The sequence below is a fragment of the Lepisosteus oculatus genome, chromosome 14, assembly GCF_040954835.1.
Source record: "Lepisosteus oculatus isolate fLepOcu1 chromosome 14, fLepOcu1.hap2, whole genome shotgun sequence".
NCBI lineage: Eukaryota > Metazoa > Chordata > Actinopteri > Semionotiformes > Lepisosteidae > Lepisosteus > Lepisosteus oculatus.
Window position 1 is genome coordinate 55,326,372 of NC_090709.1, and position 250,926 is coordinate 55,577,297.

The following is a 250,926-nucleotide window of genomic DNA, read 5'->3' on the forward strand; positions in this document are numbered from 1 at the left end:
TACTTCTTGAGCGTTTATGACCGTCTTTAAAAGCTGAAAGCAGGTGAAAAAGTATTTGGAAATGAGGAAATGACTGCTGACAGTAAACAGAGCTGACGCTCAGCTGCAGACAAGCGCTCCTCTTTAGTATAGTGCTGAGTACCCCCGCTTGTTGCGCGGGAGACTGGGGTACGTTTCTGTGACAGGGCGCTGGTTTAATTTTTTAACAACCTGAGTTCACTTAAAAAGTGTGTACTGTGTACTACGTTTCGGACTAGTTACGGCGGTAGAATATGGAGATCATCTCCAGCTTTGAGCTCAACTGCAACAAGAAGTCATGCTAAATGTAGTATAGTGAGTAGAGATCGCGAGACAACAGAACGAGAGAGTAGAAGGCGGGAATATATGGTGTAAGGGCGTGATCTGTGTAGTTAATAAAATAGTTAAAATAATATGAAAACGTCTCTTTATTAAGATACACAACATTTATGGCGACGAGAGATGAGTGGTTAACGGACTCAAAGCGAGCAGAACACTGCTGATTTTAGTTATCTTGCTGGTAGAAACGAACTTCTGAATTTTCGGACTTTTCGTTTAGCTTGCGCCATGGAAGATATGGTAGCCGCGCCGAGAAGCTTTGCTTATGCTCAGCTTTTTCCACCATTTCTACTGAACCTCGGACCTCCGGATTTGTATACGGAATACAAGATATGGATGGAGTCGTACAGATTTTTTTAAATAGCCAGTGGATCTACAGAAGCTCAGGATGCCGTAAGACGGGCTACACTACTGCACTGTATCGGGGCTCCCGTGCAGCGGATTTTCGCCAACCTCCCTGGAGAAAAAGGTACATATGAACAGACTGTAGCTGCCTTAGACGCTTACTTTACACCGCGGAGAAAAGTGGTTTTGGAACGGCATAAATTTAGGCAGAGAACTTAGTCTCAGGACGAATCTGTTGTTGCTTTCGTGACTGCACTAAGAGAACTGGCTAAATCCTGTGACTTTGGAGTATTGGAAACTGACATGTTAAGATATCAACTTGTGGAAAAATGTGCACATAAGAGACTATAAATTGCTGCAGGAGGAAGGGCTGACTTTAGAAAGAGCTCTTACAGTCGCTAGAATTCATGAAGCAGCTCAAGCAGAATCAAGAATGCTTTCTGACCACAGTGACAAAGTGACACTGAACGGGGCGCTCGCTCAAACTTTACAAACAAAAGCCGAGCAGCCGGACGCAGTCATGCTAGAGATATAGAAGAACAGGGGACGGCTGACATTACATGTTACAGGTGCGGACTAACAATGCACAAAGCAGATGAATGCGGAGCGTGAACAGCAAAATGTCTACACTGTAAGAAAACAGGACATTATGCACACGTCTGCAGAACATCACGTCCGAGTTTAAGGACAGCAACATCAGAGATTGGAAGTTAGGGAGTTTCAGGTCTGTTTTTTTATTATAGGTTCAAGAAAGTCTGAATACCTTTGCAAGAAGTATTTCAGAATCCCACTCAAATCCAGTACGAATGCCGCATAAATCTGCATTGTACAATTAGTATACTGTTTGTCCGTTGAATCAAACACGCCTTATGAAGCATTTCTAAAACAGGAGAGATCGTTAGGGAATGCGTCTTCCTGTAAAAATAAAATGACTTCAAGGGCACTAAAAGCAGAGGTGTGAAAGCCTGCTCTACAGAAGAACTATAGCCAGAGATGCCAAAGAGGTCGAGATTTCACCACGTGAGAGAAAGCATCTCAGAAAACGAAGCTGCGGTCAATTCCACGCGTTATAAAAACACTAGGTCAAACAACAAGAGCTGAAGAGCCGCTGTTGAGAGTAACGTGGCCGAGTGCTCTAAGGAGCTGGCTTAAACCTCCAGCCTCTTCAGGAGCATCTGTTGGAGTCGCACTGCTACAGCGTATCTCCTTGTTAAGTATCCCTTTTATTGTTGTTGCTGCCTCCAGGCGATGTAAACCAGATTCAGAAAAAAATAATTTGAACAACATTATTCCCATATTTCCTCGAAGGTGCGGTGGCCAAGTGGTAGGGCGTCGGTTTTGTAAACCGAAGATCGTGGGTACACCCCACCCGTGCCTGTTTCATTTGTCTCCACTTTCCTTCAGTTTCAAAGTCTTCAAAAAAACTCGCAATGTAAGAGTCTCAATAGTAAGAGAGCATAACTGTCGCCAGTGTTTAGTATTCGTGCATATCCTGCCTTGTTTTTTAGTCGACAAAGCTTGTCTCTCTTCACACCCATCTTCCGAATGATCGCCTCAGCATTGGGAAGGAACGTGCGCTTGGTACAGCCCCCGACTCCATGGTCTGATCACAAACAGATCGGGTGAGCTGTCAGTCCAGGTTGGAAGTAACGTTCGAAAGCATTAAAAATCTGACTTAGGAACGAGAAGACCATGTTTTTTTAAACGAGTAAACGATAAAATAATATACTGCCTGCAAGACTATGTCAAGTTCAAGTTCAAGTCCAAGTTTATTGTCATTATACTCATACACAGGTATATGGTATAACGAAATGCTATTTACTGTAGCTAGCTCTCGGACATAAGTAGTACAAAGAAAAAAACACAACAATACAATTGTATAACAAAAGAAAGACAGAGACAACAGCCGATGTGCAAAAAACAACAGGCAGTGTGCAAAACAACAAAAGGGTAACAGGTTATGTGCAAAAACATGCATCAAAAGAATGAAATAAAGGGATAGAAATGATGGGGAGTGAGCTTTTGACATGTATGGTAGAGGTAGATTTTCAATGTGTATTTGGGTTTTTGGTAAGAAAGAAGGCACTGTGAGGTTCAGATCATAGGTGAGAGGTGAGGAGAGAGGCTGGGAGTTTGATAGTTTGATAGTGCGGGGGTAAAAACTGTTTCTGAGTCTGGTAGTCCGGACCCGAATGCTCCGGTACCGTTTTCCATGTCATACTAAACGCCACAAATTGTGTTCGTCCAGTCGTATCAATCGTCCTAAAATTACGGAAGATCGGATGCGACTGGTGCAGCCAGCACTTATTTCTTCAGGATAGTCGAGCGGTTTAAAACCGCAAATTCACATATTCGTGTTTCACTCTCCAAATAGAGGCACGGGTTCAAATCCCACTCCCGACAATCAGGCGTTTTACCCTGTCTTTTTTACCTGCCTTTACACTGTTTCAGTCTTGTTGTGCTCGCTGACAATCACAGTACGAGGAAAACGGAGAAACTGCTTAGCAAAAACATAACGGACAGAAAAAAGCTTCGTAAACACGTGAATGTGATTAGCAGCAGTAAGGTATGTATTCAAATGTTTAAGGCTGATTTATAACAGCAGCAGAAGAAAGGTGCAGCCTTTGTGAGAATTCGCGGGTTTTTATGCTGCTTGGACTTCTTTCAAGCCTATGAAGTGACCCCCGTTTTATTTTCATTTTCAAACTTCAGAACCGAATAACAAAGAGGTTTCATGAGTGACAACATTCCGTTCCAAATATCGTTTCCACGATGTATTCAGCGACGGGAATGAAATATTTTAGTGCTGGCTCAAATGCGAGGAATTTCAGAAAAACCTGGAAAAGCAACGCTTGCAGTAAATGACAAATGTAATGCGTGTAGTCAGCATGAACAACGCAATGCTCTGTAAAAACGATCTGAAGCCGCAATTACTCTTTTATCTCGGGCAGTTCATTCCGATACGTTTCCGCAGAATAAATGAAATGCCGAGCTCCAAACATGTTGTTGCCATTATTGCTACTCCTGTTGCTGTAGTTTTAAGCTTTAATCAGTGGGTATGTAATGTTGTAAAAGGGCTGGACTACTTTGTTCAGTCCAAATTCCACTATGTGAATTTATGCTTTTTTAATATAAGCATTAACAATACAATGCGTGCTCAAAAACCGTTACTTATTAGCTTACGAAACGGCAGTGTTTTGACAAAGTGTGGTATTCGAACAGAAAATGCTGAAGTGTTTAATACTTGCTTGTGAGCAGATCTCCCTCGATTTAGACAAACTCTTGTTCGGCTGATGATTTCAGATCAAAATCTGAATCAAGTGGAAAGAAAGCTGAATTACGCTGGGTACTGGGTATCACTGTTACGCCATCAGGTCATGCTAGGAGGATTGGGGGGATCAAATTGACACAGAGGGACCCAATGTGGGGGCTGAACCCACAGTTCTGAGATTAAGAGATTCTTGCTCTATGGACTGCGCCTCTATAACTCTTGTGCTCCAGCAGTAATGTTTCTGGGTGTGGATGAACATGACATTATAGACTGACAGCAGGAACACGTGGCCCACAGGCAGTGACAGTATCGCTATATTTGGCTGCAGTATATTGTGTTGAGAGCAGCAATAACTTTCCTGCAGAGATGGGAGTGCCTTTAATACAGCTCTTTCAATCGGACAGAGTAACAGGAACTGACCTAAAGTTTCAGCTGTGGATCCATCTCCACATGGGGGAAAGAGACAGTAAAATTGCGATGAAGAAACAGAAAGATTTGTGCTCGCTGCAAAGTAGGAAAGAGGTGGTCAGACACATAAAACAGCTTGGTGATAATTTGCAGCGACAGTTTTATGTTATTTAGTACACGGATTTCTCTTCATGTTCCTTAAGATGTGTAATTTGTATGTTGGTTGTATGGGAACAGTTTCTTCTCAAGTCCTGTCAATTGACAGTGGAGAGCTAGCTGGTGCACATCTTCAAGAAGACTCTCTTTAAGGCGATTACAAGTTTCTCGAAAAAATCTGTGTCATATTTTTTAAAATAGTTTAGCTAATGAGCAACGAGAGTACAAATAAATTCTCCCACCCTCCATTTGAAGATAAAACTCCATGTGCGAGTCAAAGTTTCCTTGAAGCTACTGATGTTCGTCATTATTGGACATTCCCGGTGATATTGACTAAGAAGCTCAATTTTTACGTGTTGTAGTTCAACATGTGCAAAACATTCGTATCCCCTGCAAATATCGGCAAGGTCAGTGATATTCTCAACAATTTGTGCCATTGCAATTCGTGCGATTGGTGCCATACTTTTTCGAAATGTATACTGACATGCCAGGATCAGAGGGTCATATTTAAAAAACTGGTGCATTAAAATTTCTTGTAATTCAGGATTTTGATAGTCTGTTACATTGTCTTTCACACGTCGGTGTCAGAACTGTGAGACATTTTCATAATCGGGGGGAAGGCCGTAGCAATAAGCAGAAAGTGCAATCACCTTTTCCCAGTGTAAGTCCGTGTTGTGGTGAGTTTTTAAAATTGGTTTGCGATTTTCTGAAATATATTCCATACAAAAATATAATTTGGACAGTCGCTATTTATTTGGATATTCCTTTTCAGTGAAGGAATTCACTATTCCGTATTCAGTATTCCAGCCGGATTAGTACTGATCGAAGAGAGCCATCTACAGGCGAAAGGCGACATAACATCACAGCAGCACCATTTAAGGTGGAACGAAAAACACGCATAAGAAGCTGGCGAATAAGAAGCCAACTTAAGCCTCGTAGCAGACCCTTGGAGGCACGCTCAAAATAATCATCTTTCCCAGTACTTAAGAGTCATATTTAGATCGCTTTACTGCAATTTTATTTGATTGATGGGAGATGTGAAGCCATCGAGCCTGTACTGCACTTTCACATTGAAATTGAAGCCATTTCTCATGCTTTCTCTCAGTTTCGGGGCTGCAATTGAGTGTAAAGGAGGCGACTTGAAATTGAAACGTGTAATCACCTTACAGAGGGTCTTCACGACGGGGTGCGTCAGCTAGTTCTCCATTATTGTCACTTTACTGGACGTCTGAAGAAACCTATCTACAACGAAAATACAAACTGCACAGTTTAAGGCACATGAAGAGAAATCCGTGTGTTGATTGACAAAAAATGTCGCTACAAATAATCCGCCGGGTTGATTTACTTTTCCGGCCACCTCCCTCCGTCCCCCTTTGCTGTTAGCACAATTCTTTCAGTTTCTTTTCTTGTATTTTCCTTGCTATTTTACTGTTCCTTTTCCCCATGTGGAGATGGATCCACAACCGAAACCGTTTTCACCCTGTGTTTCTGCAGCGTCAGTCTGTATGAGGAGCACAACTTGCATAGCTCCAGTGGCGCAATCGGTCAGCGCGCGGTACTTATACAGCAGTGCACAGCGGAGTTATGCCGAGGTTGTGAGTTCAAGCCTCACCTGGAGCAGTGTCTTTAGCTACTGAAAGCAACTGTTGAGTTTAGATACTCTTAGGTATTTGGTGGAGATAAATTAACATCAAACGAACAAGTAAAGGTTTATTTCGAGTCACAATCAAAGAAGGCTCCACAGCTGAAACGTTGTGTTTACTTCTATTTTCAGCATGGAATAAACCTATACTTTTCCATTTGCAGCCCACGCAGGCTGACGCAGGTCCCTACTTAAATTACTATCAGCTGTGTACCTCCAGTTGACCTGTACACAAATATATGAGAGGTCTACTGAGACAAGAGGAGCACTGAAGACTTGATAAAGCTCTCGCATTAGATTCTGTGTTTTTGTTGTTCCCCAGATTTGTTCTGAATGTTCTTTTTCTTTTAAAGTTGTTGCGTTTGGTTGTTTTTTTATATTTGCTAGACTACTACAGGGATTTACCTAGGTTCCCGGGAGACTTCTCGTTTTGTTGTGTTTTCGGGTTACAACTTTTTTTTTTCTGTTGATAGGATCCCACGCATTACTGTGGGACTAGTTAACTTTAGTTCATACATTGTACCTGAAATTACCACATAAACTACTACTCGGTTTTCCTTTTTTTTTTAAAAAAAAGGCAAAACTAATGTTGTTTTTTCTCCTTGCTGCTGATTGGTAGCTACAACGGGTCAGTTGCAACACACTGGCTGCTGAAATTTGTCAGCAGCTCTGTAGCAAACCTGTTCTCAATTGCAACAAACCTAAAATAACAGCTGCTGCCCATTAGACATTACTAAAGTAGGAGACTAAGCAGACTAAGCGGAACAATAGATTACATTGGAACTGTCCTGAATGTAGTGGAAATAATATCGTCATTAAGTAATGAACAATTGCTTTCCAGACACTACAATTATTCACAAGGAATTTTATCAATACATATTTTATTAATAAAGTGTAATATCTTAATAATGAATTTAATGTTATCTGTATTAGTAGCTGTATTACAGGTAATGCATGCACAGACTTTATTATACTATAATGAATTTTCAGATATCCCGGGGAGAGAACTGAAATGAAGGAAATACATATTTAAAAGGGGTGTAAGTCTTAAATGTGTTCTGTCACATAGGGGTGTTAATTGAATAGTTTTGTTGTATTATTTAATATGATTTGACTCTACACTTGTGTTTCTCAGGAGACAGCATTAATATTGGGGATTTGCGGATACAGATAATAAGTTGTACTATACAGGCAAATGTATGGTTACCTTAATGAAAAAAACTCTTATCATTACCCTTTTCAACATTATTATTTAAGACAGTCTTTCAGAACAGTATTCTCGTATTAGTGGCTATAGTCTAATGATAACGGTGGTGAAACAGGTGAAATGTGCGGAAAGAATTGGAGATGGAACAGGAGACTCATCCAGTCGATAGAAAGCTTGGGTAGGACTGCACAAACACCGTGCCAGTGCTTAGTAGCGTCATTTAAAAACAATACGTGGTTTAACGATATCAACTGCTCTACTGTGAGCTCAGCTCCACAACTTGTAATACATTGCCCACATTTTCAAATTAAATACATGTGTTTTCTACGTGTATGTAATTAGTACTTTTTTTGTTTTAACTGATTTAAAATAGAATATTTATAAAACAGACAAAGGGTTTATGTGTCGCACTGAAATTCACACACAAGTAAGGAAAGATATCGCGCTTAGGAAGAAATCCAGAGTGGAGACGCCAGCGATTGAAAACAGTCACATACATGCGAGGTACTGTACTGTATGTGCTCTACCACTGAACTAAACTCCCGACAAGTACTGTATCTTTATCTGCGGCACTTTGTTTTAGGAAGAGTGAGGAGTCTACAAGCCTAGACAATGTTAGAAGAATTCAGAACAAGAGGCTCTGCTTCACCGTTTACTCAGCTTTTGCTGGACAACTAAGTAAATGAAAAATGTTCACTTTTTGATTAAAGAACATAAAAAACACCTTTCTTCCAGCCAGATTCAAACCAGAGAACAAAGAGTTCCCTGCTGTTTCCACTATATTCCTCCGCTCTTACAACTGAGTTATCGAAAACACAGGAAGCCCACCTTTTGTCTTACATAAAGCACAATGTAGTGCAGCGTTCCTATTTATTTAAATCCCAGTTCAAAATCAAATCTCATTCCCATAGTCCTGTTTAGTTTGAATTTAAGCAGTTAACCAGGCTTCTACTGTATACACTCCCAGAGATATTACAAAATGTTTGAGGGACATCATTAGATATAGAAATTGACTCTTTTTCTAGTGGGATCACATTAAACCTTTCTTTTGGATTGAGAACAGGATCATCGTGAGATTCAAAACACATCTGCCTTTGCTTCTTTCGACGACGAATGGATTATTGTGGTGCAAACATCGGTTCAAATCAAAACAAAATTGTACTATACAGTACTTCTGTTTCAGCTTCCAAAATTTAGCCTTAGTTGTAAAATTCCATATTAATATTCAATATTAAGTGGATTTAAACATGCACAGTAGAGAAACAGATTAAATCTCTTCCTCCCTGGGCCACTTGCCCGCTTCTCTCACTAAACCAGCACTCTGTCTCTTCACAGCTGTTCCAAGACCCTCTTTCTGTCACACCTCTCTACATCTATTCTGACTTCACACCTTTTGATTGGCCTCTCTTTCTGTCCCCTGCTCCCGCCTCTCACTCCTCCTCCCTCCCAGCCTTTGTTCTCCCGCTACTTTACCTTTGCCTACTGCCCTGTCTCTCTCACACCTGAAGAAGGCTCCACAGCCAAAACCTTGTGTTCTCTTTCTTCTTTTTTTCAGCATGGAATAAGCCTATCTGTCAGAAGTGTTTGACTGACAATTGAGCAATATGGGATTATCTCTTATTATTTTTACTTATTTAATGAACAGCAGTATTGCCACTCTTATAAGTGTAATATGATTATCAGCAGCAGCAGACTGATGGTCGTGTCTACAATAGTGACTAGTTGACAAGTTTGTAGCTCTGAGCAGTGGGACTCAGATCACACAGAAGACCTGTCTGTGTGTGATTCCACACCAGCCCTGGGATTCAGCGTCTCCCACACGTCTCTCATGGGGAGTCTTATAAATATACAGTTAAACAGAGTCTGATAACAGTTATATAGTTAATTAAATAATCAAACTGGCTGAGGAACTGAGAGATCGAGTAAAAATAAAACCAAGAGCTGCTCTTCAACCTCCAGGATCAGGAGTCTGATCCTCCTGGCTTCTATTCTATGGAGATTCGTGTAAAACGCTTAAAAGCACTTATTATAGAGACCTGTGCTCCTTCTCTTTCTCTTCTGCTCCACAGGAGTATGCTTTATAACGCATTATTCTGTGAAGTAAACATTTTTTTCTGTTAGTGTTTAATGAATTTCATTTCTAAGTTTGTCATTCTCCTCTTCCTGCTGTTATGAATCGCTTCTCTTAATAGCGGTGTGTTTTGTTTTTGGAGATGTTATATCTGTAAGAAAAGCCCCCCGGGCTCCGGACAGAAGTCTCCTCCAGCTCTGCTCTGTCAGAAAGAGCGCTGTGATGTCACAGACACCAGGCAGAGCGCCGGAATCAGAGATCGAGACCGCGGGAGAGTTATTGATCACTTATCTATCGACAAGCAATTAATTCAACTAAAAAGCCGTAGAATAATCGATTAAGTTCACCGATTGGTGAGCACTGATTCTTTTCCCGTTCTTGACCCATTTAAAAATCTAGAAAAGAGTCAATATCTATTAATTAACATGCGTTTAGTGTTAATAATGTTCAATCTGAAATTAAAGAATGATTTGTTCAAATTATTATTTAGGAATTGTATCCTAGAGCTAGAAAATTATATTCAAAGTTAATAAATTTGTGTAAGTAACAGTTTAAATGCATTTTCCATTTGTTTACAAATCATAAGTATGGTAACCATGGCGACACACGGCAGGTCACTGTGCCTGGCTAGATGTCTCGCCTTTGTCACAAAGTGTGGTGTGACGTCACGGACAGCAACTAATACTAATGCTAGTGTATTTATGTGAATATTAGTGAGAGTTCAACTGGTAGTTTTAATACTAATGCTAGTGATAGCATTACTGTTATTATAAGTGTTTGTAGAGTGTGTCTGTGAGTTTGTGGTGTTTGTGAGTGTGTGGTGTTTGTCAGTGTGTGAATGTGTGTCTGTCAGTGTGATCTGTCTGTCATTGTGCAGGTGTGTGTCTGTTAGTGTGTGGGTGTGTGTCTGCAAGTGTGTGGTGTCTATCAGTGTGTATGTGTGTGTCTGTGAATGTGTGCGAGTACTGTATGTGTGTGAGTGTCTGATTGTGTGTATAAATGTGCGTGGTGCCTGTGAGTGTGTGTTGTGTGTTTGTGTGCGTCTGTGAATGTGTGTCTGTGAGTTTGTATCTGTGAGTGTGTGTAGTGTTTGTGTGAATATGTGTGAGTGTGTGGTTGTGTGTCTGTCAGTATGTCATAATGTGTGTGAATGTGTGGGTGTATATCTGTCAGTGTGTGTGTAGGTGGGCTTGGGCTCCAATGCTGTGTCTGACAGAAGTGACCCTTCAACAGATGTTGAGGTCCAGAGTCGCTTGCAAATTTCTAGAGCACTTTATAACTTTCTAGAGTCCAGACCAACGAACAGAAATCTGTGAGTGCTGTGTTTTTATCACTATTAGCGTATGTGGTGTCTGTGGGTTTGTGGGTGTTTGTGAGTGTTTGATGTGTGTGGGTGTGTGTCCATGAGTATGTGTAGTGTCTGTGTGTCTATGTGAGTATTAATGATGATAGTACTACTGAATACTAGTATTCATGTGAGAATTAGTGATGATAGAGCTACTTTTAATTTTAGTTTTAATGTTAGTATTCATGTTAATATTACTGATAATCATAGTGTTAGTGTCAGAATATTAATACTCATTGTCATGTTAGTTCTTTTGATAGTATTACTGTTATTAATGGTATTATTAGTGTACAACTAAGTTTGTGTTATTGTTAGTAATAATGATACCGTAAGCCTTAATTGCAGTGTTACTGTTGTAATATTGGCAGTATTTGTGTAAGTGTTAGTTATAGTGTAACTGTAGGTAAGAGTGTAGGTAAGGCCCCGGCTGCCCTGTGGTGGCTCGGCGAGGGCCTGTGGGTCGAACTGGAGGGGCTGCTCTAGGTTGAGGAGAGCCGGGTGCGGACCTGGGCTCAGAATGCGATGTCTTCCATCCAGCTGGACTGCCTGGAGTTGTACGATGAGGTCCTAGCCAAGTTTGGATCAGAGGCAGCATATGTGGGATTGGTGAGTCCCAGAAACCCCTCCCCCTTGTCCAGCTTGCACTGTGGTATTGGGGCGGTACAGGGGCTGGGGTGACTCTCCTGACCCCTCAGCTTTCCAAGATATCTGCATCACCCCACTCAACCTGGAAATCTCCCAGATCCAAGGGGAGAGATACAGGAGCTGGGCTGGGACTCCAGCCTGCTGTTATTTCAAGTGGGTGACTGAAAGACACACCACTTACAGATCAACACTAGGGGACATCATAGAGTGGGTAGTGAGACTCTTGGTCATCAATGGCAACAGCAGGGTGACACCCCATCTCTCTATTTGCTCTATTAACATCGGGGTGACCCCCCCTCCCCCTCTCTTTTGGCTTTAGAGATACCACAGTTCCACCCCTAGGCTGCATCTCCTGTCTGGCGCTGTGGAGGTATGATGATGATTCACTGTCTTTGTTCTCTCTCTCTGGTACAGGAGTTGGTACTGAGTTAGTGAAGTTTCACAGAGGATATGATAAGAAATTTTACCAAATCCCAAAATTAAAACAGTGAAGACAACAGACAACACAAGCTCATATAATGGAGGTTTGGTTTGACGACTGCAGACATGGTCAGGACATCTTGCCTGATTCTCTCTCCCCATTTTCCTAGGATTTTCCCTTCCAGGGCACAGGAATCATGAAGCAGGACAACTACGAAGAGGCGGTGGAGACACTGAAGTCCTACTTTGAAAACACGAAGGTCAGGTGTGAGTTCTCCGAGGTGAGCAAGTGCTTCCACCAGGTTGCAGCCGACATTGACGTCGACCTCATCCTGCAGAAGTACCTGGAAGTCCCTGTAGCTGAGGTCTGTGAATAGCAGGTTTATTTTTTCTCTTTGTAGTAGTCTTAGGACAGTTTGACCTGTTGTGGGACTCGGCAGGAACAGAAAGGTCTTCTGTCTTCAGTCTCCACAGCACAGGAGACGCACAATCCAGGTGGGCGAGGCTGTTGAAGAAAACAAGCTGTCCATCCCTCCCTCTCCTGGATCTTGGCGCCCCTGGGCCCTCCCTCTTCGATCACCTGTGACCCCGCTGAGCTCAGAGAAACCCCTGTTGACTGTGCCATGCTGCCCCCATTAAGTTCCCTCCTCTAAGGAGTGTCAGAGCTCCTGAGCTTCCGAGACAGGTGAGAAGCGAACAGAACCTCTGTCCTTGTGTGGAGTTAACTGTACAGACTCTTATTGGACACACTGTATAGACTCACCTGTATGGACTCTAATTGGACACACTGTACAGACTCACCTGTACAGACTCTTATAGGACACACTGTATAGACTGTATAGACTGTATAGACTGTACAAGCTTTTATTAGGACTCACTATATAAACAGACCTGTTTAGACTCTTATTAAACACACTGTATAGACTCACCCCTGTACAAACACTTAAAAAACTGTGTAGACACACTTGTCCAGGATCTTATTGGACAAACTGTGCAGACTCACCTGGTGAAACTCAGTACATGTGGACCTTATAGAATTAGAAGTGAAGGGTGTCTCCATTACCAAGGTCTGCTGTGTGTCTTCAGCCTCCACAGCCCATTATCCAGGTGGAATAGGCTTTCAAAGAGAACCAGCTGTCCACCCCTTCCTTTCCTGGACCTAAGTATTAGTGCCCCTGGGCCCTCCCTCTACACTCACCTTTGACGCCGCTGAGCTCATTAAACTCCCTGCCGACTGCTCCATGCTGCCCCCTCTGTCCTTGTGTAGAGTCAACTGTGCAGACTCTTATTACAGTCACAATGCATGTACTGAGGGTATATTAAGAATAAGAAGAACTGACCCCAACAGCAAAGACCTGTGTCTGTCTTCAGTGTCCAAGTGTAAAGAGGCGTGCTTTCCAAGTCAGCCCTGAAAAAGATGAAGAGGACAACATGTCCACCTCTTCTAATCCTGACACTGACCTGCCCCAGGTCACTGCCCCACTGTCCAGCCAGCTGCCTGTCCCCAGACCCCTCCCTCGCCTCCCTCCCATCACCTCCCAGGAGAAGACTGAGGTGAAGAAGACTAAGAAAAAGAAGAAGAAGAGGCAGAGGAATCAGGAGAGTCAGGAAGGTCCAAGTCCTGAAGAGAGGCCTCCAGAGTTGCTGAAAGTCAGAACACAGGTGCTGAGACACCTAGAGGACCCTGTAGCTCCTGTGATTCTAGGAGAGGTGAGGAGTGAACCTTTACTGTGGTGTCCAATCACCACCTCCTGTGAGACAGAAGAAAAAGAAGGTGGGTGATGCTCTGATCCTCTCTTTACTCCTGTCCAGTGTCCAGTGTCTGTATGAACCCTTCTCTCTCTCTCAGTGCAGTGTTCATGTCCTGGAGTGTCTAGTCAGTGTGTTTGTATGAACCCCTCTCTCTCTCAGTGCAGTGTTCATGTACTGGAGTGTCCAGTCAGTGTGTCTGTATGAACCCCTCTCTCTCTCAGTGCAGTGTTCATGTACTGGAGTGTCCAGTCAGTGTGTCTGTATGAACCCCTCTCTCTCTCAGTGCAGTGTTCATGTACTGGAGTGTCCAGTCAGTGTGTCTATATTAACTCCTCTCTCTCAAAGCAGGTCAGCTCCTCCCATTCCTTCAACAAGATGCTGTGCTGTTCCGAGGTCGATGAGGATAAGAGCAACACTACAGAGCTGAAGAGATGGAAGGAGCCGCAAGGGGGCAAAAGGACAGCGGCACCAGTGGAGAAAGTCAGGAATGTCCGGGTTGGGAGGCACCGGTCCCTGAACACCCAGGAGCGGGATAAGGAGAGGAGGCAGAAGCAGGAAGGGTGGTTGATGGATCGGAGACAGGAGGTGCAGGAGGAGAAGGAGAGGAGGAAGCTGGAGGAGGAGAGGATGAAGGTGGAGGAGAAGAGGAGGAAAGTGTTTGAAAAACAGGAGAGAAGATGGGAGAAGGAGGGAGAGGACAGGAGGCAGATGCTGGAGAAGGAGAAGAGGAGACGGGAGAAGAAGGAGGAGCAGAGGAGGAACACTGAGGAGAAGCAGGAGAGGAGACGCACCAAGGCAGCAGATGCAATTAGGAGGACCATGAACAAGGAGGAGCGGAGACGTGCCCAGGAGGCGGAGGAGAACAGGAGGGAGCAGCAGAAGCAGGAGGTGAGATGGGAGAAGAAGGAGCAGAAGAGGTGGAAGGCCTACGCCCGGGGGCTGGAGAAACGCCTGCAGCAGGAGGAGGAGAGGAGGCAGAAGGAGAAGGAGGAATGGAGGTGAGCTCAGGAGGAGTAGAGGGGGAATCAGCTGAAGGAGGAGAATAAGAAACGAGCAAAGGAGGAAAAGGAGAGAAGGAGATTTTGGGAAGAGGAGGAGAGGCAACAGGCAAAGGAGAAGAAGGAGAGGAGGAAACTGTTGGAGAAGCAGGAGAAGAAACAAGCAAAAGAGGAGAAGGAGAGGAGGAGAGTTTGTGAAAAAGGTAAAGAAACAGCTGAAGAAGGAGGAGGAAAGGAGGAGAGTTTTGGAGAAGCAACAATTGAAGGAGAAGATGGAGAGCTGGAGAGTTTTGGAAAAATAGTGTGCCCCAGAGTCCAGACGCTGTCAGGTGAGTTATTATAAATAAGATGCAGGAGTACACCCTTTACCAACCTGGACTAACCTTTGTCATTAGTTTCAACCTAATTTCACACCAGCAAATAAATACTGACTGGGAGAGAAGAGGTATCTGACAGGCCAATCTGTGTCAGAGCCATTACTGACCTGCTCGTCTGTTCACAGGGAGACTCCTCTCTGATGAGACGCCCTCTGGATACAGAGATCCAGGGGACATTGAGAAAGACCCCACTTCAGGTAAAGGGGACTACAGACAGGGGACTCAGTGTGGGTGAGGTTGTTCAGGGATGGGATCCACACTGACACTGTGACCTGAGTCCACTTCACTCCACTGTTTCCACACTGACACTGTGACCTGAGTCCACTTCACTCCACACTCTCCTCAATGTCTGTATCTGCAGCTTGTGTTTTACAAAAGGGAGGCTTGAACATCCCACTTCTTTCTTCTTTCTATAATTTGATGTTTCAGAAATAAGAAATTAAACCATTCCTTGAAGTAAATTCTGAATGTAAAACTTTTGATGGGAAAGATTTTTTATTACTTTTATTGAAGTTTTTTTTCAATAAACTTTTTAGAACCATTTTATGTGCATATAATGGCTAATTTATTATATTAAAACTATCAATTAAAAATGAAGGAGCTCTTGGCAACTCACAATGAAAATATCAACCCCAATGGAAAGGGAAACTTAAATGTTTGTTAGTAATATGTATACATTGGACCACACAAAGGAGAAAAGCCACTGTGGACAAATCCAGACACAACATGAGACATCCTGAGTGTTATTTACATTTCCCTACAAATCAAGAGAAATTAAGGGTCCTTGTCTTGCAAGAAGGGACGGCTCGTTGAAATATACAGCATCGCTACCTCACTTAAAACTGCAGAAATATTAACTACAGATTGTTACAGAGGCATTTGGGTTCAAATGACAGGAAAGATGAAAGTTCAAACAATTCACACTTTGACAGGTGTGACAAAATGACATTAGACAACTTACGATCATGAAATTCACTTCCTAAAATGATATCACAATGTTTTTGGACTGTGGGAGGAAACTGCAGCACCTGGCGGAAACTCCAAACAAACATGGGGAGAACATACAAACTCCACTCAGATAGAACAACACGTCAGGAAATAAACACAGAGCTCCAGCACTGCGTGGCAGCAATGTTAACCACAGTTGCACCTGTAAAATAAGAATACTTTTAAAACAGCAGCATATAGTGTAAAACTATATTTTATAAACTTTCAGTCTGGATCTTTAAAAATTCATATAATTTTTTGTCAGCTGAAAATGTTAGGCTGCCTGCTTTTAGGGGGGGGGGATAATTTTTCAAATTTACATGTCGATATTAAAATAACATATTTCCACATATAAATACAATTATAATAAAATATACAAAAAAAGCCTTATTTTCTTTAATGAGATGAGTTCTACAATACTGATACAGTATTGTACAAAATGGTATGATCTGAAGAATCGCCAGAGAACAATGTATCAATTTGGGTGACACTAACAGAAGAGGGACACAACATGTAAATCCACAAGGTTTATTTTCAACAACAAAAATGTGCTTGAAAATAATTTGACAAGGAGGAAAACTTTCATGCATGGATACCAATATTTCCCCAGTAGGTTAAAATGCAGCAGGGAACAGTATAACGAAGGTCAGTGTCACTTGACACTGCATCACATTGCATCACAGAGGCTGATCTCTTCTTCATTATATCCACCACTTCCAGAAAGCCAGTACACATAATTGTGAGGGTTTAAATTCAGAGGGAAAAATAATTCTCTAAATTTTATGCTGCACAGAGAGCCTCGCTTGTATGTGGTCAGGTAGCTCAGTTGGATCGATTGTCATTCTAATAACTCCACGGTTGTGGGTTTGATCCCTTACAGGCCAGGAGATCTCCTTATCTTTTGCCAAAACCATTTGATCTTTCAGTCCATGGTGAAATTTATTGTGTTGAAAAGATGCCACAAACTGTAGACAAATGCTAGTGCTGCAGGCGAAGAGGAAATCATTCAAAGATTTATGAGTTTCTTATGTGGAGCGAAAATAAAGTGTCACCATTTGCATATGTGAGGCTTCCAAATAGGCTCTCTGTAAAGACGCTCAAATCAGGCGTGTAGAAAGAGCACTGGTAAACACCATCGGGAGTGCAGAACATGTGATAAAAGTGTTCTTTAAACAAAAAGTGAAAATAGTGAATTTGTCTTTCACTTAGACGTTCATCGAAAGCTCAGTAAACGATAAAGCGTGTTTACTGAGCGAGAGTCTCATGTTCTGAATTCTCATCAGATTAACCGGTAATACAGCTACTAATAAAGGTTTGGATTAATCTTAATTATTAATAAATTACACTTTTATTAATAAAGACATGTCTTGATCAAATTCATTGTGAATAGTTGTGGTGTCTAGAAAACAATTTTAGCTAAATATTTCAAGCGAGTGGTGAATACTGTATGTTCTTTACTTTGTGACCATATTATTTCCACTACATTCAGAACAGTTCAAAAGCGATCAACTGTTCCACTACTGAGCTACTTAAACCCTGTGAAGAGGTGGCTTAAGTTAGTCTCCTACATCAATAAGATCTAATGGGCAGCAGATGTTATTTTAGGTTTGTTGCAATTGAGAACAGGTTTAGTACAGAGCTGCTGACAAATTTCAGTAGCCAGGTTCGTAGCAATGACCCGTTGTAGGGTCATTGCCAATCAGCCACAAGGAAAAAAAAACAGCATTTGTGCCTTTATTAAAAAAAAGGAAAAACAGAGTAGTAGTTCATGTGGTAATTTCAGGTACAATGTAAGAACTTAAGTTAACTAGTCCCACAGTAATGTCTAACGACTACAGAAAATAAAATAAAAAAATACTTAAGGGAAAACAAAAAGAACATTTAAAAAAATCTGGGAAACAGCGAAAACACAGAATCTAATGTGAGAGCTTTTTCAAGTCTTTGGTACCCCATACTTTGGCTTCCTTAGTCCCAGTAGACCTCTCCTCTATCTATCTGTGTACAGATCAGCTGGGGGTCCACAGCTGATGGGAATTTAAGTAGTGACGTGTGTCAGCTGCAAAGGAAAAAGTATAGGTTTATTCCATGCTGAAAAGAGAATGTAACACAACGTGGACCCTTCTTTGGTTGTGACGTGGAATAAACCTTTATCTGTTCCTTTGATGTTAATTTAGATCGGATCTCCAGCAAATACCTAACAGGCTACAATCCCGTTAGATAAGGTGTTAAGGACGACCTATAAGTAGCAGTATCTAAAGTGGACAGTTGCTTTCAGTAGCTAAAGACAGGCTACACTGCTCCAGGTGAGGCTCGAACTCACAACCTCGGCATGACTCCGCTGTGCACTGCTGTATAAGTACCGCGCGCTGACCGATTGCGCCACTGGAGCCGCGGAGACAACTGTCCCTTCACACACTGACGTTGCACAAACACAGGGTGAAAACGATTTCGGCATGTTTTCCGTCTCTCCGTGGGAGAAAGGGACAGTAAAAGAGCGAGGAAACTACAAGGGAAGAAAATGAAAAAATAGTGCTCACTGCAAAAGAGGGAGGAGAGAGATGGTCAAACACGTAAATCAGCCCGGCGGATTTACACTACAAATTTGTCATTTGTAGTGACATTCATGTGTCTGAAACTGTCGGGTTTGTATTTTCATTTAAAAAATCCAGTAAACCTGAATAAGAAAGAAGGCACACTGCACATCTGCGGAACATCACGTCCGGGTTTACAGTGACATCAGAGATTGAAAGGAAAGTCGTTTTTTATTAAAAGTTTAAGGAAACCTAAATATGTTTGCTAGAAGTATTTCAGAATCACAGTGAAATGTAGTACAATTGCTGCACAGATCTGCAGTCTGCAATTAGAATACGGTTTGTGCGTTGTATAAAATATGCCATTCAAAACTATTCTAAAACTGCAGAGATACATTTCGGAATGCGTCTTCCTGTAAAAATAAAATATCTATTTTATTTGACGGGCGCTATAAGCAGAGTCTGAAGCCAGCTCATATTTGTTTTAATTCTCCTGCATTGCAATTCGGCACAAATATTTATTTTATTTATTTTCAAAATGTATTAGCCTTGATGGGAAAGAAAGTCAACTGGCGCGGTGGCCAAGTGGTAAGGCATCGGTCTCGTAAACCGAAGAGCGCGGGTTCAAACCCCGTCCGTGCCTGGTTTGCTTACCACGACATACCTTTATCTAAATCGTCAATTGTCTTGCAATGTAGAAATCTCTGTAATAATAAGAAAAGAAAAGTAGTTAATAATCCTTTGACAAAGTAACGGGCATCCTCCACTGCTTGTCAGGATGGCTGAGTGGTCGTAGGTGCCAACCTCAAGAACTCAATCGTGTGTAGTGACAGTTGTTATTCACAACCCGGATTTCTATGGAAGCCCGTTTCCGCCAGGGAGTAAAAAAAAAAACCCTCTATGGTATCTCAGAATTCCGACTTAGCAACTCAGAATTCCGACTTTATATCTCACATTTGGGACTTCGAAATAGCCCATATTTCAATGTCTGTCCTTTTGTTATTGTAACGGATTCGGGTTCTAGGGCTTGTGCCATCGGAGCTCCCACCCTAGTTCGTGCCTCACTGCATTGGCTCGAACCCAGGTCTTGCCAGCTGAGCTAAAGTAGACTTTTTTTTAAGTAAAAAAGGACATACAATGAGATACCATAGCGCGTTTTTTTTACTCCCTGGCGGAAACGGGCTTCCATAGATTTCCCTTCATTGTCATTAAGATGTGTAATTTGAATGTTGCTTATATAAGAACAGTTTCTTCAAAAGTTCTGTCAGTTAACAGTGGAGAGCTAGCCGATGTACGTTTTCATGAAAACTCTCTTTAAGGCGATTACAAGTATCTTGAGCAAATCTGCGTCGTATTTTTTTTTAAAAAAGTTTAGCTCAAGATGCAACAGGAGTATAAATGAATTCTCCCGCCCTACATTCCAAGATATGGAATCTTATTTTTCTTGAAGTGTCTGATGTTGGTCGTTATTGGAAATTGCCCGGTGATATCGACTCAGGTACTCAGTTGTTACGTGCTGTAATTCGATACATGCAAAGCATTTATATTCCCTCAAATTATTAATAATGTATTAAACATTACATGCCACTTTTTCTCTAGATGATGTTCACGATGGAAAAGTGAGAAAGTCGTGCCTAGATGTGCTTGAACCAGCACCTTACTATTGTTTTAGTCCCGACCTGACCGCACTGAGCAATGGTACGACAGAGACTCCAACGGGTCGGTTTTCTCCTTTTACAGTTTTTGGGAAAAAAATAATCTGCACTTTTAAGCAAGTATTTTATTTCAAATTTTGCAAAGTGTAAGTTTTTCTTGGAAAACGTTGTTTCAGAAAGAAACTGAGTTGATGGGAATAGCCCTGTCAGTAGAATATCGAGCTTTTCATCTCAGCTAGTTCTTCTGTAGAACCGGCTTCAGAACTCTACGTACAACGCCTTTGATGTCATTTTATTTTTACAGCAGACGCATCCGGAATGTTTTTTTTTTTACTTTTTATTTGAACAACAAAATAGATTCAATATAAACAAGAGCACTTATAACATCAGTAGAATCGTCAAGGGTACATAAAATAATACAATTACACTTTCTGAAAACGATTAAACTAGGTAAATCAAGATAAGGTCCGCACAGCTTTAATGTTCTTACATTTCGAAAGAGTCTGTAATTACCCTTTTTCGTCTATTTTGAACTATTCAAACTTAGGACTCGTACCAGACCATTTCACTCTACGTACAGTATATCTCTTTTCGTAACGAAAATGTATTTCCTGTCTTAGAAATGCTGTGTGCGGTATGTCTTGCACAACGTGGACTGCAGATCTGTGATATTGTCGAATTCGAGGGATCCAGCAATCATACTGGATTTGACTGGGATTCTGAAATGTCTCTTGCAAAGGTATTTGGGTTTGCTTGAACATTTAATAAAAAAGTGATCTGAGACTTCCTAGCTTCCAGTCTATAATCTCACTGTAACTAAACTAGGATGTGATGTTTCGCAGATGTGCAGTGTGCCTTTACGCTTGGCATGTTCAAGACTATTCGTTGCGTGAGCTTCTCACTGCGTGTCCTGTACTGTATTGTGATTTCGTTGAGATTATCTACGAGGAGTACAGCGACTAGAACGCCTTGAACCTTTTTTTCGGTATATAAAAGAAAACGCTAAAGCACATACAAAGTAACTAACAACTAAAATGTAGGTTTTCTGATTATATCTCTACTTTACTTAAATACCTTAGTGACAGGCGATTCTTTCCGATATTTGTTCCGGCGCGGTTATTGATCCCATACTAAAGATTATTTTTATAAAGAACATGTCACCTGCAAACTGGTATCGAGAAAGTTTTATAATATTACTTTTTATTTATAAAAGTAAATTTATCATAACCTATATGATTTCTTACCAGCGTGGAGCTCGAATTCACAACCCCGAGATTAAGTGTTTGGCACTAGCTGCGCCACAGAAAAAAATGAAATCTCTTATTTACATTAAATACTGCGGCTCCTGACCTTTTCTTCTCGTCAGAGAAGAGGTCGGTCTGGTCTCCAGATTATCAACTATAAGATCAGACCGTGCTCCTTTGTAAAGCAGTGTTGGTTCACATTGCTTATATGGGGCAACACATCAACTCGATGATCGCTCGCTGTACACGCATGCCCCCCCTTCACTGAAATAACATAGACGAAGGAAACTCTCTTGTCTTGGGCTGCTGTCACCCGGATTCAAAGCGCGGGTAGTGCGGTCACAGCACAAAGTACTGACCACTATACCATCGCGGCGAGCTGGGACAGACTATCGTTAATTTTATTCAGATGCTCACAGTGTCTTTAATCTGATGGATTCATATACCGTGCTCATGAGAAAGTCACAAACCTGTCATCTACACACTGTTCCCAGAGCTGGATAAGTTATTCCAGATTCTACAGCTCTCTAGCAATAGTGGAACAATTGTTGTGTTTTTTTTTTTTGCTCAAGTATTTTTATAAGTTTAATTTCCAGTTCTGTTAAAAATAAAACTCAACTTTACTGGTTATTAGTCGGTGTCTTTTGTAATGATTTAGCTGTAATGATGTCTGCTTATTCATCTGGAGTGTTAAACAAAATTAATGCTGCAATAATACAGTAGTGTTTAATTTCAATTGCACAGCTGCTGTTCTCATTTGTTTCATGACTAATTATAATTGGCTATCTCATTAATAACTATGTAGCCTCATCAGGTGAATTGTCGCCTAAATGCAATTCTTAAATTAAAAACTAACTGATTTGTCAGGAAATTTAGTTTGAATATAAATGAGAAACAGAAAAGTAATTGTATATTAATGTGGCCTACATATTATTCTACTAATCAGAAGTGTTCTGATGTACAGTCCTCTCCAGTTCGGGCTAATTAGTACAACAAGGCCGAGCCCTTGGAACCGGATTAAGCACAAGTTGAGCTGAGCTCCAACTTTGTTCCACATGTTTTTTGCTGCAATTGAACTTGGAGCGGGAGATGATCTCCAGAATGTACCATACTAACTTAGTACGCGGCTGTGTTTTAACTCGGGAAGTCCATTGCATTTGACCCTATGGGTTTATATACATGGGTTTCTCTGCATACACTACCATAAGGGAGGAATGGTGAGTTAGAGGGAGGGCACCAGTTTGGTTTATCAAGAATTCACCAAACTGAGTAGAACTACAGATCTAACCATTCAAAATGTGCAAGGTATGCTGCAGTAAATCGCAGTGCTCGTTCCGCAAAGAACTGTAGGATACCGCATGATGTATCGAAGTAGGGTGGAATATCTTGTAAAACCACCAGGTGGAGCTATGAAAGCTCTCATGTGCAGCATTTGGGCTCTTGCCAGAAAACACTTGGTTTTGAATCCCTGTCAATGCTGAGGGACAATCTTTTGTCAATTACAGAATTTAACAGTCTACATGGTATATACAATTTAATAAGTTTAAGCTTTGTATTACATTGTTAAACATTAAACTGATTAAAAAGTACACTGAAGTGTTATAGAGGACACAAATTGTGTATTGCCTCTTACATTAAAAAAAATATTTAAAAAGATTAATAATGAATAACATTGGATAGGCTGTAAGCTCAAAATATTACTGTAGTCCACTTTCTTTCTAAACATCTGCATCAATTTCTCATTCACCCATGATTACTTAAACATTTTGCCTGCCCTTTTCAGCTATAGCTTTGTTTGAACCCATCTCCTGGCATGAGTTTTCCTTTAACAAAAACATTTATTTGAAAAACTAAAATAGTAAATTATATTGATTTGTTGTTATTTCTAAATATCACAACATGTTCGAAGTTAAGTGATTTATTAATAACAACTAATCATTTCAAACTGCTTGTATTCTAAAATTGTATTTTGTTTGGGGTGACTTGTCACTGTTTTCACAAACTTGAATTTATTAAACATCTGAGATAGGGTGTTCTATACCTCTGTTTACTTTCTGAAACTCCATCGATATTTCCTGTTTTCACACAGATAAGAATAAACTGCACGTGCAAATCTTTTCACAAGTGTAAAGATGTTCTGTGCTCAATAGCGCTTTAACACAGTGCGCATTATGTCAAATCTATAAGCATCAGTGGAAGCATTCTGAAGTCTGACAATCGTAAAAAGTTACCAAATAGTATTGGTGAAACTGTTACCTGTCCTGGATAAAGCGATTAGAAAATAGCTGGATTTACACATGAACTTTCTGATTTTAATGGGATATGGAAGATATTAATAATAAATTACAGTGGATGGTCTAAATGGAAAATATATAGAGGGGACATGTTGAGTCTTCTTTTCAGCTTGAAATTAACTTTTGCCTACTACTGTATATTCCATTGCAGCCATTTTAATGCAACGCAGCTCCATACCTCTCACAAAGTCTAGGCTAGGTGTTACATCCCACTGTGTTTATGTAGATTAGACAGTTCTACTGGGGGAGGGGAAGGAACTTTCAGTTTTCTGGTGTCATTGTTGGCCTGTAACATAACGCAACCAGCAATCAAATGTCCTGTTTTTTCTTAAGTTGAACAAAGACGTGCCACATGCATACGGTGTGATATTGTATACTTTTAAAGCTACTACAGTATAGCTTGTGGGAAATACATTTGTCCTGTATCAAAGTTTAACTTGTTCAGAGCACCCTACATTACAAACTGAGTGAATTCAACAATATCGACGGCTAAAAGCAACATGTCAGATTATTCCCAAAATAACAAGAAGTGAACGAGTTGAGGATTCATTAATAGAGTAATCATAACAATAACTCCCGAGTTGTTTCATACAATCCAAATGAAAGAAGGACACTTAAATAAACATGAAAAGACTATTTTTTCATTGACGAAAAGTAACGTCACACTCTCTCTTGTTTAATCTGATTGTTTTATTGCTGCACAGACTAAAACCAGAGAAAAAGAGCACCTCTTTCTTTGAAGCATTTTGTTTATCCTATCATGTATCAGTTTCCAATCACACAAAGTAAGTTTTGAGAATCTCCAATTTACCATGTCTATGCGTTCGCGGAGAATGCAAGGCAAGGCCCTTTTGCCTCTGGACCAGTCGACATTTACGGATGTGATTCACTCCCAGTCACAAAATTACAAAACAGAAGAGCGGCGTAGTGGTCGGCTCTGGCTGCCCCCTCTGTGCCGACACACTGCACATTCAATCCCCCCTCCTTCCCTTGACTGATGGGCAAAAGGTGGACATCTGGGAGGACTGTACGTGGCATTGGCTTCTGTGAGTTCTGTTTTGTAGATGGTGCTTCCTGAGGGGAGAGAGACAGTGGGGACAGCCAATTCATTAGTGGTTGTGAGCAGAGAGGACAGGATGGAGTGTCCTGAGGGGGTGTGCTCTGCTTGGGGTGGAGGGTTGTATGGAGATACGCATTGCACTAGGTACAGCAACCTGTGTGGCAGGGAGGGGCACTTTTCAGGAGATGAAGGTCTGTTTGGAGACGGCTGACACCCTAGTGTTTGACTGCTGGAACATATGGTCTCCGTCTTCTGCATCTTTAGGAGTGGCTCCAACCTCCAAATCCTTCCAAGCAATGAGCCGTACTGCTCCCGCTGCTGTTGTAAACACTCCACACAGGTGCTCTTGCTCTTTTTACAGACTAGCACCCTGGCCAGTGGCCGAGAACAGAGACGCACAGCCTGTGGCAAAATAACAGAATCCACGCAAATAACGTCACACAGGAGTATTCATCAGTTGCGGAAGAGACATCAAAATCTTTTTTCATCCATTTTACCACTTTCTTTTTTACTGTTCCTATAGTCTTTGAATATTGTTTCATGTGTGCTGCATTTTCCTGAAGAACAGGCTGTGAAAAAAACATTTATAATAAATTATACATTCTAACACAGAAAAAAATACCTTGGATTTTGAAATATAATCTGGTATTTCAAATGAAGCCCCTTCGCACTTTGCAGGCCAGAGCAGCTGAAGCATGACGTCTCTTCCTGTAAAAAGTCTTTACTGAGACTCTAAATATCTGTCTTTCAGTTTGAAGCGGTACAACAGATTCCAGGGCACATTCGTTCTTGATTCAGAATATATATGAGTGTTCTAATGGTTAAAACTGTTTACATGAGGTACAAACAGTAATATTTTCATTTCGAGAAGAAAGCCAGTCTGTGACCATTTCCCAGAGTGCACATTGTCAGGAACACCAAACCCACAGTGCCAGCAAACCTATCAATAGCCTGTAGGTACTGTCATTGACTGGGGTAAAGTTAGCTTGAAGTTCGAAAACGATTTTGGCACGCCTGTAGCATTTTCACTAAACCTCCTAGGGTTACAAAAACACTTGCTTTGTGTACAAAGTACATTGTGACTGTTTTCACAGCCTTCACGATGTCATTTTTAAGCCATTTTTTTGACGCATGGATATTCTTTTGTCCATATCTTAGCAATGGAAACACAGAAAGCCTTCAAACAAAATGCATTTTAAAGACCACGACTTGTGAAAGTTTTTACACCCTCTACATCAAACTATCAGTGAGCTAATTATCTTTTATTAAAGATAATTTTTTTTCTGTTTTTTCATCGATGTGTAACTACGCACTAACTGGAACCCGGGGGACCGCTGTGTACACACATTCACCACGCGAGAAATACTACTCAATGCAGCTTTGTGTGAAAAACCCATATATCACTATAGGAAGCAGGACAGTGCAGTCTCCAATTACCCAGACTGTAAGCATGGGAATAAAGCTTTGCTTGATTTCTGAAACCCTTTCTTTATGTCTTGTTTTAATTCAGGTAAGGGTCAACTATATACACAATCCTGCTGACAGCGGAAAAATTTAAAATATTCTTTACTCAGCAGCTTATTTAAAACAGCTCCCATGATGTTCAAACTGATTTTTTACACAGAAGAGTGATACAGCTTTGCGTTCTGAATCTCATTTTTTCATGCTTTTATTTAATGTGACACTCTGCGCTGGGATGGGGTATGCTGTTCACAAACCAATAGCATTTAAACCACAGCACCCACAATGCTGCAATTAAGTGTTTTACACACTAAGGAGGTCCTATGACCTTCCCAAGCCTTGCTTTGGGTTGTGAAACATTTTATATATATTTATTTTAATATGGCACCATTAAACATGCAATACACTAAGACAGTGGGGTCTTCTTCATGACTCGATAGCTTTTTAAGCACAGCACCCACAATGCTACAACCAAGTGTTTTACACACCAGACAGCCCCCCTCACCTTATACAACCTTGCTTTTGGTTGTGAAACTATTCCTTATTATTATGATTTTTTTCAATATGGCACCATTAGTCAGGTGGTACATGGGGATAGGGGAGGGCTATTCACGAGTCAATAGCTTTTCAAGCACAACATTCACAATGCTATAACCAAGTGTTTTTACTCACTAGGTAGGCCCCCTCACCTGATACAACCTTGCTTAGAGTTGTGAAACCTTTTTTTATTTTTTATGATTAAACATGCAATACACTGGGATGGGGGGTACTATTCATGAGTCAAAAGCTTCATCACAACATCTGAAAATTTTAGATTTGACATTATTTTTATTTCACATGTTTTTTTTTAGTTTTGTCCTAATTTTAAATAAGCTGTATCTGTAGCAAATCACAATGAAGGTGTAGCGGCAAGGCTTAATAATAATGCAGAATTAAGTGTTTCTGAGCTTCCCAAATGAGGCCCCATTTCTCTGTTCATCTCTGTGGTGCAGCCACAGAGAAACCATTCATGCAAGATGTTTTCTTTTGATAAGGACAGCTCCCAAAGGGGGATGCACTTAGCTAAGCCTGGCTATCATGATCAATGGTCATCCATTGGCGCCTATCTGTCTAGGGAGTGTGAGTTGGACATCTGGATTGCATTCCTAAGTGTCAGGACTAAGTGACTCATATCTCACCTTGATCAACCAATCAGGGACTGGTAGGGCCGAGTAACCCACGTGGGACTCTGATGCCCATGGAACTTTCAGCCAATCAATGAGCTGAAGTTCCTCCAGGTAAAACAGGCAACACAGAGAGCCTGGGAGATTCAGACAAGATTCAGACAAGATTCAGATTCAGATTCAACAATTCAAAGGAGAATTCCAGGGCAGGACGCCCTAGGAGCAGAAGGCTCCCAAGGGCAGGACATTCTCGCAGCGCGCCTCCTGACCATCCTGAGACTCAGCCCGGACAACCACGGAACGGCCAGTGTGTCCGAGTGCCAGAACTTTCCTTTGTTCTAAGAGTCTAGAGTGGAGGTTGCCAGAGAGTAACCAGCAGCAGGCCTCGTGAACAGGTCGGAACTGTGGACAGCTGAATCACTATTCAGAACTAGCTCTGCATCAGGAGAGAACCGGTCCTCTTCCTAACTTGCTGGGACCCACAGTCATCTTTTCTCCTGTGCACAAACTTTGCTAGTTAAAGCCAACACTAACTAGCCGGTCAGTGAGCATCAGCAGCGCACCGTCGTAAGCCGCACAGCACAGCCTGGCACGGAGCCAGAGAGCGCGGATTGGACAGCAACAGCCTGCAACTGTTTCTTTGTGCCCGCAGGAGATCTGAATCCCCAGAGATTGGATGAGTATTCAACTTCAATGCATTACAGCTCGAGAATTCAATTGTTATCCAAACCAGTTGATATCAATTTAATTCCTAAGAGTTATGTACTTGTTTGAGTATCTAATGTAGAAGTTGTAACCAAGTTCACTTTACGAAACCTTTGAATTCCCTTTCAGAAAGTCCACAGAAGTCTCCCAGGCCCTCTGTGTTGCCTGTTTTTACCTGGAGGAACTTCAGCTCATTCATTGGCTGAAAGTTCCATGGGCATCAGAGTCCCACGTGGGTTACTCGGCCCTACCAGTCCCTGATTGGTTGATCAAGGTGAGTTATGAGTCACTTACTCCTGACACCTAGGAATGCAGTCCAGATGTATATCTGGCACTCCCTAGACAGATAGGCGCCAATGGATAACCTTTGATCATGATAGCCAGGCTTAGCTAAGTGCATCTCCCTTTGGGAGCTGTCCCTTATGAAAGAAAACATCTTTAAATCAGCCTGCATGAATAGTTTCTCTGTGGCTGCACCACAGAGATGAAGGGAGAGATGAGGCCTCAGTTGGGAAAGCACAGCAACACTTAATTCTGTCTTATTAACAAGCATTGCTGCTACACCCCCAATATACTGCCCTGACTCTCCTCATCACCCCTGCAGTCTGTGTCCATTGGAGACAACAGGATCAGAGTGTCCGTCTCCTGTCTCCTCAGTCACCTGGACACCAGGGACCTGAGGACAGACTCCATTCTGACTACCAGTTTCTGGTTGATCTGCTGGAGGACTGATCGCTGAGCTGCTGTCATTCGGGGCATCATCTCTCCTTGTCAGTTCATAGGTCCTGTCATTCCTGATCGTCGTCCTTGATCTCCTCATCCCGACCCATACTCCCAGGATTGCCAGGATGACTCCAGCAACACCAACACCAGTGACACCAGTGATCACTCCGACAGACCTGTGACGAAGAGGGTCTGATGTATGAAACACAGAGGAGACAAAACACAGCTCGTCACACCTTCAAGAAGACATGAGGAGTCTCTTCCGATAGAGATACTGACCAGCAGACCTCTGATCTCTCTCCACAGGATCAAGAACTGGAGAAACTCTTTACACTCGAGAATACAAGTACAAGATTTGAGTTCTCCTGCACCTCAGTCTAGTCTTACCCTCCACAGTGAGAGAGACAGTGCTGACGGCCTTCTGGATGTGTGAGAGCAAAACTGTATAGATCCCCTCATCAGACGCCCTCAGGTCCTGCAGTCTCAACTCCTGATTCTCCACCAACACTCTGTCTCTGTACTGGGGGACACAGCTGGCTGTGCTGTTCTGGACAGAGCACACTGAGGTCCAGTTTCCACCTCCTGCAGGATCAAACAGCACCTCCACTGGCTCTCCAGTGAGCAGAGGGACAGACAGAGAGGCTCCAGGCTGCAGGGTGACAGTGACTCTTTGAGCTGAAAGACAATCAGGATAAAGGATGATATAAGAACACACTCTATCAAGAATATAGAGCCCTCTAGTGACCCTACTGTAGATCTGCTCACCTCCCACAGTGACTGTCACAGTGCTGATGGTGTTTCCCTGAAGGTCCCTTACTGTGTAGCTCCCCTGATCAGCTGGAGTGAGGGAGTGCAGTGTCAGAGAGCTGTTCTGCACTGACACTCTATGTTCATACCCGGGGTCAGGGGGCCCTGCGCTGCTCAGTAAGACTCTGGAAGACTGGGTAGATCCTGCAGGATCAAACAGCACCTCCACTGGACCAGTAGTATGGAGAGGGAGAGACAGAGAGGCTCCAGACTGATGGGTGACATTTTCTTCATGAGCTGAAAGCAGAGAGATGAACATCAGAATGTCAGCTGGGTTTGGATTATTTTAGTTTGCAGACTTTGAAAAGAACATTGAAAACAGCCTTGGAGTCTAATAAAGATGGACAGTGTAAGAACTGGGGACAAGATTATCCAGATGTGAACATTATCAGACACCTCCCACAGTGGGCTCAGCTGGACGCTGTTAAAACCGAGACTCGTGAGCTGTTACCTGTGACAGTGAGATAAGTGTCCTCCAGGAACTGCAGGTGGTCTCGCTCGGCTTCCCGATAGCACTCATACAGGCCCGTGTCGGAGAACGTCACAGCAGCGATGGTCAGGGAGTAATTTCCCAGTCTGGCCTTGTCTCCGGACATCTGGGCTCTGTGCTCGAACCCGGGTCCAGAATGAGGTCTTCCACCTTCGACATACAGCACAGGTCTTCCTGTAGACAACACCCATTTTACAGCAGGCTGGTCCACAGGGGCTGGATCCTTGGAGATGCAGGGCAGTGTAGCCGAGTCCAAAAATCTCACAGTGACAGGGCCAGCACAGGACTCTGGGAAACAACAGACGTGCTTTCAGACAGGCCTGGGGATCACCAAGGGGAGACATGCTACCTCCCTCCTCCCCCCCACCTGCTGTCAGCTCCAAGAAGTTACACACGCACACTGAAACCCCCCGCGTTTACGGTGAGTTACACTAACGGATGGTGTAATTTCAGTGTCTTCCGGTGAGGATATTATCAATTAGCCATCTCATTTGAATACCGGTATTTCTGGGCTTTTATTGTGACCAGTCAAAATAATTGTCTCCTTATTCACAGTGTAACCACAAGAGCTGCCGATGGAACCACAACTGCACTGTTAAAATAGCATTAATTGGCAGGTCCAAACTTGGTAGCTGTGAGTTGTCTTTTTTTTTAAGAAAACTGAAATAAAGTTTCAAATAGTTCAAATAAAGAGACAAGGGAGTCTCTCATTCTCATTTTGAATAAGCAGTTCGAGAATGTTTAAAAACATCAAACCAGCCTTCGAGCCACCTATTTATAAAGAATAAAGAATAAGAAACTGCTTCGCATTAAAAAACAAACTGTACTATTTTAAAAGCAAATGGAATAAACATGGAAAGTACACAGAGAACTGGATTCAACAGGATGTGTTGCTTTGATAACCATGTACTAAGCTGCCCTAAGTGGTTTAATAACATATCAACAAAACACTGGACACTCACCCATCCAGCCCCCACCTGGATGATGCAATGGCAGGCATAGTGCACCAGTCCTCTCCCCACAAACCAACTCTCAGTGGGGAGGAGAGCAGAGTGGTGAAGCCAGTTCAGAGAGGGGGGGTTATTAAGAGGCCATGATGGGTAAAGACCAGGGGGGGAATTTGGCCAGGACGCCGGGGTTACACCCCTACTCTTTCCGAGAAAAGCCCTGGGATTGTTAATGGCCACAGAGAGTCAGGACCTCGGTTTTACATCTCATCCAAAGGACAGCACTTTTTTACAGTCCAGTGTCCCAGTCATTATACCAGGGCATCAGGACCCACACAGACCACAGGGTGAGCACCCCCTGCTGGCCCCACTAACACCTCTCCCAGCAGCAACCTCAGCTTTCCCAGGAGTCTCCCCTCCAGGTACTGACCAGGCTCACACCAGCTAAGTTTCAGTGGGGGGGGGGGGGCTGCCAGCTGGGAGCTGCTGGGTGATACACCTGCCGGCTAAATGTAAGAACTGTTCCGGCGCCTCCGGGATCGTGTCGCGACGGTGGAGGAAACTGAACTCCAGCTGGAATCTGAAGGGAACTTGAATCGAAAGCCCGGAGCGTCACCCACCCGTGGTCCAGAGCACCAGTAAAAAGGCAGCAGGGATTGTCGGGAGCGCCATCCTGCCAGGAGGATCCCAGACGAGAGTCGACTCTCCCAATCTGCAGCTGAAGCGACACTGAACGGCCGCTGCAAAGACCGCGCTGGTCTGTAAGGGGGAGATAAGAGATGTTTCAGCAAGAAAATTGGCATTGCCCCCTCCTGCCATAAGTGAATATAAACTGGGTAGAGAATACAAATGGAAAGACAGATTAACAGCTTGGATTCCCCCCCAAGGCAAAAACAAAAATCGTGACTGGGCAGAAGGTAACATCTCAGATAAACAATGAAACACTACAACGCTGGTTCCACCCGCTCAGAAGACAAAAACAAATCAGTTGAGTTTGTGTCTTTTGCAGGAGGCTATGCCACAGAGCCATGGGTCTCCTGAAAAAAAGGAAAGCGACCTGAAACTGCTCGGGAGCAACTTGCAACGGCACGAACCGGCACACACGCAGAGCCGACGAGCGCGGTGGGTTTCACCGTGTGTAGGACGGGGGGCGACTTCACGGATTTCAACCTGTTCTCAGCAGCAACCGAGTGTTTCCGGGGATCCGGAGCCTGGTGGCCCACAAACACACGCCTGGTGGTTTTGCGGTCTAGTCGAGTGCTCGGCTACATGGACGTCGTAAGGAGAGGGAACGGGTAAAGGTTTATTCCGCGCTGAAAAAAAAAGAAAAGAGACAACACTTCGGCCTCGACTGCTGGAAGGTGAAACAAAATCTCACACGTGTATCTTTAAAACGGAGATTTAAAACGGAGTTACGTCGACAGAAAAAGACTATCGGAGGTGAAGGGCTCCGTTAAGCTTGATAGAGTTCACGAGCCCTCTTCATCAACCTATTTTAACACCCTCCTGTCAGAACAAGGAAGAACAAAACCCTTTTATTTGTGCCGAGGTACAGGAGGTCATCCGCAGATCCGCAAAACACGAAAACTCCGGCATTTCTACTCCACTTGAAGCACTTTCCCTTTACAAAACCCGACGCGTTTTAAACTTTTAACCAAAGAGAGACGCGTATTTAAACAGAAAAGGACTAGTCCAAAAAGATTCTAAGCGAATGACGAGACGGCTAAAAAAAACAACCACGCACTTTCTAGTCGCCAAATACATGTGTGCATTTTCTATCTAAAACTAGCAGGGGGGCTGAGCATTTGGTTAACAGCAATCGAAAAAAGGAGAGCTGCTCGCCTCCTTTCTAAATCCACTCCCTTCTGTCTGGAATGATGCAGCTCGCAGCGGTTAAAATCGAGCTCTTCCCACCTGAGGATCAGTCGCACCTCCGCGCTGAGGAAGGTGCCGGGATCAGCACACAGCTCTGTCCTGCAGCAACACGCTCGCCAAGAGAGATTTCAGACTCATCCCGGCTGATATGCTATTTGCCCCCCCAGCAGTGATGTCTGAGGTCCTCGCACACTCACCTGCGCGTCCAGTCCGCCGGCTCTGTACTGCGTATCAGCTATTCTGCCATCCCGGCTTGTCTGCCGAGTTTCCGACAGTTTATATGCACATTGCAGCGATACAAGTACCGCCTACTACGTGAGAATAAGATCAGAACAGCGAGGCTTTAGCTTCTACCCATAACTCCGCCCATTGCCACACCGATATCCGGGGGGATACCTGCGAAACTCTTTTAAATAGCAGACCCGTGACGAATTATACATATGGCAATCCGTTGGCTTTGGGCCTAATCAGAAACCTGATTTGCACGGGTCAGGGTGGCGAATGTGCCGTCGCCTCAGAGTGTCTCCGTGACTTTTCTTAGAACGAGCGACTACAGGATAGTTTAAGGCCATGCTATAAAAATAATCAGATCCCGTAAATGAATGAGTGAAATAAACTGGCAGAATCCTGTTAGGTAATCTGCAGAAAAATGAAATACCCCCACGCGGGATACGACGAACACACGAGTCTCCCCCACTGTCAGGTGCTAAGAAGTTGCGTTTTGGCCTGCAGTTCTGCGCTAAACTTGAGTTGAAGTGCCTACGTTACTGCCCAGGGGTCTCTCCCACCTGTGATCTTAATTAACCACGAGCAGACCCTGCTGCAGGAATCCGGTACCGAGGATTAAACCGCTCGTCTACCGCGCAGGAAACTGAACAGGGGTTCGGAATCTCTGAATTATCCTGACCGGTTCACTGATCTGCGGGCCACTATCGATGTACATTTATAAATGTCCAATGCACGTGATAATGTTGGGTTTTTGAGACAACTGCGTGTGGGCGCTGTATTTTTCCTTGCTCAAACCACACTTAAGTCATACGGAGATACTTCAGACGCGTTCATTTTGTTTTTTTAAAGACAGGCTGCATTTATGTGCACGAGCTAAATAAATACACGTAAATGTAAGCCTGATGCACCTGCATGAGCTAAGTGCGTTAGTTCTTTTGGGCGGGTTTTCTCATTTCAACGGCTAATGTTTTAGCGTTCTCTAGAAGATATAAACTTGGGGTTTCTTCGCAAGTTCAGAACAATTTTTAGTGCGGAGTTGGGAGACAAATTTCTGCGGGCAAGTTCATTGCAGTGCTTATGAACCTCGGGTACATTATTAACCAGCTACTAGTCCGTTATTTCTCCTAATTGCAATGGCACATTTAGGACACAAACAACCTACCCAGTAACACAAAAAGCAAAAGTCAGCGAAGGGACTGAAAGTCTCGTTTAGTAGCAGTGTCGAAGTCATTCTCGTGTCACGCCGTCGCCTCTGACCTGCGAAGTGGGTTTTTTAAAATACTGCCCCATCCTCGAGTCTGACTGGTCTCTCTCAAGCGCCGGCAGAGAACACTTCTTGAACCTCGTACGAAGGGGGAGGGGGGAGAACGACATTAAATGTCTTCGACCGTCCGAAGAAACTGGGTATGATTCATGTTGTGTAAAAATGCTGCCCCGCTTTGTTTCAATACGTTCAACCGCGTTTGAAACGAAAGAACAACAACAGAAAAACAGAGACTCCCCCAAAGCAGAGTCCTTTGAACTAAGAATAGCGGGGGGAAATGTGTCACCGCCCCCACGAGGGCTAAAAACTAAAAATAGTCCAACATTGCAAATCCTGGAGATTTCAGGGCGGCGCCGAGAACGAACAGAAACTCTCTCCCGAGACGCCTTCCAGCGATCCGGCAGCAGAGTGGGCGTCTCCGTCACCTGCTCTGTCAGGCCGAGGGAACACGCAGACAACTGCAGCCGAGGGACAAGTTCGAGTTTTCTCGGGGCGAGCTGGAGGTGAACGAAGCGAGTATCGGAGAACAACTTAAGCCGAGGGTCGTTGCGGGTCCGGACCGGCCGGCTTCAAAGCGGGTGAAACTCTTCTTCTGCCGTCATCGCCGTCGTCATCATCAGCAGCAGCAGCAGGAAGGGTGTGAGTGACGAGCTCCGAGACAGAGGGGTTTTACAGATTCGGGGTCGATTTCTGGAGCTGAGAAAAGTGGGGGGATAGCGGGTGAGAACTGAGGCGTTAAAGAGTGGCCCGCGGAAGGGGGTCAAACCGGCAGTTTGCTGATGTGCGAAACGCCGGCAGGAAAACACAACACAGCAAAACAGAAACGCCGAGTTGTATCGTGACGCACCTGTCACCTGTCCCGCAGCAGGTTGCAACCTGTTGGACAGCGGTATCGCCGAGACCTGTTGGAAGCCGCAGAAGATGGCTCATCTCCACCCCGACACGAGCAAAAACCGAGCGATCAGCCGGAGATAACCCGATCCCAAATGAGATGCGTCAAGGTAATGAACAACACTCATAGAACTCGCATTTTTAAAATGACTGGCGTTATATAATAATATTAGTAATAACACTGTATTTTATATAGCGCCTTTAAAGGCGGCCTCTCAAAGCGCTTTACAGAATAACAACAGCAACAATAATAGGCTTATTAGTAAATCTGTATACATAGTATGTACGAAACATGATTTTAATTGAGATTTTAATAATAAAAAATGCATTGTACATAGCGACTGTAAAAACGGCACAACTGATGCGGGAGTGTAGATCATTTCCTTCGGGACGAAGCATTTGTAGGACATTTTGGTGACACGACCTAGCAGAAAAAAAAGATGTCGGACGAAAGGGGCAACTAATTGTAACAGTCAACTAAAATTGCGAACGAACCACAACACCACGGATCCCGTGTTCTAATGAGAGAGAAAGGTGACGTCAGAACCACACCTACAGGTGCTCATTAACGCAGGGCCTGTAGTCCTGCGATGGTGATGTCTGAGATCGACTATTGAGAGAAATATCCCAGGGAGGATAGCGAGCTGAAGTCTAGGCACAGATCACTCGCGCTATCGCTGCCAAATCCAGTTCTCACTCGTTAAAACCCCAATGAAGAGCCCAGAGAATCATGCCGAACCCATCTCCAGTCCAGTGACGACCTGGCCCGCCGAGACCCACACGGAACCGGTCTCTCCAGACAGCCTCTCCCGAACCAGAGCCCACCCCAAATTGGACAGCACCGGAGCTCAGGCCCAGCTGAGCCGGGCCGATCCGAACTGAACTGAACCGAACCTGCCCACCTCACACGCCTGCAGGCCCCGGGACAGTAGCACAGCTCCGGTAATCCGGTCATTGTATCAATTCATTAGTTTACTTAATAAATCGGGGCAGTTTTATTGCTAACGAACATCACCGCAGTCCGGCGGGTCTCAGACGTCACGCAGCGGCGAGCGGAACCCGACCGGGAGAATAACGGCGCTGCCAGCCCCCGCCACCAGACGGCGCTGTCCCTGAAACCCAGCCCTCAGTTAGTTAACAGCAGCCCTGCAACTCACAACAGGCAACCCACTGAAGCTAAGGGGGTGTGAGCCTGGTCAGTACCTGGATAAGAGACCTCCTGGAAAAAACTAAAGTTGCTGCTGGAAGAGGTGTTAGTGGGGCCAGCAGGGGGTGCTCACCCTGCAGTCCATGTGGGTCCTAATGCCCCAGTATAGTGACGGGGACACTGGACTGTAAACAGGTGCCGTCCTTCGGATGAGACGTAAAACCGAGGTCCTGACTCTCTGTGGTCATTAAAAATCCCAGGGCGCTTCTCGAAAAAGAGTAGGGGTGTAACCCCGGCGTCCTGGCCAAATTTCCCATTGGCCCTTACCAATCATGATCTCCTAATCACCCCCCTCTCTGAACTGGCTTCATCACTCTGCTCTCCTCCCCACTGAGAGCTGATGTGTGGTGAGCGTTCTGGCGCACTATGGCTGCAGTCGCATCATCCAGGTGGATGCTGCACATTGGTGGTGGTGGAGGGGAGTCCCCATGACCTGTAAAGTGCTTTGAGTGGAGTGTCCAGAAAAGCGCTATATAAGTGTAAGCAATTATTATTATTATTATTATTATTATTATTATTATTAACAGTATTAATACCGCACAGCCGAGCTTCGCCATCTCAAATCAAGAGCGGCCGAAACTTGGCGTGGGAAGCGTAAGTTCACCAAATTACCCACAAGAGGGCGCCAGAGCTACATGTTTGAAGACCACAATCAGGCCAGATATCCATTTAGCACTTCGAATTGAGAAATAACGTCTTTGCAGTAAGAAAGACAATTTTCGTACTTACATTAAGTGTTTATTTATAAATTATAGAATAGACAGAGAAAAGTGACAATTAAAGGCACTTACAACACTACATATAACATGTTTACAACACAATTTAAGAGTACTTTGAAATTATTGTGCTCTAGAATACAAACTGCACTTAAACCACAAATAAATACATGCATGCATCCACCTAATAATAAACTTCCAGAAAAAGATTCCAAGTCCATTTTTTCATGATATCAGCATTTGTATTTTTTGTGCTCCAAGAACGCTTACAAATAAGGAATGTGGGCCGTTTGGCACTTCATACCAAATTCACTCAACAATCTCATTTTGAACTCAGATTCCAGTCCAGTTTTTGAAAAATCTTTGAATCTGTGGATAGAAGATCAAAGCAGCTCAATTTGTAGTACAAAATCAAGCTTATAAAGTCTGTCTACATTTTGAAAAACAGCTGCAGCTCTCAAAGCCACACAGAGAGCTCTGCAAGACAGCAAAGCTGATACTGCTCTGTAAAATACTGATCTACAGCACTGCCTTCAGACTGGACGGTTCAGTTCCTGGACACCAGAGGTTGTGTTTCCTTTCCACCAGCGAATCCTGGAGCCCAGGAGCCCAGAGATCAGAGCTAAGAAGAGCAGCAGGAAGGGAGGGATCAGCTGGAGGAAAAGAATTGGAGAATTCCCTCCACCGTCAGGATCTGCAATAATAGAGAGATTGTATTAATCCATCCATTTTCAATCATCATCTAAAGGTCATGGGGAAGCCCCAGATCTCTCCATCTCACACTGTCCCCGCATGTTGGACACACCTCTGTTCTCTCCCTCTCACACTGTCCCTGCACGTTGGACACACCTCCGATCGCTCCCTCTCACACTGCCCTGCACACTGGACACTCACACTCACGCAATATTCAGAAACAAGTTTATTTTTCCATTACCACACATACCATTTTGACAAGAGCAGTGCACCTTTATAATGTTACAGAGAACTGAAATTGTCAGGAAACCTCTTACCTCCCACAGTGACTGTCACAGTGCTGATGGTGTTTCCGTGAAGGTCCCTCACTGTGTAGCTCCCCTGATCAGCTGGAGTGAGGGAGCGCAGTTTCAGAGAGCCGTCCCACACCGACACTCTGTCTCTCTACTGGGGGACACAGCTGGCTGTGCTGTTCTGGATAGAACACACTCAGGTCGAGTCTCCAGCTCCTGCAGGGTCAAACAGCACCTCCACTGGCTCTCCAGTGAACAGAGGGACAGACAGAGAGGCTCCAGGCTGCAGGGTGAGGACTTCTGAGTAAGCTGGGAAGAAAAAACAATCCAACTCAATCTTTCTGAAACAGGTGATGAGATTGAAAGATTTCTTTAGAATGACAAAAAAAATTGGGTGGCACTGTGGCACAGTGTTTAGCATCGCTGCCTCACAGCACTAAGGCCCTGGGGCAAGTTCCTGGGGTGCTGTCTCTGTGGAGTTTGCATGTTCATGTGGGTTTCCTCCCACAGTCCAAAGACATGCTGGTGGGTTAACTGGCTTCTGGGAAAATTGGCCCTGGTGTGAGTGTCCTGTATGTGTCCTGTGTGATGGACCTGTCCAGAGTATGTGTGTCCTGTGTGTGTTCTGTCCAGGGTGAACCCTGCTTTATGCCCACTGATTGACAGAACAGGCTCCAGCTCCCAAAATAAAAACAGTTTATAAACAGATATAACAGTTTCGTGTTAACCTTTACAAACAAAATGTTGACATTCATGCTGAAGCAGGATCGATATTCACACTGCACATTTCCAGCTCTGCAATATCACTACCGAAACATACTGCAGAAGTCCGAGTGAGATCCCCAAGATCTGCTAACAAAGGCTATCTCAACATATGTGTTAGAGCATACAAAAGTGACTTGTACCAATGGCTGCAACAACACATGCCCCTCTACATGTGTTAAAAGGGATAATAATAATGATGATGATAATAAAAATAATAATAATAATAAAAATAATTGCTTACACTTATATAGAGCTTTTCTGGACACTCCACTCAAAGCGCTTTACAGGTAATGGGGAATCCCACTCCACCACCAATGTGCAGCCCCACCTGGATGATGCTCTAGTCCGCTCACCACACACCAGCTCTCAGTGGGGAGGAGAGCAGAGTGATGAAGCCAGTTCATAGATGGGGATTATTAGGAGGTCATGATTGGTAAGGGTCAATGGGAAATTTGGCCAGGACGTCAGGGTTACACCCCTACATGGACATGTAACAAAATGCGATTTGACATGTTAAAAGTATGAAATATGACTTTTGTTTCTGGGCCTGTATGCTGTATATAAGAACTCGGTACCCCTTGCATTGAGCGTGTCCGTTCTGCAGGACAGACCCAGCACATGTTGCTTTCCTTATTAATCTCAATAAACACTGAATCTGCACAAGACTGCGTCCTACTCCTCTGATGAAGAATTTTCCCACAGGACATGCTAATGACAAATGTAATGTTTTCCAGATTTTTCACTATCATTTCTTCAACAGCGTCTGTTAGGGATCTGGTCTATTATTGTGGGGCTGGAACTGGAGTCTCCCCCCGTCACACCTGTAAGGACTCTAGCAGCCAAGAGAGGGGAAAAGCGACCTGTCGCTGGAAGACGTGCAGGTAAATGTTCTTGGCACGATAACAAAGGTTGCAAAAGACATCGACACAGAGGTAACTGAAAGCTGTGCAGAGCAACAAAATGAAGACATCGTTGCTAAAGTGCTGCCAATCCAGGAGGAGGATTTCGTCTACTGACAGAGTCCAACGCGTCAGGAGAGCCAACATGTGGACTTGCAAAGCCCAGAGCCATCATTATAGGATTCATCAGAAGGATGACGAGGGACATGCTGTGGCGAGCGGCCAGAGAGAACAAGTCTCTGAAGGCCAAAGACCTGAGGATTGCAGAGGATCTGTCTGCCGAGGACAGGCACACCAGGGACCAGCTGTGGGATAGAGATCCGTGGCCAGTGACTGTCCAGCCCAAGAGATCTCCCTGTAGAGGTTATGAACGCGGTTAATGCTGAACACGGTGGTGTTGTTATCACTTTTAAGGGTTTGAAACTCGCAGTTCAGTAGCTTCACCCCCCCAAAGAGTTTTTTCTATATTGTTTGTGTCTTTTTCTATTTTCTCTATTAACCCCAGAGGTATTAGGAATATAGTTAAAAGAAAGGCGATTTTTCCATTTTGAAAAAAGAAGAGAGCAGACTTTTATTTTTATTTTTTTTACAAGAAACACCTTGTCACCAAAAGATCAGCCTGATTTTCAGTTTTGGAAAAGTCAATGGGGGGATGACATTTGGATTTCTAGTGGTACTAATCATTCAGCCGGCGTTGCCATCTTAAAGGGGCACTTTAAAGGGAAAATTCTTTATTATAAGATAGTATGGATACAGTCCGATGGCAAATCAGTTCAATGTCCGGGCTACAGGAATATGTCCAGGATTACACCATGTGTTGTGAACAAGCACCGCGAGACCCCCCTCCTTTCCTCTCGGTGGCGTTTATGTCTGCCTTCGAGTCCAGAATACAGTATATTCCTGCAGCCACATCTCAGTAAAACAGTGCTCCCAGCATGTCCATCTTATAAGATAAGATCACTTTATTAGCCCTATACAATTTCTTGCATTAGGGATTCATCTTTTCACAGACCCCAGCTTCCTCTCCATGAGACACACAGACAGGGAGAGAGACGCTGGGGGTCAGAGCCCAGGGTCAGCTATTTATAAAGCGTCCCTGGAGCCGTTGGGGTTCAGGGCCTTGCTCAGGGGCCCAAAGGAGTAGGATTCCTCTGCCAGCCGCGGGATTTGAACCAGCAACCTTCTAGCCGCAGATCCTGAGCCACAGAGCCACCGCACCGCCCTATTATTCGCTAAGGACCTCACATTTCCCATAATGATCGAAGGAAGACAGGACTTAAATCTCCTTCTCTTCGCGTCGCACCGGGCCCTGCAGCCTCGGCGTTTCCTTCTCAGCTCCTCCGGGACTGATGGCTTCTCCCCGGTTAGTAGAGCCAGACTGTGTTGGAGATGAGCCTTGACCCCATGGAGGTGGTGGCTGAGAGGAGAATGCTGACCAAGCTCACAGCCATCATAAACAACACCTCTCATCCGCTTCATGGGACTGTTACTGGGCAGCGGAGTATATTTAGCAATAGACTGCTCCAGCAACGGTGTTCAAGGGAACGTTTCCACAGGTCTTTCCTCCCGGCGGCTGTCAGGGTGTATAACGCTGCCCTAGGCTAGGACTGTTAGCCCTTCATCTGCTCCTCTATGGACAGCATGTTTACTCCATTGTACTTTTTGGACAATCAGTCTGTGTGAACCTATGCACATTTTGCACATATTTTATTGTTTTTACAGTGACTATGATCAGCACATTTTCCATACACCTATGTATTTATTTTTAATTATTTTGTTTATCTTTTGTTTTATAACTATTCTGATGTCTGTTTTGCTTGTCTTGGGCTGGACTGCTGTAACACATCAATTTCCCTACGGGATTAATAAAGTATTATCTATCTATCTGTTCCTGCAGCCACATCTCAGTTAAACACACGATACTGCATGCTCTACACTCCTTCCGCCTCCTCACCAGTGCTCCCAGCGCGTCACGTGTGTAAACACTTACTCTGCAGCTATCTGCATTACAACCGGAAGCAAACAGTGGTCCGAGTAACAGCCAAAAAGTAATATCTCGACTCCCTAGTATCCATCTTGTTGTCTGATCGCAAATCGACCCGCCGGCAAAGAAAAGAAAAACACTAACACCAACCGAAAGAAAAGAAAAGACGACAAAAAAGACACAGAGGTGCTGCAACAGGCAGGATGCCACCAGCACGCCTCCATCTCGAAAGAAATAAAAAAAATACTCTTCGGATTATGGTCATCTTCCTTAGATAAAAGGACCGTTAACCTGCTGCTTGTCACTTCATGTGAGCTGCTTGCAACAATCGTTGTCCCTCTTGTTAATAAAAACATTTTGCCATCTTGTGCACCTTGGGCTGGATAGTAACACGCCACATACACCCAGGGATCATAAAATCGGCGATCAGCCTCACAAAACGTTGATCGGTCCCTCTCTATAATGCTCAGAGCTCTTACATCTATTATTAAGTAACCTTATTTTTCTAACTTTAATTTTGTGACTTGATCACATAATTTACTTCATTACGTCTGGCGGTTAAATGTTTGTTTGTTTTTTTTCTTCTTGTACCTGTTTCTGATCCTCTGGTTGTATTTGTAAATTATTTATAATTTAATTGTTTAATATTTAAAAATAAAGGATACAAGCACCACCTTACAAGTAAACGTTGCTCTGTTCGTCATAAAATCATGCCGTCGACCTGGACTCCCGTGCTATGCGCAAGAACAACGGAAGAGATATCTCGGAAGCCACTGCAGCGTTCATCCCTCTTTTTGCAACATTTCGGAGTGCAAGTGCCTGGGGCCTTCGCACCCTGTCCAAATCCAAGAAAAGGAAAGGTGACCTACCTGCCCCGAGGGGACGGAGTTTCTCCAATGTTAAAACATCACAAGATGTGTAAAGGCCGTTATGAAGGGCCCCAGAAACACTCAGACGAGTGAGAGACACCACGGCAGGCTGATTTGTGCAGCTCCCGAACTCTTTGCATCTCTGCGGCTTGGCATCTGTTCCTGAGCCCCGTCGATCGTTTCCCTTTCTTCATATTCTCTCTTTTTTTCCACTCACTCCGCTGTGAAGCAGTTCCTTCTTGGGTGTTTTCTAGAAACCCAGTGAGGAGTCGGGGAACCTCCCCCGTCTCCACTGCGCAGGCGCTGCAGCCCCACTGCATGCCAACAGGGCGAGTCCGCTCTTCTATTTTTACAATATGTTTCTATACTCTAGAGCAGAGGTTCCCAGCCTATTACAGCCATAAAAACATACGCGGCCAACACAAGGACCAGCCCGTCCTCACCGTTTTGAAACGGGCTAGCTCTATACCTCACCAGTAACCTAGAGAGAAAAGCTGCAAGCAGAGGTCTGGCTCAACATTAAGCTACTGTATTCGGTCTTTAGTGCCACCAGCGCAGAAACTCCAGTTTCACAAAGATATGTTGTCGGAAACGGCATCAAAAATGTCACTGCTTTGTCTGAAAGACCAGGATACTCCGAAGTAACATGAAGCCAAAACTTGGTTAAGCATTTCTTTGAAAAAATCAATTTTAAAGCACTGTCACAGGATAGACTGTCTTCCTTTGTGCTCAAACTTGCGAGGGGGCACTTCGCATAAACTCACAAAAGGATTTTCAATCCAGCTGAACCGAACATCTGGAGCCGGGAAGTAGTCGCGCAGTTGGGTCCTCAAACTTTGCAGGTGCTCTGTAATTAACTCTGTGGCAGAGGCTGGTAGCTGCATTTGTTCTTTTGTAAGAAAATCTGACACATTTTCACACGAGTCGTAGTTTGACCGATCGACACGTTTGGCCCGCATTTCCAGTTTCTTTATTGTGGCTTCTATTTTACTTCGGACGTGACAAATCGTCACTGCTTTACCTTGAAGACCAAGGATAAGTCCATTTAAGTGACTGAAAATCTCCGCAAGATAAGCCAATTTAGCGAGCCGCTCGAAATCATTGAAACGATTTGAGAGCTCAAATTCTGAGTCGGATAAAAGAAATTCTTACTTCATCACGCAACTCAAAAAGCCGAGTAAGCACCTTGCCCCGAGAAAGCCATCGAACCTCGGTGTGCAAAAGAAGCTGAACATGATCACTACCCATTTCTTCACATAGCACTCGAGGTGTGACTGTACAGGCCTACTCTTTATGAAGTTGACTATTTTAACTGCCTCATCCAAAACACTCTTAAGATCTGCTGACATTATTTTGGCAGCCAACCCTTCTAGTGACTGGAGACAAATAAAGGAGACAGAATTTTAAAATAGAAATAGACACTTGACAGCCAGAAGAATTCCCAATTGTAAAAGCTAAAACATGATACTTTTTACGTACATATTTGCATCGTATGTCTCCCCTTTTGATTCGTTAAATTTCTAATAGAATTTAAATTAAAAAAAGGAATTCAACTTTAAAAGCATGAATAGAGGGGGCAGTATTAGACCATTTACCTCTGTGGAAAATACCATTTTGCTAATCTATCCCAAACAGTTCTGTATATCTGCAGTTAAGAAAGAAAGGTAACAAAGATTCCTTCTCATTATTACAAAATACAGATAACACACAATTGGGCCACTAGCCAGATTTTGTTATCATACCAAGTTGTAAAAAATATGCTTTTATTTTGATACCATCTATCTTTATATCCAAATACAATATGTATATGGTGAAAAGTTATGCTTATATATTACATCCAAACACAATAGAACTTGTTTAAGAAACTTCGATAATTTAAGAGGAATTCTATTAATGTCAAAGTGACATTTTAACACAAATTCCATATCACGTTTATATGGAAAAACCAACTTGGGAGGGAATTCCATAAACTCATAAACTCATTTTTTTTTTCTAGTACAATTTCTAATCTCCGTGAGCAGAGAGAGAGAGCGAGTTCAAGGTTACTAAATGTTCGTGTTGGGGCTTGTCTGGATTTATCCAATCACAATGCGGCGGAGGTGTAGGGCTTCTCAGGATTTTTCCAATCACAATGCGGCGGAGATCGAAGTCCTGCCCACAGACTGTAGCTAGTTCGCGTAGTTACTGTAGCTTCTTCAAACCTGCCGCGAGTTTTGCTTCTCTCTGTCGGGGACTGATCCACCGGCACCTCCCTGCTGTCAGGCGTGAGATACATCGTCTTTATCGTCTAAACTCGTTGCTATTTCACTCTTTCAGTTGCAAAGTTCCTGTTTCTGTCGTCACACAGGTGAGTATTATTGATCCGTCCCGGCGTCTTCACCGGAGGTTTGGGGGGGATGAGACTGAACGTGATCAGATGGAATTGAACTGAAAAATAAAACATAGTGTCGATTACAATAATATATTTTACTTTTTAATTTAATGAAAACGAACTTTTACCAGTTTAATTTTTAAATACATCGTAGTTACGTTCGTGATTTTTTTTTCCTTCGACAACATGATAGAAACTAGCGTGGAAGTTGAGTGCATCTTGGAGGAGTCGGATGTCCGACCAAAAACTTCCTTTAGATTGGGTTGTGGGCTTCAGACAGGATGAATAGTTACTTTCCTCCTTGCGGCTTCAGACAGCCCGTGCACGGAGGTTTAAACTGGTGAAAAGTAGCGCGGTGACATTTAAAGCAACAGAGCAGAAGTAATGAGTAAGATAGAGCCGGTGTTGAGCGCTGGAGACCTGCAGCCGGGCGGGGAGGTGAGGCAAAGCGACACCTGTCGTTCTGTAGTTTATACTGACACGGAAAAGTGGACCAGTGGAGTCATTTGCCAGATTTGTCAATGACAGAGTGTAGTTATTTTACCAACCAGTCTCCTTACTTTGACAAATACGACGGTCTCTGTTTTAGACTCCAGTTTGTTGCGTCTGAATTCAACGTTCTGCTGTTAAAATACGATAAACTCGTTGCATTCTTAGGGAGAGACGAGAATTCATTAAAGGCGTCGCTCCTGGAAATCTCACAACATGGTGGTCACAGAACGGTTTTACATCACGACGTGTTTGATAAAATAAGCTTTAAGAATGAAATAATGCATAGATTCCTTCATAACCGAATCTCCAGGTGTGTTGCAGCAGAGCACAGATTTACAGAGAATTCAGACGGGATGGCTGTGTGGTCAGGCTCTGAGTGGGGATCTCTTATTTTCTGAGAAATCAAGAATATTCATTTGGAGGGTCTCCAGGGGGTTTCTTGGGATGGCACAGGACCTGAGTACTGCGTCTGGTAGCGGGGGACACCTGTGTTACACCTAGATTACCAGGCTACATTAAAGAGGAACTGCAGTCCCAGGTTCTCAGACCGGTTATTAAATCTCTGACAATATAAATTAATTGTAGGTATAGAAACATTGTACAAATTTCAAAATACGGCACAGAATCGTGAATTTTGTGAAAGTACTGTAGGTCGCTATGTTCTGGCAAACCCCTGGTCTCGCCATGGGCACGACTGAGAATCCCAACAAATTGTGATGCGGCCCTTCCTGCTCACTAGTCCCTGTGATGACAGATGTACGGATGTGCGAGCGAATACGTCCAGGTTGTGCAGCAGACGTTTCACATAGAATTGTTCCAGCATGATCTGCAGGCTGAATTAAGAATGAAACATATTGGTGGGCAAATCCATTTGGAAGTCAAGAGCAGGATTTCTACTGGATTAAAAGAGACAGATCCACAAGCCTGAGTGGACAGTGTCACAGGGCCGCTCCACCTCACTGGCAGTTGTGTTTCCCTCGATTCATTCTGAATCACAGAACACTGCGGTGATTCAGTGTAAGTCAGGAAATTAGAGGTTTTATATGTTCCTGTTTTACATCAGCAGACAGTATCTTTCTAACCCTGATATATAAAAAAACATGGTAGTTCCCTCTTTAAGGTCCCTTGTCACTTTCCCCAGGGTGAATCTTACGATGTGACTTCCTTTTTCTTTCTTTTGCTTGCACTGACAGAGGGTGAGTATCAATTTCCATTCACAAATGTATATTTCCTGTTGATTTTCACTCTCAACAATTCACAAATCCCCTCTTGGCACACCTGACCTGTACTGACCAGAGGAGCCCCAGATCACAGAATCTCACACTGGACACCTCTGATCTCTCCCTCTCACACTGTTCCTGCACGCTGACCAAACCTCTGATCTCTCCCTCTCACACTGTCCCTGCACGCTGGACACACCTCCGATCTCTCCCTCTCACACTGTCCCTGCACGCTGGACACAACTCCGATCTCTCCCTCTCACACTGTCCCTGCACGCTGGACACAACTCCGATCTCTCCCTCTCACACTGTCCCTGCACGCTGGACACAACTCCGATCTCTCCCTCTCACACTGTCCCTGCATGCTGGACACACCTCTGATCTCTCCCTCTCACACTGTCCCTGCACGCTGGACATGCCTCTGATCTCTCCCTCTCACACTGTCCCTGCACGATGGACACCCCTCTGATCTCTCACTCAGACTGGGCACTCTTTATTTTCCATAATCTCTTACAAAATAAGAATTGAACCTGTGAAAATATACATTTAATATTTAAAAAGGTTTGGGGATAAATTCAGAATAATTTGTGTGCGAGAGGTGTATTTTTCAGCAGTGTATCGGTTTTAAATTTTTTTTTTCTAAAAAATATTTATCCAGTTGGATTTGTGCCGCAGATAAAAATGTTTAGGGGATATCTGCATGTTTTAAAACCCTAAATGGTGGTGTGTAGAAGTTAATAGGATAGTAAATGAAATCACACATCTCATTTCTCATGATATTAAATAAGTGACCATTAATATGACAATTATTAACTAAGAACTCCTTGAGAATCGGCAAATCAAACTTCACATTTGTTTTTGGTTGGTGAATATAAGTTTTTACAAAGATTTATCAGTATTCTTTTTCTTATTGAAATAAATGAAACAATGTTGTTGACTATTGCCAGATACACTGGAGGTGTGTTTGGGTTTGCCTTGATCTACACTGTTTCATCTTCTGAAAGAGACTGAGCAGCAAAAACTGAAAATTGACACAAGTGCCTAGTCCAGCTTATCATAGATGCAACCGCTTCTGATATCCAGGGTTAGAAGAGATGGTAGTTCCCCAACATGGAGCAATATTATTGCACATACAGTACAATGAAATACACAGTATAAATATAGGAGGTGACATTGGTCACAAATTAACTATTGTGTTTAAACTGAATAACTTTCTCGTATAAATGAGTTAATTTTTTTTCCTCTGTGTCGCCAATAAGCTTCCATCGGAAACAAGACCCTGAATGAATTAATCCTAGTTTCATTCAAGAATTTTTCCAGTCGGTTAGAAATGGAGGTGAACAGTGTACCAGTGTCCCCTGATCTGTCTGATCACACTCTTTTAAACTGGAGTAAAAATGTGTTGTCTCACATGTGTCTCACTGTGTAAGCTTTGCCTGGAGTCTCTGGTGTTTAGCATGATCACACCCTTTTAAATTGGAGTCAAAAGACATAGTTTCTTGTGAATAGTGTACAGGAGTGTCTCGCTGTGTTTCCCATGATCACACTCTTTCAAACTGGATTGAAGGACCTTTGTCTCTCGTTGATGTTGTTCCGTCCTCATTGTCTCCCAGCATCGTCTGCAGATGCGGATGTGTCTGTGAGAGTCGGCGACGAGGTCACTCTCCACTGTGATGGGACCCCTGCATCCGGAATTCCCCCAGAGCAGCTCCTTTTCATCTGGAAAGCGGATGGGCGCTATGTCAGAGCACAACCTCAATAAATTACATTCAATTGAACTAATTTTTATTTATTAAATGTAAAAAAATATATCTCAGGGCAGATTTCTATTGAAACACAATATGATCGTTTACATTATATTTTTGGAAGAATGGGACTCTTCATATGCAGCTAGAGATGTTTTTTTTTGTCCTTCAGAGATCCTGGCAGGCAAGAGCCTACCAACCATGAAGCTCTGAGTAAATGAACACAAGATTGGACTGGAATCGGGGTTAAAAATAAGACTCTTGGATCAATTAGCTACAAACTGCCAAGCGGCCCATATTCCTGATCTAATTTGTATCCATTCTTGTAGCACTAAGAACAATTGTTGATAAGGATCGCGAAAATATCCGGACCTCCGATGTTTTTATGGAACGTTATTAGTCAAATGTGCACAATTTGTACTTGAGAGTAAATAATTTCACTCTTGAAAGTGTCTCATGCTGTATATGCCTTTATCCTGACTTTTTCCATTCCCGACTGTTATTTTTTAATGAATTTGTGTTTTGAAAAAAGTTGTATCTTTCTGGGCTGCACATATAAAAACGTCTTTGCGATAGAAAATGCAGTAATTGGGAAAACTAGTCTGCTTTTGCACCTGTGGCGCGCTCTTGTGGTTTAATGCGAAAGGTTTCCTAGACTGAGCTTGATCTTATTTATTTCGCGAAGAGCGGCTGTGTATTAACACTGTAAACAGTGACTCAGGGCAGAATTCCGGGATAGTGTCATTGGAGTTATTCTCCTAAACCCGCTCGTTCACCTGAGTCAGTCCCGCAAGCCGCTTCGTAACGTCAGTCCGGTCTGAAACCCGCAGAAGCTCATTGACTTATAGCCCGGGAGCTGTGGGTTCCAGTCCTTGGTGATAGAGGAGGTTTATTTTCCATTCTTACTTGACATTCACACATGAGTCAATAAAGGTTGGGTGCTTTGTTTGCTGTCCTATAGAGTAGTGCATAGGTTGGGATCTACACTCTTAGCTGATGCATCAGGGGTTCAAACGCTGGGAGTTATGTGAGCTTTGCTTTCAAGCTCAGGTGTACTACCACGTTGATCAATAAAGCAATAGGTGATCAGGGTGCATGGCCCTATAGAGTAATGCCTAAGGTTCTGGACCTATGGCTGGATTGTTCTGGGTTTGAATCATGGGTGGATTTTGGTTTATGTTTAATGTGTCCTGACATGAACACACTGATAAATAAAAAGAGGGGACTGGGATGCACGTGGCCCTATAGTGTTGTGGTTAAAACTCCATGCTGCTAGCTAAAAGGTTGGAGGTTTGAATACCACGTGTTTCTTTTCACTTCAATTCTCTCAGACATCAACACACTGATAAATAAAGAGATTTGGGGTAGTAGCTGTGCAGCCCTTTAAGATAGTGGTTACGGCCCCAAGCTCAGGGAAGGGTGGTTGTGGGTTGAAATCCTGTCTGTGACTCCTGCTTTAGTTCCATTTTAATTCTTACTTAAATGTCTTGTGGCTGTGTGATTCTATAGAAGAGAGGGCTTAGTCTCTAGGCTCATGAATCCTGTGGGGGCCTTAATGATTCTTTCCAATTCCATTCGAGTGGGTTGATGGTTGTCTGGCCTGTGGTGTGGTGGTGAAGAGTGTGAGGCTGCTTTCAAGGGTTGTGGGTTCAAATCCTGCTTTGCACCCCTGGTTTCCTTTTCAGTTATAGTCTCACAGAGAAGGACACATTGATAAGGAAAGAGATTGGGGATGAGGCAGCGTGGTCCTATAGAGGGTTGGTAAAGGCTGTAGGTCTGTAACTCTGGGAGTGTGGGTTCAAATCCTGCCTCAAGCCAGGTGTTTATTTTTAATTACATTCTTTATAAGAATAACACACTGATAAGGAAAGAGAGTGGGTCTATGTCTGGGTGCCTTTGTAGAGTAGAGGCTGAGACTGGGCTTGTGGCTGACTGGTTGTGGGTTCAAACCCTCTGTGAGACCTGTGGTCTGTTTTCAGTTTAAGTCTTCCTGAAATGTCAACACACTGATAAGTGTGAAGAGAGTGGAGCTGTGAGTGTGTGCCTCCATAGTGTGAAGGTTGAGGCTATGGGCTCACAGTATGGTGGTTGTGGGTTACGATCTTGCTGAAACAGGTCTGCTTGTAGTTTAGTCCTTCTTGACAGAAAGGTGTTGATAAGTCAGGGGAACTATAAGGGTAGGTGGGGGGATCAATAGAAGAGAGGGTAAGAGACTGTTCTCCCAGGTTCAAGACCAGGCTGGGTGCTGAGCTCAGGAGTGAGCAGTGACAGTAGCAGGGGCAGGTAACTGGGTAAGGAGGAGAGAGAGAGAGCAGAGTAACTGGATGAGCCCAGGGTGAGGGGCTCTGGGGTTTGCCTTCTACTGAAAATTTTCAAAAACTATCAAAATATTCAGTAGAATGTGAACCCCAGAGCCCCTCACCCTGGGCTAATCTAGTTACTCTGCTCTGTCCCTGCTACCTACTCACTCTCTCCTCTTTACAACCAGTCAGCCACAAGCCCAGACTCTTAACCTCTGGGCCTAAAAGCTCAACCCCTATCTGTTGACTTAGCAATGTGTTACTGTTTCTAAGAATTATACTGACAAACAACATGCAATCACAGCCAGGACACACTCACAGACCCATTCTCTTTACTTATCAACATGTTACTCTTATTAAGAGTGTAATTGAAAAGAAACCACTGGTCTAAGGTGGGATTTGAACCCACACTCCCAGAGTTACAAACCCACAGCCTTTACTAACCCTCTATAGGGCCAAACCACCTCATTCCCAATCTCTTTCCTTATCAATGTGCCCCTCTCTGGGAGACTGTAACTGAAAATGACACCTGAAGGAGTATTTGAACCCACAACCTGCCAAACATGAGCACAAAGCCTTCACCCCTACTCTACAGAAATTGAAAGTCAGAAATTGAAAAGAAAGCTCCCTTCCTAACCAGGATTTGAGCCCACACCTTAACACCTATGAGTACAGAGCATTAAACGCCCAACCACAGCACCACATTCCCCTGATCTCAGTGTCATTATTTATGAAGGTTCTGATATTTAAGTAAGAGTTAAAGTGAAGATCAGGGCTTAAATTGGATTTGAACCCACAGCCACCAACTTCTGAGTTTAGGGATATAACCACTATGCTACAAGCCTGCCCATGCACAGGGGATCAATCTCTTTATTTATCAATGTGTTGATGTTGTTAAGAATGAACTTGAAAACAGACAGGCTGCAGCATGCAAGACCAGAACCCCATATCTTAATCTCTCCTCTACAGACCCACCCTGACATAGACCCCCCTTTTGTTTATATATGAACATGTCTTAACCCCCAACCCTATAGGTCCATATTACCACAGCACTAAACTCTTAACTTATTAATGTGTTATTATTAGTAAGAATTTGCTTGAAATTAAATCACAGGTCTCGGGTAGGATTCAAGGCTGCAACCACACATCTAGGAGATGCACAGTCTAAACCTATACTCTCTTTTTATTTATCAACCTTTTAATATCAGCAGGACCTGCAGACACAGGCAGAACATGAACCCCCCACCAGCTAATTCTTCCAGAACCAGAATCTTCTGATGATGTGTCTATCGGCTTGACTCCTATTCCACAGGATCACAGATGCACACACACTTACCATCTCTATCTATCGATGTGGAGATTTCAGTTAGCATTCAATTGAGGAAAAAAAATAGATACTGCTATCACACCTCCAACTGATGAATCTAAGGTAGAGAGAGAGAGAGAGAGAGAGAGAGAGAGAGAGAGAGAGAGTGAGAGTGAGTTCAGGCAGGAGCAGCTCAGTATATAGAGAAGTGGAGGAGAAAGGTGATTAAACCAACCCATGTGGCCTCACACTTTTTCAGCCCCTAAGTCCAGGGGGACAGCAGAGGACATCAGTGCCTTGTGAAGCTTCTGTCAGAGTCAGAGAGACAGACACACACACAGGTGGGGCTGGACAACACAGTATGTCAAAGCTGCACATTCCCCATCCCCGCCACCCTTTGTGTAAAGAAGCACCCCCCCCCCATCCTGACTGGAGGATCTCATCCAGCTGTGTCTTGAGAGGCGCCAAGCGATTCTCTTCAACACCCTGGCTGGGCAGCTTGTTACCCACCCCTGCCACCCTTTGTGTAAAGTAGCGCCAATCGTTCTCTTTTCCAAAACGCACACCCTCTGAGTGTCCACTTCTGCCTCCTGATTCCTGTTTCACTGCTGTTTCTGGAGAACGACTAGCGAATCTTCATCATGGGGCAGTGTACACACACACACAAACCCGTTTCATGTACATGACCAGATCTTAATATTCGTCTAATTTCCCCCCCCCCCCCCCACGTATTCCTCTGCTGCAGGCAGCAAAGACCGCAGCAACCTCTGTCTTTCTATGACGGCAACTTCCTGTTCACAGATGCCCCGGTACAGTGCAGAAATGTGCGATCATACACAAGGGTACCTGCTGCAAAAAACAAAACCACGCAATGTTCCACTTGCACGCCGCCATAGTCCACACCTTGGTGAGAATGCCACATATGATTTTACTCAAAAAGACATCGCTGCTCTGGGACCACATAGGATACATTTCTGTCCTGAAAAGAAGGGATGAGTAACTGGATCTCTTTATTCTCAAACAGAGGAGAATGGGAGGAATGCGATACAAATTTTCCAAATCCTTAAAGGTCACTGGCTACGTCAGTCCAGCTGGCTTCTTCAGATTGAATACTGAATCATGGACAAGAGGGCACAAAGGAAGTGCATTTCAGACAGAGAGCAGGTGGTGCTACTTTGCACAAAGGGAGGTGGAGGTGGGGAACAAGCTCCCCAGCCCTGTGGTTGAAGCCGATACCCTGGCTTCTCTTCAGACACAGTTGGATGAGACCCTCCAGTCAGGACAGGGGGCACATCTTTACACAGAGCGTGGTGGGGGTGTGGAACAAGCTGCCCAGTCCTTTGGCTGAAGCCCATACCCTGGCTTAAGATGAGCTCCTCCAGTCAGGACAGGAGGCGTTTCTTTACACAGAGGGTGGTGGAGGTGTGGAACAAGCTGCCCAGCCCTGTGGTTGAAGCCTCTCTCAAGACACAGCTGGGAGAACCCCTGGACCCAATTAACCACTCATGACCTAACAAGACAGACAGGAGTGATTTGTTGTTTGTTTTCTGCGCACAAGAAAACCCATTTTTTTTACAGTCATCGGTCATGCTTATTTTTCACGTTTTAATCGGAGGTTCAGTCCTATTGCATTTTCGCGTGATAAGCGTTAAAGCAGGGGCGGTTTTGTTTTGGTACACGTCCGAACTACCCGTTTTCAGCCACAGATGAACACAGATAAACACGTGCTCCTTTTTTTCATATGACATCTTGCCCCGGGAATTGTTTTTTTTTTCCCTACGTCAAAAAGTAAGAAAAAGGAAGGAGCCCACAACAAGCGAGAACAATAACTGCAGACTCCCTGGAACAGCGCCTTAAAAACCGCAGAGTAGCATCCTGACTTCCTGACTGCTTAGACCACGACAAAGCTCTTCCGCAGAGCGAAAGTCACCTACAGGCGGGTATTTATTTTTTTGTTTGTTTTAAACAGAACTAAAGCCCGTCTCTCCTGCAGCCGAGCCTGTCGCGACATGGGGTGTTTCATTTCACACGGAAGGAGCGCGTAGAATCAATAGAAAATACAGGAATCTTAGAAGTAGCACGTAATTGTGTTAAAAATAATAACCCCACCGCCCCACCCTTTTCCACCCAGCCGCAGAGGCCAGCGCAATAAACGGCTCGTGTTCAGATCCTTCTTTTTGGTTTTGCATTAAAAAAAGAAAGAAAACAGGTTAGCCGCCAGCCCTTTCTCTTACATGCTCTCGACTTCCAGTCAGCTCGCTGGTAAAGAAGAGGCATTTCCGGTGGGTGTGTGTGTGTGTGTCAGTCAGCCAGCAGGCATGGGGGGATATCATGCTGACCCGCAGCTCTGGGGGTTTGTGCCAAGGCGGATTATATCGTAGAGGGTCCGGTGTGCCGAGTTCTGTCCGGGGATCGGGGGCGTTGGGGGGTAGTTCGGGTCGTCTCAGGAAAAACAAATATCGACTGCCGAAGCTGGGATTCTCCCTCATGCCTTTTAGGTTTGTCGTCCGCATTTTGCTGAAAAGACACAAACAGAAATAAAATGACTTATTTTTTTCGGTGTGGGGAGATTAAGACCTCCCTTTCACTTCGAGTTAACGTCTCTTTAAGTCTATACACAGAAGCGGGACCAAGCCAAACCACAAGCAGTGTGCCATGCAGCACGTCTTTACACAAAGGGTGGTGGGGGTGGGGAACAGGCTGCCCAGCCATGTGTTTGAAGCTGACACCTTGGCTTCTCTCCAGACACAGCTGGATGAGCTCCTCCAGTCAGGACAGAAGACCTGTCTGTACATAAAGAGTGGTGGGGGTGTGGAACAAGCTGCTCAGCCATGTTGTTTTTAGGGCACAGCTGGGCAAGGTCCTGACCTACTGAAGCCCCCCATTGGCTGATAATCCGCAGGGCGTCACCTGAATGGGGCAGACACAAAACGAAAAAAACGTTGCCCACCCCCTCTGAGGAAGACGCAGAAGACGCAGACTGAGGAGAGGAGGGCAGACAGAGGAGGAGCCGTCAGCAGGATCAGCAGGCAGGGAAGCTGCAGGCCCGGGGGAAGCGGGGCGCCGGGTCGGGTCGCGTTGCCGGCTTCTCCTCGCCCTTCGCTCGGCGCCGCTGCCTCTGAGCAAGGAAAACAGTAATATATGACCCGGCTTCGTCTTCATTAGCCGTCTCAACTCGTCTTTTAAATGAAATGTCCGTCCTCTTTTTTAAAAAAAACGCGCACAAATCCGCGTTGGAAATCAAAAACCTTCGGTCGCTCAAGCTAAAAAGATCAATGACTCCAGCGTCTGCGGTACTAATAGGAAATAAAAAAAAACATTGACTGTCGGGCGCAGGCATAGACGGTGGGCCTGTCTTCCCAATCAGAGACATCGACACCAGAGGGCTGCAGTGGAAACTACAGAGAAGAGTGTTGAAAACCGCTAACCCGAGGCTCTCCTTTACACGAAGGGTGGTGGGGGTGGGGAACAAGCTTTCCAGTCCATGTGGTTGAAACCGAAACCCCGGCTTCTCTCCAGGCACAGCTGATGAGCTCCTCCAGTCGGCACAGGAGGCTCTTCTTTACACAGAGCGGGGTGGGGGTGTGGAACAAGTTGCCCAGTCCATGCGGTTGAAGCTGATACTCTGGCTTCTCTCCAGACACAGCTGGGTGAGCTCCTTCTAGTTAGGACAGGAGCCGCTTCTTTACACAGAGGGTTGTACGAGCGTGGAGCAAACCTCAGCTGGCTCTCACCACCCTCTCCACCACGCAACGCTGTCCCCCCTTTCGATAAATAAGAGCTTTTCTCACCCACGCAGACGAGCCTGGCTCCTCTCCCGATGCGAAACCGCCCCTTGTCTCTGTCGGCGCAGTAGTACAGGCCCTGGTCTGCCGGGGTGACCCGCTCGATGGTCAGGCTGGCGGCGCGGTCGGCCGAGGCGCTCGGCGCCAGCGCGTACCGCGGGTCCCGCCTCTCGACGTAGTGGAAGCCCTGGTGGTCGGGCCTCCTGCTGGCCGACACTGCCAGGGCCAGCGCGTCGCGCCGCTGGACGAACCACAGCGTCTCGTAGCGCGGCTCCAGGTCGCAGGGCAGGGCGGCGGCGGCGGCCCCGCCCGTACAGGGGACCCGTGTGGGCGCCGCGGGCCCCCCGTCTCCGCCGCCTCTGGCCTCTCGGAACGCGTCGCCTACAGCCGGGAGATGGGAGGAAGAGCTGAGGTCATGATTTTGGCGAAATAACTTCCTCCACAATAGTCAAGGGTCCCAGCACTGCTCCCTCTATTCATGCTTTTTAGGTAGGATTCCTTTATTTAAAAAAAAAATGACCCTGTTAGAAATGTAAAGGATCAAAAGGCAGGGCCTACGATGTAAGATAGGTGAAAAAAACTGATTTTCATCTTTAATCATTGCGAACTGTCTCCTTTTTTTTGTATTTCTGGTGTTAAAATAAAAAACTTTTTTTTAAAGAGTCGCAAAAGGAGTTTTTTTTTTAAATTTAAAACTTTTACTGGATATCACCTCACATGAACCTATGAAGCATTCAACTAAATCCAGTGTTAACACCGGTGTCCTGGCCAAATTTCCCCCCTGTCTTTACCCATCATGGCCTCCTAATAACCCCCGTCTCTGAACTGGCTTCATCACTCTGCTCTCCTGAGAGCTGCTGTGTGGGGAGAGGACTGGAGCATCATCCAGGTGGGGCTGCACACTGGTGGGGGTGGAGGGGATCCCCATGACCTGTGAAGAGCTCTGAGTGGAGTGTTCAGAAAAGCGCTACAGACGTGTAAGGATTATTGACTATTCTTGTTGTCATTTCAATACAAAACAAAACAGAAAAAGTATGTCAAAAAGTATAAGCACACACACAAAACAACAACACACAACACAATACGCCACCAGAGGTTGTTATTATTATTACAAATCCGAAAACCATAAGTTACAATGTTGTTTTTCGTTTGCCTAATGTTTGTTTTTTAATGGGGTTGAAATAATACTGCATTTCCACCTCATCCACATGAAAGGACGGAGTAGCGGTGCACTATTTCGTTGTGTGAACGCGACATGTATCCACACGGGAGAAACAAATATAACATATAAATATAAACTATATAAACAAATCCTCTTTCTTTCCCACATTACGAAGTATTGCGAGGTATAACGTGATATCAAACTCCTTAAATCAAACACATTGTCCTGCTTGAAGGTAAAGGTTTGCGTTGTAAATGTTTCTGTTTTCGGCTCCACGGCCGAAAAGCTTTGTCTCTCTTCTCAGCACAGGAATCAACCTCTATCGACAAGCGGCGCTCGGCGGCCAGGGGCTCCGGCAGCGGTGACGGAAAAGCCGATCGGCTTCTTGGAAATGACGCGCCCACCCCCCTCCTGACCCGCTCTCCTGCTGCTCTTACCGCGTGTTACAACACGCAGCTCCGCGCCCCTGCGTGCCCTCACATTTCCACCTCCTGCCTCGCCACGGGGCCAAGCGCCGTCCGTCGCGTCGTCAACCAGAGTTCCGGTGTGCAGCGAGTCCTAGCTCCTCGTCACGCCTCGTGAACTGGAACTGGCACTTTCTGGCTACAGGTAACCTGGTACCTGTACTGGTGCAATGGAATTCTTACGGACAGAAAGTCCCTCGATTGTTAAAAAAAGGTGTGAAAAAACAAAGTGCAGAAACGTGTTCGTTCTCTCTTTGTTGGGCTTATTCGCTTTCCCCACCCGAGCGACTGGGAGCGGACTGATCAGCGCAGCGGTATCGATTATTATTATGATTATTTTAGTCTTTTATTTTCCCTCGCGGCTAGGCGGGCCAGCTCGAACTCTGACCCCCGGTCGAACTGGGTGTCCGAGCTCGCCAGGGGGGACACGGGAGACGGCGTCAAACTCACAGAGCAGCCACAGCACGGCGACCCCCGTCTTCAGCACCTCCATCCCTGCTGGGGGGTCCCACGAACACGGCTTGCGGCGGGATGTGTGTGTCCAGCGCGGAGCGGCCTAAACACACGCAGTGAGCGAGTTAGACCCAGCGGTTCAAAGCCCAGAATCACCGTGCTGGGTGCAGTTTTGTTTTATTTTGATGAAAAACAGTAAATGGCAAAGAAAACGATCCGAGGTCCGTCAACCCAAATTCATACACACCCGCGAAGAAATCATTCCTATGAAGCGCTGGGCGCAGCCGGGACGGACTTTCAGGGCTGCAGTTACAATAAAAAGTTAAAAAATAAAAGAAACTCGAGACGCCTTTCTGACAGATTCTGAAAGGGGAAGATCTGAACTCATCTTCCACAGTCGGCCGTTGGACCTTGTCGACCATCTGCCCTTTTAAAAGCACTGGTAGGGAATGAACAGTTGGTCATCCAGGTTATTGCTTAAGTAATAATAATAATAATAATAATAATAATAATAATTGCTTACACTTATATAGCGCTTTTCTGGACACTCCACTCAAAGCGCTTTACAGGTAATGACAGGGACTCCCCTCCACCACCACCAGTACCGCTCTTTCGCAGTCGTTATCGTTAAACATGGCTGTTTTACCAGTCCCCGGGGTCGTTTCTTCGCCGATGGGACTCGCATATATGGTGAACCTCCAGCACGTATGAGGTAGGTCACGGTTTGATTCGGGAGTACTCACGGTATTGAGGGGTTCACTGCGCCAGAGCGCTTTCAGCTTCACGAAGCGTATCTCCAGGCCGTTCAATGACTGTGTTCCGAGGTGTCGAAATTCTTTTGTAACCTGACTTACGCTCAGTCGCGCCTCTTTACAAAAAAGACTGCGGTTTCCTTTGCGGTCCAGACAGAGGAAACGACGTGCGTTGGTCGCCGAGCTGCCGTGTTAACCGTTCGTGCGCTTAATCTATGAATTGGCTTCATTACTCTGCTCTCCTCCCCACTGATCGCTGCTGTGTGGGGAGTGTTCTGGCGTACTATGGCTGCTGTCGCATCATCCAGGTGGGGGCTGTACATTGGTGGTGGTGGAGGAGAGACCCCATTACCTGTAAAGCGCTTTGAGTGGAGTGTCCAGAAAAGAGCTATATAATTGTAAGCAATTATTATTGAAAAGAGTAGAGAGACACAGCTTTTCGGCCGTGGAGCCGAAAACAGAAACATTTACAAACGCTGTTTTGCAAACCTTTACCTTCAAGCAGGTGAATGTGTTCGATTTAAGGAGCTTGATATCACGTTATAACTCGCGAGCAGACTTCGTAATGTGGGAAAGAAAGAGGATTTGTTTATATAGTTTATATTCATATGTTATATTTGTTTCTCCCGTGTGGATACATGTCGCGTTCACACAACGAAATAGTGCACCGCTACTCCGTCCTTTCATGTGGATGAGGTGGAAATGCAATATTATTTCAACCCCATTAAAAAATAAACATTAGGCAAACGAAAAAGAGCATTGTAACTTATGGTTTTCGGATTTGTTATAATAATAACAACCTCTGGTGGCGTATTGTGTTGTATGTTGTTGTTTTGTGTGTGCGCTTATAATTTTTTGACACACTTTTTCTGTTTTGTTTTGTATTGAAATAACAACAAGAATAGTCAATAATCAATAATCCTTACACATCTGTAGCGCTTTTCTGAACACTCCACTCAGAGCTCTTCACAGGTCATGGGGATCCCCTCCACCCCCACCAGTGTGCAGCCCCACCTGGATGATGCTCCAGTCCTCTCCCCACACAGCAGCTCTCAGGAGAGCAGAGTGATGAAGCCAGTTCAGAGACGGGGGTTATTAGGAGGCCATGATGGATAAAGACCGGGGGGGAATTTGGCCAGGACACCGGTGTTAACACCGGATTTAATTGAATGCTTCATAGGTTCATGTTAGGTGATATCCAGTAAAAGTTTAATAAAGTTTTTTTTTAAAAAAAAACTCCTTTAGTGACTCTTTAAAAAAAAGGTTTTATTTAAACACCAGAAATACAAAAAAAAAGGAGACAGTTCGCAACGATAAAAGCTGAAAATCAGTTTTTTTCACCTATCTTACATCGTAGGCCCTGCCTTTTGATCCTTTACATTTCTAACAGGGTCATTTTTTTTTAAATAAAGGAATCCTACCTAAAAAGCATGAATAGAGGGAGCAGTGCTGGGACCCTTGACTCTTGTGGAGGAAGTTATTTCGCCAAAATCGTGACTTCAGCTCTTCCTCCCATCTCCCGGCTGTAGGCGACGCGTTCCGAGAGGCCAGAGGCGGCGGAGACGGGGGGCCCGCTGCGCCCACACGGGTCCCCTGTACGGGCGGGGCCGCCGCCGCCGCCCTGCCCTGCGACCTGGAGCCGCGCTACGAGACGCTGTGGTTCGTCCAGCGGCGCGACGCGCTGGCCCTGGCCGTGTCAGCCAGCAGGAGGCCCGACCACCGGGGCTTCCACTACGTCGAGAGGTGGGACCCACGGTACGCGCTGGCGCCGAGCGCCTCGGCCGACCGCGCCGCCAGCCTGACCATCGAGCGGGTCACCCCGGCAGACCAGGGCCTGTACTACTGCGCCGACAGAGACAAGGGGCGGTTTCGCATCGGGAGAGGAGCCAGGCTACAACCCTCTGTGTAAAGAAGCGCCTCCTGTCCTAACTAGAAGGAGCTCACCGAGCTGTGTCTGGAGAGAAGCCAGGGTATTGGCTTTAACAAACTGTGTGAGCAGCTTGTTCCACACCCCCACCACCCTTTGTGTAAAGGAGAGCCTCGAGTTTGCGGTTTTCAACACTCTTCTCTGTAGTTTCCACTGCAGCCCTCTGGTGTCGATGTCTCTGATTGGGAAGACAGGCCCACCGTCTATGCCTGCGCTCGACAGTCGATGTTTTTTTTATTTCCTATTAGCACCGCAGACGCTGGTGTCATTGATCTTTTTACCTTGAGTGACCGAAGGTTTTCGATGTCCAATGCGGATCTGTGCTCGTTTAAAAAAAAAAAGAGGACAGACATTTCATTCGGGCTGAGCGGTGTCTCTGTGGCTGAGGATCTGCGTCTGTGACTGGAAGGTTGCTGGTTCAAATCCCATGGCCAGTGGAGGAATCCTACTCTGTTGGGCCCCTGAGCAAGACCCTTAACCCCAACTGCTCCAGGGGCACTGTACAATGGCTGACCCTGTGCTCTGACCCCAAGCTCCTCTCCCTGTCCGTGTGTCTATGTATCATGGAGAGCTAGCTGGGGTATGTTAAAGAGATAATTTCCTAATGCGAGAAATTGTAAAGAGTTAATAAAATGATGCTATTTAAAAGATGAATTGCGACGGCTAATGAAGATGAAGCTGGGTCATATATTACTGTTTTTCTTGCTCAGAGGCAGCGGTGCAGAGCGAAGGGCGGGCTTGCAGCTCCCCTGCCTGCTGATCCCGTCTGCCCTCCTCTCCTCGGTCTGCGTCTTCTACGTCTTCCACAGAGGGGGTAGGCAACGTTTTTTTCATTTTGTGTCTGCCCTGTTAAGGTCAGGATCTCGCCCAGCTGTGTCTGGAGAGAAGCCAGGGTATCGGCTTTAAAAACATGGCTCAGCGGCTTGTTCCCCCCTCCCACCCCCCTTTTTGTACAGAAGCAACTCCTGTCCTGACTGGAGGAGCTCATCCACCTGTGTCTGGAGAGAAGCCAGAGTATTGGCTTTAACAACATGGCTGAGCAGCCTGTTCCCCACCCCCACAAGCCTTTGTGTAAAGACGTGCTGCATGGCACACTGCTTGTGGTTTGGCTTGGTCCCGCTTCTGTGTATAGACTTAAAGAGACGTTAACTCGAAGTGAAAGGGAGGTCTTAATCTCCCCACACCCAAAAAAATAAGTCATTTTATTTCTGTTTGTGTCTTTTCAGCAAAATGCGGACGACAAACCTAAAAGGCATGAGGGAGAATCACAGCTTCGGCAGTCGATATTTGTTTTTCCTGAGACGACCTGAACTACCCCCCAACAGAACACGGCACACCGGACCCTCTACAATATAATCCGCCCTTGCACAAACCCGCAGAGCTGCAGGTCAGCACGGTATCCCCCCTCATGCCCGCCGCTGCACACACACACACACCCACCGGAAATGCCTCTTCTTTACCAGAGAGCTGACTGGAAGTCGAGAGCATGTCAGAGTAAGAGTGAGGGCCGCTAGCGGCGAACCTGTTTTCTTTCTTTTTTTAATGCAAAACCAAAAAGAAGGATCTGAACACGAGCCGTTTATTGCGCTGGGCTCTGGGGCTAGGTGGAAAGGGGGGGGATTATTTTTAACACAATTACGTGCTACTACTAAGATTCCTGCATTTTCTATTGATTCTACGCGCTCCTTCCATGTGAAATGAAACACCCCATGTCGCGACAGGCTCGGCTGCAGGAAAGACGGGCTTTAGTTCTGTTTAAAACAAAAAAGAATACCCGCCTGTAGGTGACTTTCGCTCTGCAGAAGAGCTTTGTCATGGTCTAAGCAGTCAGGATGCTACTCTGCGGTTTTTAAAGCGCCGTTCCGGGGGGTCTGCAGTAATTGTTCTCGCTTGTTGTGGACTCCTTCCTGTTTCTTACTTTTTGACGTCGGAAAAAAAAAATCAGTTCCCCCGCAGAGAATCGTTACCTCTTGTTTCTTTTGAGCCGGTGGCAAGATGTCATATGAAAAAGGAGCACGTGTTTATCTGTGTTCATCTGTGGCTGAAAACGGGTAGTTTGGACGTGTACCAAAACAAAACCGCCCCTGTTTTCACGCTTATCACGCGGAAATACAATAGGACTGAACCTCAAACAACAAATCACTCCTGTCTGTCTTGTTGGGTCGTGAGTGGTTGATTGGTTCCAGGGGCTCATCCAGCTGTGTCTTGAGAGAAGCCCGGGTATGGGCTTCAACCACAGGGCTGGGCAGCTTGTTCCACACCCCCACCACCCTCTGTGTAAAGATGTGCCTCCTGTCCCATCTGTGTCTGGAGAGAAGCCAGGGTATCGGCTTCAACCACGGGGCTGGGCAGCTTGTTCCCCACCTCCACCTCCCTTTGTGCAAAGTAGCACCACCTGCTCTCTGTCTGAAATGCACTTCCTTTGTGCCCTCTTGTCCATGATTCAGTATTCAATCTGAAGAAGCCAGCTGGACTGATGTGGCCAGTGACCTTTAAGGATTTAGAAAATTTGTATCACATTCCTCCCATTCACCTCTGTTTGAGAATAAAGAGATCCAGTTACTTATCCCTTCTTTTCAGCACAGAAGTGTATCCTATGTGGTCCCAGAGCAGCGATGTCTTTTTGAGTAAAATCATATGTGGCATTCTCACCAAGGTGTGGACTATGGCGGCGTGCAAGTGGAACATTGCGTGGTTTTGTTTTTTGCAGCAGGTACCCTTGTGTATGAACGCACATTTCTGCACTGTACCGGGGCATCTGTGAACAGGAAGTTGCCATCATAGAAAGACCGAGGTTGTTGCATTCCTCGCCGCCTGCAGCAGAGGAATACGTGGGGGGGAAATTAGACGAATATTAAGATCTGGTCATGTACATGAAACAGGTTTGTGTGTGTGTGTACACTGCCCCATGATGGAGATTCGCTAGTCGTTCTCCAGAAACAGCAGTGAAACGGGGATCAGGGGGCAGGAGTGGACGCTCAGAGGGTGTGCGTTTTGGAAAGGAGAACGAGTGGCGCTACTTTACACAAAGGGTGGTGGGGGTGGGGAACAAGCTGCCCAGCCGGGGTGTTAAAGAGGATCGCCTGGTGCCCATCAAGACACAGCTGGATAAGATCCTCCAGTCAGGACAGGACAGAGAAGGCGCTTCTTTACACAAAGTTTGGCGGGGGTGGGGAACGGGCAGCTTTAACATCCTGTGTTGTCCAGCCCCACCTGTGTGTGTGTCTGTCTCCCTGACTCTGACAGAAGCTTCGCAGGGCACCAATGTCCTCTGCTGTCCCATCCTCTGCTTTTTGCTTCGCTGGACTACCGAGGGGCTGAGTTAGTGTGCAGCCACATGAGTGGTTTAATCACCTATCTTCTCCATATCTCTAAATACTGAGCTGCTCCTGCCTGATCTCTCTCTCTCTCTCTCTCATCTTCATTAGCCAGAGGTGTGCTCACTCTGTGGACTCCGATTCTGAGTGATAGCAGTATCTATTTTTTTCCTCAATTGAATGCTGACTGAAATCTCCACGTCGATAGATAGATGGGGATGGTAGGTGTGTGTGTGCATGTGTGATCCTGTAGAGTAGAAGTTAAGCCGATAGACACGTCATCGGAAGATTCTGGTTTATTCTTACTGACAGAAACGGATTGGTAAGTGAAGAGATGGGGTTTGTGGCATGGGTGGTGTAGGTTTGAGCCTTGCACCCAGCTGGTGGGGGGTTCAAGTCCTGCCTGAGTCTGCAGGTTTGTTGTCAAGTCCTGCTGATATTAAAAGGTTGATAAATAAAGAGATTAGACTTTCTGTGTGTGTGCCTTTATAGAGTATAGGTTTAGACTGTGCATCTCCTAGATGTGTGGTTGCAGCCTCAAATCCTACCTGAGACCTGTGATTTCATTTCAAGCAAATTCTTACTAATAGTAACACATTGATAAGTAAAGAGTTTAGTGCTGTGGTGATATGGGCCTATAGGGTTGGGGGTTAAGACATGTTCATACATAAACAAAAGGGGGGTCTATGTCAGGGTGGGTCTGTAGAGGAGAGATTAAGATATGGGGTTCTGGTCTTGCATGCTGCAGCCTGTCTGTTTTCAAGTTCATTCTTACTGACATCAACACATTGATAAATAAAGAGATTGATCTCTTGTATGTGGGCAGGCTTGTAGCATAGTGGTTACATCCCTAGATTTGGGAGTGGGTGGTGGGTTCAAATCCAATTTAAGCCCTGATCTTCACTTTAATTCTTACTTAAATATCAGAACCTTCATAAATAATGACACTGAGGTCAGGGGAACATGGTGCTGCGGTTTGGAGTTTAATGCTCTGTGCTCATAGGTGTTAAGGTGTGGGCTCAAATCCTGGTTAGAAAGGGAGCTTTCTTTTCAATTTCTGACTTTCAATTTCTGTAGAGTAGGGGTGAAGGCTTTGCGCTCATGTTTGGCAGGTTGTGGGTTCAAATACACCTCCAAGTGTCATTTTCAGTTACAGTCTCCCAGAGAGGGGCACATTGATAAGGAAAGAGATTGGAGATGACCTGGTTTGGCCCTTTAGTTAGTAAAGGCTGTGGGCTTGTAACTCTGGGAGTGTGGGTTCAAATCCTGCCTCAGGACCAGGGGTTTCTTTTCAATTACACTCTTAATAAGAGTAACACGTTGATAAGTAAAGAGAATGGGTCTGTGAGTGTATGTCTTTGTTGAGTAGGGGCTAGGACTCTGGACTTGTGGCTGAGTGGGTGTGGGCTCAAATCCTGGCAATAATTGCATGTTGTTTGTCAGTATAATTCTTAGCAACAGTAACACATTGCTAAGTAAACAGATAGGGGTTGAGCTTTTAGGCCCAGAGGTTAGGAGTCTGGGCTTGTGGCTGACTGGTTGTAAGGAGGAGAGAGTGAGTGGGTAGCAGGGACAGAGCAGAGTATCTAGATTAGCCCAGGGTGAGGGGCTCTTGGGTTCACATTCTACTGAATATGTTGATAGTTTTTGAAAATTTTCAGTAGAAGGTAAACCCCAGAACCCCTCACCCTGGGCTCATCCAGTTACTCTGCTCTCTCTCTCCTCCTTACCCAGTTACCTGCCCCTGCCACTATCACTGCTCACTCCTGAGCTCAGCACCCAGCCTGGTCTTGAACCTGGGAGAACAGTCTTTTACCTTCTCTTCTATTGATCCCCCCACCTACCCTTATAGTTCCCCTGACTTATCAACACCTTTCTGTCAAGAAGGACTAAACTACAAGCAGACCTGTTTCAGCAAGATTGTAACCCACAACCACCAGACTGTGAGCCCATAGCCTCAACCTTCACACTATGGAGGCACACACTCACAGCGCCACTCTCTTCACACTTATCAGTGTGTTGACATTTCAGGAAGACTTAAACTGAAAACAGACCACAGGTCTCAGAGAGGGTTTGAACCCACAACCAATCAGCCATAAGCTCAGTCTTAGCCTCTACTCTACAAAGGCACCCAGACATAGACCCACTCTCTTTCCTTATCAGTGTGTTATTCTTATAAAGAATGTAATTAAAAATAAACACCTGGCTTGAGGCAGGATTTGAACCCACACTCCCAGAGTTACAGACCTACAGCCTTTACCGACCCTCTATAGCACCACACTGTCCCATCCCCAATCTCTTTCCTTATCAATGTGTCCTTCTCTGTGAGACTATAACTGAAAAGGAAACCAGGGGTGCAAAGCAGGACTTGAACCCACAACCCTTGAAAGCAGCCTCACACTCTTCACCACCACACCACAGGGCCAGACAACCATCAACCCACTCGAATGGAATTGGAAAGAATCATTAAGGCCCCCATAGGATTCAAACCCACAAGTCATGAGCCTAGAGACTCTTCTATAGAGTCACACAGCCACAAGAAATTTAAGTAATGATTAAAATGGAACTAAAGCAGGAGTCACAGACAGGATTTCAACCCACAACCACCCTTCCCTGAGCTTGGGGCCGTAACCACTATCTTAAAGGGCTGCACAGCTACTACCCCCAATCATTTTATTTATCAGTGTGTTGATGTCTGAGAGAATTGAAGTGAAAAGAAACACGTGGTATTCAAACCTCCACCCTTTTAGCTAGCAGCATGGAGTTTTAACCACAACACTATAGGGCCACGTGCATCCCAGTCCCCTCTTTTTATTTATCAGTGTGTTCATGTCAGGACACATTAAACAAAAACCAAAATCCACCCATGATTCAAACCCAGAACAATCCAGCCATAGGTCCAGAACCTTAGGCATTACTCTATAGGGCCATGCACCCTGATCACCTATCGCTTTATTGATCAACGTGGTAGTACACCTGAGCTTGAAAGCAAAGCTCACATAACTCCCAGCGTTTGAACCCCTGATGCATCAGCTAAGAGTATAGATCCCTCCCTATGCACTACTCTATAGGACAGCAAACAAAGCACCCGACCTTTATTGACTCATGTGTGAATGTCAAGTAAGAATGGAAAATAAACCTCCTCTATTACCAAGGACTGGAACCCACAGCTCCCGGGCTACAAGTCAAGAGCTCTTCCCAATGAGCCCCAATGTCTTCTTGGTCTCCTATCCAACTGTCAGCCGTCACTTGTATTAAATATCTCTCTTATATCTCTTCTTTTATTCTGCAGCGGTTATGTGGCTGAATATCGGGGGGGCAGACTAACTCAAATCGACGTGTGTGTTCGCCTTGAGCAACGACAGACCCATGTCCAGCGCCGTCTTGCTTGAGCTTGGTGCAACTCACACCGCCCCGCTCCTCTTTATCGTTTTCATCCTAAATCTCTCCTGCGGTCACAACCCTCGTGTCTTCTGTTGTCGGAAGTTTTCTCCGTGCTGCCCAGCGCCGCTTGCTACCGGCGACTGCCGTCCTCCGACACCTGACAGGAGAGAGGCCACTGACCCGCGGCACAGGAGGAGGGACTCGGTTTCGCGAACGAGGCGTTCTGATTGGACGAACTCGCGTGGCTACTTATACCCGCTTTTCTTATTGGATGGCTCAGTCACTTCACCCACACAGGACGGGTAACCGCCCCTATTTAAATAAAAGAAATGGACTAATAGGAGAGTCGGTCAGCCCCCCGCAGCCACACCCCCCTCAGAGCGCTGCTCTTGTGACGTCAGTTCTCCAGCAGCCAGAGAGGAGTTGAGCTCTGCTCCTACAAATGTTCACATGTAGATAATATGCTGTCCAACCTCGACGCGCCAGATTTAATAATAAAAAAAAACATTCTAGATCGAGACCTAGTTATCAGGCGTTAAAAACGCAATGAGGAGCCCAGAGAATCATGCAAAACCCATTACCAGTCCAGTGACGACTGACTGGTACCGCCGAGACCCAGACGGAACCGGTCTCTCCAGACAGCCTGTGCCGAACTGGGTCCTATTACGGCCGTGACGGCTCAGATAATGAGCTTCTGCGGGTTTCAGACCGGACTGACGTTACGAAGCGGCTTGCGGGACTGACTCAGGTGAACGAGCGGGTTTAGGAGAATAACTCCAATGACACTATCCCGGAATTCTGCCCTGAGTCACTGTTTACAGTGTTAATACACAGCCGCTCTTCGCGAAATAAATAAGATCAAGCTCAGTCTAGGAAACCTTTCGCATTAAACCACAAGAGCGCGCCACAGGTGCAAAAGCAGACTAGTTTTCCCAATTACTGCATTTTCTATCTCAAAGACGTTTTTATATGTGCAGCCCAGAAAGATACAACTTTTTTCAAAACACAAATTCATTAAAAAATAACAGTCGGGAATGGAAAAAGTCAGGATAAAGGCATATACAGCATGAGACACTTTCAAGAGGGAAATTATTTACTCTCAAGTACAAATTGTGCACATTTGACTAATAACGTTCCATAAAAACATCGGAGGTCCGGATATTTTCGCGATCCTTATCAACAATTGTTCTTAGTGCTACAAGAATGGAAACAAATTAGATCAGGAATATGGGCCGCTTGGCAGTTTGTAGCTAATTGATCCAAGAGTCTTATTTTTAACCCCGATTCCAGTCCAATCTTGTGTTCATTTACTCAGAGCTTCATGGTTGGTAGGCTCTTGCCTGCCAGGATCTCTGAAGGACAAAAAAAAAAAAACATCTCTAGCTGCTTATGAAGAGTCCCATTCTTCCAAAAATATAATGTAAACGATCATATTGTGTTTCGATAGAAATCTGCCCTGAGATATATTTTTTTACATTTAATAAATAAAAATTAGTTCAGTTGAATGTAATTTATTGAGGTTGTGCTCTGACATAGCGCCCATCCGCTTTCCAGAAGAAAAGGAGCTGCTCTGGGGGGATTCCGGATGCAGGGGTCCCATCACAGTGGAGAGTGACCTCGTCGCCGACTCTCACAGACACATCCGCATCTGCAGACGATGCTGGGAGACAATGAGGACGGAGCAACATCAACGAGAGACAAAGGTCCTTCAATCCAGTTTGAAAGAGTGTGATCATAGGAAACACAGCGAGACACTCCTGTACACTATTCACGAGAAACTATGCCTTTTGACTCCAATTTAAAAGGGTGTGATCATGCTAAACACCAGAGACTCCAGGCAAAGCTTACACAGTGAGACACATGTGAGACAACACATTTTTACTCCAGTTTAAAAGAGTGTGATCAGACAGATCAGGGGAAACTGGTACACTGTTCACCTCCATTTCTAACCGACTGGAAAAATTCTTGAATGAAACTAGGATTAATTCATTCAGGGTCTTGTTTCCTATGGAAGCTTATTGGCGCCACAGAGGAAAAAAAATTAACTCATTTATACGAGAAAGTTATTCAGTTTAAACACAATAGTTAATTTGTGACCAATGTCACCTCCTATATTAATACTGTGCATTTCATTGTACTGTATGTGCAATAATATTGCCCCATGTTGGGGAACTACCATCTCTTCTAACCCTGGATATCAGAAGCGGTTGCATCTATGATAAGCTGGACTAGGCACTTGTGTCAATTTTCAGTTTTTGCTGCTCAGTCTCTTTCAGAAGATGAAACAGTGTAGATCAAGGCAAACCCAAACACACCTCCAGTGTATCTGGCAATAGTCAACAACATTATTTCATTTATTTCAATAAGAATAAGAATACTGATAAATCTTTGTAAAAACTTATTTTCACCAACCAAAAACAAATGTGAAGTTTGATTAGCCGATTCTCAAGGAGTTCTTAGTTAATAATTGTCATATTAATGGTCACTTATTTAATATCATGAGAAATGAGATGTGTGATTTCATTTACTATCCTATTAACTTCTACACAACACCATTTAGGGTTTTAAAACATGCAGATATCCCCTAAACATTTTTATCTGCAGCACAAATCCAACTGGATAAATATTTTTTAGAAAAAAAAACTTTAAAACCGATACACTGCTGAAAAATACACCTCTCGCACACAAATTATTCTGAATTTATCCCCAAACCTTATTAAATATTAAATGTATATTTTCACAGGTTCAATTCTTATTTTGTAAGAGATTATGGAAAATAAAGAGTGCCCAGTCTGAGTGAGAGATCAGAGGTGTGTCCAGCGTGCAGGGACAGTGTGAGAGGGAGAGATCAGAGGCATGTCCAGCGTGCAGGGACAGTGTGAGAGGGAGAGATCAGAGGTGTGTCCAGCATGCAGGGACAGTGTGAGAGGGAGAGATCAGAGGTGTGTCCAGCATGCAGGGACAGTGTGAGAGGGAGAGATCGGAGTTGTGTCCAGCGTGCAGGGACAGTGTGAGAGGGAGAGATCAGAGGTGTGTCCAGCATGCAGGGACAGTGTGAGTGGGAGAGATCGGAGTTGTGTCCAGCGTGCAGGGACAGTGTGAGAGGGAGAGATCGGAGTTGTGTCCAGTGTGCAGGGACAGTGTGAGAGGGAGAGATCAGAGGTGTGTCCAGCATGCAGGGACAGTGTGAGTGGGAGAGATCGGAGTTGTGTCCAGCGTGCAGGGACAGTGTGAGAGGGAGAGATCAGAGGTGTGTCCAGCGTGCAGGGACAGTGTGAGAGGGAGAGATCAGAGGTGTGTCCAGCGTGCAGGGACAGTGTGAGAGGGAGAGATCGGAGGTGTGTCCAGCGTGCAGGGACAGTGTGAGAGGGAGAGATCAGAGGTTTGGTCAGCGTGCAGGGACAGTGTGAGAGGGAGAGATCAGAGGTGTCCAGTGTGAGATTCTGTGATCTGGGGCTCCTCTGGTCAGTACAGGTCAGGTGTGCCAAGATGGGATTTGTGAATTGTTGAGAGTGAAAATCAACAGGAAATATAAATTTGTGAATGGAAATTGATACTCACCCTCTGTCAGTGCAAGCAAAAGAAAGAAAACCAACACAGGAAGTCGCATCGTAAGATTCACCCTGGGGAAAGAGACAAGGGACCTTAAAGAGGGAACTACCGTGTTTTTTCATATATCAGGGTTAGAAAGATACTGTTTGCTGATGTAAAACAGGAACATATAAAACCTCTAATTTCCTGACTTACACTGAATCGCCGCAGTGTTCTGTGATTCAGAATGAATCGAGGGAAACACAACTGCCAGTGAGGTGGAGCGGCCCTGTGACACTGTCCACTCAGGCTTGTGGATCTGTCTCTTTTAATCCAGTAGAAATCCTGCTCTTGACTTCCAAATGGATTTGCCCATCAATATGTTTCATTCTTAATTCAGCCTGCAGATCATGCTGGAACAATTCTGTGTGAAACGTCTGCTGCACAACCTGGACGTATTCGCTCGTACATCCGTACATCTGTCATCACAGGGACTAGTGAGCAGGAAGGGCCGCATCACAAGTTGTTGGGATTCTCAATCGTGCCCACGGCGAGACCAGGGGTTTGCCACAACATAGCGACCTACAGTACTTTCACAAAGTTCACGATTCTGTGCCGTATTTTGAAATTTGTACAATGTTTCTATACCTACAATTAATTTATGTTGTCAGAGATTTAATAACCGGTCTGAGAACCTGGGACTGCAGTTCCTCTTTAATGTAGCCTGGTAATCTAGGTGTAACACAGGTGTCCCCCGCTACCAGACGCAGTACTCAGGTCCTGTGCCATCCCAAGAAACCCCCTGGAGACCCTCCGAATGCATATTCTTGATTTCTCAGAAAATAAGAGATCCCCACTCAGAGCCTGACCACACAGCCATCCCGTCTGAATTCTCTGTAAATCTGTGCTCTGCTGCAACACACCTGGAGATTCGGTTATGAAGGAATCTATGCATTATTTCATTCTTGAAGCTTATTTTATCAAACACGTCGCGATGTAAAACCGTTCTGTGACCACCATGTTGTGAGATTTCCAGGAGCGACGCCTTTAATGAATTCTCATCTCTCCCTAAGAATGCAACGAGTTTATCGTATTTTAACAGCAGAACGTTGAATTCAGACGCCACAAACTGGAGTCTAAAACAGAGACCGTCGTATTTGTCAAAGTAAGGAGACTGGTTGGTAAAATATCTACACTCTGTCATTGACAAATCTGGCAAATGACTCCACTGGTCCACTTTTCTGTGTCAGTATAAACTACAGAACGACAGACGTCGCTTTGCCTCACCTCCCCGCCCGGCTGCAGGTCTCCAGCGCTCAACACCGGCTCTATCTTACTCATTACTTCTGCTCTGTTGCTTTAAATGTCACCGCGCTACTTTTCACCAGTTTTAAACCTCCGTGCACGGGCTGCCTGAAGCCGCAAGGAAGAAAGTAACTATTCATCCTGTCTGAAGCCCACAACCCAAACTAAAGGAAGTTTTTGGTCAGACATCCAACTCCTCCAAGATGCACTCAACTTCCACGCTAGTTTCTATCATGTTGTCTGACAGCAGCGAGGTGCCGGTGGATCAGTCCCCGACAGAGAGAAGCAAAGCTCGCGGCAGGTTTGAAGAAGCTAACTACGCGCACTAGCTACAGTCTGTGGGCAGGACTTCGACCTCCGCCGCATTGTGATTGGATAAATCTAGAGAAGCCCTACACCTCCGCCGTTGTGATTGGATGAATCCAGACAAGCCCCAACACGAACATTTAGTAACCTTGAACTCGCTCTCTCTCTCTGCTCACGGAGATTAGAAATTGTACTAGAAAAAAAAAATGAGTATATGGAATTTCCCTCCCAAGTTGGTTTTTCCATATAAACGTGATATGGAATTTTTGTTAAAATGTCACTTTGACATTAGTAGAATTCCTCTTAAATTATCTAACTTTCTTAAACAAGTTCTATTGTTTTTGGTTTTAATATATAAGCATAACTTTTCACCATATACATATTGTATTTGGAATCATAAAGATAGAGGGTATCAAAATAAAAGCATTTTTATTCCGATTTGGTATGATAACAAAATCTGGCTAGTGGCCCAATTGTGTGTTATCTGTATTTTGTAATAATGAGAATGAATCTTTGTTACCTTTCTTTCTTAACTGCAGATAAACAAAACTGTTTGGGATAGATTTGCAAAATGGTATTTTCCACAGAGGTCAATGGTCTAATACTGCCCCCTCTATTCATGCTTTTAAAGTTGAATTCCTTTTTTTAATTTAAATTCTATTAGAAATTTAAAGAATCAAAAGGGGAGACATATGATGGAAATATGTACGTAAAAAGTATCATGTTTTAGCTTTTACAATTGGGAATTCTTCTGGCTGTCAAGTGTCTATTTCTATTTTAAAATTCTGTCTCCTTTTTTTGTCTCCAGTCACTAGAAGCGTTGGCTGCCAAAATAATGTCAGCAGATCTTAAGAGTGTTTTGGATGAGGCAGTTAAAATAGTCAACTTCATAAAGAGCAGGCCTGTACAGTCACACTTACTTCGAGTGCTATGTGAAGAAATGGGTAGTGATCATGTTCAGCTTCTTTTGCACACCGAGGTTCGATGGCTTTCTCGGGGCAAGGTGCTTACTCGGCTTTTTGAGTTGCGTGATGAAGTAAGAATTTCTTTTATCCGACTCAGAATTTGAGCTCTCAAATCGTTTCAATGATTTCGAGCGGCTCGCTAAATTGGCTTATCTTGCGGAGATTTTCAGTCACTTAAATGGACTCATCCTTGGTCTTCAAGGTAAAGCAGTGACGATTTGTCACGTCCGAATTAAAATAGTATCCACAATAAAGAAATTGGAAATGCGGCCAAACGTGTCGATCGGTCAAACTACGACTCGTGCGAAAATGTGTCAGATTTTCTTACAAAAGAACAAATGCAGCTACCAGCCTCTGACACAGAGTTAATTACAGAGCACCTGCAAAGTTTGACGACCCAACTGCGCGACTACTTCCCGGCTCCAGATGTTCGGTTCAGCTGGATTGAAAATCCTTTTGTGAGTTTATGCGAAGTGCCCCTCGCAAGTTTGAGCACAAAGGAAGACAGTCTATCCTGTGACAGTGCTTTAAAATTGATTTTTTCAAAGAAATGCTTAACCAAGTTTTGGCTTCATGTTACTTCGGAGTGTCCTGGTCTTTCAGACAGCAGTGACATTTTTGATGCCGTTTCCGACAACATATCTTTGTGAAACTGGAGTTTCTGCGCTGGTGGCACTAAAGACCGAATACAGTAGCTTAATGTTGAGCCAGACCTCTGCTTGCAGCTTTTCTCTCTGGCGCCCGACCTCCACCATTTGTTATCTGTCAGAGAGCACCAGCCCCCTCACTAAGCTAGCCAGAAAGAAGGCGTTCTTGAGTAATTGTTCTGATAGTTATGGTGCATATTTTTCTCTCAACGTCTTCATATGTTCATTGGCACAAACCGGCTACCTCGCACTTCTGGAAAAAATGTTGTTTTGTTTTTGACAAGGCTAACGTTTCATCATACCATTATAAGATATCATCAAAAAAGAGCTGTACTGGTGCCTTAGTTTTTAAATATTTTTTTTATGTTATTTATTTGTGAGGTGCTGACAGGACTCCTTCTGTAATCAATAAACGGTCTTTGTAAAGCCATGTTTGTAGCTTGTATATGCGTATTTTCTCTGATTACTGGTGTCGATTAGGCTACTGGTGAGGTATAGTATAGAGCTAGCCCGTTTCAAAACGGTGAGGACGGGCTGGTCCTTGTGTTGGCCGAGTAAGTTTTTATGGCTGTAATAGGTTGGGAACCTCTGCTCTAGCGTATAGAAACGTATTGTAAAAATAGAAGAGCGGTCACGCCCTGTTGGCATGCAGTGGGGCTGCGGCGCCTGCGCAGTGGAGACGTGCGCCAGTGCTGGTTGAGACGGGGGAGGTTCCCCGACTCCTCACTGGGTTTCTAGAAAACACCCAAGAAGGAACTGCTTCACAGCGGAGTGAGGGGAAAAAAGAGAGAATATGAAGAAAGGGAAACGATCGACGGGGCTCAGGAACAGATGCCAAGCCGCAGAGATGCAAAGAGTTCGGGAGCTGCACAAACCAGCCTGCCGGGGTGTCCCTCACTCGTCTGAGTGCTTCTGGGGCTCTCCCAATTGTGGACGGCCCTTCATAACGGCCTTTACACATCTTGTGATGTTTTAACACTGGAGAAACTGTCCCCTCGGGGCAGGTAGGTCACCTTTCCTTTTCTTGGATTTGGTCAGGGTGCGTAGGCCCCAGGCACTTGCACTCCGAAATGTTGCAAAAAGAGGGATGAACGCTGCAGTGGCTTCCGAGATATCTCTTCCGTTGTTCTTGCGCATAACACGGGAGTCCAGGTCGACGGCATGATTTTATGACGAACAGAGCAACGTTTACTTGTAAGGTGGCGCTCGTATCCTTTTTTATATTAAACAATTAAATTATAAATAATTTACAAATACAACCAGAGGATCAGAAACGGGTACAAGAGGAAAAAAAAACAAAACATTTAACCGCCAGACGTAATGAAGTAAATTATGTGATCAAGTCACAAAATTAAAGTTAAAAAAATAAGGTTACTTAATAATAGATGTAAGAGCTCGGAGCATTATAGGGAGGGACCGATCAACGTTTTGTGAGGCCGATCGCCGATTTTATGATCCCTGGGTGTGTGTGGCGTGTTACTATCCAGCCCAAGACGCACAAGATGGTAGAATGGTTTTATTAGCAAGACGGACAACGATTGTTGCAAGCAGCTCACATGAAGTGACAAGCAGGAGGTTAACGGTCCTTTTATCTAAGGAAGATGACCATAATCCGAAGAGTATTTTTTTTTATTTCTTTCGAGATGGAGGCGTGCTGGTGGCATCCTGCCTGTTACAGCACCTCTGTGTCTTTTTTGTCGTCTTTTCTTTTCTTTCGGTTGGTGTTAGTGTTTTTCTTTCTTTTCTTTGCCGGCGGGTCGATTTGCGATCACACAACAAGATGGATACTAGGGAGTCGAGATACTACTTTTTGGCTGTTACTCGGACCACTGTTTGCTTCCGGTTGTAATGCAGATAGCTGCAGAGTAAGTGTTTACACACGTGACGCGCTGGGAGCACTGGTGAGGAGGCGGAGGGAGTGTAGAGCATGCAGTATCGTGTGTTTAACTGAGATGTGGCTGCAGGAACAGATAGATATATAATACTTTATTAATCCCGTAGGGAAATTGATGTGTTACAGCAGTCCAGCCCAAGACAAGCAAAACAGACATCAGAATAGTTATAAAACAAAAAACAAACAAAATAATTAAAAATAAATAAATACATAGGTGTGTGGAAAATGTGCTGATCATAGTCACTGTAAAAACAATAAAATAGGTGCAAAATGTGCATAGGTTTACACAGACTGATTGTCCAAAAAGTACAATGGAGTAAACATGCTGTCCATAGAGGAGCAAATGAAGGGCTAACAGTCCTAGCCTAGGGCAGCGTTATACACCCTGACAGCCGCCGGGAGGAAAGACCTGTGGAAACGTTCCCTTGAACACCGTTGCTGGAGCAGTCTATTGCTAAATGTGCTCCGCTGCCCAGTAACAGTCCCATGAAGCGGATGAGAGGTGTTGTTCATGATGGCTGTGAGCTTGGTCAGCATTCTCCTCTCAGCCACCACCTCCATGGGGTCAAGGCTCATCCCCAACACAGTCCGGCTCTACTAACCGGGGAGAAGCCATCAGTCCCAGAGGAGCTGAGGAGGAAACGCCGAGGCTGCAGGGCCCGGTGCGATGTGAAGAGAAGGAGATTTAAGTCCTATCTTCCTTCGATCATTATGGGAAATGTGAGGTCCTTAGCGAATAATAGGCGGTGCGGTGGCTCTGTGGCTCAGGATCTGCGGGTAGAAGGTTGCTGGTTCAAATCCCGCGGCTGGCTACTCCTACTCCTTTGGGCCCCTGAGCAAGGCCCTGAACCCCAACGGCTCCAGGGACGCTGTATAAATAGCTGACCCTGGGCTCTGACCCCCAGCTTCTCTCTCCCTGTCTGTGTGTCTCATGGAGAGCAAGCTGGGGTCTGTGAAAAGATGAATCCCTAATGCAAGAACTTGTATAGGGCTAATAAAGTGATCTTATCTTATAAGATGGACGCACTGGGAGCACTGGTGAGGAGGCGGAGGGAGTATAGGGAATGCAGTATCGTGTGTTTGACTGAGATGTGGCTGCAGGAACATACTGTATTCTGGACTCGAAGGCAGACAGAAACGCCACCGAGAGGAAAGGAGGGGGGTCTCGCGGTGCTTGTTCACAACACATGGTGTAATCCTGGACATATTGCTGTAGCCCGGACATTGAACTGATTTGCCATCGGACTGCATCCAAACTATCTTATAATAAAGAATTTTCCCTTTAAAGTGCCCCTTTAAGATGGCAACACCGGCTGAATGATTAGTACCACTAGAAATCCAAATGTCATCCCCCCATTGATTTTTCCAAAACTGAAAATCAGGCTGATCTTTTGGTGACAAGGCGTTTCTTGTAATAAAAATAAAAGTCTGCTCTCTTCTTTTTTCAAAATGGAAAAATCGCCTTTCGTTTAACTATATTCCTAATACCTCTGGGGTTAATAGAGAAAATAGAAAAAGACACAAACAATATAGAAAAAAACTCTTGGGGGGGGAAAAGCTACTGAACTGCGAGTTTCAAACCCTTAAAAGTGATAACAACACCACCGTGTTCAGCATTAACCGCGTTCATAACCGCTACAGGGAGATCTCTTGGGCTGGACAGTCACTGGCCACGGATCTCTTTCCCACAGCTGGTCCCTGGTGTGCATGTCCTCGGCAGACAGATCCTCTGCAATCCTCAGGTCTTTGGCCTTCAGAGACTTGTTCTCTCTGGCCGCTCGCCACAGCATGTCCCTCGTCATCCTTCTGATGAATCCTATAATGATGGCTCTGGGCTTTGCAAGTCCACATGTTGGCTCTCCTGACGCGTTGGACTCTGTCAGTAGACGAAATCCTCCTCCTGGACTGGCAGCACTTTAGCAACAATGTCTTCATTTTGTTGCTCTGCACAGCTTTCAGTTACCTCTGTGTCGATGTCTTTTGCAACCTTTGTTATCGTGCCAAGAACATTTACCTGCACGTCTTCCAGCGACAGGTCGCTTTTCCCCTCTCTTGGCTGCTAGAGTCCTTACAGGTGTGACGGGGGGAGACTCCAGTTCCAGACCCACAATAATAGACCAGATCCCTAACAAAATTCTTCATCAGAGGAGTAGGACGCAGTCTTGTGCAGATTCAGTGTTTATTGAGATTAATAAGGAAGGCAACTTGTGCTGGGTCTGTCCTGCAGAACGGACACGCTCAATGCAAGGGGTACCGAGTTCTTATATACAGCACACAGGCCCAGAAACAAAAGTCATATTTCATACTTTTAACATGTCAAATTGCATTTTGTTACATGTCCATGTAGGGGTGTAACCCTGCTGTCCTGGCCAAATTTCCCATTGACCCTTACCAATCATGACCTCCTAATAATCCCCATCTATGAACTGGCTTCATCACTCTGCTCTCCTCCCCACTGAGAGCTGGTGTGTGGTGAGCAGACTAGAGCATCATCCAGGTGGGGCTGTACAATGGTGGCGGTAGTGGGATTCCCCATTACCTGTAAAGCGCTTTGAGTGGAGTGTCCAGAAAAGCTCTATATAAGTGTAAGCAATTATTTTTATTATTATTATTATTTTTATTATCATCATCATTATTATTATCCCTTTTAACACATGTAGAGGGGCATGTGTTGTTGCAGCCGTTGGAACAAGTCACTTTTGTATGCTCTAACGCATATGTTGAGATAGCCTTTGTTAGCAGATCTTGGGGATCTCACTCGGACTTCTGCAGTATGTTTCGGTAGTGATATTGCAGAGCTGGAAATGTGCAGTGTGAATATTGATCCTGCTTCAGCATGAATGGCAACATTTTGTTTGTAAAGGTTAACACGAAACTGTTTTATCTGTTTATAAACTGTTTTTATTTTGGGAGCTGGAGCCTGTTCTGTCAATCAGTGGGCATAAAGCAGGGTTCACCCTGGACAGAACACACACAGGACACACATACCCTGGACAGGTCCATCACACAGGACACACATACCCTGGAGAGGTCCATCACACAGGACACATACAGGACACTCACACCAGGGCCAATTTTCCCAGAAGCCAGTTAACCCACCAGCATGTCTTTGGACTGTGGGAGGAAACCCACATGAACATGCAAACTCCACAGAGACAGCACCCCAGGAACTTGCCCCAGGGCCTTAGTGCTGTGAGGCAGCGATGCTAAACACTGTGCCACCCAATTTTTTTTGTCATTCTAAAGAAATCTTTCAATCTCATCATCTGTTTCAAAAAGATTGAGTTGGATTGTTTTTTCTTCCCAGCTTACTCAGAAGTCCTCACCCTGCAGCCTGGAGCCTCTCTGTCTGTCTCTCTGTTCACTGGAGAGCCAGTGGAGGTGCTGTTTGACCCTGCAGGAGCTGAAGACTCGACCTGAGTGTGTTCTATCCAGAACAGCACAGCCAGCTGTGTCCCCCATTAGAGAGACAGAGTGTCAGTGTGGGACGGCTCTCTGAAACTACGCTCCCTCACTCCAGCTGATCAGGGGAGCTACACAGTGAGGGACCTTCAGGGAAACACCATCAGCACTGTGACAGTCACTGTGGGAGGTAAGAGGTTTCCTGACAATTTCAGTTCTCTGTAACATTATAAAGGTGCACTGCTCTTGTCAAAATGGTATGTGTGGTAATGGAAACATAAACTTGTTTCTGAATATTGCGTGAGTGTGACTGTCCAGTGTGCAGGGCAGTGTGAGAGGGAGCGATCGGAGGTGTGTCCAGTGTGCAGGGACAGTGTGAGAGGCAGCGATCAGAGGTGTGTCCAACATGCGGGGACAGTGTGAGATGGAGAGATCTGGGGCTTCCCCATGACCTTTAGATGATGATTGAAAATGGATGGATTAATACAATCTCTCTATTATTGCAGATCCTGACGGTGGAGGGAATTCTCCAATTCTTTTCCTCCAGCTGATCCCTCCCTTCCTGCTGCTCTTCTTAGCTCTGATCTCTGGGCTCCTGGCCTCCAGGAATCGCTGGTGGAAAGGAAGCACAACCTCTGGTGTCCAGGAACTGAACCGTCCAGTCTGAAGGCAGTGCTGTAGATCAGTATTTTACAGAGCAGTATCAGCTTTGCTGTCTTACAGAGCTCTCTGCGTGGCTTTGAGAGCTGCAACTGTTTTTCAAAATGTAGACAGACTTTATAAGCTTGATTTTGTACTACAAATTGAGCTGCTTTGATCTTCTATCCACAGATTCAAAGATTTTTCAAAAACTGGACTGGAATCTGGGTTCAAAATGAGATTGTTGAGTGAATTTGGTATGAAGTGCCAAACGGCCCACATTCCTTATTTGTAAGCGTTCTTGGAGCACAAAAAATACAAATGCTGATATCATGAAAAAATGGACTTGGAATCTTTTTCTGGAAGTTTATTATTAGGTGGATGCATGCATGTATTTATTTGTGGTTTAAGTGCAGTTTGTATTCTAGAGCACAATAATTTCAAAGTACTCTTAAATTGTGTTGTAAACATGTTATATGTAGTGTTGTAAGTGCCTTTAATTGTCACTTTTCTCTGTCTATTCTATAATTTATAAATAAACACTTAATGTAAGTACGAAAATTGTCTTTCTTACTGCAAAGACGTTATTTCTCAATTCGAAGTGCTAAATGGATATCTGGCATGATTGTGGTCTTCAAACATGTAGCTCTGGCGCCCTCTTGTGGGTAATTTGGTGAACTTACGCTTCCCACGCCAAGTTTCGGCCGCTCTTGATTTGAGATGGCGAAGCTCGGCTGTGCGGTATCAATACTGTTAATAATAATAATAATAATAATAATTGCTTACACTTATATAGCGCTTTTCTGGACACTCCACTCAAAGCGCTTTACAGGTCATGGGGACTCCCCTCCACCACCACCAATGTGCAGCCCCCACCTGGATGATGCGACGGCAGCCATAGTGCGCCAGAACGCTCCCCACACAGCAGCTCTCAGTGGGGAGGAGAGCAGAGTGATGAAGCCAGTTCAGAGAGGGGGGTGATTAGGAGGCCATGATTGGTAAGGGCCAATGGGAAATTTGGCCAGGACGCCGGGGTTACACCCCTACTCTTTTTCGAGCAGCGCCCTGGGATTTTTAATGACCACAGAGAGTCAGGACCTCGGTTTTACGTCTCATCCGAAGGACGGCACCTGTTTACAGTCCAGTGTCCCCGTCACTATACTGGGGCATTAGGACCCACACGGACTGCAGGGTGAGCACCCCCTGCTGGCCTCACTAACACCTCTTCCAGCAGCAACTTTAGTTTTTCCCAGGAGGTCTCTCATCCAGGTACTGACCAGGCTCACACCCCCTTAGCTTCAGTGGGTTGCCTGTTGTGAGTTGCAGGGCTGCTGTTAACTAACTGAGGGCTGGGTTTCGGGGACAGCGCCGTCTGGTGGCGGGGGCTGGCAGCGCCGTTATTCTCCCGGTCGGGTTCCGCTCGCCGCTGCGTGACGTCTGAGACCCGCCGGACTGCGGTGATGTTCGTTAGCAATAAAACTGCCCCGATTTATTAAGTAAACTAATGAATTGATACAATGACCGGATTACCGGAGCTGTGCTACTGTCCCGGGGCCTGCAGGCGTGTGAGGTGGGCCGGTTCGGTTCAGTTCGGATCGGCCCGGCTCAGCTGGGCCTGAGCTCCGGTGCTGTCCGATTTGGGGGGGGGCTCTGGTTCGGGAGAGGCTGTCTGGAGAGACCGGTTCCGTGTGGGTCTCGGCGGGCCAGGTCGTCACTGGACTGGAGATGGGTTCGGCATGATTCTCTGGGCTCTTCATTGGGGTTTTAACGAGTGAGAACTGGATTTGGCAGCGATAGCGCGAGTGATCTGTGCCTAGACTTCAGCTCGCTATCCTCCCTGGGATATTTCTCTCAATAGTCGATCTCAGACATCACCATCGCAGGACTACAGGCCCTGCGTTAATGAGCACCTGTAGGTGTGGTTCTGACGTCACCTTTCTCTCTCATTAGAACACGGGATCCGTGGTGTTGTGGTTCGTTCGCAATTTTAGTTGACTGTTACAATTAGTTGCCCCTTTCGTCCGACATCTTTTTTTTCTGCTAGGTCGTGTCACCAAAATGTCCTACAAATGCTTCGTCCCGAAGGAAATGATCTACACTCCCGCATCAGTTGTGCCGTTTTTACAGTCGCTATGTACAATGCATTTTTTATTATTAAAATCTCAATTAAAATCATGTTTCGTACATACTATGTATACAGATTTACTAATAAGCCTATTATTGTTGCTGTTGTTATTCTGTAAAGCGCTTTGAGAGGCCGCCTTTAAAGGCGCTATATAAAATACAGTGTTATTACTAATATTATTATATAACGCCAGTCATTTTAAAATGCGAGTTCTATGAGTGTTGTTCATTACCTTGACGCATCTCATTTGGGATCGGGTTATCTCCGGCTGATCGCTCGGTTTTTGCTCGTGTCGGGTTGGAGATGAGCCATCTTCTGCGGCTTCCAACAGGTCTCGGCGATACCGCTGTCCAACAGGTTGCAACCTGCTGCAGGACAGGTGACAGGTGCGTCACGATACAACTCGGCGTTTCTGTTTTGCTGTGTTGTGTTTTCCTGCCGGCGTTTCGCACATCAGCAAACTGCCGGTTTGACCCCCTTCCGCGGGCCACTCTTTAACGCCTCAGTTCTCACCCGCTATCCCCCCACTTTTCTCAGCTCCAGAAATCGACCCCGAATCTGTAAAACCCTTCTGTCTCGGAGCTCGTCACTCACACCCTTCCTGCTGCTGCTGATGATGATGACGACGGCGATGACGGCAGAAGAAGAGTTTCACCCGCTTTGAAGCCGGCCGGTCCGGACCCGCAACGACCCTCGGCTTAAGTTGTTCTCCGATACTCGCTTCGTTCACCTCCAGCTCGCCCCGAGAAAACTCGAACTTGTCCCTCGGCTGCAGTTGTCTGCGTGTTCCCTCGGCCTGACAGAGCAGATGACGGAGACGCCCACTCTGCTGCCGGATCGCTGGAAGGCGTCTCGGGAGAGAGTTTCTGTTCGTTTTCGGCGCCGCCCTGAAATCTCCAGGATTTGCAATGTTGCTATTTTTAGTTTTTAGCCCTCGTGGGGGCGGTGACACATTTCCCCCCGCTATTCTTAGTTCAAAGGACTCTGCTTTGGGGGAGTTTCTGTTTTTCTGTTGTTCTTTCGTTTCAAACGCGGTTGAACGTATTGAAACAAAGCGGGGCAGCATTTTTACACAACATGAATCATACCCAGTTTCTTCGGACGGTCGAAGACATTTAATGTCGTTCTCCCCCCTCCCCCTTCGTACGAGGTTCAAGAAGTGTTCTCTGCCGGCGCTTGAGCTTGGGGTCGCTGTTTTGCCTCTCGTTTCTTTTTTCCAAGAGCGGACCGGAGAGACCAGTCAGACTCGAGGATGGGGCAGTATTTAAAAAAAACCCACTTCGCAGGTCAGAGGCGACGGCGTGACACGAGAATGACTTCGACACTGCTACTAAACGAGACTTTCAGTCCCTTCGCTGACTTTTGCTTTTTGTGTTACTGGGTAGGTTGTTTGTGTCCTAAATGTGCCATTGCAATTAGGAGAAATAACGGACTAGTAGTTGGTTAATAATGTACCCGAGGTTCATAAGCACTGCAATTAACTTGCCCGGAGAAATTTGTCTCCCAACTCCGCACTAAAAATTGTTCTGAACTTGCGAAGAAACCCCAAGTTTATATCTTCCAGAGAACGCTAAAACATTAGCCATTGAAATGAGAAAACCCGCCCAAAAGAACTAACGCACTTAGCTCATGCAGGTGCATCAGGCTTACATTTACGTGTATTTATTTAGCTCGTGCACATAAATGCAGCCTGTCTTTAAAAAAACAAAATGAATAAATTACCGATGTATTCTCTTAACGCGTCTGAAGTATCTCCGTATGACTTAAGTGTGGTTTGATCAAGGAAAAATACAGCGCCCACACGCAGTTGTCTTAAAAACCCAACATTATCACGTGCATTGGACAGATTAATAAATGCACATCGATAGTGGCCCGCAGATCAGTGAACCGGTCAGGATAATTCAGAGATTCCGAACCCCTGTTCAGTTTCCTGCGCGGTAGACGAGCGGTTTAATCCTCGGTACCGGATTCCTGCAGCAGGGTCTGCTCGTGGTTTATTAAGCTCACAGGTGGGAGAGACCCCTGGGCAGTAACGTAGGAACTTCAACTCAAGTTTAGCGCAGAACTGCAGGCCAAAACGCAACTTCTTAGCAACTGACAGGGGGGGAGACTCGTGTGTTCGTCGTATCCCGCGTGGGGGTATTTCATTTTTCTGCAGATTACCTAACAGGATTCTGCCAGTTTATTTCACTCATTCATTTACGGGATCTGATTATTTTTAAAGCATGGCCTTAAACTATCCTGTAGTCGCTCGTTCTAAGAAAAGTCACGAAGACACTCTGAGGCGACGGCACATTCGCCACCCTGACCCGTGCAAATCAGGTTTCTGATTAGGCCCAAAGCCAACGGATTGCCATATGTATAATTCGTCACGGGTCTGCTATTTAAAAGAGTTTCGCAGGTATCGCCCCGGATATCGGTGTGGCAATGGGCGGAGTTATGGGTAGAAGCTAAAGCCTCGCTGTTCTGATCTTATTCTCACGTAGTAGGCGGTACTTGTATCGCTGTAATGTGCATATAAACTGTCGGAAACTCGGCAGACAAGCCGGGATGGCAGAATAGCTGATACGCAGTACAGAGCCGGCGGACTGGACGCGCAGGTGAGTGTGCGAGGACCTCAGACATCACTGCTGGGGGGCAAATAGCATATCAGCCGGGATGAGTCTCGGGCGAGCGTGTTGCTGCAGGACAGAGCTGTGTGCTGATCCCGGCACCTTCCTCAGCGCGGAGGTGCGACTGATCCTCAGGTGGGAAGAGCTCGATTTTAACCGCTGCGAGCTGCATCATTCCAGACAGAAGGGAGTGGATTTAGGCGAGAAGCTTTTCGATTTCTATGAACCAAATGCTCAGTCCCCCTGCTAGTTTTAGATAGAAAATGCACACACGTATTTGGCGACTAGAAAGTGCGTGGTTGTTTTTTTTAGCCGTCTCGTCATTCGCTTAGAATCTTTTTGGACTAGGCCTTTTCCGTTTAAATACGCGTCTCTCTTTGCTTAAAAGTTTAAAACGCGTCGGGTTTTGTAAAGGGAAAGTGCTTCAAGTGGAGTAGAAATGCCGGAGTTTTCGTGTTTTGCGGATCTGCGGATGTGCTACTGCAAATAAAAGGGTTTTGTTCTTCCTTGTTATGACAGTAGGGTGTTAAAATAGGTTGATGAAGAAGGCTCGTGAACTCTATCAAGCCTAACGGAGCCCTTCACCTCCGATAGTCTTTTTCTGTTGACGTAACTCCGTTTTAAATCTTTTTAAGCACACTAAACTGCTGACTTTCAGTTCATAAACCACCCAGCGGAAATAAAGCTTTCTTGCCAGCTGAAAGCATCTTCTAACACTCTCCCGAGACCAAGCAGGCTACACTCGTACACTCCCTCGTACACCTGGAAATATTCTAGATTTGTATGGGCTTTTTAATGAGTTAAAAATCCCCGAAAGGTTTCAGTTGGACCAAACTCACAGAAGTGTGCCCGAGCGTATTCACACGCGTCATCTCGCATTTCTGAGGTATTAAAATTCAGCATCTAAATGCGAAAGTCTGGCGTCGGTATAAACTAGGAGTTAATAAATATTCCATCCTAATAGCACTTTGACCTTTTTAAAAATATTCAAGAACAACGGGGTGTATGGAATGTGGAAGATGGCGCGGAAAGGCTCCTTTCCCCCACCCGCTTGGTCAAACCGGGGATCCCCAGCGCTGGACCTGGTGACCTCCCCAGACCTGGTTTTCACTCCCTAAGGGACCCTAAGAAGTCGCTTCGCGGCGATATTTGCGATAGTTTCTAGATACACGTGTGAGATTTTATTTCCCCTTCCAGCAGTCGAGGTCGAAATGTTGTCTCTTTTCTTTTTTTTTCAGCGAGGAATAAACCTTTACCCATTCCCTCTCCTTACGACGTCCATGTAGCCGAGCGCTCGACTGGACCCCAAAACCACCGGATCCCCGGAAACACTCGGTTGCTGCTGAGAACAGGTTGAAATCCGTGAAGTCGCCCCCTGTCCTACACACGGTGAAACCCACCGCGCTCGTCGGCTCTGCGTGTGTGCCGGTTCGTGCCGTTGCAAGTTGCTCCCGAGCAGTTTCAGGTCGCTTTCCTTTTTTTTCAGGAGACCCAGGACTCTGTGGCGTAGCCTCCTGCAAAAGACACAAACTCAACTGATTTGTTTTTGTCTTCTGAGCGGGTGGAACCAGCGTTGTAGTGTTTCATTGTTTATCTGAGACCTTCTGCCCAGTCACGATTTTTGTTTTTGCCTTGGGGGGGAATCCAAGCTGTTAATCTGTCTTTCCATTTGTATTCTCTACCCAGTTTATATTCACTTATGGCAGGAGGGGGCAATGCCAATTTTCTTGCTGAAACATCTCTTATCTCCCCCTTACAGACCAGCGCGGTCTTTGCAGCGGCCGTTCAGTGTCGCTTCAGCTGCAGATTGGGAGAGTCGACTCTCGTCTGGGATCCTCCTGGCAGGATGGCGCTCCCGACAATCCCTGCTGCCTTTTTACTGGTGCTCTGGACCACGGGTGGGTGACGCTCCGGGCTTTCGATTCAAGTTCCCTTCAGATTCCAGCTGGAGTTCAGTTTCCTCCACCGTCGCGACACGATCCCGGAGGCGCCGGAACAGTTCTTACATTTAGCCGGCAGGTGTATCACCCTGCAGCTCCCAGCTGGCAGCCCCCCCCCCCCCACTGAAACTTAGCTGGTGTGAGCCTGGTCAGTACCTGGAGGGGAGACTCCTGGGAAAGCTGAGGTTGCTGCTGGGAGAGGTGTTAGTGGGGCCAGCAGGGGGCGCTCACCCTGCGGTCTGTGTGGGTCCTGATGCCCTGGTATAATGACTGGGACACTGGACTGTAAAAAAGTGCTGTCCTTTGGATGAGATGTAAAACCGAGGTCCTGACTCTCTGTGGCCATTAACAATCCCAGGGCTTTTCTCGGAAAGAGTAGGGGTGTAACCCCGGTGTCCTGGCCAAATTCCCCCCCTGGTCTTTACCCATCATGGCCTCTTAATAACCCCCCCTCTCTGAACTGGCTTCACCACTCTGCTCTCCTCCCCACTGAGAGTTGGTTTGTGGGGAGAGGACTGGTGCACTATGCCTGCCATTGCATCATCCAGGTGGGGGCTGGATGGGTGAGTGTCCAGTGTTTTGTTGATATGTTATTAAACCACTTAGGGCAGCTTAGTACATGGTTATCAAAGCAAAACATCCTGTTGAATCCAGTTCTCTGTGTACTTTCCATGTTTATTCCATTTGCTTTTAAAATAGTACAGTTTGTTTTTTAATGCAAAGCAGTTTCTTATTCTTTATTCTTTATAAATAGGTGGCTCGAAGGCTGGTTTGATGTTTTTAAACATTCTCGAACTGCTTATTCAAAATGAGAATGAGAGACTCCCTTGTCTCTTTATTTGAACTATTTGAAACTTTATTTCAGTTTTCTTAAAAAAAAGACAACTCACAGCTACCAAGTTTGGACCTGCCAATTAATGCTATTTTAACAGTGCAGTTGTGGTTCCATCGGCAGCTCTTGTGGTTACACTGTGAATAAGGAGACAATTATTTTGACTGGTCACAATAAAAGCCCAGAAATACCGGTATTCAAATGAGATGGCTAATTGATAATATCCTCACCGGAAGACACTGAAATTACACCATCCGTTAGTGTAACTCACCGTAAACGCGGAGGGTTTCAGTGTGCGTGTGTAACTTCTTGGAGCTGACAGCAGGTGGTGGGGAGGAGGGGGGTAGCATGTCTCCCCTTGGTGATCCCCAGGCCTGTCTGAAAGCACGTCTGTTGTTTCCCAGAGTCCTGTGCTGGCCCTGTCACTGTGAGATTTTTGGACTCGGCTACACTGCCCTGCATCTCCAAGGATCCAGCCCCTGTGGACCAGCCTGCTGTAAAATGGGTGTTGTCTACAGGAAGACCTGTGCTGTATGTCGAAGGTGGAAGACCTCATTCTGGACCCGGGTTCGAGCACAGAGCCCAGATGTCCGGAGACAAGGCCAGACTGGGAAATTACTCCCTGACCATCGCTGCTGTGACGTTCTCCGACACGGGGCTGTATGAGTGCTATCGGGAAGCCGAGCGAGACCACCTGCAGTTCCTGGAGGACACTTATCTCACTGTCACAGGTAACAGCTCACGAGTCTCGGTTTTAACAGCGTCCAGCTGAGCCCACTGTGAGAGGTGTCTGATAATGTTCACATCTGGATAATCTTGTCCCCAGTTCTTACACTGTCCATCTTTATTAGACTCCAAGGCTGTTTTCAATGTTCTTTTCAAAGTCTGCAAACTAAAATAATCCAAACCCAGCTGACATTCTGATGTTCATCTCTCTGCTTTCAGCTCATGAAGAAAATGTCACCCATCAGTCTGGAGCCTCTCTGTCTCTCCCTCTCCATACTACTGGTCCAGTGGAGGTGCTGTTTGATCCTGCAGGATCTACCCAGTCTTCCAGAGTCTTACTGAGCAGCGCAGGGCCCCCTGACCCCGGGTATGAACACAGAGTGTCAGTGCAGAACAGCTCTCTGACACTGCGCTCCCTCACTCCAGCTGATCAGGGGAGCTACACAGTGAGGGACCTTCAGGGAAACACCATCAGCACTGTGACAGTCACTGTGGGAGGTGAGCAGATCTACAGTAGGGTCACTAGAGGGCTCTTTATTCTTGATAGAGTGTGTTCTTATATCATCCTTTATCCTGATTGTCTTTCAGCTCACAGAGTCACTGTCACCCTGCAGCCTGGAGCCTCTCTGTCTGTCCCTCTGCTCACTGGAGAGCCAGTGGAGGTGCTGTTTGATCCTGCAGGAGGTGGAAACTGGACCTCAGTGTGCTCTGTCCAGAACAGCACAGCCAGCTGTGTCCCCCAGTACAGAGACAGAGTGTCGGTGGAGAATCAGGAGTTGAGACTGCAGGACCTGAGGGCGTCTGATGAGGGGATCTATACAGTTTTGCTCTCACACATCCAGAAGGCCGTCAGCACTGTCTCTCTCACTGTGGAGGGTAAGACTAGACTGAGGTGCAGGAGAACTCCTCAAATCTTGTAACCCTTAACTTCTTGTTCTCAGTTTGAGGTTTTTAACCGCAGGACATTCTCGAGTGTAAAGAGTTTCTCCAGTTCTTGATCCTGTGGAGAGAGATCAGAGGTCTGCTGGTCAGTATCTCTATCAGAAGAGACTCCTCATGTCTTCTTGAAGGTGTGACGAGCTGTGTTTTGTCTCCTCTGTGTTTCCTACATCAGACCCTCTTCGTCACAGGTCTGTCGGAGTGATTGCTGGTGTCACTGGTGTTGGTGTTGCTGGAGTCATCCTGGCAATCCTGGGAGTATGGGTCGGGATGAGGAGATCAAGGACGACGATCAGGAATGACGGGACCTATGAACTGACAAGGAGAGATGATGCCCCGAATGACAGCAGCTCAGCGATCAGTCCTCCAGCAGATCAACCAGAAACTGGTAGTCAGAATGGAGTCTGTCCTCAGGTCCCTGGTGTCCAGGTGACTGAGGAGACAGGAGACGGACACTCTGATCCTGTTGTCTCCAATGGACACAGACTGCAGGGGTGATGAGGAGAGTCAGGACAGTATATTGGGGGTGTAGCGGCAATGCTTGTTAATAAGACAGAATTAAGTGTTGCTGTGCTTTCCCAACTGAGGCCTCATCTCTCCCTTCATCTCTGTGGTGCAGCCACAGAGAAACTATTCATGCAGGCTGATTTAAAGATGTTTTCTTTTGATAAGGGACAGCTCCCAAATGGAGATGCACTTAGCTAAGCCTGGCTATCATGATCAATGGTCATCCATTGGCGCCTATCTGTCTAGGGAGTGCCAGATAAGTGTCAGGAGTAAGTGACTCATATATCACCTTGATCAACCAATCAGGGACTGGTAGGGCCGAGTAACCCACGCGGGACTCTTATGCCCATGGAACTTTCAGCCAATCAACGAGCTGAAGTTCCTCCAGGTAAAAACACGCAACACAGAGAGCCTGAGAAGAATTCTGTGGACTTTTCTAAAGGGAATTCAAAGGAGAATTCCAGGGCAGGACGGCCCAGGAGCAGAAGGCTCCCAAGGGCAGGACATTCTCGCAGCGCGCCTCCTGACCATCCTGAGACTCAGCCCGGACAACCACGGAACGGCTAGTGTGTCCGAGTGCCAGAACCTTCCTTTGTTCTAAGAGTCTAGAGTGGAGGTTGCCAGAGAGTAACCAGCAGCAGGCCTCGTGAACAGGTCGGAACTGTGGACAGCTGAATCACTATTCAGAACTAGCTCTTCATCAGGAACGAACCGGTCCTCTTCCTGACTTGCTGGGACCCACAGTCATCTTTTCTCCTGTGTGCAAACTTTGCTAGTTAAAGCCAACACTAACTAGCCGGTCAGTGAGCATCAGCACAGCCTGGCACCGAGCCAGAGAGAGCGCGGATTGGACAGCAACAGCCTGAAACTGTTTCTTTGTGCCCGCAGGAGAAACGGTCTAAATGAATGATATACTGAACGTATGTCCTCTTGATATATGTAACACTTCGTAACTGACTGAATATATATCTTTTGTATTCTGATAACCCTCTCGATAAGATCTGTTAGGTTTATATGCATATTATATGTATTAATACATGTATCCTCGTGTATTAGTACCTGTGTGTGTGCGTTGTTTGAGTTAAATCGCATGGTTGGATTCTAAAGCCATCAAAAGAATCAATTTTGTGATTTACTGCTACAATTAATAATTGTCCCAGTAAATGCCCAAACCCTACAGAACTGGTGCCTTCAGAGAGCACACTACAGGGGTCAGAACAGGACTGAGCAGTTTGTGTTATTTTGATTTCTACTCTTTTGGACTTTCAAAATGCATTTTGCAGTTCAGTCTTTATCCTGACCTGAAGGAATCCAACAACTGAATTTCAAATTCTCTAAGACTGAAGGAATTCAGTCACAATTCTGTGATACCATAGCGCGTTTTTTTTTTACTCCCTGGCGGAAATGGGCTTCCATAGGTTCTCAGTCCTGCGAAGCAAAAGCAATCTCTGAAAAATCAGACAAATTATTATCAGATCATGTCAAAAGCTGATCAGTATTTCTTTACTGGGAAGCAAAGAAATGCTTGTATTACACATTTTAATATGACATGGAATTACACGTGAAAAATAGTAAAATTATTTTCATTGCGGTACATGTTGATAGAACAGCCCCCACGATAAAGGAAAGTGTGGATGGACGTGTCGCATGTTCCGTACTCTGTCTGACAGCGAGTTTAACACGCTGTCCTCGGAAAATAGAAACTAATTGAACAATAAATTCATCTGAGCCAAATCTACACGTGTGGGTGATTTAATTCTGTCTAAATTGCATGGAACTCCTCCGCTGAGCTCAGATACACACGGGAAAGTGTTCAGGCGGCTTCACGGAGTCCCGCCTCAGACTGGAAGCAGGTTCTAATTAGACGCTGAGAACAATCCGTGTCTCTGTGTGTAATTGATTGTGTTGATTGAGCGGTAGTGTGACCAGGTGTGTGGTAGCAGGTCCTGTCAGTATAAAAACCTAGTCACCGCATTCACACTTTATGCTCTCTTGCTTCAACACAGTTTGGTGGTTTACTTATTTTACTCCTGTAGCAATTTAGCGGGACGTTAATTTGGTGATGCGCTCTTTTCTTTTTGTGCTGTGCCTGTGCGCAGGGGCCGGGCTCCCCGCACTGATATCCACCGGGCCGGCTGGCTGGGACTCTCGGGAATTGGCGCTCCAGGCCGACTTCCCGGCTCCTGAAGACGCAGCCCAGTTGGAGGACTTGAACCTGGCAGATACGCCCTCCGAAGACCTGTCTGCAAGTGAGAACGACTCGCAGTCCTTGGCTCCCGACTTTCGCCGCCTTCCCGTGTCCAGAGACGCGTACTCGCCCTACTTCGACAAGGAGAAGATGAAGCCCCTTACCCGCCTACATCAAGAGCGTCCTGTTTCCTCCCCAGTGAGGGCGGCAGCCGGCTCGCCCGGCCATCGGGGGCACCCGAGGAGTGGCTGTGTGGTGCGACTCCAGCAGGATGTACGTGAGGGTCAGTCAGCTCCTGTTCAGCTTCAGCTGTCGGCCATCGGAGGTGACCTTGGGCAACTGCAGCGTCAGCCGAACCACACGCAGTTACTTCTACTTCATCTACGGGCTTCACGAGTACGGCACCGAGCGATCGGTAAGCGGGTCTTCATCTACAGGCAGTGTATCGATGTGAGCTGTAGGGCCAGTGTCGGGGTTGCCTTTCCTGGGAATATCCCTTCCTCTGTGACCCTGCAGGTTGTCCAGGGCCGCCTGATGTACTCCAACACTCTCCGCTATGCCCCGCCCTCCTCCAGTGCACCTGTGCATCGCTTCATTCCCTTCTCTGTGCCGGTCAAGTGCTCCTACAACAGGTAGGCAGGGCTCTGCTGCTGCTGAGAAGCTGCTGGGAAAGTGTCCAGAAGCCCCTCATCCCCTCTGTCCTGCAGGTTCCATTACTCCTACAAGGTTGGCTATGTCCCCACGTGGGCCAGGAGAAGGACCTTCTTCAAGGACCTGAAGAACAAACACAGCTTTGTGCTGCTCACCACCAACTGTAAGCTCCTTGAGTGAGTGGCTCCTCCTGCCTGCAGGGGGTGCTGTGTGCAGGTGTAATGCTGCCTCTCTCTTTCTCCAGCCCACTGGGTCCGGGTCTCTCCTAAGGATGAGTACTTCCTGGGTCAGCTCATGTACTTCCAGGCCACTGCCTACTTTGCCACAGCGGAGCAGAGGCTGTACATCCACTCGTGTTACGTAACAGAGAAACCGGACCAGCACTCCCAGCCCCGTTTCCCCGTGATCGACACCTTGGGGTACGGCCCCTTCTGGGAGGGGAGGTGGGCAGGAGCCCCGAGAGCCTGCAGGGGTTCATCCTTGTCCTTGTCCCCAGGTGCATGGTGGACAGCAAGGCAGATGGCTGCCTGTCCAGGTTTGTCCCCTCCAAGCAGAAGGATGTGCTCCGCTTCACAATTGATGCCTTCCTCAAGGAAGAAGAAGCTGTCCAGGAAGGTACTGCTCTCAAAGGCTGCTCAGCCTTCTTGCTGTACTGATCCATTGTCTGCTTTTTCATCCATGATCTAGATGTGAACCAGACTGTGGCAGCTGTAGTGCCTAGAGCTGCCAGCTTGCCTTCACTGATGGCAGAAGGTCCTTCTCTGTCCCTCTATTGGCCTTGATCCCTTAATGCTGTGACCTTCCCTCTTGCAGCATGAAGTGACTGAGCTGTACATGCACTTTGTCATGGCTGTGGCTCCTGCTAAAGCAACACCAGGGACCAAGTCCTGCACCTACAACAGGGAGGCGAAGAGGTACTTCTGCAAGGAGCCTGCTGAGGGTGCTCTGGGACATGCCAGGTGGAGGCCTCACCTGTCCTCCTCTCCTCCAGGTGGGAGGAGCTGTATGGTGACCATGAGGCCTGTACCTGCTGTGAGTCCAGGTATGCTGGCAGCCGGAATGAAGGTGGGTCTGGTTCTCTATCCCTTGTGGATGCATCTCTGCCCAAGAGACAACCATGCTTGGACAACTGAGGAATGATCCCATGCTGGAAAAAGGGACGGTTTAGATGAGTAGACTGTGGGTCTCTGGGTATAGCAGATCCCTCACTCCTGGGTGTTACTTGTCCACAGGTACCAGGAGCCTGGTGACCAGCAGTCGGGTGGCTGTGGCACCAGTAGAAGCTCCTCTGGATGTGGGAGCTGACTGGACTGAGGATGAGGAGGGAGACCCTCAGAGCACCAGTGAGGATGTGGAGGGAGCAGAGGACTTTGGAGATGTTGGCCAGTGGACAGGTAGGGTCTGGCAGGAGGAGCTCCTGTAGGGGTGGGTCTCCTGCAGTTCAGCTGGATTGTTCTTCTTCTTCCTCCCCAGGTGCTTGAATGAAGGCACCAGCCTGGCCCTTGTGACTCTCCTGCCTCCACTCGCCTTGTAATGGCAACATTTCAATAAAGCTGTGAAAGACCCTTCTGCCTGCCCTTGTTTCTTTATGGTTTATAGGTTTGAATGGGGTGGAGAGATTCAAGGGAAGTGAGACCCATTAATAAATTGAAGTACTGTATTTGTGGGGGTTCCCCTTTCAAGAATGCTTCCTGTATTGCTGCCAATGAGGACTGAAAATGGCTGGAGTAATAAAGCATTGTACTGGGGGAAGATGGCTGCACTATTCCTTGGGCAGGGCAGTGTGACTTTTTTTTTTTACTGTGGGAGAGACAGAGGTGTTCAATATACTGGAAATCCTCCCGTTTCCGAGAGGGGTAGTGGTTATGGAGTGAGTTGCTACTGTAGTGCCCAATAAGAGTGAGATCTGGTGTCCTATTCTGGGCTGCACAAACTGACTAAAATAAACACAAGGAAGGAATTGTCAACAGGGGCTTGGTGTAAAGTAGGCCTTCCTTCCTTAGCAGAGGAACAATACTGGTGTGTGAACATCAGTGAATAATGGTGCAGTTAGAATCTCGGAGGTCTTGTCTTATGGGTGTTGGTTTCACAGCAGTGGTAGTGGACAGTCATGAGAAGTATTAGGATTGAGACTGGAGATCCCAGCACTTGATCCGGAAGACAGGTGTTCACAACTACCTCTACCAGCAGTACAGACGGTGTAGATTGAGACTGAACGCTTACTACACAAAGACTCTCCACTGTTTCAGTGTCCCATGTCATGAATTTCAAGTGAATCCTAGTCTTCCTTTGTGACTACCTATAATTAACACAAATCCTGCTGGCCCACTAACAGTTAATCTTTAGCCCTACTGCACTGCCCTATTAAAGCTTCAATGATTTAGGATAAACTATTTTATATAATGGTTCCAAAGGTGGCTTCTCAAAGCACTTGACAGAATTACAATAAGAATACACAGGATAAAACTATTCCAATAGACAGAGGAGACCATGGATGGTGGTACTAAGGAAAGTAGAAGCAGAGGGGTAAAGAATGGAACCAGTTCAGTAAAGGCTCTTCTACAGAACAAGCTGTTGAGTCTGAATTTGAAGGAGTTTAGGGAAGGTGACTCTGGTATCCTTGGGGAGAGAGTTCCAGAGCTTGGGGGCATAACAGCAGAAGGCCCTGTCACCCATACAGTGTAGACGGGCTTGGGGGACAGTTAGGAGACCAGAATTAGAAGAGTGAAGGTTATGATGTGGGGAGTAGGGTGATAATAGATCAAACTGCTACTGAGAAGCAACTGAAATGTGATGGCATGTTCTACAATTTATGCAAGACAGGTAATGTTAGGATTTTATGGAACAGTGGTAATGGCAGCACTTTTGAGGATCGTTGGTACAACGGCAGTGCTCAAGGGTTCATTTCTAATATTGAGGACAATGGGTTATATACCCAACGTTCTTACCAAAGGATAAGAGACCTTTTGCTATATAAAAAGACTCCTTTCCACCACTAATTTATACATGTTTGGTTCATTTGGGTTTTATCAGTTAAACATTTAATATTGTATTTGTCAGTTTGTTGATGCCTATATATCACAGTGATCTGCACACAAATCTTTGACTGAATATGGGCTGCCAAACCTCTCCACCAAACTTATGTATCACGGTAGATACACAAGAAGTTTCTTTGTAATAACAGGGTTGGTGCCAGTATTCAGATTGGGTCAACTGCAAGGTAAGAACAGTATCACATTAACTGGAGATGATCCAGAGATTAGCATGCAGCTCTGTACGCCAGATTAATACCGATTTGCAACGCGCTCGTCTGCTGACTTAAGTGCCCTGCTCAGTAATCACAATGTTCCCAATTGCAATGAGCCCAAGGAAACAGCTGCTGCTCTCTAGAGGACACTACAGGACAGGACTAAGTACAATTCCTGCAATAGACTAAGCAGTTTAGTGCCAAACTAATGGAACACTGAATCCTATGGGACAGTTCCGAATGTAGTAACAGCTTAATACTGAAATAATATAAACACCTCGTGATCTTAAGAATCTGTCGCTGTTAAAAAGTATTGTAATAATAAGCTAAAACTGTACTGCAGCCACAACACAGTGGACCTGCAGCTCCTGTCCTGATCATACAGAAAGATGTCATCACTATGTAGTGTGCTCTCTGAAGGCACCAGTTCTGTAGGGTTTGGGCATTTACTGGGACAATTATTAATTGTAGCAGTAAATCACAAAATTGATTCTTTTGATGGCTTTAGAATCCAACCATGCGATATAACTAAAACAACGCACACACACAGGTACTAATACACGAGGATACATTTACTAATACATAGAATATGCATGTAAACCTAACAGATCTTAACGAGAGGGTTATCAGAATACAAAGGGTATATATTCAGTCAGTTACCAAGAGTTACATATATCAAGAGGACATATGTTCAGTATATCATTCATTTAGACCATTTCATAAATAAACTTGGTTATAACTTCTACATTAGATACTAAAAAACAAGAAGTTGAATACTCATCCAATCTCTGGGGATTCAGATCTCCTGCGGGCACAAAGAAACAGTTGCAGGCTGTTGTTGTCCAATCCGCGCTCTCTGGCTCGGTGCCAGGCTCTGCTGTGCAGCTTGCGACGGTGCGCTGCTGATGCTCACTGACCAGCTACTTAGTTTTGGCTTTAACTAGCAAAGTTTATGCACAGGAGAAAAGATGACTGTGGGTCCCAGCAAGTCAGGAAGAGGACCGGTTCGTTCCTGATGATGAGCTAGTTCTGAATGGTGATTAAGCTGTCCACAGTTCTGACCTGTTCACGAGGCTTGCTGCTGATGCTAACCTCGGGTGGATCCTCTGGTTACTCTCTGGCAACCTCCGCTCTAGACTCTTAGAACAAAGGAAAGTTCTGGCACTCGGACACACTGGCCGTTCCCTGGTTGTCCGGGCTGAGTCTCAGGATGGTCAGGAGGCGCGCTGCGAGAATGTCGTGCCCTTGGGAGCCTTCTGCTCCTGGGCCGTACTGCCCTGGAATTCTCCTTTGAATTCCCTTTAGAAAAGTACACAGAATTCCACAGAATTCTCCCAGGCCCTCTGTGTTGCCTGTTTTAACCTGGAGGAACTTCAGCTCGTTCATTGGCTGAAAGTTCCATGGGCATCAGAGTCCCACGTGGGTTACTTGGCCCTACCAGTCCCTGATTGGTTGATCAAGGTGAGATATGAGTCACTTACTCCTGACACTTAGGAATGCGGTCCAGATGTCCATCTGGCACTCCCTAGACAGATAGGCGCCAATGGATGACCATTGATCATGATAACCATGCTTAGCTAAGTGCATCCCCCTTTGGGAGCTGTCCCTTATCAAAAGAAAACATCTTTAAATCAGCGTGTATGAATAGCATGAACAGAGAGATGAGGCATCATTTGGGAAAGCACAGAAACACTTAATTCTGCCTTATTAATAAGCCTCACCGCTACACCACACTGGATTATTATTATTGAGAGACAGGATCACTGTCTGTTCCTCAAGCTAAGAAAGGAGATCACACACTGTATTATTATTATTGAGAGGCAGGCTCAGTGTCTCATCCTCAGGCTGGGACAGAAGGTCACACACTGTATTATTATTATTAATATTGAGAGACAGGCTCACTGTTCCTCAGGCTGGGACAGGAGATGACACACTTTATTATTATTATTGAGAGACAGGGTCCCTGTTCCTCAGGCTGGGGTAGGATATCAAACACTGTATTATTAGTATTGAGAGACAGCCTCATTGTTCCCCAGGCTGGGACAGGAGACCACACACTGTATTTTAATTATTGAGAGACAGGCTCACTGTTCCTCAGGCTGGGACAGGAGATGACACACTGTATTATTATTATTGAGAGACAAGCTCACTGTTCCTCAGGCTGGGACAGTAGATCACACTGTATTATTATTATTGAGAGTCTGGCTCACTGTTCCCCAGGCTGGGACAGGAGGTCACACACTGTATTATTATTATTGAGAGCCAGGCTCACTGTCTGTTCCTCAGGCTGGGACAGGAGATAACAAAGTGTATTATTATTATAGAGAGACCTGCTCTTTCCTGACTGTTCCTTAGGCTGGGACAGCAGATCATAATCTGCTTTATTATTATTGAGAGACTGGCTCACTCCTGACTGTTCCTCAGGTTGGGAAAGGAGATCACATACTGTATTATTATTATTGAGAGATGGGCTCACTGTCTGTTCCTCTTGCTGGGACAGGACATTCCACACTGGATTATTATTATTGAGAGAAAGGTTCACTGTCTGTTCCTCAGGCTAGGACAGGAGATCACACACTGTATTATTATTATTGAGAGACAGGCCCTCTGTTCCTCAGGCTTGGACAGGAGATCACACTGTATTATTATTCTTGAGAGACAAGCTCACTGTTCCTCAGGCTGGGACAGGAGATGACACACTGTATTATTATTAATGAGAGTCTGGTTCACTGTTCCCCAGGCTGGGACAGGAGGTCACACACTGTATTATTATTATTGAGAGACAGGCTTACTGTCTTTTCCTCAGGCTGGGACAGGAAGTCACACTGTATTATTATTATTGAGAGACCTGCTCTTTCCTGACTGTTCCTTAGGCTGGGACAGGAGATCATAATCTGCTTTATTATTATTGAGAGACTGGCTCACTCCTGTCTGTTCCTCAGGTTGGGACAGGAGGTCACACACTGTATTATTATTATTGAGAGACAGGCTCACTATCTGTTCCTCTGGCTGGGGCAGGAAATGACACACTGTATTATTATTACTGAGATACAAGCTCACTGTCTGTTCCTCTGGCTGGGACTGGAGATCACACACTGTTCTATTATTATTGAGAGACATGCTCACGGTTTGTTCCTCAGACTGGGACAGGACATTCCAAACTAGGTTATTATTATTGAGAGACAGGTTCACTGTCTGTTCCTCAGGCTAAGACAGGAGATCACAAACTGGATTATTATTATTGAGAGACAGGTTTACTGTCTGATCCCCAGGCTGGGACAGGAGATCACACTGTATTATTATTATTGACAGATAAACTCACTGTTCCTCAGGCTGGGACACTACAACACACTTTATTATTGTTGAGAGTCTGGCTTACTGTTCCCCAAGCTGGGACAGGAGGTCACACACTGTATTATTATTATTGAGAGACAGGCTTGCTGTCTGTTCCTCAGGCTAGTACAGGAGATCACACACTGTATTATTATTATTGAGAGACAGGCTCGCTGTCTGTTCCTCAGGCTGGGACAGGAGATCACACTGTATTATTATTATTGAGAGTCTGGCTCACTGTTCCCCAGGCTGGGACAGGAAATCACACACTGTATTATTATTATTATTATTATTATTATTATTATTATTATTATTATTATTATTATTGAGAGACAGGCTCACTGTTCCTCAGGCTGGGACAGGAGATCACACTGTATTATTATTATTGAGAGACAAGCTCACTGTTCCTCAGGCTGGAACAGGAGATCACACTGTATTATTATTATTGACAGATAAACTCACTGTTCCTCAGGCTGAGACAGTAGATCACACTGTATTATTATTATTGAGAGTCTGGCTCACTGTTCCCCAAGCTGGGACAGGAGGTCACACACTGTATTATTATTATTGAGAAACAGGCTTGCTGTCTGTTCCTCAGGCTAGTACAGGAGATCACACTGTATTATTATTATTGAGAGTCTGGCTCACTGTTCCCCAGGCTGGGACAGGAAATCACACACTGTATTATTATTATTATTGTTATTATTATTATTATTATTATTATTATTATTATTATTATTATTATTATTATTATTATTATTATTATTATTATTATTATTGAGAGACAGGCTCACTGTTCCTCAGGCTGGGACAGGAGATCACACTGTATTATTATTATTGAGAGACAAGCTCACTGTTCCTCAGGCTGGAACAGGAGATCACACTGTATTATTATTATTGACAGATAAACTCACTGTTCCTCAGGCTGAGACAGTAGATCACACTGTATTATTATTATTGAGAGTCTGGCTCACTGTTCCCCAAGCTGGGACAGGAGGTCACACACTGTATTATTATTCTTGAGAGACAGGCTTGCTGTCTGTTCCTCAGGCTAGTACAGGACATCACGCACTGTATTATTATTATTGAGAGAAAGGCTCACTGTCTGTTCCTCAGGCTGGGACAGGAGATCACACTGTATTATAATTATTGAAAGTCTGACTCACTGTTTCCCAGGCTGGGACAGGAAATCACACACTGTATTATTAGTATTGAGAGACAGGCTCACTGTCTGTTCCTCTTGCTGGGACTGGAGATCACACACTGTTCTATTATTATTGAGAGACATGCTCACTGTTTGTTCTTCAGACTGGGACAGGACATTCCACACTAGGTTATTATTATTGAGAGAGAGGCTCACTGTTCCTCAGGCTGGGACAGGAGATCACACTGTATTATTATTATTGAGAGACAAGGTCACTGTTCCTCAGGCTGGAACAGGAGATGACACACTGTATTATTATTATTGAGAGACAGGCTCGCTGTTCCTCAGGCTGGGACAGGAAGCACACACTGTATTATTATTATTGAGAGACAGGCTCACTGTCTGTTCCTCAGGCTGGGACAGGAAGTCACACACTGTATTATTATTATTATTATTGAGAGACAGGTTCACTGTCTGTTCCTCAGGCTGGGACAGTAGATCACACTGTTTTATTATTATTGAGAGTCTGGTTCACTGTTCCCCAAGATGGGACAGGAGGTCACACACTGTATTTTTGTTATTGAGAGACAGGCTCACTGTCTGTTCCTCAGGCTAGTACAGGAGATCACACACTGTTGTAGTGTGCTCTCACGAGGCACCAGTATTGTAGGGGTTTGGGCATTTACTGGGACAATTATTATTTGTGGCAGTAAATCACAAAATTGATACTTTTAATGGTCTTAGAATCCAACCATGCGATATAACTCAAACAATGCACACACAGGTACTAATACACGGGGATACATTTATTAATATATAGAATATGCATGTAAACCTAACAGATCTTATCGTAACGGTTATCAGAATACAAAAGATATAAATTCATTCAGTTACAAAGAGTTACACATATCAAGAGGACATAAGTTTGGTATATCATTCATTTAGACCGTTTCGTAATTGAACTTGTTTACATCTTCTACATTAGATACTCAAAACAAGTACATAACCCTTAGGAATTAAATTGATAACAACTGGTTGGGAGCAGTAATGCAATGAAGTTGAATACTCACCGTTTCTATAGTGTAGCAGTTATCATGTTTGCCTCATACGCGAAAGATCTCTGGTTCGAAACCGGGCGGAAACAGACTCTTTTCGCACGCTCCTGTACTTCACAGAGGTCTTGAGCGACCGGTCATTTGTTCCCAAAGTATTTCCGGTGCCTTCATGCACTCTTGTCCCAAACGTACGTTCCTTCTGTACGCGGAGCCGATCATTTGCAATTGGGCTGTGCCGACAGAAAAGGACGAGCTCTGTCGGCTCAAAAGCAGCGCAGGACCTGCAAGAACAACAGAAAGATTAGCATCCAGCGGGGGCCTCTTAGTGAGCCCAAGAGCTCATCAAGAATCGGCTCCAGCATCAGGGCTGGGCGCATTGTTCCATTCTCCGCCCACTCTTGGTGTAAACAAGTCCCTCCTGGTCTCTACTTGAAATGCACTTTCCTGCGTTTGCTTTGGTGTAACTGGCTTCCCCTGCATGGGCGAATGTGAAGAAGATCCTTAGTAAGTCATTGAAGAAAACCGAGAAGAGGTCGGAGTGGCCTCTGTCGTTCATCAACGATCCAGTCAGGCAGTACTCCTCTGTAAAGCGCCGTTCGTTCACATCGATTGGCTTTTTTTTTGCCTTCATTCGTGCGAGTAGTAAAAGCAGACGCCCCTATTCTGCCGTGACCCGGATTCGAACCGGGGTTGTTGCGGCCACAACGCAAAGTACTGACCACTATACGATCACAGCGAGTTACCGAGACACGCGCGGCAGGGCGGAAAGGGCTGTGCTCTCTTCGTGTGACATAATTCGGAAAAGTCCTGACGTTGCATTTCAACTGAGCCCCAGTATACATCGACCCTTCGACACTCTGAGTGACAACTCTCTTGCGTGTTTTCTCATATTTATGTAGTTTGCTTGCATGATGCCGGGAAAATCATGGTTGTTCGCTGCCATATAGTCTAGCGGTTAGGGTTCCTGGTTTTCACCCAGGCGGTTCGACTCGGTTTTGCCTCCTGCTTTCCAAAAGATCAGCACCGTGTACGAAAGAGCCGCATTAAAACTACTCGAACGTGCAAAACGTGCGAGACGAGGGGGCGCTTGTTTCCAACCGAAACTTCTAGCGTGTGAGACGAGCTGATCATCGCTGTGGGAGGGTTACTCTGGTAGACAGGGCTGACCTCCGGCAATAGGATTTATAGTCTCCAAGATGATATTTGCACTTTCTGGAGAGGCGATTTTCTCCACTTCAGTAGCCCGATTTCGTCGATTGCGTGGAGAGGGTTGTAGAATGTGGCGCCGCCTTTCCTGCTCCGTCCATGACAGGCGTGCTGGTCTCTGGAGAGAGGTCCATCAGCGCACTCCAATAAAGGCACTGGAAGCAGCTGAATCGCATTGGCGAAGCTCAGCGCTGGGCCGCTGGGCACGTCTTACCACCGTTTCCGTAGTGTAGTGGTTATCACGTTCGCCTCACACGCGAAAGGTCCCCGGTTCGAAACCGGGCGGAAACAGACATCTTTTGTCGCCAGGCACAAAAGGGGATTGGGGATTCGCCTAGCGCTGTGATCGAACAGACCCACTGGACCCACCTCTTAGTGTGGCGGGATCTGCACAGTGCATGTCACAGCGCATCCTGCTTTCACTTCAAGGCGCGTCCTGATGCACCCCAGTCTCCCGCGTGACAGGTGGGGACAGGTGACAGGTCCTATACTAACGAGGAAGACATCGCGCTCTCCGACCCCCGGCATCGTGTCCCGACCCACCGTGCTGGAAGCCGACGCGTGCTGTGATTCCTTTACGGAGCAGAAATGACAACCGAGGAGCCGAGAGATCATTTCAGCATTTCGCGTCTGAACGGAAAACACAAACGACCAACTCGGAATGACTTGCCTTTGACGCTTCTCAAAGCGTTCTTTGTGCATCGAACAGACCCACTCACCTCTTAGTGTGGCGGGATCTGCACAGTGCATGTCGCAGCGCTTCCTGCTTTCACTTCAATGTGCTTCCTGATGTCGAGTCGACTGCCGTGCGGAGGCTCTGAAAGCGAGAGCAATGAAAAGGTGCACGACGCTGTGAAAGAAAACAGAGAAGTGAAAGGCAGTCATTTCTCTAAGGAGGTGAAAGAAAAGCTACTCCCCGTCGGGGAATCGAACCCCGGTCTCCCGCGTGACAGGCGGGGATACTTGCCACTATACTAACGAGGAAGACATCGCTCTCTCCAACCCCCGGCATCGTGTCCCGACCCAGCATGCTGGAAGCCGACGCGTGCTGTGATCCCTTTACGGAGCAGAAATGACAACCGAGGAGCCGAGAGATCATGTCAGCATTTCGCGTCTGAACGGAAAACACAAACGACCAACTCGGAATGACTTGCCTTTGACGCTTTTCAAAGTGTTCTTTGTGCACGACGACTGCGCCGCCTAGCAGATACAAAGGGGTTGTACAACTTTGAACTAGCAAATGGAAGAGGGCTAAGCCCCCTCTCTTTTAGCCCAGGTTCGATCTGTCTCCCAGAATCACCAGGGCGCACACACACACACACCCGTGCCGTTGAAGTGCTCTGCTTCATTTCTAAGTGCAACTCAACATTCACTCCTACCCCGAGTGCAGAAAAGACAGCATCCACAGCAACAACAGCTCAGGTCTCTGCACAGGAGCTAAGCTGCCCTCATCTCCTCTGCTCTGCGGCTCCTGCGGAGTGGAGTCCTGCCTGGAGCCGTGTTTGCAGGCGGCGGCTCCCCGTGCCCTGTCTGGGCGTCGTGTCCAAGAGCTCCTGGGAGGAAGAGCGAGCCCTCCCACTCGGGGGCTTTTCCACGGTCTGTGTGAGGAGGGGCGGGTGTGTCCAGTAGCTTATCGAGCGGAAGCCTGGGGCGGCGGAGAGCTGTGATCGTGCAGACCTTGAGGTGTCACCTCTTTGTCTGCTTTCCCGCCCCCCCTCCGCCCAAGCTCTGCTCCAAAGTAGCCCGGCAACCCCTCACACCTGCACGTGTCACAACCTAAGGTGCGGTCATGAGACACCCATGGCGTGTCGTTCTGTTCTTGCTAATTGTTTCCTGCCCGTCGCAGGCAGGAGTCCATGCGAGGAAGATGCGCTGGACAGAGCTCAGAGGGCGCAGCTGGGTGGCTTTCCTTCTGAGTGACGTTCCTGCAACACTCTCCCGCTACTCTTGGTGCGCTCATGCCACAACACAGGAAGGCTGGAGCAGGTGGCTGTGGGCTTTGCGCACTGCCGAAATAGCTCAGTTGGGAGAGCGTTAGACTGAAGATCTAAAGGTCCCTGGTTCGATCCCGGGTTTCGGCATTTTGTTTCATCGCGCCCTTTGTTCCTCTCTCCAGCGCCACCTGCCTAAAGTGACGCGTCCCTTTCTCAGCCCGAAACGCAAGCGAGACACCAGCAGCAGTCCCTACAGGTTTCCGTAGTGTAGCGGCTATCACGTTCGCCTAACACGCGAAAGGTCCCCGGTTCGAGACCGGGCGGAAACAGCCTCGTTTTGCACGCTCCTGTACTTCACAGAGGTCTTGAGCGACCGGTCATTTGTTCCCATGTATTTCCGGTGCCTTCGTGCACTCTTGTACCAAACGCACGTTCCTTCTGTACGCGGAGCCGATCATTTGCAATTGGGCTGTGCCGACAGACCAGGTCGAGCTCTGTCGGCTCAAAAGCAGCGCAGGACCTGCAAGAACAACAGAAAGATTAGCATCCAGCGGGGGCCTCTTAGTGAGCCCAAGAGCTCATCAAGAATCGGCTCCAGCAACAGGGCTGGGCGCATTGTTCCATTCTCCGCCCACTCTCGGTGTAAACAAGTCCCTCCTGGTCTCTGCTTGAAATGCACTTTCCTGCGTTTGCTTTGGTGTAACTGGCTTCCCCTGCATGGGCGAATGTGAAGAAGATCCTTAGTAAGTCATTGAAGAAAACCGAGAAGAGGTCGGAGTGGCCTCTGTCGTTCATCAACGATCCAGTCAGGCAGTACTCCTCTGTAAAGCGCCGTTCGTTCACGTCGATTGGCTTTTTTTTTTGCCTTCATTCGTGCGAGTAGTAAAAGCAGACGCCCCTATTCTGCCGTGACCCGGATTGGAACCGGGGTTGTTGCGGCCACAACGCAAAGTACTGACCACTATACGATCACAGCGAGTTACCGAGACACACGCGGCAGGGCGGAAAGGGCTGTGCTCTCTTCGTGTGACATAATTCGGAAAAGTCCTGACGTTGCATTTCAACTGAGCCCCAGTATACATCGACCCTTCGACACTCTGAGTGACAACTCTCTTGCGTGTTTTCTCATATTTATGTAGTTTGCTTGCTTGATGCCGTGAACAGCATGGTTGTTCGCTGCCATATAGTCTAGCGGTTAGGGTTCTTGGTTTTCACCCAGGCGGTTCGACTCGGTTTTGCCTCCTGCTTTCCAAAAGATCAGCACCGTGTACGAAAGAGCCGCATTAAAACTACTCGAACGTGCAAAACGTGCGAGAAGAGGGGGCGCTTGTTTCCAACCGAAACTTCTCGCGTGTGAGACGAGCTGATCATCGCTGTGGGAGGGTTACTCTGGTAGACAGGGCTGACCTTCGGCAATAGGATTTATAGTCTCCAAGATGATATTTGCACTTTCTGGAGAGGCGATTTTCTCCACTTCAGTAGCCCGATTTCGTCGATTGCGTGGAGAGGGCTGTAGAATGTGGCGCCGCCTTTCCTGCTCCGTCCATGACAGGCGTGCTGGTCTCTGGAGAGAGAGCACGGTCCATCAGCGCACTCCAATAAAGGCACTGGAAGCAGCTAAATCGCATTGGCGAAGCTCAGCGCTGGGCCGCTGGGCACGTCTTACCACCGTTTCCGTAGTGTAGTGGTTATCACGTTCGCCTCACACGCGAAAGGTCCCCGGTTCGAAACCGGGCGGAAACAGACATCTTTTGTCGCCAGGCACAAAAGGGGATTGGGGATTCGCCTAGCGCTGTGATCGAACAGACCCACTGGACCCACCTCTTAGTGTGGCGGGATCTGCACAGTGCATGTCACAGCGCATCCTGCTTTCACTTCAAGGCGCGTCCTGATGCACCCCAGTCTCCCGCGTGACAGGTGGGGACAGGTGACAGGTCCTATACTAACGAGGAAGACATCGCTCTCTCCGACCCCCGGCATCGTGTCCCGACCCACCGTGCTGGAAGCCGACGCGTGCTGTGATTCCTTTACGGAGCAGAAATGACAACCGAGGAGCCGAGAGATCATTTCAGCATTTCGCGTCTGAACGGAAAACACAAACGACCAACTCGGAATGACTTGCCTTTGACGCTTCTCAAAGCGTTCTTTGTGCATCGAACAGACCCACTCACCTCTTAGTGTGGCGGGATCTGCACTGTGCATGTCGCAGCGCTTCCTGCTTTCACTTCAATGTGCTTCCTGATGTCGAGTCGACTGCCGTGCGGAGGCTCTGAAAGCGAGAGCAATGAAAAGGTGCACGACGCTGTGAAAGAAAACAGAGAAGTGAAAGGCAGTCATTTCTCTAAGGAGGTGAAAGAAAAGCTACTCCCCGTCGGGGAATCGAACCCCGGTCTCCCGCGTGACAGGCGGGGATACTTGCCACTATACTAACGAGGAAGACATCGCTCTCTCCAACCCCCGGCATCGTGTCCCGACCCAGCATGCTGGAAGCCGACGCGTGCTGTGATCCCTTTACGGAGCAGAAATGACAACCGAGGAGCCGAGAGATCATGTCAGCATTTCGCGTCTGAACGGAAAACACAAACGACCAACTCGGAATGACTTGCCTTTGACGCTTTTCAAAGTGTTCTTTGTGCACGACGACTGCGCCGCCTAGCAGATACAAAGGGGTTGTACAACTTTGAAGTAGCAAATGGAAGAGGGCTAAGCCCCCTCTCTTTTAGCCCAGGTTCGATCTGTCTCCCAGAATCACCAGGGCGCACACACACACACCCGTGCCGTTGAAGTGCTCTGCTTCATTTCTAAGTGCAACTCAACATTCACTCCTACCCCGAGTGCAGAAAAGACAGCATCCACAGCAACAACAGCTCAGGTCTCTGCACAGGAGCTAAGCTGCCCTCATCTCCTCTGCTCTGCGGCTCCTGCGGAGTGGAGTCCTGCCTGGAGCCGTGTTTGCAGGCGGCGGCTCCCCGCGCCCTGTCTGGGCGTCGTGTCCAAGAGCTCCTGGGAGGAAGAGCGAGCCCTCCCACTCGGGGGCTTTTCCACGGTCTGTGTGAGGAGGGGCGGGTGTGTCCAGTAGCTTATCGAGCGGAAGCCTGGGGCGGCGGAGAGCTGTGATCGTGCAGACCTTGAGGTGTCACCTCTTTGTCTGCTTTCCCGCCCCCCCTCCGCCCAAGCTCTGCTCCAAAGTAGCCCGGCAACCCCTCACACCTGCACGTGTCACAACCTAAGGTGCGGTCATGAGACACCCATGGCGTGTCGTTCTGTTCTTGCTAATTGTTTCCTGCCCGTCGCAGGCAGGAGTCCATGCGAGGAAGATGCGCTGGACAGAGCTCAGAGGGCGCAGCTGGGTGGCTTTCCTTCTGAGTGACGTTCCTGCAACACTCTCCCGCTACTCTTGGTGCGCTCATGCCACAACACAGGAAGGCTGGAGCAGGTGGCTGTGGGCTTTGCGCACTGCCGAAATAGCTCAGTTGGGAGAGCGTTAGACTGAAGATCTAAAGGTCCCTGGTTCGATCCCGGGTTTCGGCATTTTGTTTCATCGCGCCCTTTGTTCCTCTCTCCAGCGCCACCTGCCTAAAGTGACGCGTCCCTTTCTCAGCCCGAAACGCAAGCGAGACACCAGCAGCAGTCCCTACAGGTTTCCGTAGTGTAGCGGCTATCACGTTCGCCTAACACGCGAAAGGTCCCCGGTTCGAAACCGGGCGGAAACAGACATCTTTTGTCGCCAGGCACAAAAGGGGATTGGGGATTCGCCTAGCGCTGTGATCGAACAGACCCACTGGACCCACCTCTTAGTGTGGCGGGATCTGCACAGTGCATGTCACAGCGCATCCTGCTTTCACTTCAAGGCGCGTCCTGATGCACCCCAGTCTCCCGCGTGACAGGTGGGGACAGGTGACAGGTCCTATACTAACGAGGAAGACATCGCTCTCTCCGACCCCCGGCATCGTGTCCCGACCCACCGTGCTGGAAGCCGACGCGTGCTGTGATTCCTTTACGGAGCAGAAATGACAACCGAGGAGCCGAGAGATCATTTCAGCATTTCGCGTCTGAACGGAAAACACAAACGACCAACTCGGAATGACTTGCCTTTGACGCTTCTCAAAGCGTTCTTTGTGCATCGAACAGACCCACTCACCTCTTAGTGTGGCGGGATCTGCACAGTGCATGTCGCAGCGCTTCCTGCTTTCACTTCAATGTGCTTCCTGATGTCGAGTCGACTGCCGTGCGGAGGCTCTGAAAGCGAGAGCAATGAAAAGGTGCACGACGCTGTGAAAGAAAACAGAGAAGTGAAAGGCAGTCATTTCTCTAAGGAGGTGAAAGAAAAGCTACTCCCCGTCGGGGAATCGAACCCCGGTCTCCCGCGTGACAGGCGGGGATACTTGCCACTATACTAACGAGGAAGACATCACACTCCCCAACCCCCGGCATCGTGTCCCCGACCCAGCATGCTGGAAGCCGACGCGTGCTGTGATCCCTTTACGGAGCAGAAATGACAACCGAGGAGCCGAGAGATCATGTCAGCATTTCGCGTCTGAACGGAAAACACAAACGACCAACTCGGAATGACTTGCCTTTGACGCTTTTCAAAGTGTTCTTTGTGCACGACGACTGCGCCGCCTAGCAGATACAAAGGGGTTGTACAACTTTGAAGTAGCAAATGGAAGAGGGCTAAGCCCCCTCTCTTTTAGCCCAGGTTCGATCTGTCTCCCAGAATCACCAGGGCGCACACACACACCCGTGCCGTTGAAGTGCTCTGCTTCATTTCTAAGTGCAACTCAACATTCACTCCTATCCCGAGTGCAGAAAAGACAGCATCCGCAGCAACAACAGCTCAGGTCTCTGCACAGGAGCTAAGCTGCCCTCATCTCCTCTGCTCTGCGGCTCCTGCGGAGTGGAGTCCTGCCTGGAGCCGTGTTTGCAGGCGGCGGCTCCCCGCGCCCTGTCTGGGCGTCGTGTCCAAGAGCTCCTGGGAGGAAGAGCGAGCCCTCCCACTCGGGGGCTTTTCCACGGTCTGTGTGAGGAGGGGCGGGTGTGTCCAGTAGCTCATCGAGCGGAAGCCTGGGGCGGCGGAGAGCTGTGATCGTGCAGACCTTGAGGTGTCACCTCTTTGTCTGCTTTCCCGCCCCCCCTCCGCCCAAGCTCTGCTCCAAAGTAGCCCGGCAACCCCTCACACCTGCACGTGTCACAACCTAAGGTGCGGTCATGAGACACCCATGGCGTGTCGTTCTGTTCTTGCTAATTGTTTCCTGCCCGTCGCAGGCAGGAGTCCATGCGAGGAAGATGCGCTGGACAGAGCTCAGAGGGCGCAGCTGGGTGGCTTTCCTTCTGAGTGACGTTCCTGCAACACTCTCCCGCTACTCTTGGTGCGCTCATGCCACAACACAGGAAGGCTGGAGCAGGTGGCTGTGGGCTTTGCGCACTGCCGAAATAGCTCAGTTGGGAGAGCGTTAGACTGAAGATCTAAAGGTCCCTGGTTCGATCCCGGGTTTCGGCATTTTGTTTCATCGCGCCCTTTGTTCCTCTCTCCAGCGCCACCTGCCTAAAGTGACGCGTCCCTTTCTCAGCCCGAAACGCAAGCGAGACACCAGCAGCAGTCCCTACAGGTTTCCGTAGTGTAGCGGCTATCACGTTCGCCTAACACGCGAAAGGTCCCCGGTTCGAGACCGGGCGGAAACAGCCTCGTTTTGCACGCTCCTGTACTTCACAGAGGTCTTGAGCGACCGGTCATTTGTTCCCAATGTATTTCCGGTGCCTTCGTGCACTCTTGTACCAAACGCACGTTCCTTCTGTACGCGGAGCCGATCATTTGCAATTGGGCTGTGCCGACAGACCAGGTCGAGCTCTGTCGGCTCAAAAGCAGCGCAGGACCTGCAAGAACAACAGAAAGATTAGCATCCAGCGGGGGCCTCTTAGTGAGCCCAAGAGCTCATCAAGAATCGGCTCCAGCAACAGGGCTGGGCGCATTGTTCCATTCTCCGCCCACTCTCGGTGTAAACAAGTCCCTCCTGGTCTCTGCTTGAAATGCACTTTCCTGCGTTTGCTTTGGTGTAACTGGCTTCCCCTGCATGGGCGAATGTGAAGAAGATCCTTAGTAAGTCATTGAAGAAAACCGAGAAGAGGTCGGAGTGGCCTCTGTCGTTCATCAACGATCCAGTCAGGCAGTACTCCTCTGTAAAGCGCCGTTCGTTCACGTCGATTGGCTTTTTTTTGCCTTCATTCGTGCGAGTAGTAAAAGCAGACGCCCCTATTCTGCCGTGACCCGGATTCGAACCGGGGTTGTTGCGGCCACAACGCAAAGTACTGACCACTATACGATCACAGCGAGTTACCGAGACACACGCGGCAGGGCGGAAAGGGCTGTGCTCTCTTCGTGTGACATAATTCGGAAAAGTCCTGACGTTGCATTTCAACTGAGCCCCAGTATACATCGACCCTTCGACACTGAGTGACAACTCTCTTGCGTGTTTTCTCATATTTATGTAGTTTGCTTGGTGGCGCAGTCGTCGTGCACAAAGAAGGCTTTGAAAAGCGTCAAAAGCAAGTCATTCCAAGTTAGTCGTTTGTGTTATCCGTTCTGACCGAAATGCTGAAATAATCTCTCGACTCCTCGGTTGTCATTTCTGCTACATAGAGGAATCACAGCACGCATGTTAAAAGAAGACTGTGATATTCGGTGCGTCTTGGATTAGACGAGATTAAAGAGTGAGTAGTTTTGTTTTTCTGTGATGTAATGGGACCAATGAAGAATGTGGCATTCAGACTAATTTGGAGTATTTGTTTCCTTAGGGAAATTGCCATTACCATATACTGGGGCATTAGGACCCATATGGACCGCAGGGTGAGCGCCCAGCGACAGAAACCAGACGGTACAGTGTGTCGGGCTCGGCCGCGAGCAGGACAATGACTTCACTTAAATGTTTAACTGATAAAACCCAAATGAACCAAACCTGTATAAATTAGTGGTGGAAAGGAGTCTTTTTATATAGCAAAAGGTCTCTGATCCTTTGGTAAGAACGATGGGTATATAACCCATTGTCCTCAATATTAGAAATGAATCCTTGAGCACTGCTGTTGTACCAACGGTCCATAAAAGCCTAACATTACCCTTTCTTGCATAAATTGTAGAACATGCCGTCACATTTCAGTTGCACCTCAGTAGCAGTTTGATCTATTATCACCCTACTCCCCACCTCAGAACCTTCGCTCTTCTTATTCTGGTCTCCTAACTGTCCCCCACGCCCATCTACACTGTATGAGTGACAAGGCCTTCTCCTGTTATGCCCCCAAGCTCTGGAACTCTCTCCCCAAGGATACCAGAGTCACCTTCCCTAAACTCCTTCAAATTCAGACTCAACACCTTGTTCTGTAGAAGAGCCTTTACTGAACTGGTTCCATTCTTTACCCCTCTGCTTCTACTTTCCTTAGTACCACCATCCATGGTCTCCTCTGTCTATTGGAATTGTGCTATCCTGTGTATTCTTATTGTAATTATTTCAAGTGCTTTGCAAAGCCACCTTTGGAACCATTATATAAAATAGTTTATCCTAAATCCTTGAAGCTTTAATAGGGCATTGCAGTAGGGCTAAAAATTAACAGTGTTAGTGGGCCAGCAGGATTTGTGCAAATTATAGCTAGTCACAACGGGAGACTATGATTCACTTGAAATTCATGACATGGGACACTGAAACAGTGGAGAGGCTTTGTGTAGTAAGCATTCAGTCTCAATCTACACAGTCTGTGCTGCTGGTAGAGGTGGTTGTGAACACTTGTCTTCCGGATCAAGTACTGGGATCTCCAGTTTCAATCCTAATACTTCCCGTGACTGTCCAATACTGTGAAACCAATACCCATAAGACAAGACCTCCAAGATTCTAACTGTACCTTTATTCACTGATGTTTGGGCACCAGAATTGTTCCTCTGGTGAGGAAGGGAAGGCCTACTTTACACCAAGCCCCTGTTGACAATCCCTTCCTTGTGTTTCTTTTAGTCAGTTTGTGCAGCCTAGAATAGGACATCAGATCTCACTCTTACTGGTCACTACAGTAGCAACTCACACTCCATAAGCACTACCCATCTCGGAAACAGGAGGACTGCCAGTATATTGAACACCTGTCTCTCCCCCAGTAAAAAGTCACAATGACCTGCCCAAGGAATAGTGCGGCTATCTTCCCCCAGTACAACGCTTTATTACTCCAGCCATTTTCAGTCCTCATTGGCAGCAATACGGGAAGCATTCTTGAAAGGGGAACCCCCACAAAGAATTCAAGGGAAGTACTCCACCCCATTCAAACCTATAAACCATAAAGAAACAAGGGCAGGCAGAAGGGTCTTTCACAGCTTTATTGAGATGTTGCCATTACAAGGCAGGTGGAGGCAGGAGAGTCACAAGGGCCAGGCTGGAGCCTTCATTCAGGCACCTGGGGAGGAAGGAGAACAATCCAGCTACACTGCAGGACACCACCCCTACAGGAGCTCCTCCTGCCAGACCCTACCTGTCCACTGGCCAACATCTCCAAAGTCCTCTGCTCCCTCCACATCCTCACTGGTGCTCTCAGCATCTTCACTGGAGCTCTGAGGGTCTCCTTCCTCATCCTCAGTCCAGTCAGCTCCAACATCCAGAGGAGCTTCTACTGGTGCCACAGCCACCCGACTACTGGTCACCAGGCTCCTGGTACCTGTGGACAAGCAGCACCCAGGAGTGAGGGATCCGCTATACCCAGAGACCCACAGTCTACTCATCTAAACAGTCCCTTTGTCCAGCACGGGATCATTCCTCAGTTGTCCAAGCATGGTTGTCTCTTGGGCAGAGATGCATCCACAAGGGATAGAGAACCAGACCCACCTTCATTCCGACTGCCAGTACACCTGGACTCACAGCAGGCACAGACCTCATGGTCACCATACAGCTCCTCCCACCTGGAGGAGAGGAGGAGGACAGGTGAGGCCTAAACCTGGCATGTCCCAGAGCACCCTCAGCAGGCTCCTTGCAGAAGTACCTCTTCGCCTCCCTGTTGTAGGTGCAGGACTTGGTCCCTGGTGTTGCTTTAGCAGGAGCCACAGCCATGACACAGTGCATGTACAGCTCAGTCACTTCATGCTGCAAGAGGGAAGGTCACAGCATTAAGGGATCAAGGCCAATAGAGGGACAGAGAAGGACCTTCTGCCATCAGTGAAGGCAAGCTGGCAGCTCTAGGCACTACGGCTGCCACAGTCTGGTTCACATCTAGATCATGGATGAAAAAGCAGACAATGGATCAGTAGAGCGAGAAGGCTGAGCAGCCTTTGAGAGCAGTACCTTCCTGGAAAGCTTCTACTGGAAGAAGAAGGCATCAATTGTGAAGCGGAGGACATCCTTCTGCTTGGAGGGGACAAACCTGGACAGGCAGCCATCTGCCTTGCTGTCCACCATGCACCCAAGGACAAGGATGAACCCCTGCAGGCTCTCAGGGCTCCTGCCCACCTCCCCTCCAAGAAGGGGCCGTACCCCAAGTTGTCGATCACAGGGAAAGGGGGCTGCGAGTGCTGGTCTGGTTTCTCCGTTATGTAACACGAGTGGATGTACAGCCTCTGTTCCGCTGTTGCAAAGTAGGCAGTGGCCTGGAAGTATATGGGCTGACACAGGAAGTACTCATCCTTAGGAGAGAGCCGGACCCAGTGGGCTGGAGAGAGAGAGAGGCAGCATTACACCTGCACACAGCACCCCCTGCTGGCAGGAGGAGCCACTCGCTCAAGGAGCTTACAGTTGGTGGTGAGCAGGACAAAGCTGTGCTTGTTTTTCAGGTCCTTGAAGAAGGTCCTTCTCCTGGCCCACGTGGGGACATAGCCAACCTTGTAGGAGTGGTGGAACCTGCAGGACAGAGGGGATGAGGGGCTTCTGGACACTTTCCCAGCAGCTTCTCAGCAGTGGCAGAGCCCTGCCTACCTGTTGTAGGAGCACTTGACCGGCACAGAGAAGGGAATGAAGCGATGCACAGGCGCACTGGAGGAGGGCGGCGCATAGCGGAGAGTGTTGGAGTACACCAGGCAGCCCTGGACAACCTGCAGGGTCACAGAGGAAGGGATATTCCCAGGAAAGGCAACCCCGACACTAGCCCTACAGCTCACATCGATACACTGCCTGTAGATGAAGACCCGCTTACCGATCGCTCGGTGCCGCACTCGTGAAGCCCGTAGATGAAGTAGAAGTAACGGCGTGTGGTTCGGCTGACGCTGCAGTTACCCAAGGTCACCTCCGATGGCCGACAGCTGAAGCCGAACAGGAGCCGACTGACCCTCACATACATCCTGCTGGAGTCGCACCACACGGCCACTCCTCGGGTGCCCCCGATGGCTGGGCGAGCCGGCTGCCGCCCTCGCTGGGGAGGAAACAGGACGCTCTTGATGTAGGCGGGTAAGGGGCGTCTGCCGGCTTCGGGCTTCATCTTCTCCTAGTCGAAGTAGGGCGAGTACGCGTCTCTGGACACGGGAAGGCGGCGAAAGTCGGGAGCCAAGGACTGCGAGTCGTTCTCGCTTGCAGACAGGTCTTCGGAGGGCGCATCTGCCAGGTTCAAGTCCTCCAACTGGGCTGCGTCTTCAGGAGCCGGGAGGTCGGCCTGGAGCGCCAATTCCCGAGAGTCCCAGCCAGCCGGCCCGGCGGAGATCAGTGTGGGGAGCCCGGCCCCTGCGCACAGGCACAGCACAAAGAAAAACGAGCGCATCGACAAATTAACGTCCCGCTCAATTGCTACAGGAGTAAAATAAGTAAACCACCAAACTGTGTTGAAGCAAGAAAGCATAAAGTGTGAACGCTGTGACTAGGTTTTTATACTGGCAGGACCTGCTACCGCACACCTGGTCACACTGCCGCTCAATCAACGTAATCAATTACACACAGAGACCCGGATATATAATCCGTTACAATAACAAAAGGACAGACAATGAAATATGGGCTATTTCGAAGTTGCAAATGTGAGATATAAAGTCGGAGTTGTGAGTTACTAAGTCGCAATTCTGAGTTACTTAGTCGGAATTCTGCGATACCATAGCGAGTTTTTTTGTAACTCCCTGGGGGAAACGGGCTTTCATACATTTCAATTAGTCTGATCAGTGCAGGACAAGTTAATGTAGAATCATTACTATGTCTGTCTCTTGTTATTATATAAATGAATGTCTTTGACAACTTAATGTTATTTTTTAATTTAGTTTTACGATGTAGGTCATGCGTTAACATATGCATGCGTTAACATATGCACGAGCATACGAAATGTCTCACTCCTGATTCAGCTCATGCTCCATAGGAGAGAAGAGATTCCTCCTGCTTCTCGTACAATCATATCAGAACAGAAGCCCATGTCGCCCAGCTCTGATTCAAGAGCGACTCGCATCTTCAGCCCTGTTTTAATTCGTGATCCTAATTTTCTTTAGTTTTGATCAATATTGAACTTTTTCTAAATAAAACGACAATAATCAAACATGCAGGCAGACTTTTAAAAAGTATTAGGAGCTGACAGGGTGCCCCTTTGGAATAGTTGTCAGAAAATGTGAGAAAAGGAAAGATGCATAAGCTCTCACACACAGCTTTAGAGATTGGCATCTGATTGAAAAAAACAACTACCTGTCTCCCCAGCATTTAACGGTGCTGTTGTTTTGATTTTACATATTGTTAGCATTTTAATGAATTGTTAAAAGATTGATACACAAATCGCTAAATAAGAAAACGTAAAAACCCTAGCTGTAAGCAATTGGCCATTCATATTCCTGAATTTTAAATCCCTGTGTTTTTCTGTACCCGAATGCCTGGTGCAGCTAATTTGAAAGCAGAATCTACCATTTACTGTACAAATGCAAACACCGTTTAGAAAAAACATACACGTCTCAGGCCTTAACCATGACAAGGATGGGATTTGAACCTAGACGAGCAGAGCACAATGAATTAGCAATCCAAAAAGTGACTCCTGTTTAATTTTCTTTTCGCTTGCTCGATTTGTAGTAAGCACCTCAATCCTTACAACCGGCAAACAAAAGGGCTTCATGTGCCACGGCATTCTGCTGCAGGTACGGTTTGCACCGTGTATTGGGCGAACCCGAATGAAATATTTCAAATATGTGAAGAATTTCATGAAACCTGAAAAAAGAAGATCACAGCCAATGTCAACAATTCGGAGCCTGTAGGTAGCTTCAACAGAACAAAACGATCTGAAGCCGCAATTCTTTCATAGAGTATTGTGACACTCTACGCTGTTGCTATTACTGCTATATCTGCTGCCGTTGCTTAAAACTCTACTCAGCGGGCAAGTTAGTTGTACAAGGAATAGACTACTTTGAGCCGTCCAAATTCCATTATGTGAATTTAAGCTTTTTTATTATTAATAACAGCATTAGTAATACAATGCGTGCTCAGAAACGTTACTTATTAGCTTATGAAGCAATAGTGTTTCGACAATTTGCGGTCTTCAAAAAGTAAACGCTGAAGTTTTTATACTTCCTTGTGAGCAGATCACCTTTGATTTAGAAAAGGGAAACTTACTCCCCTGTTGCTTTCATTGCAATATCTGAATCGAGACCCAAGCGCTAAGAAAGCTGAAAAACGCAGAAGTCATAAACCCGATTTTAATTTAGATACACATTTTCTGATGCAGCCTTCATTACAAGACAGTCTATTTCTCGAAAGCGTGTTATGTAAAAAAGAGAAAAACGAAAATATGTGGATGACAATATTTAAAAGCTGAAGATTTTACTTTTGAGAAATTGTCATTTTATGTATCTAGACGCTTTTCAACCACTGGTTTTAGAACTTTGCTGTGCTTCCTGAATCATTTTCAGTGTTATAAACTGGGTGTGGAAGTAGCGATCACTTTGTAGAGCACTTGATAGACTGGAGCTGTTCAGACTACTCTTCTTATTTCTCAAATGCTTCCATCATTTTTCTTTCACACTAGGACGCGAGTGTGCACATGTGTTTGGTTTTTTTTTCACTGATTCTCATTGAAGATTTGTGAATTAAGGAGGAAAAATCAGTTGCTTGGGAAAGCAGAAGGTTTGGTTCTCAACGATCTTGAAGACACGCCCATGTAGTGCAGCGTGTGATATTTGTACTATAAAAGACCAAGTGCTCAAAGTGACGTCTGCGTTTACCGTTCAGACTTTTCATCTCGGGCGCACTTTTAGAAAGCAAAGATAGAGCAGTTGTGTTGAATCACACTATGACAGCTGTCAGCAGAGTGGCGCAGCGGAAGCGTGCTGGGCCCATAACCCAAAGATTGATGGATCGAAACCATCCTCTGCTATACACACCGTCAGTCTAATGAAGTGAATTCAAACTGATTTTTTTCTCTCGTGTGTGTGCAAGCTTCACACTTACTGTATTCGTTAATCTTTACCAATAGCAGATGCCCAAATGTATCTTTGGTTGTTCTGCGATCCTCCATAGTTTCCTCAATTCCTTCAAATGAACATCCATATCAAAACAATTATATATATACATTACAATTAAGGTACATATTAAAAATATCAACGCACATTTGTATAATGCTCATTTAATAATGATTGTCAAGGATTGTCAAGTTCTCCAACAAATCTGTGTTCTAATTTTAAAATATTTTTGCTAAGGATACAACGGGTGTATAAATGAATTCTCCCAACAGCCAGTTAAAGAAAAATTCCACACGTGAGGATGGTTTCTTGGACATTGACTTAGGTACTTAATTGTTTACTTGTTGTAGTTGCACACGAGTAAAACACGAAGATTTCCTGCAACATTCAAGAGGGTTTGCGAAGAAACCCCTTCAATTTTTAGCGGAGATTATGTTTACATCATCACAATCTGAAGCTCGTCCCTGAGTGCGTTTGACCCAGCAGCCCTTTGTTTAACAGCTGCACAGGGACACATTCCCATTGCTTTTCACAAATCACTGGCATTTGTTTGCAGCATTTCTTCTGTCCTGAGAAGCAAGATTTGTATTTTATCTTTCAGAAGTTGTATGAATTTCTTGAAGTTCAAAAACAACTTGTTCCTGAAAAGAAATGAACACTTGCTTCAAAGTAAATCAAGACGTATGTGTCTCTTGCTGTGTGTGCTCTTATCTGTCCATCTCTCTCTCCTCGTCTCTCTGGCAGTCTGTGTAGAGTATCTGAAGGGGATGTAACACCACTTGGAAAAGAAGAAAAATTCTCAGGAAAAATTCTCAGGCAGAATAAAAAATCATTATTCTCTTCTCAGTCAGATTCACAGCTCAGACTCACACTCAGACAGAAGCTCAACTCTGTACTGCTCTCTATCCTCACAATCCAGAACTAGAAGATATTCAGACAATCAGTGCTGCTACATGAACAATATCAGACAGAACAGCCTGGACTCATGTCACATTTCCCCCTTTTTTCCTTCCTCCCAGCCCTCTTAGAGACATAGAAGAGCTCCTGGTTCTCCTCTCTGTGAACTGGGCTCAGGGGTCACTGATCTGGCAGTTGTGGGCTCTGTTCCAGGTCGAACGCAAGAAGGTTCTATTAATGCTTTGCAGGACTTCCAGCCCTTCAGTATTACTTTCTTTACTGTATGTCAGCCTCCCAAAATGTTTATAAATGTTTTATAACACATATCAGTGTGTAATTATCTTATTATTTATATAGAGTATTTATGTAATAAACACCAGTATTGACACTATGATCAGTATATTGATTATTTGTAGCCGATGGTCCGATGGTCGTGTCTACAATAGTGACCATTTGACCAGTCTGTAGCTCTGAGCAGTGGGACTCAGATCTCACAGAAGACCCGTCTGTGTGTGATTCCATACCAGCCCTGGGATTCAGCTACTCTCACAAATGTCTCATAGACCGTCTTATAAATTTACAATTAGATGAAGTCATGTAACAGTTTTACAGATAATTTAAATAATCGGACAGCAATTTTGGCAATGGATACATCTCCACATGGGGGAAAGAAACTGAAATATATGTGCTCACTGTAAAGTAGGAAGAGGTGGTCAGACAAGCAAAACCACTTTGCAGATAATGTGAAGTGACATTGTTTTGTGTCAATCAGCTCACAGATTTCGCTTCATGTGCCTTAAGCTGTGCAATTTGTATGGTTGTTGAATGAGATTGGTTTCTTCACAAGCCCTGTCAATTGCCAATGGAGAGCTTGCCGACGCACACCTTCATGAAGACTCTCTTTACGATTTCATTGTCAAGTCGCCTCCTTTGCATACAATAGTAGCAACGACACTAAGAGAAAGGATGAGAAATGGCGTTTATCAAGCGATTGCAGTGTTTGTTTGACTGAGGATCTTTGTGTGCTGAACTGGCCTCTGGAGAAGTGAAGTGCAGTAAAACAGAAGGTTTGTGTCACTCAAGGTTGTTACAGAACAGAACAATACAATTACAATACTTTTGTGAGAGTAAATATTACTGGTGCATCACAGTTCTTATAATGGTGAAAACAGGAGCACCTTCTTTACATTTTTGACTGAAGTATTTATAGAAATAATAAATGCAATTGAGCTCCTCTAAATGTTCTAGTCTAATGAAACAATGTATAGAATTAGGTGACAATATCGGAATTCATTCAAATGAAAATTAAAAGATTAATTTTCAGCAACAAAAAAAGTGCTCGGAAACAAGAATGAAACCTTACATTCACCTAAATAAACATTCACCCTCTACATTAGCAGCGAACAGTAGGACAGAAGGTTAGAGTCACTGGACACTGCGTCAGAGAGGCCGATCTCTTCTCCCTCATTATGCAGGCTTACCCACTCATGATAAACTGTCCTCCAGCGATACTCAGCTGCCATCATCGACTCAGACATGACGTTCATGTACATATTATATCTTAATATGGCACTGCGTTACAATAATTTGATCAAAACAACTGGTGAAAAAATAATAATCAAATATTTCTTTCCTTCTTTTAGTAGATAAAGTCTACTTTATCCAAAAAATAAAACAAGATTTATTTTTTTTTATTAAATCTGTCCAAAAAAAATTAAATTTGTCCAAAAAAGAAGCATTTATTCCTTTCCTCTCCTACCAGCCCTTACTAGTCACCTAGTTTTTAATTAAGAGCTGGATTTAAGCTCTAGTCTCTTTGGGGGTGTGAGTTGGAATCCCACTGCTGCCAAATATCTCCATCTCAGTGTTAAGAAGCAAAAAACATACATCTGCTGCAGAAGTAACAGGAGAATTTGTGCCATTCAGCCTTATAGCGTTATGTCATTTTCTCATGCTCATTTTTAGATGCTTGTGATCGAATCTATGATTCTTATGAGTGTGCCCTCCATAAAGGTAACACAGATATAACGTGCCAAGTTTTCAGAGAACCGCATTAAATACAGGTCAGAAGAAGGCGACAAAGTGTCCGCTAGGCAGTTCAGCGATTTCAATGGTGTTCTCTGTTGTTTAGGTCCAGAATGACACCCGTTACAACCAGGAAACACACAGTGTCAGGCATCAAAAAGACTTCCCATAACCCTGATCCTCTCCTTGATCCGGTGATGGCATCCAGACATTTCCTGCAACAAAGCCAGGATACGGTCTTCAACAACACGAGTGAAAAGCTAATTCCCAACCTTTGCAATCCTTTGCAAAGAAGGACCGCATGTGCTCAGTGTTAAATGCACTGTTCATTATTAATAATAATAATAATCTTTACATTATATAGCACCTTTAAAGGTGGCTTTTCAAAGCGCTTTACAGAATGACAACAATAAAGTTAAAAAAATACACAAGATAAGCAGGATGAGAATACACAGTTAGAGGAGACAATAGATGGTGGTATTAAATACAGTAGGAACAGAGGGGTAAAGAATAGTTCATTAAAGGCTCTTCTAAAGAAGAGGGTTTTGAGTCTGGATTTGAAGGAGTTTAGAGAAGGTGACTCTCTGATATCCTTGGGGATAAAGATCCAGAGCTTTGGGGAAAACAGCAGAAGGCCCTGTCACCCATAGAGTGTAGATGGACTGGGGGACAGATAGGAAATCACAATTAGAAGAGCGAAGGTTGTGAGGTGGGGAGTAGGGCGATAACCCAGACAGGTACTGAGGTGCCAAGCCATGGAGAGCCTTATAGGTGAGCATGAGGATTTTGAAGTTGACAGGAAGCCAGTGCAAGGACTCCAGGACGGGAGTAATGTGATCACAGTCCAGTGCTAATTTATTTCTTGTGGCTGGTGGTTCATTTTCAACTGTGGACTCTTAAGAAGTCCTTTATTTGACTTGATCAACACTAATCCCTAGAGGATTTTGAAAGGTTGAATTAAAATGATACATGACTGTGGTGGGGCTTGAACCCACAACCTCAGAATTATTTCAGTCTAACAAGGCATAGAAATCCAATGCACTCTCCATTGCACCACAGAGCCAACCAATACATAGCTATACAAAACAGCTACAGAGAGCTGTAACTCATGCTTCTCCTGTTGTCTTTAAATTAAGCTCCATAAATATTGACAATGAGTGGCCTGTTGTCTACGAATAGATACCGGTGGGATTCACACCCAGGGTCTCCTGGGTTTTAGTGAGGCTTCTTAACCAGCTAAGCCACGGTGCCAAACCTGCTAAATGTTATCCACAACTTCAAACACCTGTGAGAAACGGGCAACTGCAGTGTTACGCCTGCTGGCTCAACAGATAATCCTTTTCATAGTTTAAGGAGAGGATTTCTTTGTCAATTCAATTAAACATTTCAGAAATGCTGAACGATTGATGTGTTTCACACGCAGCGCGGGCTCTCCTTTGCTTACAAATATTATTTTTTTATATCAATTTACTCAACTACGATTTTTGCTGAGCATTTTGTTTGATTGCTTCCTATTGTATACTGCACTGATTTCTGTATTGTTCAATTTCCCTGTTGATTTTAATTTTTTGTTTTCTAAGACAATCAGACCAGCTGTTCTGACCTGTACTGCAGGTAACACCCCATGAGAAACATCATGAGCATCTGTAAAAGCTCTCTACCTGCCCACTCGCCACACCGACGTGTGTGAGCAGGGATTTAAAGGGACATTCTTAAGTGTAGAAATATTTTATCGTTACATACTTTTTCTGTGCAGTTAGTTCTCCTTCAACTCCGCCCAACAACAGAGGTCGTTTTTAATACAGGAGTAAAGGCACATTGCACATCTGCAAAACATCACGTACAGGTTTAGGGAGAGCCACATCAGTGATTGGAAGGTAGGAAGTTTCGGGTCACTTTTTTATTATAGATTCAAGCAGCCCTGAATAACTTTTCAAGAAACATTTCAGAATCCCAGTCACGTCCAGTATGATTGCTACACAGGTCTACAGTATACAATCAGAATACTGTTTGTGCGTTATATAAAACACACTGCCCAAAGCATTTCTAAAACAGGAATTAGACATTTTGGAATGCGCCCTCCTTTATAAATAAAATAAAAGGTCTGAAGCCTGCTCCAAAGAAGCACTATATTCAGAGCTGACAAAGAAGTGATAGGAAACATCTCGGAAAACGAAGGTGCAGTCATTTCCACGCGTTGCACAACAAGAGCTGAACCCACCCAACGTTCTCCAAAAGAGTAAGGTGTTGGGAGTGTGGCTGGGTGGGTGCTCCATTTTCTTCGCTGGGTTAGGTTTGAATCTTGCCGCTGCTAAGTGTTGGTGGGTTAAGACCTTCGTTCTATTGCGAGTTCAATGGCTAAAAGCTTTGCTTGACAGTCTGTCGAGAGACTGAACTAGGTGTTTCAAGATAGTCTTTGTCAGCTTAACATCAAGGCATAAAAAAGCCTAATTTTGTGTTCCCAACAGCAATGCTCTTTGGTCCCTTCAGCATGCTGTGCTTTTTCATGCAGAATCATTGGCAGGAGCAAAGCTTATTCAATCTTTGCGCACAGCACTCCATCAGAAATACTTTGTCCAAGTTTTGAAGAGATTGTGGGATTCTCTGCACACGTTCACATCGCGTACCTCAGACAACACCACCATTCGATGGGAAATTGATTCTGCTTCTTGCAGTTGTTCCTGTGGTTGCAGTAGTTACAAAGTTGCACTTTCCTCCACCTTCTGCTATAGTATTCACTGGGTGAGCTTCATCATTTGGCTCAGAAAGGTCAACTGTGCTTCGGAAAAAATCAGCTGCAGTGTCGTTATTTTGTCGGTGAGTATGGCTGTCTTTTAAAGCACATGAAAAACATGAGTTTGTGGATTTCTCCAAATAGCAATGAATTCAGTTGTGCAGTGCTTTACTGCTTTCAGAGGGTCTTTTATCGACGCTGCTATAGTAGAGAAGTGACATAATCACAAACGCAACCATTTGTGCTGGCTGTTTCACTAAGTATTAAGCTTTTTCAACTATCACATGATTTTAACTAATTTAACATCATCTCCAGGAGAGCACCTTGCACTGCTCACTGAGCTGATGTATGTGCCCATTTCTCAAAAATGAAATATCATCTGAACTGATTTTTTCTATTTTAAATGCTTTCCTACTCTTTTAATATTTCAGTTAAATCTTTTATTTTGAAGTACTTTCCATTGATATTAATCCTAGTCCCGATGAACGATTCTGGGACATGGTGTACCTTGAATAATGTTCTTATAGGTTTCAGTTTGGAAAAGTGCGCTCTCCAGAAGCTACCGAAACTTCTAATGGTCGCACAAAGCTTAATGCAATAGCAACGTTTGGGGTTGAAAAAGAATATTACTTGCCATGAATACGAACACTGTTACATGAGGTGCGGAAGGACTATTTTAGCTCAGATCATCAATTTATCTTACATTTCTACTCCATTAATATCGCTATTGAGTGCTAAAGGTAGGTCCTGTCAATACTTCATGAGATCTTCTTAAGAAAACTTAAAAAAATATATTTCCAGTGCTGAACAAAAAGTAAAAAATACCGATTATGTGCAACTGATAAAATCTCTCTTCCAGGGATGTTGTAGCCACATGCAAATTACTTTATCAGCTTTAAAAGTTTCTTTTGCATTTATAAGACTATCAGCATGACACTCAAAACATACCTGTATTCAGTAAGCACTGAGTCTGCTGGCTGAGCAAGTTGCCTCCTCACACATAATAGCAGTCCTGAAGCTAAGATAAATTAAGCAAAATTGCTTTTATTGGGCACTTTTCATATCCGATGAGCTTGACATCTCCCAAGGGTGACGGAGTTCTTTTGCGACAGTGCTTTTCCCTTTTTTCTTCTCTCTGTACTCTGATGGAAAAAAACGAGAAATCATGTAAGGGAAAAATGTATTTTTTTTCATGGAGAAAACATGCACCAGGAAATGTTTTGTTTTGAAGAAGTGATTTAACATGATACATGACCTAATTTACTGGAGTAAATGCTCACACTGCAAGGTCTGCTTTGCTACAAGAGAGAAGTAGAGTGAAGATGTCATAATTTCACTGCATTGTTGAAGAAAACATTTTTTCTTTGAATTCTAAATCAATCAGAATTTCAGAGTGACACACAAACCCTTTGTCTGTTTTAAAGATATGATATTTTAAAACTGATAAAAATGTAGAAAACACATTTCTCACTTAGAAATTTTAGATGGGGTGGTGTATTACTAGTATTGCAGTGCTGAACTCACCATGGTGCAATTCGGTTACATGATTGGCCAGTGGTTTAATGGATAACGCATCTGATTTTGCATCATGAGATTGTAGGTTCGACCGGATTTGTGTGATTTTAAATCAGGCTCCTCAGAAATAGATGTCCATTATGTGAATGAACCGCACCTGAAAGCAAACGTTGGGTCGGGTTTCCTTTCTTTCCTGCATGAAATAGCAAATCGTTACAAAAAGCACCAGCTAATGTCCAATAGCGTTGGTCATTTTAATTAACATGAATATACTGTAAGGTCTTGGTACATGGGAGTGTATTTCATCCACAATTTAAAAAAGGGCAAATAATATTTATTTTATTTAATACAAAAGTCACCTAAAACTCTGTAACTTTCAGGTTAGCTTGAACCTGTAATAAAAAAGGGGCCTGAAACTTCCATTCTGTGATGTAACTGTCTCTAGAGTCGGACGTGATGTTTCACGGATGTGCAGTGTGCCTTTTCTCTTGTCGTGTTCAAAATGACTTGTTGTGTAATCTCTTGAATGCGTGTTCTGTACTGCTCTGTTATTTCATTTAGATCATCTATGTGGTATACAGATAAAACTGGACTGCATGGTGTAATTTCTGGGTTCAGCAGAAACACATCAACCGATCTCAACATGATTTGAGCACACAACCTTCTGATGTGGTGTCAGATGTGCTACCATTGCGCCACAAGGTCACTCCTTAGAAGTGCTTTTAATTCCCCCAAGGAGAAAAATCAGCGTCCCTGAAAAAGTTTTTTTTTCATTCTCTCCTGCTCTTCCAACGAGGGTCGCTACTTCCCAGACCACAGATTATTCTTCCTGTCCGGCTCTAACACAGAGAGCAGACACACCGTCTCCACTAATGTGTTTACTACATCTATAGATCTGACCCCCTACAGCCCTGAAATTCCTGGACAGGATCCCATATTGAGCAGTATTTCTCCCGTTGTGAACTTACAGTGTGTACACAATGCACTTTATACACAAAGTAAGTGTTTTTGTAACTCTAGGACGTTTTGTGAAAATGTTACTGGCATGCCAAAATCGCCCCTTCAACTGAACAGTCCCACCCCCGTCAGTTTTGGATAAAAATAGTTGTACTTTATCAATGGTCAGATAACTACACTAACCCCGAATTCACAGTTACTACATCGGACTGTTTGATGTGCAGGAGGGCTATCCGTCCAGGAACAGCATGTTACATAGTGTCTATGTTTTGGGGTGACAACATTATTACGACCTTATTTGCTCAGTTGGACCAATGCCTTGAAGTAGTTTATCCTTATACTTACAATTGTTATATAACTAGGATTGTAGTTATAGAAGTTTGTACTTTCTGTTGGTTTTACAATGATTTCTTAACGATTCAGAACGTAGCGCAATTGGTCAGGTTGGGGTGCTTTTAAAGCGGAGTTATGCCGAGGTTGTGAGTTCAATCATCACGTGGAGTAGTTTCTGTTTTCAGCTACAGAAACTCGCTGTTGAAAGTCCGTTCTTGTGTTGCTTTTTCCGCTCGATGGAGCTGTGTTAATGCAGGCACACCTGCTTCCACGTCAAGTTATTTTATTGTTGCTCACAAACCAACACACTGCAGACACCTCTGATATTGTCAATGCTTGTGGGCCACATGTTCCTGCTGTCAGCCTACCATGTTCATGCACATCTAGAAATATTACTGTTACAGTATAGGAGCGAACAAACAAAATGAAAGCACACCAAGTTTAAAAAGGTCAAAATGTGTCAAAGCCCTTCCTCAACAAGGATGGGGTTCAAACCTACTTGTGCAGAGTATAATGTATTAAGAAGTTATTGCTTTAACCACTAGGCCACCTCCATACACACTTTAGCCCCTTCCGGACATGAGTTGGCTCTTTCCCCATGCTCGAGGGTAATTTTCCTCTTCCACCTACAATTTCAACATTTACCTTGGGAGATGTCAAACCACAGAGCCTGTGCTGCGCTTCAGTGCCAGCTGTAGTGGACACCCCGTTGAACATAAAAAGCAAATTGAGCTCCTTGGACATAAGCCATTTCTCGTCACTTTGCTCAGCGAGCAGGCTCAGCGCACACTGAATGCAGGTGTCTCAGAGCAATTGAGATGTGTCCAAGTGGCTGTAAAAGGGATATTTGATGCCAGTGCCATGGCTTAGTTCTCCGACAGTAGGCGTAGCGGCGCGCCGGTTGGAGTATTCTCGGTCGCATTTAATGGCAACGTCATGGCAACATCAGCTCAAACCACCAAATGGAGACGGGCGTGCTGACAAGCTGACCCTGCTGATGCAGGATTAACACTAGGCTGCGAGAATGCTGTGGCTTAGTTGGTTAAAGTGCCTGCCTAGTAAACAGGAGATCCTGGGGTTGAGTCCCAGTGGTGCCTGTCTTGCCACACAGTTTATCATTATGGACAGCAACATGCTTCTACATTAAATTTAATGGAAGTGTTCATTTAATTTTTGGAACAACTTGTTTTTAAAAAAATCCATACAAATTGCGAAAGATAAAATACCCATCTGTTTTGTCGGTGCAGAGGTATTACTGACAGCTGGCAAGGAAACGAAAACGATTTTTTTGTCTTTAGCCAAAAACCTGTGAATGTAGAAGAAAGGTGATGTGCGTTAGTTTCTATGGCACAGTCAGTCAGCGTATCCTTCAGTTAAACATAACGTTGGTAAATCAAAAGTCCCCAGAGACGCATTTCAAATTAATCTGACCTCAACACCGTCTCCCCTAAATGTGATGGGGTTTCTTTGGATGTCCTTAAGCATCCTGATAGTTGCAAAGATTTCAAACTTTTGGCACAAGTCAAACTACAAGAAGTTAATAGTTGAGCACCTAAGTCAATATCACCGGGAATGTGACTATGTAAACTTAAATAGTATTCAAAATATTGCAATTTTGTTGTAGTTTAAAAATATATTTTACCTGGGGATCCTCAAATGATGAGGGTAGAAAAGAGAACCATTCGACACCATCAGGAGTGCTTAACATGTGATAAAAGTGTTTTTTAATCACAAAGTGAAAATAGTGAATTTGTCTTTCACTTAGGCGTTCATCAAAAGCTCATTAAACAATGAAGGAGAGGCTCGTGTTCCGAATTCTCTTCGTGTCTCATTGTCTTGCTTTGATTTTTAAAATGTACACTGTTAACTATACACTCTTCCTAACATGATGGTGGTGGTGGAGGGAAGTCCCCATTACCTGTAAAGCGCTTTGAGTGGAGTGTCCAGAAAAGCGCTATATAAGTGTAAGCAATTATTATTATTATTAATTATTATTATTATGATTAAAGAGACGAGTTTAGTTCAGAGGTAAAGCATCTCATGCATCATATGAAGCTCTGTTTTCTATCACCAGCGTCTCCACTCTGGATTTCTCTTTAAGCGCGATATCTTTTCTGTGATTTCTTTTGTTTGAATTCCCTCATGTGTGAATTTCAGCGCGACACATAAACTTGTTTGTCTGTTTTAAAGAGATGCAATTTTTAAAACAGACAAAATGAAAGACTTATTAACTAAATACACATAGAAAACGTGCACCTAATTGGGAAAATTTGGACTGGGGCGATGTATTATTGTAGCGGCGCAAGCTCACAGTGGTGCACTTGAGGAATGCGGTACAAGGGCCATTGGATAACGTGTCTGATTACGGATCAGGAGACTGTAGGATCGTAATGCTCTTAAACCCAGTACCATAACCGTAGTGTGTTCAGTCCTACACAACCTTTCTATCGACTGAATAAGCCTCTTGTTCCATCTCCATCTTCTTCCCACACATTCCGGCTATTTTAGCACCGTTATTGTTGGACCACAGTCACAGATAAGTAAGGGACACTATTCCGAAGAACCTTTCTTAACATAACCTTACATTTGGCCGTACAATACAATTTTCTGTACCCTCAAATAAAAAAAAATCTTACTGCTTTCTCCTGAGAAACACAAGTGTAGTGTCAAATCACAATAAATAATACAACAAATATACTAAATTAACACCCAGATATGACAACACACAGCTATGACAGAACACATTGAAGACTTAAAAGCCCTTTAAATTTTTATTTCCTTAATTTCCATTCTCTTCCCTCCCCAGGATAACTGAAAACTAACTATAATAGACTGTATATGCATTACTTGTAATACAGCGACTAATAAAGATATACATGGAACTTAATTATTAATAAATAACACTTTTATTAATAAATACGTGTAATGATAACATTCATTGTGAATATTTGTGGTGTCTGGAAAGCAATTTTAGTTAAATATAATAATAATAATTTTCAAGCAAGTGGTGCATAACCTTGTTACTTAATGAGTACATTATTTCCATTACATTCAAGACAGTTCTAATGTGATCAATTGTTCTGCTTAGTCCGCTACTGAGTTGCTTAAAACCTATGAAGAGGTGGTTTAAGCTAGACTCCTAATGCCGTAACATCTAACGGGCAGCAGCTGTTATTTTAGGTTTGTTGCAATTGAGAACAGGTTTAGTACAGAGTTGCTGACAAATTTCAGCAGAGTTTATTGAATATAAGTTTATTGCAATTGACCCATTGTAGCTACCAATCAGCAGCAAGGAAAAACAAACTTCACTTGTGCCTGTCAAAAAAAAGGAAAAAGAGTAGTAGTTTATGTGGTAATTTCAGGTACTGTACAATGTAAGAACTAATGTTAACTACTCCCATAGTAATGCGTGGGGTCCTATCAATAGAAAAAAAACAATTGTTGTAACCCGAAAATACAACAAACACAAAACAAGAAGTCTTCCAGGAACCTAGGTAAATCCCGGTAGTTGTCTCACAACTACGAAAAAAAAAAAACAAACGCAACAACTTCAAAAGAAAAAGAACATTAAAAACAAATCTGGGGAACAACAAAAACACAGAGTCTAATGCGAGAGCTTTTTCAAGTCTTCAGTGCTCCTCTCGTCTCAGTAGACCTCTCTCATATATTTGTGTACAGGTCAGCTGAAGATACACAGCTGATCGTAATTTAAGTAGGGAGCTGCGTCAGCATGCATGGGCTTCAAAGGAAAAAGTCAAGGTTTATTCCATGCTGAAAAGAGAAGGAAACACAATGTTTCAGCTGTGGAGCCTTATTTGATTGTGACTCGAAGTAAACCTTTACTTCTTCGTTTGATGTTAATTTATCTTCATCAGATACCTGATAGTATCTAAACTTAACAGTTGCTTTCAGTAGCTAAAACTCTAGGTGAGGCTTGAACTCACAACCTCGGCATGACTCCGCTGTACACTACTGTATAAGTACCAAACACGGACCGATTGCGCCACTGGAACTGTGCAAGGTATGCAGAAACACAGGGTGAAACCGGTTTCGGTTGTGGATCCATCTATACATGGGGAACACTAAAATAGCAAGGAAAATACAAGAAAAGAAACTGAAAGAATTGTGCTAACAGCAAAGGGGGACGGAGGGAGGTGGTCGGACAAGTAAATCAGCCTGGCAGATTATTTGTATCGTCATTTTTTGAGTCAATCAGCAAACAGATTTCTCTTCATGTGCCTTAAACTGTGCAGTTTGTATCTTCGTTGTAGATAGGTTTCTTCAGAAGTCCAGTAAACTGACAATAATGGAGAACTAGCTGACGCACCCCGTCGTGAAGACCCTCTGTAAGGTGATTACACGTTTCATTTTCAAGTCGCCTCCTTTACACGCAATTGCAGCCCGGACACTGAGAGAAAGCAGGAGAAATGGCTTCAATTTCAACGTGAAAGCACAGTACAGGCTCGATGGCTTCACATCTCCCATCAATCAAATAAAATTGCAGTAAAGCGATCTAAATATGACTCTGAAGTACTGGGAAAGATGATTATTTTGAGCGTGCCTCCCAGGGTCTGCTACGAGGCTGAAGTTACAGTAGCTTCTTATTCACCAGCTTCTTATGCGTGTTTTTTGTTCCACCTTAAATGGTGCTGCTGTGATGTTATGTCACCTTTCGCCTGTAGATGGCTCTCTTCAATCAGTACTAATCCGGCTGGAATACTGTAGACGTCTTCACTGAAAGGGAATATCCAAATAGCGACTGTCCAAATTATATTTTTGTATGGAAATATTTCAGAAAATCGCAAACCAATTTTAAAAACTCACCACAACACAGACTTACACTGGGAAAAGGTGACTGCACTTTCTGCTTATTGCTACGGCCTTCCCCCCGATTATGAAAATGTCTCACAGTTCTGACACCGCCGTGTGAAAGACAATGTAACAGACTATCAAAATCCTGAAGTACAAGAAATTTTAATGCACCAGGTTTTTAAATATGACCCTCTGATCCTGGCATGTCAGAATACATTTCAAAAAAGTATGGCACCAATTGCACGAATTGCAATGGCACAAATTGTTGAGAATATCACTGACCTTGCCGATATTTGCAGGGGATACGAATGTTTTGCACATGTTGAACTACAACATTTAAAAATTTAGCTTCTTAGTCAATATCACTGGGAATGTCCAATAATGACGAACATCAGTAGCTTCAAGGAACCTTAGACTCGCACATGGAGTTTTATCTTCAAATGGAGGGTGGGAGAATTTATTTGTACTCTCGTTGCTCATTAGCTAAACTATTTTAAAAATATAACACAGATTTGTTCGAGAAACTTGTAATCGCCTTAAAAAGACAGTCTTCTTGAAGATGTGCACCAGCTAGCTCTCCACTGTCAATTGACAGGACTTTAGAAGAAACTGTTCTCATACAACCAACATACAAATTACACATCTTAAGGAACAAATCCGTGTACTAAATAACATAAAACTGTCGCTGCAAATTATCACCAAGCTGTTTTATGTGTCTGACCACCTCTTTCCTACTTTGCAGCGAGCACAAAGCTTTCTGTTTCTTCATCGCTATTTTACTGTCTCTTTCCCCCATGTGGAGATGGATCCACACCTGAAACTTTAGGTCAGTTCCTGTTACTCTGTCCGATTGAAAGAGCTGTATTAAAGGCACTCCCATCTCTGCAGGAAAGTTATTGCTGCTCTCAACACAATATACTGCAGCCAAATGTGATAGCGATACTGTCACTGCCTGTGGGCCACGTGTTCCTGCTGTCAGCCTATTATGTCATGTTCATCCACACCCAGAAACATTACTGCTGTAGCACAAGAGTTATATAGGCGCAGTCCATAGACCAAGAATCTCTTAATCTCAGAACTGTGGGTTCAGCCCCCACATTGGGTCCCTCTGTGTCAATTTCATCCCCCCAATCCTCCTAGCATGACCTGATGGCGTAACAGTGATACCCAGCGTAATTCAGCTTTCTTTCCACTTGATTCAGATTTAGATCTGAAATCATCGGCCGAACAAGAGTTTGTCTAAATCGAGGGAGATCTGCTCACAAGCAAGTATTAAACACTTCAGCATTTTCTGTTCGAATACCACACTTTGTCAAAACACTGCCGCTTCTTAAGCTTATAAGTAACGGTTTTTGAGCACGCATTGTATTGTTAATGCTTATATTAAAAAAGCATAAATTCACATAATGGAATTTGGACTGAACATAGTAGTCCAGCCCCTTTACAACATTACATACCCACTGATTAAAGCTTAAAACTACAGCAGCAGGAGTAACAATAATGACAACAACATGTTTGGAGTTCGGCATTTCATTTATTCTGCGGAAACATCGTATCGGAATGAACTGCCCGAAATAAAAGAGTAATTGCGGCTTCAGATCGTTTTTACAGAGCATTGCGTTGTTCTGTTCATGCTGACTACACGCTTTAGATATGTCATTTACTGCAAGCGTTGCTTTTCCAGGTTTTTCTGAAATTCCTCGTTTTTGAGCCAGCTCTAAAATATTTCATTCCCGTCGCTGAATACATCGTGGAAACGGTATTTGCAACGGAATGCTGTCACACATGAAACCTTTTTGTTATTCGGTTCTGAAGTTTGAAAACGAAAATAAAACGGGGTTCACTTCATAGGCTTGAAAGAAGTCCAAGCAGCATAAAAACCCGCGAATTCACAGAAATTGCATTGTGCTGCACCTTTCTTCTGCTGCTGTTATAAATCAGCCTTAAACACCTGAATGCATACCTTACTGCTGCTAATCACATTCACGTATTTACGAAGCTTTTTTCTGTCTGTTATGTTTTTGCTAAGCAGTTTCTCCGTTTTCCTCGTACTGTGATTGTCAGCGAGCACAACAAGACTGAAACAGTGTAAAGGCAGGTAAAAAAAGACAGGGTAAAACGCCTGATTGTCGGGAGTGGGATTTGAACCCGTGCCTCTATTTGGAGAGCGAAACACAAAGCTTAAAAGACACGAAGCTGTGAATTTGCTGTTTAAAACCGCTCGACTATCCTGAAAAAATGTGTGCCGATTGCACCAGTCGCATCCGATTTTCCGTAACTTTAGGACGATTGAAACAACTGGACGAACACAATTTGTGGCGTTTAGCATGACATGGAAAACGGTACCGGAGCATTCGGGTCCGGACTACCAGACTCAGAAACAGTTTTTACCCCCGCACTATCAAACTATTAAACTCCCAGCCTCTCTCACTCTCTCCTCACCTCTCACCTGTGATCTGAACCTCACAGTGCCTTCTTTCTTACCAAAAACCCAAACACACATTGAAAATCTACCTCTACCATACATGTCAAAAGCTCACTCCCCATCATTTCTATCCCTTTATTTCATTCTTTTGATGCATGTTTTTGCACATAACCTGTTACCTTTTTGTTGTTTTGCACACTACCTGTTGTTGTTTTTTGCATATCGGCTGTTGTCTCTGTCTTTCTTTTATTATACAATTGTATTGTTGTTGTGTTTTTTTCTTTGTACTACTTATGTCCGAGAGCTAGCTAAATAGCATTTCGTTATACCATATACCTGCGTATGAGTATAATGACAATAAACTTGAACTTGAACTTGACATAGTCTTGCAGGGCAGTATATTATTTTATCGTTTACTCGTTTAAAAAAACACGGTCTTCTCGTATGTTAGTCAGAATTTTTGTGCTTTCGAACGTTACTTTCACCCGAGTTTTTTTTTTTTAAGACTTTGAAACTAAAGCAAAGCTGTGACAAACGAAACAGGCACGGTGGGGGGTTGAAACAATAATCTTCGATTTACGAGACCGACGCAAACAAGGGGATAATGTTGTTCAAATTATTGTTTTCTGAATCTGGTTTACATCGCCTGGAGGCAGCAACAACAATAAAAGGGATACTTAACAAGGAGATACGCTGTAGCAGTGCGACTCCAACAGATGCTCCTGAAGAGGCTGGAGGTTTAAGCCAGCTCCTTAGAGCGCTCGGCCGCGTTACTCATGACAGCGACTCTTCAGCTCTTGTTGTTTGACCTAGTGGTTTTATAAGGCGTGGAAACAACCGCAACTTCGTTTTCTGAGATGCTTTCTCTCACGTGGTGAAATCTCGACCTCTTTGGCATCTCTGGCTATAGTTCTTCTGTAGAGCACCTCTGCTTATAGTGCCCTTGAAGTCATTTTATTTTTACAGGAAGACGCATTCCCTCACGATCTCCCCTGTTTTAGAAATGCTTCATAAGGCGTGTTTGATTCAACGGACAAACAGTACACCAATTGTACAATGCAGATTTATGGGGCATTCGTACTGGATTTGAGTGGGATTCTTAAATATTTCTTGCAAAGGTATTCAGACTTTCTTGAACCTATAATAAAAAAACAGACCTGAAACTCCCTAGCTTCCAATCTCTGATGTTGCTGTCCTTAAACTCGGACGTGATGTTCTGCAGACGTGTGCATAATGTCCTGTTTTCTTACAGTGTAGACATCTTGCTGTTCACGCTCCGCATTCATCAGCTTTGTGCATTGTTAGTCCGCACCTGTAACATGTAATGTCAGCCGTCCCCTGTTCTTCTATATCTCTTGCATGACTGCGTCCTGCTGTTGGGCTTTTGTTTGTAAAATACACCATATATTCCTGCCTTCTACTCTCGTTCTGTTGTCTCGCGATGTCTACTCACTATACTACATTTAGCATGACTTCTTGTGGCAGTTGAGCTCAAAGCTGTAGATGATCTTCATATTTTACCGCAGTAACCAGTCCCAAACGTAGTACACAGTACACACTTTTTAAGTGAAGTCAGATTGTTAAAAAATTAAACCAGCGCCCTGTCACAGAAACGTACCCCAGTCTCCCTTGCAACAAGCGGGGGTACTCAGCACTATACTAACGAGGAGCGCTTGTCTGCAGCTGAGCGTCAGCTCTGTTTACTGTCAGCAGTCATTGCATCGTTTCCAAAGACTTTTTCACCTGCTCTCAGCTTTTAAAGACGGTCATAAACGCTCAAGAAGTAATTCATGTCAGTTGGAAGTCTGTTTCTGTTGTCTCAGCTCTTGATAAAGAAAAGCCGTGCGTGGGAGACTCCCTCTCTGAAGAAGTTTGCCGTCACTCTCCGAGGGAGAAGAGCCATCAATCACCGAGGCAACCACTGAGACAGTTAACATTAAACACGTGAAATGCGAGATGTTGTGATTTTTTCCCCGCTTAAGGCTTCTATCGTTTCTACTCTAACGAGAAAGACCTCTTTATTAGAAGTGAGATTTTAACAAACGTCTCCAGGGTTAACTGCGACCTGAACGCAACGCCTTAGACCACCAGCCATCTTGCCTGTGGTACTTAGAGCAGCGCTCAATAAAAATGATCAGAACCCGAAAGCGCTTCTTATGCGGATCAGTATATTCCGATTCCACTGGTTCTGCAGAAGAAATAAGAAAAGCTGAACTCAAACCACTGTGGTGCCATTACGGATACTCTGCGGCTGCTTTAAGATCTACTCACACCGTGTTGCCATTATGGCTACCTAGTTAAAAAAAAAACTTATCGTCATCTTTTTGAACGTGATTATTAGACACCCGTTAAATCTCCACCGAGGTTTCTTGAGAGATCGTTCAGCGAGCGAGTATTAAAAAACTACGTCGCTTCCAACCTCTGCTCTCACTGTAAACTCGGACGTGATGTTCTACAGATGTGCAGTGTGCCTTTCCTCTTGTCGTATTCGAGAGTACTCACTGTGTGAGCTCCTCACTGCGTGTTCTGTACTCTACTGTGATTTAATTTAGATGATTACGTGGAGTAGAGTGACAAGATCTACTTGAACATTTTCGGTTTGTGAAATGAAACACTAAATACACTACTGTAAATACAAGTAATGGACATTTAAAATAACCACAGTACAGGTAGAAGAGTGAAAGATAAAAGACTATTTAGAATGACATTCACAATAGACTTAAGAACAGCACTACTGCCCGAACAGGGACTTGAACCCTGGGCCCTCAGATTAAAAGTCTGATGCTCTACCGACTGAGCTATCCGGGCTCTGAAATAAAGTCGACACTGTCGGGATCCTCGCAAGTCACCTGTCTCTTGTGCCGAAGAGTAGTCATACCGGACCCGTCTGGAATGACCACTGACAGACTTTATCATGAAGCGACGGCACCACTCCCAGTAGAATGAGTGAGAAATACAGCATGACATGGGTAGTTAAGGGGCTCCCACAATCCATCTTTCCTCACATTACTGATTTTTTTCAATAGCATTTTGACCTTTTTTCACATTCACGGTGATTGATGGCTCTTCTTCCTCGCAGGTTGACGGCAAACTTCTTCAGAGAGGGAGTCTCCCACGCACGGCTTTTCTTTATCAAGAGTTGAGACAACAGAAACAGACTTCCAACTGACATGAATTAATTCTTGAGCGTTTATGACCGTCTTTAAAAGCTGAGAGCAGGTGAAAAAGTATTTGGAAATGAGGAAATGACTGCTGATAGTAAACAGAGCTGACGCTCAGCTGCAGACAAGCGCTCCTCGTTAGCATAGTGCTGAGCACGTCGTGTTCTCTTTCTTCTTTTACTTGTTTACTTTTATTACTTGTTCTTAGTGCTGAGTACCCCCGCTTGTTGCGCGGGAGACTGGGGTACGTTTTCTGTGACAGGGCGCTGGTTTAATTTTTTAACAACCTGAGTTCACTTAAAACGTGTGTACTGTGTCCTACGTTTCGGACTTGTTACTGTGGTAGAATATGGAGATCATCTCCAGCTTTGAGCTCAACTGCAACAAGAAGTCATGCTAAATGTAGTATAGTGAGTAGACATCGCGAGACAACAGAACGAGGGTAGAAGGCAGGGTTATAAAGTGTAAGGGCGTGATCTGTGTAGTTAACAAAATAGTTAAAATAATATAAAAACTTCTCTAAATTTAGATACACAACATTTATGGCGACCAGAGATGAGTGCTTGACGGATTCAAAGCGAGCAGAACACTGCTGATTTTAGTTCTCTTGCTGGTAGAAACGAACTTCTGAATTTTCGGACTTTTCGTTTAGCTTGCGCCATGGAAGATATGGCAGCCACGCCGAGAAGCTTTGCTTATGCTCAGCTTTTTCCACCATTTCTACTGAACCTCGGAGCTCCGTATTTGTATACGGAATACAATATATGGATGGAGTCGTACAGATTTTTTTAAATAGCCAGTGGATCTACAGAAGCTCAGGATGCCGTGAGACGGGCTAAACTACTGCACTGTATCGGGGCTCCCATGCATCGGATTTTCGCCAACCTCCCTGGAGAAAAAGTTACATATGAACAGACTGTAGCTGCCTTAGACGCTTACTTTACACCGCGGAGAAATGTGGTTTTGGAACGGCAAAAATTTAGGCAGAGAACTTAGTCTCAGGACGAATCTGTTGTTGCTTTTGTGACTGCACTAAGAGAACTGGCTAAATCTTGTGACTTTGGAGTATTGGAAACTGACATGTTAAGATATCAACTTGTGGAAAAATGTGCACATAAGAGACTATAAATTGCTGCAGGAGGAAGGGCTGACTTTAGAAAGAGCTCTTACAGTCGCTAGAATTCATGAAGCAGCTCAAGCAGAATCAAGAATGCTTTCTGACCACAGTGACAAAGTGACACTGAACGGGGCGCTCGCTCAAACTTTACAAACAAAAGCCGAGCAGCAGGATGCAGTCATGCTAGAGAAATAGAAGAACAGGGGACGGCTGACATTACATGTTACAGGTGCGGACTAACAATGCACAAAGCAGATGAATGCGGAGCGTGAACAGCAAAATGTCTACACTGCAAGAAAACAGGACATTGTGGACATGTCTGCAGAACATCACGTCCGAGTTTAAGGACAAGTATCCCTTTTATTGTTGTTGCTGCCTCCGGTTTACATTTGGCGATGTAAACCGGATTCAGAAAAAAATAATTTGAACAACCTTATTCCCATGCTTACTCGAAGGCGCGGTGGCCAAGTGGTAATGCGTCGGTCTCGTAAACCAAAGAGCGTGGGTTCAAGCCCCACCCGTGCCTGTTTCATTTGTCACCGCTTTCCTTTAGTTTCAAAGTCTTAAAAAAACTCGCAATGTAGGGATCTCAATAGTAAGAGAACATAACTTTCGCCAGTGATAAGTATTCTTCCATATCCTGCCTTGTTTTTTAGTCGACAAAGCTTATCTCTCTTTACACCCATCTTCCGAATGGTCGCCTCAGCATTGGGAAGGAACGTGTGCTTGGTACAGCCCCCGACTTCATGGTCTGATCACAAACAGATCTGGTGAGCCGTCAGTCCAGGTTGGAAGTAACGTTTGAAAGCACTAAAAATCTGACTTAGGAACGAGAAGACCGTGTTTTTTTATACGAGTAAACGATAAAATAATATACTGCCTGCAAGACTATGTCAAGTTCAAGTTCAAGTCCAAGTTTATTGTCATTATACTCATACACAGGTATATGGTATAACGAAATGCTATTTAGCTAGCTCTCGGACATAAGTAGTACAAAGAAAAAAACACAACATCAATACAATTGTCATCAACAAAAGAAAGACAACAGCCGATGTGCAAAAAACAACAACAGGCAGTGTAAAAAACAACAAAAAGGTAACAGGTTATGTGCAAAAACATGCATCAAAAGAATGAAATAAAAGGATAGAAATGATGGGGAGTGAGCTTTTGACATGTATGGTAGAGGTAGATTTTCAATGTGTGTTTGGGTTTTTGGTAAGAAAGAAGGCACTGTGAGGTTCAGATCATAGGTGAGAGGTGAGGAGAGAGTGAGAGAGGCTGGGAGTTTAATAGTTTGATAGTGCGGGGGTAAAAACTGTTTCTGAGTCTGGTAGTCCGGACCCGAATGCTCCGGTACCGTTTTCCATGTCATGCTAAACGCCATAAATTGTGTTCGTCCAGTCGTATCAATCGTTCTAAAGTTACGGAAAATCGGATGCGACTGGTGCAATCAGTACCAATTTTTTCAGGATAGTCAAGCGGTTTAAAAGCAAATTCACAGCTTAGTGTCTTTTAAGCTTTGTGTTTCGATCTCCAAATAGAGGCACGGGTTCAAATCCCACTCCCGACAATCAGGCGTTTTACCCTGTCTTTTTTACCTGCCTTTACACTGTTTCAGTCTCGTTGTGCTCGCTGACAATCACAGTACGAGGAAAACGGAGAAACTGCTTAGCAAAAACATAACGGACAGAAAAAAGCTTTGTAAACACGTGAATGTGATTAGCAGCAGTAAGGTATGCATTCAAATGTTTAAGGCTTATTTATAACAGCAGCAGAAGAAAGGTGCAGTCTTTGTGAAAATTCGCGGGTTTTTATGCTGCTTGGACTTCTTTCAAGCCTATGAAGTGACCCCCGTTTTATTTTCATTTTCAAACTTCAGAACCGAATAACAAAAAGGTTTCATGTGTGACAGCATTCCGTTGCAAATACCGTTTCCACGATGTATTCAGCGACGGGAATGAAATGTTTTAGTGCTGGCTCAAATGCGAGGAATTTCAGAAAAACCTGGAAAAGCAACGCCTGCAGTAAATGACAAATCTAAAGCGTGTGGTCAGCATGAACAGAACAACGCAATGCTCTGTAAAAACGATCTGAAGCCGCAATTACTCTTTTATCTCGGGCAGTTCATTCCGATACGATGTTTCCGCAGAATAAATGAAATGCCGAACTCCAAACATGTTGTTGCCATTATTGTTACTCCTGCTGCTGTAGTTTTAAGCTTTAATCAGTGGGTATGTAATGTTGTAAAAGGGCTGGACTACTTTGTTCAGTCCAAATTCCACTATGTGAATTTATGCTTTTTTAATATAAGCATTAGCAATACAATGCGTGCTCAGAAACCGTTACTTATTAGCTTAAGAAGCGGCAGTGTTTTGACAAAGTGTGGTATTGGAACAGAAAATGCTGAAGTGTTTAATACTTGCTTGTGAGCAGATCTCCCTCGATTTAGACAAACTCTTGTTCGGCCGATGATTTTAGATCAAAATCTGAATCAAGTGGAAAGAAAGCTGAATTACGCTGGGTACTGGGTATCACTGTTACGCCATCAGGTCATGCTAGGAGGATTGGGGGGATGAAATTGACACAGAGGGACCCAATGTGGGGGCTGAACCCACAGTTCTGAGATTAAGAGATTCTTGCTCTATTCTTGCTCCAGCAGTAATGTTTCTGGGTGTGGATGAACATGACATTATAGACTGACAGCAGGAACACGTTGCCCACAGGCAGTGACAGTATTGCTATATTTGGCTGCAGTATATTGTGTTGAGAGCAGCAATAACTTTCCTGCAGAGATGCGAGTGCCTTTAATACAGCTCTTTCAATCGGACAGAGTAACAGGAACTGACCTAAAGTTTCGGCTGTGGATCCATCTCCACATGGGGGACAGTAAAATAGCGATGAAGTAATGTTTCTGGGTGTGGATGAACATGACATAATAGACTGCCAGCAGGAACACGTGGCCCACAGGCAGTGACAGTATCGCTATATTTGGCTGCAGTATATTGTGTTGAGAGCAGCAATAACTTTCCTGCAGAGATGGGAGTGCCTTTAATACAGCTCTTTCAATCGGACAGAGTAACAGGAACTGACCTAAAGTTTCAGCTGTGGATCTATCTCCACATGGGGGAAAGAGACAGTAAAATTGCGATGAAGAAACAGAAAGATTTGTGCTCGCTGCAAAGTAGGAAAGAGGTGGTCAGACACATAAAACAGCTTGGTGATAATTTGCAGCGACAATTTTATGTTATTTAGTACACGGATTTCTATTCATGTTCCTTAAGATGTGTAATTTGTATGTTTGTTGTATGAGAACAGTTTCTCCTAAAGTCCTGTCAATTGACAGTGGAGAGCTAGCTGGTGCACATCTTCAAGAAGACTCTCTTTAAGGCGATTACAAGTTTCTCGAACAAATCTGTGTCATATTTTTAAAATAGTTTAGCTAATGAGCAACGAGAGTACAAATAAATTCTCCCACCCTCCATTCGAAGATAAAACTCCATGTGCGAGTCAAAGTTTCCTTGAAGCTACTGATGTTCGTCATTATTGGCATTCCCGGTGATATTGACTAAGAAGCTCAATTTTTACGTGCTGTAGTTCAACATGTGCAAAACTTTCGTATCCCCTGCAAATATCGGCAAGGTCAGTGATATTCTCAACAATTTGTGCCATTGCAATTCATGCAATTGGTGCCATACTTTTTCGAAATGTATACTGACATGCCAGGATCAGAGGGTCATATTTAAAAAACTGGTGCATTAAAATTTCTTGTACTTGTACAGGATTTTGATAGTCTGTTACATTGTCTTTCACACGTCGGTGTTAGAACTGTGAGACATTTTCATAATCAGGGGGAAGGCCGTAGCAATAAGCAGAAAGTGCAGTCACCTTTTCCCAGTGTAAGTCCGTGTTGTGATGAGTTTTTAAAATTGGTTTGCGATTTTCTGAAATATATTCCATACAAAAATATAATTTGGACAGTCGCTATTTATTTGGATATTCCTTTTCAGTGAAGATGTCTACAGTATTCCAGCCGGATTAGTACTGATCGAAGAGAGCCATCTACAGGCGAAAGGCGACATAACATCACAGCAGCACCATTTAAGGTGGAACGAAAAACACGCATAAGAAGCTGGCGAATAAGAAGCCAACTTAAGCCTCGTAGCAGACCCTTGGAGGCACGCTAAAAATAATCATCTTTCCAAGTACTTAAGAGTCATATTTAGATCGCTTTACTGCAATTTTATTTGATTGATGGGAGATGTGAAGCCATCGAGCCTGTACTGCACTTTCACATTGAAATTGAAGCCATTTCTCATGCTTTCTCTCAGTTTCGGGGCTGCAATTGAGTGTAAAGGAGGCGACTTGAAATTGAAACGTGTAATCACCTTACAGAGGGTCTTCACGACGGGGTGCGTCAGCTAGTTCTCCATTATTGTTAGTTTACTGGACTCCTGAAGAAACCTATACAGCGAAGATACAAACTGCACAGTTTAAGGCACATGAAGAGAAATCTGTTTGCTGATTGACTCAAAAAATGTCGATACAAATAATCTGCCAGGCTGATTTACTTGTCTGACCACCTCCCTCAGTTCCCCTTTGCTGTTAGCACAATTCTTTCAGTTTCTTTTCTTGTATTTTCCTTGCTATTTTAGTGTTCCCCATGTATAGATGGATCCACAACCTAAACCGTTTTCACCCTGTGTTTCTGCAGCGTCAGTCTGTATGAGGAGCATGACTTGCACAGCTCCAGTGGCGCAATCGGTCAGTGCGTGGTACTTATACAGCAGTGCACAGCGGAGTTATGCTGAGGTTGTGAGTTCAAGCCTCACCTGGAGCAGTGTCTTAAGCTACTGAGAGCAACTGTTGAGTTTAGATACTGTAAGGTATTTGATGGAGATAAATTAACATCAAACGAACAAGTAAAGATTTATTTCGAGTCACAATCAAAGAAGGCTCCACAGCTGAAACATTGTGTTTACTTCCATTTTCAGCATTGAATAAACCTATACTTTTCCATTTGCAGCCCACGCATGCTGTGATGCAGCTCCCTACTTAAATTACTATCAGCTGTGTACCTCCAGTTGACCTGTACACAAATATATGAGAGAGGTCTACTGAGACAAGAGGAGCACTGAAGATTTGATAAAGCTCTCGCATTAGATTCTGTGTTTATGTTGTTCCCCAGATTTGTTTTTAATGTTCTTTCTCTTTTGAAGTTGTTGCGTTTGTTTTTTTTTCTGATTGGTAGCTACAACGGGTCAGTTGCAACAAACTGGCTGCTGAAATTTGTCAGCAGCTCTGTAGCAAACCTGTTCTCAATTGCAACAAACCTAAAATAACAGCTGCTCCCCATTAGATGTTACTAAAGTAGGAGACTAAGCAGACGAAGTGGAACAATAGATTACATTGGAACTGTCCTGAATGTAGTGGAAATAATATTGTCATTAAGTAATGAACAATTGCTTTCCAGACACTACAATTATTCACAAGGAATTTTATCAATACATATTTTATAAATAAAAGTGTAATATCTTAATAATGAAGTTCAATGTTATCTATATCAGTAGCTGTATTACAGGTAATGCATGCATAGACTTTATTATACTATAATGAATTTTCAGGTATCCCGGGGAGAGAACTGAAATGAAGGAAATACATATTTAAAAGGGGTGTAAGTCTTAAATGTGTTCTGTCACATAGGGGTGTTAATTGAATAGATTTGTTGTAATATTATTTGACTCTACACTTGTGTTTCTCAGGAGACAGCATTAATATTGGGGATTTGCGGATACAGATAATAAGTTGTACTATACAGGCAAATGTATGGTTACCTTAATGAAAAAAACTCTTATCATTACCCTTTTCAACATTATTATTTAAGACAGTCTTTCAGAACAGTATTCTCGTATTAGTGGCTATAGTCTAATGATAATGGTGGTGAAACAGGCGAAATGTGCGGAAAGAATTGGAGATGGAACAGGAGACTCATCCAGTCGATAGAAAGCTTGGGTAGGACTGCACAAACAGCGTGCCAGTGCTTAGTAGCATCATTTAAAAATAATACGTGGTTTAACAATATCAACTGCTCTTCTGTGAGCTCAGCTCGACTACTAGTAATACATTGCCCAAATTTTCAAATTAGATACATGTGTTTTCTACGTGTATGTAATTGGTACTTTTTTGTTTTAACTGATTTAAAATATAATCTTTATAAAACAGACAAAGGGTTTATGTGTCGCGCTGAAATTCACACACAAGTAAGGAAAAATATCGCGCCCAGGAAGAAATCCAGAGTGGAGACGCCGGCGATTGAAAACAACCACATACAGCCTGTATGTGCTCTACCACTGAACGAAACTTCCGACAACTACTGTATCTTTATCTGCAGCACTTTCTTTTAGGAAGAGTGAGGAGTCTACAAGCCTAGAAAATAAGACAACTAAGTGAACGACAAATTTTCACTTTTTGATTAAAGAACATAAAAAACAGCTTTCTTCCAGCCAAATTCAAACCAGAGAACAAAGAGTTCCCAGCTGTTTCCACTATATTCCTCCGCTCTTATAACTGAGTTATCGAAAACACAGGAAGCCCACCTTTTGTCTTACATAAAGCACAATGTAGTGCAGCGGTCCTATTTATTTAAAATCCAGTTCGAAATCAAATCTCATTCCCATAGTCCTGTTTAGTTTGAATTTAAGCAGTTGTAGCAGCAATGCTTGGTAATAAGACAGAATTAAGCGTTGCTGTGCTTTCCTTAATGAGGCCCCATCTCACTCTCCATCTCTGTGGTGCAGCCACAGAGAAAGTATTCATGCAGGCTGATTTAAGATGTTTTCTTTTGATAAGGGACAGCTCCCAAACGGGGATGCACTTAGATAAGCCTGGCTATCATGGTCAATGGTCATCCATTGGCGCCTATCTGTCTAGGGAGTGCCAAATGGACATCTGGACTGCATTCCTAAGTGTCAGGAGTAAGTGACTCATATCTCACCTTGATCAACCAATCAGAGACTGGCAGGGTGTGGTAACACCATGTGGGTCTCCAATGCCCGCCAAACTCTCAACCAATCAGAACACATCTGTGTCTTGGTCAAAAAGGGAGCGCAAGCTCAGATCAGGGCTCTCCTTGGCCATTTTCGCGCATCCTCAGAGACAATCACGTGACAAAGGCTGTTGTCTGCAAAGGGACTTGGACTTTGTTCTAAGTGCGGGGCCGAGGATCCCGTACGTACTCAGAATTCTACCAACGTGAACGCTCCGCTTGATCAACGGCAGCCCACAGTTGGACCCTCGTCGACAACCTGAATAGCTTATTCAGAAGCAGCGCTGGACCGGGAACAAACCAGCTTCTTCCTGTGCAAAAGAGTGACTTGTGAGGACTAGCCTTCACACTGCATAGAGTGCATAGTGCATAGAGACTTTCTACTAGCCAGCCGGACAGCTGGTAGATCCCCTCGGAGCAACGACTGCCCTGCGCGCCGCAGTCAGATTCCTCCGCCCGTCCTACTCCGAGCTGCACCTCGACTGGTTGGCCGGTAGCCAGAGGATGCCGGGACAACGCCCATTGGACAACCGCTGGGACCGAGGCTGCAACAGAGCCTGTCACCTGGTTTGGTGTTCGTGCCGGGAAATTCCAAATCCATACACAGTGGATAAGTAAACCCCGTTCTACATTGCGTCTCGAGAATTCAATTGTACCTCAACACAAGTTGTTATCAATTTAATTCATGAGTAATGTATTTACTTCCGAGTTTAGAGTAACAGTGGGTAATAACACTGATTAGCGATTTGGTAACCGAACGATATATATTGACATATATTCTCTGTTGTGTATCTCTTTGTGTTTGCATCTCTTCGAGATTATATACTTTGTATATTGATAACCCTCACAGTAAGGTCTGCTGCTCGTATCCAGGCAGACTAGTATATGTTTGGTGCACAATTTATATGAATAAATGTATCTCGTGTATTGAACCCGTGTGTGTGCGTTGTTAGTTGTTCTGACGATTGATTTTCTAAAAACCACAACGAACAACCTCGTGATTACTGCTACAATTAATAATTGTCTCAGTAAACCCATCAAACCTCTACACTTGTATAGTATAATTTATTATCTGTACCCGCAAATCCCCAATATTACTGCTGTCTCCTGAGAAACACAAGTGTAGAGTCAAATCATATGAAATAATACAACAAATCTATTCAATTAACACCCAGATGTGACAGAACACTTTTAAGACTTTAAGACCCCTTTAAATAAGTATTTCCTTAATTTCAGTTCTCTTCCCTCCATGGGATACCTGAAAATTCACTATAGCATAATAAAGGCTGTGCATGCATTACCTGTAATACAGCTACTAATAAAGATAACATTAAAGTTGATTATTAAGAAATCACGGTTTTATTAATAAAATATGTTTTGATAAAAGAAGTCTTAATAGAACCTAGGTAAATCCCTGTAGTAGTCTAACACCTACAAAAAAGAAAAAAAAAACAGAACAACTTCAAAACAAAGAGAAAAAGAACATTAAAAACAAATCTGGGTAACAACAAAAACACAGAAAAGTGAGTGCTTTTTCAAGTCTTCGGTACTCTTGCAATTAGTCACGAAACAAACGAGAACTGCAGCTGTACACTTGAGACAGGACGCTACTGTATTAATTTTGTTTAACACTCCAGTCGAACAAGCCGACATGTCACTATTGCTAAATCATTACAAAAGACGCCAACTAATGACCAGTTTTATTTTTAACAGAACTTTACTGAAAGTTAAACTTATAAAACTACCTGAGCAAATAAATACAACAATTATTGTTCCTCTGACCTTCTCAGTATTTCTTTTTTTAAATTAATACATTTATTTATCCACAGTGTGCCTTGTGCTTACTTTTCAGAACTCTCTCTCCTGTGTCAGTAGGAGCTTACATTTCAAGTTAAGTTCTTTAATCAGTTCCAATATCTTCCTTTCAAAGTAGGGAAGAGCAAGCTGGCATGTTGTTTTGCCTGTGGTTATTCTTTATGACTATATCTTCTGACACCTGTGCACAATCCTACAACATTACAAGAGAAGCAATATAACAGGAGTCATAAAAATGCAAGAAGCCACTTTGAACAATCTTTCGGAATTGTAAAACAACTAACGCTTTGCTTGGCTGTCATTTGGTTTGTATACCAGTCCATCAAGAGCCAGCACCATCATCATCAGGTCATGTGCAGTCCTACACAACCTTGCGATTGACTGGGATGAGCTATCTTTTCCATCTCCATGGCATGCAGCACACTCTGGCTGTTTCAACACAGTCATTATTGGACCACAGTGCACTGTCTCTTCTGTCCTGTGGCTATCATAATCACTTTTAAGAAGCCAAGTTTTTTTCTTTAACATGTGCTTGGGTGCCACCCATTTCCTTATTATCCCTGCTTTCCACTGATAACCACAAATACAGAGACCCATCACAATAAAATACTTAGCAAATCTATTCAGTTGACTCCCAAATTTTATAGAACATATTAAAAGCTCCCACTCTATTTATATAACCATTTGCTCTGTTCTGTTCTCTTCACTTCCTAGCATATCTTAAAGCTCACAGCTACTAGTAATGATTGACATTAAACATAAATAGTAAACGACACTTCTGTAAATACACACATCAATAAACTTCATTATTAATAAATATGGTATGAGTGTAAAGCAATTTTAATTAATATTCCAATACATTTCCAAGCAACGGATTATTTCCACTATATTTGGGAGCCTTCTAATGCAATCCTGCGTTACACCAAGTACGGTGCTAAGCCAAATGAAGACAGTTTAAATTAGTCCGCTACTTTAGTTACTCTGGAGTGCTGCAGTTGTTACTTTGTGTTCATTGCAATTGAGAACAGGTTAAGTTCGGCACTGCGGACTAAGCACAGCAGGAAAGTTTGTTGCAATTGGACTTAAGGTGGAGCACAAGTTTAGACGGCATCTGCGTTCTAAGCACGGGTTGAACTCCTGTTAGTATGCTACTTTCAGTTCGATGCAATTGACCCATAGAGTTTGCCCTAATAAGGTCTGAATGAAGCTTAAGCAGAGCCAACCCATTGCCTTTATAACTTCCATTAATCTCCACCCATCTTCCCTCGCTCACTTTTGATCTTTCTAAGACAAGCATTTAACTGGAGTTCAGCCCAATGATACTGCTGAGAACCAGAGAAAAAATATAAATATATATTGTAACGCCCTCGCCTGGTGGTGAGGAGGAAGCGCCCCTAGGCGTGCATAGTACCGCTGGGCATGCTGGGAGTTGTAGCCGGGGAGAGTCTGAGGGTCAGCACGGTGACCAGCGGCTGACCCTACCTGTGTAAATAATGTTCTAGTAGTTCTAGTGCCCTGTGTAGTCTTATAAGTGTATAGCGTGTTGTTAAGTAATTACCACCCTAAAGATGTGTACGTGTTCTGTCAGTCTCCTCATGTGCATGTATATGCTGTGTTCGGTTTTGTGGTTGTTAAAGAATAAAGCTATTGCTTGGTTTGTTAAATGCGTCTCCACTGGTCCTTTGTTCTGAGAAAAACCTGTAAATGCTACATTGGTGTCAGAAGCGGGCAGGATGGAAAAATCTTGGCAGACATTAGCCGATTCTGTCAAGTGCTGTCTGACTCTAAAAGAGACAGAACCCATCGGCAGCGCACATAGGGAGCCTGAGCAACTCCTGGGTGCGACAGGTGGCCACAGCCCTTACCAGGGCTATCCAGTAGTGGTCCTGCCGGTAGAATTGGGGCGACTGCCTGCTACTCCCGCCCAGTGGATGCCCCAAAGAGAAGATACCCTCCCTGCCGGAGCTGACCAGCGATTCCCACACCGACGGAGGAGTCCAGCAAGGGGGAAGAGAAGCCAGCCCATGCAGCAACCCCCGCGGAACAGCCCCGCACGCTTTTTGCGACCGCAGCGGGAAGAGACGACACTGAGCCCGGTTCTGCTGGGCACCCAAACCTCGCACTCCGTGATCAGTGTCGGGGTACGGGAACGGGTCGGCTCAGCGCGGGGACGGCCGCCCTTGAACACCTCAACCCCCTCTCCGGAGAGCGCTGTGAAGACCGGCACCCCTCACACCACTGTGGGGCGAGTCGGCTATAGCCTGTACCTCCAGTGCCAAAATGAATCGAGGACCAACCCTGCCTGGCCCTGCTCGACACGGGTTCATCGGTAACCCTACTCCGGCTGGGCATCCTCCCCGACACCGAGGGCACCAACCCCCCAGGATGAGAGGCCTCCAGCCTGCGGCTAAGGACTGTGATGGGACAGCTCGCCGCAATGCGGGGGAAACAGGTGCTTGCCTTTCGTCTAGGTGCAGCGATGGTGCGCCACCCCTGCTACCTCGCACCCATCCAGGAGGACTGCATTCTGGGGCTGGACCTACTGCAGCGAGTGGGGGCCAGTTTGGACTTGGGCCGGCAGGAGTTGGTGTGGCAGGGGGAGCAACTTCACCTGGTGGAGGGCAGACCCAGCGAAGGCTGAGGGACGCGGGCTTGCCGGAGCCGGGGGAAAAAGAGTCAGTGGCGGCGGTGGCAGACCGGGCCTGTGAGCTGGGGAGCGAGCGTGCCGGATCCTGCCCCCGAGTCGGCCGGGGGGCCAGACAAGGCAGCGGCGGTTGCGTGGAAGCGAGGCGCGGCGTTGAGGACCTCTACCAACACGACATCGAGACTGGTGACCCTCTGCCATCCGCATCCCACCTGGACGCATGGCTCACGCCAAGCGGACCGCCTCCAAGGAAAAGATCCGGGAGATGGCCCCAGCGGGAGTGATTAAGCCCTCCGCGAGCCTTTGGCGCCAGCTGTACTGGTCCAAAAAAAAGAAGGCTCGTGGAGGTTCTGCGTAAACTACCGCAAGCTGAACGAGGTCACCTGGAAGGATTCCTACCCCCTGACGAGGATAGACGATGCCAAGGACTACATCACCTGGTCGACCGGGTTCAGCTCCCTTGACCTCCGCTGTGGCTACTGGCAGGTACCACTCGCTCGAAGCCTCTGGCAGTTTACTGCCTTTGGCCTGTGCAATGCCCCGGCGACTTTCAAGAGGCTGATGGAGAGGGTGCTGGCATCGGTCCCGTGGAACCAGTGTGTGCTGTATCTGGACGATCTGCTGGTTCATGCCCAGGGTTTCGACCAGGCCTTGACGAACCTCCAGGCGGTGCTGGTCTGCATCCGCCGTGCTGGCCTGAGGCTCAATCCCCGCGAGTGTGAGCTCCTGAGGCAGGAGGTGACATTCCTGGGACATGTTGTTGGACTGTGAGGGGTGGCTACAGACCCAGGTAAGGTCGCCTAAATGAGGGGTTGGTCGACCCCCCGCACTGTCGCGGAGCTGCGCAGCTTTCTGGGGTTGGCTTCGTATTACCGGAGGTTTGTCCGAGACTTTGCCAGCATCGCTCCCCCGCTGCACCGCCTCACCGATAAAGGCCGCCGTTTCGACTTGAACTCGGGCTGCGAGATGGCTTTCAGCCGGTTACGTGAAGCTCTGGTGGGGGTCCTCGTGCTGGCCTACCCCGATCCGTGGTTACCGTATATCCTGGATACCGACGCGAGTGTCTCGGAGTTGGACGCGGTGTTGGCGCAGGAGGGGCCAGATGGGGAGCGGGTAGTTGCCTACTACAGTCGGGTTTTGAATAAGGCTGAACGGAACTACTGCGTGACCCGTCGTGAGCTGCTGGCGGTGATGGTGGCGGTCCGCCACTTCAGGCCGTGCCTGTTCAGGACCCAATTCCAGTTGAGGACCGACCATATGTCCCTCACCTGGCTGCTCCACTTTAAGGAGCCAGAGGGGCAGATGGTGTGATAGATGGAGGTCCTGCACGAGTGGTGCACGGCCAGCCGGGCGTGGGGCATTTCGGCTGTAAAAAAACTTCTTATTGGGGTCTTTGCCACTGGGACATGGAGCGGTATTGCTGAACGTGTGCGATGTCCTGGTGGTGGTGGACTATTTTACAAAGTGGCCGGAGGCCTATGCCCTCCCGGACCAGAGTGCCCCCACCGTGGCCGATGCACTGCTGGAGGGGATGTTTGCCAGGTTAGGGGTGCTGGAAGAATTACACAGTGACCAGGGGCGTAACTTCGAATCCCAGGTCTTCGCCAGAGTGTGCCAGCGCCTGGGGATCTCTAAGACGCGGACCACCCCGCTGGATCCCCAGAACGACAGGTTGGTGGACCGGTTCAATCGGACTTCAATTGGTTTGAAGAGTTCTGCTGTGTTTTTGTGGTTAAGGCGATGGACATGAAGTCCATCGGGGTCTCCCTGCGCAGGTTCAAGTCCTGCTGACTACGACAATCTCCTTATGTCATCGTGTGCCTGCATAAAAATGGAAACGCACTGCTCTACTTTTAAAGCGCAAAATTGCTTGAAACCGCTGCCTTGGAAACAAATTCTTCAGCGTCCACGAATGACATTTCGCAGCTGAAAGCAGATAAGGATGCTTTTAGTGTTCGTGTGTCTTGTGCCCTACTTCCAGCCCTTGAAAACCTAATTAGTAAAGCTGAAAGAACCGACTCCATGGGTGTTGGTCGTGCACAAGGAGGAGCTGTGACAATAGCAGAGAAGGAGAGAGAATGGCGCAGATGGAAACTCGTTTTCATGCGCTCCTCTGGAAGGAATGAAAATATATTTATGTCTTTATTTAGTGGTTTCATTAGTGACAAAGACTAAACTTTCTTGGAAAAATGTATTTTATGTAAACCATGTTTGCTATTAATTCAGTTAGGGCTAGAATATGTTCATTGTCTTCCAATGAAAGAAGGGTTCCTTTTGCCGTAGTCGGGTTGACATTAGAAGCTTGCCACGCCCGGACCGTTACACCAACGCATTAGCATGTTAAAGCGATTTCATTGAGGAGCCTAGCTTTCTTAACTAGTAAGTAATGTACTTTTGGAGGGGGGAGGTGTCTTTCGCTGGAAATCTTGCCCCCTTCTACTTTGAAAATACCTGTGAAACCGGTTTAATTCGTCACAGCCAGCACTCCCGCAGAAAGGGGGGTTGTACTTGTTAATGTCTTAGCCGGAACACATCATTATATCTCATTTTGTATTTCTATAAAAAAATCGTTTGCCCAGCCTAACACTATTGTTGTTATTGTTTTTATCCTGTAAAGCGCTTTGAGCAGCACAGCTTTCTCACCAGTTAGATTACTTTTTGATACAATCCTTACACAAAGCAGAAACTTCTTGTATTTTCCGATGACATACAAGTGGAAAGATTACAGATTTTAATCGTCTTTATTCTGAACCAGGGAAAATCTGATCATGTTTCTCTATAACAATAATAAAAAACTTTATTTTACATATCACCTTTAAAAGTGGCATCTCAAAGCAATACAGTAGATGGAAACCACAGATTACAAAGTAAATACCCAGACAAACGCTTTAATAATTTTTAATAAAATGCTTTTATTCATTCAGCAGAGAGAGCGTAAAACCTGGGCATAACAGCTGTTCCTTTTTCTGATCACCCGCTCTCTGGATAAACGTCTCCCCTGTCCTGTTCTTTCTTTTCCTAATTTGCTGATTATGCCTTCTGCGATCCACTCCTGCCCTCACACCTAAAGACGACTATTTTAAATTTATATGCGCGGTCCATTGTGCAATTAACACTTGTATGTGCTGTCCTTAAGGTGATATCACATAAAGGTGATATGTAAAATAATGTTTTTTTTATTGTTATAGAGAAACATGATCAGATTTTCCCCATATCAGAAAAAAAGATCTAAAGTATACTAATTTGTCACTAGTATACTTTTAATACAGTCTTTGCTGTGCTCTTGAGGATCCTTGTGATATTTCGAGCTCTGGTTGAATGATAAGTGTAACAGTTTAAATAATTTTCGTAGTTAGATATTATGAAACGCTCTGTTAAAAGCAAGGGAGTTTTTATGTCCATTACAGTAAAAGAAAATGCCTGACAAAGCAGGGCTTGGACAGATTCCAAGTGCATTTTTGCAATTTACGTTGCATTGTGCTGCTGTAATACAGTTTAAAATAATTAAAAGTCTAAACAGTATCAGCTTTATTTATGGGTTGCAATTTAAAAAAAGTCAAAAACCGCACTCAAAATGCAATTTAGAGCTTTCTGGCAAGAGGAGACACCCAAATTAATAATGTAACATGCCACTGCATGAACAAGGTTATACTGCTATTTCCTTAGATACGCGATTAAAAAATATTTTTTATTAAATTTTTAATAAAATGTTTTTGTTCACTCATAATCTGACAATTTCAGGAAGACTAAGGAAGGACTAAGGGAATTGTCATCTGTTGTGAAAGCTCTGTGAGCTCTGTGACTTTGAGACCACTTGTTATCCCAGGTTGTTTGAATTGCCACAATTCAAATAGAGAAAAAAGAGCTGACTGACAAGATTTAAGATGTGGCTGTCAATGTTGGATTAAAAAAAACACATTGCCCGACGTTAGTTGCATTGCTTGAAAAATAATTTTATTTCGAGAGACTGGGTAAGTAATTCAAGTGTTTTTTTAACTTCCTGAAAAACAAATAATAATTTAACTATATGTGCAAACGTTTTATGATATGTCGCTGTTGTGAATGTCTGTGGAGTGTATCTTATTTGCCTGTCTGTCCTGGCTGTGCTCTCTCGCTTGCTCGCCCTCCCCTTCTCTCTCTCTCTCAATTCAATTCAAGGTGCTTTATTAGCATGACATATCGGTACAATCAGTGTTGGGTATTTACTTTGCTTTGAGATGCCACTTTTAAAGGTGATATATAAAATCAAGGCTTTAACTTGCTTTAACTCCGCAAGTCTGAGTTCTTGTGTCTGTCCTATCCGAACCCGAAAGTATTACAATATGTATCTTTATAGCAGGTGGTGTACAACTTTTTAGTACAGATTACACTTTTCTAAAATGTATTTAAAAAATAAAAACGATTACAATCTAATCTTTCCATGTTTGATCCCAAGATCCCAAGAAAAATACATCTAAACGGGGAGAAAGCTATGCTGAAAGTTTATTAAGATACTTAGAAGACAAAGATATCAATTTATGTTGCATTTGTCTGATTGTGAATCAAAAAACACATATATTTAAACCCGCATTTGCAATTTAAATCAAAACGCGATTTAAATCAATATAAATGTTTATATTGTAACGCATAGGTGACTATTCATTGTTATAAAAATGACTTAAATTTGATCATGTTGTGATATTTAGAAATATACATTTGTTTGGTGCGAGTGAGGTTTTATTTTATCTCTGACCCAGGGAAATGTTTTATTTTTTCAAAGAAATGTTTGTTGAAAAAAAAGCCATGACTCCAGCGGGATTCAAACACACAGCATGTGTAGTAGGAGTCAGGAGCCTAACCCACAGTGCCACCGGCAAGGTCACATACAGAGTGCTGAAAAAGCACTACAGAAACATTATCAACAGACAATGTACAGCGTGTACTATTCTTGTGTTGCGGTACATGAATATAATTATATCGTTATTAATTTCTTTAGATACGCGATTCCATATTATAATCCCTTTTAATCAAATTCTAAAAGTATGCTTGTTGACTCCAGTATCACATTAGTTAAAGACTTCGAAGCTTAAAATGTTTAGGGAGAAATGGAATACTGGTGTGTATTTTTTATTTAAAGTACAGAGACCAGCCATATACTGTATGTTTATGTTCCTAAATTAATATCGTTTATGGCCTTCACACGCGTTACAGTATGCTCCTATTCTTTTTATGCTCAGGTACTAAGATTTCCCTTCAGTGGTAAAATTCCATATGAATATTCAATGCTAAAATGGGCACAGTAAAGACATTTACTGTAAATCTTTCTACGACCGACCAACGGACTACGAGTGCCCCTGTCGGTCAACCAATCACGTACCGCGGTATTTTGCGTCATCGCGCGTCACAATGCGCGACGCCGTAGCCAATTACCTCCGGTATGTGTCTGTACTGCGCACTTTGAATGGCTGCATCTGTACCTTCCAATCACTGATGTCGCGCTCCCTAAACCTTAACGTGATGTTTTGCAGATGTGCAGTGTGCCTTTACTCCTGTATTAAAAACGACCTCTGTTGTCGGGCGGAGTTGAAGGAGAACTAACTGCACAGAAAAAGTATGTAACGATAAAATGTTTCTACACTTCAGAATGTCCCTTTAAATCCCTGCTCACACACGTCGGTGTGGGGAGCGGGCAGGTAGAGAGCTTTTCCAGAAACTCATGATGTTTCTCATGGGGTGTTACCTGCAGTAGTATCTCTCTCCACGCCTTTGGAAAGAAAAGAGTGGCTCCAGTGCAGGGTAAGGTCAGAACAGCTGGTCTGATTGTCTTAGAAAACAAGAAATTAAAATCAACAGGGAAATTGAAAAATACAGAAATCAGAGCAGTATACAATAGGAAGCAAGCAAACAAAATGCTCAGCAAAAATCGTAGTTGAGTAAATTGGTTTAAAAAAAAATATTTGTAAGCAAAGGAGAGCCCGTGCTGCGTGTGAAACACATCAATAGTTCAGCATTTCTGAAACATTTAATTGAATTGACAAAGAAATCCTCTCCTTAAACTTCAAAAAAGGATTATCTGTGGAGCCAGCAGGTGAAACACTGCAGTTGCCCGTTTCTCACAGGTGTTTGAAGTTGTGGATAACATTTAGTTAAACCTAATAACTGGTTGGGCCACCCTTAGAAGCAAAAACTGCAATCAAGCGTTTGAGATAACTGGCAATTAGTCTTTTACAATGCTGTGGAGGAATTTTGGCCCACTCATCTTTGCAGAATTGTTGTAATTCAGCCACATTGGAGGGTTTTCGAGCCTTAACCGCTTTTTTAAGGTCATGCCACAACATCTCAATCGGATTCAGGTCAGGACTTTGACTAGGCCACTCCAAAGTCTTCATTTTGTTTTTCTTAAGCCATTCAGAGGTGGACTTGCTGGTGTGTTTTGAACTTGAACTTGAACTTTATTGCCATATGTAACCGGTACTGGTACAATGGAATTCTTACTTACAGAAAGTCTCTTGATTGTAAAACAAGTGTAAAAAACAAGACAAAGTGCAAACAGTGCATCAAGACAATGTACAAACAAACAATAGACAATGTGCAAGTAAACATGTAGACAGTTTGAATGTAAACAATACAGACGTGTAAACAATGACTGGAGATGTGCAATAGATAAGAAATCATAAAGAGGTAGATGGTGATGGTGTAGGTGTGGTCCGAGGGGGATGGCTAAATGTGTTCGCCAGTCTCACTGCTTGTGGATAGAAGGTATTGAAGAATCTAGTGGTAAGTGTCCGTATGCTCTTATATCTCTTGCCTGAGGGCAGTGGGGTGAAGAGCTCATGCCCGGGGTGGTGACTGTCCTCTGTGATGGCCAGAATTCTACCACGGCAGCAGTCCTCATAGAGCTGTTTAATCTCGGTGAGACCGCAGCCGATGATCTTCTGGGCCATATTGACCATTCTCTGTAGTGCCTTTCTTTCTCGCGAAGAGGTGTTACCATACCACACAGTGATCCCGTTGGTGAGGACGCTTTCGATGGTGCAGCGGTAGAAGTTCACCAACACATGTATTGGCATCCCGCATCGCTTGAGGCACCTCAAGAAATAAAGGTGCTGCTGAGCCTTCTTCATGATAGAGTCAGTGTTCACAGTCCAGGTTAGATCTTTAATGTGAATTCCCAAAAACCTAAAGCTGGTGACTGTTTCCACTTCCGTTCCATCAATACTGAGTGGGCTGTGAGTGTATGGCCTGTGTCTCCGAAAATCCACTATTAGCTCTTTCGTTTTCTTTATGTTCAAGTCCAGGTTATTGCTATGACACCACCTAAGCAGCTGTACAACTTCATCCCTGTAAGTGGACTTGTCATCATCACTGATCAGTCCTATTATAGTGGTGTCATCGGCAAACTTAATGATGCGGTTGTTGCTGTGTCTTGCTGTGCAGTCGTGAGTAAATAGGGAGTACAACCTTGGACTCAGACAGCAGCCTTGTGGGGTTCCAGTGCTCAGGGTGAGTGGTGTTGATGTTTTATTGCCTATCTGCACCACCTGTGGTCTCTCGATAAGAAAGTCCAGCAGCCAGTTGTAGACAGAGTTGCACAGACCTAATCCCCTGAGCTTTGTCACCAGTTGACTGGGTATGATGGAATTGAATGCTAAACTGTAGTCCACAAACAGCATTCTCACATATGAGTTCTTAGTGTCCAGTTGTTCCAAGGTTGTATGCAGAGCCAGGGAGACAGCATCATCCACTGATCTGTTGTTCTGGTAGGCGAACTGCAAGGGGTCCAGGGACTCTGTGATGGAGGAGTTGATGTGTGACAACACCAGCTTCTCCAGGCATTTCATCACCACAGATGTTAATGCTACTGGGCAGTAATCATTCAGGCATGTCACTTTTGTCTTTTTGGGGGTTGGAACAATAGTGTTTTTTTTAAAGCAGATGGGGACCATGGACTGTGACAGGGAGGAGTTAAAGATGTCCGTAAACACTGTGGTCAGCTGGGCTGCACATGTCCTCAGGACGTGAGGTGGTATCCCATCAGGCTCTGCAGCCTTACGGATTTTCACCCTGCTCAGAGTCTTCTGCACGTCCTGCTCTGAGAGTTTCAGAACAAACTCGCCCTGCACACTTGGGGTCTTCTCAGCATTGCCCGTGTTCAGAGCATCAAAGCAGGCATAGAATTTGCCCACTTTGGATCATTGTCCTGCTGCAGAACCCAAGTGCACTTCAGCTTGAGGTCACGAACAGATGGCTGGACATTCTCCTTCAGGATTTCTTGGTAGACAGCAGAATTCATGGTTCCATTTACCACAGCAAGTCTTCCAGGTCCTGAAGCAGCAAAACAGCCCCAGACCATCACACTACCACCACCATATTTTACTGTTGGTATGATGTTCCTTTTCTGAAATGCTGTGTTACTTTTACGCCAGATGTAATGGGACACACCTTCCAAAAAGTTCAACTTTTGTCTCGTCAGTCCACAGAGTATTTTCCCAAAAGTCATCAAGATGTTTTCTGGCTCATCAGTGGTTTTCGTCTTGAAATTCTGCCATGCAGGCCATTTTTGCCCAGTCTCTTTCTTATGGTGGAGTCATGAACACTGATCTTAACTGAGGCAAGTGAAGCCTGCAGTTCTTTGGATGTTGTTGTGGGGTTTTTTGTGACCTCTTGGATGAGTCGTCACTGTGCTCTTGGGGTAATTTTGGTCTTTAGAAATGGCTTTATAAACTTTTCCAGATTGATAAATCTCAATCACTTTTTCATACAGGGCCATGTAGGTTTGGATTTTTTTTTCCCTTAATAATAAAAACCTTCATTTAAAAACTGCATTTTGTGTTTACTTGTGTTATCTTTGTCTAATATTTCAATTTGTTTGATGATCTGAAACTTTCAGTGAGACAAACATGCAAAAAAATAAGAAATCAGGAAGGGGGCAAACACTTTTTCACACAGTTGGCTCTGTGGCGCAATGGAGAGCGCGTTGGACTTCTAGGCCTTGATAGAATGAAGTCATTCAAAGGTTGTGGGTTCGAGTCCCCCCAGAGTCATGTGTCATTTTTATTGAACCTTTCGAAATCCTCTAGGGATTGGTGTTGATCAAGTCAAATACAGGACTTCTTAAGAGTCCACAGTTGAAAATGAACCAGCAGCCACAAGAAAGAAATAAGCACTGGACTGTGATCACATCACTCCTGTCCTGGAGTCCTTGCACTGGCTTCCTGTCAACTTCAAAATCCTCAAGCTCACCTATAAGGCTCTCCATGGCTTAGCACCTCAGTACCTGTCTGGGTTATCGCCCTACTCCCCACCTCACAACCTCCGCTCTTCTAATTGTGTTTTCCTATCTGTCCCCCAGTCCATCTACACTCTATGGGTGACAGGGCCTTCTCCTGTTTTGCCCCAAAGCTCTGGATCTTTATCCCCAAGGATATCAGAGAGTCACCTTCTCTAAACTCCTTCAAATCCAGACTCAAAACCCTCTTCTTTAGAAGAGCCTTTAATAAACTATTCTTTACCCCCTCTGTTCCTACTGTATTTAATACCACCATCTATTGTCTCCTCTAACTGTGTATTCTCATCCTGCTTATCTTGTGTATTTTTTTAACTTTATTGTTGTCATTCTGTAAAGTGCTTTGAAAAGCCACCTTTAAAGGCGCTATATAATGTAAAGATTATTATTATTATTATTAATAATGAACAGTGCATTTAACACTGAGCACATGCGGTCCTTCTTTGCAAAGGATTGCAAAGGTTGGGAATTAGCTTTTCACTCGTGTTGTTGAAGACCGTATCCTGGCTGTGTTGCAGGAAATGTCTGGATGCCATCACCGGATCAAGGAGAGGATCGGGGTTTTGGGAAGTCTTTTTGATGCCTGACACTGTGTGTTTCCTGGTTGTAACGGGTGTCATTCTGGACCTAAACAACAGAGAACACCATTGAAATCGCTGAACTGCCTAGCGGACACTTTGTCGCCTTCTTCTGACCTGTAATTCATGCGATTCTCTGAAAACATGGCACGTTGTATCTGTGCTACCTTTATGGAGGGTTACCACACTCATAAGGATCATAGAATTCTCCTGTTCCTTCTGCAGCAAATGTGAGTTTTTTTGCTTCTTAACACTGAGATAGTTGGAGATATTTGGCAGCTGTGGGATTCCAACTCAACCCTCAAAGAGACTGGAGCTTTAATCCAGCTCTAAACTAAAAACTGGGTGACTTGTAAGGGCTGGTAGGAGAGGAAAAGAATAAATGCTTCTTTTTTGGTCTTTAGCTACTAAAAGAAAGGAAAAAAATATTTGATTATTATTTTTTCACCAGTTGTTTTGATCAAATCATTGTAACGCAGTGCCATATTAAGGTATAATATGTACATGAACGTCATGTCTGAGTCGATGATGGCAGCTGAGTATCGCTGGAGGACAGTTCATCATGAGTGGGTAAGCCTGCATAATGAGGGAGAAGAGATCAGCCTCTCTGACGCAGTGTCCAGTGACACTAACCTTCTGTCCTACTGTTCTCTGCTAATGTAGAGGGTGAATGTTTATTTAGGTGAATGTAAGGTTTCATTCTTGTAAAATATTTCCGAGCACTTTTTTTGTTGCTGAAAATTAATCTTATGCATTTGAATGAATTCCGATATTGTCACCTAATTCTATACATTGTTTCATCAGACTAGAACATTTAGAGGAGCTCAATTGCATTTATGAATTGCATAGTGATAGTATTTCTTTCCGTTTAAATACTTCAGTCAAAAATGTAGAGAAGGTGCTCCTGTTTTCACCATTATAAGAACTGTGATGCACCAGTAATATTTACTCTCACAAAAGTATTGTAATTGTATTGTTCTGTTCTGTAACAATCTTGAGTGACACAAACCTTCTGTTTTACTGCACTACACTTCTCCAGAGGCCAGTTCAGCACACAAGGATCCTCAGTCAAACAAACACTGCAATCGCTTGATAAAAGCCATTCCTCATCCTTTCTCTTAGTATTGGTGCAACTTTTGTATGCAAAGAAGGCGATTTGACAATGAAAGGTGCAATCATCTTAAAGAGAGTCTTCATGAAGGCATGCACAGCTTAAGGCACATGAAGCTGAATCCGTGAGCTGATTGACACAAAACAATGTCGCATCGCATTATCCGCAAAGCTGTTTTGCTTGTCTGACCACCTCTTCGTACTTTACAGTGAGCGCACATATTTCAGTTTCTTCTTTTGTATTTTCCTTACTATTTTACTGTCCCTTTCCCCCATGTGGAGATGTATCCACTGCCAAAACTGCTGTCTGATTATTTAAATTATCTGTAAAACTGTTACATGACTTCATCTAATTGTAAATTTATAAGACAGTCTGTGAGACATTTGTGAGAGTAACTGAATCCCAGGGCTGGTGTGGAATCACACACAGACAGGTCTTCTGTGTGATCTGAGTCCCACTGCTCAGAGCTACAGACTGGTCAAATGGTCACTATTGTAGACCATCGGACCATCGGCTACAAATAATCAATATACTGATCATAGTGTCACTACTGGTGTTTATTACATAAATACTATATATAAATAATAAGATAATTCCACACTCATGTGTGTTATAAAACATTTATAAATTTTGGGAGGCTGACATACAGTAAAGAAAGTAATACCGAAGGGCTGGAAGTCCTGGAAAGGGTTCATAGAAACTTCTTGCTTCTGACCTGGAACAGAGCCCACAGCTGCCAGATCAGTGACCCCTGAGCCCAGTTCACAGAGAGGAGAACCAGGAGCTCTTCTCTGTCTCTAAGAGGCTGTGAGGAAGGAGAAAAGGGGGAGATGTGACTTGAGTCCAGGCTGTTCTGATATTACTCATGAAGCAGCACTGATTGTCTGAATATTTTCTGGTCCTGGATTGTGAGGGTAGCGAGCAGTATGGAGTTGAGCTTCAGTCTGAGTGTTAGTCTACACTGTGAATCTGAATGAGAAGAGAATATTGATTTTTTATTCTGCCTCTGAGAATTTTTCTTCTTTGCCAGGTGGTGTTACATCCCCTTTAGATACTCTACACAGACCCAGAGAGAAGAGGAGAGAGAGAGATGGACAGATAAGAGCACACGCAGTGAGAGAGACATACATCTTGATTTACTTTAAAGCAAGTGTTCATTTCCTTTCTGGAACAAGTTGTTTCTGAACTTCAAGACATTCATACAACTTCTGAAAGATAAAATACAAATCTTGCTTATCCGGACAGAAGAAATACTGCAAAAAAATGCCTGTGATTTTTTCTCATTTTAACGAAATGTGCAGAAAAACAACGGCAGTGCATCTCCATCGTCTTGATTTAGCTTAATACAAGTATTCACTTCCTTTTATGAAAATAAAAACCTGTGAAAGATGAAATAAAGTTCTTGATTATTCTTCATCAGTGCAGAAGAAGTACTGCCAGCTGGCAGGAAAATGCCAGTATTTTATTTTCTTAAACTGCAAAAGTATGAATGGTGAAAATGTGTCTCTGTGCAGTTATTAAACAAAGAGCTAATGGTTCAAGCACACTCAGGGACACGCTTCAGATTGTTATGATGTAACATAACCTTCGCTAAAAATTGATGGGATTTCTTCGCAAACCCTCTTGAACTTTGCAGGAAATGTGCGTTTTACTTGAGTGGAACTACAAGTAAAGAATTAAGTACCTAAGTCAATGTCCAAGAAAACCATCTTCACATGGGGAATTTTTCTTCAAACTGGCTGTTGGGAGAATTCATTTATACACCCGTTGTATCCTTAGCAAAAATATTTTAAAATTAGAACACAGATTTGTTGGAGAACTTGACAGTCCTTGACAATTATTATTAAATAAGTATTATACAAATGTGTGTTGCTATTTTAAATATGTACCTTAATTGTAATATATATATAAACATAATTGCTTTGATATGGATGTTCATTTGAAGAATTTGAGGAAACTATCAAGGATCGCAGAACAACCAAAGATACATTTGGGCATCTGCTATTGGTAAAGATTAAAGAGTACCATAAGTGTGAAGCTTGCATACACACGAGAGAAAAAATTAGTTTTAATGCACTTCATTAAACGGATGGTGTGCTTATCAATCGTGCATAAAATGTACATAGCAGAGGATGGTTTCAATCCATCGATCTCTGGGTTATGGGCCCAGCACACTTCCACTGCACCACTCTGCTGACAGTTATCTTAGTGTGATGCAACACAACTTTTCTATCTTTGCTTTCGAAAAGTGCGCCCAAGATGAAAAGTCTAAACGGTTAACGCAGACGTCACTTTGAGCACTTGGTCTTTTATAGTACGAATCATCACAAGCTGCTCTACATGGGCGTGTCTTCAAGATCGTTGTGAACCAAAGCTTCTACTTTCCTAGGCAACTGATTCTTTCATCGTTAATTCCCAAATCTTCACTGAGAATCAGTGAAACGAAAACCAAACACACTCACTTCCTAGCGTGAAAGAAAAATGATTGAAACATTTGAGAAATAGCAAGAGTAGTCTGAACAGCTCCAGCCTATCAACTGCTCTACAAAGAGATCGCTCCCTCTATACCCAGTTTATAACACTGAAAATGATTCAGGAAGCACAGCAAAGTTCTAAAAGCAGAGGTTGAAAAGCATCTGAAAAAAAATAAAATAAAAAAGAAATAAATAAAAATAATAATAAAAAAGCGTCTGGATACGTAAAATGTCAATTTATCTAAGTAACATCTTCAGCTTTGAAAGATTGTAATCCATATATTTTTGTTTCACTCTTTTTTACATAACAGGCTTTCAATAAATAAACTGTTTTGTAATGAAGGCTGCATTAGAAAATGTGTATCTACTGTAGCATTGTTAAATAAAATCGGGACATGTGCCAGTCTCGAATTAATCACTCTTTGCAGGCACACTACGGAAACCTGCAGATGTTCGTTGGGAGAAGTGACTCCTGCAAAGAGTGTTAATCGTCGAGAAAAGCACTCCTCTCGGGAATATATTTCCAATTTCTGAAGAGCCGATTTTCACGATTTTTTCCCCGATATTTTTTTTCCGGTGCGGTTATTGATCGCGTTAGAAAGATTATTTTCATAATGAACGTGTTACCTGCAAAGTCACAGTGAAACTGTTAATGGCGAAAAGATTCAGAATTTTTTTTTTTTAGAATACCCATTTAATTTTTTAGCATTCTTACAAGCAAATTGTTTATGGAAACGCTAGTGTAAATTACAGTGTAAATAGACAGGAGCTATTACTATTTTAAACACTAGTTGTGATAGCTGTAGCTCTTATCTGCATCTGAGTTCCCGGTATGAATACTATAGGTTATAATTTATTTGCTCGGGCTAGGATACGTTCCTGTTTCTCAGTTTGATCAAATATGTATATTGTTAAACCCTGCGAATTGAAAAAAAACGGTGTCGGTGGCTCTACACTTTAATCATTTAGCGATATCTATACAGCTTGCGAAAGATGAAACACAAATCTTGCTTATCAGTGAAGAAGAGGTACTCCCAGCAGGCCAGCTAATACCAGCAAAGTTTTTTTTTCACCCTGACCCAGAGAATGGAGAAAAGAGAGGCGCCTGTGGCTCTGCAGTTTAATCAGTTCGTGAGTTCGGCGGTTAACTGAAAGAATGGTAAACGGAGCTCGCCCCAGCCAATCCTTCTTTTAAAGAGGGGAAAAATTAACTTTGCCGGCATTTTTACAAGCTATAAAAGATGGCCAAGTGCACAGAAAAAAAACACACTACAGATTATTTTTTGGAGCCGAAGCAGCGATGTCCTTTCCGATTCAATTGATAAAGCTCACCCAGTGAATACTGTTAACAGAATGTGAAAGCATGGTCAACTTTGTAACTGCAACCACAGGAAAAACAGCAAGAAGCAGACTCCATTCTCCATTTAAATCTGTCGTGAGAGGTATGTTTTTTGAATGCATGAAGTCAATCCCACGATCGCTTTTGAACTTGGACAAAGTACTTCCACAGGAGTGCTGTGTGCAAAGATTTAACAAGTTTCTCGAGAGACTGCTGAACAGCATAGGATCTACACACACATGAGGAGACTGACAGAACACGTACACATCTTTAGGGTGGTAATTACTTAACAACAGGCTATACACTTATAAGGCTACACAGGACACTAAAACTACTACGACACTATTTATATATGGAGGGTCAGCTGCTGGTCATCGAGCTGACCCTCAGACTCTCCCCAGCTACAACTCCCAGCCTGCTCCGTGGTGCTATGAGTGCGTAGGTGCTCTTCCTCCTCACCACCGGGCGAGGGCGTTACAATACTTACAAGGAAGACATCGCTCTCACCAACCCCCAACATCGTGTCCCGACCCAACGTTCTGGAAGCCGACGCGTGCTGTTATTCCTTTACAGAGCAGAAATGACAACCTAGGAGCCGAGAGATCATTTCAGCATTTGGCAGCAATACAGCATTTCCAAAACACAAACAACCAACTCGGAATGACTTGCTTTTGACGCTTTTCAAAGCGTTCTTTGTGCACGACGACTGTGCCGCCTAGCAGATACAAATGGGTTGTGGCTTGAAAACACAAGCGATGTTTATTTTTTGACTGGAAAGGTGCAAATGGAGAACAGCTTTTCTCATCACTCTCTGTGGCGCAATCGGTGAGCATGTTCTGCTTTTAACTGAAAGGTTGGTGGTTCAAACCCACCCAGGGATGACCTTCTTAGTATTGTCAATGTAAACACTGTCTCCACTAAAGCCGAAACCGTAACCCTCTTTATATTTGCAGAAAATGCAAGCCTTTTGCTTGTGTCTAACAACAACACTAGAGACCGGGGAAGTCCAATAGTGATCAACACCGCAACTCCCCAGAAAACCATTTTCACCCATGGAAAAGTATATTTGAATGGCTGGCGGGAGATATCAGTTATACTCCTGTTGCGTCCTCTGCTAAAATCGTTTAGAAATACAACGAGGAATTGTTTGAGAACTTGACAAGCATTGTTACGTTAGCACTGTGAAGGTGGATGTTGATATTTTAATATATTTACCTTAATTTTAACATAAATATAAAGATAAATGCTGGACAATCTATGCTGTACAATCAAACACAGTTATATTTTGAGTCTCATGCTGATCGTTGTATGGATCCAAAAGAAAATTTTAAAGCTGATACATTTTCGATTGGAATTTGCTTGTAGCTGCAATCGGTATCTTTTACTTTATGTATGGTAGTGGAAATATATTTTTTAAATGTTTTCTAAAAAAGATCTCATGATGTATTGCCAGGACCTGCCTTTAGCACTCAGTAGTGATAACACTATTGATATAGACAGAGAAGAACTGATAATCTAAGCTAAAATAGCTCTAACACCCCTCCTGTAACAGTGTTCGTATTCATAGCAAGTAATATTCTTTTTCAACCCCGAACGTAGCTTTTGCATTAAGTGTTATGTAACCATTAGCGATTTTGGTAGCTTCTGGAGAGCGCACTTTTTCAAACTGAAGCTTATAAGAACATTATTCAAGACTCACCATGGCCCAGAGTCGTTCATCGGGACAAGGATTAACATCAATTGAAAGTACTCCAAAATAAAAGATTTGACCGAAAAATTACAAGAATAGGCAAGTATTTAAACAGCACCATAACTTCTTGAGTTCCAATCTCTTTCCTGGTTCAGGCCATGTAAAATGACATAATCAGTGGTGTCATGCCGAGGTTGTGAGTTTAAGCCTCACCTGGAGCAGCCAGGTTTTCTGTCTTGACAGGTAAACAGTGTTTTGTGTTATTTGCTAAATGGAGAGAGGATTCTGTGTTAATTGGCTCCTCCTGGGAGAGGTCAAGATGAGAAGTTCACGAGGCTGGTGGTAAATATCCTGTTCAGGAATATCGTGGCTGTAGGGGGTCAGATCTATAAATATAGTAAACACATTAGTGGAGATGGTGTGCCTGCTCTCTGTGTGAGAGCCAGGCAGGAAGAAGAATCTGTGGTCTGGGAAGAAAAGACCCTCTTCAGAAGAGCGGCGCTTCTCACAGGAGAGAATGAAAACAAAATCTTTTTCAGGGACGCTGATTTTTCACTTTGGGGGAATTAAAAGCACTTGTAGCAAGTGACCTTGTGGAGCAACGGTAGCGCGTCTGACTCCAGCTCAGAAGATTGCGTGTTCAAATCATGTCGAGGTCAGCTGATGTGTCTGCAGGTTCTGCTGGTGCTGAACCTTGTGATCACACCACATAGGTCATCTGAATGAAATAACAGAGGAATATAGAACCTGCAGTCAGGAGCCTATGCAATGAATCACTTTGAACACGACAAGAGAAAAGGCACACTGCACATCCGCAGAACATGACGTCCGACTTTAGAGACAGTAACATCAGAGATTGGAAGTTCTTGGTCCAGGTCGGAGGGTTGCACCCATTCTGAGTCTTGTTAGCTGGAATGGATGGGTTTGGGGGTGTTGATACCAGAGCGGTCCAGGAGGGGGGTGCAGGTGTCTATTGAAGAGCTATTGACTCATGAATAGCACCCGCCCATCCCCATGTACCACCTGTCTAATGGTGCCATATTGAAAAAATCATAAAAAATAAAGAAAGGGGCCACAGCCACAGCAAGGTTGTATAAGGTTAGGGGAGCTGTCTGGTGTGTAAAACACCTGGTTGCAGCACTGTGGCTGTTATGCTTGAAGAGCTTTTGACTCGTGAATAGCAGCCTCCTATCCCCATGTACCGGCTGTCTAATGGTGCCATATTGAAAAAATCATAAAAAATAAAGAAAGGGGCCACAGCCACAGCAAGGTTGTACAAGGTTAGGGGGGCTATCTGGTGTGTAAAACACTTGGTTTCAACAGTGTGGCTGTTGTACTTGAAATGCTATTGAGCCACGAAGAAGACCCACCTATCCCAGTGTATCACCTGTAGTGTTGTCTTCAAAAAATCATAAAAAAATAAAGAAAGTGGCACAGCCACAGCAAGGTTGTATAAGGTTAGGGGGCCTGTTTGGTGGGTAAAACACTTGGTTTCAGCAGTGTGGCTGTTGTATTTGAAATGCTATTGAGCCGTGAAGACGACCTGTCCCAGTGTATTACCTGTAGTGTTATCTTCAAAAAAGCATACAAAAATAAAGGTTCCACAACCCAAAACAAAGCTGGGAAAAGTCGGAGGACCTGCTTAGTGTGCAAAACTCTTGCAGCATTGTGGGTGCTGTGGTTTAAATGCTATTGGTTTGTGAACAGAATACCTCTATCCCAGGGCATTGTGCCACATTAAATAAAAGCACGAGAAAAAGAGATTCAGAACACAAAGCTGTGTCAGTGTTCTGTGTAAAAAGTCGGTCTGAACATGATGGGAGCTGTTTTTAATAAGCTGCTGAGAAAAGAATATTTTAATCTTCCTGTTGTCAGTAGTATTGTCAATATAGTTGACCCTTACCTGAATGAAAATAGGATGTAAAGGACGGGTTTCAGAAATCAAACAAAGCTTTATTCCCATGCTTACAGTCTGGGCAATTGGAGACTGCGCTGTTCTGCTTCCTATGGTCATATACGGGTTTTTCGCAAGAAGCCATATTGAACAGTATTTCTCGTGTTGTGAACGTGTGCACACAGTGGTCCCCCGGGTTCCAGTTCGTGCGTAATTACGCATCGATGAAAAACCGGAGGTTTAAAAAAAGATAATTAGCTCACTGATACTTTGATGTAGAGGCTGTGGAAATATCCACAAGTTGTGGTCTTTAAAATGCATTTGGTTTGAAGGCGTTCTGTGCTTCCATTGCGAAGATATGGACAAAAGAATATTCGAGTGTGGTCAAAAAAACGTCATAAAAACGACAAAGTGAAGGCTGAGAAAGCATTCACAATGTATTTTATACACAAAGCATGTGTTTTTGTAACTCTAAGAGATTTCGCGAAAGCGCTACAGGCATGCCAAAATAGTTTTCGAACTTCAAGCTAACTTTACCCCGGTAGCATTGGTCAGTGCGGTCAGGTCGGGACTAAAACGATAGTAAGGTGCTGGTTCAAGCATATCTAGGCACGCCTTTCTCACCGTTCCATCCTGAACATCATCTAGAGAAAAAGTGGCATGTACTCTTTAATACATTATTGACCTTATTGATATTTTGTGGGAATACAAATGCTTTGCATGTATCGAATTACAGCACGTAACAACTGACTACCTGAGTCGATATCATTGGCAATTTCCAATATCAACATCAGAAACTTCAAGAAAAATAAGATTCCATATCTTGGAATGTAGGGCGGGAGAATTCATTTATACTCCTGTTGCATCTTGAGCTAAACTTTTTTTTTAAAATATGACGCAGATTTGCTCAAGATACTTGTGATCGCCTTAAAGAGAGTTTTCATGAAGACGTACATCGGCTAGCTCTCCACTGTTAATTGACAGAACTTTTGAAGAAACTGTTCTCATATAAGCAACATACAAATTACACATCTTAATGAACATGAAGGGAAATCCGGGTTGTGAATAACATAAAACTGTCACTTCACATAATTGAGTTCTTGAGGCTGGCACCTAAGACCACTCAGCCATCCTGACAAGCAGTGGAGGATGCCTGTTGCTTTGTCAAAGGATTATTAACTACTACTGACAGTTCTTTTCTTATTATTACAGAGATTTCTACATTGCAAGACAATTGACGATTTAGATAAAGGTATGTCGCAGTAAGCAAACCAGGCACGGACGGGGTTTGAACCCGCACTCTTTGGTTTACGAGACCAACACCTTACCACTTAGCCACCGTGCCCCCGGTTTTTTTTTCCCATCAAGGCTAATACATTTGGAAAATAAAAAAAATCTTCGTGCACAAATTGCAATGGCAGGAGGAGTAAAACAAATATGATTATGATGTACAGTAATTGTCCACTTGGTGAAATATTCACTTTTATGGCCCTCTGAATATAGCTCTTCTGTGGAGCTGGCTTCAGACTCTGCTTATAGCGCCCGTTAAATAAAATAGATATTTTATTTTTACAGGAAGACGCATTCTGAAATGAATCTCTGCAGTTTTAGAAAAGTTTTGAATGGCGTATTTTATACAACGCACAAACAGTATTCTAATTGCAGACTGCAGATCTGTGCAGCAATCGTACTACATTTCACTGTGATTCTGAAATACTTTTAGCAAACATATTCAGGTTTCCTTGAACTTTTAATAAAAAACGACTTTGCTTTCAATCTCTGATGTCACTGTAAACTCGGACGTGATGTTCCGCAGATGTGCAGTGTGCCTTCTTTCTTATTCAAGTTTACTGGATTTTTGAAATGAAAATACAAACTGGCCAGTTTCAGACACATGAAGACTCATAAATGTCACTACAAATGACAAATTTGTAATGTAAATCCGCCAGGCTGATTTACGTGTCTGACAATCTCTCTCCTCCCTCTTCTGCAGTGAGCACTATTTTTTCATTTTCTTCCCTTGTAGTTTCCTTGCTCTTTTACTGTCCCTTTCCCCCACGGAGAGACGGAAAACATGCCGAAATCCTGTTTTCCTGCAACGTCAGTCTGTGAAGGGAAAGGATTTTATGCAGCTTCAGTGGCACAATTGGCCAGCGTGTGGTACTCACACAGCAGTGCACAGCGGAGTCATGCCAAGGTTGTGAGTTCAAGCCTCACCTGGAGCAGTGTGGCCTGTCTTTAGCTACTGAAAGCAACTGTCCACTTTAGATACTGCTACTTATAGGTCGTCCTTAACACCTTATCTAACAAGATTGTAGCCTGTTAGGTATTTGCTGGAGATCCGGTCTAAATTAACATCAAAGGAACAGGTAAAGGTTTATTCCACGTCACAGCTGAAGAAGGTTCCACGTTGTGTTTCCTTCTCCTTTCAGCATGGAATAAACCTATACTTTTTCCTTTGCAGCTGACGCACGTCACTACTTAAATTCCCATCAGCTGTGGACCCCCAGCTGATCTCTACACAGATAGATGAGAGATATCTTCTTAGACGAGAGGTCTGCTGGGACTAAGGGAGCACGATGGGGTACCCAAGACTTGAAAAAGCTCTCGCATTAGATTCTGTGTTTATGTTGTTTCCCAGATTTGTTTTTAATGTTCTTTTTGTTTTTAAGTTGTTCCTTTAAGTATTTTTTTTTAATTTTATTTTCTGTAGTAGTTAGACTACTACAATGATTTACCTAGGTTCCCAGAAGGCTTCTCGCATTGTGGTTGTAGTGTTTTCGGGTTACAAGTATTTTTTTTTTCTACTGATAGGACCCCACGCATTACTGTGGGACTAGTTAACTTAAGTTCTTATATTGTACCTGAAATTACCACATAAACTACTACTCTGTTTTTCTTTTTTTTAAGAAAGGCACAAATGATGTTTTTTTTTTTCTTGCAGCTGATTGGCAATGACCCTACAACGGGTCATTGCAACGAATGTGGCTGCTGAAATTTGTCAGCAGCTCCATACTAAACCTGTTCTCAATTGCAACAAACCTAAAATAACATATGCTGCCCATTAGATGCTACCGATGTAGGAGACTAACTTAAACCACCTCTTCACAGGGTTTATGTAGCTCAGTAGAGGAACAGTCGATCGCATTTGAACTGTTCTGAATGTAGTGGAAATAATATAGTCACAAAGTAACGAACAAACGCACCACTCGCTTGAAATATTTACTGTAGCTAAAATTGTTTTCTAGACACCACAACTATTCACAATGAATTTGATCAATACATGTCTTTATTAATAAAAGTGTAATTTATTAATAATTAAGATTAATGTATATCTTTATTAGTAGCTGTATTACCAGTAATGCATGTACAGTCCTTAATATGGGATAGTGAACTTTCAGGTATCCTGGGGAGGTAAGAAAACTGAAATGAAGGAAATACATATTTAAAGGGGGTGTAAGTCTTAAATGTGTTCTGTTACATCTGGGTGTTAACTGAATAGATTGTATTACTTATTGTGATTTGACACATGTCTTTCTCAGGAGACAGCAGAAAAATTGGGGAATTTGCAGGTACAGAAATGTTATGTTAAAGAAAAAAAAACTTTGTCACCTTTTTCAACATGATTATTTAAGACAGTTTATCAGAACCGTATCTCTCCTCGATTCTGTGGCTGTGGTCCAACAGTAACGGTGGTGAAACAAGCAGAATGTGTGGAAAGAATTGGAGACGTAACGGGAGACTCATCCAGTCGATAGAAGGGTTGTGTATGCTGAGAAGTGTAGTTTAAAAGCTTAACGAGCCAGGGAGGAGTCAAACCTACAATCTTCTGATCTGAAGTCAAACGCATTATCCATTGCGCCACTGGCTCTGATACCATGAAGCCACCACTGTGAGCTTTGTGCTGCTATTAGTAATACTGTAGCACTCCGGTGTTCACAAGAGCCCCCCACCACCAGGGACTCAAACCCAGGCCTCCTGGATCACTCAACAGGGACCTAGCCTGTTGAGCTAAAGAGCAATTTCCCTTTAGTCCTGCGGCTGTGTCCCTGCTATTACAGGGAAGGGCAGTGACATCACCGCTCTGGTAAGCCGGCTCTTACACACTCAATGGTGGCCGTATGCGTTACACTCTCCCCCGCTTAACTCACCAACCTCAGCAAAGGGCTATCCCATCCCACTGCTGACACCAATGTAACGCTCCAGGGTTCACATGGGCATCCTCGCCACTGCCACATCAGGTCAGTCCCCCACCGTCGGGGACTCAAACCCAGGCCTCTGGCATCACTCAACAGGGACCAAGCCTGTTGAACTAAAGGGAGACCGTCCTTAAGCTCAAGCGGTTGGGTCCCTGTTGAGCTATGGTGGCGGTTGCAGGTTTGAGTCCCCGACGGTGGGGGGCTGACTTAAGTGGCAATGGCAAGGGTGCCTGCCTGAACCCCCAACCATTACAATACTATACATCGCTCTGGTCCAAATTTTCTCAATTTGATTCACGTGTTTTCTACTTGTATTTAGCTACTAGGTCTTTCATTTGGTCTGTTTTAAAAATAGCATCTCAAACGATTTTATGTGTCATGCTGAAATTCACACACGGGGGATGTCACATGAAAGACAATCACAGATAAGATGTTGCGTTTAAAAAGAAATCCAGAGTGGCAGTAGAAAACAAAGCCTTATAAATGAGATGCAAGTGCTTGTAATGTAGTATGCTCTCTGAAGGCACCAGTTCTGTAGGGTTTGGGCATTTACTGGGACAATTATTAATTGTAGCAGTAAATCACAAAATTGATTCTTTTGGTGGCTTTAGAATCCAACCATGCGATATAACTCAAACAACGCACACACACAGGTACTAATACACGAGGATACATTTATTAATACATAGAATATGCATATAAACCTAACAGATCTTATCGAGAGGGTTATCAGAATACAAAAGGTATATAGTCAGTCAGTTATGAAGAGTTACACATCAAGAGGACATACGTTCAGTATATCATTCATTTAGATCGTTTCGTAAATGAACTTGGTTATAACTTCTACATTAGATACTCAAAACAAGTACATAACTCTTAGGAATTAAATTGATATCAACTGGTTGGGATAACAATTGAATTCTCGAGCTGTAATGCATTGAAGTTGAATACTCATCTAATCTCTGGGGATTCAGATCTCCTGCGGGCACAAAGAAACAGTTGCAGGCTGTTGCTGTCCAATCCGCGCTCTCTGGCTCCGTGACAGGCTGTGCTGTGCGGCTTGCGACGGTGCGCTGCTGATGCTCACTGACCGGCTGGTTAGTGTTGGATTTAACTAGCAAAGTTTGTGCACAGGAGAAAAGATGACTGTGGGTCCCAGCAAGTCAGGAAGAGGACCGGTTCGTTCCTGATGAAGCGCGAGTTCTGAATAGTGATTCAGCTGTCCACAGTTCCGACCTGTTCACGAGGCTTGCTGCTGGTGCTAACCTCGGGTGGATCCTCTGGTTACTCTCTGGCAACCTCCGCTCTAGACTCTTAGAACAAAGGAAAGTTCTGGCACTCGGACACATCGGCCGTTCCGTGGTTGTCCGGGCTGAGTCTCAGGATGGTCAGGAGGCGTGCTGCGAGAATGTCCTGCCCTTGGGAGCCTTCTGCTCCTGGGCTGTCCTGCCCTGGAATTCTCCTTTGAATTCCCTTTAGAAAAGTCCACAGAATTCCACCAGGCCCTCTGTTTTGCCTGTTTTTGCCTGGAGGAACTTCAGCTCATTGATTGGCTGAAAGTTCCATGGGCATCAGAGTCCCACGTGGGTTACTCGGCCCTACCAGTCCCTGATTTATTGATCAAGGTGAGATATGAGTCACTTACAGATGCAGCCATTCAAAATGAGCGGTAAAAACCCACGGTACAGTAACCAACCCGCAGGACACCGTAGGGCACCGCAGGGCAAGTGATTGGCTGGCCAAAATGACCGACAGGGGCACTCGTGGTGCATTGGTTGGTAGTGCAAAGATTTAATCATTTAATGTCTTTACTGTGCACATTTTAATCCGCTTAGTTTTGAATATTTATATGGATTTTACCACTAAAGGGAAATTTTAGTAGCTGAGCCTAAAAAGAAGAAGAGGAGCATAACGCATCTGAAGGTCATAAACGATATTAATTTAGGAACATAAACATAAACATTACTGTATGTATGTAAACTGTACTGTGTATGGCTGGTCTTGGTAGTTTAAAGAAAAAATACACACCAGTCTTCCATTTCTCCCTAAACATTTTAAGCATGAAAGTTTTATGAAACGGTACCCAAATATGCGATTGCTGTATAGAATGAATTTTAATTAAAAAAAATTATTTAACACGAACATTAAGCTGTTTACATCTTCCGCCTGAGAACAGTCACCCGTTGCTACCCAACACAGAAACACTGCCACTAACTAGCAAAGAGAGGACATTAGCTACCCAATATGATAAAGAAATAAATGATTATTTTGTTTATTTCTTTTGCACATTTATTTGAACATTTCCATCGATTGTACAAGCACTTGGAAACTGTCCAATCCCTAGTTCATCAGGCATTTTACCGGTCTGGCGCCGGTCTGTGTCTTCCAGGATATAATAATAATAATAATAATTGCTTACACTTATATAGCGCTTTTTCTGGACACTCCACTCAAAGCGCTTTACAAGTAATGGGGACTCCTCTCCACCACCACCACCACCAATGTGCAGCATCCACCTGGATGATGCGACGGCAGCCATAGTGCGCCAGAACGCTCACCACACATCAGCTATCAGTGGGGAGGAGAGCAGAGTAATGAAGCCAATTCACAGAGGGGGATTGTTAGGAGGCCATGATTGATAACAGCCGATGGGGAAATTTGGCCAGGATGCCGGGGTTACACCCCTACCTCTTCCTGGTACAGTATGAGTGTTAGCCAATAATGCCAGCGAACTCTTGTTTTTATGTCCACTATAACAGACAATCTCCTTTGCTTTTAACCGAGCGTTTAATAATTTCCTAAAATGAAAATGATTTACTTTATTTCCCTCACGGGATCAATAAAAGTATCTATCATATGTCTAAGCTATGGGACAGAATTCTGGGGTCTCCCCATACCAGAGATTATGGTAGGGCTTCAGAATGGTGATTGGCTGACACCATCTGACACCCCTCTGATTGGAGAAAAAAGACGTGCTGGTTTGCTATACATACTGTACCAGGAAGAGGATTTCTTTCTATTCAAAACCTGTATTTTAAAAGTTTAAGAAGTAAAAACCTTACAGCGTACACAGATTTCTAAACTGATCAGGATCGTTATCTTTGTCTTATGCATAATAATGTTCACCGCTCTGTCCAGCAAATTAATAATAAACTTTATTTTATATAGTGTTTTAAACGAATAAGTAATTAGATTGCTCATAAACCTAATCACTTGCTTTTTCTTTTTATTTAGGCTCAGATTTCAACAATAGATCGTATTATTTATAACCATAATAACAACCAACCAACAAAAACAACCATATAAACATAATACCAACCAAAAACATAGATAACAACCACAATACAAAATCAAATAGTCAAACCATTTTACTCTCGCAAAGTCCTCCAATTATCATACTCCCGCCCCTTATGCAAAACCAAACCTTCCTCCCATCCTAGTTTATCCTGTTTATCATAAACAAAATCCACCTCAATTTTCAACATAAAGCATTACACAAAATCAATACCTCAACACTCCATACTCAACAACGATAATTCACAAACAGCCACAACATGTAACTACACATTCCCAAACAGACCTAATTTCCATAGCCCTGCTCCTTATGCAAAACCAACATCCCTCCCCTGTTCTCTCTCTCCCCTGGCGGTTGTAATTGTTTTTATTTTCAAATAAATTTTCGCAAAGTCATGTATTTTAAAAATCTTAAGATTTTTATATTTATGTCTTTATTTAGTGGTTTCATTAGTGACAAAGGCTAAACTTTCTTGGAAAAATGTCTTTTATGTAAACCATGTTTGCTATTAATTCATTCAGGGCTAAAATATGTTCATTGTCTTCTAATGAAAGAAGGGTTCCTTTCGCCATAGTCGGGAGCCTAGCCTTTAACTAGTAAGTACTGTACTTACTGGGTTTTTGAGGGGGGGGAGGTGTCTTTCGCTGGAAATCTCGCCTCCTACTTTGAAAATACCCATGAAACTGGTTCAATTCGTCACAGCCAGCACTCCTGCAGAGAGGGGGGTTGTACTTGCAGTGTATACAGTACACGCGTTATGCTCTTCGTTAATGTCTGTGAAGTTTTATTTAATCTCTGAGCCATACTGATTCTTCTGGAAGCCAGTTTCCGCCAGGGAGTAAAAAAAAAAAAACACACTATGGTATTCTCTCCAATGCAGTGCAGTTAAAAACATACCTCTGATGCTGCTCCTAAATGAATATCGTTTATGACCATCAGAAGCTTTATGCTCCTTTTCTTTTTTCCAGTGGATTGAACAGGGAGAGGCATTTCATGATGTACATTTCATTGATGAAACAACAGTGGCTCTGGAACAGTTTTCAACCAAGTCGTTTTATAAAAAGGGGAGATATGTACACGTTACTGAAGCTAAAAGTTTAGCCTTTGTCACTAATGTAACCACTAAATAAAGACGTATAGAAATCCCTACGTTACAGACTGTATATGGCTGGTATTGGTGGTTTAAAGAAAAAATACACACCAGTATTCCACTTTCTCCCTAAACATTTTAAGCATCAGAGTCTTACATGTGGTTATTTCGGAAACGTTTGTACGTGCTCCTTCTGACCATGTTACTGTTTACTGTTAATGACCATATTAAGTTTAAGTGCCTGTGGGCACTTTTCCTGTCCGTGGGGGGTGGACCGTCTTTCATTAGAAGGTTAGTCTGTTCTATATGAGAATGTAGAGGGGGTGGAAAGTGCCCGCGGTCATTTAATTAGTATTAAAATTCACACTGATTCCCTTACGAAGATACGGACATAGGAATATTCGTGCGTGGTCAAAAAATGGCATAAAAACGACAAAGTGAAGGCTGTGAAAACATTCACAATGTACTTTATACACAAAGCAAATATACCCCCCCCCCCTCAATTCAATTCAAGCTGCTTTATTAGCATGACAGATGGGTACAATCAGTGTTGGGTATTTACTTTGCTTTGAGATGCCACTTTTAAAGGTGATATATAAAATTAAGGCTTTAACTTGCTTTAACTCCGCAAGTCTGAGTTCTTGTGTCTGTCCTATCCGAACCTGAAAGTATTACAATATGTATCTTTATAGCAGGTGGTGTACAGCTTTTTAGTATAGATTACACTTTTCTAAAATGTACTTAAAAAATAAAAACGATTACAATCTAATCTTTCCACGTTTGATCCCAAAATAAATCTAAACGGGGAGAAAGCTATGCTGAAAGTTTATTAAGATACTTAGAAGACAAAGATATCAATTTATGTTGCATTTGTCTGATAGTGAATCAAAAAACACATATATTTAAACCCGCATTTGCGATTTAAATCAAAACGTTATTTAAATCAATATAAATGTTTATATTGTAACGCCTAGGTGACTATTCATTGTTATTAAAATGACTTAAATTCGATCATGTTGTGATATTTAGAAATATACATTTGTTTGGTGCGAGTGAGGTTTTATTTAATCTCTGACTCAGTGATGGCCTGGCATGGTGAGGTGCGCTGGCAGCTATGTGGTGTTACGCAGTGGTGGCCTGACACGGTGAGGTGCCCTGGCAGCTGTATGATGCAGTGGTGGCCTAGCACGGTGAGGTGCGCTGGCAGCTGTGTGGTGTGACGCAGTGGTGGAAATGCCAGGCCACCACTGCATCACCCAGCTGCCAGCGCACCTCACCGTGCCAGGCCACCACTGCATCACCCAGCTGCCAGCGCACCTCACCGTGCCAGGCCACCACTGCGTCACACCACACAGCTGCCAGCGCACCTCACCGTGCCAGGCCACCACTGCGTCACACCACACAGCTGCCAGCGCACCTCACCGTGCCAGGCCACCACTGCATCACCCACCTGCCAGCGCACCTCACCGTGCCCGGCCACCACTGCATCACACAGCTGCCAGCGCACTTCACCGTGCCAGGCCACAACTGCGCCACACCACACAGCTGTCAGCGCACCTCACCGTGCCAGGCCACCACTGCATCACACAGCTGCCAGCGCACCTCACCGTGCCAGGCCACCACTGCGTCACATAGCTGCAAGCGCACCTCACCGTGCCAGGCCACCACTGCATCATACAGCTGCCAGGGCACCTCACCGTGTCAGGCCACCACTGCGTCACACATATTTCAGCGCCATATATTTCATGGATATTATGGAATATAATGGATGGATATCTTAGTTATCTTTCTAGTTCACAGGTTTGCATGCATAATTTAATTTTGAAAGCCACTGAGACATCAGGTACTACTGTTGTATTTATGAAAAAGAAACAAAACAAAAAACATACTAACAACTGTGCCATCCTACTCCTTAGTTAATACATTTTATTATTCATAAACAGTTAACATTGTTAGCAAAATATTTTGAATTATGTTTAACCCTATTTTTTCTTTAGTTTTGTATTTAACTTATTATATGATAGTCAGACTTAATGTATATTTGAACAATAAAAATATATTTTTACAAGATTTTACATTAAGCACTTAAAATTAATATGGTTAATAATAGTAAACTGTAACATGCTGTAACAAGATCGGTTAAACTGCGAAGAAAATGCTTTCAGAGAAAATGTTTCAGGTGTGAAGAACATAGATCTCCAATGCAATTTCAACCAAACCTGTTCCCACACACCCTGCCCCCACTACCATTAGAATATACACAAACATTTTAGCGTTTAATTCTGAGCAGAAGACCCTCACACCTGAAGAGTGCTGGCTGTAACGAATTAAACCGGTTTCACAGGTTTCAATCACAGACCATGTGACATGGGAGTCAGGAAACTACAGTAACACCGTATTTGATAACGCTATAAAAACGCTATAAAATAATGTGACTTGGCACAGAACAAGTTTACAGCACAGTACAAAAATAAATGCTGACCATGACTTTAGATGCATAAATTGACTTACACTCAATTTAAACACAAGCTGTCTTTAGCCCTCTAAGCTGGTTCATACAGAAATGTAGAGATCCAGGCTCAGAACACACAGCTTCATTAGCGAATACATATGCAGGACAACTAGGGAAGACGTTTTACAGAGGATGGATTTTTAGAAACATCCCATCAGTGACATCACTGATGTCAACTCCTAGGTACTGTAACTGTCGTGTGGATAGTTTCACAAGAATCAGACAAAGGTTTAAGCATCGCTTGTTCTAGATAAAACTGCAAAAAAAAACAACAACCAATAATGTACTTCTTTGCGGCTCTGTTTGCCCAAATCATATATTCACAACGTGAAATCTAGAAAATAATATTATGTAACCAAAATCCGCAATATGGAAACAGAACCTGTGTAATTGTTGATAGATGATGTACTCGTAACATTTTTTCAAGACGAACTACAACATTTGAAAAATGACTTGTATGTACTTGATATCTCTAATCAATCCACGGGTCCCAGCACAAAACGAAAATAAAACAGATACCGTTTCGCGCTTCTTATTAGTTGCTCAAAAAGTAATTTGACCATATGAAATGCATAATATAAACCTAGAAACATATACGTGAGCAGTACTTAAGCACTGTAGTATCGGTGTTAAGACATACCTTTCAAATACTGTAAATCAAGTTAAAAATATCTCAAGACCGATTCTGGTCATAATGAAACCATGTTTCGTGTATGTTTTCTTTTTCATCTTGAAATAACTCATTTCTAAATACCTTTTTCACTGTTAACATCTTGCAGCAACTCTGCGACAAAATATACACTCTGACAGTTCATCCTGCTACCAACATTAAATAAAACAAATCTTAAGATTTCTATATTTATGTCTTTATTTAGTGGTTTCATTAGTGACAAAGGCTAAACTTTCTTGGAAAAATGTATTTTATGTGTTGCGGAAAAAACTGACTTGCTTTAACAAAATATGTTTACAAATCCTTTCACCTGGCATTTTCGTAGTTAGAAATTATGGAACGCTCTGTTAAAAGGAAGGGAGTTTTTATGTCCGTTGCAGTTCTTTTGCAACATGAATATAATTATATCGTTATTAATTTCTTGAGATACGCGATTCCATATTATATTCCCTTTTAATCAAATTCTAAAAGTATGCTTGTTGACTCCGGTATCGCGTTAGTTAAAGACTTCGAAGCTTACAATGTTTATGAAGAAATGAAATACTGGTGTGTATTTTTTTCTTTAAAGTACCGAGACCAGCCATATACTGTATGTTTATGTTCCAAAATTAATAACGTTTATGGCCTTCACACGCGTTACAGTATGCTCCTATTCTTTTTATGCTCAGAAGAGCCCACACACTCAGCTCTTAACCCCAGTGTGCAGAAAGGGTCAAAACGTGTTTCTCAGCAGAAATAAACATGTTTCTGCAAGTTTGGTCAACCCCATGTAAGTTATGGGGCAGTAACAGCACACTTTTCAAAACGTGTTTTTCAGCCCAAAATAAATGCGTTTTTTCAGACAACTGAATCCCCATGTAATAATATTTCCCTTCAGTGGTAAAATTAGATATGAATATTCAATACTTAAATGGGCACAGTTAAGACATTAAATATACATATTCATACTGTATACAGTTTGCATACGGTAATATGTTTATGTTACGTGATTAAAAAATAAATAAATAAAAATGAAAAGTCCAGCACCAGCTGGATTTGAACACACAACCTGCCAGTTGGTAGTCACGCACCTAGACCAGTGGGCTACAAGACAGCTCACATGAACACATAGGCGAAACAGCCCTACAGAGCCCTGTCGCAGTACATGGATATAATCATACCGTTATTAAATTCTTGAGATACGCGATTCCATATTATATTCCCTTTTAATCAAATTCTAAAAGTATGCTTGTTGACTCCGGTATCACGTTAGTTAAAGACTTCGAAGTTTACAATGTTTAGGGAGAAATGGAATACTGGTGTGTATTTTTTTCTTTAAAGTACCAAGACCAGCTATATACTGTATGTTTATGTTCCAAAATTAATATCGTTTATGGCCTTCACACACGTTACAGTATGCTCCTATTCTTTTTATGCTCAGCTACTCAGATTTCCCTTCAGTGGTAAAATTCAATATCTACAACGGGCACAGTAAAGACGTTTACAGTAAGTCTTTCTACGACAGACCAACGGACCACGAGTGCCCCTGTCGGTCAACCATTCATACCGCGGTATTTTGCGTCATCGCGCGTCACGATGCACGACGCCGTAGCCAATTACCTCCGGTATGTGTCTGTACCGCGCACTTTGAATGGCTGCATCTGTAAGGAGATTGGAAAATATAAGAGCGTCTGAAACGTATAAGTACAGTACAGGTGGACGTAAAAGTAGTTAGATAAACAGTTTTTGTATTTTTATACAATTAGTTGCAATAGTGGAAACAATTTGGATTTTTTCGAATGTCTCGAAACCAGACATGCTGAAACGCTGTAGGTTTAGAATCGAGATTGGGGAGAATAACGTCTTGTGAGAAGATCTGTTTACCTAACGATTAGATCCTGTAAATCCCTTGTAGCCTCCCTAAGTCTGTCCCAGTCCAGTGGATAAAAATGTATTGTTAATGGAGTGTTGGTTTCTCTGTTAGGGGATACTGGAGCACTACTGTCATGCTTGTTTCACTCCTCTGTTCAACAGTGTCCTATAGAGTAATGTATATGGGGAGACGGCAGGAAGCCACAGGAGTATTGGGGCAGCAAGTTTTACTTGCCGAGTACCAGATTTTAATGGGTGGTTTTATCCCAGATCTATTGGGTTGGAATATTATGCATTACAAAGAATGACTATCCAGAACAGGGTATCACATGGCTTCAACTGACTGTGATCACGCAGTATGTTGATAGTATTCTGAGTTCTTCCCCTGACGAGGAAACCCACAAGTCTGAGTTGCTTCAGCTTTAGAGTGTCTAATATTAAGCAGTTATAATAAGGCCCTTTTGTGTCGAGCATTGTGGAATATTAACAGGGCCAGGGTGCAATGTTTTTACGGGGTGAGCACAACTTTTAACAGATCTGCTTAAGGGGGGAGTGCAGTACAAGGACAAGATTGCCTTGGTTCCAGCAGCAAAAGCCGCCTGTAATAATTTGAAACAAGCTCTCTTACAGGTGCTGAGACTGGGGTTTCCTCAGATGGATCAACAATTCCTTTATATGTAAGTGTGGACAAAGGGTTACTGTATATGTATATAATGTATGTATTTGTTGCATGTAGGCAACAATTCTGGATGGCTATGGAGAAATAGGATTCTCTCACAACGGCAGGGACTCCAGTTAAGAATACTGGGCTTGTCTCTGAACTGATTTGTAGTTTTACAGCTGCCGACAGAAGCAGCTTGAGTAAGGTGTAAATAACACAATAAATAAAGAATTCCAGTAACTCAAGGTAACAACCATGCAGATGCAGATGCCAGACGAGCGGCACTGGGAGAGCGGGAGTCTGAGACCCCTGTGAAACCTCTATTGGGGAAAGGGGAGAATTCAGGTTGAGGGCTTTAATAGATGTTTAATAGTGGTTAGAACAAATGTGTAAAAATGTGGGGTTGTATAATGATGGGATGTGGGCTGGCACATACCCAAGTGTATGACAAAGATGATCCCATGGTACGGACTGCCCTTCCCCTTGGATACTGATCTAGGGGCATACTACACTGGGAAGGTGTGCCAGGCTGTAATTGCCTCACTAGGGGTAAGTTAGAAGTCACATTGCCCCCATCACCCACAGTCTGAAAGACCAACTAAGGAAATATCAACTGAAGGAACACCGTGGGTAGATGCTCTACCTGCGGTCCTGTGCGATTTGCAGGCTGGAGCAAACAGAACTGTGAGACTGAGCCCATTTGAGATCATCACGGGCAGCCAAAGAAACTCCCTGGAGGCCAAGTTTGGCTAACGCACTGATGAATTAACTAACTCTCTATTAAAGTATTGTAGGTTTGTTAACTGAAGCAGTGCACAGGGCTCGTGAACAGGTGCCGGACGCTTGGGGACCTCCAGTAGAGGGGAGACACGACCAGATACCTGGCGAGTGGGTGTAGGTGAAGAAGAGATACCCTGCCAGACGTTGCAATCCTGCTGGGAGGGACCATATCAAGTGCCACCAACTACTGACTGTGCCATCTGAGTGACAGGATGAGATCGCTGGATCCGCGTATCGCACTTTCACCGACCCACGGCACCAGAGACTGAGTGAACAGAAAGAAGGATGTTGTTACCGTTTCTGTGTCTGATGTTTCCTAAGACCAACAGTGTGCTTGTTAGGCCTGAGGAGCATTTCTGGGGATATGGTATCAATACATTCCGGGTGTTGGCATATCTATAAGCCAAAAAATTATAATCGGAGTTGGGTCAGTATTGCTGTTCCAAGATCCTGACGATAGATCTCCACATGGCTGAGGTCTGCGTTTGGGTCCTGGAGTAGGACTTTATGTATTTGTAGGATTAGGGTTGTTTTATATGTATAATTGTAACTATCACTTGTACAAAAACATCAATAACATCTTGTTGTAACTGTGGAACACACAATGTCATGGTAATGCATGCCTGTACATCTAAAAAGGAAAGATCTGCCCTGACATTGTATGTGTAAAAATAGGCAGTCCTGACATATGCCATATTTTATAAGGGGGGAATGAAGTAAGAGATAAGATGTAAAAAGGGTTAACTTAAGTCAGTTCTGCCTGAAAATTAGACTTCTAAGCAACGGGGGTGTTTATGGCAGGAAAGGGGGTTAACTGATAAGGATGCGAACAAGGAACCCCCTGGGGGCATAATCTTAAACTGACCATTTGGCCAGGGTCTCTTAACTGGCCAAATACCATGACCCCCCCCCCCCTTACCATAACATTGAATGTCTGAAGCAGCAAGCAAGGACTATATAACCTACAAGTTTGTACAGGCACATCGAACAATACTTCGGTTTTGTTGTTTCTTGCGGGAAACAAGACTTCAGCTTTATTGTTCCTTGCATGCAATAAACTCATCTGTTTTACTTCATCTTGGGATCAAGAACCTTATTCCTTCTGTTACAACAGTACCAAACGCACGTTTCTTCTGTAACCGGAGCCGATCATTTGCAATTGGGCTGTGCCGACAGACCAGGACGAGCTTGTCAGCTCAAAAGCAGCGCAAGACCTGCAAGTACAACAGAAAGATTAGCATCCAGCGGGGGCCTCTTAGTGAGCCCAAGATCTCATCAAGAATCGGCTCCAGCAACAGGGCTGGGCGCATTGTTCCATTCTCCGACCACTCTCGGTGTAAACAAGTCCCTCCTGGTCTCTGCTTGAATTGCACTTTCCTGCGTTTGCTTTGGTGTAAGTGGCTTCCCCTGCATGGGCGAATGTGAAGAAGATCCTTAGTAAGTCATTGAAGAAAACCGAGAAGAGGTCGAAGTGGCCTCTGTCGTTCATCAACGATCCAGTCAGGCAGTACTCCTCTGTAAAGCGCCGTTCGTTCACATCGATTGGCTTTTTCTTGCCTTCATTCGTGCAAGTAGTAAAAGCAGACGCCCCTATTCTGCCGTGACCCGGATTCAAACCGGGGTTGTTGCGGCCACAACGCAAAGTACTGACCACTATACGATCACGGCGAATTACCGATACACATGTAGCAGGGCGGAAAAGGATGTGCTCTCTTCGTGTGACATAATTCGGAAAAGTCCTGACGTTGCATTTCAACTGAGCCCCAGTATACATCGACCCTTCGACACTCTGAGTGACAACTCTCTTGCGTGTTTTCTCATATTTATGTAGTTTGCTTGCATGATGCCGGGAACAGCATGGTTGTTCGCTGCCATATAGTCTAGCGGTTAGGGTTCCTGGTTTTCACCCAGGCGGTTCGACTCGGTTTTGCCTCCTGCTTTCCAAAAGATCAGCACCGTGTACGAAAGAGCCGCATTAAAACTACTCGAACGTGCAAAACGTGCGAGAAGAGGGGGCGCTTGTTTCCAACCGAAACTTCTCGCGTGTGAGACGAGCTGATCATCGCTGTGGGAGGGTTACTCTGGTAGACAGGGCTGACCTTCGGCAATAGGATTTATAGTCTCCAAGATGATATTTGCACTTTCTGGAGAGGCGATTTTCTCCACTTCAGTAGCCCGATTTCGTCGATTGCGTGGAGAGGGCTGTAGAATGTGGCGCCGCCTTTCCTGCTCCGTCCATGACAGGCGTGCTGGTCTCTGGAGAGAGAGCACGGTCCATCAGCGCACTCCAATAAAGGCACTGGAAGCAGCTAAATCGCATTGGCGAAGCTCAGCGCTGGGCCGCTGGGCACGTCTTACCACCGTTTCCGTAGTGTAGTGGTTATCACGTTCGCCTCACACGCGAAGGGTCCCCAGTTCGAAACCGGGCGGAAACAGACATCTTTTGTCGCCAGGCACAAAAGGGGATTGGGGATTCGCCTAGCGCTGTGATCGAACAGACCCACTGGACCCACCTCTTAGTGTGGCGGGATCTGCACAGTGCATGTCACAGCGCATCCTGCTTTCACTTCAATGCGCGTCCTGATGTACCCCAGTCTCCCGCGTGACAGGTGGGGACAGGTGACAGGTCCTATACTAACGAGGAAGACATGGCTCTCTCCGACCCCCGGCATCGTGTCCCGACCCGCCGTGCTGGAAGCCGCACGTGCTGTGATTCCTTTACGGAGCAGAAATGTTAACCCAGGAGCCGAGAGATCATTTCAGCATGTCGCATCTGAACGGAAAACACAAACGACCAACTCGGAATGCCTTTGACGCTTCTCAAAGCGTTCTTTGTGCATCGAACAGACCCACTCACCTCTTAGTGTGGCGGGATCTGCACAGTGCATGTCGCAGCGCTTCCTGCTTTCACTTCAATGTGCTTCCTGATGTCGAGTCGTGTGCCGTGCGGAGGCTCTGAAAGCGAGAGCAATGAAAAGGTGCACGACGCTGTGAAAGAAAACAGAGAAGTGAAAGGCAGTCATTTCTCTAAGGAGGTGAAAGAAAAGCTACTCCCCGTCGGGGAATCGAACCCCGGTCTCCCACGTGACAGGCGGGGATACTTGCCACTATACTAACGAGGAAGACATCGCTCTCTCCAACCCCCGCCATCGTGTCCCGACCCAGCATGCTGGAAGCCGACGCGTGCTGTGATCCCTTTACGGAGCAGAAATGACAACCGAGGAGCCGAGAGATCATGTCAGCATTTCGCGTCTGAACGGAAAACACAAACGACCAACTCGGAATGACTTGCCTTTGACGCTTTTCAAAGTGTTCTTTGTGCACGACGACTGCGCCGCCTAGCAGATACAAAGGGGTTGTACAACTTTGAACTAGCAAATGGAAGAGGGCTAAGCCCCCTCTCTTTTAGCCCAGGTTCGATCTGTCTCCCAGAATCACCAGGGCGCACACACACACACCCGTGCCGTTGAAGTGCTCTGCTTCATTTCTAAGGGCAACTCAACATTCACTCCTACCCCGAGTGCAGAAAAGACAGCATCCACAGCAACAACAGCTCAGGTCTCTGCACAGGAGCTAAGCTGCCCTCATCTCCTCTGCTCTGCGGCTCCTGCGGAGTGGAGTCCTGCCTGGAACCGTGTTTGCAGGCGGCGGCTCCCCGCGCCCTGTCTGGGCGTCGTGTCCAAGAGCTCCTGGGAGGAAGAGCGAGCCCTCCCACTCGGGGGCTTTTCCACGGTCTGTGTGAGGAGGGGCGGGTGTGTCCAGTAGCTTATCGAGCGGAAGCCTGGGGCGGCGGAGAGCTGTGATCGTGCAGACCTTGAGGTGTCACCTCTTTGTCTGCTTTCCCGCCCCCCCTCCGCCCAAGCTGTGCTCCAAAGTAGCCCGGCAACCCCTCACACCTGCACGTGTCACAACCTAAGGTGCGGTCATGAGACACCCATGGGGTGTCGTTCTGTTCTTGCTAATTGTTTCCTGCCCGTCGCAGGCAGGAGTCCATGCAAGGAAGATGCGCTGGACAGAGCTCAGAGGGCGCAGCTGGGTGGCTTTCCTTCTGAGTGACGTTCCTGCAACACTCTCCCGCTACTCTTGGTGCGCTCATGCCACAACACAGCAAGGCTGGAGCAGGTGGCTGTGGGCTTTGCGCACTGCTGAAATAGCTCAGTTGGGAGAGCGTTAGACTGAAGATCTAAAGGTCCCTGGTTCAATCCCGGGTTTCGGCATTTCGTTTCATCGCGCCCTTTGTTCCTCTCTCCAGCGCCACCTGCCTAAAGTGACGCGTCCCTTTCTCAGCCCGAAACGCAAGCGAGACACCAGCAGCGGTCCCTACAGGTTTCCGTAGTGTATCGGCTATCACGTTCGCCTAACACGCGAAAGGTCCCCGGTTCGAGACCGGGCGGAAACAGCCTCGTTTTGCACGCTCCTGTACTTCACAGAGGTCTTGAGCGACCGGTCATTTGTTCCCAATGTATTTCCGGTGCCTTCGTGCACTCTTGTACCAAACGCACGTTCCTTCTGTACGCGGAGCCGATCATTTGCAATTGGGCTGTGCCGACAGACCAGGTCGAGCTCTGTCGGCTCAAAAGCAGCGCAGGACCTGCAAGAACAACAGAAAGATTAGCATCCAGCGGGGGCCTCTTAGTGAGCCCAAGAGCTCATCAAGAATCGGCTCCAGCAACAGGGCTGGGCGCATTGTTCCATTCTCCGCCCACTCTCGGTGTAAACAAGTCCCTCCTGGTCTCTGCTTGAAATGCACTTTCCTGCGTTTGCTTTGGTGTAACTGGCTTCCCCATCATGGGCGAATGTGAAGAAGATCCTTAGTAAGTCATTAAAGAAAACCGAGAAGAGGTCGGAGTGGCCTCTGTCGTTCATCAACGATCCAGTCAGGCAGTACTCATCTGTAAAGCGCCGTTCGTTCACATCGATTGGCTTTTTTTGCCTTCATTCGTGCGAGTAGTAAAAGCAGACGCCCCTATTCTGCCGTGACCCGGATTCGAACCGGGGTTGTTGCGTCCACAAAGCAAAGTACTGACCACTATACGATCACAGCGAGTTACCGAGACACACGCGGCAGGGCGGAAAGGGCTGTGCTCTCTTCGTGTGACATAATTCGGAAAAGTCCTGACGTTGCATTTCAACTGAGCCCCAGTATACATCGACCCTTCGACACTCTGAGTGACAACTCTCTTGCGTGTTTTCTCATATTTATGTAGTTTGCTTGCATGATGCCGGGAACAGCATGGTTGTTCGCTGCCATATAGTCTAGCGGTTAGGGTTCCTGGTTTTCACCCAGGCGGTTCGACTCGGTTTTGCCTCCTGCTTTCCAAAAGATCAGCACCGTGTACGAAAGAGCCGCATTAAAACTACTCGAACGTGCAAAACGTGCGAGAAGAGGGGGCGCTTGTTTCCAACCGAAACTTCTCGCGTGTGAGACGAGCTGATCATCGCTGTGGGAGGGTTACTCTGGTAGACAGGGCTGACCTTCGGCAATAGGATTTATAGTCTCCAAGATGATATTTGCACTTTCTGGAGAGGCGATTTTCTCCACTTCAGTAGCCCGATTTCGTCGATTGCGTGGAGAGGGCTGTAGAATGTGGCGCCGCCTTTCCTGCTCCGTCCATGACAGGCGTGCTGGTCTCTGGAGAGAGAGCACGGTCCATCAGCGCACTCCAATAAAGGCACTGGAAGCAGCTAAATCGCATTGGCGAAGCTCAGCGCTGGGCCGCTGGGCACGTCTTACCACCGTTTCCGTAGTGTAGTGGTTATCACGTTCGCCTCACACGCGAAAGGTCCCCGGTTCGAAACCGGGCGGAAACAGACATCTTTTGTCGCCAGGCACAAAAGGGGATTGGGGATTCGCCTAGCGCTGTGATCGAACAGACCCACTGGACCCACCTCTTAATGTGGCGGGATCTGCACAGTGCATGTCACAGCGCATCCTGCTTTCACTTCAAGGCGCGTCCTGATGCACCCCAGTCTCCCGCGTGACAGGTGGGGACAGGTGACAGGTCCTATACTAACGAGGAAGACATCGCTCTCTCCGACCCCCGGCATCGTGTCCCGACCCACCGTGCTGGAAGCCGACGCGTGCTGTGATTCCTTTACGGAGCAGAAATGACAACCGAGGAGCCGAGAGATCATTTCAGCATTTCGCGTCTGAACGGAAAACACAAACGACCAACTCGGAATGACTTGCCTTTGACGCTTTTCAAAGCGTTCTTTGTGCACGACGACTGCGCCGCCTAGCAGATACAAATGGGTTGTACAACTTTGAACTAGCAAATGGAAGAGGGCTGAAGTAAGAGACAAGATGTAAAAAGGGTTAACTTAAGTCAGTTCTGCCTGAAAATTAGACTTCTAAGCAACAGGGGTTTATGGCAGGAAAGGGGGTTAACTGATAAGGATTCCAGATGCGAGGGGGCATAATCTTAAACTGACCATTTGGCCAGGGTCTCTTAACTGGCCAAATACCATGACCCCCCCCCTTACCATAACATTGAATGATGTCTGAAGCAGCAAGCAAGGACTATATAACCTAAAAGTTTGTACCGGCACATCGAACAATACTTCAGTTTTGTTGTTTCTTGCGGGAAACAAGACTTCGGCTTTATTGTTCCTTGCATGCAATACACTCATCTGTTTTACTTCATCTCAGGATCCAGAACCTTATTCCTTCTGTTACAACAAATTTGGCGTAGTTGGCGGATGCTCCAGAAGGCGCAGAACTTCCCATCGGCAGGAGAGGCGGTCAGCGCTCACATTACTAAGAGGTAAGGACTCCTCTTTTTTTAAAAAAAAGGTCCCGACTCTCTCTGATCGATTGGGAAATCTCTGCTCCCTGCGAGAATCGCCTGAGATGACGGAGTAAACGTGAGTTCCTGAATTCCTCTGGCCCGGGGAAGACACCGGTGTATGTAATGGGTGGTTTGCTGTAAGACCAGAATTTGGTCTGGCAGGCGGTCCGCGGTATTGTGTACAGGCGTTCGAAGCTGGTGTAGGCGTCCCACACTGACAGATTGAAGAAACTGAGTCTCTTTAGTCTGAAGGGAGTGTCCCACACTGACAGGCCGGAGGAACTGAGTCTCTTTAGTCTGAAGGGAGTGTCTCACACTGACAGGCCGGAGGAACTGGGTCTCTTTAGTCTGAAGGGAGTGTCTCACACTGACAGATTGAAGAAACTGAGTCTCTTTAGTCTGAAGGGAGTGAACCCAGGTGCCCTGTGCTGAGCCAGGATCAGGGTGGAGTGGCGATTGCCATGATCCGGCGAGCACAAAGCTTCATCAGCTGCCCTTTGCCACAGGAGGTAAGAGGATGTCCAGTGATGACGTGCTTCCCTGTCCGTCGTGGCAGTGAACAGGTCCTGGTTACAGGATCTCTAAAAAAGGAAATAAAGACTGAAATCAGATCCGACCCACCATGCTGCCACGGCGACGGTGCACTGCCCAGTGAAAGTGGCAGCCTGTCCCTGGACTGTGGGTGGAAACTGGAGCACCTGGAGGAAACCCCCACAGACCAGGGAGAGAACATGCAAACTCCACACAGACAGCACCCACACCCCAGGTCCGGCACTGTGAAGCATGCCCGACGATGCGGAAGGGCTTTTACAAATGAGTGTGTAACTCACACTGGTGCCCAGGATGGCCTGCTACCGGAACGCAACCTAATTTTCTTCATGCAGTTTCTTCGAAGCGGTTCGCAGGAGCTGGAGGTGAGGACTGAGCTGGGGTCCAGGGTGCGAGAGTGACTGCTGATGTCACGTGTGTGAGTGTGTGTGTGTGTGTGTGTGTGTCTGGATCATTGTGAGCGCCGTCAGGTTTGTGTATTTGTTTAAACAAGAGGACGTGTCTGTGCAGGTCTGACTCTGTGTGAAGGTGCAGCTCTAACTGTGTGCGCGGGCGTGTCTATCTCTCTACACTGCATGAGGGGCTAAATCTGCCTCCGAGAACCTATGAAAAGGCACGGCCTGGCCCTCTTCTCTTGCTCCCGACGTACAACACACTGGGGGATGAAGCTGGTGTCTTCAGCTGTAACCCTAGCTATTTATGCAAACAGCTCTTTTATGAAAAGCAGCTCTAGGCCTAGACAAGAGGAACAGATTAAACAAATCTTGGATTTATGGCTTATTCAAAGCAGACTGAGTGCGGCTATACTGTATGTAGGAGCCAGAGATGAAGAATGAGCTATTTAAGGAAATCAGGAGTGTGAGAGAGGGACTGTGTGTTTTTCCTCCCAAAAGAGAAGGCTTGTGGTTCTTTATGCTTTTCTGCACAGGCTGCCAACGTTTGGGTTCTTGGTTTGAATGCTCGAGTTGTCAGGCTGGCGTTTTTTGTTCCTGTTGGAGCCCATAATTGTGAACAAGGCGCTTGAGGACGTCTCTGTGCGGGTGTGCGTTTGTAATGACGTGTGTGTGCCTCTCTGTTTCAGTATAAAAAATGCATTTAAGACATTCAGCCTTTTCATGTTCCTAATATTCTTTCCTTCTCGACAATAATAACTAAGGTGGCTGCTGGAAGAGGTGTTAATGGGGCCAGCAGGGGGTGCTCACCCTGCGGTCTGTGTGGGTCCTAATGCCCCAGTCTAGTGATGTGGACACTGGACTGTAAACTGGCGCCGTCCTTCGGATGAGACGTAAAACCGAGGTCCTGACTCTCTGTGGTCATTAAAAATCCCAGGGTGTTTCTCGAAAAGAGTAGGGGTTTTACCCCAGTGTCCTGGCCAAATTTCCCATTGACCCTTACCAATCATGGCCTCCTAATAACCCCCATTTATGAATTGGCTTCATTACTCTTCTCTCCTCCCCACTGATAGCTGGTGTGTGGGGAGCGTTCTGGCGCACTATGGCTGCCGTTGCATCATCCAGGTGGGGCTGCACATTGGTGGTGGTGGAGGGGAGTCCCCATGTCCTGCAAAGCGCTTTGAGTGGAGTGTCCAGAAAAGCACTATATAAGTGTAAGCAATTATTATTCATTATAATGTAATGAGTCAATTTTTTCTCACCCCTCCATTGCAAGGCATACACAACACAAACACCAGGAACAATTATCTCAGAAGCCAGTTAACCTCCCAGAATAAATAAAAGGTGTTAAAAGTAAGTATCTCCTTTAGGTGAGGACAGACTGGATCAAACAAAAACAACATTTGAAGTGAATTGCAAATGTATTGAGTTGTGATGCAACTGTAACTTGAACCTAACATGACTGGGGCGTGCATTTTTGAAATTGCATTTTCACAGCTGAAATACAAAATGAAGCTGATCGCAGTCCAAACTCAAGGTATTGTTGTAAAACTAAATATTCAACATGTCCCTTTTCAGCTCACTCAGAAGTCCATAGCCTGCAGCCTGGTGCCTCTCTGTCTCTCTCCCTCCACACTGCTGGTCCAGTGGAGGTGCTGTTTGATCCTGCAGGATCTGTCCAGTCTCGTATAGTCTTACTGAGCAGCGCAGGGCTCCCTGGCCCCAGGTACGAACAGTGAGTGTCAGTGCAGAACAGCTCTCTGACACTCCGCTCCCTCACTCCAGCTGATCAGGGCAACTACACAGTGAGGGACCTTAAGGGAAGCAGTATCACCACTGTGATCGTCACTGTGGGCGGTGAGCAGGTCTACAGTAGGGTCACTAGAGGCAGTGCGTCTCTCTCCTCCTCCTCCTCTCTGTCCTGTGGTGTCCAGGCAGTGTGTCTCTCTCCTCCTCCTCTCTGTCCTGTGGTGTCCAGTGGGTCAGTATTAGTGGGCTACACCCAGGCTCACTCCCTGCGAGTGTGATCTCAGCATAGTCTCTGTGCTCTAGGGACACTTGACTCACCTGTCTCTCTCTTTCTCTTTTGTGGTTGACGGATTGAGGCCGAGAGCAGGGCAGTGTTCATGTACTGGAGTGTACAGTCAGTGTGTGTGTATGAACCCCTCTCTCTCTCTCAGTGCATTGTTCATGTACTGGAGTGTCCAGTCAGTGTGTCTGTATGAACCCCTCTCTCTCAGTGCAGTGTTCATGTACTGGAGTGTCCAGTCAGTGTGTCTGTATGAACCCCTCTCTCTCTCAGTTCAGTGTTCATGTACTGGAGTGTCCAGTCAGTGTCTGGATGAACCCCTCTCTTTCTCAGTGCAGTGTTCATGTACTGGAGTGTCCAGTCAGTGTGTCTGTGTGAACCCCTCTCTCTCTCAGTGCACTGTTCATGTCCTGGAGTGTCCAGTCCGGTCTCTTAATGTGACTCTCCTGTCTCTGCTTCAGAAGCGCTGGTGCATATTTTTGAAGTCCCTGAGCTGCATGTCGGTGGAGACAGAAGATCAGGACGAGCCGATGGAGGTGGCGGAGACCGTAGCTCAGGAGAGGAAGAGCGAGGGAGAGGAGGAGCAGGCTGCCGGGATGGACAAGAAGAGGAAGAGGAAGAGGAGGTGCAGGTGAGCAGACAGGGGGGCGCCGCCCGGTCGTGTCTGTGATTCAAGGAGGAGTCTCCTCTTGCTGTTTGATGTCATGGTGACGTCCGTGTCTGTGTCCCTCACACCTGCAATAACAATATTCTTTCCAGGTTCCTTTCCTGGTTCTTTGCCTGCTAAGATCTGGACTGGACTGGACTGGACTGGACTGGTTCGGAGCTGAGGAACACCAGACGACTGGACTGGAGCCTAGGGACAATAGGCTGGACTGGACCGGAGCTGAGGGACACCAGACGACTGGACTGGAGCCTAGGGACACCAGGCTGGACTGGACCGGAGCTGAGGGACCCCAGACTGTGTTGAACCGAAGCTGAGGGACCCCAGTCTAGACTGAAGCTGAGGGACCCCAGTCTGTGCTGGGCCGAAGCTGAGGGACCCCAGACTGGACTGGACCTAAACTGAGGGTCCCCAGACTGGACTTAATCTGTATTGTAATTTTTGTTCTTTTGTTAAGCATCATTAAAATGGTTTAAAAAAAATCTGTTTAGCTTTTGGTTTCCCCCTCCCCCCCCCGAAACGAACGAACAGAGTCTGTCCTTCTCTTTCATCCCGGAGAGTTTGTGGTTGACGGATTGAGGCCGAGAGCCCTCGTCGTCGGCGTGCCACCAGTTGGCGGGGATATAGCAGGGGGGGCATCGTGTCCAATACTCCTTGAAACGAGACAGATTTCAAGCCACCTCCGTCTGAAGAGAAGGAAGTCGACCACGAAGTCCAGGGTGTCCTAGGATGATCTTTAGCCATCGTTTGCCCAGCAGCCATCTCACCCTGCAGCTCCCAGCTGGCAGCCCCCTCCCCACTGGAGCCCAGCAGGTGGGAGCCTGGTCAGTACCTGGAGGGGAGACTCCTGGGAAAAACTAAGGCTGCTGCTGGGAGAGGTGTGAGTGGGGCCAGCAGCTCTCACCCTGGGGTCTGTGTGGGTCCTGATGCCCCAGTATAGTGACGGGGACACTGGACTGTAAACAGGTGGCGTCCTTCAGATGAGACGTCAAACCAAGGTCCTGACTCTCTGTGGTCATTAACAATCCCGGGGTGTTTCTGGAGAAGAGTAGGGGTGTAACCCCAGTGTCCTGGCCTGATTCCCCCCCTGGTCTTGACCCATCATGGCCTCCTAATCACCCCCGTCTCTGAACTGGCTCCATCCCTCTGCTCTCCTCCCCACTGAGAGCTGCTGTGTGCTGAGCGGACTGGAGCATCATCCAGGTGGGGGGTGCACACTGGGGGGGCTGGAGGGGATCCACCTGAACTGGGAAGAGCTCTGAGGGGAGAGTCCAGACTTATTAATTATTATTATTATTCGTGCTGCACTGGGCTTCAGTCCTGGCAGTGAGAGGGGGACTCTGTGATCAGTACAGATACTTATGACTGTATAATAATACACGATAGAAATGGAACACAGGGTAGCGATGTAGTCTCTTCGAAACGTTTTGAACTGCCAGAAGAAGTTTTCACAACCCGGACTCGTGAAGGTACAGGTCTTCTCCCATCGTCCGGAGCAAGGTGTATCGTGTCCTGGTGATTTCTCCCGTTTCGAACGGAGTTTAATGTCGCATTTCTACTTTATTAGAGAGAGGCACTGAACTTTGGGGAACGTGACATCCACCCAGTATTACTAGTAGGTTGATAAATATAAATGTTCTTTTTCCCCCCGTATTATACCTCGCGAAATATAATATGTGTGTGTGTCCTGTGATGGACTGGTGTCCTGTCCAGGGTGTGTGAGTGTGTGTGTCTGTGTGTCCTGTGATGGACAGATGGTACCCAGCCTGGACACCCATGAGACACTGGCTGTGATGGACTGGTATCCTGTGAAGGACTGGTGTCCTGTCCAGGGTGTGTGTGTGTCCTGTGATGGACTGGTGGATCACAATATTAATTCTCCTCCTTGATTCCCTCCTTCATCGCCAGAGTGAAAGCGGGACATGGCAGTAAAAGCTCAGCCCTGCGGCTGGTGGTCCTCTCGGCCACACGGGGGCGCTGTGGCCCCACGGGGGGGGCGTTATGTTCAAGTCTCGCTGGGAATCGCACCGACGCGGCGGAGTTCGTGAACGTCCCAGACACCAAGAAAACGAGAGAGAGAAAAAAGGTCGTTTTCGGGGTTCAAGAAGCAACCCCGAGACTCAGGGAGTTTCCCCGCTGAGCTTACTCTGCCGAAAACACGCAGGTTTTATTTTTTTCCCGTGCCCCCCCTCACACAGGCCGTTTCTGTAGCGTGAAGTTGTGTTTTTTTGCGCGGCGGTCGGTGAAGGGCGAAATTTAATTTATTTTTTTCCCACGGTTTGAGACAGAAACAGCCGGGTGGTGTTGTAGAGAGGTCGACGTGCCCGGTTTTCCTCGTCTGCGAAGCCCGTTTTTTTTTTTTTGGGGGGGGGGGGGTCGTGAGGTCCCACGCAGCGCTCGGAAAAGAAAATGGCGTCTCTTTTCCCCGCAGGACGGGGGGGGGACCTGTGTTTTTTGGACGTGGCCCGAAATTAACGCCCTTGAGCGCTAGAGGGGGGTGGAGGTTGGTCTTTCTTTGATTTGGGGGTCGGGGGGGGGTTGCTAATTTCACTGAACCCCACCCCACGGAAACCCGTGTTGGACGTGGGGGTGCTGAATGCGCCCTCGACGTGATTTTGTCTTTAAATTCAAGTGCAGCTTTTGTAACCCTTGGGCCGGAAACACCTGGACCCGTTTCCCCTGCCTGTCCGAGGTGGCGACTACCGGGGTCGTACAGGGACACCCGGCTGGCCGCCGAGAGTTGGAAAAATAAAATGTCCGCCCCCCAAAAAAAAACAACCGTGAAAAATGTCGGCCATTTTTGTTTCGCGGCCGAGCCGTGAGCGCGTTTGGGGCGACGTCACGGAGGCGTCACAATGAGCCGCCTGACGTCACAGAGCGGCGGATTCTAGCGGGGGGCGGCGCCGGAGCCCCGTGAGCTCAGAGGAGTGAAGAGAGAAGAGGAGGAAAGCGCTATATAGTCTTTTATAAATACGTGTTTCTTCCAATAAAGTTACTTCGACTTAGATCGTTAATTTCAGCTTCAGAATCTCTCTTCAGAATCCCAGTGAAATCGGTAAGTCAGTCAAAAGCGCCGCTGGCGAGAAATAACAAAATAAGTGGAGAAATAAGTTGTTTTTTTTTACCGTTACTCAACTCTTATGGGTGTGATCGTGCTGTAAAAAGATATTGAGAGGAGGTGCACCTCTACACAGAGAGTGGTGGGGGTGGGGAACAAGCTGCCCAGCCCTGTGGTTGAAGCCGATACCCTGGCTTCTCTCCAGACACAGCTGAGTGAGCTCCTCCAGTCAGGACAGGAGGCTCTTCTGTACACAGAGGGTGGCGGGGGTGTGGAACAAAGCTGATACCCTGGCTCCTCTCCAGACACAGCTGGGTGAGCTCCTCCAGTCAGGACAGGAGGCTCTTCTGTACACCGAGGGTGGTGGGGGTGTGGAACAAAGCTGATACCCTGGCTTCTCTCCATACACAGCTGGGTGAGCTCCTCCAGTTAGGACAGGAGGCTCTTCTGTACACAGAGGGGGGCGGGGGTGGGGAACAAGCCGCCCAGCTGTGTGGTTCCGCCCCCTCCCCTCCCCTCTGTGACTCTGCTTGTCTCGGCAGGACGATGGACCGACAGAGATGCCGCACGGCCGTGCGCGGTCGCAGCAGGACCCGGGCCCGGCGAGGCGTCGTAAGTCCACCCCTCCCGCCCGCCGTCCAGCGTCCAGCGTCCAGCCCTCCTCCGACTGGCCTCTCCGCCCCCAGCAGCGCTCGCTGTATTATAATAATAATAATAATAAACTTCACTGATAGAGCACCTTTCACACACATAGCAGCGCAAAGCGCTTGACAGACCAGGTCTCACGGTAACACCTCCAGACGAGGAGAGACACTTCCAGTGGTGATCTTGACTGAGGACACGCCTCGGCTCAAGAGACAGGGTCGCGGGTCCGAGGAAAACCAAGCTGCAGGTCCATTATGGCCTTCTGAGAGCACAGATTGCCTCTGAACGTCCCAGACTCTTCCTGGACACACTGTAGAGACTCACCTGTCCAGACTCTTACTGGACACACTGTACACACTCACCTGTCCACACTCTCACTGGACACACTGTACACACTCACCTGTCCACACTTTCACTGGACACACTGTACACACTCACCTGTCCAGACTCTCACTGGACAGACTGTAGAGACTCACCTGTCCAGACTCTTTCTGGACACACTGGACACACTCACCTGTCCAGACTCTCACTGGACACACTGTACACACTCACCTGTCCACACTCTCACTGGACACACTGTACACACTCACCTGTCCACACTCTCACTGGACACACTGTCCACACTCTCACTGGACACACTGTAGAGACTCACCTGTCCAGACTCTCACTGGACACACTGTACACACTCACCTGTCCACACTCTCACTGGACACACTGTACACACTCACCTGTCCAGACTCTCACTGGACAGACTGTAGAGACTCACCTGTCCAGACTCTCACTGGACACACTGTACACACTCACCTGTCCACACTCTCACTGGACACACTGTAGAGACTGCCCAAGGCCTCTAGTCTCGACACGACTGGGCTGGGCTATGTGGTCAGAGCTGTCTCGGAGATGGGCTTTTTGGCGTCTTCACAGGTCACACCGGTCAGGCCGAACCCGGACTGGCAGCGGGAGAGGTCCCGGCCCAAATCCCGGTGCTTTTCCGTAAGTCTGACCCGGTCGCCTTCCGCGAGACTGGACCGGCCGCCCTGTGGTGGGCCCGGTGCCCCACATCTACAATACAGCTCCCCACACTGACCCCTAAACTCCCGATACCCTACAGCTCCCCACACTGACCCCTAAACTCCCGATACCCTACAGCTCCCCACACTGACCCCTAAACTCCCGATACCCTACAGCTCCCCACTCTGACCCCTAAACTCCCGATACCCTACAGCTCCCCACACTGACCCCTAAACTCCCGATACCCTACAGCTCCCCACACTGACCCCTAAACTCCCGATACCCTACAGCTCCCCACACTGACCCCTAAACTCCCGATACCCTACAGCTCCCCACACTGACCCCTAAACTCCCGATACCCTACAGCTCCCCACTCTGACCCCTAAACTCCCGATACCCTACAGCTCCCCACACTGACCCCTAAACTCCCGATACCCTACAGCTCCCCACACTGACCCCTAAACTCCCGATACCCTACAGCTCCCCACACTGACCCCTAAACTCCCGATACCCTACAGCTCCCCACACTGACCCCTAAACTCCCGATACCCTACAGCTCCCCACACTGACCCCTAAACTCCCGATACCCTACAGCTCCACACTCTGACCCCCACAGTCCTGATGGCCGAGAGGTCTCTGCTTGCTGTAGTGATTGAGTGAGCTCTGTGGACCTGACCTCTGTCTTGTGTCCTCGTTTCCAGCGTCTCCTAGTGGTCTGTCATTTCTCAAGACCTGAAGGTGAGATCTGGGGAGGAGACAGAGCACCCCCTAACACCCCTGAGCTGGGTTACAGGGTAAGACAGCTTCTTACTGTTGGACACACCTGTCCACACTCTTACTGGACACACTGTACACACTCGCCTGTCCAGACTCTTAATGGACACACTGGACACACTCGCCTGTCCGGACTCTTACTGGACACACTGGACACACTCACCTGTCCAGACTCTTGCTGGACACACTGTACACACTCACCTGTCCAGACTCTTACTGTCCACACTCACCTGTCCACACTCTCACTGGACACACTGTACAGACTCGCCTGTCCACACTCTCACTGGACACACTGTACACACTCACCTGTCCAGACTCTCACTGGACACACTGGACACACTCACCTGTCCAGACTCTCACTGGACACACTGTACACACTCACCTGTCCAGACTCTTTCTGGACACACTGTACACACTCACCTGTCCAGACTCTCACTGGACACACTGGACACACTCACCTGTCCAGACTCTCACTGGACACACTGTAGAGACTCACCTGTCCACACTCTCACTGGACACACTGTACACTCTCACCTGTCCAGACTCTCACTGGACACACTGGACACACTCACCTGTCCAGACTCTTACTGGACACACTCACCTGTCCACACTCTCACTGGACACACTGGACACACTCACCTGTCCAGACTCTTACTGGACACACTGTACACACTCACCTGTCCACACTCTCACTGGACACACTGTCTACACTCACCTGTCCACACTCTCACTGGACACACTGTCCACACTCACCTGTCCAGACTCTCACTGGACACACTGTCCACACTCACCTGTCCAGACTCTCACTGGACACAGTCTCCACACTCACCTGTCCACACTCTCACTGGACACACTGTCCACACTCACCTGTCCACACTCTCACTGTCCACACTCACCTGTCCAGGCGTAGTCTCATCCCCCCTGCGTTGTGTCTCCCCCTCTCCCCGCTGGACAGAATCCCGAGGTGTCTTCGTGTCTCCCCGAGCTCGTCCAGAAGCTGGAGAGGGCGGCCGAGCTGCATCTGGAGCTCCCAGAGTCGCCCGGCTCGTCCCGCTCGGGCTCGCCCGGCTCGTTCCGCTCGGTGTCCCCCCCGTCCTCGCCCGAGAGCCCCCACCGCCCCCCGCCCCCGGCCCCCCCCTCCGGCCCCCTCCGGCCGCTGACCGCCCCGCCCCGCCGCCCCCCCTTCCTCGCCGCCATGCCCCTCGAGCCCCCCCTGCTGCCCGGGGCGGAGCCCCTGCCCCTGCCCCCACCCGTCCTGCCCCCCATCGCCCGCCCGGCCCCGCCAGGCCCCGCCTGGGGCTCCCCGGTGCGGAGGGCAAGGAGAGAGGCGGAGATGTCTGACGAGGCAAGTGGGGCAGAGTCTGTCCGTCTGTCTGTCTGTCTGTCTGTCTGTCTGTCTGTCCGTCTGTCCATCTGTCTGTCTGTCTGTCCGTCTGTCTGTCTGTCTGTCTGTCTGTCCATCTGTCTGTCTGTCTGTCCGTCTGTCCGTCTGTCTGTCTGTCCATCCGTCTGTCTGTCTGTCTGTCTGTCCTTCTGTCCTTCTGTCCATCTGTCCTGCTGTCCTTTTCTCTGTCCATCTTTCCTTCTGTCCATCTGTCCCTTTCACTGTCCTTCTGTCTTTCTGTTCTTTTCTCTGTCCATCTGTCCTTCTGACTTTCTGTTCTTTTCTCTGTCCATCTGTCCGTCTGTCTTTCTTTCTGTCTGTCCTTCTATCCTTCTATCTTTCTATCCATCTGTCCTTCTGTCCTTTTCTCTGTCCATCTTTCCTTCTGTCCATCTGTCCCTTTCACTGTCCTTCTGTCTTTCTGTTCTTTTCTCTTTCCATCTGTCCTTCTGACTTTCTGTTCTTTTCTCTGTCCATCAGTCTGTCCGTCCATCTGTCTGTCTGTCCATCTGTCCGTCTGTCCTTCTGTCCTTTTCTCTGTCCATCTTTCCTTCTGTCCATCTGTCCCTTTCACTGTCCTTCTGTCTTTCTGTTCTTTTCTCTGTCCATCTGTCCTTCTGACTTTCTGTTCTTTTCTCTGTCCATCTGTCCTTCAGTCCATCTGTCTTTCTGTCCTTTTCTCTCTTTCTGTCCATCAGTCCATCTGTCCTTTTCTCTGTCTTTTTGTCCGTCTGTACTTCTCTCTTTCTGTCTTTCTGTCCTTCTGTCTGAGTCTCTGTGTTTGTCCCTCTCTCCCTGTCTCTCTCCCTGTGTCTCTCCGTGTGTCTCCCTGCTCTCTGTCTGTCCTGCGTTGTCCCAGCTGGGTCTCTCTCCCTGTGTCTCCCTGCTCTCTGTCTGTCCTGCGTTGTCCCAGCTGGGCCTGTCTCCAAGGCTCTCTGCCTTCAGCTCTGTTCGCCGATGTCCCGCCAGCCCGTCTCTCTCTCAGCCTGTCTCTTGACTTGCAGGAGGAAGAGGAGGTGGAGACAGCTCTTCCGGCAGGAGAGAGGAAGGAGGTCAGTGCTGGTCCCACCCTGCCCCCTGTCCTGTCTGTGGTGGAGTTTCGCCGTCTTGTCTGTCCCTGGGTCTCAGTGTCTCTCTCTCTTTCAGCCCTGTCTGTCAGTGTCTCTCTCTCGGCCTGCTGTCTGTCTGTCCCTGCCTCTCTGTCTCTCTCTCTTTCAGCCCTGTCTGTCAGTGTCTCTCTCGGCCTGCTGTCTGCCTGTCCCTGCCTCTCTGTCTCTCTCTCTTTCAGCCCTGTCTGTCAGTGTCTCTCTCGGCCTGCTGTCTGCCTGTCCCTGCCTCTCTGTCTCTCTCTCTTTCAGCCCTGTCTGTCAGTGTCTCTCTCCTCCTCCTCTCTTTCCTCAGTGTGTCTCTCTCCTCCTCCTCTCTGTCCTGTGGTGTCCAGGCAGTGTGTCTCTCTCCTCCTCCTCCTCTCTGTCCTGTGGTGTCCAGGCAGTGTGTCTCTCTCCTCCTCCTCCTCTCTGTCCTGTGGTGTCCAGTGGGTCGGTATTAGTGGGCTACACCCAGGCTCACTCCCTGCGAGTGTGATCTCAGCAGAGTCTCTGTACTCTTGGGACACTTGACTCACCTGTCTCTGTCTTTCTCTCCCTGTGCTGTCCCTCTCCTGCCCCCTCTCTCCCTCCTCGGACTCCAGCTGGAGGAGGTCCAATCACCACCTCCTGTGAGACAGAAGAAAAAGAAGGTGGGTGATGCTCTGATCCTCTCTTTACTCCTGTCCAGTGTCCAGTGTCTGTATGAACCCTTCTCTCTCTCTCAGTGCAGTGTTCATGTCCTGGAGTGTCCAGTCGGTGTGTCTGTATGAACCCCTCTCTCTCTCAGTGCAGTGTTCATGTCCTGGAGTGTCCAGTCAGTGTGTCTGTATGAACCCCTCTCTCTCTCAGTGCAGTGTTCATGTCCTGGAGTGTCCAGTCAGTGTGTCTGTATGAACCCCTCTCTCTCTCAGTGCAGTGTTCATGTCCTGGAGTGTCCAGTCAGTGTGTCTGTATGAACCCCTCTCTCTCTCTCTCAGTGCAGTGTTCATGTACTGGAGTGTCCAGTCAGTGTGTCTGTATGAACCCCTCTCTCTCTCTCAGTGCAGTGTTCATGTCCTGGAGTGTCCAGTCAGTGTGTGTGTATGAACCCCTCTCTCTCTCAGTGCAGTGTTCATGTCCTGGAGTGTCCAGTCAGTGTGTCTGTGTGAACCCCTCTCTCTCTCTCTCTCTCTCAGTGCAGTGTTCATGTACTGGAGTGTCCAGTCAGTGTGTGTGTATGAACCCCTCTCTCTCTCAGTGCAGTGTTCATGTACTGGAGTGTCCAGTCAGTGTGTCTGTATGAACCCCTCTCTCTCAGTGCAGTGTTCATGTACTGGAGTGTCCAGTCAGTCAGTGTGTCTGTGTGAACCCCTCTCTCTCAGTGCAGTGTTCATGTACTGGAGTCTCCAGTCAGTGTGTCTGTATGAACCCCTCTCTCTCTCAGTGCAGTGTTCATGTACTGGAGTGTCCAGTCAGTGTGTCTGTATGAACCCCTCTCTCTCTCTCTCAGTGCAGTGTTCATGTCCTGGAGTGTCCAGTCAGTGTGTCTGTATGAACCCCTCTCTCTCTCTCAGTGCAGTGTTCATGTCCTGGAGTGTCCAGTCAGTGTGTCTGTATGAACCCCTCTCTCTCTCTCAGTGCAGTGTTCATGTACTGGAGTGTCCAGTCAGTGTGTCTGTATGAACCCCTCTCTCTCTCAGTGCAGTGTTCATGTACTGGAGTGTCCAGTCAGTGTGTCTGTGTGAACCCCTCTCTCTCTCTCTGTGCAGTGTTCATGTCCTGGAGTGTCCAGTCAGTGTGTCTGTATGAACCCCTCTCTCTCTCAGTGCAGTGTTCATGTACTGGAGTGTCCAGTCCGACTCTTAACGTGACTCTCCTGTCTCTGCTTCAGAAGCGCTGGTGCGCCCTTCTTAACTCCCTGAGCTGCGTGTCGGTGGAGACAGAAGACCAGGACGAGCCGATGGAGGTGGCGACCGTAGCTCAGGAGAGGAAGAGCGAGGGAGAGGAGGAGCTGGCTGCCGGGAAGGACAAGAGGAGGAAGAGGAGGTGCAGGTGAGCAGACAGGGGGGCGCCGCCTGGTCGTGTCTGTGATTCAAGGAGGAGTCTCCTCTTGCTGTTTGATGTCATGGTGACGTCTGTGTCTGTGTCCCTCACACCTGCAATAACAATATTCTTTCCAGGTTCCTTTCCTGGTTCTGTGCCGGCTAAGATCTGGACTGGACTGGACTGGACTGGACTGGACTGGAGCTGAGGGACACCAGACGGGACTGGACAGGAGCCTAGGGACACCAGACTGGACTGGACCGGAGCTGAGAGACACCAGACTGGACTGGACTGGAGCTGAGGGACACCAGACTGTGCTGGACCGAAGCTGAGGGACCCCAGTCTGGACTGAAGCTGAGGGACACCAGACTGTGCTGGACCGAAGCTGAGGGACCCCAGTCTGTGCTGGACCGAAGCTGAGGGACCCCAGACTGGACTGGACTGGAGCTGAGGGACACCAGACTGGACTGGACTGGAGCTGAGGGGCCCCAGACTGGACTGGACTGGAGCTGAGGGGCCCCAGACTGTGCTGGACCGAAGCTGAGGGACCCCAGTCTGGACCGAAGCTGAGGGACCCCAGTCTGGACTGCACTGGAGCTGAGGGACACCAGACTGGACTGGAGCTGAGAGACACCAGACTGGACTGGACTGAAGCTTGTAATTTTTATTCTTTTGTTAAGGATCAATAAAAAAAAAATTAAAAAAAATCTGTTTAGCTTTTGGTTTTTTCCCTCCCCCCCCCCCCCCCCAAGGTTGCTGCTGGGAGAGGTGTGAGTGGGGCCAGCAGGGGGCGCTCTCACCCTACGGTCTGTGTGGGTCCTGATGCCCCAGTATAGTGACGGGGGACACTGGACTGTAAACAGGCGCCGTCCTTCGGATGAGACGTCAAACCAACTCTCTGTGCTCGTTAACAATCCCGGGGTGTCTCTGGAGAAGAGTAGGGGTGTTACCCCAGTGTCCTGGCCTGATTCCCCCCCTGGTCTTGACCCATCATGGCCTCCTAATCACCCCCCCCTCTCTGAACTGGCTCCATCCCTCTGCTCTCCTCCCCACTGAGAGCTGCTGTGTGCTGAGCGGACTGGAGCATCATCCAGGTGGGGGCTGCACACTGGGGGGGCTGGAGGGGATCCCCCTGACCTGGGAAGAGCTCTGAGGGGAGAGTCCAGACTTATTAATTATTATTATTATTCGTGCTGCACTGGGCTTCAGTCCTGGCAGTGAGAGGGGGACTCTGTGATCAAGACAGATACTTATGACTGTATAATAACACACGATAGAAATGGAAAACAGGGTAGCGCTGTTGTCTCTTCGAAACGTTTTGAACTGCCAGAAGAAGTTTTCACAACCCGGACTCGTGAAGGTACAGGTCTTCCCCCTTCGTCCGGAGCAAGGTGTATCGTGTCCTGGTGATTTCTCCCGTTTCGAACGGAGTCTAATGTCGCGTTTCTACTTTATTAGAGAGAGGCACTGAACATCCTATGATGGACTGGTGTCCTGTCCAGGGTGTGTGAGTGTGTGTGTGTCCTGTGATGGACTGGTGTCCTGTCCAGGGTGTGTGAGGGTGTGTGTGTCCAGTGATGGACTGCTGTCCTTTCCAGGGTGTGTGTGTGTCCTGTGATGGACTGGTGGATCACAATATTAATTCTCCTCCTTGATTCCCTCCTTCATCGCCAGAGTGAAAGCGGGACACGGCAGTAAAAGCTCAGCCCTGCGGGTGGTGGTCCTCTCGGCCACACGGGGGCGCTGTGGCCCCACGGGGGGGGCGTTATGTTCACGTCCCGCTGGGAATCGCACCGACGCGACGGAGTTCGTGAACGTCCCAGACACCAAGAAAACGAGAGAGGGAGAGAGAGAAAAAAGGTCGTTTTCGGGGTTCAAGAAGCAACCCCGAGATTCAGGGAGTTTCCCCGCTGAGCTTACTCTGCCGAAAACACGCAGGTTTTATTTTTTTCCCGTGCCCCCCCCCCCCACACACAGGCCGTTTCTGTAGCGTGAAGTTGTGTTTTTTTGCGCGGCGGTCGGTGAGGGGCGACATTTTATTTATTTATTTTCCCACGGTCTGAAACAGAAACGGCCGGGTGGTGTTGTAGAGAGGTCGACGTGCCTGGGTTTCCTCGTCTACCGAAGCCCGTTTTTTTTTGGGGGGGGGGTCGTGAGGTCCCACGCAGCGCTCGGAAAAGAAAATGGCGTCTCTTTTCCCCGCAGGACGGGGGGGACCCGTGTTTTTTGGACGTGGCGTGGCCCGAAATGTCCGCCCTTGGGCGCTAGAGGGGGGTGGAGGTTGTTCTTTCTTCGACTTGGGGGTCGGGGGGGGTGCTACTTTCACTGAACCCCACCCCACGGAAACCCGTGTTGGACGTGGGGGTGCTGAATGCGCCCTCGACGTGATTTTGTCTTTAAATTCAAGTGCAGCTTTTGTAACCCTTGGGCCGGAAACAGCTGGACCCGTTTCCCCTGCCTGTCCGAGGTGGCGACTACCGGGGTCGTACAGGGACACCCGGCTGGCCGCCGAGAGTTGGAAAAATAAAATGTCCACCCAAAAAAAAACAGCAACCGTGAAAAATGTCGGCCATTTTTGTTTCGCGGCCGAGCCGTGAGCGCGTTTGGGGCGACGTCACGGAGGCGTCACAATGAGCCGCCTGACGTCACAGAGCGGCGGATTCTAGCGGGGGGCGGCGCCGGAGCCCCGTGAGCTCAGAGGAGTGAAGAGAGAGGAGGAGGAAAGAACTATATAGCGCTTAATAAACAGAATCGCTCTTCAGTATCCCCGTGAAATCGGTAAGTCAGTCAAAAGCGCCGCTGGCAAGAACTAACAAAGTAAGTGGAGAAATAAGTTGTTTTTTTTTTACCGTTACTCCACTCTTATGGGTGTGATTGTGCTGTAAAAAGATATTGAGAGGAGGTGCACCTCTACACAGAGGGTGGTGGGGGTGGGGAACAGGCCGCCCAGTCCGTGTGGTTGAAGCCGATACCCTAGCTCCTCTCCAGACACAGCTGGGTGAGCTCCTCCAGTCAGGACAGGTGGCTCTACTGTACACAGAGGGGGGTGGGGGTGGGGAACAAAGCCGATACCCTGGCTTCTCTCCAGACACAGCTGGGTGAGATTCTCCAGTCAGGACAGGAGGCTCTACTGTACACAGAGGGGGGTGGGGGTGGGGAACAAAGCCGATACCCTGGCTTCTCTCCAGACACAGCTGGGTGAGCTCCTCCAGTCAGGACAGGAGGCTCTTCTGTACACAGAGGGTGGCGGGGGTGGGGAACAAGCTGCCCAGCCCTGTGGTTGAAGCCGATACCTTGGCTTCTCTCCAGCCACAGCTGTGTGAGCTCCTCCAGTCAGGACAGGAGGCTCTACTGTACACAAAGAGTGGCGGGGGTGTGGAACAAAGCTGATACCCCGGCTTCTCTCCAGACACAGCTGGGTGAGGTCCTCCAGTTAGGACAGGAGGCTCTTCTGTACACAGAGGGGGGCGGGGGTGGGGAACAAGCCGCCCAGCTGTGTGGCTCCGCCCCCTCCCCTCCCCTCTGTGACTCTGGTTGTCTCGGCAGGACGATGGACCGACAGAGATGCCGCACGGCCGTGCGCGGTCGCAGCAGGACCCGGGCCCGGCGAGGCGTCGTAAGTCCACCCCTCCCGCCCGCCGTCCAGCGTCCAGCGTCCAGCCCTCCTCCGACTGGCCTCTCCGCCCCCAGCAGAGCTCGCTGTATTATAATAATAATAATAATAAACTTCACTGATAGAGCACCTTTCACACACATAGCAGCGCAAAGCGCTTGACAGACCAGGTCTCACGGTAACACCTCCAGACGAGGAGAGACACTTCCAGTGGTGATCTTGACTGAGGACACGCCTCGGCTCAATAGACAGGGTCGCAGGTCCATTATAGCCTTCTGAGAGCACAGATTGCCTCTGAACGTCCCAGACTCTTACTGGACACACTGTACACACTCACCTGTCCAGACTCTCACTGGACACACTGTACACACTCACCTGTCCACACTCTTACTGGACACACTCACCTGTCCAGACTCTCACTGGACACACTGTACACACTCACCTGTCCACACTCTCACTGGACACACTGTAAACACTCACCTGTCCATACTCTCACTGGACACACTGTAGAGACTGCCCAAGGCCCCTAGTCGTGACACGACTGGGCTGGGCTATGTGGTCAGAGCTGTCTCGGAGATGGGCTGTTTGGCGTCTTCACAGGTCACACCGGTCAGGCCGAACCCGGACTGGCAGCGGGAGAGGTCCCGGCCCAAGTCCCGGTGCTTTTCCGTAAGTCTCACCTGGTCGCCTTCCGCGAGACTGGACCGGCCGCCCTGTGGTGGGCCCGGTGCCCCACATCTACCCTACAGCTCCCCACACTGACCCCTAAACTCCCGATACCCTACAGCTCCCCACACTGACCCCTAAACTCCCGATACCCTACAGCTCCCCACACTGAACCCTAAACTCCCGATACCCTACAGCTCCCCACACTGACCCCTAAACTCCCGATACCCTACAGCTCCCCACTCTGACCCCCACAGTCCTGATGGCCGAGAGGTCTCTGCTTGTTGTAGTGATTGAGTGAGCTCTGTGGACCTGACCTTTGTCTTGTGTCCTCGTTTCCAGCGTCTCCTAGTGGTCCGGCATTTCACACGACCTGAAGGTGAGATCTGGGGAGGAGACAGAGCACCCCCTAACACCCCTGAGCTGGGTTACAGGGTAAGACAGCTTCTTACTGTTGGACACACCTGTCCACACTCTTACTGGACACACTGGACACACTCGCCTGTCCGGACTCTTACTGGACACACTGGACACACTCACCTGTCCACATTCTCACTGGACACACTGTACATACTCACCTGTCCACACTCTCACTGGACACACTGTACACACTCACCTGTCCACACTCTCACTGGACACAGTGTACACACTCACCTGTCCAGGCGTAGTCTGTGCTCCTCATCCCCCCTGCGTTGTGTCTCCCCCTCTCCCCGCTGGACAGAATCCTGTTGTGTCTTCGTGTCTCCCCGAGCTCGTCCAGAAGCTGGAGAGGGCGGCCGAGCTGCAGCTGGAGCTCCCGGGGTCGCCCGGCTCGTCCCGCTCGGGCTCGCCCGGCTCGTTCCGCTCGGTGTCCCCCCCCTCCTCGCCCGAGAGCCCCCTCCGCTCCCCGCCCCCGGCCCCCCCCTCCGGCCCCCTCAGGCCCCTGCCCACCCCGCCCCGCCGCCCCCCCTTCCTCGCCGCCATGCCCCTCGAGCCCCCCCTGCTGCCCGGGGCGGTGCCCCTGCCCCTGCCCCCGCCCGTCCTGCCCCCCATCGCCCGCCCGGCCCCGCCAGGCCCCGCCTGGGGCTCCCCGGTGCGGAGGGCAAGGAGAGAGGCGGAGATGTCTGACGAGGCAAGTGGGGCAGAGTCTGTCCGTCTGTCCGTCTGTCCGTCTGTCCGTCCATCTGTCCGTCTGTCCATCTATCCTTCTGTCCGTCTGTCCTTTTCTCTGTCCTGTCCTTCTGTCCTTTTCTCTGTCCTTCTGTCTTTCTGTTCTTTTCTGTGTCCATCTGTCTTTCTGTCCTTTTCTGTCTTTCTGTCTTTTTCTGTCTTTCTATCCATCACTCTATCTATCCTTTTCTCTGTCCATCTGTCCTTCTGTCCATCTGTCTTTCTGTCCTTTTCTGTCTTTCTGTCCTTTTCTCTGTCTTTTTGTCCATCTGTACTTCTCTCTTTCTGTCTTTCTGTCCTTCTGTCTGAGTCTCTCTTTTTCTCTGTGTCTGTCCCTCTCTCCCTGTCTCTCTCCCTGTGTCTTTCCATGTCTCCCTGCTCTCTGTCTGTCCTGCGTTGTCCCAGCTGGGTCTGTCTCCCTGTGTCTCTCCGTGTGTCCCCCTGCTCTCTGTCTGTCCTGCGTTGTCCCAGCCGGGTCTCTCTCCCTGTGTCTCTCCGTGTGTCTCCCTGCCTGTCTCTCTGTCTGTCCTGCGTTGTCCCAGCTAGGTCTCCCTCCCTCCTCTCTCTCTCCGTGTGTCTCCCTGCTCTCTGTCTGTCCTGCGTTGTCCCAGCTGGGTCTCTCTCCCTGTGTCTCTCCGTGTGTCTCCCTGCTCTCTGTCTGTCCTGCGTTGTCCCAGCTGGGCATCTCTCCCTGTGTCTCTCCGTGTGTCTCCCTGCTCTCTGTCTGTCCTGCGTTGTCCCAGCCAGGTCTCTCTCCCTGTGTCTCTCCGTGTGTCTCCCTGCCTGTCTCTCTGTCTGTCCTGCGTTGTCCCAGCTAGGTCTCCCTCCCTCCTCTCTCTCTCCGTGTGTCTCCCTGCTCTCTGTATGTCCTGCGTTGTCCCAGCTGGGTCTCTCTCCCTGTGTCTCTCCGTGTGTCTCCCTGTCTGTCTCTCTGTCTGTCCTGCGTTGTCCCAGCTGGGCCTGTCTCCTCTGCTCTCTGACTTCAGCTCTGTTCGCCGATGTCCCGCCAGCCCGTCTCTCTCTCAGCCTGTCTCTTGACTTGCAGGATGAAGAGGAGGTGGAGACAGCTCTTCCGGCAGGAGAGAGGAAGGAGGTCAGTGCTGGTCCCACCCTGCCCCCTGTCCTGTCTGTGGTGGAGTTTTGCCGTCTTGTCTGTCCCTGGGTCTCAGTGTCTCTCTCTCTTTCAGCCCTGTCTGTCAGTGTCTCTCTCGTCCTGCTGTCTGCCTGTCCCTGCCTCTCTGTCTCTCTCTCTTTCAGCCCTGTCTGTCAGTGTCTCTCTCCTCCTCCTCTCTGTCCTCAGTGTGTCTCTCTCCTCCTCTCTGTCCTGTGGTTTCCAGTGGGTCAGTATTAGTGGGCTACACCCAGGCTCACTCACTGCGAGTGTGATCTCAGCAGAGTCTCTGTGCTCTTGGGACACTTGACTCACCTGTCTCTCTCTTTCTCTCCCTGTGCTGTCCCTCTCCTGCCCCCTCTCTCCCTCTTTGGACTCCAGCTGGAGGAGGTCCAATCACCACCTCCTGTGAGACAGAAGAAAAAGAAGGTGGGTAATGCTCTGATCCTCTATTTACTCCTGTCCAGTGTCCAGTCAGTGTGTGTGTATGAACCCCTCTCTCTCTCAGTGTAGTGTTCATGTACTGGAGTGTCCAGTCAGTGTGTCTGTATGAACCCCTCTCTCTCTCAGTGCAGTGTTCATGTACTGGAGTGTCCAGTCAGTGTGTCTGTATGAACCCCTCTCTCTCTCAGTGCAGTGTTCATGTACTGGAGTGTCCAGTCAGTGTGTCTGTATGAACCCCTCTCTCTCTCAGTTCAGTGTTCATGTACTGGAGTGTCCAGTCAGTGTGTCTGTATGAACCCCTCTCTCTCTCAGTGCAGTGTTCATGTACTGGAGTGTCCAGTCCGACTCTTAACGTGACTCTCCTGTCTCTGCTTCAGAAGCGCTGGTGGGTCTTTTTAAACTCCCTGAGCTGCGTGTCGGTGGAGACAGAAGATCAGGACGAGCCGATGGAGGTGGCGGAGACCGTAGCTCAGGAGAGGAAGAGCGAGGGAGAGGAGGAGCAGGCTGCCGGGAAGGACAAGAAGAGGAAGAGGAGGGGCGGGTGAGCAGACAGGGGGGTGCCGCCCGGTCATGTCTGTGATTCAAGGAGGAGTCTCCTCTTGCTGTTTGATGTCATGGTGACGTCTGTGTCTATGTCCCTCACACCTGCAATAACAATATTCTTTCCAGGTTCCTTTCCTGGTTCTGTGCCTGCTAAGATCTGGACTGGACTGGACTGGACTGGACTGGACTGGAGCTGAGGGACACCAGACGACTGGACTGGAGCCTAGGGACACCAGACTGGACTGGACCGGAGCTGAGAGGCACTAGACTGGACTGGAGCTGAGGGACACCAGACTGTGCTGGACCGAAGCTGAGGGACCCCAGTCTGGACCGAAGCTGAGGGACCCCAGTCTGTGCTGGACCGAAGCTGAGGGACCCCAGTCTGTGCTGGACTGAAGCTGAGAGACCCCAGACTGTGCTGGTCTGAAGCTGAGGGACTGCAGACTGGACTGCACTGGAGCTGAGGGACACCAGACTGCACTAGACTGGAGCTGAGAGGCCCCAGACTGGACTGGACCAAAGCTGAGGGACCTCAGGCTGTGCTGTACCGAAGCTGAGGGACCCCAGACTGTGCTGGACCGAAGCTTAGGGACCCCAGTCTGGACCGAAGCTGAGGGACCCCAGTCTGTGCTGGACCGAAGCTGAGGCACCCCAGACTGGACCGAAGCTGAGGGACCCCAGTCTGTACTGGACCGATGCTGAGGGACCCCAGTCTGGACTGAAGCTGAGGGACCCCAGACTGCACTGGACTGAAGCTGAGGGGTCCCAGACTGGACTGATGACCTTTTGTTAAGCATCAATAAATTTTTTAAAAAAAATATCTGTTTAGCTTTTGGTTTTTCCCTCCCCCCCCCTAAGATTGCTGCTGGGAGAGGTGTGAGTGGGGCCAGCAGGGGGCGCTCTCACCCTGCGGTCTGTGTGGGTCCTGATGCCCCAGTATAGTGAGGGGGGACACTGGACTGTAAACAGGCGCTGTCCTTCGGATGAGACGTCAAACCGAGGTCCTGACTCTCTGTGGTCATTAACAATCCCGGGGTGTCTCTGGAGAAGAGTAGGGGTGTTACCCCAGTGTCCTGGCCTGATTCCCCCCCTGGTCTTTACCCATCATGGCCTCCTTATCACCCCCCCTCTCTGAACTGGCTCCATCCCTCTGCTCTCCTCCCCACTGAGAGCTGCTGTGTGCTGAGCGGACTGGAGCATCATCCAGGGGGGGCTGGAGGGGATCCCCCTGACCTGGGAGGAGCTCTGAGTGGAGGGTCCAGACTTATTAATTATTAATATAAGAAGTTTTCACAACCCGGACTCGTGAAGGTACAGGCTCCCTTAATCCAAATGGGAATAGGAGTTCTTTTTTTCTTTCTTTTCCGGACGTCAGTTGTATCGTGTCCTGGTGATTTCTCCCGTTTCGAACGGAGTTTAATGTCGCGTTTCTACTTTATTAGAGAGAGGCACTGAACTTTGGGGAACGTGACATCCACCCAGTATTACTAGTAGGTTGATAAATATAAATGTTATTTTTCCCCCCGTATTATACCTCGCGAAGTATAACGATGGCCAACTCCTTAAGTCGAAATTTAAACCCTTATCAGCTACAAGACAGTCCGTCAACATCGCCGACCTTCGGTATGACGTTGGCCAAAGGGGGTAGGGTAAGTACGTCACAGCCGGGGGAAGCCCCTATCACGTGAGAGGGGTGCGGCGGGCGACGAGCCCCCGGGAGCGAAGAGAAGCTGATTTGCGTGGGGTGTGGAAACACTACACGACCGGGCAAGCGAGCCGTTTTTTTTTGTTTGTTTTTTTCCAGAACATCAGAACAACTGCAGAGATGACCATCGATCCACTCCGGACGTTTCCTTTTTTGTCCTCTTTGGCCTCCAAAATAAAAAAAAAAACTGGGATCCATCGTGGCGTTGCCAAATTAAAACGTCGACCACATTTCGGGCTTTCGTGGTGTCCATGATGAAACCGTCATGGTTGTGTAAGGATACGTTACGTCACAGACCGGCGGCGCTCGGGCGTGAGGACTATCGTTACGTTTTTGAAACGGGCATGTCAGACAAGATCTCTGACAAGATCTCCGAAAAACCCAAACCTGTAAGATTCAATTTCAATTGAGTTTGTTTTATATAGCGCCTTTCACAACAAGAATGCCCCAAGGCCCCGAACAAAGGAGTTGTTCCACACCCCCGCCACCCTCTGTGTACAGTAGAGCCCCCTGTCCTGACTGGAGGAGCTCACCCAGCTGTGTCTGGAGAGAAGCCGGGGTATCGGCTTCAACCACAGGGCTGGGCGGCTTGGGCTTGTTCCCCACCTCCACCACCCTCTGTGTACAGTAGAGCCTCCTGTCCTGACTGGAGGAGCTCAGCCAGCTGTGTCTGGAGAGAAGCCAGGGTATCGGCTTCAACCACAGGGCTGGGCAGCTTGTTCCCCACCCCCACCCCCTTCTGTGTACAGTAGAGCCTCCTGTCCTGACTGGAGTGACAGTAGAGATGGGGTTCATGGGTTATCTGGAGGGGGACTTCGCTCCAACAAAACGCCCAGCCCTGCTGCTCCTACCTCGGACGGAAGACACTTTCCCCAGCTGCTTCATCGTCTTCTCCCTGCGGGAGACCGGCCGCCTGCCGGATCGGGGGGCGCTGTCGCCGGGGCGGGCCGCGGCCCCCGACGTCGAGGGGCTCTCGGCGGGGGGGCGCCCCGCTCGTCGTCTGCACCGGCGCCGCGTTCTCTGCCGCCGCCAGCACCGCCACCACCGGCGTCGGGCCGCAGGCCTCACCTGGAGGCAACACACCGGCTTCTTTTAACAGATCACCTCGGGAATCGGGAACAACGGAGCTGTGTGCGGCCGTCTGTACGGAGGGGTTCAGCGCGGGGGGGCTCCGGGCTCGGGTCTGGTCCCGGGGGGGACTGTCTGTGTGGAGTCTGCATGGTCTACCTGTGTTCTCCGGGTCCAAACACAGGCTTTTGGGCTAATTGGCTTCTGGGAAAACTGGACCTGGTGTGTGTGTGTCCTGTGATGGACTAGTGTCCTGTCCAGGGTGTGTGAGTGTGTGTGTGTCCTGTGATGGGCTGGTGTCCTGTCCAGGGTGTGTGAGTGTGTGTGTGTGTCCTGTGATGGACTGCTCTCCTGTCCAGGGTGTGTGAGTGAGTGTGTGTGTGTCCTGTGATGGACTGCTGCCCTGTCCAGGGTGTGTGAGTGAGTGTGTGTGTGTCCTGTGATGGACTGGTGTCCTGTCCAGGGTGTGTGAGTGTGTGTGTCTGTGTGTCCTGTGAGGGACTAGTGTCCTATCCAGGTTGTGTGTGTGTGTCCTGTGATGGACTGGTGTCCTGTCCAGGGTGTGTGAGTGAGTGTGTGTGTGTCCTGTGATGGACTGGTGTCCTGTCCATGGTGTGTGAGTGTGTGTGTGTGTCCTGTGATGGACTGGTGTCCTGTCCAGGGTGTGTGAGTGTGTGTGTCTGTGTGTCCTGTGATGGACAGATGGTACCCAGCCTGGACACCCATGAGACACTGTCTTCCTCAGAAGACTCTCACGGAGGGCACACTGTCCCTAACCCGGGTCTTGAAGAAACTACAGTGATCTATAATTCCTGCGCCTCGGAAGGGGTTATGACGTCTATGTCCGGCACCCGCGCCCGCGGACTGGCGGTTCGGCGTCGCGCTCCGCAGCTCGAGCTTCTGTGTGAGGCAGGGCGGGAGGGAGTCGATGTGGCCTCGGCGCCATCTTTGCTGGTGAGTCAATTGTGACCGTTGCGGTACAATAAACCATCAATAAACCTTTTCCCACCCCGACCAGTTTTTCTGTCGCGGCCCACGTCCCTTACAATCGACAAACTATAAAAAAACAGTAGCCCTTCGCAACATTACACGCCATTTTATTTTTATTTTAAACGTCCGTTAGATACGCAGGTGGCTCCATACCTGTCTTAACCTCGCCGGCGTCTTTATACCGGCAAGTGAATTTTATTTGGGGTCCCTCAGAATTGTGACAGAAATGTCAGTGAACCACAATAAAAACCGAAACTTTTTTTTTAAAGGCGATGAATGGATTTTAAGAGTAACCGTGTAGCGACTGACGTAAGGAAAAAAAAGTTGTCTTTCCCTACGAAGACCTTTTGGTACAGGACTTTCTTTAAATATCAGTTGTGCATAGCGTTTTACAAAAAGTTGATGATGATCTTGGAGATAATTGCAAAGGAAAATTGAGATAACTACCAAAACATTACGTGTGAAACGACAGGACAGAACTTTGAACCCACAAAGAAACAAAGGTATGAAATATTGCCTCTTCATGGGGGGGTTGATAATTGTAATAAGTGTTCCTAATTTTCGTAAAGAAATGTATATTATGGGAGTCACACGTGAGATTTAGTGTATATACGTTTCATATTGTGCATATATACGGGGTTAAAAAGTGGAATGAGTATGATTATAAACTCGTGTGTCCTATAATCAGATCATTTTTGAACAAGCTTTAATTAGACAGGTGAAAAACAACATCATAATATATTCTCACGTCTGAATATCAGCTTCTCCCCTCTGGCCAACATTTCAGGGCTCCCAGGTGTAGATCCCAAATTGAAACAAATATTCATTTGTTACCCAATTAAACAGTTAATAGAAGTGAGTGACCAGGGTAAATAAAGGTGGGTCAGTGTAAACTGTTTATTCTGGACCAGACTTTGTCATGTGTGATGTGTCATGACTTCTTATATTAAGTTTTATCTTTATATTTAGTTATACATGTGTAATAGATGTGATGTGTCCATAAAAAGGTTTCTCCAGGGGAAAATCAAGTTGGTTTTAAAACCGTGTTTCCTTTGTAGGGTACGTTTGCATTCCAAGTGTGGGTTTTTTGCCTTTTTATCATATTTTGGATGTGAATCCGTGGTATTTTTGCCGAGACAAGTTGCCTTTCTTATACGCGGAGGGATCTGCTCGAGAGATGTCCGCCCGGTCCATTTCTGAGCTCAGTATAAGGTGTAGAAAGCATGACTGTCATCATAACCCGCCTCTCACCCAGGTGTGGAATAATGTTGTGACTATTGCTTCAGCAATAACATGCTGATTGCATGTTTCTAGATGGGTATAACAGAGATCTCAACTACTGAGGGGCTGAGCTATATAATTGCTAACACTTATATAGCGCTTTTCTGGACACCCCACTCAATGCGCTGCACAGGGAATGGGGTATCCCTCTACCGCCACCAATGTACAGCCCCCACCTGGATGATGCGACGGCAGCCATAGTGCGCCAGAACGCTCCCCACACACCAGCTCTCAGTGGGGTGGAGAGCAGAGAGATGAAGCCAGTTCAGAGAGGGGGGTTATTAGGAGGCCGTGATTGGTAAGGGCCAATGGGAAATTTGTCCAGGACGCCTGGGTTACACCCCTACTCTTTTCGAGAGACGCCCTGGGATTTTTAATGACCACAGAGAGTCAGGACCTCGGTTTTACGTCTCATCCGAAGGACGGCGCCTGTTTACAGTATAGTGTCCCCCGTCACTATACTGGGGTATCAGACCGCAGGGTGAGCGCCCCCCTGCTGTCCCACTAACACCTCTTCCACCTCTTATTAGCCAGTGAAAAATGGTAGCTTCCTCAGAGACACCGCAGGAAGACAGGAGTTTGTGATGAAAGTTCGAGAGGGATGGCCACACCCTAGTTCGCTCAGACTCGGCTGTCAATATTTTAGCAATCACTCCTGACTCCTCTCCTGAAACACTGTCAATACTGCACGTGATCTCCCTCTCTCCCTCGCGTCCCTCTCCCACCCCGTCTCCACCTGTGTAGCTGCCCCCCCGGGTCACTCCTCCTCGCTGTGCAGGGGGGGTCCCAGCCTCCTCGTCCTCTGGCCAGGAGCCCTCAGCCAAGCGGGTTCAGCCAGATCATCACTCCATGATCCTTTCAGTATGCTAAATTCTGTTGTTTTTTTTCTCCCCAGAAAACTGACTGTCCGCCCCACCCCTGCGCTAAGTGGACGATGAAGTCAGGTTCCAGTGTGCCTGGAGTTTACAGGTAATACTTCAGACTGGTCGGCCTCACCTCGGGGTGTCTGGGCGTTTGATATTATACAGTTGCAATGCTGAGGCCTGTGACTGTGATGCTGTAAGGCTACAGGAGTCTCTCTGGAGATCCTGAGTGATTTCCGGCGTTCGTGCGGAAACACAGCCCCACCCTCCCGCGGTGTCCAGTCCGCAGAATTTCCTGGAGACGTGGTCTCGCCGATGGGCGACCCCGCCAGCGAGAGACTAGCTGAGGCACGATGTTCTGTACGGTTCAGTTAATTAGACGCGCACAGATGTTGAGCTCATCGTCCTTTTAATTGTGCCATCTATGCTAACTGTAGCCGAGATCGATCTATCAAGGTGACAGATCAGTAATTTTAAATTAAATAGATGCATGATATTGCTGGCGCTGATGCAAGAGGCAAGTCAGAGGAACTGAACACAGAATGGATAGGAGTCGCAGTGAGTGAGAGAGGAATGAGGTAAATTATTTAAGAGAATTAAAACACTGAAGAACAGGAGACACAGTGAGAGAGAGGAGATCACAGAAAATACCTCAGTAACAAACCCACAGGACAGGAGACAGAGCGAGAGAGAGGAGATCACAGAGAATCCCTCAGTAACAAACCCACAGGACAGGAGACACAGCGAGAGAGAGGAGATCCCAGGAAATACCTCAGTTTTAAGTGCAGACAACCGGACAGGAGACAGAGTGAGGAAGAGTAAATGAAACACAGTAGGATTGATAGGAGACGGGTTATGAAGAGATGGGACACATCTCTTCATAAAGAGATGTGTCCCATCTCGCTGAACTCACTGGCTGAGTTAATTGACGCTGCTGTTTCTTTGGCAGATGAAGTCGGGGTCCAGAGTTTCGCTGACGTGGCAGGACCGGCTCAGCTCGGTCTCCTCCCATTCCTGCAGGTCAGTGCCCCTTCAGTCAGACCCTGTGTTCGGGGAGACACACAGGGAAGTCGCACACTGTGAAAAAAGGCTCCAGAGACATCGCTGAACCACAGAATAGCTCCTGAGCATTTGTGCACCTTTTGGAATTCTTCACGTATAGTGAAAGGTGAAAATAAAACCAAGAATGGGTGACGCGTCTTTACACAGAGGCGGGTGGGGAACAAGCTGCCCAGCCTTGTTGTTGATGCCGATACCCTGGCTTCTCTCCAGATACAGGTGGATTAAATCATGGGTCCAATTAATCACTAACTACCAGACAGGCTTGAAAAACCGAATGGCGTTCTCTCGTTTTTAACCTTTCTTCAATTCTTAGAAAACCTGCACGCAGAAAAAAAATAATTTGCATTTTTTTACTACTTCCAACGGTCAGGTCTGTGGGTATTTAAATCTGACTAGAATGTGTATTGTTCAAAATCTCTTGTTCACTATCAGTGTTGTTGTTTTTAGTGTCATTCTCATTACTCCTGTGGGTTTTATACTGTGGTAAAGAGTTAAAAATGTCCTCACTTTGTGCTGCTCTCGGTTTGTTGACGGTGGCGTACTCCACATCCCTGTTGGGTAGTGTGATGTCTGTAGAGAACAGGATACGGGTCAATACTTATGTTAACTTATACTATACAGGATAAGACTTACATTAACACCATACTGAACAACAGGGCTCACTGTTCACACGCGTATTGACACTGTTCAGACGACAGGACTCACTGTTCACGCTTGTATTCACACTGTACACAACAGCAGGACTCACTATTATTACAAATGTTCACACTTGTGTGAAAACTGGACAGAGCAGCAAGAAGTTATCATGATGTTTTATTTCTGCTAGTTTAATAGATAGAAGTAAAAGATCCTCACTTTGTGCGGCTTGGGGTTTGTTGACTGTGGAGTATTCAACAGCAGTATCTGTCTGTGTTAATTCTGCAAAGAATAAAACACGTGTTCTCACCCGTTAACACTGTGCAGAGCAAGAGGGAATTCAATGAGTTAACACTGTACAGAACCGGACTCACTGTTCACGCTCGTATTGACACTGTACAGAACCGGACTCACTGTTCACACTCGTATTGACACTGTACTGAACAACAGGACTCACTGTTCACACTCATATTGACACTGTACTGAACAACAGGACTCGCTGTTCACACTCGTATTGACACTATACTGAACAACAGGACTCACCGTTCACACTTCTATTAATACTTTTTTGATCAACAGGACTCAGTGTTCACACTCATGTCGACACTTATCACACTCGTATTGACACTGTACTGACCAACAGGACTCATTGTTCACACTCGTATTGACACTATACTGAACAACAGGACTCACTGTTCACACTTATATTGATACTTTTTTGATCAACAGGACTCACTGTTCACACTCGTGTCGACACTGTTCACACTCGTATTGACACTGTACTGACCAACAGGACTCACTGTTCACACTCGTATTGACACTGTACTGAACAACAGGACTCGTGTTGACACCGTTCACACTCGAATCGACGCTGCTCACACTCGTGTCGACACTTGACACTCGTATCCAGTAAGCCTTTGCTACCATTATCAAACACAGAAATCGTTATAATTTAATTTTAAAAACATGGCTAAGCATGGGTTTAAAGTATATTCAACAGTGCAGGTGCATTCAAAGAAATAGAGTTTCCCAAGCCCTCGGAAAGAATTACCATTTCCAAAGATGTCTAGTCTCAAGCATTAACATCCAAAGTACCTGTCTTAGCTGGGGCAGGAAGTTTGCCAAGCCACCTGAAAGAATTACCATTTCAAAAGATGTCTGTTGTAAGCCAGGTTCAATCATTACCATCCAAAGTATCTGTCTTCCCTTCTGGCAAGAGGGTTTCCTGTGTGTCTAGGATGTGTACTTCCCTTAAATAAAGGATGAATATGGGTACCATAGGTATTAAATCTCTCAAAGCTCAGAGTTAAACTAAAAAACCCTTGGTGAGTGTGTTATAACATGGATGGGTATTTATAGTCCAGTGCCTCCTATTTTACTAGAGATTCTGTTTGGGATTCAGAACTCGGGATCAAAATACTCCTAGGTACAGAGTAATTTTCACACCTTCCTGCTACCATGATCAGAGCAGTATTAGATTAAATTTGTCATTTATTGAAAGCCCAGTTTTTAACAATCATTTTCATTTGAACTTACTTTTTTCAAAAAAGGATCTGAGGTTCACTTCCTGAATTAAATCTTTTGACAAGAGGTAAGACTTCTATTTTACATTTAAACCCATGTTTAGCTGTGTTTTTTAGATTTAACTGAATCAATTTCTGTGTGTGATAATGTCCTTGAATTCTGACAACATCACACTAAATTACATGATATAAAACAGCTAATGTTTCTAGAGATAAAGTTTCTGGGATGCTTCTAATTACTTTGCATTACCAGGGACAGTTTAATTCACCTTGTACAGTACTGAAAGACCAAAATGCTTTTTTTAAAAGTTATTTAACATTTTATAGAACTTTGTCTACTATGGCAACATGATGAGCTTGGCCACTTATCTTAGGATAAAGATAGGATAAAGGTTTATCTTTTGCACCTACCTGCCCCCCAGGGAAGGCCAATGCTTTCTACGTTGATGGTTCCCTACAGTAGACTGTACCTTATCTTCAAAGGTAATGTATATTGACCCAAATCAGTTTTGGAATCCAATCTACTGACGAGATGGAGCACATCCTTTTTTCAGGATTTTAGCATCATATGTTTAGTATATTTAGTCCCTAATGCTGAAAGAAATGATCATGGAACATTTGGACACTTTGTGGGCATGAAATACAAAGAAAATCATGTTCTATGGTACAAGATAAATACAAAACTTAAGCTTTTATTTTAATTAGATTTGTTGTTAAAGCATAAGCAATGATTTATTACATTAATATATGTGAAAATAACATTTTAGCATCATACGTTTAGTATATTTAGTCCCTAATGCTGAAAGAAATGATCATTTGTTTAACACGCACGGGTCTGTCTCAAAGGATGCAGTGCTCCTGAAGGCTCTCAAACCCTGCATTTCAGATGCCTAGCTGTATCCCTCACATGTGGCACCTCAGAATGACTTCTAACCTTACCTGTGGTGTCTTCAGTCCCTATTGCTCAATGCATGGTGTACGTACTACATACATGTGTCTTGAGAATGAGGAATGGGCCCCTGAGACAGTCATTTGCCTGTTTCACAAATGATCGTATTTTACTAGAGATTCTGTTTGGGATTCAGATGTGCATTCGGATTTATTGGTACATGCCCAGGGCAGTAAGCAGTCTGAGGATTTATTTCCAGACAGCATAGAGCAGTGAAGCAGTGAAGTAGTGAATAAAGCATAAGCAATCATTTATTACATTAGTATATGTGAAAATAACATTTTAGCATCATACGTTTAGTATATTTAGTCCCTAATGCCAAGGACTCCAGCAGTCTTACAACCACTGCCCTGTTTGCCTCGCCAGACACGATCTCTATTCTGTTGTAATCCACGATGTTCTTCAGGTGATTTATCATGTCCTTCCTCGCCTGTTGAGAGGCCATCCTGATCTCTTCTGCCGTGGCGTGCTTCATACACACCCTCTTCAAATGAGCAGGAAGCTGATCAAAAGTATTCAGGCACATCTTGCACACCAGGGGAATCCTCGTGGGTTCCCTTTGAAAATAAATAATACCATCTGTGTATAGAAACAAGCTAAGACTGATTTCTTAAATTATCCTTAATTTTCTCTCTCATAGTTTGAGCATAATGATTTTATTGTATTTATATAAGAATTGCTCATTGCTCCAAAATAAATAATGGTTTCATAAAAAAGTGAACACTTACCTGGTCTCAGTCACAGACTTTCCAATAGAAGCCATTGTGGAGTTCAGCAACTGCAGGTCCTAGAAGTGGGGAAGGAATTTTAAAAGAGAAATTGAGTTACAAAACAGAAGGAATGGCTGAGGGATCACTGAAATATATATATATACAAATTCCAAAGACTGAGTCCATATCTCCTTTAGGTGAGGACAGACTGGATCAAACAAAAACAACATTTGAAGTGAATTGCAAATGTATTGAGTTGTGATGCAACTGTAACTTGAACCTAACATGACTGGGGCGTGCATTTTTGAAATTGCATTTTCACAGCTGAAATACAAAATGAAGCTGATCGCAGTCCAAACTCAAGGTATTGTTGTAAAACTAAATATTCAACATGTTTCTACCTGTCCCTTTTCAGCTCACTCAGAAGTCCACAGCCTGCAGCCTGGTGCCTCTCTGTCTCTCCCCCTCCACACTGCTGGTCCAGTGGAGGTGCTGTTTGATCCTGCAGGATCTGTCCAGTCTCGTATAGTCTTACTGAGCAGCGCAGGGCTCCCTGGCCCCAGGTACGAACAGTGAGTGTCAGTGCAGAACAGCTCTCTGACACTTCGCTCCCTCAGTCCAGCTGATCAGGGCAACTACACAGTGAGGGACCTTAAGGGAAGCAGTATCAGCACTGTGATCGTCACTGTGGGTGGTAAGCAGGTCTACAGTAGGGTCACTAGAGGGCTCTATATTCTTGACAGAGTGTGTTCTTATATCATCCTCTGTCCATATTGTCTTTTAGCTCACAGAGACACTGTCACCCTGCAGCCTGAAGCCTCTCTGTCTGTCCCTCTGTTCACTGGAGAGCCAGTGGGGGTGCTGTTTGATCCTGCAGGAGGTGGAAACTGGACCTCACTGTGTTCTGTCCAGAACAGCACAGCCAGCTGTGTCCCCCAGTACAGTTTTTATTTTTATTTTTGATGATTAGCCATATGTTGATTACAATATTGTACATAATGTATAATTTGAACTCAATATTTTTCAGGAGTGAATGATTGTATATTTTCAGAATAAATTTTGAAAACAAATTATTGTCCCTCGATCTCTGTCTCTCTCTCCTCCTGCTGTCTGTCTGTCCCTGCCTCTCTGTCTCTCTCTCTCTCCTTCCTCTCTCTCTCTCGGTTTGTTTGTCCCTCAATCTCAATCTTTCTCTTTGCCTGGTGTCTTTCTGTGCCTTCATCTTTGTCTCTCTCTCTCCTTCCTTTCTATCTGTCTCTCTGTCTGTCCTGCGTTGTCCCAGCTGGGCCTGTCTCCCCGGCTCTCTGCCTTCAGCTCTGTTCGCCGATGTCCCACCAGCCCGTATCTCTCTCAGCCTGTCTCTTGACTTGCAGGAGGAAGAGGAGGTGGAGACAGCTCCTCCGGCAGGAGAGAGGAAGGAGGCCAGTGCTGGTCCCACCCTGCCTCCTGTCCTGTCTGTGGTGGAGTTTCGCCGTCTTGTCTGTCCCTGGGTCTCAGTGTTTCTCTCTCTTTCAGCCCTGTCTGTCAGTGTCTCTCTCCTCCTCCTCTCTGTCCTCAGTGTGTCTCTCTCCTCCTCCTCTCTGTCCTGTGGTGTCCAGGCAGTGTGTCTCTCTCCTCCTCCTCCTCTCTGTCCTGTGGTGTCCAGTGGGTCAGTATTAGTGGGCTAATACACGGGTTTCCGTGGGGTTTGGTTCAGTGAAATTAGCACCCCCAAATCAAAGAAAGACCAACCTCCACCCCCCTCTAGCGCCCAAGGGCGGAAATTTTGGGCCACGCCACGTCCAAAAAACACCAGCTGAGTGAGCTCCTCCAGTCAGGACAGGAGGCTCTTCTGTACACAGAGGGTGGCGGGGGTGTGGAACAAAGCTGATACCCTGGCTCCTCTCCAGACACAGCTGGGTGAGCTCCTCCAGTCAGGACAGGAGGCTCTTCTGTACACCGAGGGTGGTGGGGGTGTGGAACAAAGCTGATACCCTGGCTTCTCTCCATACACAGCTGGGTGAGCTCCTCCAGTCAGGACAGGAGGCTCTTCTGTACACAGAGGGTGGTGGGGGTGGGGAACAAGCCGCCCAGCTGTGTGGCTCCGCCCCCTCCCCTCCCCTCTGTGACTCTGCTTGTCTCGGCAGGACGATGGACCGACAGAGATGCCGCACGGCCGTGCGCGGTCGCAGCAGGACCCGGGCCCGGCGAGGCGTCGTAAGTCCACCCCTCCCGCCCGCCGTCCAGCGTCCAGTGTCCAGCGTCCAGCCCTCCTCCGACTGGCCTCTCCGCCCCCATCAGCGCTCGCTGTATTATAATAATAATAATAATAAACTTCACTGATAGAGCACCTTTCACACACATAGCAGCGCAAAGCGCTTGACAGACCAGGTCTCACGGTAACACCTCCAGACGAGGAGAGACACTTCCAGTGGTGATCTTGACTGAGGACACGCCTCGGCTCAAGAGACAGGGTCGCGGGTCCGAGGAAAACCAAGCTGCAGGTCCATTATGGCCTTCTGAGAGCACAGATTGCCTCTGAACGTCCCAGACTCTTCCTGGACACACTGTAGAGACTCACCTGTCCAGACTCTTACTGGACACACTGTACACACTCAGCTGTCCAGACTCTCACTGGACACACTGTAGAGACTCACCTGTCCAGACTCTTACTGGACACACTGTACACACTCACCTGTCCAGACTCTCACTGGACACACTGTACACACTCACCTGTCCAGACTCTCACTGGACACACTGTACACACTCACCAGTCCAGACTCTTACTGGACACACTGGTCAGACTCACCTGTCCAGACTCTCACTGGACACATTGTAGAGACTCACCTGTCCAGACTCTTACTGGACACACTGGTCAGACTCACCTGTCCAGACTCTCACTGGACACACTGTACACACTCTCACTGGACACACTGTAGAGACTGCCCAAGGCCCCTAGTCTCGACACGACTGTGCTGGGCTATGTGGTCAGAGCTGTCTCGGAGATGGGCTGTTTGGCGTCTTCACAGGTCACACCGGTCAGGCCGAACCCGGACTGGCAGCGGGAGAGGTCCCGGCCCAAGTCCCGGTGCTTTTCCGTAAGTCTGACCCGGTCGCCTTCCGCGAGACTGGACCGGCCGCCCTGTGGTGGGCCCGGTGCCCCACATCTACCTTACAGCTCCCCACACTGACCCCTAAACTCCCGATACCCTACAGCTCCCCACTCTGACCCCTAAACTCCCGATACCCTACAGCTCCCCACACTGACCCCTAAACTCCCGATACCCTACAGCTCCCCACACTGACCCCTAAACTCCCAATACCCTACAGCTCCCCACACTGACCCCTAAACTCCCGATACCCTACAGCTCCCCACACTGACCCCTAAACTCCCGATACCCTACAGCTCCCCACATTCCTAAACTCCCAATACCCTACAGCTCCCCACACTGACCCCTAAACTCCCGATACCCTACAGCTCTCCACACTGACCCCTAAACTCCCGATACCCTACAGCTCTCCACACTGACCCCTAAACTCCCGATACCCTACAGCTCTCCACACTGACCCCTAAACTCCCGATACCCTACAGCTCCCCTCACTGACCCCTAAACTCCCGATACCCTACAGCTCCCCCCACTGACCCCTAAACTCCCGATACCCTACAGCTCCCCACACTGACCCCTAAACTCCCGATACCCTACAGCTCCCCACAATGACCCCCACAGTCCTGATGGCCGAGAGGTCTCTGCTTGCTGTAGTGATTGAGTGAGCTCTGTGGACCTGACCTCTGTCTTGTGTCCTCGTTTCCAGCGTCTCCTAGTGGTCCGGCATTTCAGCAGGCCTGAAGGTGAGATCTGGGGAGGAGACAGAGCACCCCCTAACACCCCTGAGCTGGGTTACAGGTAAGACAGCTTCTTACTGTTGGACACACCTGTCCACACTCTTACTGGACACACTGGACACACTCGCCTGTCCGGACTCTTACCGGACACACTGTACAGACTCACCTGTCCACACTCTCACTGGACACACTGTACACACCCACCTGTCCAGACTCTTACTGGACACACTGTCCACACTCACCTGTCCGGACTCTTACTGGACACACTGGACACACTCACCTGTCCAGACTCTTACTGTCCACACTCACCTGTCCAGACTCTCACTGGACACACTGTCCACACTCACCTGTCCACACTCACTGGACACACTGTCCACTCTCACCTGTCAACACTCTCACTGGACACACTGTACACACTCACCTGTCCACACTCACTGGACACACTGTCCACTCTCACCTGTCCACACTCTCAGTGGACACACTGTACACACTCACCTGTCCAGACTCTTACTGGACACACTGTACACACTCACCTGTCCAAACTCTCAGTGGACACACTGTACACACTCACCTGTCCAGACTCTTACTGGACACACTGGACATACTCACCTGTCCAGGCGTAGTCTCTGCTCCTCATCCCCCCTGCGTTGTGTCTCCCCCTCTCCCCGCTGGACAGAATCCTGTGGTGTCTTCGTGTCTCCCTGAGCTCGTCCAGAAGCTGGAGAGGGCGGCCGAGCTGCAGCTGGAGCTCCCGGGGTCGCCCGGCTCGTCCCGCTCGGGCTCGCCCGGCTCGTTCCGCTCGGTGTCCCCCCCCTCCTCGCCCGAGAGCCCCCTCCGCTCCCCGCCCCCGGCCCCCCCCTCCGGCCCCCTCAGGCCCCTGACCGCCCCGCCCCGCCGCCCCCCCTTCCTCCCCGCCATGCCCCTCGAGCCCCCCCTGCTGCCCGGGGCGGTGCCCCTGCCCCTGCCCCCGCCCGTCCTGCCCCCCATCGCCCGCCCGGCCCCGCCAGGCCCCGCCTGGGGCTCCCCGGTGCGGAGGGCAAGGAGAGAGGCGGAGATGTCTGACGAGGCAAGTGGGGCAGAGTCTGTCCGTCTATCCGTCCATCTGTCTGTCCGTCCATCTGACCTTCTGTCCGTCTATCCTTCAGTCCATCTGTCCTTCTGTCCATCTGTCTTTCTGTCCTTTTCTGTCTTTCTGTCCATCAGTCCATTTGTCCTTTTCTCTGTCTCTGTCATCTGTCCATCTGCACTTCTCTCTTTCTGTCTTTCTGTCCTTCTGTCTGAGTCTCTGTGTCTGTCCCTCTCTCCCTGTGTCTTTCCATGTCTCCCTGCTCTCTGTCTGTCCTGCGTTGTCCCAGCTGGGCCTGTCTCCCTTTGTCTCTCCGTGTGTCTCCCTGCTCTCTATCTGTCCTGCGTTGTCCCAGCTGGGTCTCCCTCCCTACTCTCTCTCTCCGTGTGTCTCCCTGCTCTCTGTCTGTCCTGCGTTGTCCCAGCTGGGTCTCTCTCCCTGTGTCTCTCCGTGTGTCTCCCTGCTCTTTATCTGTCCTGCGTTGTCCCAGCTGGGTCTGTCTCCCTGTGTCTCTCCGTGTGTCTCCCTGCTCTCTGTCTGTCCTGCGTTGTCCCAGCTGGGTCTCTCTCCCTGTGTCTCTCCGTGTGTCTCCCTGCCTGTCTCTCTGTCTGTCCTGCGTTGTCCCAGCTAGGTCTCCCTCCCTCCTCTCTCTCTCTGTGTGTCTCCCTGCTCTCTGTCTGTCCTGCGTTGTCCCAGCTGGGTCTCCCTCCCTCCTCTCTCTCTCCGTGTGTCTCCCTGCTCTCTGTCTGTCCTGCGTTGTCCCAGCTGGGTCTGTCTCCCTGTGTCTCTCCGTGTGTCTCCCTGCCTGTCTCTCTGTCTGTCCTGCGTTGTCCCAGCTAGGTCTCCCTCCCTCCTCTCTCTCTCCGTGTGTCTCCCTGCTCTCTGTCTGTCCTGCGTTGGCCCAGCTGGGTCTCTCTCCCTGTGTCTCTCCGTGTGTCTCCCTGCCTGTCTCTCTGTCTGTCCTGCGTTGTCCCAGCTAGGTCTCCCTCCCTCCTCTCTCTCTGTGTGTCTCCCTTGTCTCTGTCCTGCGTTGTCCCAGCTGGGTCTCCCTCCCTCCTCTCTCTCTCCGTGTGTCTCCCTGCTCTCTGTCTGTCCAGCGTTGTCCCAGCTGGGTCTTTCTCCCTGTGTCTCTCCGTGTGTCTCCCTGTCTGTCTCTCTGTCTGTCCTGCTTTGTTCCAGCTGAGCCTGTCTCCCCGGCTCTCTGACTTCAGCTCTGTTCGCGGATGTCCCGCCAGCCCGTCTCTCTCTCAGCCTGTCTCTTGACTTGCAGGAGGAAGAGGAGGTGGAGACAGCTCTTCCGGCAGGAGAGAGGAAGGAGGTCAGTGCTTGTCCCACCCTGCCCCCTGTCCTGTCTGTGGTGGAGTTTTGCTGTTTTGTCTGTCCCTGGGTCTCAGTGTCTCTCTCTCTTTCAGCCCTGTCTGTCAGTGTCTCTCTCGGCCTGCTGTCTGCCTGTCCCTGCCTCTCTGTCTCTCTCTCTTTCAGCCCTGTCTGTCAGTGTCTCTCTCCTCCTCCTCTCTGTCCTCAGTGTGTCTCTCTCCTCCTCTCTGTCCTGTGGTGTCCAGTGGGTCAGTATTAGTGGGCTACAGCCAGGCTCACTCACTGCGAGTGTGGTCTCAGCAGATTCTCTGTGCTCTTGGGACACTTGACTCACCTGTCTCTCTCTTTCTCTCCCTGTGCTGTCCCTCTCCTGCCCCCTCTCTCCCTCTTTGGACTCCAGCTGGAGGAGGTCCAATCACCACCTCCTCTGAGACAGCAGAAAAAGAAGGTGGGTAATGCTCTGATCCTCTCTCCTGTCTAGTGTCCAGTCAGTGTGTCTGTATGAACCCCTCTCTCTCTTAGTGTAGTGTTCATGTCCTGGAGTGTCCAGTCAGTGTGTCTGTATGAACCCCCCTCTCTCTCTCAGTGCAGTGTTCATGTACTGGAGTGTCCAGTTAGTGTGTCTGTATGAACCCCTCTCTCTCTCAGTGCAGTGTTCATGTACTGGAGTGTCCAGTCATGTGTCTGTATGAACCCCTCTCTCTCAGTGCAGTGTTCATGTCCTGGAGTGTCCAGTCCGACTCTTAACGTGACTCTCCTGTCTCTGCTTCAGAAGCGCTGGTGCATCTTTTTGAAGTCCCTGAGCTGCATGTCGGTGGAGACAGAAGATCAGGACGAGCCAATGGAAGTGGCGGAGACCGTATCTCAGGAGAGGAAGAGCGAGGGAGAGGAGGAGCAGGCTGCTGGGAAGGACAAGAAGAGGAAGAGGAGGTGCAGGTGAGCAGACGGGGGCGCCGCCCGGTCGTGTCTGTGATTCAAGGAGGAGTCTCCTCTTGCTGTTTGATGTCATGGTGACGTCTGTGTCTATGTCCCTCACACCTGCAATAACAATATTCTTTCCAGGTTCCTTTTCTGGTTCTGTGCCTGCTAAGATCTGGACTGGACTGTGCTGGACCGGAGCTGAGGGGCCCCAGACTGGACTGGACCTAACCTGAGGGTCCCCAGACTGGACTTAATCTGTATTGTAATTTTTGTTCTTTTGTTAAGCATCATTAAAATGGTTTTAAAAAAAATCTGTTTAGCTTTTGTTTTTTTCCCTCCCCCTCCCTGAAACGAACGAACAGAGTCTGTCCTTCTCTTTCATCCCGGAGAGTTTGTGGTTGACGGATTGAGGCCGAGAGCCCTCGTCGTCAGCGTGCCACCAGTTGGCGGGGATATAGCAGGGGGGGCATCGTGTCCAATACTCTTTGAAACGAGACAGATTTCAAGCCACCTCCGTCTGAAGAGAAGGAAGTCGACCACGAAGTCCAGGGTGTCCTAGGAAGATCTTTAGCCATCGTTTGCCCAGCAGCCATCTCACCCTGCAGCTCCCAGCTGGCAGCCCCCTCCCCACTGGAGCCCAGCAGGTGGGAGCCTGGTCAGTACCAGGAGGGGAGACTCCTGGGAAAAACTAAGGTTGCTGCTGGGAGAGGTGTTAGTAGGGCCAGCAGGGGGCGCTCACCCTGCGGTCTGTGTGGGTCCTGATGCCCCAGTATAGTGACGGGGACACTGGACTGTAAACAGGCGCCATCCTTCAGATGAGACGTCAAACCGAGGTCCTGACTCTCTGTGGTCATTAACAGTCCCGGGCTGTTTCTGGAGAAGAGTAGGGGTGTTACCCCAGTGTCCTGGCCTGATTCCCCCCCTGGTCTTGACCCATCATGGCCTCCTAATCACCCCCGTCTCTGAACTGGCTCCATCCCTCTGCTCTCCTCCCCACTGAGAGCTGCTGTGTGCTGAGCGGACTGGAGCATCATCCAGGTGGGGGTTGCACACTGGGGGGACTGGAGGGGATCCCCCTGACCTGGGAAGAGCTCTGAGGGGAGGGTCCAGACATTAATTATTATTATTATTCGTGCTGCACTGGGCTTCAGTCCTGGCAGTGAGAGGGGGACTCTGTGATCAGGACAGATACTTATGACTGTATAATAATACACGATAGAAATGGAAACAGGGTAGCGCTGTAGTCTCTTCGAAACGTTTTGAACTGCCAGAAGAAGTTTTCACAACCCGGACTCATGAAGGTACAGGTCTTCTCCCTTCGGCCGGAGCAAGGTGTATGGTGTCCTGGTGATTGCGCCCGTTTTGAACGGAGTTTAATGTTGCGTTTCTACTTTATTAGAGAGAGGCACTGAACATCCTGTGATGGACTGGTGTCCTGTCCAGGGTGTGTGAGTGTGTGTGTGTCCTGTGATGGACTGCTGTCCTGTCCAGGGTGTATGAGTCTGTGTGTGTCCTGTGATGGGCTGGTGTCCTGTCCAGGGTGTGTGAGTGTACTGTAATGGACTTATATCCTGTGAAGGACTGCTGTCCTGTCCAGGGTGTGTGTGTGTGTCCTGTGATGGACTGGTGGATCACAATATTAATTCTCCTCCTTGATTCCCTCATTCATCGCCAGAGTGAAAGCGGGACACGGCAGTAAAAGCTCAGCCCTGCGGGTGGTGGTCCTCTCGGTATTTTTTTCCCCACGGTTTGAAACAGAAACAGCCGGGTGGTATTGTAGAGAGGTCGACGTGCCTGGTTTTCCTCGTCTGCGAAGCCCGTTTTTTTTTGGGGGGGGGGGTCGTGAGGTCCCACGCAGCGCTCGGAAAAGAAAATGGCGTTTCTTTTCCCCGCAGGACGTGGCGTGGCCCGAAATTTCCGCCCTTGGGCGCTAGAGGGGAGTGGAGGTTGGTCTTTCTTTGATTTGGGGTTCGGGGGGGATGCTAATTTCACTGAACCAAACCCCACGGAAACCCGTGTTGGACGTGGGGGTGCTAAATGCGCCCTTGACGTGATTTTGTCTTTAAATTCAAGTGCAGCTTTTGTAACCCTTGGGCCGGAAACAGCTGGACCCGTTTCCCCTGCCTGTCCGAGGTGGCGACTACCGGGGTCGTACAGGGACACCCGGCTGGGTGCGACGTCACGGAGGCGTCACAATGAGCCGCCTGACGTCACAGAGCGGCGGATTCTAGCGGGGGGCGGTGCCGGAGCCCCATGAGCTCAGAGGAGTGAAGAGAGAAGAGGAGGAAAGCACTATATAGTCCTTTCTAAACACGTGTTTCTTCCAATAAAGTTACTTCGACTTCAATCGTTAGTTTCAGCTTCAGAATCGCTCTTCAATATCCCCGTGAAATCGGTAAGTCAGTCAAAAGCGCCGTTGGCGAGAAATAACAAAATAAGTGGAGAAGTTGTTTTTCTTACCGTTACTCCACTCTTATGGGTGTGATTGTGCTGTAAAAAGATATTGAGAGGAGGTGCACCTCTACACAGAGAGTGGCGGGGGTGTGGAACAAAGCTGATACCCTGGTTCCTCTCCAGACACAACTGGGTGAGCTCCTCCAGTCAGGACAGGAGGCTCTACTGTACACAGAGGGTGGCGGGGGTGTGGAACAAAGCTGATACCCTGGCTTCTCTCAGGACACAGCTGGGTGAGGTCCTCCAGTCAGGACAGGAGGCTGTTCTGTATACAGAGGAGGGCGGGGGTGGGGAACAAGCCGCCCAGCTGTGTGGCTCCGCCCCCTCCCCTCCGCTCTGTGACTCTGCTTGTCTCGGCAGGACGATGGACCGACAGAGATGCCTCACGGCCGTGCGCGGTCGCAGCAGGACCCGGGCCCGGAGAGGCGTCGTAAGTCCACCCCTCCCGCCCACCATCCAGCGTCCAGCGTCCAGCCCTCCTCCGACTGGCCTCTCCGCCCCCAGCAGCGCTCGCTGTATTATAATAATAATAATAATAAACTTCACTGATAGAGCACCTTTCACACACATAGCAGCGCAAAGCGCTTGACAGACCAGGTCTCACGGTAACACCTCTAGACGAGGAGAGACACCTCCAGTGGTGATCTTGACTGAGGACACGCCTCGGCTCAAGAGACAGGGTCGCGGGTCCGAGGAAAACCAAGCTGCAGGTCCATTATGGCCTTCTGAGAGCACAGATTGCCTCTGGATGTCCCACACTCTTCCTGGACCCACTGTAGAGACTCACCTATCCAGACTCTTCCTGGACCCACTGTAGAGACTCACCTGTCCAGACTCTTACTGGACAGACTGTACACACTCACCTGTCCAGACTCTTACTGGACACACTGTACACACTCACCTGTCCAGACTCTTCCTGGACACACTGGACACACTCACCTGTCCAGACATTCACTGGACACACTGGATACACTCACCTGTCCGGACTCTTACTGGACACACTGTACACACTCACCTGTCCAGACTCTTACTGGACACACTGTAGAGACTCACCTGTCCAGACTCTTCCTGGACACACTGGACACACTCACCTGTCCAGACATTCACTGGACACACTGGATACACTCACCTGTCCGGACTCTTACTGGAAACACTGTACACACTCACCTGTCCAGACTCTTACTGGACACACTGTACACACTCACCTGTCCAGACTCTTACTGGACACACTGTACACACTCACCTATCCAGACTCTTCCTGGACACACTGGACACACTCACCAGTCCAGACATTCACTGGACACACTGGATACACTCACCTGTCCGGACTCTTACTGGACACACTGTACACACTCACCTGTCCAGACTCTTACTGGACACACTGTAGAGACTCACCTGTCCAGACTCTTACTGGACCCACTGTAGAGACTCACCTGTCCAGACTTTCACTGGACACACTAGATACATTCACCTGTCCGGACTCTCACTGGACACACTGTACACACTCAACTTTCCAGACTCTCACTGGACACACTGTACACACTCAACTTTCCAGACTCTCACTGGACACACTGTAGAGACTCACCTGTCCAGACTCTTACTGGACACACTGCACACACTCACCTGTCCAGACTCTTACTGGACACACTGGTCAGACTCACCTGTCCAGACTCTCACTGGACACACTATACACACTCACCTGTCCACACTCTCACTGGACACACTGTAGAGACTTACCTGTCCACACTCTCACTGGACACACTGTAGAGACTCACCTGTCCAGACTCTCACTGGACACACTGTACACACTCACCTGTCCACACTCTCACTGGACACACTGTAGAGACTGCCCAAGGCCCCTAGTCTCGACACGACTGGGCTGGTCTATTTGGTTAGAGCTGTCTCAGAGATGGGCTGTTTGGCGTTTTCACAGGTCACACCGGTCAGGCCGAACCCGGACTGGCAGCGGGAGAGGTCCCGGCCCAAGTCCCGGTGCTTTTCCGTAAGTCTGACCCGGTCGCCTTCCGCGAAACTGGACCGGCCGCCCTGTGGTGGGCCCGGTGCCCCACATCTACCCTACAGCTCCCCCCACTGACCCCTAAACTCCCGATACCCTACAGCTCCCCACACTGACCCCTAAACTCCCGATACCCTATAGCTCCCCACACTAACCCCTAAACTCCCGATACCCTATAACTCCCCACACTAACCCCTAAACTCCCGATACCCTACAGCTCCCCACACTGACCCCTAAACTCCCGATACCCTACAGCTCCCCACACTGAGCCCCACAGTCCTGATGGCCGAGAGGTCTCTGCTTGCTGTAGTGATTGAGTGAGCTCTGTGGACCTGACCTCTGTCTTGTGTCCTCGTTTCCAGCATCTCCTAGTGGTCCGGCATTTCACCAGACATGAAGGTGAGATCTGGGGAGGAGACAGAGCACCCCCTAACACCCCTGAGCTGGGTTACAGGGTAAGACAGCTTCATACTCTTGGACACACCTGTCTACACTCTTACTGGACACACTGGACACACTCGCCTGTCCGGACTCTTACTGGACACACTGTACACACTCACCTGTCCAGACTCTTACTGGACACACTGGACACACTCACCTGTCCAGACTCTTACTGGACACACTGGACACACTCACCTGTCCAGACTCTTACTGTCCACACTCACCTGTCCAGACTCTTACTGGACACACTGTCCACACTCTCACTGGACACACTGTAGAGACTCACCTGTCCAGACTCTTACTGGACACACTGTCCACACTCACCTGTCCAGACTCTCACTGGACACACTCACCTGTCCAGACTCTCACTGGACACACTCACCTGTCCAGACTCTCACTGGACACACTCCACACTCACCTGTCCACACTCTGACTGGACACACTGGACACACTCACCTGTCCACATTCTCACTGGACACACTGTACACACTCACCTGTCCAGGCGTAGTCTCTGCTCCTCATCCCCCCTGCGTTGTGTTTCCCCCTCTCCCCGCTGGACAGAATCCTGTGGTGTCTTCGTGTCTCCCCGAGCTCGTCCAGAAGCTGGAGAGGGCGGCCGAGCTGCAGCTGGAGCTCCCGGGGTCGCCCGGCTCGTCCCGCTCAGTGTCCCCCCCCTCTGCGCCCGAGAGCCCCCTCCGCTCCCCGCCCTCCGGCCCCCTCAGGCCCCTGCCCGCCCCGCCCCGCCGCCCCCCCTTCCTCCCCGCCATGCCCCTCGAGCCCCCCGAGCCCCCCATGCTGCCCGAGGCGGTGCCCCTGCCCCTGCCCCCGCCCGTCCTGCCCCCCATCGCCCGCCCGGCCCCGCCAGGCCCCGCCTGGTGCTCCCCGGTGGGGAGGGTAAGGAGAGAGGCTGAGATGTCTGACGAGGCAAGTGGGGCAGTCTGTCCGTCTGTCCATCTGTCCATCTGTCTGTCCTTCTGTCCTTTTCTCTGTCTGTCTTTTCTTCTGTCCATCTGTCATTTTCACTGTCCTTCTGTCTTTCTGTTCGTTTCTCTGTCCATCTGTCCTTCTGTTCTTTTCTCTGTCCATCTGTCCTTCTGTCCTTTTCTCTCTTTCTGATCATCAGTCCATCTGTCCTTTTCTCTGTCTTTTTGTCCGTCTGTACTTCTCTCTTTCTGTCCTTCTGTCTGAGTCTCTTTTTCTCTGTGTCTGTCCCTCTCTCCCTGTCTCTCTCCCTGTGTCTTTCCATGTCTCCCTGCTCTCTGTCTGTCCTGCGTTGTCCCAGCTGGGCCTGTCTCCCCGGCTCTCTGCCTTCAGCTCTGTTCGCCGATGTCCCGCCAGCCCGTCTCTCTCTCAGGCTGTCTCTTGACTTGCAGGAGGAAGAGGAGGTGGAGACAGCTCCTCCGGCAGGAGAGAGGAAGGAGGTCAGTGCTGGTCCCACCCTGCCTCCTGTCCTGTCTGTGGTGGAGTTTCGCCATCTTGTCTGTCCCTGGTTCTCAGTGTTTCTCTCTCTTTCAGCCCTGTCTGTCAGTGTCTCTCTCCTCCTCCTCTCTGTCCTCAGTGTGTCTCTCTCCTCCTCTCTGTCCTGTGGTGTCCAGGCAGTGTGTCTCTCTCCTCCTCCTTTTTGTCCTGTGGTGTCCAGGCAGTGTGTCTCTCTCTTCCTCCTCCTCTCTGTCCTGTGGTGTCCAGTGGGTCAGTATTAGTGGGCTACACCCAGGCTCACTCCCTGCGAGTGTGATCTCAGCAGAGTCTCTGTGCTCTAGGGACACTTGACTCACCTATCTCTCTCTTTCTCTTTTGTGGTTGACGGATTGAGGCCGAGAGCAGGGCAGTGTTCATGTACTGGACTGTCCAGTCGTGTGTCTGTATGAACCCCTCTCTCTCTCAGTGCAGTGTTCATGGACTGGAGTGTCCAGTCAGTGTGTCTGTATGAACCCCTCTCTCTCTCTCAGTGCAGTGTTCATGTCCTGGAGTGTCCACTCCGACTCTTAACGTGACTCTCCTCTCTCTGCTTCAGAAGCGCTGGTGCATCTTTTTGAAGTCCTGAGCTGCATGTCGGTGGAGACAGAAGATCAGGACAAGCCGATGGAGGTGGCGGAGACCGTAGCTCAGGAGAGGAAGAGCGAGGGAGAGGAGGAGCAGGCTGCCGGGAAGGACAAGAAGAGGAAGAGGAGGTGCAGGTGAGCAGACAGGGGGGCGCCGCCCGGTCGTGTCTGTGATTCAAGGAGGAGTCTCCTCTTGCTGTTTGATGTCATGGTGACGTCTGTGTCTGTGTCCCTCACACCTGCAATAACAATATTCTTTCCAGGTTCCTTTCCTGGTTCTGTGCCTACTAAGATCTGGACTGGACTGGACTGGACTGGACTGGTTCGGAGCTGAGGGACACCAGACGACTGGACTGGAGCCTAGGGACACCAGCTTGGACTGGACCGGAGCTGAGAGACACCAGACTGGACTGGACAGGAGCTGAGGGACCCCAGTCTGTGCTGGACCGAAGCTGAGGGACACCAGACTGGGCTGGACTGGAGCTGAGGGACACCAGACTGGGCTGCACTGGAGCTGAGGGGCCCCAGACTGGACTGGACCGGACCGGAGCTGAGGGGCCCCAGACTGTGCTGGACCGAAGCTGAGGGGCCCCAGACTGTGCTGGACCGAAGCTGAGGGACCCCAGACTGGACTGGACCAAAACTGAGGGTCCCCAGACTGGACTTAATCTGTATTGTAATTTTTGTTCTTTTGTTAAGCATCATTAAAATGGTTTAAAAAAAATCTGTTTAGCTTTTGGTTTTTTCCCTCCCCCCCCACCAAAACGAACGAACAGAGTCTGTCCTTCTCTTTCATCCCGGAGAGTTTGTGGTTGATGGATTGAGGCCGAGAGCCCTCGTCGTCGGCGTGCCACCAGTTGGCGGGGATATAGCAGGGGGGGCATCGTGTCCAATACTCCTTGAAACGAGACAGATTTCAAGCCACCTCCGTCTGAAGAGAAGGAAGTCGACCACGAAGTCCAGGGTGTCCTAGGAAACTCTTTAGCCATCGTTTGCCCAGCAGCCATCTCACCCTGCAGCTCCCAGCTGGCAGCCCCCTCCCCACTGGAGCCCAGCAGGTGGGAGCCTGGTCAGTACGTGGAGGGGAGACTCCTGGGAAAAACTGAGGTTGCTGCTGGGAGAGGTGTTAGTAGGGCCAGCAGGGGGCGCTCACCCTGTGGTCTGTGTGAGTCCTGATGCCCCAGTATAGTGACGGGGGACACTGGACTGTAAACAGGCGCTGTCCTTCGGATGAGACGTCAAACCGAGGTCCTGACTCTCTGTGCTCATTAACAATCCCGGGGTGTCTCTGGAGAAGAGTAGAGGTGTTACCCCAGTGTCCTGGCCTGATTCCCCCCCTGGTCTTGACCCATCGTGGCCTCCTAATCACCCCCCTCTCTGAACTGGCTCCATCCCTCTGCTCTCCTCCCCACTGAGAGCTGCTGTGTGCTGACCGGACTGGATTGTCATCCAGGTGGGGGCTGCACACTGGGGGGGCTGGAGGGGATCCCCCTGACCTGGGAAGAGCTCTGAGTGGAGGGTCCAGACTTATTATTATTATTATTATTATTATTCGTGCAGCACTGGGCTTCAGTCCTGGCAGTGAGAGGGGGACTCTGTGATCAGTACAGATACTTATGACTGTATAATAATACACGATAGAAATGGAACACAGGGTAGCGCTGTAGTCTCTTCGAAACGTTTTGAACTGCCAGAAGACGTTTTCACAACCCGGACACGTGAAGGTACAGGTCTTCTCCCATCGTCCGGAGCAAGGTGTATCGTGTCCTGGTGATTTCTCCCGTTTTGAACGGAGTTTAATGTCACGTTTCTACTTTATTAGAGAGAGGCACTGAACATCCTGTGATAGACTACTGTCCTGTCCAGGGTGTGTGAGTCTGTGTGTGTCCTGTGATGGACTGCTGTCCTTTCCAGGGTGTGTGTGTGTCCTGTGATGGACTGGTGGATCACAATATTAATTCTCCTCCTTGATTCCCTCCTTCATCGCCAGAGTGAAAGCAGGACACGGCAGTAAAAGCTCAGCCCTGCGGGTGGTGGTCCTCTCGGCCACACGGGGGCGCTGTGGCCCCACGGGGGGGGGTTATGTTCAAGTCCCGCTGGGAATCGCACCGACGCGGCGGAGTTCGTGAACGTCCCAGACACCAAAAAAACGAGAGAGAGAAAAAAGGTCGTTTTCGAGGTTCAAGAAGCAACCCCGAGATTCAGAGAGTTTCCCCGCTGAGCTTACTCTGCCGAAAACACGCAGGTTTTATTTTTTTCCCGTGCCCCCCCCTCACACAGGCCATTTCTGTAGCATGAAGTTGTGTTTTTTTGCGCGGCGGTCGGTGAGGGGCGAAATTGTATTTATTTTTTTCCCACGGTCTGAAACGGCCGGGTGGTGTTGTAGAGAGGTCGACGTGCCTGGTTTTCCTCGTCTCCGAAGCCCGTTTGTTTGGGGGGGGTCATGAGGTCCCACGCAGTGCTCGGAAAAGAAAATGGCGTCTCTTTTCCCCGCAAGACGGGGGGGGGGAACCCGTGTTTTTTGGACGTGGCGTGGCCCGAAATTTCCGCCCTTGGCCGCTAGAGGGGGGTGGAGTTTGGTCTTTCTTTGATTTGGGGTTCGGGGGGGATGCTAATTTCACTGAACCAAACCCCACGGAAACCCGTGTTGGACGTGGGGGTGCTGAATGCGCCCTCGACGTGATTTTGTCTTTAAATTCAAGTGCAGCTTTTGTGACCCTTGGGCCGGAAACAGCTGGACCCGTTTCCCCTGCCTGTCCGAGGTGGCGACTACCGGGGTCATACAGGGACACCCGGCTGGCCGCTGAGAGTTGGATAAATAACATTTCCACCCAAAAAAAAATGTGGACCGGCGGCCATTTTTGTTTCGCGGCCGAGCCGTGAGCGCGTCGGGGGCGACGTCACGGGGGCGTCACAGTGAGCAGCCTGACGTCACAGAGCGGCGGATTCTAGCGGGGGGCGGTGCCGGAGCCCCGTGAGCTCAGAGGAGTGAAGAGAGAGGAGGAGGAAAGGACTATATAGCGCTTAATAAACACGTGTTTCTTCAAAAAAAGATTCGCGGGTTACTTCGACTTTGATCAAATCACAGTTTCAGCTTCAGATTCACTCTGAAGTATCCCCGTGAAATTGGTAAGTCGCTCAAAAGTGTCGCTGGCGAGAAATAACAAAATAAGTTGAGAAATAAGTTGTTTTTTTAACATTACTCCACTCTTATTGGTGTGATCATGCTATAAAAAGATATTGAGAGGAGGTGCACCTCTCCACAGAGAGTGGCGGGGGTGTGGAACAAAGCCGATACCCTGGCTTCTCTCCAGACACAGCTGGGTGAGCTCCTCCAGTCAGGACAGGAGGCTCTACTGTACACAGAGGGTGGTGGGGGTGGGGAACAAGCTGCCCAGCCCTGTGGTTGAAGCCGATACCCCGGCTTCTCTCCAGACACAGCTGGGTGAGGTCCTCCAGTCAGGACAGGAGGCTCTACTGTACACAGAGGGGGGCGGGGGTGGGGAACAAGCCGCCCAGCTGTGTGGCTGCGTCCCCTCCCCTCCCCACTGTGACTCTGCTTGTCTCGGCAGGACGATGCACCAACAGAGATGCCGCACGGCCGTGCGCGGTCGCAGCAGGACCCAGGCCCGGCGAGGCGTCGTAAGTCCACCCCTCCCGCCCGCCAGCGTCCAGCGTCCAGCCCTCCACCGACTGACCTCTCCGCCCCCAGCAGCGCTCGCTGTATTATAATAATAATAATAAAGCTCCACACTCTGACCCCTAAACCCCCGATACCCTACAGCTCCCCACACTGACCCCTAAACTCCCAATACCCTACAGCTCCCTACACTGACCCCTAAACTCCCGATACCCTACAGCTCCCCACACTGACCCCTAAACTCCCGATACCCTACAGCTCCATACACTGACCCCTAAACTCCCGATACCCTACAGCTCCCCACACTGACCCCTAAACTCCCGATACCCTACAGCTCCCTACACTGAACCCCACAGTCCTGATGGCCGAGAGGTCTCAGCTTGCTGTAGTGATTGAGTGAGCTCTGTGGACCTGACCTCTGTCTTGTGTCCTCCAGACCTGAAGGTGAGATCTGGGGAGGAGACAGAGCACCCACTAACTTTCCTGAGCTGGGTTAAAGGGTTAGACAGCTTCTTACTGTTGGACACACCTGTCCACACTCTTACTGGACACACTCGCCTGTCCGGACTCTTACTGGACACACTGTACACACTCGCCTGTCCAGACTCTTACTGGACACACTGTACACACTCGCCTGTCCACACTCTCACTGGACACACTGTACACACACACCTGTCCGCACTCTCACTGGACACACTGTAGAGACTCACCTGTCCGGACTCTTACTGGACAAACTCACCTGTCCAGGCGTAGTCTCTGCTCCTCATCCCCCCTGCGTTGTGTCTCCCCCTCTCCCCGCTGGACAGAATCCTGTGGTGTCTTCTTGTCTCCCCGAGCTCGTCCAGAAGCTGGAGAGGGCGGCCGAGCTGCAGCTGGAGCTCCCGGGGTCGCCTGGCTCGTCCCGCTCGGGCTCGCCCGGCTCGTTCCGCTCGGTGTCCCCCCCCTCCTCGCCCTCGAGCCCCCTCCGCTCCCCGCCCCCGGCCCCCCCAACCGGCCCCTGCCCGCCCCGCCTCGCCGCCCCCCCTTCCTCCCCGCCATGCCCCTCGAGCCCCCCCGATGCCCGGGGGCGGTGCCCCTGCCCCTGCCCCCACCCGTCCTGCCCTCCATCGCCCGCCCGGCCCCGCCAGGCCCCGCCTGGGGCTCCCCGGTGCGGAGGGCAAGGAAAGAGGCTGAGATGTCTGACAAGGCCAGTGGGGCAGAGTCTGTCCGTCTGTCCTTCTATCCATCTATCCTTCTGTCGTTTTCTCTGTCCATCTGTCCTTTTCTCTGTCCCTCTGTCCTTCTGTCTTTCTTTCTTTTTATCTGTCCTGTCCTTCTGTCCATCTGTCCTTCTGTTTTTCTGTCCTTCTGTTCTTTTCTCTGTCCTTCTGTCCATCTGTCTTTCTGTCCTTTTCTTTCTGTCCATCAGTCCATCTGTCCTTTTCTCTGTCTTTTTGTCCGTCTGTACTTCTCTCTTTGTGTCTTTCTGTCCTTCTGTCTGAGTCTCTCTTTTTCTCTGTGTCTGTCCTTCTCTCCCTGTCTCTCTCCCTGTGTCTTTCCATGTCTCCCTGCTCTCTGTCTGTCCTCCGTTGTCCCAGCTGGGTCTCTCTCCCTGTGTCTCTCAGTGTATCTCCCTGTCTGTTTCTTTGTCTGTCCTGCATTGTCCCAGCTGGGCCTGTCTCCTCTGCTCTCTGCCTTCAGCTCTGTTCCCCGATGTCCCGCTAGCCCGTCTCTCTCTCAGCCTGTCTCTTGACTTGCAGGAGGAAGAGGAGGTGGAGACAGCTCCTCCGGCAGGAGAGAGGAAGGAGGTCAGTGCTGGTCCCACCCTGCCTCCTGTCCTGTCTGTCCCTGGGTCTCAGTGTCTCTCTCTCTTTCAGCCCCGTCTGTCAGTCTGTCTGTCCCTCGATCTCAGTCTCTCTCTCTCGGCCTGCTGTCTGCCTGTCCCTGCCTCTCTGTCTCTCTCTCTTTCAGCCCTGTCTGTCCCTTTGATCTCAGTGTCTCTCTCTCGGCCTGCTGTCTGTCTGTCCCTGCCTCTCTGTCTCTCTCTTTCAGCCCCGTCTGTCAGTCTGTCTCTCTCTCTCTCTCTCTCTCTCTTTCCTCTCTCTCTCGGTTTGTTTGTCCCTCAAACTCAATCTTTCTCTTTGCCTGCTGTCTTTCTGTGCCATCATCTTTGTCTCTCTCTCTCCTTCCTTTCTGTCTCTCTCTGTCCTGTGGTGTCCAGTCAGTGTGTCTCTCTCCTCCTCCTCTCTGTCCTGTGGTGTCCAGGCAGTGTGTCTCTCTCCTCCTCCTCTCTGTCCTGTGGTGTCCAGTGGGTCAGTATTAGTGGGCTACACCCAGGTCACTCACTGCGAGTGTGATCTCAGCAGAGTCTCTGTGCTCTTGGGACACTTTACTCAGCTGTCTCTCTCTTTCTCTCCCTGTGCTGTCCCTCTCCTGCCCCCTCTCTCCCTCCTCGGACTCCAGCTGGAGGAGGTCCAATCACCACCTCCTGTGAGACAGAAGAAAAAGAAGGTGGGTAATGCTCTGATCCTCTTTTTACTCCTGTCCAGTGTCCAGTCAGTGTGTCTGTATGAACCCCCCTCTCTCTCTCAGTGCAGTGTTCATGTACTGGAGTGTCCAGTTAGTGTGTCTGTATGAACCCCTCTCTCTCTCAGTGCAGTGTTCATGTACTGGAGTGTCCAGTCAGTGTGTGTGTATGAACCCGTCTCTCTCTCTCAGTGCAGTGTTCATGTACTGGAGTGTCCAGTCCGACTCTTAACGTGACTCTCCTGTCTCTGCTTCAGAAGCGCTGGTGGGTCTTTTTAAACTCCCTGAGCTGCGTGTCGGTGGAGACAGATGATCAGGATGAGCCGATGGAGGCGGTGGAGACCGTGGGTCAGGAGAGGAAGAGCGAGGGAGAGGAGGACCAGGCTGCCGGGAAGGACAAGAAGAAGAAGAGGAGGTGCAGGTGAGCAGACAGGGAGGCGCCGCCCTGTCGTGTCCGTGATTCAAGGAGGAGTCTCCTCTTGCTGTTTGATGTCATGGTGACGTCTGTGTCTGTGTCCCTCACACCTGCAATAACAATATTCTTTCCAGGTTCCTTTCCTGGTTCTGTGCCTGCTAAGATCTGGACTGGATTGGACTGGTTCGGAGCTGAGGGACACCAGACGACTGGACTGGACAGTCCAGCTAAGATCTGGACTGGACTAGACTGGACTGGAGCTGAGGGACACCAGACTGCGCTGGACCGGAGCTGAGGGACACCAGACTGCGCTGGACCGGAGCTGAGGGACCCCAAACTGTGCTGGACCGAAGCTGAGGGACCCCAGACTGTGCTGGACCGAAGCTGAGGGACCCTAGACTGGGCTGGACCGAAGCTGAGGGACCCTAGACTGGGCTGCACTGGAGCTGAGGGACACCAGACTGGACTGCACTGGAGCTGAGGGACACCAGACTGGACTGGACTGGAGCTGAGGGGCCCCAGACTGGACTGCACTGGAGCTGAGGGGCCCCAGACTGGACTGCACTGGAGCTGAGGGGCCCCAGACTGGACTGGACTGGAGCTGAGGGACCCCAATCTGTGCTGGACCGAAGCTGAGGGACCCCAGTCTGGACTGGACTGAAGCTGAGGGGCCACATTCTGGACTGGACTGAAGCTGAGGGGCCCCAGACTGGACTGAAGCTGCGGGGCCCCAGACCGGACTGGACTGAAACTGAGGGACCCCAGACCCCAGTCTGGACTGATGCTGAGGGACTCCAGACCCCAGTCTGGACTGAAGCTGCGGGGCCCCAGACTGGACTGTGGAAAACTTTCACATTATCTCCACCTGAGTCCTCAGACCGTCTGCATGACCTTGTATTATTAAGTATTATTTTAAGGTCCTGTGATGATCGTAAGATGGGGGGGGGGTCACTAAATAAACCCTTGACATTGATCTGTATTGTAATTTTTGTTCTTTTGTTAAGCATCAATAAAATTTTTTTTTTAAAAATCTGTTTAGCTTTTGTTTTTTTCCCTCCCCCCCCTCCCGGAACAACGAACAGAGTCTGTCCTTCTCTTTCATCCCGGAGAGTTTGTGGTTGATGGATTGAGGCCGAGAGCCCTCGTCGTCAGCGTGCCACCAGTTGGCGGGGATATAGCAGGGGGGGCATCGTGTCCAATACTCCTTGAAACGAGACAGATTTCAAGCCACCTCCGTCTGAAGAGAAGGAAGTCGACCACGAAGTCCAGGGTGTCCTAGGAAGATCTTTAGCCATCGTTTGCCCAGCAGCCATCTCACCCTGCAGCTCCCAGATGGCAGCCCCCTCCCCACTGGAGCCCAGCAGGTGGGAGCCTGGTCAGTACCTGGAGGGGAGACTCCTGGGAAAAACTGAGGTTGCTGCTGGGAGAGGTGTTAGTAGGGTCAGCAGGGGGCGCTCACCCTGTGGTCTGTGTGAGTCCTGATGCCCCAGTATAGTGACGGGGACACTGGACTGTAAACAGGCGCCATCCTTCGGATGAGACGTCAAACCGAGGTCCTGACTCTCTGTGCTCATTTACAATCCCGGGGTGTTTCTGGAGAAGAGTAGGGGTGTTACCCCAGTGTCCTGGCCTGATTCCCCCCCTGGTCTTGTCCCATGATGGCCTCCTAATCACCCCCCCTCTCTGAACTGGCTCCATCCCTCTGCTCTCCTCCCCACTGAGAGCTGCTGTGTGCTGAGCGGACTGGAGCATCATCCAGGTGGGGCTGCACACTGGGGGGGCTGGAGGGGATCCCCCTGACCTGGGAAGAGCCATGAGTGGAGAGTCCAGAACTGGACCGGGGACACAGACCCCATGGACTGACTGGACCGGGGACACAGACCTCTGGACTGACTGGACCGGGGACACAGACCCCGTGGACTGACTGGACCAGAGTCACAGACCCCCGGACTGACTGGACTGCCTGGGATAAATCAGTGAATCGATCTGTCAGATCAGCCAACCCTCTGACAACCCAGCAAGCAATTAGATCAGTCAAAAATCGAGTTAGTTAATGAACAAGTTAGTTGAGTTAGTCAATGATCAATTAATCAGTCTGGGCTGTCAAATGATTTTTTAAAAGCTCTCCCTGCAAAACCAAAGTCAGCTCTCCCACTGGTTTCTGGAGCTGGTGCTGAACTAACGTCTTTCATTCATTGCCAGACTTAACAACATCCAGCACCACCACTCCTGCTCCCACAAGTCACAGTGAGTATGGCTGGAACACCACTTCAAGGGTGTGCACTGGGAACACTGGGTATCCTCTGAACACTGGGCGTGCACTGGGAACACTGGGTATCCACTGAACACTAGGCACTAGGGAACACTGGGCCAGGATGGCTTTGCTGTACCTAATCAAACTCTGTTTCTCTTTCAGACTTTAATAAAAACAGCGCTAATTGTTCAGGTGAGAAAGTATATAACTTCATTAAGGGTCTCCGACCTCTATATGAATTAAAAATAAATTATATGCTGTTTAAAGGGGACAGCGGGGGCTGAAGTAGACAGGATGGCTGTGCAGGGCGTCATCAAACTCTGTTTCTCTCTCAGATTGTGATGCATGTTGCACTGATTGTTCAGGTGAAAAAGTATATAACTTCATTAAGGATCTCCAGCCTCTACATAAATGAGGAATAAAAGATACGTTGTTTGCACATTGGTTAAAGGGGACAGAAGGGATGCCTTTGTTGTGCCCTGATGTCGTGGGCAGAGCCCAGACACAATTATCCCTAAGTGATACTCACAATACTACATCATGCTTGTGTTACATAACGCTCATATTACATTACATTTGTATTTCCTTCAGAAAAACGCAGGACAGGTTGGTGGAGACCTATTAAGGGTTTCTGAAGTCTACACTGGGCAGGTCAAACTCTTGCTCAAGATGTCCTCTTCGACAGGAAGCAGGGCCTGTGCAAGCTGCAATGACGCGAAAGTACGACCATTATTAAAAATGGCTAATGACGGTAGCTAGCGATTGTTAAACAAGGTAACAGATATAGAAGACAGACAAAAAAAAACACCCTAGATCAGAGAAGGACTGCTTTCCCCTCTGGGTAAGAAAGGCCGACTGCATTTCCGGGGGAGGAAAGCTGCTTTAGAGGAAACACCGGAGAAGCAGAACTCAAACACTGGGAACACTAGGCATCCTCTGAACACTGGGCGTGCACTGGGAACACTGGGTATCCTCTGAACACTAGGTGTGCACTGGGAACACTGGGTATCCTCTGAACACTGGGTGTGCACTGTGAACACTGGGTATCCTCTGAACACTAGGTGTGCACTGGGAACACTGGGTATCCTCTGAACACTGGGTGTGCACTGGGAACACTGGGTATCCTCTGAACACTGGGAGTGCACCGAGAACACTAGGTATCAGTGTACAGATGCAGCCATTCAAAATGGGTGAGGTATTTCGCGGCATACCGCGACACGCCCACCGGGGTATCACGCGGTTCACGTGTGTCACGTGACTAACTATCCGGCGTCACCTTGTAAAACCGCCAGGGGGAGCTTAACCTCTCATGTACAGCATTTGAGCCTTTAATTTTGAACTGTGTATTACAGCATGTTAATCATCAGTCATTAAAATGTTGGTATATTTTATGAAAGCTAGATTGCTCAGTTGGACAAAAGTACACAACCTACCTTTATCAGAAATATTTATGCATCAAAGCCTTTACTGAAGATATTACTAATAGTATTAATAATGGATGACTTTGGACAAGCTGTAAACTCAAAGTATAATTTCTTTAGCACATTTGTACAAGCACTTGGAATCTGTCCAAGCCATACTTTGTCAGGCATTTTGTTTTACTTCAACGGGCATAAAACCTTCCTTGCTTTTAACAGGGCGTTTCATAATTTCTAACTACGAAAATGATTTAAAATGCGACACCTATCATTCAACTAGAGCTTAAAATATCACAAGGATCCTCAAGAGCACAGCAAAGAGTGTATTAAAAGACACTTGTATTTATCAACGCTTTCTTTTCTTATGGAACCACTTCAGAGGGGTGTTCCAGGAATCGGCACTTTAAAGAAAAAAATACACACCAGTAATCCATTTCTCCCTAAACATTGTAAGCTTCGAAGTCTTTAACTAACGTGATACCGGAGTCAACAAGCATACTTTTAGAATTTGATTAAAAGGGAATATAATATGGAATCGCGTATCTCAAGAATTTAATAACGGTATGATTATATCCGTGTACTGCGGCAGGGCTGTGTAGGGCTGTTTCCCCTGCCTGTTCATGCGAGCTGTCTTGTAGCCTACTGGTCTATGTGCGTGACTACCAACTGGCAGGTTGTGTGTTTGAATCCAGCTGGTGCTGGACTTTTCATTTTTATTTATTTATTTTTTAATCGCATAACATAAACATATTACCGTATGCAAACTGTACTGTATACAGTATGTATATGTATATTTAATGTCTTAACTTTGCCCGTTTAAGTATTGAATATTCATATCTAATTTTACCACTGAAGGGAAATCTTAGTAGCTGAGCATAAAAAAATAGGAGCATACTGTAACGCGTGTGAAGGCCATAAACGGTATTAATTTTGGAACATAAACATACAGTATATGGCTGGTCTCGGTACTTTAAAGAAAACATACACGACACATGGTTTCATTATGAGCAGAATCGGTCTTGAGATATTTTTAACTTGATTTACAGTATTTGAGAGGTATGTCTTAACACCGATACTACAGTGCTTAAGTACTGCTCACGTATATGTTTCTAGGTTTATATTATGCATTTCATACGGTCAAATTACTTTTGAGCAACTAATAAGAACCGCGAAACGGTATGCGTTTTAGTTTCGTTTTGTGCTGGGACCCGTGGATTGATTAGAGATATCAAGTACATACAAGTCATTTTTTAAATGTTGTAGTTCGTCTTGAAAAAATGTTACGAGTACATCATCTATCAACAATTACACAGGTTCTGTTTCCATATTGCGGATTTTGGTTACGTAATATTATTTTCTAGATTTCACGTTGTGAATATGATGGGATGTCTGATGGGATGTTTCTAAAAATCCATCCTCTGTAAAACGTCTTCTCTAGTTGTCCTGCATATGTATTCGCTAATGAAGCTGTGTGTTCTGAGCCTGGATCTCTACATTTCTGTATGAACCAGCTTAGAGGGCTAAAGACAGCTTGTGTTTAAATTGAGTGTAAGGCAATTTATGCTTCTAAAGTCATGGTCAGCATTTATTTTTGTACTGTGCTGTAAACTTGTTCTGTGCTAAGTCACATTATTTTATAGCGTTTTTATAGCGTTATCAAATACGGTGTTACTGTAGTTTACTGAGTCCCATGTCACATGGTCTGTGATTGAAACCTGTAAAACCGGTTTAATTCGTCACAGCCAGCACTCTTCAGGTGTGAGGGTCTTCTGCTCAGAATGAAACGCTAAAATGTTTGTGTATATTCTAATGGTAGTGGGGGCAGGGTGTGTGGGAACAGGTTTGGTTGAAATTGCATTGGAGATCTATGTTCTTCACACCTGAAACATTTTCTCTGAAAGCATTTTCTTCGCAGTTTAACCGATCTTGTTACAGCATGTTACAGTTTACTATTATTAACCATATTAATTTTAAGTGCTTAATGTAAAATCTTGTAAAAATATATTTTCATTGTTCAAATATACATTAAGTCTGACTATCATATAATAAGTTAAGTTCAAAACTAAAAAAAAATAGGGTTAAATATAATTCAAAATATTTTGCTAACAATGTTAACTGTTTATGAATAATAAAATGTATTAACTAAGGAGTAGGATGGCACAGTTGTTAGTATGTTTTTTGTTTTGTTTCTTTTTCATAAATACAACAGTAGTACCTGATGTCTCAGTGGCTTTCAAAATTAAATTATGCATGCAAACCTGTGAACTAGAAAGTTAACTAAGATATCCATCCATTATATTCCATAATATCCATGAAATATATGGCGCTGAAATATGTGTGACGCAGTGGTGGCCTGACACGGTGAGGTGCCCTGGCAGCTGTATGATGCAGTGGTGGCCTGGCACAGTGAGGTGCGCTTGCAGCTATGTGACGCAGTGGTGGCCTGGCACGGTGAGGTGCGCTGGCAGCTGTGTGATGCAGTGGTGGTCGGGTATGTAGAGGTGCACTGGCAGCTGTGTGTTGTGACGCAGTGGTGGCCTGGCACGGTGAGGTGCGCTGGCAGCTGTGTGGTGTGACGCAGTGGTGGCCTGGCACGGTGAGGTGCGCTGGCAGCTGTGTGGTGTGACGCAGTGGTGGCCTGGCACGGTGAAGTGCGCTGGCAGCTGTGTGGTGTGACGCAGTGGTGGCCTGGCACGGTGAAGTGCGCTGGCAGCTGTGTGGTGTGACGCAGTGGTGGCCCGTTACGGTGAGGTGCGCTGGCAGCTGTGTGGTGTGACGCTGTGGTGGCCTGGCATGGTGAAGTGCGCTTGCAGCTGTGTGATGCAGTGGTGGCCTGGCACGCTGAGGTGCGCTGGCAGCTGTGTGGTTTGACGCAGCTGGTGGCATGGCACGGTGAGGTGCGCTGGCAGCTGTGTGATGCAGTGGTGGTCGGGTATGTAGAGGTGCACTAGCAGCTGTGTGTTGTGACGCAGTGGTGGCCTGGTACGGTGAGGTGCGCTGGCAGCTGTGTGGTGTGACACTGTGGTGGCCTGGCACGGTGAGGTGCGCTGGCAGCTGTGTGGTGTGACGCAGTGGTGGAAATGTTCACCATGTTTCACCATGCTGAAAATGTTTGTACCAGACTTTTTTGAGGCCTGTTTAATTGTGTCTGAAGTCTGATGTTGTAAATTTTATTGTTAAAAAGATCCATGAAAATGTCACTACTAAAGTTAGCTGGTACTGTTGTATTGTAAGTGGCAAGTAGAGCTCATATTTTAGATTTTGTGAAGTTGCTAGCGTTGAACTGTGTGTTGGATGCACATGAATATATTCATTATATGCCAGCGCACCTCACCGTGCCAGGCCACCACTGCATCACATAGCTGCCAGCGCACCTCACCGTGCCAGGCCACCACTGCGTCACAACACACAGCTGCCAGTTCACCTCTACATACCCGACCACCACTGCATCACACAGCTGCCAGCGCACCTCACTGTGCCAGGCCACCACTGCGTCACATAGCTGCAAGCGCACCTCACCGTGCCAGGCCACCACTGCATCATACAGCTGCCAGGGCACCTCACCGTGTCAGGCCACCACTGCGTAACACCACATAGCTGCCAGCGCACCTCACCATGCCAGGCCATCACTGAGTCAGAGATTAAATAAAACCTCACTCGCACCAAACAAATTTATATTTCTAAATATCACAACATGATCGAATTTAAGTCATTTTAATAACAATGAATAGTCACCTAGGCGTTACAATATAAACATTTATATTGATTTAAATAACGTTTTGATTTAAATCGCAAATGCGGGTTTAAATATATGTGTTTTTTGATTCACAATCAGACAAATGCAACATAAATTGATATCTTTGTCTTCTAAGTATCTTAATAAACTTTCAGCATAGCTTTCTCCCCGTTTAGATTTATTTTGGGATCAAACGTGGAAAGATTAGATTGTAATCGTTTTTATTTTTTAAATACATTTTAGAAAAGTGTAATCTATACTAAAAAGCTGTACACCACCTGCTATAAAGATACATATTGTAATACTTTCGGGTTCGGAAAGGACAGACACAAGAACTCAGACTTGCGGAGTTAAAGCAAGTTAAAGCCTTGATTTTATATATCACCTTTAAAAGTGGCATCTCAAAGCAAAGTAAATACCCAACACTGATTGTACCCATCTGTCATGCTAATAAAGCAGCTTGAATTGAATTGAGAGGGGGGGGGGTATATTTGCTTTGTGTATAAAGTACATTGTGAATGTTTTCACAGCCTTCACTTTGTCGTTTTTATGCCATTTTTTGACCACGCACGAATATTCCTATGTCCGTATCTTCGCAAGGGAATCAGTGTGAATTTTAATACTAATTAAATGACCGCGGGCACTTTCCACCCCCTCTACATTCTCAGAGTAGAACAGACTAACCTTCTAATGAAAGACGGTCCACCCCCCACGGACAGGAAAAGTGCCCACAGGCACTTAAACTTAATATGGTCAGTAACAGTAAACAGTAACATGGTCAGAAGGAGCACGTACAAACGTTTCCGAAATAACCACATGTAAGACTCTGATGCTTAAAATGTTTAGGGAGAAAGTGGAATACTGGTGTGTATTTTTTCTTTAAACTACCAATACCAGCCATATACAGTCTGTAACGTAGGGATTTCTATATGTCTTTATTTAGTGGTTACATTAGTGACAAAGGCTAAACTTTTAGCTTCAGTAACGTGTACATATCTCCCCTTTTTATAAAACGACTTGGTTGAAAACTGTTCCACAGCCACTGTTGTTTCATCAGTGAAAAGTACATCATGAAATGCCTCTCCCTGTTCAATCCACTGGAAAAAAGAAAAGGAGCATAAAGCTTCTGATGGTCATAAACGATATTCATTAAGGAGCAGCATCAGAGGTATGTTTTTAACTGCACTGCATTGGAGAGAATACCATAGTGTGTTTTTTTTTTACTCCCTGGCGGAAACTGGCTTCCAGAAGAATCAGTATGGCTCAGAGATTAAATAAAACTTCACAGACATTAACGAAGAGCATAACGTGTGTACTGTATACACTGCAAGTACAACCCAACTCTCTGCAGGAGTGCTGGCTGTGA

At 46.6% G+C, this 250,926-nt stretch overlaps 5 protein-coding genes, 9 long non-coding RNA genes and 27 other non-coding genes across 55 annotated transcripts; 27 read left to right on the forward strand and 14 right to left on the reverse strand.

The window, feature by feature from the left end:
* The first annotated feature begins 6,063 nt into the window (after positions 1 to 6,063).
* trnai-uau (transfer RNA isoleucine (anticodon UAU)) lies at positions 6,064 to 6,157 on the forward strand. The gene is made up of 2 exons: positions 6,064 to 6,101; positions 6,122 to 6,157. It is a non-coding gene; the product is annotated as a tRNA-Ile (tRNA).
* Positions 6,158 to 10,190: 4,033 nt separating this feature from the next.
* LOC138243232 (uncharacterized) lies at positions 10,191 to 15,522 on the forward strand. 6 transcript variants are annotated; one of them, XM_069198760.1, is made up of 7 exons: positions 10,191 to 10,769; positions 11,340 to 11,408; positions 12,038 to 12,232; positions 12,333 to 12,552; positions 12,954 to 13,577; positions 13,965 to 14,946; positions 15,120 to 15,522. In XM_069198760.1, exons 5-6 carry the CDS (start codon positions 13,299 to 13,301, stop codon positions 14,619 to 14,621), a joined length of 936 nt encoding a protein of 311 aa, XP_069054861.1. In that variant the 5' UTR covers positions 10,191 to 10,769; positions 11,340 to 11,408; positions 12,038 to 12,232; positions 12,333 to 12,552; positions 12,954 to 13,298; the 3' UTR covers positions 14,622 to 14,946; positions 15,120 to 15,522. The 6 variants fall into 6 exon arrangements, with proteins under 6 accessions (XP_069054861.1, XP_069054859.1, XP_069054864.1 ...); XM_069198758.1 differs by lacking the exon at positions 10,191 to 10,769 and having other exon boundaries at positions 11,062 to 11,408; XM_069198763.1 differs by lacking the exon at positions 10,191 to 10,769 and having other exon boundaries at positions 11,062 to 11,408; positions 13,968 to 14,946.
* A 2,754-nt stretch (positions 15,523 to 18,276) lies between these two features.
* On the reverse strand, positions 18,277 to 18,370 carry trnai-uau (transfer RNA isoleucine (anticodon UAU)). The gene is made up of 2 exons: positions 18,333 to 18,370; positions 18,277 to 18,312 (listed from the first exon to the last, which is right to left on the reverse strand). It is a non-coding gene; the product is annotated as a tRNA-Ile (tRNA).
* A 713-nt stretch (positions 18,371 to 19,083) lies between these two features.
* On the forward strand, positions 19,084 to 19,155 carry trnat-cgu (transfer RNA threonine (anticodon CGU)). Its single transcript has one exon. It is a non-coding gene; the product is annotated as a tRNA-Thr (tRNA).
* Positions 19,156 to 28,508: 9,353 nt separating this feature from the next.
* Positions 28,509 to 32,068, reverse strand: LOC138242745 (uncharacterized). Of its 3 annotated transcripts, none has more exons than XM_069198289.1 (5): positions 31,682 to 32,068; positions 30,076 to 30,288; positions 29,583 to 29,861; positions 29,205 to 29,492; positions 28,509 to 29,009 (listed from the first exon to the last, which is right to left on the reverse strand). In XM_069198289.1, exons 1-5 carry the CDS (start codon positions 31,983 to 31,985, stop codon positions 28,687 to 28,689), a joined length of 1,407 nt encoding a protein of 468 aa, XP_069054390.1. In that variant the 5' UTR covers positions 31,986 to 32,068; the 3' UTR covers positions 28,509 to 28,686. The 3 variants fall into 3 exon arrangements, with proteins under 3 accessions (XP_069054390.1, XP_069054391.1, XP_069054389.1); XM_069198290.1 differs by having other exon boundaries at positions 28,509 to 28,993; positions 30,076 to 30,402; XM_069198288.1 differs by having other exon boundaries at positions 30,076 to 30,402.
* A 2,698-nt stretch (positions 32,069 to 34,766) lies between these two features.
* On the forward strand, positions 34,767 to 41,746 carry LOC138243093 (uncharacterized). The gene is made up of 3 exons (XR_011191951.1): positions 34,767 to 35,067; positions 35,297 to 35,429; positions 39,754 to 41,746. It is a non-coding gene; the product is annotated as an uncharacterized lncRNA (long non-coding RNA).
* On the reverse strand, positions 37,237 to 43,333 carry LOC138243092 (uncharacterized). Its single transcript, XR_011191950.1, has 3 exons — positions 42,746 to 43,333; positions 38,253 to 38,537; positions 37,237 to 37,936 (listed from the first exon to the last, which is right to left on the reverse strand). It is a non-coding gene; the product is annotated as an uncharacterized lncRNA (long non-coding RNA).
* A 1,584-nt stretch (positions 43,334 to 44,917) lies between these two features.
* Positions 44,918 to 49,022, forward strand: LOC138243168 (uncharacterized). Its single transcript, XR_011192016.1, has 3 exons — positions 44,918 to 45,092; positions 46,750 to 46,804; positions 48,442 to 49,022. It is a non-coding gene; the product is annotated as an uncharacterized lncRNA (long non-coding RNA).
* Positions 49,023 to 54,100: 5,078 nt separating this feature from the next.
* On the reverse strand, positions 54,101 to 58,867 carry LOC138243167 (uncharacterized). The gene is made up of 5 exons (XM_069198686.1): positions 58,787 to 58,867; positions 58,041 to 58,146; positions 55,971 to 56,345; positions 55,130 to 55,297; positions 54,101 to 54,696 (listed from the first exon to the last, which is right to left on the reverse strand). Exons 2-5 carry the CDS (start codon positions 58,081 to 58,083, stop codon positions 54,674 to 54,676), a joined length of 609 nt encoding a protein of 202 aa, XP_069054787.1. The 5' UTR covers positions 58,084 to 58,146; positions 58,787 to 58,867; the 3' UTR covers positions 54,101 to 54,673.
* Positions 58,868 to 60,468: 1,601 nt separating this feature from the next.
* On the forward strand, positions 60,469 to 62,056 carry LOC138242497 (uncharacterized). The gene is made up of 3 exons (XR_011191629.1): positions 60,469 to 60,538; positions 61,433 to 61,536; positions 61,949 to 62,056. It is a non-coding gene; the product is annotated as an uncharacterized lncRNA (long non-coding RNA).
* Positions 62,057 to 68,498: 6,442 nt separating this feature from the next.
* LOC138243078 (uncharacterized) lies at positions 68,499 to 83,085 on the reverse strand. Of its 4 annotated transcripts, none has more exons than XR_011191928.1 (4): positions 82,834 to 83,085; positions 82,470 to 82,602; positions 70,985 to 71,046; positions 68,499 to 69,083 (listed from the first exon to the last, which is right to left on the reverse strand). It is a non-coding gene; the product is annotated as an uncharacterized lncRNA (long non-coding RNA). The 4 variants fall into 4 exon arrangements; XR_011191927.1 differs by having other exon boundaries at positions 82,470 to 82,605; XR_011191929.1 differs by lacking the exons at positions 82,470 to 82,602; positions 82,834 to 83,085 and adding an exon at positions 72,242 to 72,602.
* Positions 74,843 to 80,667, forward strand: LOC138243077 (uncharacterized). 2 transcript variants are annotated; one of them, XR_011191925.1, is made up of 3 exons: positions 74,843 to 75,181; positions 79,379 to 79,663; positions 79,980 to 80,667. It is a non-coding gene; the product is annotated as an uncharacterized lncRNA (long non-coding RNA). The 2 variants fall into 2 exon arrangements; XR_011191926.1 differs by lacking the exon at positions 74,843 to 75,181 and adding an exon at positions 78,579 to 79,068 and having other exon boundaries at positions 79,102 to 79,663.
* Positions 83,086 to 86,505: 3,420 nt separating the features above from the next.
* Positions 86,506 to 89,911, forward strand: LOC138243041 (uncharacterized). 2 transcript variants are annotated; one of them, XM_069198529.1, is made up of 5 exons: positions 86,506 to 86,747; positions 88,026 to 88,352; positions 88,567 to 88,845; positions 88,936 to 89,223; positions 89,462 to 89,911. In XM_069198529.1, the coding sequence occupies exons 1-5, from the start codon at positions 86,549 to 86,551 to the stop codon at positions 89,782 to 89,784; spliced, it is 1,416 nt and encodes a 471-aa protein (XP_069054630.1). In that variant the 5' UTR covers positions 86,506 to 86,548; the 3' UTR covers positions 89,785 to 89,911. The 2 variants fall into 2 exon arrangements, with proteins under 2 accessions (XP_069054630.1, XP_069054631.1); XM_069198530.1 differs by having other exon boundaries at positions 88,140 to 88,352.
* A 2,598-nt stretch (positions 89,912 to 92,509) lies between these two features.
* Positions 92,510 to 94,197, forward strand: LOC138243243 (zona pellucida sperm-binding protein 3-like). Of its 3 annotated transcripts, none has more exons than XR_011192063.1 (5): positions 92,510 to 93,051; positions 93,129 to 93,247; positions 93,446 to 93,697; positions 93,865 to 94,026; positions 94,106 to 94,197. XR_011192063.1 is itself a non-coding variant. In XM_069198770.1 (4 exons), exons 1-3 carry the CDS (start codon positions 92,927 to 92,929, stop codon positions 93,448 to 93,450), a joined length of 249 nt encoding a protein of 82 aa, XP_069054871.1. In that variant the 5' UTR covers positions 92,510 to 92,926; the 3' UTR covers positions 93,451 to 94,026; positions 94,106 to 94,197. The 3 variants fall into 3 exon arrangements, 1 of the variants encoding a protein (XP_069054871.1); XR_011192062.1 differs by having other exon boundaries at positions 92,510 to 92,613; positions 92,689 to 93,051; positions 93,446 to 94,026; XM_069198770.1 differs by having other exon boundaries at positions 93,446 to 94,026.
* Positions 94,198 to 102,075: 7,878 nt separating this feature from the next.
* On the reverse strand, positions 102,076 to 102,147 carry trnah-gug (transfer RNA histidin (anticodon GUG)). Its single transcript has one exon. It is a non-coding gene; the product is annotated as a tRNA-His (tRNA).
* Positions 102,148 to 102,835: 688 nt separating this feature from the next.
* On the forward strand, positions 102,836 to 102,908 carry trnav-cac (transfer RNA valine (anticodon CAC)). The gene has a single exon. It is a non-coding gene; the product is annotated as a tRNA-Val (tRNA).
* Positions 102,909 to 103,529: 621 nt separating this feature from the next.
* Positions 103,530 to 103,601, reverse strand: trnad-guc (transfer RNA aspartic acid (anticodon GUC)). The gene has a single exon. It is a non-coding gene; the product is annotated as a tRNA-Asp (tRNA).
* Positions 103,602 to 104,625: 1,024 nt separating this feature from the next.
* trnaf-gaa (transfer RNA phenylalanine (anticodon GAA)) lies at positions 104,626 to 104,698 on the forward strand. The gene has a single exon. It is a non-coding gene; the product is annotated as a tRNA-Phe (tRNA).
* A 109-nt stretch (positions 104,699 to 104,807) lies between these two features.
* On the forward strand, positions 104,808 to 104,880 carry trnav-aac (transfer RNA valine (anticodon AAC)). The gene has a single exon. It is a non-coding gene; the product is annotated as a tRNA-Val (tRNA).
* Positions 104,881 to 106,221: 1,341 nt separating this feature from the next.
* trnav-cac (transfer RNA valine (anticodon CAC)) lies at positions 106,222 to 106,294 on the forward strand. The gene has a single exon. It is a non-coding gene; the product is annotated as a tRNA-Val (tRNA).
* Positions 106,295 to 106,915: 621 nt separating this feature from the next.
* On the reverse strand, positions 106,916 to 106,987 carry trnad-guc (transfer RNA aspartic acid (anticodon GUC)). Its single transcript has one exon. It is a non-coding gene; the product is annotated as a tRNA-Asp (tRNA).
* A 1,022-nt stretch (positions 106,988 to 108,009) lies between these two features.
* trnaf-gaa (transfer RNA phenylalanine (anticodon GAA)) lies at positions 108,010 to 108,082 on the forward strand. Its single transcript has one exon. It is a non-coding gene; the product is annotated as a tRNA-Phe (tRNA).
* Positions 108,083 to 108,191: 109 nt separating this feature from the next.
* Positions 108,192 to 108,264, forward strand: trnav-aac (transfer RNA valine (anticodon AAC)). The gene has a single exon. It is a non-coding gene; the product is annotated as a tRNA-Val (tRNA).
* Positions 108,265 to 108,885: 621 nt separating this feature from the next.
* On the reverse strand, positions 108,886 to 108,957 carry trnad-guc (transfer RNA aspartic acid (anticodon GUC)). The gene has a single exon. It is a non-coding gene; the product is annotated as a tRNA-Asp (tRNA).
* A 1,021-nt stretch (positions 108,958 to 109,978) lies between these two features.
* trnaf-gaa (transfer RNA phenylalanine (anticodon GAA)) lies at positions 109,979 to 110,051 on the forward strand. Its single transcript has one exon. It is a non-coding gene; the product is annotated as a tRNA-Phe (tRNA).
* A 109-nt stretch (positions 110,052 to 110,160) lies between these two features.
* trnav-aac (transfer RNA valine (anticodon AAC)) lies at positions 110,161 to 110,233 on the forward strand. The gene has a single exon. It is a non-coding gene; the product is annotated as a tRNA-Val (tRNA).
* A 574-nt stretch (positions 110,234 to 110,807) lies between these two features.
* On the reverse strand, positions 110,808 to 110,879 carry trnah-gug (transfer RNA histidin (anticodon GUG)). Its single transcript has one exon. It is a non-coding gene; the product is annotated as a tRNA-His (tRNA).
* A 25,462-nt stretch (positions 110,880 to 136,341) lies between these two features.
* On the reverse strand, positions 136,342 to 136,414 carry trnak-uuu (transfer RNA lysine (anticodon UUU)). Its single transcript has one exon. It is a non-coding gene; the product is annotated as a tRNA-Lys (tRNA).
* Positions 136,415 to 138,338: 1,924 nt separating this feature from the next.
* On the forward strand, positions 138,339 to 138,410 carry trnat-cgu (transfer RNA threonine (anticodon CGU)). Its single transcript has one exon. It is a non-coding gene; the product is annotated as a tRNA-Thr (tRNA).
* A 4,217-nt stretch (positions 138,411 to 142,627) lies between these two features.
* trnai-uau (transfer RNA isoleucine (anticodon UAU)) lies at positions 142,628 to 142,721 on the forward strand. Its single transcript has 2 exons — positions 142,628 to 142,665; positions 142,686 to 142,721. It is a non-coding gene; the product is annotated as a tRNA-Ile (tRNA).
* A 15,594-nt stretch (positions 142,722 to 158,315) lies between these two features.
* Positions 158,316 to 158,408, forward strand: trnar-ucu (transfer RNA arginine (anticodon UCU)). The gene is made up of 2 exons: positions 158,316 to 158,352; positions 158,373 to 158,408. It is a non-coding gene; the product is annotated as a tRNA-Arg (tRNA).
* Positions 158,409 to 169,009: 10,601 nt separating this feature from the next.
* trnat-cgu (transfer RNA threonine (anticodon CGU)) lies at positions 169,010 to 169,081 on the reverse strand. The gene has a single exon. It is a non-coding gene; the product is annotated as a tRNA-Thr (tRNA).
* Positions 169,082 to 184,390: 15,309 nt separating this feature from the next.
* On the reverse strand, positions 184,391 to 184,462 carry trnah-gug (transfer RNA histidin (anticodon GUG)). Its single transcript has one exon. It is a non-coding gene; the product is annotated as a tRNA-His (tRNA).
* Positions 184,463 to 185,156: 694 nt separating this feature from the next.
* trnav-cac (transfer RNA valine (anticodon CAC)) lies at positions 185,157 to 185,229 on the forward strand. Its single transcript has one exon. It is a non-coding gene; the product is annotated as a tRNA-Val (tRNA).
* Positions 185,230 to 185,844: 615 nt separating this feature from the next.
* trnad-guc (transfer RNA aspartic acid (anticodon GUC)) lies at positions 185,845 to 185,916 on the reverse strand. The gene has a single exon. It is a non-coding gene; the product is annotated as a tRNA-Asp (tRNA).
* Positions 185,917 to 186,938: 1,022 nt separating this feature from the next.
* Positions 186,939 to 187,011, forward strand: trnaf-gaa (transfer RNA phenylalanine (anticodon GAA)). Its single transcript has one exon. It is a non-coding gene; the product is annotated as a tRNA-Phe (tRNA).
* A 109-nt stretch (positions 187,012 to 187,120) lies between these two features.
* On the forward strand, positions 187,121 to 187,193 carry trnav-aac (transfer RNA valine (anticodon AAC)). Its single transcript has one exon. It is a non-coding gene; the product is annotated as a tRNA-Val (tRNA).
* Positions 187,194 to 188,532: 1,339 nt separating this feature from the next.
* Positions 188,533 to 188,605, forward strand: trnav-cac (transfer RNA valine (anticodon CAC)). Its single transcript has one exon. It is a non-coding gene; the product is annotated as a tRNA-Val (tRNA).
* A 7,587-nt stretch (positions 188,606 to 196,192) lies between these two features.
* On the forward strand, positions 196,193 to 198,020 carry LOC138243379 (uncharacterized). Its single transcript, XR_011192110.1, has 3 exons — positions 196,193 to 196,271; positions 196,817 to 196,886; positions 197,844 to 198,020. It is a non-coding gene; the product is annotated as an uncharacterized lncRNA (long non-coding RNA).
* A 7,717-nt stretch (positions 198,021 to 205,737) lies between these two features.
* LOC138243173 (uncharacterized) lies at positions 205,738 to 207,906 on the forward strand. The gene is made up of 4 exons (XR_011192020.1): positions 205,738 to 205,976; positions 206,745 to 206,814; positions 207,412 to 207,480; positions 207,820 to 207,906. It is a non-coding gene; the product is annotated as an uncharacterized lncRNA (long non-coding RNA).
* Positions 207,907 to 217,602: 9,696 nt separating this feature from the next.
* LOC138242740 (uncharacterized) lies at positions 217,603 to 225,390 on the forward strand. The gene is made up of 4 exons (XR_011191694.1): positions 217,603 to 217,651; positions 221,927 to 223,707; positions 224,520 to 224,588; positions 225,304 to 225,390. It is a non-coding gene; the product is annotated as an uncharacterized lncRNA (long non-coding RNA).
* Positions 225,391 to 250,926: the final 25,536 nt, after the last annotated feature.

Excerpts from the sequence above, each read along its gene's own strand:
- LOC138243041 (XM_069198529.1), top strand. The coding sequence starts at position 86,549 with ATGGCAGGAGGGGGCAATGCCAATTTTCTTGCTGAAACATCTCTTATC. Across the intron at positions 88,353-88,566 it reads CACTTATCTCACTGTCACAG|CTCATGAAGAAAATGTCACC; the intron begins GTAACAGCTCAC and ends CTCTGCTTTCAG. Across the intron at positions 89,224-89,461 it reads TGTCTCTCTCACTGTGGAGG|ACCCTCTTCGTCACAGGTCT; the intron begins GTAAGACTAGAC and ends TTCCTACATCAG.
- LOC138242745 (XM_069198288.1), bottom strand. The coding sequence starts at position 31,985 with ATGTTACCTTCTGCCCAGTCACGATTTTTGTTTTTGCCTTGGGGGGGA. Across the intron at positions 29,862-30,075 it reads CACTTATCTCACTGTCACAG|CTCATGAAGAAAATGTCACC; the intron begins GTAACAGCTCAC and ends CTCTGCTTTCAG. Across the intron at positions 29,493-29,582 it reads TGTGACAGTCACTGTGGGAG|CTCAAAGAGTCACTGTCACC; the intron begins GTGAGCAGATCT and ends ATTGTCTTTCAG.
- LOC138243167 (XM_069198686.1), bottom strand. The coding sequence starts at position 58,083 with ATGGAGGTGCTGAAGACGGGGGTCGCCGTGCTGTGGCTGCTCT. Across the intron at positions 56,346-58,040 it reads CGCCGTGCTGTGGCTGCTCT|GCGACGCGTTCCGAGAGGCC; the intron begins GTGAGTTTGACG and ends TCCCGGCTGTAG. Across the intron at positions 55,298-55,970 it reads AGCCAGGCTCGTCTGCGTGG|AGGCAGCGGCGCCGAGCGAA; the intron begins GTGAGAAAAGCT and ends TTCCTTGCTCAG.
- LOC138243243 (XM_069198770.1), top strand. The coding sequence starts at position 92,927 with ATGTACTTCCAGGCCACTGCCTACTTTGCCACAGCGGAGCAGAGGCTG. Across the intron at positions 93,052-93,128 it reads CCCGTGATCGACACCTTGGG|GTGCATGGTGGACAGCAAGG; the intron begins GTACGGCCCCTT and ends CCTTGTCCCCAG.
- LOC138243232 (XM_069198760.1), top strand. The coding sequence starts at position 13,299 with ATGTCCACCTCTTCTAATCCTGACACTGACCTGCCCCAGGTCACTGCC. Across the intron at positions 13,578-13,964 it reads CTCCTGTGATTCTAGGAGAG|CAGGTCAGCTCCTCCCATTC; the intron begins GTGAGGAGTGAA and ends TCTCTCTCAAAG.